This window comes from Phyllostomus hastatus, unplaced genomic scaffold (assembly GCF_019186645.2).
Source record: "Phyllostomus hastatus isolate PE091 unplaced genomic scaffold, TTU_PhHast_1.1 phas_contig_10, whole genome shotgun sequence".
Taxonomy (NCBI): Eukaryota; Metazoa; Chordata; class Mammalia; order Chiroptera; family Phyllostomidae; genus Phyllostomus; species Phyllostomus hastatus.
This window is the reverse complement of record NW_025333499.1, coordinates 2,323,255-2,584,069: the sequence shown is the minus strand read 5'-3', so window position 1 is coordinate 2,584,069 and position 260,815 is coordinate 2,323,255. Positions and strand designations below refer to the sequence as shown.

The 260,815-nt window shown below is 45.3% G+C and overlaps 5 protein-coding genes and 1 pseudogene across 12 annotated transcripts; 3 read left to right on the top strand and 3 right to left on the bottom strand.

Annotated features, from left to right (window-relative positions):
* The first annotated feature begins 32,529 nt into the window (after positions 1 to 32,529).
* GPR173 (G protein-coupled receptor 173) lies at positions 32,530 to 55,132 on the top strand. The gene is made up of 3 exons (XM_045832964.1): positions 32,530 to 32,590; positions 33,022 to 33,178; positions 52,321 to 55,132. The coding sequence occupies exon 3, from the start codon at positions 52,411 to 52,413 to the stop codon at positions 53,530 to 53,532; it is 1,122 nt and encodes a 373-aa protein (XP_045688920.1). The 5' UTR covers positions 32,530 to 32,590; positions 33,022 to 33,178; positions 52,321 to 52,410; the 3' UTR covers positions 53,533 to 55,132.
* A 2,608-nt stretch (positions 55,133 to 57,740) lies between these two features.
* Positions 57,741 to 63,848, top strand: TSPYL2 (TSPY like 2). The gene is made up of 7 exons (XM_045833294.1): positions 57,741 to 58,678; positions 59,896 to 59,973; positions 60,099 to 60,210; positions 60,280 to 60,425; positions 60,553 to 60,650; positions 60,945 to 61,603; positions 63,190 to 63,848. The coding sequence occupies exons 1-7, from the start codon at positions 57,872 to 57,874 to the stop codon at positions 63,327 to 63,329; spliced, it is 2,040 nt and encodes a 679-aa protein (XP_045689250.1). The 5' UTR covers positions 57,741 to 57,871; the 3' UTR covers positions 63,330 to 63,848.
* Positions 63,849 to 66,665: 2,817 nt separating this feature from the next.
* LOC123814584 lies at positions 66,666 to 71,599 on the bottom strand (annotated as a pseudogene).
* Positions 71,600 to 96,221: 24,622 nt separating this feature from the next.
* KANTR (KANTR integral membrane protein) lies at positions 96,222 to 96,449 on the top strand. Its single transcript, XM_045832419.1, has one exon. The coding sequence runs from the start codon at positions 96,222 to 96,224 to the stop codon at positions 96,447 to 96,449; it is 228 nt and encodes a 75-aa protein (XP_045688375.1).
* Positions 96,450 to 125,221: 28,772 nt separating this feature from the next.
* Positions 125,222 to 156,257, bottom strand: KDM5C (lysine demethylase 5C). 3 transcript variants are annotated; one of them, XM_045832594.1, is made up of 26 exons: positions 155,621 to 156,257; positions 151,416 to 151,493; positions 148,927 to 149,049; positions 148,444 to 148,614; positions 147,778 to 147,912; positions 146,896 to 147,019; positions 146,607 to 146,788; positions 145,454 to 145,612; positions 143,560 to 143,679; positions 143,270 to 143,428; positions 142,493 to 142,674; positions 142,237 to 142,399; positions 135,717 to 135,836; positions 135,412 to 135,606; positions 131,946 to 132,127; positions 131,732 to 131,856; positions 131,456 to 131,603; positions 130,731 to 130,827; positions 129,661 to 130,019; positions 128,929 to 129,067; positions 128,273 to 128,452; positions 127,972 to 128,109; positions 127,198 to 127,797; positions 126,880 to 126,949; positions 126,540 to 126,739; positions 125,222 to 126,435 (listed from the first exon to the last, which is right to left on the bottom strand). In XM_045832594.1, the coding sequence occupies exons 1-26, from the start codon at positions 155,768 to 155,770 to the stop codon at positions 126,070 to 126,072; spliced, it is 4,665 nt and encodes a 1,554-aa protein (XP_045688550.1). In that variant the 5' UTR covers positions 155,771 to 156,257; the 3' UTR covers positions 125,222 to 126,069. The 3 variants fall into 3 exon arrangements, with proteins under 3 accessions (XP_045688550.1, XP_045688533.1, XP_045688541.1); XM_045832577.1 differs by having other exon boundaries at positions 126,871 to 126,949; positions 130,731 to 130,836; positions 155,621 to 156,256; XM_045832585.1 differs by having other exon boundaries at positions 130,731 to 130,836; positions 155,621 to 156,256.
* A 6,784-nt stretch (positions 156,258 to 163,041) lies between these two features.
* IQSEC2 (IQ motif and Sec7 domain ArfGEF 2) lies at positions 163,042 to 239,750 on the bottom strand. 6 transcript variants are annotated; one of them, XM_045832605.1, is made up of 16 exons: positions 238,851 to 239,750; positions 215,872 to 215,901; positions 203,087 to 203,182; positions 182,530 to 182,791; positions 180,877 to 181,278; positions 177,525 to 178,420; positions 175,992 to 176,153; positions 175,383 to 175,505; positions 174,245 to 174,411; positions 172,058 to 172,197; positions 171,139 to 171,264; positions 169,009 to 169,108; positions 168,296 to 168,457; positions 166,448 to 166,621; positions 165,916 to 165,965; positions 163,042 to 165,315 (listed from the first exon to the last, which is right to left on the bottom strand). In XM_045832605.1, the coding sequence occupies exons 1-16, from the start codon at positions 239,528 to 239,530 to the stop codon at positions 164,350 to 164,352; spliced, it is 4,536 nt and encodes a 1,511-aa protein (XP_045688561.1). In that variant the 5' UTR covers positions 239,531 to 239,750; the 3' UTR covers positions 163,042 to 164,349. The 6 variants fall into 6 exon arrangements, with proteins under 6 accessions (XP_045688561.1, XP_045688567.1, XP_045688571.1 ...); XM_045832611.1 differs by lacking the exon at positions 203,087 to 203,182; XM_045832615.1 differs by lacking the exons at positions 215,872 to 215,901; positions 238,851 to 239,750 and adding an exon at positions 205,130 to 205,257.
* Positions 239,751 to 260,815: the final 21,065 nt, after the last annotated feature.

The window sequence follows — 260,815 nt, the reverse complement described above, 5'->3', positions numbered from 1 at the left end:
AAGCCATAGAGACGCTTAGACCAGGGTGCACAAAATTGCCTCAGATACAAGATCCCGTTCACTCACAATCCCCCAAAAACGTTCGGAGAGATCACAGGTACCCAAACAGCACCTGTGATGTCACACCCGTCGACATGCACGTCGCCAAAGGGCCGGACACACTTTACTTCCTGGGCACAGACACCAAACCCGCTCTGAGACCTCTCCCTGGACCTTAACCGCAAGCACCCGCAGGACTGACGGTGCGTTGTCAAACGCGCCTGGCCAGGCTGGTGGTGACAGAGTTAAGGCTAACCCACACTGAAGGAGCTCACGTGGAGACAGCACCGACACCCGCGCACCGGGCGTCGGACTCCGGCAAAAGCCAGCCGTTGCGCCGAACCTCGTCAGGGACTGGGGCGGCTTCGTCAGCCCAGTCCGGACAGTCCGTGGGTGAGTAGCCCAACTCGGACAAAAATTCTGCACTCCTGGAAAGCCACATCACACGCACGCACACACACACACTAGCACACGCCTCACCCTCAGGGCCAGCTCTGCCATCAACGTGTCACCCCAGGCAGGGCGGCCAATGCGGAACCGGGCAGGCGAAGGAAGAGGCCCAGATTCGGGGTCCCGCTGATTAGGGATCCAGCTGGAACCTTTCGGCGCCCAGGAAGGGCTTAACCCGTCACTCTCTCTGTGGCCTATCACCGCCCAGCACGGTCCCTGACCCCGCCCCCACACCTGGAAACCAACCTCCCAGCCCGCGCCCCGCCCAGCGGGATGTGACCAAGTAGAAACGGACGGGTGAAGCCGGAGAAGTGAAAATGCGCAGCCTCAGACCCGGGAGTGGAATGTCCTACCTCTGAGCCCCTCAGTGGTAGCTCCCAGGGAGCAACTGTTCCCTCTCGCGCGCCCCTTCGTGGTGGGAACCTGAAACAGCTTGTGGATGCAGAAACCCTTGACCATTCTAGGCTGGTCCGCGAAAGGTGGGAGGGCAAAGTCAGGAGGAAAACCCCACAGTTCACTGAAGGCTCAAGAGTCTTCCTAAACTGAAATTTACCTCCCTGCAGCGCCAATATGGTAACCGGGTGCTTTACAAGCGTTTCCTACGTGCAGGGCACTGTGCTGGCTTGTGCCTCCCTGCTTAATCCAGAACAGGTCTGAGGTGGGGGGGGGGGGGGGGGGGACGCAGCCAAAGTTCCCCAAGGGGCAGGAGGGCTAGAGCTCCAGGCTGAGGTCAGAGGCCTGGTGTGGGGCAGGCCTCAGTCCTTAACTGTCCGTAATAGGTGAGAGGAAAAGCAGGATCTTTGGGCTTGTTAGGGAAGGGGCCATCTCCCAGGGGCCCCAAGGACACTGAGTCTGTGAGATAAGGACCACAGGCTTTGTCACAATCTTGTCACCCCTGATCACGTTCGCTAGCGGAATCCTCGGCCTGTCTGGCCCTGCCTCTTGCTCCAGCTTTGCATTTGAGAGTCATTCTCTCAATCCAAGAAGAGGTTCAGGCTTGATAAAGAAGAAAAAACACTTATTTGAGCAAAAGGATTTGCCACACGGGAGATGCAGGTCCAGGTAGCAACCCAAACTACGCTCCGAAAAGGACAAAGAAAGGCAGGGTTTGTAAGGGCAAAACCCACAAAGTGTAATTCTTTAGTGGAAAGGAAGGGTAGCTGGCTAGGTTAGCGAGGATTGGTTGGTTCCAATATGCAAATGAGGAAGGCAAAAACTACAAGAAGGAGGTAAAGTCCATGTGTGTCAGTAGGGCTGGTCCTGTTCCAGGATGCTTATGGCTCGGCCTTGAGCAGAGTTTAGCACAAGTTTAGCAACTTACTAGCCGCTCTGACCTGAGGCCCAGCATGTGCACAGGCCCCGCTTCCCCCAACAGCCTCGGATTTTATTGTGACTCTCTTATCAATGCTTATTCCATGTCACTTTTTTTTTCCCATCTTCGTGTTCACTCTGTCCATATCATGTGAGGCACTATAACGCGAGTTAGGAATCCAGCCATGTGGAAAGGCACAGAAACCTTGCCCTCATGGAGCTGTATATTCTATTGGAATTGTGTGTCACACACAGAAATGTAAGCAATTTGTCAGGTGTTCTTAATTGCTGCATTTGCAATTCAATCTGAGGGGAGCATTTCTAGAGAGAGAGGTCAAGGAAAGTTTCTCTAAGATTGTGACATTTGAGCTAAAACCTAGAGGAGGTCAATATCTGGGGGAAGAGCATCCTAGACAGAGGTAAAAGGTAGTGGAGAAGTATGGGAGTGGAACTCAGCTCCTGTATGAGCAACAGTGCAGAGGCCAGTGTGGCTGGCACAGCATGATGGAAGGAGAGGGAAAGGTGAGGTCAGAGAGCTAATGGGGACCAGAACCTGCAGGGCCTTCTGGTGCATGGTGAGGACTTTGGTAAGTGATTCATGGGAGGGTTTTTAGCCAGAAGACCCATGTTTCTTTCAGAGGTAAGAGGCTCAGGTCATCCAGTGTATGTGGAGGAGCTCCAGATTTGCCCCAAGGAAGAACTCCATCTCCAGCCCCTCTTCAGCTGAGGCCTGGACAAATCTGTGCACTCAGGATCCTTTGTCCTCCCCAGAAAGATACACAGAAAAGGATGATACCCTCAGAAGAGAAGGAGCAAAGGCCCTCCAGTCATGAGTGAGGTCACCCTCAGGCTGGTGTGTGAGAGGAAAAGTAATAGGCACAGAGAAAGAAAGAGCATTAGAGAGACAGGGACAGAGACTATTTCTGGCAGGACAGTGTTGCTACTGTGTAGTACCCACCTGTGGGTCCCCAGCCTTGCTACTAGATGTTGTGTCAGTCTCTTCAAGGGAAAGGACGCCCCTCTCCAGGGACTGTTTCTACTGAACGACTCAGTTGTCCAGGGCCTCAGCCTCAGTCACACTGTCTTAAGACACATCAGGACTCTCTGCCCATCAGGACAAGGACATGTTCCACTTATGGGGAGGCTCATGCTGTACACAGGGTTCCCCACCCCTCCTCAAGCCTTTCACTGTCCTTTTGTTCATCTCAGTGCCAAAACCATGCTTTAAAGGGGGAACTTGAGGCAGGGGTCTCTACATTTGCAGTGCCACCTTGTATAAATTCATAAATCTGAAGTATTTTCCCACCCGCATGGAGTCTTGTTTCTGTACCTTCTACTACCACCTCCATAGTTTACATGAAGATCACATTCCATACATTGAGTACCAGGCAGGTGTGTGAGTGAGAGACAGAAGGACAGACCTCCTGAGGGTGGGTCAGTTACAGTGTCCTTGCAGTGTTGGGCCAACCTCGCCCTTTCCCCTTCCTTGTCATTTCCCCAAACTGGCTTCAGCTGTTCTGAGCTTTCCCCTGCCTCCTCCAAAGAGCCCAAGTTACATCCAGTTCCTCCCATCTCATGAGCTGTCTCCCATCTTCACTGGTCCCCAGACACTTCATCTGCAAATAGTGACCCCCTCCTTAGGGACTTGGGGCCGATATCCTGAGTGAATATGTGAACACAGGTTTGTCACAGGGCCCTGAACAAGGATGGGGGTGACGTCAGCAGCTACTCTTCTTATCGGTGTTCTTACTGTGGGCTCCTTCCAGCTGCACATGACTGAGGACTTGCCATCCCTGAGGATGAGGATCCTACGTTTTCATCTTTGTGGTGCCAGAGCAGAGATGAGAAAAATCCTAGCAAAGGTGAAATCACAAAGCTAGTGAGAGCACTGAGTGGGTAAGGTCCACCCTGTCTTCCTGCCCGAAACATCCTGGGGTGCAGCTATATGAACAGCTCAGAGACCCAACCCTCTGGACAAAGAAAGACTCATATAATTGAGTTCATATAGTTGAGACATCTCACAGCCTGGGATGGAGACCCCCCAAATGGTTCAGAGACCTTCACACTAGACACAACCCACAAACAATTCAAAGATGTCACACCTGATGACATAGACCCCAACCAGTTCAGAGAATTACTACTTGAGGTCACAGCTCATTTTCACTCATGAGTGTCACATGACTCCTCACAGGGTCTACAGACTGCACCCAGGGACACAGAGCCACAAATCTCTAGCTGAGAGCTGCTGTGTGGACAGTGACAGCGAGTCTTTGTTCCATCGGCCCTGTGGGTGAGGGCCCTGCAGTATTGCAGTCCCCAGTGTCTGCAGCCACCACCATGTTGTAAGGGCAGGTTCAGTCCAGGGATGTGGAGGGCCTCTGGGGCTGAAGAGTTGTGAGAGTGACCTCTCATGTCTGATTCCTGGGAATGGCCATGCTCTGATCAGCCCTGCTCACCTCTGGTCACAGCCAGTTTTGCATCCTGTCCCATGGAAGGGAGGGGTGAACCTCAGATCCACAGGAGTTGGCCCATGCCCTATAGTCTCTGCCATCTCTCAGCACACACTGTGGGGCACTGGATCCTGGAGTGATGAGAGCACTCCCTTTGCACTGCCCAATGCAACCCCCATTAAATCCCTCTGAACATCCCTATTCTTTCCCCAAATTCCTCCTCCTGATGGCAGCTGCCACAATTCTCTCTCCCCAAATCTGCCCAGTCCCCTCACCAGTGACCAGGCCTGCCCTTCCACCCCAGGGGCCTGTGAGTCCCTTCCCCCAGCTCTATTCACAGAGCCCCAGTTATACCCTCTCATCCCCATTTCTATCCTCCCTTCCAGTATGCAGCTGGGCCTCAAAGGACCCCCTGGGGACCTTCCCTGCTGCCTGCAAGCACATAGCATTGTGCAGGACAGACCTCGCTCCTCCCTAAGCTAGGGATCTGTCATAAAGTCTCTGTTAGGGCAGAACTGAAAATCTCTGGGATCCAGGTGAAACTCCAGACCCAGACTGGGAGTCCAGGGTGATTCCTCCCAGAGCTAGGGGGCAAGAAGAATATTTCAGAGACGAGGAACTCAAAATGGGGGAGGGGGGTGACACAGTGTAGAGCTGTGTCTGTGAACACAGGGAAGAGTCCCCCGGAGGGACAGGGGAGCATGAATATGAGGAGTGTCCCAGCTGTCATATCTGGCTGAGGTCTGCCCCACCCTTGCTGGACTACCTGAGCCAGTTACCTGCCTTCTTCAGGCCGGAATATCCTCACTGGTGACAGGACTTTCTTCCAAGAAGCCTAGTGATGATTAAGAGAGATGGCTCCTAGGGAGTACTTAGAACACTGCAAATCGGGTGCAGGATTGCCTAAAACCCAGAGCCCTGCCCACCAAGAGTCAGCTGACTCCTAGATGGTGATGTCACTAAGCCCTGCCCCTGGGGAAAGTGTCTTTGGCCCTGGGACTGGACAGCGGACCACGTGATGAAGATTGGGTGTCACTGGCCCCCCAGGGCTCACAGCCGGCCCCGTACCAACCACAGCACCCTCCCATGCAAGCGCAGAAACCGGAATTTGGGGATACGGCCTGTCCCCTGCTGTGGCCACAGTTGCAGTCAGCGGGTGGACAGCCCAAAGCAGGCCTGGATTCCTCACCTTCCTTATCCCACAGCCAATCCAGTGGCCCACCGCGGGCTCCCCTTTTATTCAAATTTGTAGTAGATGAGCGTGGCTGAAGTGGGATTGGAGCGGCCTCCTGGGAAGCCGGAAAAAGAGTGTCGCCCGAGGCCGGAAGTGGGGGCTGGGGCACCAGGATAGCGTCATCGTCACTTCTGTCAAAGGCCCAAGCTGATTTTTCTGGGGTGGGGCGGACTTTATTGGCCCTGCATACACAGTCTTTGTATTGTTACTAAATCGACCCCCCCCCTCCCCTGCTGCACCTCCCATAGTGATGGTTCCATCTCTGCATCAGCTTGGTACTCAGGCGGTGGACAGTTCCATCCTCATACCCCATCCCTGGACACGCCCAGGAGGAGTGACCTAGGACAGCTGTCTCTCACTTTTGTCCTGTGGGTTATTCTGGTGGTTCTGATGCCAAAGTAAAACTTTAACGTGCCTCAGAATCACCTGAGAGCTTGTTAAAACAGCATTGCTGAATCTCAACCCCAGAGTTTCTGATTCAGTGAGTCCTGGATGGGGCCCAGGAATTTGCATTTCTAATCAGCCTCTGCCTCCCTCACACAACTCAGTGGGCACTGATTCCCAACTCCCTCCAACACAGTACTAGTGAACTGGCCCTTCTCTGGCACTCCCTCCCTTCTCACTCCCCAACACACCCAGATGGACAATACCTTCACCAGACCCTGAAGATCTGGAAGGGAGCAAAGTCTTAAGCATCCAGTCCACTGCCATAGAGCTCCTGCCCCCAGCATAGTGTGAGGATGCCAGTCAACAAGCTTGTCTTCCCCTGCATCACTGATGGACAGCATGGTGGCCCCATCTATCAAAGTGAAAAATCCTTTCAATGCTGGGTCTGAGAAGGCAGCCACATTTGTTGGTCCAGTTTCCTCATTCTCCCAGTGCCCAGTACATCGTAGGCACTGAATGATTAGTGACTGACTGAAATTTGACCCAGCAATTCGACCTAAAAGATTGTATAATAATCACACACACACAGAGCTCTCTATATAGGGAAGGTAGGAGCAAACAGGTGGGTGGTAAGTGAACAATGAGGGGTTCCTATATTACCACAGAGTGCCCACTGGCCATGGAACAGAATGAGGGGACCAGTATGTACTGATCAGAGGGGTTTTCTTCAGAACATGTGGTTAACATGGGGGAATGGGAAGCAAATGGGAGATGCTTATAGTGGGACCAGGTGTGTGTGTGTGTGTGTGTGTGTCTGTTAGGTTAAACACAGAAATATCTTTGAAAGAAATAAAGAAACACCCCCAAATTCACCCTAGTGGTAGGCCCAGGAGGGAGAGAATGTGGGGAAGGGGATGACCTGTGTAGTGCATGTACTGATGTACTAATGGAATCTTTTACACCAGCCCATATGCACAAATCATTTGAGTAACTCTTTATGAAGCAAAGTCACATGACAAAAAATGTACCTGAGCCACAGAGCATTTATATGTGTAAGGGCATCTGCAGGGTGTCCAGGAACAGGGTTCTCAAAGTTATGAGCCCCAGGGCCAGGCTGTTAATGTGCATAAGTGAACCCAGCTGATCTCAAGGTGACGAGCAGCATAATGGCTATGACGTATGACAAGCTTTGTCCAGAAGGTATCCAGCCATGTGCTATGACAGAGACATTTACTGAACAAGATACAAGAAACATTGTACGTAGGACAATGATGCCTCAGTTCCCTTCAAAATAAGAACCTTGGGTCCTCACACAGTTCTCCCAATTACCATCAGCTGCCGTGTCATATTTTCCTCAATCTCATCAATGGTCTGAAATCTCTGCCCTTTCAAAGGTGATTGCAGTTTTGGGAAAAGCCAGAAGTCTCAGAACACCAAATCTGGACTGTAGGGGAGCTGAGTCATGTGGGTGATTTGATGTTTGGCCAATAAACTCTGCATGAGACGTGATGCATGAGTGGGCATGTTCTTGTGATGAAGCTGCCAATCACTTGTTGCCCATAGCTGTGGCCTTCTGAATCATCTGAATAGTTTCCATGGAGGAATGTTCAAGCTTAACGCAAAATTTGATGCAGATTTGTTGCTCTACTCAATCATTTTGAATGTCCTGGCCACACAATACACATGCTCACTTAACAGTGTCTCCCACCTCCACTGACTAGTATTGTTCATGCATGCACATTCCAGTTCTTTCTCCTTCACTGCCAGGTTATGTTGATGTCACACAAACTGTTTTTGTTATATTAACAATGGTTGGACTTTTTCTGAACAGACCTCCTATGTTCCTTGCCAATCAGCCTCAGAGTGGGTACTGGTAGTGCCCCCATCTACAGGGTACTTGCAGTGCAGGTACCACCCACTATCCTTGTGCTGGAATGAGATTCCTGCCAGGCCAGGGCTGGAAGTCTGGCTTCTAATCTTCTCTTGTTTTATGTCAAATGATAGAAACAAATTACATTGACATAAATTCTGGTTCAATCTAGCTCTATGTAAGCCATATAGAACAACGTGTCTGCTAGTGGGGTTCGATCTGAAGGCACCACTCGGATGCAGACTTTTCTGAAACCCTTCTGGAGCACTTCCATAAGACAGTAGGAGTTCAGGACTTCAGGAAGGAAGGAACAACAAATGAATGAGTGAATTCAGATGGCTCACAGAGAGAGAAGAGAGGGAGGGAGAACATGAGAGAGCATTCTGGAGATCTGCCAAGGGTTCCACTGAAGTCTCCAGCTGATTTTTGATCAGTGCACATGTGCAAGGCAACTATCCAAATATCCAAAGTTGGAAAAGAACCATCAAAATGAGTGGGTGGAAGAACCCCAGGGCCCACAGAGCCATGGCAGTACTTCATCTTCTCACCTACCAGAGGTGAGTAAACCACAAAATATGCAGGGTATTCATAGTGTTCTCAGCTGGTTATTACCTGAGTAGTGGGAAACTTTTAGACTAAAAACTGTTCTGATCTCATCTAATAATGCTTGAAAGTAATCTTCAAATGAATAAAACTGTTTCCAAGTAACTGTATCTATGATGACTCACAAAGTTATTTAAAGGAACCACTACCATTGTTATAAAATCCAGAACCCAAACAAGGTAAACTTCACAATGTTTGGCATATAATAAAAATTATTAGCCATACACAGAAACAGAAAATGTAACCAATAATGAGAAGTCAATCAATAGAATAAAGATCCAGAAGCAACACAAGTAATAAAATTAACTGACAAGAACATGAAAACAGCCTTTATAAATGTTTTCTGTGTGTTGAAGAAGATAGAGGAAAGGGTGAGCATGTTATTAAGAAGCATGTTATTTTTGAAAGATACAAATTGAACTTCCAGAGATGAAAATAAGTGGTCTGAGATGAAAAATACATTAAGTGAGATTAACAGCATATTTAGACATTTCAGAAAAAAAATTTAGTGAGCTTGAAGATATGAGATAAAAAAGAAAAAAATCCACCCTGACTAGTGTGGCTCAGTTGATTGGGCATAGTCCCACAAAGCAAAACTTCACCAGTTTGATTCCCAGTGAGAGGACATGCTTGGGTTGCAGCTTCGATCCCTGGTTGGGGCATGTACAAGAGGCAGTTGGTGTTTTTCTCTCACATCAATGTTTTTCTCCCCCTTTCTACCTCCCTTTCTCTCTCTCTAAAAATAAATAAATAAATAAACTATCCAAAATGAAGCTGGCAATGTTTAAAAAGGCTTTGTTGAAAATGAATGAAATTTTGAGAAATAAGAACAAAGTAGGAGAGATCACAATATCTGACATCAAACTATATTACAAAGCCACCGTAATCAAAACAGCCTGGTACGGGCATAAGAACAAACGCATAGATCAATGGAACAGAACAGAGAGTCCAGAAATAAACCCATGTCTTTATGGTTAATTAATATTTGACAAAGGGGGTAGAAGCATAAAATGGAGTAAAAATAGCCTCTTCAACAAATGGTGTTGGGAGAGCTGAACAGCTACATGAAAAACAATGAAACTCAATCACCAACTTACACCATACACAAAAATAAACTCGAGATGGATAAAAGACTTAAATAAAGGTGCAACACCATAAAAGTCCTAGAGGAGAACATAGGCAGGAAAATCTCAGATATCCCATGCAGCAATATTTTCACCGATATGTCCCCTAGAGCAAGGGACATAAAAGAAAGAATAAACAAATGGGACTCCATCAAAATAAAAAGTTTCTGCACTGCTAAAGAAAGCGTCAGCAAAATGAAAAGGGAACCAACTAGATAGGAAAATATATTTGCCAATGATACCTCAGACAAGGGTTTGATCTCCAAGATATATAAAGAATTCACATGACTCCACTCCAGGAAGACCAACAACCCAATTAAAAATGGGCAAAGGGCCTGAACCAACACTTCTCCAAAGAAAACATACAGAGGGCCCAGAAACACATGAAAGGATGCTCAGTATTACTAGCCATCAGAGAGATAAAAATTAAAACCACAATGAGATACCACTTCACAGTGGTCAGAATGGCTATCATAAACAAATCAACAAACAATAAGTGCTGATGAGGTTGTGGAGAAAAGGGAGCCCTAGTGCACTATTGGTGGGAATGCAGACCGGTGCAGCCACTGTGGAAAGCAGTATGGAATTTCCTCAGAAAACTAAGAATGGAACTGCCTTTTGACCTGGCAATTCCACTGCTGGGATTATGCCCTAAGAATCCTGAAACACCAATTCAAAAGAACCTATGCACCCCAATGTTCATAGCAGCCCAATTTACAATAGCAAGTACTAGAAGCAACCTAAGTGCTCATCAAAAAAATGAATGGATCACAAAACTATGGTACATTTACACAATGGAATTCCATGCAGCAGAAAGAAAGAAGGAGCTCCTACCCTTTGCAACAGCACGAATGGAACTGGACAGCATTATGCTAAGTGAAATAAGCCAGACCGTGAAAGACAAATACCATATGATCTCACCTATAAGTGGAACCTAATCAGCAAAACAAATAAGCAAGCAAATAGAACCAGAGACATTGAAATAAAGAACAAACCGTCAGTAACCAGAGGGGAGCGGGGAGAGGGATAATGAGGGAAAATAGGGTAAGGGTCATCAAGGAACATGTATAAAGGACACATGGGAAAAGACAACCAGGTAGGATCCAAGGTGGGAAGTGGGGGTGGGTGGGTAGGGCAGGGGAAAGTGATGGTGAGAAAATGGAGATAACTGTACTTGAACAACAATAAAACAAGAAAAAGAAACAAAGAACTGAAAAAAATGCTGTGAAACAGGATTGTTAGAGAAGAATTTCAAATAAATATATTTAGGAATGCAAATCCTTGTTTCTGGGCAGACGATTTAAAGAAATTTGTTAAGATGGCAGTAATTCTCAAATTGATCTTCATATTAAACAGAATTTCTATAAAAGTCCTCACTGGGTTTTTTCTTACTGAAATTGTCAGACTCATTATAAAATTCTTATGGAAATGAAAGGGACTCAGAATAGTCAAGACAATCTTGAAAAAGAAGAACAAAATTGTAGAAGTCATACTTTTCCATTTCAAAGCTCACTAGAAAGCCACAGTAGGGTGGTAGTGGCCTAAGGATAGACATAGATTAATAGAATAGAATTCAGAGTCTAGAAAGAAAAATATATATCCAGCCATTGTTAATATAACGAGAATGGTTTGAATATTGATGTAACCTGGCAGCCAATAAAGTGGACTGGAATGCACATGTGTGAACAATGATGACTTCACTGTACTTGTCAGTGGGAGTAGATGCCATTGAGTGACCATGTGTACTGTGTGACCGTCATATTGAAAATGACTGAGTAAGTCAAGCAACAAGTCTGCATCAAATTTTGAGTTAAGCTTTAATATTTCTCCACAGAAACTATCTGGATGATTCAGAAGGCCACAGCTATGGGCAACTGCTAACTGGCAGCTTCATCACAACAAAGCTCCAGTTCATGGATCACGTCTTGTGCAGAGTTTCTTGGCAAGACATCAAATTACCCAGGTGACTCAGCCCCACTACAGCCCAGATCTGGCACTCTACAACTTCTCTCTTTTCCCCAAACTTAAAATCACCTTTGAAAGGGAAGAGATTTCAGAATGTTGATGAAATTCAAGAAAATACAACGGGGCAGCTGATGGCAATTGGAAAAATTGTGTGAAGTCCCAAGGTGCCTACTTTGAAGGGGACTGAGGTGTCATTGTCCTATGTACAGTGTTTCTTGTATCTTGTATCTTCTTCAGTTAATGTCTCTAGTTTTCATTTTTAAAAAAGAATGGGAAAACAGTGGGCTATAGAATAACTTCAAATAGCCTAATGTACATATTATTGCGGTTGCTGAAGGAAAGTGAACACAAAAAATATTTACAGAAATAATAGCTGAATATTTTCCAAATGTAATCAAACCATAAACCCACATGCAAGAAGCTCAGTGATACCCAACTACAGGAAACATGAAGAAAACTAAACCAAGGTACATTATAATTAAAGTGTTTAAAAGCTAAAAAAAAAGAGTAAAACTTAAAAGCAGACAAAGTGGGGGGAAAGACTCATTATGTAAGGCGAAAGAGAATTGTAAAACAAAAATTGAACACTGATATTAAATAATTTTCAATAACGAAGACAAAATAATGAAGTTTTAGAAATACAAAAGCTCAAAGAATTCATCAGCAAACCTACATGATAAAAAATGGTTTTAAAAGTCCTTCAGATAGAATGAAAATGATATCAGATGGAAATAAGGGCTTGCACAAAGAAAGAAAAAGCAGCAGAAATGATAAACATATGTGTAAATATAAACCACCCCACTGCTTATTTTTTATTGTGTTTATTGATGTGACATTGGTTAATAAAATTATATAGATTTCCAGTGTACACTTCTATAATACATCATCTGTATATTGTATTGTGTGTTCACCACCCCAAATCAAGTCTCCTTCTATCACCATTCATCCCCCTTTTACCCTGTTCTACCTCCCCCAACTTTCCCTCTGGTAATCACCATACTGTTGTTGTCTGTGTCTATGAGTTTTGTATTGTTTTGTTTTGTTTTTTGCTTAATCCCTTCACCTTTTGCACCCAGCTCCCCAATCCCTCTCCCCTCTGACAACTATCAGTCTGTTGTGTATGTCTACTAGTCTGTTTCTATCAATATTTTGTTCATTAGTTCAGTTTGTTCATTATATTCCACATATGAGTGAAATCATATGATATCTGTCCTGCTCTGACTCGCTTATTTCACTTAGCATAATACTCTACAGGTCCATCATACTGTCGCAAAAGGTAGGATTTCCTTCTTTAAAAGTAGACAACATTTTAGCCCTGGCTGGTGTGGCTGAGTGGATTGAGCTCCAGCCTGCGAACCAAAGGGTCACTGGTTCGATTCCCAGTCAGGGCACATGCCTGGGTTGCAGGCCAGGTTCCCCAGTGCAGGACGTGTGAGAGGCAACCACATATTGACATTTCTCTCCCTCTCTTTCTCCCTCCCTTCCCCTCTGTCTAAAAATAAATAAATAAAACTAGACAGTATTTTAAAGCTAAAATAATTATATATTGTGGGCTTTATAACAAATGAAAGTGAAATATATGTGAACAAAAGCAAAAAGGCTGAAAACAGTAAAAATGGAATTATACAGTTTAAAATTTTTATACTGTATTCAAAGTGGTATATATTACTTAAGAACATATTGTGATAAATTGTGGCTATATGCTATATATAAATCAAAACAAGGAATAGAAAACATTTTTCAGCTTTATTAAGATGTAACTGACAAATGAAATTGTAGTATACTCTAAGTACACGATGTGATGATTTGACATAAATGTACATGGTGAAAGTGTTCCCATCATCACATCCATCATCTTACATATTAACCTTTTGTTTGGTGAGAATATTTAAATTCCACTCTCTTAGCAAATTCAATTATAGATCCTTAGACCTTATTCGTCTTATAATTCAAAGTATATATCCTTTTACTAGCCTCTTCCTATTTTCCCCCTCCATCCCTTGGCAACAACCCATTCTACTTTCTGTTTTATCAGTTCAACTTTTTTTTTAGATTCCACATAAAAATGATACGATGCATAATGTTCTCCAAGTTGGTCCATGTTGTTGCAAATGACAGGATTTCCTTTTCAAGGCTGAATAATATTTCTGTGTGTGTGTGTGTGTGTGTGTGTGTGTGTGTACACACATATCACATTTTCATTATCCACTCATCTGTGGACACTTAGGTTGTTTCTGTAACTTGGTTACTATGAATAATGCTGTGATGAACATGGGGGTGCAGATATCTCTTCTAAACAGTGATTTTATTTCCTTTGGATATATACCCAGAAGTTGGATTGCTGAATCATATAGTAGTTCTATTTTTAATTTCTTGAGGAACCTCCATACTGTTTTCCATAGGGGCTGCATCAGTTTACATTTCCAATTATAAGGGTTTTCCTTTCTCTACATCTTCAATAGCATGCATTACCTCTTGTTTTTTTTTAAATAATAGTCATCCTAATAGGAGTGAGGTAATATTTCACTGTGGTTTTGATTTGCATTTCCTTGATCATTAGTGATGTTTAACATCTTTGACAAACCTACAGCTAAAATCTTACTCTATGGAAGGAAGACTGAATGCTTCCTCTAAGGTTAACCATGGAAAAGAATGTCTGACCTCCCCCACTTCTGTTCAATAATGTACTGGAGGTTTTAGCTTTTCCACTATGGTAAGACAAAGAAATAAAAGGTACCCAGATTTTAAAGAAAGAAATAAAGCTGTCCTCCTCACACATAACTTTATTTTCTATGGAAAATGCCAGGAAATCTACAAACAAAAAACCCTACCAAATGAGTTTAGCAAGGTTGCAAAATAAAAGTCAACTGCATTTCTATATACTAGCAACTAACAATTAGAACTGAAGTAAAAATAACATTTGTAATAGCATTACAACATTCAAAATATGTAGGGATAAATTTAACAAGAGATGTACAAGGCCTGTATACTGAAAATTACAAAACAGTGCTGAGAGCAATTAAAGAAAACCTAAATAAATAGAGACATATCCTATGTCCTCAGACTGGAAGACTCAATGTTGCTAAGATGGATAAATTGACAAAGCAATTCTAAAATGTATATGGAAATGCAAAGGACCTAGAAGAACCAAAACTATTCTTTTATTTTATTTTAATCATTGTTCAAGTACAGTTTTCTCCCTTTTACTCCCAATCCAGCCCCCCCCTCAAAACTAATTTTTGAAAATAACAAAGCTACAGGACTTATAGTATCTCATTTCAAGCTATAGTAATTAAGACAATGTCGTGTTGGTGTAAAAATCAGTGAAAAAATAAGAAAGTCAAATAATAGGTCCATACACAGAGGACCTGAATAGACACTTCTCCACAGAGGACACACAGGAGGCCAACAGACATATGAAAAGATCCTCAAAGTCACTAATCATCAGAGAACTGCAAATTAAAACCACAAAGAGATATCACCTCACACCTGTCAGAATGGCTATCATCAATAAATCAACAAACAACAAGTGTTGGCAAGGATGTGGAGAAAGGGGAACCCTTGTGCACTGCTGGTGGGAATGCAGATTGGTGCAGCCACTGTGGAAAACAGAATAGACATTCCCCCCAAAATTAAGAATAGAACTACCTTATGACCCAGCAACTTCACTTCTGGCTACTTATTTTAAGAAATCCAAAACACTAATTTGAAAAGGTATATGCATTCCCTATGTTTAGTGCAGTATTATTTACAATAGCCAAGATATGGAAGCAACCCAAGTACCCATCAATAGACAAGTGGATAAGGAAATGGTAGTACATATATACAATGGAATATTACTCAATGATACAAAGGAATGAAAACTTACCATTTGGGGCAACATGGATGGACCCAGAGGGTATCAAACTAAGTGAAATATGTGAGATAGAAAAAGACAAATACCATATGATTTGACTTATACATGGAATCTAAAAAACAAAATAAGCAAATGAAACAGAAACAGGCTCATAGATACAGAAAACAAACTGATGGTTACCAGAGGGGAGGGTGTATGGGAGGCTGGGTGAAAAGGTGAAGGGATTGAGAAGTACAGATTCGTAGTTACAAAGCAGTCACAGGGATGTAAAGTCCAGCCTAGGGAATATGCTCAATAATATTGTATTATCTATGTGTGGTGTCATGTGGATACTAGACTTACCAGGAGATCAATTCATAAATTACATAAATGTCTAACCACTATGCTGCATACCTGAAATCAATACAATATTAACATTGAATGTCAACTATAACACAAAAATAAAAATATTTTTAAAGCATTATGTAATTCACAAAAAGAAATAGGCCCATACGTATGTGGTTAATTGATTTTCAACAAAGGTATAAATGCAATTCAATGAGGGAAACAATACTATTTTCAATAAATGGGGCTGGAGCAACTGAATAGCGATATGCAAAAAAACCCTGAACTTTGACAGTTACCTCACCTCACAACATATAAAAAAATTAATGTGAGATGAATCATAGACCTAAATGTAAAGCTGAAAACTACAAAAATTTATTAAATAAAACACAGGAGTCCATCATCACCAAGCCCTTATTTTATGAAATGTTAAAGGGACTTATCTAAGAAAAAGAAGATAAAAAACATGTATAGTAAAATGACAGCAAACTCACTATTATTAACAACCACACCTAAAACAAAAACAAAAACAAACTAAGCAAACAACTAGAATAGTAACAGAACCACAGAAATGGAGATCACATGGAGGGTTAGCAACAGGGGAGTGGGAGGAGGAGAGGGGGGAAAAGGTACAGAGAATAAGTAGCATAGATGGTAGGTAGAAAATAGACAGGGGGAGGGTAAGAATAGTATGGGAAATGTAGAAGCTAAAGAACTTATGACCCATGGACATGAACTAAAGGGGGGAATGTGGGTGGGAGAGGGTGTGCAGGGTGGAGGGAAATGAAGGGGGGTAATGGGACAACTGTAATAGCATAATCAATAAAATATATTTAAAAAACCCCACAGGACATAATCTTAGCCACTTTTGGTTTGGCAAATGTTTAACCAGCACTCCAAAAACGTGGATATAAATGAAGCATTGATAACTTGGGCTTTATCATAATTAGAAATCCTTTTTTTCCTCAAGAAGAGACTTATGAAAATAAGACAAGCCACAGACTAGGAAAAATATTTGCAAAGTATATATGTAAAAAGTGATTTGTACCGAGATTATGTAAGAATTTTGAAAACAATAATAAGAAATCAAACAACCCATTTTTAAAAATGGGCAAAAGATATGAATAGCCACTTCACTGAAGAAAATACACAGATGACAAATTAGCACATAAAAATGTTCAATATCACCAGTCATTAAAGACACGCAAATTAAAACCATGTTTAGGTACTATGACACATTTATTAAAATGGCTAAAATTTAAAAAACTGACTACATCAAGTTTTGGCAAGGATGTAACAGAACTGGAACTTTCACACATGGTGAGAATGAAATGGTACAACCACAATGGAGAACAGTTTAAAAGTTTCTTACGAAGTTAAACATATCTACTGTACCACCCTGCCATACCATTCCTTTCTATTTAGCCAAGAGAAATGAAAGCATATGAGGTCTGTCCAGAAAGTATCCAACCATTTACTATGAAAAAGAGAGACATTTATTGAAGAAGATACAAGAAACATTGTACACAGGACAATGACGCCCAAGTCCCCTTCAAAGATGGCACCTTAGGACCTCACATAGTGAGGTCCCAATTGCCATCAGCTGTCCTGTCGTATTTTCCTGAATCTCATCAATGGTCTGAAATCTATTCCCTTTCCCAGGTGATTTTAGTTTTGGGAAAAACCAGAAGTCGTAGGGTGCCAAATCTGGGCTGTAGAGGGGCTGAGTCACCAGGGTGATTTGATGTTTTCCAAAAACCTCTACAGGAGACATGATCCACAAGCAGGCACATTGTTGTGATGAAGCTGCCAGTCAGCAGTTGCCCATAGCTGTGGTCTTCTGAATCATCCTAACAGTTTCTACAGAGGAATATTCAAGCTTAACACAAAACCTGATGCAGATTCATTGCTCTACTCATTCCGTCATTTTGAATGTGACAGCCACACAGTATGTGCTCACTCAATGGTGTCTACTGCCTCCACTGACTAGTACAGTGAAGTCATCATTGTTCACACATGCGCATTACAGTCCACTCTCCTTGGCTGCCAGGCTACATCAATGCTGTGCAAACGGTTCTCATTATATTAACAATGATTGGACTTTTTCTGGACAGGCCTCATATGTCTATACAAAGATAGATGTGTGCACAAATATTCATAGCAGCTTTATTTGTAATAGATGAAACTGGAAATAGCCCAAATGTCCATCAACACATGAACGGTTAAATTGGTGGTATATAAATAAAGTAGAATACTACTCTAGCACTAAAACAAATGGACCATCACCACACACAACCACAAAAATGAATCTCAAACTAATTATTGTATGCTGAGTGAAAGAAGCCTAGCCAAAAAAAAAAAGAAAGAAAAAAGAAAACAGATTATATGGTTCCATTTATATGAAATCTAGGAAGTGCAAAAAAATAGATTAATAGATTTCAGGATGGATTGTGCGTGGGCGTGAAAGAGAGAGAGTTGTGAAGAATAACTAAGAATGTAGCCTAAGCAACCAGAAGGATGGTCATTGCCACCACAATAAGTGAAACACTGCAGGGGGAGCTGATTTTAGGGGAAAGGTGAGGCAGGAGTTCAGTTTTGGTTGTGTTTGAGAATGCCTATTAGACATTCAAGTAGAGATGCTGAGTAAAAAGTTGGATACGACAGTCTGGAGATCAGGAGGGAGAACTGGGTTGGAGAAAATTTAGAAAGCTCACTCCAGGACTTTCACTCTTACCCACAAATATGTGTTGCTCCCTGAATGTTGCTATGGCTTTCTCACAGGTGTCCCTGACTCCCGCTCTTACACTTGCAATCCATCTTCCCTGCCCCATTCTGGAGGGATCTTCTAAACTGCAAAATAGGCCATATGATGCCCCTGCTTAAAAAATAAAGGAGAAAATGTAGGAGGGGTAAGAGGAGAAGGGATAAAGTCTCATCTTGTTAACCCAGCACCCTAGGACTTTTGTGACATGTCCTTTGCTTCACCAACTTCCCTGCAACCTCAGTCCTCCCTTCCACCTCTAAATGCAGCTCCCTCTGATCCAGCCTTCCCAAAATGCTAGCAGTTCCCTGATCCTCATTATATGTTCCCTCTGCCTAGAAGAAGGGCTTTCTCTGTCAGCCAGCAATCTAGGTATGTACCCTGACCATGGATTGAACCCACAACCTTTTGATGCACAGGACGACACTCCAACCAACTGAGCCACATTTCCAGGGCATGATCTGTTTCTCGACTTCGCTATGTTCAGTTTGTGAAAACTCATCAAATTGTCCATTATTTTTGTGTGCTTTTGTGTGTGTGTTATACTGCAATAAAGGAAAAACTAAACTAAGGTGGTTAACCATTTTAAAAAAACAAGGAAGTATAGGTATACCTCAGAGATATTGCTAATTCAGTTCCTGACCACCACAACAAACCAAATATGGCAATAAAGTGGGTCACATTAATTTTTGGTTTTTCAGAGAATGCAACTTATGGTTATACTATACTGCAGTCTATTAAGTGTGCAATAGCATTGTGTTTATAAAAGCAATGTACATATTTTAGTTTTTAAATACTTTATTGCTAAAAATGTTAACCATCATCTGAGTCTTCAGCTAGTAATAATCTTTTTGCTCATGGATGGTCTTACCTTCAATTTGTAAAATATCTGCAAACTACAATAAAGTGAAGCTTGATAAAATAAGGTATGCCTGTAAAGACCATAACATTCAAGATGAGACAGAGGGAGCTATGATTAGTAAAAGTCACTCAGAGATCTTCTAGGGTGCTAATAATGTTCTATTTCTTAACCTATGTGGTGATAAATTATAATTATTCTTGATTTGGGGTGATGAACACACAATACAATATACAATGTCACCACAATAAATTCAATAAAATATAAAAACAAAAGAACTACAATTACTCTTAAAAAGTTAATATGTTTCATGTACTTTCATGTCTCTAATTATTGTTACCATTAAAATGTTTTTATAAGTACATACATTTTCAGGATATATTTATAAAGTATATTGCAAAAATATACTTTACAAATATAAATACAAAATCAAAGGCAATAGAGTATCTATAGTATGTTATCCTTTGTGTAAGAGAGAAGTAGAAATAATAATATTTGTATATGTTTGTGCAAAAAGAAACACAGTAAGAGTAAACTAGAGATGAGGGATTTATTACCTACAGGGGATAGGGTGAAAAGGGTTAGAGAATGGGAATGAGGTACAGGGGATGGTGGGGTGACACTTCTCTGGGTATAAGTTTTATATAGTTTTGACTTTTAAAATCATGTTAATGTACATAGTCAATCAACAAGGATGGAGGAAGAACAAAATGTAACACAAACAGAAATAAATGAGCCTATTTCAAATGAATAGCATTACACTGAAGGAGAAAAACAAAGAGAATTATAAACAGATATTAAACCCTAGTTAGTACCTTTATTTTTCTCAGTGGTATGGGCTGGCAGTTCTGAAACTACTGAATACATATCCTAGAATTGAACAAATAAGTAAATATATTGTGGATAGTGAGAACCTGATTTCTTCACTGTCAGAGAAGGGAAAGGGGTAGGCTAGGATGGACCTTGTGGTTTGAGATTGGAATTGGAGTACCAGTATGAACTCATCTTTAAAATGATACACAGATGGCCCTGGCTGGTGTGGCTCAGTGGATTGAGCACCACCAGCCTCTGAACCTAAGGGTCCTAAGGGTCACCAGTTCGATTCCCAGTCAGGGTACATGCCTGGGTTATGGGCCAGGTCCCCAGTGCGGGCGCAAGAGAGGCAACCACACATTTATGTTTCTCTCCCTCTCTCTCTCCCTCCCTTCTCCTCTCTCTAAAAATAAATAAATAAAATCTTTTAAAAATGAGACACAGATGATAGACAGATAGATAGATAAGACAGTTAATGTGTGCATGTGTATATAGAAATGTGCATATGTAAGCTCTGTCTACTGAGATGGCCTAGAAACAATGACCCCCTAGTTGCAGCAGTGAGCACACCTAGAGTCCATATCTTGGTATCTCTACCAAAAGGAACCAAGGCTGGATTCCTGGAGAAATACCTGATTCCAGAGCTGGAACAGGGAAAGTACAACATGAGGCTGAAATATCTCGCTGTTCTAAAAAGTAAGGAAGTGCTCATAGAATGGTGGGCATATCAAAAGGACACAAAAGCGAACTTGAAAAGACTCCCCTTGTCAGACTCTGGGACAATTTGGGCATCAAAATAAGTAATGAATGTAGCAGTTTACAACCCATGAAATAAAGTAAGAATCCACAAATCTGCATGACAAGAATAAATGCATGAATGAACAAGTAAATAAATAATGGAGAAGAGAAGGCTCTTCTTTATTGTAGATGAAATAATAAATGTAGAAGGAATAATGGAATTAGAAAATCACCATTTCGCAACCACCAAAGGAATAATTGCTTCAGTCAAGTGCAGTGGGACTAGGGGAGAGTGAGGGCAAACCATGGCTTGTTATTCCATACACTTCTGTGCCATTCAAACATCTCACAATGTGCATGCTCTCATGCATTACTTGTGTAATTAAAAATATGTTTATTCTTTTGACATGCTGAGGGACAAGTGTTTGTCACTGTCAGTGCTCACTGCAAGATAGTGGGAGATATAAATAAGTTGCACTGAGGTGACACCCAGGAGCACTGTCTCCTGAGAGACAGAGATAAGAGCAGCAGCCCTAATTAACTGTAATACTGAAAAACACACTAGAACATGGTGATAAGTGGAATCGCTCTTGCCTGAGTACCTCAGCACAGTGCTGGGAACATAATAAGCACTCAATATATGCTTGCAGAAAATGTAAAACAGTATATACAGCCCACTAACTTTATGCAAATATATGTATTATATAAAAGTATGTATAGATATACAAATACAAGCATGTAGGTATATACTTATATTTGCAAAAAGAAACACAGGAAGAATAAACCAAAAACAATAAAAAAGTAGTGACCTAGCCCTGGTTGGGTGGCCCTGTTGGTTGGAACATTGTCCAGTACCAAAAGGTTGCAGGTTCTATTCTTGGTCAGGGCACACACAGGTTGTGGGTTGCATTCCTGGTCAGCACAAACAGGAAGCAACCAATCATAGTTTGTCTCTCACATCGATGTTTCTTTCTCCTTCTCTCTCTCCCTCTCTCTCTCCCTTCCTCTCTCTCTAAAAATCAGTAACCATATCGTCGAGTGATGATTAAAACCATTAAAAAAGAATAGTGACCTATGAGAGAGTTAGTGTAACAGGGTATAGATAGGGACAGGATAGAAGCTATATTATACACCTTAGACTATCCATTGGAAACATAAAAATGGTTTACATTTCATATTCACATTTACATATTAAAAATTAAATTTTGCTAAAAATGTAAAAACCAATCCCTAAAAATGAAAACAAATTGGAATAAATAAACCTAACTTTATCACAACCATGACATAGTATCCAAAGATAATATATTATTTCAGAAACCCTAGAATACAGTGATTTGAATGCATATCCTTGGTAGAATACATTCCAAGAACAAATAGAGCTACCAAGAAATACTAGACTTCTTTCAGGAGTCTAATTGTTGGTAGAAATATTGCTCTTGTTACTTTACTGCAGAGGAGCTATGATAGAGATGTAAAGAACCAAGATATTCAGTATAAAAAGTGCCACTTTTGAAGCATAAAAATTAAAAAATGCATAAATACCCTGGAATGTTAATTTTGAATTAGAAATACTAACATGATCCAATGACTTTTTATTTCTCTCAAAGAAAATTTTTCTTGCTCTGTTCATTGAAAAGAGCTAGAAGCGGTGACACCCAGTATCAATGTGGACAACTAGCACCTTTATCTTGTCGTCTGACTATATCCCAACTAAAAAGAACTGGGACTCCTTGGACAAATGGCTGAATCCAGGTCTATAGCAGGAAATGTTTATTATGGGTCTGGGACATCTTTTCATACTAGAAACCAAGAAACTTACAAAGACAACTAGTATCATGTCAAAAAGGCACCAGAGCAAACTTGAAGGGGTTCTTATTGGCTAAATGAGGGATAATTTGAGCATCAAGCAAAATAATAATTGTGACGGATCAAAACATACTAAATATATTTAAAAAACAAAAACAATGAGTTCATAATGGCATAATGCCATGAAGCACAACAAGAAAAAAAGTCTAAACAAAAACCTCATCTGAATCATTGGACCCATAGGGAATCAATTTTTTACTCTGATATTAGCATTTGTAATGCAAGCATTACATCTTTATCTTGTCTTTCCTGTATGAACTGTATTTTGAGTAACCCAATAGCCTGAATTGATGAAGGAAAATTTTTACTTATATAAGAATGTTGGTTAATAGATGTAGGAAAGTGACATGATTGTAGAAAAATTACCACTTTGCAAATCCTAATAAAAGTAACTGATTCAGGCAATAATCATCAAAAGATGAAATCATTAGATGAGTCTGATGGGGAAATTTTCCATGAAGGGGTCAAGAGATGACCACCATAATGAAACTTAACATCAATAAAAGCAGGATCACAAGATATTATATGCCTCCTGGTGTGTTGAAATAGAAATCTCACAGCACCACAGATGAAGCATACTTGCAAAATAAATAAATAAATAAATAAATAAATAAATAACCTGAGTACAATAGAGTCCTCAGTGCTAACTTCCATGTCCAAGAAGGATGGGGAGTAAGAACATGTTAAATGACACCACAAGGGAGCAAACAGACAAGTTCAAAAGATGAGTCCTTCTACAGCACAACTGCAGCAAGTCAAGGGCATGACATAAAAAGCTCGAAGAGAGGACCTGTTCTAGATTAAGGGACCCTTAAGAGACATCAGACAATGCCATGTGTTCTATTTAAAACAAGCCCGCTCTAAAAAAAGACATTTGATTAGGAAGACAACTGGGTAATTGTGGATTTGCTTATCATTAGACATTACCAAGAACATTATTAGACATTACTATGCTTAAGTGTAATGGCATAGTGGTTTTCTTAAATTATGTCCTTTTAAAAATGCATATTGGCCCTGGCTGGCATAGCTCAGTGGATTGAGCGCAGGCTGCGAACCAAAGTGTCGCAGGTTTGATTCCCAGCCAGGCCACATGCCTGGGTTGCAGGCCATAACCCCCAGCAACCGCACATTGATGTTTCTCTCTCTCTCTATCTCCCTCCCTTCCCTCTCTAAACATAAATAAATAAAATCTAAAAAAATGCATATTGAAGTATATAGGAATGTGATATGGTGTCTGGGATTTGCTTTTAAATACTGCAACAGAAGAATAAATGGAATAGATGAAACATGATAGATTCTTATTTATTGTCCAAACATGGTGATGGTGGTAGTGGTGGTGGGTGTGTCCCTACCACTACTGTCTGCTTTGTATATTTGAAATGTTCATAATAAAAACATTAACGTTTATTGAGAGAATGAAAGGGAGCCCTGGCTAAGAAAAATTCCAGAGTGAGTTGGAAAGAAGCATTTTTATTCAAGCTTGGAGTAAAAGCCTTGTTTAGATTCAGTAACTAGGACAGTTAAACATGGGTAAGAAAGGTACCAAACCATTCCCAGCTGTTTAGACACCAATCTTGGACATTTCTTATGATAGGAATGAGGTCCTTTGTTTTTTAAAATAAAAGAATCATTAATGCTAGTGGTTTCTAGATACTGTTAATATTCTATTTCTTGAGCTGAACAGTGGTTACATGGGTGTTCACTTATAACTATTTGTTAATCTGCATGTAGAAATATTATGCACATTTCTAAATTTAACTTGAAAATGTTAACATTTTTTTTAAAAAAAGCCTAGTTGAGTGTTAAAACAGCACTCATTCTCTCAACTCAGTGCAGCCTGAGCTGGTTAAGCAAACCACAGCAGCCCCACAAAAGTGGTGGAGTACTATCATTTCCGAGAAAGAAATGGGAGGAAATAAGGAATTTTCAAGATCCTCTAAAACAGGCTTATCTTTCCACCTGGTAGAAGGGGCACAGGCAAAAGGAAACCAGGGGTCTCCTGTTCCTAGAATGTTGGAGGTGATTCAAAATGAGGGACTGTGGCTATAAGTGTATGACTCAGTTTCCTCTGTATTCTCCCCCTAAAGCTCTGCCTGTTGGTTCCTATGTGCTTATCTCACAGAGACTGGCCTTTTTGGAGAATGCTTTCTTCCCCTTGCCAAATGAGGAAGGTTGCTTTGGGATGGAGAGTAGGGTAGGGGGCTTGAGTCCAGCTGGCTTCTACCACCCTCCGTTCTTCATTGCTGTTCCTCACTATTTATTTCCAAGGACCTCACCAGAACAATCTTTTCTCCTGAGGGCTTAGAAAGACATGGGTTGGAGGCTAGCTGAGAGAAAACCAAGATAGCAGGGGTCCAAGTCAATATTTCTGCCTTCAAGAAGAAGTCTGGACTTCCAGTCAAGATGGCAGAGTGGGCAGACAGAGCTCACCTCTTCACACAAACACATCAGATTACAACTAAAATATGCAATAACCATCACTCAGAACCATCAGAAATCAAGTTGAATGGAAGTCTGACAACTATGGAATTAAAGAAACCACATCTATCCAGATTGGTAGGAGGGGCGAAGACAGGGAAAGGGCTGGTCCCACAACCATGTATGGTACAAAAATTCAGGAAGGATATCTAGGGAGCAATGACTCACAACCCCACACAAGGCCCCCCAGTGCAGGGTTCGAGTACAAGGATGGTAAGTCCCCACAACTTCTAGTTGCAAAAAACATTGAGGCTTGAGTCATAGGAAGACACTTCTAGAGCCCCAAGCAGTTCTTCCTAAAGAATCCACACAAGGATTCACCTAATCAGACTCACTCCCTCTGAGCTCCAACACCAGGGTAGCAGCTTGAAAGGCACCAGTGGCATACAGGGAGAAACTAAAGTGTCTGGTATCAAGGCAAGCAGGGGCCATTGTCCCTTTTCTAACAACCCCCACCCCGCACAGAGCCAGAAAGCTGGTGTCATATCTGAAAATTCATCAACATGGCTAACACTGTTTGACCCACCCGGGGATCCCCAGAAACTCTGCCCCATCCAACTTATGGGCCCATCCGAAGCTGCTTTTCCATATGAATGGCTGGTCTTGGCTCATGCTTCAAAACTTCCTAAATCCTCTCAAACAAGCAACAGCTGGCTTCAGTGAGCTTCAGGCTAGGCACTAGCAGCAGCAGCCTAGTTTCACAGCTTGGCTTTGCCTGGGAAATTCCAAGCCCAGCACAAGTAGCAGCCATCTCAGATTGTTTTATAGCTCAGGCAGAGTGCCCATGGAAAACACACATGAGAGCTGACCTTAGCCTGCCTACCCGGGGAAATCCCAAGGCCAGAGCACCCAGTGGACAGCTACAGACCACGTCAGCACACCACCACCCTGCCCCTGCACAGCTGATCTTCCATGGAGGGTGGAGGTTGGTGGTCAGTGGTCACAGCCAGTTCTTGCAGTTGACTGTCCTAAGTAAATCCCTCCCATTGATCTGCCAACAGCAACCAAGGCTCAACTAGAAGAGGAGGGTGTGCTCAGCCCACATGAAGGGTGCACCTCGAGTACCCAGCTTGGGGGATAGGAGAGGCTGTACCACTGGACCCTACAGGACACCTGCTACATTAGGCCACACTACCAAGACAGGGAGTCAAAGCAGCTGTACCTAATACATAGAAACAAACATAGGGAGGCGGCCAAAACAAGGAGACAAAGAACCATGGGCCAAATGAAAGAACAGATCAAAACTTCAGGAAAAGAGCTAAACAAAATGGAGATAAGCACTCTATCAGATGCAGAGTTCAAAACAATGGTTATAAGGATGCTCAAGGAACTTAGTGAGGACCTCAGCAGCATAAAAAAGATCCAGTCAGAAATGAAGGATACACTAATGGAAATAAAGAACAATTTACAGGGAAACAACAGTAGAATGGATGAAGCTGAGAATCAAATCAATGATTTGGAACATGAGGAAGGAAAAAAAACAACAACCAATCAGAACAACAGAAAGAAAGAATGCAAAAAAGAGGATAGTATAAGCAGCCTCTGAGACAACTTCAAGAGGTCCAACATTCACATCATAGGGGTGCCAGAAGGAGAAGAGAAAGAACAAGAAATTGGAAATCTATTTGAAAAAATAGTAAAAGAAAACTTCCCTGATTTGGTGAAGAAAATAGAAATGCAAGTCCAGGAATCAGAGAGTCCCAAACAAGATGGATGCAAAGAAGCCCACTCCAAGCACATCATAATTAAAATGCCAAAGGTTAAAGATAAAGAGAGAATCTTAAAAGCACCAAGAGAAGTTAGTTACCTTCAGGGGAGTTCCCATAAGACTGTCAGCTGATTTCTCAAAAGATACTTTGCAGGCTAGAAGGGATTGACAAGAAATATTCAGAGTCATGAAATGCAGGGACCTACAGTCAAGATTGGTCTACCGATCAAAACTATCATTTAGAATTGAAGGGCATATAAAGAGCTTCCTAGACAAGAGAAAACTAAAGGAGTTCATCATCACCAAATCGTTATTATATGAAATATTAAAGGGACTTATTTCAGGAAAGGAAGATCAAAACTATGAACAATAAAATGGCAATAACTACATATCTATCAACAATTGAATGTAAAAAAAAAAACTAAGCAAACGAGAAGAATGGAGACAGAATCATGAGTTTGGAAAGTGTTTTGATGGTTGCCAGATGGGAGGGGGTGGGGGAGAATGAGTGAAGAGGTGAGGGGATTAAGACATACAAAGACACATTTACAGAACAGCCATGTAGATATAAAGTACAGTATAGGAAATGGAGAAGCCAAAGAACTTATATGCATGACCCATGGACATGAACAATGGTGGGAGGATTGCCTGAGGGGATCAGGGTTGCTGGGTGGATGGAGGCAAAGGGGGCAAAAATCAGGACAACTGTAAAAGCATACTCAATAAAATATAATTTAAAAAATAAAGAGGAAGATCCTTAACCTGGCATTCAGGGTCTGGCCGGGATATAAGAGGAGTATGCCTCACCCGGGCCAGAACAGAATGCTGTCACCATGCTCCAAATGCATCTGGCTTTCTGGGACCCTCACCCCAGACCCAAGCTTTTGTATGAGCTTTCCATTCACATAGGCACCTTTTTTTATTTAATCAAGGTGTGCATGGTACTAATTATACGACTTGACATTATTACGAACACTTTACAAATATTACTTCATTTATCCTCACAACTCCATGTTGTAGGCACTATTATGACCCCATCTAATAGATAAAAAAGTTGAGGTGAAAGGAAGGGAAGAGGCATGGATTCACACACAAGCAGCTTGGAGCCAGAGTCCATCCATGCTCTTAGCCACTACTATATTGCTTCTTAAGCATCTTCCAGCCCTGGCTGATGTGCCTTGGTGGATTGAGCAATGGCTTGAGAACCAAAGTGTCACTCATTCGATTCCCAGTCAGGATACATACCTGGGTTGCAGGCCAGGTCCCCAGTAGGGGGCGTGCGAGAGGCAATTACACATTGATGTTTTTCTCCCTCTCTTTCTCCTTCCCTTCCCCTCTGTCTTAAAATAAATTAAAAAAAAAATTTAAAAGGCTTCCAATTCACTTGCCCATACCTCTCCTCACACAGATCCTGACATCCTCAAGCTCCCACAGCCCCTGGTTCCCACTTTTGCATCTCATTATGAAGAAACAATCTGACTACTTACTTGACTTTTCATTTTTAAAAACCTGTTTTTTACAGTATAACACATCAATTAAAGTATACCAGGCATAAGTGCACAGCTCTCAACAAATTGTTACTAAGTAACCACCCATGTAATCAGCAAGAAAATCAGGAAACAGAACATTCCCAGCATTCCAGAAAGCCTCTTGGGCCTCCTACTCAGACCCCAAATGCAATTCTGATGTCTATTACCACAGATTAGTTTCACCTCGTTTAGAGCTTTATCTAAATGGAACCATGCTGTGTATGCTCTTTTGTGTCTGTTTTAGCTTACTCAGTACAACATTTATGGAATTCATCCATATTGTTGTCTGTAGCTGTGAGGCATTTCTTCTTGTTGATGTGTAGTATTCCACTGTGTGGATATACCACAATTTATCACTCTTCTGTTCATGGCATTTGAGTTGTTTCCGGTTTGGACTAATCCAAATAACACTTTTATGAACATTATTGCGCATGTCTTTTGATAAACATATAAGCATTTCTGTTGGGCACATACCTAGGAGTAGGACTGCTGGGTTATGGGGTATGCATATGGTCACCTTTAGTGGATATAGCTAAGCAGTTTCCGAAGTGGTTTTATCCATTTACACTCTCATCAGTACTGTATAGGAATTCCAACCACTCCTCATTCTCACCAGCATTCAGTACGGTCTTTTTCTTTTTAGTCACTCTAGTGGGTGTGGTTTTATATCATATTTTATTGCCTACAAATTAATTTCTATGTTTATGTCTTCCTTTCTATTCCTTATGTCACTTATTTATTAATATTTTTCTTGCTTTAGGGTAATAACCAGGACTTCCAGTATAATTTATTTTTTTATGTCTGAATAATTTATTTTCTTTTTTCTTTTTTTTAATCATTGTTCAAATACAGTTTTCTCCTTTTTACTCCCAATCCAGTCACCCCTCCCACCCTTCCCACTTCCCTCCCATTACCACCCTCCCCTTAGTCTATGACCATGTGTCCTTTAAGTTTGTTCCTGTGAATCCTTCCCACTGTCCCCTTAAATTCCCTCTTCTCTCCCCTCTGGTCACCATCAGCCTGTCCTCTATTTCAGTGTCTGGTTATATTTTGCTTGTTTCTTTGTTTTGTTATTTAGGATCCTGTTAAAGGTGAGATCATATGGTATTTGTCTTTCACTGCCTGGCTTGTTTCACTTAGCATAATGTTTTCCAGCTCCATCCAAGCTGTTGCAAAGGGTAGGAGCTCCTTCTTTCTGTCTGCTGCCTAGAATTCCATTGTGTAAATGTACCATAGTTTTTTGATCCATTCATTTACTGATGGGCATCTTGGTTGCTTCCAGCATCTAGCTATTGTAAATTGTGCTGCTATGAACATTGGGATGCATAGGTTCTTTTGAATTGATGTTTTAGTATTCTTAGGATAGAGTCCCAGCAGTGGAATTGCAGGGTCAAAAGGCAGATCCATTTTTAGTTTTCTGAGGAAGTTCCATACTGCTTTCCATAGTGGTTGTACCAGTCTGCAGTCCCACCAGCAGTGCACTAGGGTCCCCTTTTTTCTCCACAACCTCTCCAACACTTGTTGTTTGTTGCTTTGTTTATGATGGCCATTCTGTCTGGTGTGAAGTGGTATCTCATTGTGGTTTTAATTTGCATCTCTCTGATAGCTAGCGATATTGAACATCGTTTCATGTGTCTTTGGATTTTCTGTATGTCCTCCTTGGAGAAGTGTCTGTTCAAGTCCTTTGCCCACTTTTTAATTGGATTCCTTGTCTTCTTAGAGTGCAGTCGTGTAAGTTCTCTATATATTTTGGAGATTAAACCCTTGTCTGAGGTGTCATTGGCAAATATGTTTTCCCATACAGTTGGTTCTCTTTTAATTTTGATACTGTTTTCTTTAGCTGTGCAGAAGCTTTTAATTTTGATGAGATCCCGTTTGTTTATTCTTTCCTTTATGTCCCTTGCTCTAGGGGACACATGGCTTCCAGTATATTTTAAATAAAAGTTCTTATAGTAGACATCCTTGCCTCATTCCCAATCTTAGATGAAAATAGATTTTCTTTAGATAACATATATTAAAGCAAGGAATTTCCCTTATATTTGTAGCAAATTTAAGTTTGCTAAGTCTTTTGTCATGATGCTTTTTTTGCACCTATTGAACTCATCATGTAATTTTTCATATAATTTGTGTACAATTAGATCATTGTTATTTTTTCCTTTAAATATTGTGTAGAGTTCACCATTGACAGTCTCTGGTCTGGAGGTTTCTTTGTGGAAAGTTTTCTAATTATAAATTCAATGATTAAATTCAATAGTTACAGGATTGTTGCAGTTTAAATTTTTCTTGTGTGAGTGAATTGTATTTTTCCAGGGATTTTTCTCATTTTATCAAAATTTCCAAAATTGTAGCTATAAAGTTCTTCATAGTACTGTCTTATTACATTTTAATGAATCTCTGACCCATATTGTGGTGCCCCTTGTAGTGTTCCTGATGTTATGTGGTTTGTATATATTTTTTCTGAGCAACTCTCAGGGATTTATCATTTTTTTTCTAATGTTTTACAAAGAACCAACTTTTGGCTTTGTCGATCCTCTCTGTTGTAATTGTTTTTCTATTTCATTGATTTGTGTTGTTATCTGTTATATTTCCTCTACTTTCTCTAATATGTTGTTTCTAACTTCTTGAGATGGACTTTCAGTGTTTTAAAAATAATATATAAATTTAAGGCTATAAATTTCTCTAAGCATAGCATGAGGAGCATCACACAGGATTTCAGATGTAATATTTTCCATAAGTCAGTTCAAAATACACTTTAGTTTCCATTGTGAATTTATCTTTGACTCATGGGTTTTTCTTCCTCCCCAAACTTCAGTGGGCATAAAAACAACCACCTGAGAGCCTTGTCAAAATAGCATTTTAGAGTCTCATTTCAAACCTCCCTGATTAATATTTCTGGGATGTAGACCTAGAGATCCACATTTCACAAGCTCTCCAATGGATTTAGGTGCAGATGGGCTGCCAGACCACAGTTTGGTAGCAGAGCAAGTCTGAATCACCCGATTGCCAGTGCCCAGCACTGGGTGTAGCAGAAAGCATGTTTTTAAAAAGTGGGTAAACCAATGGGGGAGGAAAAAGAGGAAATAAAATTGCTTATGTGGAGGGAATTGGAACTCTTGAAAGCTGTAAATAAAGGGACCCACTATGGCACCATTTGACCCCAATTTAATCCATTCAAAATAGAGTATTTTTGTTTTCAAATCTCACCTGTCCCATTCTGCTGTCCTGGAACATGGCCTTAAGTATGGGGGCCTGCCTGTGTACGGGCCCAGAGAAAGTAGGAGTGGCACAGGAGATGTCCGGAGAGGAGTTGTTCAGAGCTGGGCAGCATTCTCTGCCCTACCCCGAACTCTACCTCCAGGGCCTGGCTGGGAAAATGCCCACAGAACCCATTCTAAATAAGGCTATCTACCCCGCCTCTCAGAGTTCTAATCATCCTCCCATCCCAAAGCTTTTGAAAACTTCCACAAGACATTTGTGTCCCACCCTACCGCAGAGCCCCTATCCCCGTCTCCTCTGCACTTGCAACCCCTGTGAGTTCCTCTCTCAACCGCCTCTTGGTCACCTCTCCCCGTGCGTGCCTCTGTTGAGCATCTTGAGCATCTTGGAAAAGCCGGAGTCTGACTTCCCCAGCCAGCTATTGTCCTGGCAGCACAGCCCCCCACGCCACATCCCCACCCCGTCAGCCAGCCAGCTGCTCTCCAGCCTCACCAGCACCCCCTCCACGCCCCGCCCCAGGGAGGACCAGGCTGGCGGCTGGGAGTCTCCCTGCCTGCTCAGCCTCCCTCCTTTCCTCCCCTTCCTCCAAGCCTCCCTCCCTCCTCCCTCCTCCGCCCGCCCCTGAGGCAGGGACCGTGCAAATCGAGGAGAGGGGGGACGGACAGTCAGGATGGGGTCCAGCTTAGAGCCCTGGGCTCCCCACCGATGTTCTATCCAGGCTGAGTGTCCCAGCACCTTGGGACCTGGATTTGTGTGAGCTGGGGTGGTTCCCAGGCCAGGAAGGTACCTCCGGCACACCCGTGGTGCCCCCATTTTGCATCAGGACCCCCCCTCGGATGCTCTGAGCCGCCCTCCTCAACCCGGATCTAAAACCCGGGACACAGCCATCAGGCCAGCCTCTGTCTCCACCCCACCCCCTCTTTCTGGCGTCCATCCCCTCCCCAACACCACCTCTGCTGCTGCCTCTGGCTTGGACCGGCACCTCTTCCCCATCCCCGCCGGGCCTAGGGTGCGTGGTGAGCCTGGATGAGAGCCCCCTCAAACTGGGGCTCTCCCAGGCCATAGCCCGGGTGCTCCCAGGGAGGAGCCCCGGACCCTGAGCATCTGCTAGAGGCTTGGCAGAGGCCCCGCGGGGACCGTGTCTTCTGAGGACAAAAGGCGGCGGCCAGCAGGCAGACAGGGGGGGCCGGGGGGGCGGGAGACCAGCAGCCAGGCGGGCAGACGGGTAGCAGGGGCCAGCGCTGGCCCACCTCCCAGCTTGGCGGTGGCATGAAGATGGGGGTGGGAGTGTGTAGTGGGGGAAGCACCTGCCCGGACCCCCACCTGCCATCTAGCTGGGCACCCCAAGGCTGTGTGCTGCCCATCTGGTGTTCCCCAACACCCCCACCCCTGCCCAGCGCACCCCTCCCGTGCCTGCTTCCCCTGATGTCTGCGATTTAGACCAGCCCAGCTGTATCCACGGCAACAGAAGCAGGAGTGTCACTGGCGACCAGATCACCGAGGGTCCCACAATGTGGCCTGCGCTGTGATTTATCCTTGGTGAGACAGCTTGAGCCCCCTCTCTGGATTCTAGGACCGCCCTGCTGAGAGAGCCCAGGTAAGTAGTCAGCATCCCTCCACGGAGGATGGGGGCTGGGACTTCTCTTCTGTCTTTCTATACAGATTTCAGAGACTCCATCACTGCCATGCTCTCTCTTTCTCTGTCTGTTAGTCTCTCCCTGTCTCTCCACTCCGTCATAAGGGCTACTTGGGCACCCATGCCGGGAGAGTCCTCTAGCCATCCCCACCTTTCCCAATCCCAAATGTCCCATGAGAAAGGGAACCACCACCTGTTTCCCTAGCACAGGGTCTGTTTTTATCATTATGGTTGCCTTTGAGCAAGAGGCTGTGTTAATGTTTCCTTGTGTGCTAACTGTGGAAGGCATGGCATGCCTGGGAGCCTGTTGTGTTCTAAGGCACGCCTGGAAGTCTGTCGTGTTCTCCTCACAATGCCTGCACCCGAGGCAGGCTCGGCCTCCTGCAGCTGCCTCCTCTCCCTCCTCCTCCTCCACTCTCCTCCAGTTTCCTTGCCTTGCATGCAGGGTGTGTGTCTGTCTGTTTGTCTCTCTGTGAGTGTGACCAGGCAGGTGGGTAGACATGACAGAGAAGGTGCTCCCAGCCCAGACCACCCCCACTCCTTCTTTCCTTATTCCCTCCCTCCCCTGTCTTTCCCCACAGGTAGCAGACTTTTGCTCACTCACCACTGAAGGTATTGCTGTGATTCCAGGATAGGGTGAGGAAGCCACTGTAGGGATAAAAGGAAGCTGAAGTGGGGGTGGGGATAATTTCCAAGCCCTAGGCTGCCTGATGGCTCTGTGGAGACAAGGACCACACCACACATCACCCTGCAGAGGCTGGACACAGCATGGTTATGCCCACAGTGTGGACCCCACCTTCTATCACAAGGCTGTCTGTGTTTCAGACCATGTTGTGTCTGGGACCCCCAGGTCTTACAGCCTATGCACAGTGGTCGGTGGTGTCTGTCTGCAGGGGCAAAAAGCCTGGTACATGGAGAACATAGATTCTCCAGGGACACTTCCCCCAACTGCTAGCTCTGCAACTTCAATGGAAACGGGACACTTACTAAACCTCAGTTTTCCCATGTCAGAGAGACTAGTCACCCTTCCATCATGGGTATGTGTAGTGACTAAATGAGCTGGTGCATAGAAATAAAGGATGTGTGCAGAAGTGGCCCTGAAGCAATGCCAGCAACGCTCATGATCAATATTGTTGCTGATTATTCATGATTAATATTGCTAGTGATTATTTCTAGGAGGGACTGACCTCTCTTCTCCAGGGTCTTGGCAGAGATCTCTGGAGGGCAGCAGGTAGGCAAATGGCGAGGGCGGGGGGGAGTAGTGGAGTGGAGGCAGGATCAGCTCTGTATTATAACTGCTCATTTGTAGGGAGTGATAAGTGGCGGCTGTGGGCAGAGCCTCCTGCCCCCACCAGACTCCAGGCTTCTTTCCTTGCACTTGCCCCTGTCACCCTGTCTGTGCACATATACACACAGACTTGAGCGCCACCCCCCGTCCCGATTTAGCAGAGGCCTGGATTGCAGCCTGCAGTATTCCTGGCCCTGGTGATGTATGCGTCTCCCTGTTGAGGGGAGACTTGGCAAGAGTTTGGCCTGTGGTCAGTGGTTGGCAGGGCCTGTAGACAACGCCGAAGCTTCTGAGATAGCAGGGCTTTGGGTAGAGCTGGGGTGTGGCCCATAGAGCAGCCAGACCTGTGAGGGACAGGTCCCAGGGAGTTGCTAACCTAGAGCCTGTGCTGGGGAAACCATAGGGTCTGCAGGCTGGTTTCTGGGTGTGGAGATGTGGTGAAGCACTGGGTAGTGGGTCAGTGGCTGGAGAAGGATCCTCAAAGCAGGGGAGGAGGAGTTTGGAAAAGATGGAGGTCTGGAAAACACCCTATGTGGGGACAGGGAGGGTTGTGACTTTGTGGTATAGAATAGGTTCTTCTGAAGAAGTATTTGCTGCAGAAGAGAAGGGACTCAGCCTGTGGTCCAGAGGCATCTGGCCCTCAGCATGGGTGTATATGTGCAAGTGAAAACATGTGGCTATGTGTGTGGTCTGTTTGTGTTTGTGTCTCGGTTCATGGGCACTGTGAATATGTATGTGTGTGTGTGAGCAGGCTATGTGGTAGTGTGTGCAAGTGTGTGGGTAGGCTTCTGTGTGTGTATTGGGGATTGCGTATGACTTTGCATGTCTGTCTGGATGAGTAAATGGGCATATTTGATTCTAAGTGAGGGTGTTTCTCTGAGACAATAAGCCTGTTGAATGTCTGCTTGTATGTGTGTGTGGTATCAATTTGTCTTTCAGTGTGCATGTGTGAGTGTAAGGTGTGTGAGTTTGGGGATTTCAGAATGCCTGGCTATGCATGTCCAATTAGGTAAATGCCTGCTTGTATCTGATTGTGTACATCTGTGTGTGCCCATGTGTGCATATGAGTATAGGTGCATTTAAACGGTGTGTTTGTGAGTGTAGGGGCATGTGTGTGTGTCCATGAGTGTATGCCAGGGTGTGTGTATATAAACATGCTTCTGTGTGGGTGTGTCTATCATGTGTATGTATGAGTAAGTGTGTGTGTGAATGTCCATGTGGATTCTCCAGCATTTTTAGTTTTGTATATTTCTGTGTGTGCATGTTTGAGTACATTTTGTCTGTAGACAGACTTATTGGTTCACATCTGATTGGGAAAATGTTAGTGTAAGTGGCCACACTAGTGGAAAGAGAACTAATTGTGTGGGTAAGGAAGAGTGTGTAAGTAGATGTTTTGTGCGTGAAAATATTTTTTTGGATATACCTATGTGTGCACATTTGCTTATGTATATGACTAGGGTTTGGGGAGGTGTATGTTTGTATATATGTGCATAAAAGGCTGTGTGCATAGGTGAATGAATGCACTTGTGTATATGTCTAATTTTTTGTGTGTACACTGTTATATGTGAGTGCATGTCTGATTATGGTATGCAGGAATAACTACATTTCATAATATTTGGGTGCACATATCTCATATGTTTTGTTTGAATTTCTAAGTGTGAGTGTGGCTATGTGAGTGACTGAATGCCTGGCTGTATGTGCATTTGAGTAAACATGTCTGTATGTTTCCTGTGTGTTCAGACACATCTAAGTGTGTATATGTGAATATGCCTGTGTGTCTGTCTGAAAGTACAGTTTGTGCAGTTGTGATTATTTGCACATGTGTGTTGTGTTTATACACCATTGTTTGTCCTGGAACATATGTTGTGGAACAGTGTAAATAAATATATGTGCATGCCACTATTGGCCTATAAGTGTGTTTGTGTGTATATGAGGATATCTCTACATGTGTGTGTCTGTGGTGAGTGTTATAAATTCCCCTTGTGCAGATGTACAAGTATGTAAGAATAAGTGACTGTTCTTCCATGTGTGCATGTGTGCAAACATGCCTTTGTGTCCAAGTGTAAATGAATCTTCTTTTATTTGCATACCTCTCATGTGGGTGTATGAACATGTAGGAACATACAGGGTGTGCACATCTCTGTGTGAATGTGTTTTTAAGTATATTTATGTGTCTGTGTCTCATTGTATGCATAGAGTAATGAATGCTGTACAAGTCTATGTGCATGTGAATATGCTAACAGGTGTACACACTCAGTTGTGTGTATAAGTCTATGTGTTTAGAATGTCTGTATATGAATACATCATATCATTGACAAGCATGTACACGTCTGGGTGTTTATACGTGTGAGTATACCCATGTGTGAATAAGTGAGAATATGTTTGTGTTGTCATGTCTTGGTGTATGTGTATACATTTGGAAGCTCACTTCAGTGTGTCATGTTTATTCATTGTCTCGTTGGGTATGATATAGAGTCTGCCTGTCTGTGGCCATGTATAAGTATGCCTGTATGTACACCTATATTTGTGAATGAACGTTTGTCCTTGATGGGCATTATTATGTCTTGTGAATGTCTACCATGTATGTATGTCTATGTTTGAGAGTAAATGGATGTGCACATGTGAGATCAAGTGCAGTGTGAGTGTGCATTGCTGTAAGTGTATTTATGTGTAGGGATGAGTGTAGGTATTTGTGCATGTCCTTCTCTGATGGTATGTGTGTGTGAGAGAGATACTTGGCCTTGAGCCTGTGCCTATAATCTCTATCACTAAGAGGGTGGTAAGGCAGGATACTTAGAAGTCTGTTCTATGTATCCCAGCATGTACTTATGTACATGTCTGAGAGTCAGTGACATTCTGCTAAACCATATCTGGTTCTAAGTGTGTAGACATCCCACAGAAGGGCAAACTGTAACACCTGAGCAATCCATGACCCCCTTCTGGGGCCTCTCTGGCCTTGACTACATGTTTTGATGGATGATCTCAGGATAATTCCTGTAATCATTCACACCCAAGAAGTAGGACCCAATCATGACTGATGTCCTGCTAGGGAAGGGGGCCTGTGACCTCTTCAGAAGAGGATTTCTTGAAACACAAAGAACTCTCTTTCTATCACCCCACCATCAAAGGTCCAGGACAAAGTGGCATTGTATGGTGTCTGAGGTTGTAAATGATTTTCACAAACAGCACCCAAATTATACCACCCAAATTATACCACCAAGGCAGAAATCTGGATGTGAATGTACATGTATAAGTGAAGGTATATCTGGATAGAACAGGAAAAGAGAGGGAGAGGAAAAGTATCTGGATCGTGCATATGTAAGAGAGAGCCTTGGTGTTTCTGGGTAGGGTGTGTATGTGAGACATTTGGGTATACAGGTATACCCTGCTGTCTAGAAGTTCTCATGAAGCCATTTCCCTTTCATGAAAGACCTACATTAGTAAGGTAATGAATTTTTTCATAAAAACAAAATGACATAACACAAACTTTGAGACAACAGGGTATACTCTTCACTTACACCATTTTGGCTTATGAAAGTTTTATAGGGATGCTCTACTTTTGGATAGTAGGGAAACCTATATTTGGGAAGGATGAGTATGAAGGTGGGTGTATGTAAATGGTGTGTTTGTGAGGTAGTGCTATGAGAACATCAGCCTTTTTGGGTGGAGGATGGTATGAACAAGAGACTGGGTGTGGCTGGGTGGGAATATGTGGGAGGACATATGTATTTGTGGACTATGTGAGCATGGGTGTATCTGGATGATATGAGAGAAAGTAGGGGGTAGCTGGATGTTATATATGTTTGATAATGTGGATGTATCTGTGTTGCTTGTGTAAGAGATGGCATGGGTGTTTCTGGGTAGAGTATGTATATGAGAGAGTATGGGTGTATTGGTGTGGGGGACATTCAAGTGTGAGCATATCTGGATGGTATGTAGGTGGGTGAGAGCATAAGTGTATCTAGTCAATGGAAGTGTGTGATAGAGTATATCTAGATGGTGTGTGTGTGTGTCAGAAAGAAAATTGGGGCACATCTTGGTGAGGGTGGGGGTATATATGAATGTGTATATAATTGGAGGGTACTGTGTGTAGTGTATGGGGGTGTATTGAAAGAGTACTCATATGGTGTATTTGCATTGTGTGTATGGACTGTCAGTATCCTAGCTGATGGTGATTAAGAGAGAAGGAGGATCTGGATTGTGTGTATGTGTAAGAGACAGTAAGTGTTTCTGAGTGTAGTGAGGGTATGAAAGCACAGATGTGTATGGTGGGAGGAGTGTGTAAGTGTATATGGATGATGGAGTGTGTTTGGGTTTAATTGGGTTGGAGAGTGAGTGTATTAGAGTGTGAGTGGGTGTATCTTGGATGATGTGTGTGCAAGGTATGTATGTATGTAGATGGTGTGGGGGTACATCTGGGCTGTATGTGAGACAGTACGTGGGTGTATTTTGGGTGGAATGTCTTTCAATGTGAGTGCATCTGGGTGATGGACGGTTGAGAGCACAGGTGTATTTGGGTAGCAGAGTGTGTACTAAGGTATATCTGGATGGTGTGCCATGAGAGCTTCAGTTTTGTATCTGGGTATGTACTTGGGTATGTATTTGAGTGTGTATATAACTGGATGGGATGTGTGAAAGAGAGTTTGGAGGTATGCCTGGGTGGTAAGTGTATGTTTGGAGTCTGAGCACATTCAGGTGGTGTGGAGGGGTTGAGAGCATTGGATATATCTGGTCAGTGGAGTGGCTGGGCAGGTGCACCTGCATGGCATGTGTGAGAGTTGGATACATCTCTGTGACACGTATGTGTGAATGCAGATGCATCTAGATGATGTGTGTGTGGGTGAGTATATCTAAATGATCCATATGGGGCAAATCTGGATAGTGTATGTGTGAGAGGGTGGATGGATCTGGGTGGGGCAACATGGCTGGAGCTGTGTTTGGGGTGTGTATGTGTATGTAAGAGAGACAGACAGACAGACAAAGAGAAAGAAATTAAGAGAGAAAGAAATTAACAGAGAAAGTGTGGGTGTATATGGATAAGATTTGTGTGTGAGTGGGTGTCTTTGGGTTATATGTAGGTGGGTACTTGTGTGGATGTATTTGGGTTAGGAATTTGTGAGTGTGAGTATCTGGGTGGGGTGTGTGTAAGTGTAGTGTCATCTTGGGTATGTCTTGATACTGTGTGAGGGAAACCATAGGTGTGCTTTGGTCAGATATGAGGGCTCTGGGTTGGGAGGGTGAGTTTGTATTTTAGTGTCTTATGTGAGAGTGTGGGTGTACTAAGTTGGAGTTCCCATAAGTGTGGCTGCATCTGGGTGGAGTGCCTATAACTGTAGGTGTATTTGAGGCGTGTGTGTATAAGGATGGGTGTGTTTAGATGTGATGTGTGTGAGAGTGTGGCTGTATCAGTATTGAATATGAGTGTGAAAGTGGGTGTATCTGAATAATGTGTGAGAGAAAGAGAATGTGCACCTATCTGGGTGGGGTGTATGAGAGTGGGTCTATCTAAGTAGCATGTGTAAGGTTCTCTTTGGATAGTATATGAGAAAGAGATAGGATTATCTGGGTGTCTTTGAAAGATAGAGAGTATAGGTGAATCTGTGCAGGGTGTGTGAGTATGAGTGTATCTGGGTGGGGGAGAATATCTGGTTAGTGTGTATGAGTGTCTTTGGTGTATTAGGGTGGTGAGTGTATCTGAGAGTGTGGGTGTATCTGTACATGAGTGTGGGCTTATCTGGATAGTATGTAGGTGGTGTAGCTGGATCTTTTCTGTGTTTAATAGTGTAGGTGTGTCTGGGTGTGTATGATTGTGAATGTATGTATGAATATGTATATAATGTTTCCTATGGCATATATACATGTGCTAGAGTGTTTTCAAGCACATCCATGCATATGTGCATGTGTGTGGCTGGCTGTACCTGAGTGTGTCAATATGTGAGTTATGTATGCATGTACTTGTGCTAGAATAGTATCTGTGTATGTGTATGAGGTAAATGTATTTCTACATGTGAGTATGTTGTATCTGTAAGGTCTCTGGAGCCAAACTCTGGGTTTGAATCCTAGTTCTCCCATTTATTACCTGTGTACCTTTGCACAAGTCAAGTAACCTCAATTAAGTTCCAGTTTCTTATTCTTTTTTTAAAAAGATTTTATTTATTTTTAGGGAGAGGGGGAGGGAGACAGAAAGAGAGGGAGAGAAACATCAATGTGTGGTTGCCTCTCATGTGGCCCCCACTGGGGACCTGGCCCACAACCCAGGCATGTGCCCTGACTGGGGATCGAACCAGCAACCCTTTGATTCACAGCCCACGCTCAATCCTCTGAGCTACACCAGCCAGGGCCAGTTTCTTATTCTTCAGTGAGGGTAATAATACAACCTATCTCAGAGGGTGAGGATTGGATGAGTTTATATTTGAAAGTGCTAAGGACAATACCTGGCTCATAATGAGTCCTCTGTGCTATAAGGCATTATCCAGCGCTATAATTATTACATGTGCTAATGTGTAAGTAACATTATGTTACTTACCTGCAAGTGAATGGGGTTGTTTCCATGTGCATATTTGCTGCATCTGTATATATGTGAATGTATGACAGAATGAACAGATCCTGTGTGTATGTGAGAGTATGCCTGTACATAAAACTTGGCTTGTACTTTCATGTGTTCCCACTGTGTGTATAAAACCATGGCTGTATGAGGAAGGACATGTGTGTGTAGGAGGTTGATGGAGGGCATTTGGTCCTGAGTGTGTATTCCCCAGTGCACAGACATCTGGGTCTGTGAGTACACACAACTGTATCTGTGGTAGGATTGTGCCCATGTGAGTGTGGGTGTTACCTGCATTGCTGGTATGTCTGCATATGTGTGTGTGCATGTGTAAGAGTGTGTTTTTTATTGTTGTTCAAGTACAGTTGTCTTCATTTCCCCCCAACCTCACCCATCCCCACCTCCCACCCTCAATCCTACCTGCTTTGGCTTTGTCCATGGGTCCTTTATACATGTTCCTTGACGGACCCACCCCTACTTTCCCCCATTATCTCCCCCTCCTCTGGTTACTGTCAGTTTGTTATTTCAATGTCTCTGGTTCTATTTGCTTGCTCATTTTTTTTGTTGATTAGGTTCTACTTAAAGAGGAGATATATGGTATTTGTCCCTCACCACCTGCCTTATTTCATTTAGGATAATGCGCTCTAGATCCATCCATGCTGTCTCAAAGGGTAGGAGCTCCTTCTTTCTCTTTGTTACATAGTATTCCATTGTATACCACGGTTTTTTGATCCATTCATTTACTGATGGGCACTTAGGTTGCTTTCAGCACTTGGCTATTGTCAGTTGTGCTGCTATGAACATTGGGCTGCATAGATTCTTTTGAATGGGTGATTCAGCATTCTTAGGGTATAGTCCCAACAACAGAATCTCTAAATCAAAAGGCAGTTCCATTCTTAGTTTTCTGAAGAAATTCCACACTTTTCCACAGTGGCTGCACCAGTCTGCATTCTCACCAACAGTGCACTAGGGTTACCTTTTCTCCACAACCTCGCCAGCCCTTGTTGTTTGTTGAAGAGTATGTTTTAGAAGATGTATACAGATTTGTAGTGGTTGGGATGTAAATGTGTGCTTGTGAATCTCTGTTGTGAGTGTCTGTAAATGTAACAATGTTGGTATCCACGTTTAGATGTGATGATGTAGGTGGATGTGTGTGTAAATGATTTGTGCTTATCTGGCCGTGTACTAGGATATGTGTACTAGGATATGTGTACTAGGATATGTGACATATGAGTGTATGTGTAAGTGTGAAAAGGTGTGTGCATCGGAGGGCTGTGTCTATCTGTGTTTGTAAGCACCACTGTCTATGTGGATGTGAATGCATGAGTCTGCACTGTTCCACATGCCTAGCTGCCTCTGTGTATGTAGCAATGAGCCTGAGTGATGTGCCCATATGTGCATGTCTGTACTGTGTGTATATGTGCAAGGGCAGATTTATATACTGTGTGTATATACATGTGTGGGAGGGCAGGGTTTGTATAAGATAGTGGGTTTTAATCTCTTAGTGCAAGAGCCTAGGGTGGGGGAAGGCCTGGATCTCTAGAATGTGAGCAGGACTTGCTTGTGTCTGTCTGTCAGTTGTGTGCATTCATGATTGTGTCTATATAATTTGGTCTGCAGGTGTGTGTGCCTGCAAGTATCCATGTGAATGGTGAATGTGTTTCTGCCTAGGCCTGTATTTCTGTAGAAGGGTGCCTGTGTGTGTTTTGTATATCTTGTAATTTGCTGGTAGGTGGGCACCTACACACATCCCTGTTTCAATATAGAAGAGGAGTGTGTGTATGTGTGTGTATGAGCACTTGGTTGCACTTATCAGCTGATGTAAGTCTGAATGTTGAATGCAAATGCGAATCTCCATGTATATATATATGTCCCTGTGTGCACATATCTGTCTGTAAGTGCTAGTGTGTCTGTGCAATGTGACTGGATGTGAATGTGTTAGGGCATTCATAGCCTGGCACACAGAGAACGTGAAATATGTGTATGGCACACTGGAGTAAACTGAAAGGGATTTAGAGGTACTGGAGTTTGATGAAAAGAAATTCCTTACATTTTCTTTATATTATGCAAATTGGTAGGAAAAATAAACATGCAAAGTTTTAGGAGAGTTATAAAACTTATATATAACTTTCAAATGAAATTTTTCATAATACACTTGAGCTCACTTCTGGAGCTATAACTTTTTTACTCCCTCATGCAAATTTGTAATGGTCCACATCGATGCCCACTTCTGAGACTTTGGTCCTGACTGTCTTGATTTATTTTATGGGCATTTAAGTTATTTATGGTCATTTCCATAATGATTTGGTAAAACATTTGGTGCTGAGCATAGATCTTCTATCAAGTTACTGTGTTTCTTGGCTTAAAAAAAGACATCAAATGAAACAAATAGTTTGAAACAAATAGTTCGCCAAAAAGTTTGATTGTTTTTTTCATAAGATGATTCTAGTAACACTTAGTTGTCCTTTCACTTCACTTGAAACAATTTTATTAGATTGTATGGTGATAGCTGTCATATCAGTGTGTATTTTGTAAAAAGGTTTTACTTATTTTTAGAGAGGGGGAAGGGACGGAGAAAAAAAGGGAGAGAAACATCAATGTGTGGTTGCCTCTCACACACTCCTAAATGGGGACTAGGCGGCAGCCCAGGTATGTGCCCTGACTGGGAATCGAACTAGCGACCCTTTGGTTCACAGACCAACGCTTAATCCACTGAGCCACACCAGGCAGGGCATCAGTGTGCATTTTTAAAAATTTTATTTTAATTGTTGTTCAAGTACAGTTTTCTATCTTTTACTCCCATCCCAGCCCACCCTCAGTGTGCATTTTAAAAAAAAACATCAAAATTGGTGAATTTTTGTGTAGCCATTTTAATATTGTAGATGGAAGAAAATATACAACATTTTTGGCATATTATGCTTTATTATTTCAAGAAAGGTAAAAACTCAATTGAGATGCAAAAAAAAAAAGATTTGTGCAGTGTATGGAGAAGGTGCTGTGACTGATAGAATATGTCACTAGTGATGTGCGAAGTTTCATGCTGGAGATTTCTTGCCAAACAATGATCCACGGTCAGGTAGACCAGTTGGAGTTGATAGCAACCAACTCGGGATATTAATTGAAAACAATCGACATTATACCATGTGGGAGATAGCCAACATACTCAAAAGATCCAAATCAATTAAGTTACGGGTGAAAATGAAAAATGTGTCTTTTATTTTATGGAATAAAATGATATGGACTTTTTGGCCAAACCAGTAGCTATTAGTTTTGACATGGATACAAACTTCCATCGTGGCCTGTTGCTTCTTTATCTTGGAAAGCATGTTGTTGAAGGTAAGATCATTCCATGGAGGATGCTCAGGCACAGTTTGCCCCAATGTCCTCAATAATTAGCTTGAATGTATGAAATATAGCTTCAAAGCTCACCTTAAAAGCATGAGCTTTGGAGTCCTCAAATACCATTTGGGTTTCTCTGAAGCATCAGATAGAGTTTCTAGTGTTAAATATGGCTAGTGCCTCCACACCATACAAGCCTTTCTAAAGAAATGGAATAACTCTTCGTTTCTCCCCTTTTCAGTTCCCTTTTTTAACTCGCTTGTTCTTGCCATGGCCAAGCAAAGACCCAGGTTTTATGCCCAAAATAGCTACATGATCTGTTCTGTCTCTTGGTAGTCACCATCAACAGGAAACTGCTTGCATAAGTAGGTGGCAGTGAATGGTCAAAGAGTATTTTTTTTAATTGGTTAAAACTCCTTTTTCGTGTAGCTCAGTGGATTGAGTGCGGGCTGCGAACCAAAGTGTCGCAGGTTCGATTCCCAGTCAGGGTACATGCCTGGGTTGCAGGCCATGACCCCCAGCAACCGCACATTGATGTTTCTCTCTCTCTCTATCTCCCTCCCTTCCCTCTCTAAAAATAAATAAATAAAATCTTGTTTTAAAAGATATGAAATATGAGCTTACATGGAGAAATATTAAAAAAATAAAACTCCTTTTTCATCAATAAGCAGAACTTGATAATTCATAGTGTTTGAATTTTGTGTCTCCAAGGTAGGATGGTTCTTTAAATCTAATGCCTTTTTCTTTTGTTTCAGTCAAATGTGGAGTTTAAATTTTTTTGTAACAAATGCTCATGAATTTTGAACCCAACAGAAAATTTCCATTTTGAATATTTCAAAATAACTATAAAGCTTTTCCCCTAAGTACACACATACATTGCTGTACTCATCTTAATATGTCTTTTTTTACTACTCAACTTCGAATGCCAACTAAACATCACCAAGGGAGCCATACTTGACCTCATTTCTTTTAAGTTGAAGTTTGGCTTCAAATCCATAAAACTTGTCAGTATACCCTTATGATATTTTTGAGTGACTTCAAAAATTTGTATGTAATTTTATTCATGTGCTCAAAGAGCCATTGTTTGAAACTAGTAAGCATGAGATCTGGGAAGTGAAAATCATTCACAAAGAAATGCTGAAATTTTTCTTGTAGCTCCTAAATCTTTTACAAAATCTTTACACGCTTAGGTTTTAAACAATAGAGAATGGTGTACTGATCCCAGTGCTTCACAGAAAATTGACACGCAGGTGGGTAGTGCTTTGAATTTAATTAAATTCACTTAGGATCGTTAACTGTGGAGATTAGACCTACAGGCAAGCTTTTATAAGATAAGGGACCCTCAGTGAATGAATCTTGGTATTTTTCAGAACAAATTCCAGATGTAAACTTCCTGTCATCACAACAACAGCATCAGTCCACAGACTTAGGCAGAGTTTCCACAATGTTTCAAAATATTCACGTATCACTTTGAATATTTCAATCTTAGTTTATTTTGGTGCTTCTTGCATTTATTTTCAGGACTTCTGACTAATCCTATGAACCAAGCAAGTTAATTAACATTCAGAGATGCATCAATAAAAAATGAAACCTCTTTGATTCAACAGTCTTCTGGGTTAATGTTATCTTGATGTCCTTTGACCTGTTCACACAGTCTCCTAATAGTAGTAATTGAAAGTGGCCCCTCTCTTATTCTTTTTACCTCATTGGTTTCAATGATAGTGTGGACAATTTCCTGGCAGACTGCTAACATGTGAGATTCTACTGGGAGGGGCATCTTAGCTTGTTAATTGTGCAGTCCCATCGCTAGCTGGTTGAGCTCTATCTAAGAATGTTCTAACCCATCTCAGAAGTGAACCTGGTTTCTTAATTTGCACTTCCAGTTGCTTTAAAAAGTCCAAGTCTTTCTCTGCGTGACAGTGTTCTGTGGTCAGTTGACCAGCATGCCCTACTGGGAAATGAGTTTCTTTTGATAACCTTCCCACACAAATCAGATATTTAGGCTGAGGAAGAAAGAACTAATTTGGCAGTTAAATCCAAATTTGAGACAATCTTCACTAAATTGCTTAATTTAGGGATAGTCTGGATTTTTTGGGGGGACGGGACAGGAAAGTATTGTTTGTCTTGTGCATTTCCTGATTTTGAAGCTTTAATAAAAAAGTCCATGATGATGGAGAAAGTATCTTAAAAATTAAATGTACTTGAGTATAAGATATAAAAGAGGTCAGCAGACCTTTGTGACTTCTGAAAACAGTTTTTCAATAAACAAATTTTAGGTCTGCATTCTTAAGAAAGCAGCACTCCACAACAGCCATAAAAGGCTGGCTTCCCTTCCAGTGAGTCAATTGAATTCAACAACAGCCAGCCTTCATTCATTTATTGACAAATATTTTTACCCAAGATCAAAAGAAAATGATTAATTATGAAATCCCACAAGAATCAAACTTGGCTAATTGTTAATATTAAAAGCCAGTAGCAAATAAATCAATAAATAATCTAAGAAATAACAAAAATGACATTATTGAAATGTTTGAAAGTGGTCTTGTCTTTCAGAAATACTTTCTGAAATGCTTATGTATGAAATGATATAACAGATATGCTTCAGAATATTCTAGAAGTGGGAGAAGTATGTGAGGTTATAGGTGAAATAAGGCCCTATGAGTTGATCAGTAGTGAATCTGGGCAATAGATGCACTGAGGTTCATTACAGGATTCTTTCTACTTTTTCTCTGTTTCAAATGTTCTAGAAAAAAGTTTCTTTTGTAAAGCAGCAACAATCAAAGAAATTAATGAACTAATTGCATTCCTCTAAGGAAAACCTCATACCATATGAGAGTAACAACAGCAACAATCATACAGCCCTTATATTTCTGTGAGAAAAAAACATTGTGGGAAAATAAGAATGAGATCAAATTAAAAGAAAAATAAACATTGTACACTTATAAGGGAAACAAAACAAAAAAAAACCCTCACTGATGATGAATGAGTGGCAATCAAAAGAATAATCAGAAAACAATCTGGGATGTTTCAACAAGAAGAGACCCAAGTATTTACAACCTCTCTTTTCACATGGCCCCCCCTAGAGCCCCATCTTTCTCTAGCCTCCTGCTATGACAGGTGCCCACCAGCCTGGCACCTCTGCTAATGTTTCCACCTGTGTGTGCAGGCTTTGGCTGGAGTACACATACACAGGGCTGTCTCTTGGTGTATACCTGTTGCAGAATGTGTATATCATGTAAATGTATCTATGTGTTGTGAACAAGTTTGTGTGTACACGTCTGTGAGTGTCTATACACGGGCAGTTTTTCTCTGTGTTTGTGTGTATGTCTATAACAGAGTTCAAGTGCACGTGAGCATGCTGGCCTATTTAAGTGACTTTGAATCTGAGTGTTAATGTCTGTAACGGTGTTTGTATAAGTGATGACATAGGTATGCCACTGTTTATATACATGTATTGCAAGAGTTTGTCTGAATATGTGAGAGGATCTAAATAATCAGGTATGATGAGACAAAGGGGATATGAGTCTATGTGTGAGTAACAGTGAGTAGGTTTGCAGGTGTGACTCTATTGGGATTTGAGAGTTCACAAGTGTGTGTGTTAGGGGCATTATAATTGTTGGTTTATGAAGTATTGCACATGTATATGTGTGAGTATGTCTGCCTGTCTGTGTATGTAATTCTCAGCCCTCTCATACCTAACACTCTCTTTCATGGAACATATTTTATAATGCCCCCTTACTATCTGGACACAAAGATCTTAAATAATATAAGCTCTCTGCACATATAATTTCAAAAGAAAACCCATATAGTATTTTACACAATAGCCACATTGTATGCACTCTTACAAAGAAATAGAAAATAAAATGAAAGTGATATAGAAGAAAATAACTTGTATTTCAAATGTAAATGCTTGGTCATGATTCTCCCCAGGAGGTTCAGTGAAGTCATTGGAGCCATGTAACACAATGAGTACACATGGGTTAAGGAGAAGGGGAAAATCAGAAGCAGCCCCATGCAGGAAGTGCAGAAAGGTCCAGGGCTGAGATTTTTCTGAAATAATGAACAGGTCAAGGAAAGTGCTCCACAGAACAAAGTACAGGCTGCTGTGGACTTAACAGCCACATTCCTGGATAATTCGGGGTACAGTAAGTCCTCACTTCATGTTGTCAATAGGTTCTTGAAACTGCGGCAAAACGATGTATAACAAAACCAGCTTTACCATAGGCTAATTGATACAAACAAGAGTTAAGTTCCTACGGTATCTCATCAAAGTTATAACCAAATGACATTGAATAAAATGTTATCAAGGACCTACTGTACATTAAAAGCAGGGGGGAATTGTGTTTATCTGTGAAATAGAGGTAGATGTTATGTTCAGTTTATTACATGTCCAAAGTCCTAGGGAATGCAGGACATGATGGCTGTGTGGGACTGCCCCGCACATCTCTGGATGGCCACTATTCTCATCCTGGGTCCTTAAATGTTAAAAAGACACCCTGCACTCCAACTATGTGACAAGCAAAAATGCACCACAAATTTCCAAAATGTCCCGTAGAGGGCAGTAACACCTTTATTGAGGACGAAGCACTGGCATTTAGGCAGGGTATGCAGTATACCTTCCGTGTGTGTGTGTGTGTGTGTGTGTGTGTGTGTGTGTGTGTGTGTACACGCACAGGCATGTCACTCACACTCCACACACGGTGTCCCTGTGTGTGAGCTGGTTGTGCTCCACTGGTGCCATTGCTGTAGGGTATGTGTCTGTGTGCGTGTGTAGGTGTCTGTGTCAGGGCATCTGGGACCCAGGCTGTGCTACCAGTCTGTGCTCAGAAGAACCCTCCTCCATTGTTTGTACAAGTGCCCCAGCTTTCCAGGCAATACCAGGGTTTTGTTTGCTGTGTTTGTTTTTGTTTTCACTGAAACTCTGCACTACACACTGTCTACCTTTTTGGTTTTAGTGTGTCTCTCTGTCTCCCTCTTTCTATCTTTATCTATTTCTCCCTCTCTCTGCCTCTGTCTCCACCCCCACCCCCATCTCTATTTCTCTATGTCTTTCTTTCCTTCCTGGTATTATCCCTCCCCTTCAATCTATCTACTTCAATATCTACTTATCTATCTCTCTCCTGCTGTCTCTATCTTTTTCTCTCCCTTCTCTGTCTCTCCCACTCTCTTCATTTCTCTCTGTGTATCTCTCTTTTTTCTCACTCTCTTTTTCTCTTCTTCCCTTTTCTATTTCCATCTCTTTCTTTCTGTCTATAAGTCTGTCTCCCCTTTCTGTGTCTCTGTCTCCGCCCCCCCCCAGCTCAATTTCTGTTTGTCTCTGTCTCTCTGCTCCTATCTCTTTGTTACTCTGTGCCTCTTTGACTGTCTCTTACATTCACTTTCCCTCTGTCTCTGTAACTCTCACCCCTGCTTCCTCTCAAGGCTAAAGAGAGTGTGTGTGCGTACACATTTACACATACGCAGCTGTCTGTGGGCTGGTCCACAGTTCTGTGTGAGCTATCAGGCCTTCAGGGCCAGCTGAAAGGGGCCTGTCAACCCCACTTCTCCTGAACCCCTGTCCCAACACTTTCTTTTGGCCTACTGGCACTGGCTCTGAGACTTCAGGGCACCATCCAAAAAGCCTGGCCCCAGGTGGCTGTGGCAGGCCAGCCTGCATTGAGCTGGAAAACAGTGCAGACAGGAGACTTTTTCCGGGGACAGAGGCAGCTAGAAAGACACCCACTCAAGCCCTGCCTCCCCCAACCTCAAGCCCATCCCAGCACCAACAGTAGTTCTGATCTTCTCTGGCTTCTGCAAGGCCACCTTTCCTCTGCTACCTGCCCTGTTACCTTATCGCGCTTCACACCCTCTCCCCCAGCCCACACACACCAGGATTCTTCCTGTTCCCTGCCAAGTGTTGCCTGTGCCCTCCTATTCATGCACTGCCTGGGCTACCCTTTCAACAAATCCTACCTGGATGCCTCCATGCAGCCCTCCCTGAGCTACCAGCCTATTTAGTCCCAACCAGTTGGTTAACAGCTCTGGACTGAGGGCTTACCATGTGCTATGCAGCACTCTTCTAGAGGAAACTGCATGAGTCTATAAGCCCTGCCCTGTGGAGCTTTTGTTCTCACAGGGAGAGGCAAGCAATAAAGCAAATTTTTAAAGTAAATTAATATAGTGAGTTAAAGGAGATAAATTCTAGGAAAAGAAAATAAGCAGGGCAAAAGGCATGAGTGTGCTGTTATTTCTCACCTGGATTACTGCAGGAGCCTCCTGAGTAGTCTCCCCATTTCCACATTTGCCCCCAAGGTCTGTACTCCTCACAGCATCAAGTGGGATCCTTCTCAGTCTTGAGTTATATCACACCTCGCCTCTGCCCACAGCCCCTCCCATGGCTCCCATCTCACACAGAGTAAAAGGCAGAGTCCTTACCATGGCCTACGTGATCTGGCCCTTGCCGCTTTCTAGCCTCACCTCCCACCACTTTCCTCTCACTCTGTTCTACCCACAGTGGCCCCCTTGTACTTCTTCAAAGGTACCTTGTGAGGTCCTGCCTCAGGGCCTTTGCTCTGCCTGTTCCTCCTGCCTGGACTTCTCTTCTGCTAGATACCCACATGACTAACTCACCTCCTTTACGTCTTTGCTCAGATGACACCTCCATGAAGCCTTCCTTGTCCACCTCATCTAAAATTGCATCTCTCCACCCTTAACTTCCTATCCCCCTTTCCTTCTTTTTTATTTTGAGGAACTGATCATCATCTAACCTACTGTACATCACTTCATATGTATTGTCTTTATTATCTAGAATGTCAGCTTCACAGGAGCAGGGATCTTTGTCTGGTTCACAGCTGTATCCCCAGTGCCTCGCACAGTAGATATTCAGTAAATGGTTTTTCAATAAATGAATACACACAAGCATACCTACATCTTTATATCCATACACTCTCCACCTCACTTAAAGTAAAAACCAAAGTCGTTGTCATGGCCCACAGCCCTAGATCACCTGGCCCTGGACATCTCTGTGAACTTACCTTCTACCACAGTCTCCCTCACCTGCCCTCTTCCAACCACACTGGTTTTCCCACTGTTTCTTGAGCAGGCTAAGCACATTCCTGATCATGAATAAAGAAATTTATTTAATGAGTGGCTACCAGCATGAACAAAAAAATATGAAATAGAATGGGAACTGATGGGAGTATTAGACATAGACTCAGTACTATTCTTGGAAACTTTTGATTCATCAGTGTTGCACATGTGTGTGTATGTGTGTGTACCGAGTTGTGATGTAAACTCTTATGATGGGTGGTAGTCAGAAAAGTTTGAAGAGCACAACCTTAGGACTTTACACAAAGGGAAAAGAGCCACATCAGCATCCGTGCCCCACAGATCCACCAATGTAGGAAACAGGTAACCAAAGACATCTAGAGATATGGCGTGCACTCACTCGGTGAGGAGAGGGTAGAAGCAGCAGTTGGCCACTGGCAGGGCCTGAGACCAGCCAGGGAGTAAGTAGGGGGCATGGGAGGTAGCGGGCTTCACAGTCACACTAACACTGCCTTTTCTGTTTCTTCCTCACTTTTTGAACTTTCCATCTGTTTCTCCTTGTCTCTTTCTTGTTTCTCTTTCTCTCCTTTCCTCTCTCCTGCCTCTCTCCCTCCTCTTCTCTCCTATCTCCCTGTCCCTCTCCCTCTACTGTCCCCCTCTCTCTCCTTCTTTTCCCCTTTCCTTATCTCTCTGGTTCTGTCTCTTTATCTCTTCTTACTCTTTTCCATCCCTTCCATCTTTGTCTCAATTTTTTATCCATTTCTATCTTTGTTGCCATTTTCTATCTCTTTGGTCTATCCTTTCTCACTTTGTCTCTATGCCTCTGTGTTTTTTTCTTCCTGCCTCTCTCTTGCCCTCATCTCTCTGTCTCTATGTCTGTGCCTCCTCCATTACCCCTATTTGCAGGTGCGGCCCAGCAGGTCAACTGATGGAGTCCCCCATCCAGTACTGGACTGGCTGACTCCATAGGGTTGGGAGCAGCCTCTGCCCCTCATTATGGCCAACACCACTGGAGAGCCCGAGGAGGTGAGCGGTGCACTGTCTCCGCCATCAGCATCGGCTTATGTAAAGCTGGTGCTGCTGGGACTGATCATGTGTGTGAGCCTGGCGGGCAATGCCATCTTGTCGCTGCTGGTGCTCAAGGAGCGTGCCCTGCACAAGGCTCCTTACTACTTTCTACTGGACCTGTGCCTGGCCGATGGCATCCGCTCTGCTGTCTGCTTCCCGTTTGTACTGGCTTCTGTGCGCCATGGCTCCTCATGGACTTTCAGTGCACTCAGCTGCAAGATTGTGGCCTTTATGGCTGTGCTGTTTTGCTTCCATGCAGCCTTCATGCTGTTCTGCATCAGCGTCACCCGCTACATGGCCATCGCCCACCACCGCTTCTACGCCAAACGCATGACACTCTGGACATGTGCAGCTGTGATCTGCATGGCCTGGACCCTATCTGTGGCCATGGCCTTCCCACCTGTCTTCGATGTGGGCACCTACAAGTTTATCCGTGAGGAGGACCAGTGCATCTTTGAGCATCGCTACTTCAAGGCCAATGACACACTGGGTTTCATGCTTATGTTGGCTGTGCTCATGGCAGCTACACATGCTGTCTACGGCAAACTGCTCCTCTTTGAGTATCGTCACCGCAAGATGAAGCCAGTGCAGATGGTGCCAGCCATCAGCCAGAACTGGACATTCCATGGTCCTGGGGCCACTGGCCAGGCTGCTGCCAACTGGATCGCTGGCTTTGGCCGTGGGCCCATGCCACCAACCCTGCTAGGTATACGGCAGAATGGGCATGCAGCCAGCCGGCGGCTGCTGGGCATGGACGAGGTCAAGGGTGAAAAGCAGCTGGGCCGCATGTTCTACGCGATCACACTGCTCTTCCTGCTCCTCTGGTCACCTTACATTGTGGCCTGCTACTGGCGAGTGTTTGTTAAAGCCTGCGCTGTGCCCCACCGTTACCTGGCCACCGCTGTTTGGATGAGCTTCGCCCAGGCTGCTGTCAACCCGATCGTCTGCTTCCTGCTCAACAAGGACCTCAAGAAGTGCCTGAGGACTCATGCCCCCTGCTGGGGCACAGGAGGTGCCCCGGCTCCCAGAGAACCCTACTGTGTCATGTGAAGCAGGCTGGTAGGCAGACAGACAGGGAGTAGGTCATGGCCACCATGATGGGGCCAACAGAAAGGGAGGAGTAGGGGCCCATACAGGAGCCTTTCTTTCTGAGCTCCAGCTCCAGCCCCTCAAACCACCCAGAATCTAGCACCTTTGCCAACTCCTCCCCAGCTGTAGGGGACTTGGGAAGGGGTGTTTCTAGTTCTAGGGCCTGTCTCTGCTGCCTCTTTTTCCACTTCTACAATCAATCAGAATCAATCAGTCTCTCTCTCTCTCTCTTTCTCTCTCTCTTTCTCCCTCCAATTCAGAAAAAGAAAACAAACTGAAAATGCAGGTTTTTCTACTAACAGCTGAGGAGTCAGGCTTTCTTGCTTTAATGTCTCTCCTTCTGACATTGTCCAGAATGGGGAAATTTATCCTGTAAAATAGACTTCCAGATCTCTTCTGGCCCCCTCTGCTCCCATGCACCCTCCCCTTCCAAGTCCTTTAGCAAGGCCTGGATATTTAGGGAGAAATTGATCTGTTGACAAGAGGGACCAAAGGGGGTGCAGGTTCCCCAGGGAGCAGGGATGTTTAATTGCTATGTTGTGTGCAATGTTGTTTTAGGCTAACCCTGGTCCCAAGCCCAGTCTCCTCTTGCTTCCCACTATGTCCAGACATCCCAAGTGTTTCTTGAGCATCTGTCTGAGAAGCCAGGAGAGGAGGGAGAAGGCCCCCCAGGATGGGCCCAGGCTAGGTGAAGAGCAGGATGTGAGCTGCACACCTGGAGCTGAAGATATGAGCTTAGCTGTGTTCTCTCAAGCTGCCTCCTGGATTCCCAGGCTCCATCTCTTCTTTCTGAGGATGGAAATCCACTCTAGTCCCACTAGGGCTGATGTGGGTAACATACAGGCAGGAGCAGCCCCCCAGGGAAGTGTAGGGAGATAGTCAAACTCCCCAGAGTAGCTGGGTCCCAGAGCCTGGCATCAGAGCGGAATTCAAACCCAGAATTGTCTCCTGAGTTCACACTACTCTCCCAAAGATGAAAATTCTTTTGGGGCCTTGGCATCTCATCGTGGATAAGCTCCAAGGTACTGTGGATTTGAGTTCATTTCTATCTGACCTCTTTTTGTCCTCCTTAAGCCTCAGGGGCCTCAAGCCCCTCCGTGGTAACCCTTGGTCTTCTGGGCCCTCAACTCCCGACTTCCTTCCCTCCACCCTTCCCTCCACCCAAAGTGGAACAGACTAGCCAGATTCCCCAGGTGGGTGATTCCCAAGCTTCCCTCCCAGGGCAGAGTCCACTCTGGGATCACACCAAGGCCAGTTCTTATGGACTGGAGATCCAAGCTGGCACTCCTTTTGCCTGGTCTTGCCCAGGTTCTCTATCCCCTTCTCATTCCCTGGGTGGTGGGGGGAGATCTGTATTTATCCTTTCCTTTGCCTATTGAAACCCTTGTCCTAAGTTCCTGCCCTACCCTAACATGGCCCCAGAAGTGGGGAAGCCTTGACCCCCAGGAGAATGGGGAGGGCACTCTAAGCAGGAGAGACATTAATAAGCCTGGCTATGGAGTTGCCCTGGAAAGGCAGGCCAGAGTGGCTGAGAGGCTGGGGTGGGGGGTTACCTGTTCTCTCAGTGATAGTGATGGGGGTGCCTTTTCCAGGGGGTGGGGTGGGGGGATCACAGGGGTGGGGGTAGATAGGGTGCATTCAGGAGGGTTTTCCTCCATTTCTTTTTTCTAACTGCCTGGATTCACCATTGGATTTTGTAAATGGAAAACTGAAATGAACAATGCTATATTGGATGTTTTCTCTTTCTGACTGTGTGTATGTGTGTGTGTCTGTCTGTGTGGTCTGTGTGTCTGTGTGTCCTGTCTGCATGACCACATGTGGAGAGGTATGATCGAGTGTGACAGTGTGTCTGCGTGACTTTGTGTGGGGAGGCACCCCTGCTTGGTACACACATGTGAGTAAATGCCTGTATGTGGAGACATATGGCATGCACACACATACATGTATGCACCTAATTGAGAGGAGACAAACTATAGTATGTGCCTGCAGTGGAAGGAGAGTGGTTGGAGAGATGGAACTTGAAAACCGTATGCATGTATGTAGCAAGAGGGAGACTCCCATCTCATCATGTCTTCCTCCCTTGGTCCAGACTCTGAACATGGCAGATAGAATACTTGAGAACCCCATCTCTTCCCAAAGCCTGGAGCCCCCAGGTACCACTTTAAACTCCTGAATCAATCTCCTTTCCAAAACACAAACAACGTGTTCCTGAAACTGGACCACCATAGACAATGGGGATTGGGAATTAGGGATCCAACTTGGGGAGAACTGATAGACAGGAAATGCCCCCGACAAAGTAATGGCTTCTAGAGGAACTGCGCAGTCAGGGATGGGAGATCTTCTGAAGGATCTACTTGATACAGCTGGGACTTTGGTAAACTTTGGCTAAATTCAGAGGGAGGGATGTCACAGGAGGAGGGAACCCACGCCTGGGAGTCTACCCAGCCAGCCTGTTGCCTGGACACTCGATTACTTTATTATTTATTTACTTATTCTCTCAGAGGTGCACAGAATTGAGTTGACCATACTCCTCAGTTCTTGGCACACTGTATCATCACTGATCCATGTGAAGCCCTTTTATTCATTATTTTGTTGTGTTTTGTCCCCTTCATCACCCATTCCTGATCCCATTCCCCCCTCCAACACAGGCACCTACTCTCCTGTATTTAACATACATCCTTCCAATCTACCATTCATGTGTTTATTTACATATATGTGTATCTGTGAAAAATATATGGTATTGTTATGTGTTTTAATTTACATAAACAGTATTGTACTATAAATCTTGTTCTGTTTCTTTTTTCACTCAACATTCTGTTTTTGAGAGATCCAGCCATGTTGCCGTACATAGATTTAATTCATTCTAGTGGTCCATCTTATACACATATATCACATTTTCCTTATCCATTCCCCTGGTGATGGGTCTCTAGGTTGCCCCCAGTTCTCTGCTACAACAGGGCTACAATGGGCAGTTTTCCTACACTTCTCTTTAAGAATGCTTCATCTAGAGGAGGTGAAACTGAAGCTCAGAGAGAGTGTGAGTTATAAAGTAAGGAAGACACCCATGATTTGAATCCCGCCCCAAGCCAGAACCCCACCACCATGGCCACCGAGACTGTCCATCTGGCCAAAATAATTTTTGAAATACAGTTAAGAACAGTAGACTGGGGACAGGGAAAGGAGAAAGGAGGGGAAGAAATATTGAGTAGATGAAGACAGAAAGTCCTAGAAAAATCTAGTATATGAACTGAATCACACCATTTTAATGACGCATAGGGAGCTACTTTTTTTTTTTTGCGTGATTATTATTTCTAGAGCCATTTTGCAGAGATGGAAAATGCCACGTCAAAACCTGACCCCAAACCAAAGGTCCTAAGTCCAGGCTCATTTAAAACATCCTAAGCCCCCAGGAGCCTCATCAGTTTGCTGGAGGGACAAAAAGCTGGGGACTGGGACAGGGGCGGGGATAGATTTTTAAAGTGCGTAGTTGCCTAAGGGAAATGGAAAGGAGGGGAGGGGAGGGGAGGGGGGATGAACGACAGCTAAGCTCTCCAATTTGATTTGAACACGTCGTGCTCAGCTCCTGCGTTTGTTTTTTTTTTTGTTTGTTTGTTTGTTTGGGGTTTTTTTGGTCCTAAGAACCACTGGCAACATTGGTTAATAAAACTATATAGGTTTCAGGGGTACAACTCTATAATACATTATCTGTATATTGTATTGTGTGTTCACCACCCCAAGCCAAGTCTCCTTCCATCCCCATTTATCCTCCCTCTACCCTCTAATTCAATAAAAAAAAAAAAGAAAGAAAGAAAAAAGAACCACTGGTACTTTTCCCATTGGATGAAACGTTGAAAGGTGAGGAAGAAGAGCTTCTTCCCCTTAGCTTTTCTCACAGCCAATTGCCCAGCAGTTTCCCTCTGGTCGCTGGGGGCGGGGGGGGGGCCGGGAGTCAGCCCGATGATTGGCGGGCCAAGGAGAGCCAATGGGAAAGTGATGAGGTGGGGTGTCAGCTAGCAGGTTGCGGGAGAGCGAGCAGAAGTCTGGGGAGCGTGAGTGCCGCCTCTGCGGCCAACAGCCAATGGCGAGGCATACGGGTCCCTGACGTCAGGGAGGGGCGGGGCCTGGGCCCTTGGCGCGGAGGGAATTGGGCAGGCGCTGTGGGAGGGGACGCCAGAGCGAGGCTGTGAGCTGAGCTAGTCGCGTGAGGCACGGTGGCTCCGCTTCAGGTGTGACTGGCAGCAGCGACCTGGCTGAGAGAAGTGGCGAGTGCGGTTCCTCTTGCGGTGTGAGAGCGGTCACTATGGACCGCCCGGATGAGGGGCCTCCGGCCAAGGCCCGCCGCCTGAGCAGCTCAGAGCCCCCTCAGGACGACGTGCCGCCGCCGCCGCCGCCGCCGCCGCCACCGCCACCACTCCTGCGACTGCCCCTGCCTCCACCCGAGCAGCGCCCGAGGCTCCGGGAGGAAACTGAGGCGGCACAGGTGCTGGCTGACATGAGGGGGGTGGGACTGGGCCCCACTCTTCCCCCGCCGCCGCCCTATGTCATTCTGGAGGAGGGGGGAGTTCGCGCATACTTCACCCTGGGTACTGGGTGTTCCTGCTGGGATCCTGAGATCGAGTCTGGGTATGGGGGGGCGCCCCCTCCCACGGAGAGCTTAGAAACACTCTCTCCTTCGGAGGTTTCTGGGGGAAGCCTGGAAATCGACATTCAGGTTTCGGAGCCCGGCAGCTTTGATGGAGAAAAGGCCCTAGAAACCTGTAGCATAGGGGGGCGGGGGTACCAGATGTTAGCCGATCTACAGGGAAAGGAAGAGACCATCATCATAGTGGAAGACGATGAGGAGAATGAAAAGGAAAGTGTGAGGAAGAGGAGGAGGAGGAAGAGGAAGCACAGGAAGGTGAAGAAGGAAAGCGAAGAGATAAATGCCGAGAAGATAGAGTACATCCTGCAGGCACTGGAAAACATTCAGCTGGACCTGGAGGCAGTAAACATCAAGGCAGGCAAGGCCTTCCTCCGTCTCAAGCGCAAGTTCATTCAGATGCGGAGACCCTTCCTGGAACGCAGAGACCTTATCATCCAGCATATCCCAGGCTTCTGGGTCAAAGCAGTATCCTTGTCATCTATACTCATGGGTCAGGAGCCCATGACAGAAAGGGGGGGATGTGGGAACAGGGACAGAGTGAAAAGTGTGGGGGCTGACCCCTATTGAAAGAATGACTAGGTTTGGTGGAGGAGGGATGGAAGGAGGGGGGAAAAACATCAGAAAAACTGGACTAGAGATGGTGAAGGGGGAGGGACACAACATAAAAACTGGACTATGGATCAGAAAGAGGAATATAATGTTTAAAGATGCATCATTGACAGTGAAGGGGGGAGGGTAGTAGAGGGGCATACAGCAGAAAAATTGGACCAAAGATGATGAAAGGATGGGGGAGGGGCATGCAGAAGATAAACTGACTCAGAGACAGTGAAGAGGGAGGGGAAGGGCACCATAGCAGAGAAATTGCCCAGAATGGGTGCTTAACTCACACATGGCTCTGCAAACCCTAGGTATCTACCTAGATACTAGGGATACCCCAACCCTGGCTGGAGAAAAGGGGGCTAGAAAGTTGCTGGAGCCCCTGAAGGGTCAGAGGAGTACCTAGGAATGGAGATCAAGAAGTTAAATGAAGGAAAGGGGAGAGTAAGAAAATCCCAGTCACTACTCAGCTCATCTCAAGGATACATACAGACATGCAACATGTTAGGAACACATAGGTTTAACATCCTATCAGAATTACATAGATACAGATCCTTGGCATCCTCATGCAAAGTATACATGATCACAGACCCTCAGTACCTAGTGTCATTTGGACATAAACCCTCAGATCCAGACACATAATATGTGGTCAAAGACCCATAACACCCAAATATATATTATGTGACTATAGTCCCTCAACAACCAGATATAGCTTTACTTGGACATGGACCTTCAGCCTCCAGACATACAGTGTCTTGTGAGCACAACAAGCCCTTGGCATCCAGAGACACATCACATGGACATAGATCCTCAGCACCCACACACAACAAACAAGAACTGTGGCAGAGCCACCTGATGCAGAGGTTTGACAGCATAAACACAGACTCTCACCATATAGCATCATGGAAATAAAAGTACAGGTCAGGTCCCATGATGCATTTGCCTAACACATATCAAATGAACACAGAAGGAATTCTGCTCCAGCTTCTCTTGTTTTGCCCTGCCTGACCCGCTCTGCCTGGCCTTCCCTCCCTCCTTCTCTCAATGAACAGTCACTCCTTGACCTAAACTGCTCCCTCCCTCAGTTCCTCAACCACCCCAAAATTTCAATCTTGATCAACCAACGTGATGAAGACATTTTCCGCTACTTGACCAATCTGCAGGTCAGGCCAAAGAGATTTTCTTTTTTACTAAGACTGGACAAGGAATCTGGTCCTTGGAGGTGAGGGAGGATTGGGGGGGGGTGTGGTAAGGTGAGGATTCCATCATTACCCTCCACCCTGAGCAGGTACAGGATCTCAGACATATCTCCATGGGCTACAAAATGAAGCTGTACTTCCAGACAAACCCCTATTTCACAAACATGGTGATTGTCAAGGAGTTCCAGTGCAACCGATCGGGTAAGAGGCACTCCCAGGGCAAATCCATGTACACTTGGCCAGTCCCCTCTCCATAACCTTTTCCTCTAGGCCGGCTGGTGTCTCACTCTACCCCAATCCGTTGGCACCGGGGCCAGGAACCCCAGGCCCACAAGCACAGGAACCAGGACACCAAGCACAGCTTCTTCAGCTGGTTCTCAAATCACAGCCTCCCAGAGGCCGACAGGATTGCTGAGGTGGGCCCTCCTGGTAGTACCAGAGAAGGACTTGCTAGGCTTGCCTCTGGGTGCCTGGGGAATTGGGAGTAGGTTCTGGGGCTTGTACTTATAGTTCTGTTTTCCCTTCCCCCTTCTCTTCCAACAGATTATCAAGAATGACCTGTGGGTTAACCCTCTGCGCTACTACATGATGGGTGAAGGTGGCTACAGGGCCAAAAGAAAGAAGCAAGAAAAGAAAGAAAGGTGATGGGGAGGTTGGAGGCTGAGAGGTGATTTGTTAGTGTCGCATAGGATTTATTAAGCCAAAAGGGACCTTGGAGATAACTCAGTCCAATATGTTTTACAAGTGGAAAATGATGCCCAGAAATGGGGTGTGATTGGCCTGAAATTACACAGTCAGGGGCAGAAATGGGACTCTTCCCACCCTAGTTTCATCCCTGGGATCCCTTGTAGCCTACTGCCTCCCCATTTACTTACCACCTTTCAGTAGTCTGTTTTGGGTACAACATCTCTCACCAAACTTCTATTCAACCCCAGGCTTTCCCACAGTAAAAAGAGGAACAAGTATGAGGTGGTGATCATGGAAGACTTTGATGACTATCAAGTAATGGAAGATATTATTGGTGAGACCTCAGACAGTGATGTTATCACTGACAATGAGACCATTCACGACATCAAGATATCTGACTTCATGGAGACCACTGACTGCTTCGAGACCACTGACAACGAGATAACTGACATCAACGAGAGCCTCTGTGATAGCGAGAGCCTCTGTGACAGCGAGATCCCAGACCACAGTGAGACCACTGACAACAATGAGATTGCCATTGATTACAAAAATCCTGATGATAACAATGAGAACACTGACGGTGATGATGAGAACCCACAGGGTGGCAGCTACAGCAACAACCTGGGCAGCAGTGATAGTGACAATGATGGAGACAACGAGGCCAGTGATGATGAAGATAATGATGGCAATGAAGGTGACAGTGAAGGCAGTGATGATGACGGCAATGAAGGTGACAATGAAGGCAGTGATGATGACGACAGAGACATTTATGATTATGGGAATGACACTGAAGAGTCTGAGAAGGATCAAGTTAACAGCAGCTACCTGTATGAATATGATAATGAGGTAGAGACCTTCTTCGAAGAAGAATCATCAATGGAGGAAGAAGAGGAGGGTAGTGGGGAAGGTGAGCTAGATCCCTCTCTTGTCTTCCCTCCTTTGTCTTTTCTCAGAGAAAAGCTGGCCAGTGTCAGGGAATCAAGACATGAGCACAATCTGCCCTTGTGGAGAAAATGAAAAAGCATTCTGTACAACTTTTAAAACAAAGACCAGAGAACATTTAACTCACAAATGTAACAAGATCAAAGAAACATTTCATTTGTAGGTGATGGGTAACAGCAAAAGACAAAGAAGAAGGAAGAGATAGGAGAGTGTAGGTCAAAAACAGGACTGGTTCACATATGGGGGCGGGGGTGGGTGCATGGAAAGTAGCAAACACATTGCAATTCAGTACACTTTGTACCCAACCCTGGCCTTCTGGCAAATCCCAGTTCTGTTTGGGGAGCTGAGGCTGAAATGGACATTATGCTTTGTGAGCCCAGAGGAGGGAACAGTTAATTCTACCTTAACGAGGAAGGGGAAAACTAGAGAAAGGAAGTGGCATTTGAATTGGAGGCTGCATTCGTCTTAAGGAGTATTATGGGGCATTCTTGGTGGAAGGGGGGATCACATGAACGTGGAAGGGTGAAAATGTGTGGTATGTTGGGCACAGTTTCTCAAATTGTCTTCTGAGAACCCTTCACCAGTTCTGAAAGTTGCTTTACACAAAAAGGTTTAGTGATCAAATATGTTGGGAAAATACTACATATAGTAATATCTTCATGTAGTCACCTGTACATTAGCACCTTAAAGGCTCTGAGTAGTCCCACTGTAAGAAACCTATTTAAACTTTGTGGAGCCCAGTATTTTTTAAGCTTTTTGACCACAGAAGCTACTGCTCACCAGAAAATGTGTTTTGGGAAGTGCTATGTTTGAAGGAAAAGATGGTATTTAAGGTGACTCTCAGGTTTGGTTCTGGCCTGGATGACTGGCGAAAGGAGGTGCCATTTCCTGGGATGGGGAATGGCACCATGGTGAGATTGATGGGATGCAGGGAGAAGCACAGAGTTGGAAGGGCTTGTCGGACGTAAGGTGGGCCTCTGGGGGAAGAACAACCACTCCTGTGGGTTTTGACCATGCAGTCAAAAACTTCCATTGAGGGCAGGGGCAGGGGACTGAGGAAGGAGGCATTGAATGAGTGAGTAGACCCAATCTAGACATTTTCAGGTTGACTGGGGAAATTGAGGGAATTGCTGGCCCCATACCCTCCCACCAGATGACACTTCTGTTGGAGGAGAGGCAGAGTTAGCTGCCTAGCCCTAGGGTGGGAGTGGGAGTGGGGGTGGGGAATTGGGCTGAAGACAGACTGGGGCCTGTTTCCATCACACTGTGGAGAAGGAGCTGACTCCACATGAATAGGTTTATTCAGCTGAGTTCACAGCTCAGGAAAAGACACATTTGATGCATACAGTGGGAGAAAAGGCTACTTTAAGAGATGTATGAACTTTGTTTGGATAGAGGCAAAGAACTCACCCTATTCTCCCTGCGCCCCCCACCTATCCATGGTTGCTTGTTCCAAGCAGAGGTGCTTGGGGAATGATCCTTCCCCACCAATAGCCCATCTAACCACTCTCTTACATTTTCTGGTCCCCCCTCTCTGCCCTGTGCTGCCAGGAGGTGAGGACAGCCATGACGAGGGAGAAAGTGAGGAGGAGGAAGGAATCAAAGAAGAGTGGGAAGACTCTGACATGGAGGAAGTCCTTCAGGTCCAAAATGCTTGGGTGGACCCCGTGAAGAGAGGCAAAATCGGATAAACAAACATCCCACCCTTGCCATTGTAGGGGCTACCTCTGTATTCCTCTCCCTCTCTCCCATTTGTCCTCCCCTTCAGCTAGGGCCTTGAAGCCCCACATTGCACTTCTGGGGGGTGACCAACTTCGTACACGGGTTTGAAGTTTATTTTTATGGTTTAGTAATTGCAGAGTTCTTTTGGGGAGCAGGGGGAGGGGGATTTCCCCTTTCCTTTGGCCCTCCCTCGCAGGCTTCTGTGTGCTGCTATGTATTTATTGTGATGCCTTGGTCAGGGCCCCTCTGTTCCCCTCCTCGTGCTGTATGGAGTGGACACCCTTGATCTTGAAGTGGGGCAGGCTGCTGTGGCCTTGGGGGCTCTGCTGCCACCCTGTTGTCCCAAGTCTCTTTCCCTCACCTTTTCCCGCTATGCCCGCTAGCCCGCATCGGTGTCTATGCAAGGCCGCTTTGCCATTGCGGTGTTCCTATCCCACTCCCCCAGAAGCCCTGCCTCATTCCCTGTGAACCCTGGTAATCCCAATAAAATTCAGAGCAAATTCAAAGTGCTGCTTTGAGTCTTTTGTTCTGCCCAGTGCGCTGTCCCCAGCAGCCCGTCTCCCTTGCTACAAGCCCTCAGGTACCCCGCTCTTCAAAGCACTAGCCTGCAAGATGGTAGTTGATAAAGAGTCAGTTGGGGATGGATTTGGCTGGCTGGAGTCGTGCTCCGCAGGGCCGCAGAGGTGTGGCGTCAGGCCATTGCGGACCATTCTGGCCAATGGCAGGGCGAGGTTGAGGAAGCCCCTCCCTCTCCCGTTGGGCCCCCGCAGTAGACTCAGCCAGGTAGCAAACAGCTTCCCACGCCTTCTCTCGCGCAGGCGCACAGAGACGCTTCGTGCTTTGTAACATCCATTTATTCAGTGATTCATCTTTTAATTTATCGTGCGTCAAACCTTTCCTCAGACCTAGTGTGAGCTGGGTGGTGGAGGGGGGAGCCAGAGGAATCCATTTTTCTCATTCGCATGTAGCAGGAAAAAATATCAGTTGGGACATCACGATCTAGTATTGCAAGAGTGCTCTCTCCTCTTAGGGCAGGGGTTCTGGGTCCCTGGAGCTGGGCCTGGGAGAGAAGACAAGAAAAGATGGGTCAGGCAGAGGAGTTTGCATAGAGATAAGGGCAAAGCAAAGGGAAATTACTGTGTAGCTGTGTGAAGCGGGGGTGGGGATCGGGAGTTGGGATTCTGAAAGGCAGACGTTATCTGGGAGACCTGGGAAAGGCTGAGATGTTTTAAATATTGGATACAGTAACTTTATTTCAAGGGACACCAGAAATACCTCCCAGATTCTTTCTGGATCGTAATGACAACTTATGTAGCCATCTGGGTTGGTCTTCTGCAATATACCTACAGAACTCCCCATCCAATGCCCTTACTTTGCTGGGGGGGATTCAGATTTGTGTTTTAGAGAATGCCCTCTGCTGGCTGCCAGAAGAAAGGATTGGAGGAAGAGAGTGAGCAAAGCTCCACCTCAGGTTGAGAGTGGCATGATGGGGTGTATATAGGAGGCTTTTTAATTTTTTCCTTAATTTTAGAAGTTTTTAATATATAGCATTATTGCAAAGATAATAGAGAGTCCCCATATACTTCACAGACAGTTTCCCCTAGTATTAACATCTTTCATTAGTATGGTACATCTGTCACAATTAGTGAATCCGTGTTAATACTGTACAGTTAACTAAAGTCCATACTTTATTCATACTTTATTAGTTTTCACTTAATTTCCTTTGTCTATTCCAGGGTGCCATCCAGGATACCACATTATATTTAGTCATCATGTCTTCCTAGGCTCCTCTTGGCTGTGAGAGTTTCTCAGATTTTCTTTGTTTATGATGACCTGGAGTCATCAACATTTGAGGAGTACTGGTCAGGTATTTTGTAGAATTTTCCTCAATTGGGATTTGTGTGATGTTTTTCTCATGATTAGAGTGGGGTTATGGGTTGAGGAAGGAAGACCACAGAAATACAATCCTATTCCCATTGCATTCACATAGTTAAGGCATAGCTATCAATATACTTTATCAGTGTTAATATTAACCTTGCTCTCCTGGCTGAGGGCATGTATGTCAGGTTTCTCTACTGTAAAATTACTCCTCTGCCTCCTATCAAATTTTGGAAGGAAGCCACTAAGTCAACGGTGTCAAATTCATTTTCACGGGGGGCCACATCAGCCTTGTGGTTGCCGTCAAAGGGCCGAACGTAATTTTAGGACAGTATAAATGTAACTACTCCTTAACAGTTAAGCAAGAGCTTGGCACTGTCACCAGGTAGAAACAAGGTGCCCGGTGGATAAAACAAGGGGGAGAGCTGGACTCGGCCCGCGGGCCTTGCATTTGCCACCTGTGTACTAAGTGTAGCTCATGCTTAGGCAGTGGAGAGTTATGTTCTTCATCTCCTCAAGGGCAAAGTATTTACAGAAATGAATTAGAATTGTTCCACACTAGAAATGTGTCTGTTCTATGAGAGCTTTTAAGATACTGGAATTGACGGGCTTTATTTTTTCCATCTTAAACAAGATGTTTATTAAACAACAAGGCACTGGAGATAAAGGGAAAACTGTCTAGGATTCATTTCTTTTAGAGTAATGTATTCCTACTTAAAGATAGATTGCCCTACATGTGACAGTTATGTACAAAATATTATAAATTTTTCCTTGGTTTTACAATGATAGATAAAAAAAAAACATTAAAACTCTCCAATTGAACAAAGCATGCAAGAATTTTATGTTTTTCTTTTTTCTTTGAAGATTTTATTTACTTATTTTTAGACAGCGGGGGAGGGAGGGAGAAAAAGAGGGAGAGAAACATCAATATGTGGTTGCCTCTCGTGCACCCCCAACTGGGGACCTGGGCCTCAACTCAGGCATGTGCCCTGACTGGGAATTGAACCTGTGACCTTTTGGTTCACAGGCCTGCACTCAATCCACTGAGCCACACCAGCAAGGGCTTATGTTGTTCTTTTTTGTTAAAAACAGGGAGAGCAAAATAACTTGCTGGAATATAAAGATAAGGGCTGAATGTGCATTCCACTAATGGAGAAAGTGGGTATTTTCACTGAACTAGTATTTATCCCCGTCCCATCTCCATTTGATGTTGATCAAAACATACAATTGGTTTTCTAGCCCTCAAAGGAAATTAAACTTTTGTGTGAATAGATAAACTGATTAAAAATGTGAAAAATAAACAATATACCATTGGCCATTTGTTGTAATTAAAAATGCAAATTCTTGCACATACACATCAGTTACTTTATGTACAAGAAAGGAATGGGGAAGGGGAAAGCAAAAGAATAGAGAAAAGTATGCTGTAGTCAGGATGCGGTGAAACAAAATTGTGGTTTTCTAATTAAGAATGCCTTCTTGGTCTGGAGGAACAAAGTTCTGGAGTAAAGTAGCGGGTTCTCTTTTTGGTAGCTACCTCCTGTCTGCTGCTGCCAGAATGCATCAATTTTATTTTCATACTCCATTTCCAATTGTGCAGGTGTGTCTGTTTCATTGATTGGCTGCCTGTCAAATTGGAATCTGATCTGCCTCATTGACAAACCCTGTAGTTCACAATAGCCTTTCATTAGTTTACTATGTGGTTTATGCCTCAATCTTAAACTGCACCACAGAACCATTGTACCCCACCACCTTCAAATTAATATGATAGTTATTCCCAGTCTTGACTCCCTTGGGCTTTTCATCAGCCTTGGCAAGTGGGAAAGTCTCCTCAGCTACCACGAGATGAGTGCACAAGCAGGAACAGGAGCAGTAGAAGCTGACAGGCTTTAGATATGGAAAAAGAAGGATTGCGAGAAGTCAGGGATGACTACAAGGTGTCTGTGGATTCTTTGTCAAAGCTCCTTCCTCTCTGGGCCTCCTCTCTGAAATGGTTGGAATACCAGATCTTGGACATACACCATGATTCTGATAAATGTTTTGGGAAGAGCGTGGAGGTTTGGATGCCTCTTGTTGTGACCTGGGACTGCACTGTCAGAAGTGGGTAGAGGAGACTGTGGCCCAGAAATGGGAACATCTGGCCTCAGGGCCAGAGCTGAGAATGCAGGAACCTGAGCCAAGGCATCCTGTGCATAGGGAAGAGACTACTATGTGCAATATCTGGAGCCAGTCCCAATGAGCACGTGGTGAAGTGTAAGGAAGGACAGAGCAGCAGGGACAAAGGCCTGAAGTGGGCTGGGAAGAGGTCATCCTGGCAAGAGGATGCCAGCCAGTGTGAGAGACAGACAGACTCGGTATCCTTGCCTCAATCTGCTGTGCCTCACAACATGACTCCCTGGCCCCTTCTAGAGGGCCTCAATTTTCCCATCTGAAAACTTAGGCTAATCATGCTTGGGAATCAGTCCAGGAGAAGCAACCTGCCTAAATTCCCAAGATGGAATCCAGCCTTAAAGTAGATTCCTGAAGCTTGGTCTTCATCACGCTCTTCCCTGGTTCCTCTCAGTCTTCCTAATCAAATCCCCAGCTCTTCATCCTCCATTTGAGGCTCCTCTTCACCCACCCTGTCAGAGAGGGCCTCTGGCTTCAGGGACACTGTTCAGAACTAAGTACGGGATCCTAATATACAATACTTAGCTAGGCTGCTCATGTCCTGCCTGAGGTATGGGAGAAGATGTTCTTTGCCTAGAGTGATATCTTGTTCCCTGTGTCCTCACACCTCAGAGTATTGTGTGGCTTCAGGTTCTGCCCAGTCTGGGCCTCCAAAAGGAATAGTCTGTTCTAGAAGGTCTTTAAGGTCACATCTAACTCCAAAATACAGTCTTTGCTGAAGACCAGAGAAGACAGGCCCCATTTGCTGGGACCCTGAACAGAAAGTAGGAGGAAGACCAGGAGAAGAAGGAGGGGTTGTAAACGCAACACACCCCAGGGCCTGTTCCCATGTTGAAGCTAATTGCCTTTGTGTCTTTCACAGCTCACCCCATTCCCCTGCAGCAGAGGGCCCTGCTCCTGGGGCTGAAGTTCCCAGGATCTCCTGGGGCCAGACCTTTAAAATGCCACTCACTTCTGTGAACCAAAGATTGGCAAAATTGAATGAAAACTAGATTCATGAATATCTCTTTTTCTTAGGTCACCACAAGGGCCACCACAAGGAGCACTGGCTCTTTCAGTTGGGGGTGTGTAGGATGGTTAGGGAGGAATCTTATTATTCATACGGTAAACATTTATTGAGCATCTACTGTGAGCCTGATACTGAACTGGGTGATAAGGATATAACAAAGAAACATGACAGACCAGGTCTTTGTTCTCCCAGAGCCCAGAGTTTAAGACAAGTATCTTTTTTAACCTTGATTGTATTTTTTTACTTTTTTCAAATAATTTTTTATTTTTCAATCATATTTGACATACACTATTATATTAATTTCAGGTGTATAACCCAGTGTTTGGACATTATAACTAAGTGATCACCCTGATAAATCTTGTACCCATCTGACATCATACATAGTTATTACAATATTCTTAACTATATTCCCTACACTGTACTTTACATTCGTGTGACTGTTCTGTAACAAGCAATTTGACCTTCTGAGTTCCTTCACCTTTTCCACCCATTCACCCAGCCCCTTTCCCATCTTTCAGAAATCCAGTCTTCCACCCCTCCCCCCACCCTGGTAACCACCAATTCTCTCTCTGTGTAAGAAAATATTCCTAACACTTTTTATGCTGCAGACATGTTTGATGATCTCATGGAGCCCATAGACCTTTCCTCAGGAAACAATGCATAAAATATCTTTTAAATGCATAAAATAAAATACTTTAGGTTACAAACGCAAGTGATTATATTGAAATTTTGTTATTAAAATATGGAAAAAGCAAGCATGTGCTATAGTAATATATGTGCTCCTCATTAATTCATTAAATCATAAGATACAATGAAGGGTCTAATGACTATCATCATTTTAAAATAGAGATGAGATTACATGATATTTCAAGGGATCTACAACATCTATAATATGATATGAAATATCCCTGTGATTTCTATTGGTAACAGAGTCACATGTACTACTACTGTGGTCAGTTACATTCTTTACTGAAAAAATGCTAAATCTCAACCAGAGGAGAGTGAAAAATAAAGATGTAATTCTTTTTCCTATGCAATTCATGGACCCCTCCAAAACCTGTCCCCAGACTAAGTTGGAGGTCTGTGAACACAAATTAAGAATCTCGGGTAACAAGAAGGTCCTTCCTGTCTCTCCTTTCTTAAACAGCTGTCGTTTGGAGGACAGAAAACTGGGTTTTATTTTGGGTCTTACTGCTGTGTAACTGCTGTATAAGCCAAAATGATTGGCTTGAGAAAAGCCTCTCTGGGCCACAGTTTCCTCAGTCTGAAACAATGAGAAATGCAAGCATTGGGATGGGAGACCTTAATTATTAATGTTCTGGGCAATCAATCTATGTTCTCTCAGTTAATCTTCACAATGATAGTGTCCAGTGAGTTTTTTTTAATTGTTTTTCCATTTCACAGATAGTTAAACTGAGGCTTCTAGTGAGGTTGTCGCTTTACCAATGAGTTAGTTAAGTAGTAGGGGCTGGTGGGTGACCAGCCGCACCCCTTTATAACCCCTTCGTTTTCCATGGATAAAATTAGGAACTACACTCTTTTTGAGCTAGAGAAACCCATCAGAAATTCCTGCAGGGAGGGTAGAGCTATAGAAAATTGGGGGCAGAGTCCTGTCTCTTAGCGGGGCAGTGGCTTACACAAAGGGACTTGTAGGGTAAGACGTCAAAAACCCAGGATCTCTGATCATTCAGTGACTTGTGCCAGACCCCACTTTGGGCTCAACGCCTGGGTGTTCTCATATAACCTCCTGAAGCCTGGTCGAATAGACCCCACAATTGGAATGACGGGTCCTCCTGCCCTATCAAACCCTATTAAAGGGTGGGTTTGGCTTGTCAGCCAATCAAAGATCCATGAAGAGGCAGAGTTTTCTTCCGCTTGGATCCCGGCCTGGGGTTGGGGGGCCTGGGTAAGTAAAAATAGTGTTTCCATCTTCAGCCAATCCCAGGAAATATAGGAGGGCACTCCTCCAATGGGAGACCCCGGGCTGTAGGTAGCGGTGGAGCCAGAGACTCAGCTCAAGCTCCAGCCAGCGCAAGGGACCACCTGGGTATTCTTGAGATCCAGTTCGGCTCCTGGAACCTGCTTGCTTGTGGCGTGAACGGCAGGAGGTGTCCGGTGAGAGACTGTAAAGACCGAGATCCGGAGGCTCGGGGGAAAGAGGTGGGACGGGTGTGTGAGGGATGGGGACTTGGCGAGCTTTTACCTGGGTGGCCTCTCAACCCTAGGTCTGCGGGTTGCAGAGGATTGCGCGGGTGGCAAAGGGAGGGCTAGCGCCCCTGCGGCCCCAGACTGAGACCAGGTGAGTACCCTGTGGAGCCCACCGCCCATGCCCTCTGCCTCCCCCCACCATCCCTTAGAAAACGTATGCGGTTATGCAGCTCACGTGATCATCTGTATGTGTGTCTGTAAGTCCCTGCTCCACCTTTCCCTCTTGCAGTCTATCTCCATCTTTCTGTCTTTTTCTTTCTATTTCTCTCCCTCTCTGAGGCATACTAGACAACCCAGACCTAGAAGGCTGGATCCTGTTAAAACTAGCCATGAGACCTTGAGCCATCTCCTTCATCCATGTGGGCCTCAGTTTCCTCATATGTCAAATAGAGATCTAATAATCTCCACCTGAGACAATACATGTACATCATTTTGCCCAGTGCCCAGCCCCTAGAAAATATTCAATAAATAACCACGGTCATGAGTGAAAAGAATATTATCTCTCTTGATGTTTGGCTTTGTTTTCTCTCTGTCTCTGAATCTACCCCCTCATTGGTTTTTCTTTCTGAATACTTCTGCTTTTCTCTGTTATTGTTTTTTCTCCTTCTACCTGTCTCTTTTCCATTCCTAAATAGGTTGAAGGTGCATTGTTTATAGTAATGAATTTGGCCTGAGAGCAACTATGAACTTAGCCTGGGGCTCTGGGCTGTTCTGTGGGTAAGAATTGGAGTATGGACTTGGGCTGCTTCTGGCCTCATTGAGGAGAGACCCTCTTTGTTCCCCAGCCTACTGTGTTAAACAGGTAGAGACCCCCAGGTGAGGAGCAACTTAGATGAAATGGTGGATCAGGCCCTTTACCCTGTATCATGTTATTCACCACAAGTAGACCAGGGGTCTCCTAGTGACATCCCCAGACAGCCCTTCAGTCCCCATCTTGAAATCCTTTTACTAGGCCTTCTGGAACTCACCTTCAACCATCAGCAAAATCCCCTCCATTCTCTCTCTGGCTTCTGAACAGTCTCTTAATTTCCTGCCATTCTTTAGTGGTTCTCATACCTATTGGATCCAACACCCTGTTTTTACAATGTAGATTGTGAAATGCCCCCTTCACTTCTGAAATGAAGTACAAAGATAATAGAATCTGTCTATACACATAATTCCCCAAAACCAATATAATGTTCTAATTGTAATATAAAAGAGAAGTAAAAGAAGAGTAATTTATAATAAAACTACATATTTTGATATGTAAAGTCTTGGATATAATTCCACTAAAAGATATAATGAAATGGTCTTGCATAAAATTATATTGGACCCGGGAAGGTGACGGCTACATGTGTGTTGATTGGTGACTCAGAAACCATGGGTAGAGTGATGCAATTTTCCTAGATGAGGAACAATTCTTCATAAAGTTCTAAACATAAAGTACATATACATAAAGTGCAATCTTCCCTGAATTTATGTAGTTGTTGAATTTCTGGAAAAGTCAGTATATATTAAAATCTATGATCTGGCCTTCATAACCTCTCTGATCTTACCTCCTACCATTCTCCCCACTTGCTGTCTCTGTGCCACACTTCCTAGCCTCCTTTGCTCTACTTGAACACATTAGGCACACTTCCACTTCGGGGTTTTGTAATGAGCCATCACCTGTACCTAGAATGCTTTTCTGGCACAAGACTCATGCCCTTACTTCCTTTGGGCCTCTACTCAGATGTCACTTTCTCAATAAAGCCTACCCTGACCATCCTTTTTAAACCTGCAGTTCTCCTCTAGCAATACCGTTATCTATTTTTCTCATAGTGCCCCTCAATTTCTCACAGAGTATAAAATTCATATTTTTATTATGTTTCTTATTGTCTAGTTTCCCATTCAATTGTAAGCTCTTGAAGAGCAGATGTGTGAGTGTGTGTGTGTGTGTGTGCCTGATGCATCCCTACGTAAAACAGCGCCTGGCATGTAGTAGGCTTTCTTAGTAAATGTTGAATGAATGAATGATGAACAGGTTTTTTACCTACATGATTGTCTGGTGGGACATTCTAAAGTTGTATGGAATGTGGTTCAGTTCTTTGCTGTGTGGAGCTGTCTTGTGCAGCTGAGCATCCTTGGGCCATGCTCACTAAATGTCACCAGTGATGTCCAATTGTGGCAATCAAACATTCCCCCATAGTGTGGGGGATAAATACAGACAACTGTAATTGAACAACAATAAAATAATCTTTAAAAATTCCCCCATACACCCCATGATTGTCTGTCCCCATACTGAGAACAACTGCTTTCAGCCTTTCCCCTGAGCACTTTGCTCCCTATCAGCTCCCTCATACTCCTCTTACCAAGAGGCCAGGAGATGGAGATAGTTATCCTCACTCTAATTGACCTTCTCAGACATTTTTTCCCTCTATCTTAAACAACCTGCCTTTTAGAATTAAAATTTCTATTTAAAAATAATTTTAGACTTTTAAAAAGTTGTAAAAAATACAAAGAATTCATTTATATCTATTGCTCAGATTTCTCAAGTATTAAGAAATTATATGACTACAATTCAATTATCAAAATTAGGAAATTAACACTGGTACAATACTATTAATGAAAGTACAGAATTTATTCAGATTTCATCAGGGTTTTTTTTTTCCACTAATATCACATTTCTCTTCTAGGATTGAATTCAATATCCCACATTGCATTTAGTTGTCATTTAGGCTATTCCAATCTGGGACAGTCCTTTAGTCTTTTTTTGTCTTTCATAACTGATATTTTTGAGGAGCCCTGGCCAGTTATTTTATGGAATTTCGGTTTGTCTGATGTTTCCAAGTGATTAGAGTGAAGTTATGGAATTCAGGCAAGAATGCCACAGAAGAGATGTGTCAGCAGTGCTTTGTATTAGGAGGCACTTGATATCAGCTTGTCCCAGTAAGGTTTTGTTCACTTTGACTGTTTAAAGTGGTGACTGCCAGGTTTCTCCACTATAGTTACTCTTTTCCTTTATAATTAATATATAATTTTTGGATACTTTAGGATTATGTAAATATCAACTACCTTTTTAAAAAATCTCAGATCATCAGACCATACCATCTCCCACCTATCTGTGTTATAGTCAGGTACAGACAAACACATACCTACCCCTGTCATGCCTTATTCCTGGAAGAATTTAGCTCCTAGCTTCCTGTCACTCTTTATAACACTGGCCCAGTCCTACTTCTTGGTAGTTTTAATGTCTTTGCAGATGACCCTTCCAGTGTTCTTTTCTTGTCTCTTATTTCTGTGATCTACACTCCTACAATGCTTTTGCCTTGCAACCCCACCTCAGCCACGCACTCCAATAGCCATACCCTTCTTACCAGTCTCTGTGATGGCATCACCTTCATAATCTGTTTCAGCATCCTGCTGTCCATCCCGTACCTATTGTCCCTCTAGTTCATTCCCCCTAGCACTCCAACTCCAATAATCCTTCAGCAGCACTAGGATAGAACATTTTTACTACCCTTTACTTCTTTCATGTTCCTATGTCCTCCCTTGAATCACCTTGGATTCCATGATCCATCATTATGGTCATTCCCTTGCATACATCTCTAACACAGGAGGTCCAGCCTGGGGATCTCGACTGCTTGTTTGGATAAGCTGAAAAAAACCACAAGGAGGACTGGATAGAGCAGACATAGCCTTTATCACATTACAGGGAGTACCGACAGCAGCAGATTGGCAAAGCAGGACCGCACCTCCATGAGTCCAAGACTTGTTGTAAGGGGTCCCAGACAAAGGGGGCACATGTGTTGTGCGTGACTCTAAACTACACTGCCTCAGTGTGTACGTGCAAAGAGAAAAGGTCAAGAAGCAGTCACACAGGACAAGAAGCCCCTCCCAAAAGGAGATAAAAAGGGGATTATAATCCATTTCCAAAACAGTACATATTCCTTCTGGCCAGCGGCCTTCTGTACAGCCTTCCATTATGGGGTTTGGAAGAGCCATATCCAGCATGACCCCGCACTCCACCCCAACATTGCTCCTCCACCTCACATTCTTCATGTTACATTCTTCTCACAGGGGACCTGTGTGGTGAGCATGTTGGCACACTGCATCAATATGCCACAGATACAGCAAAGGCTACACCCCAAGACCAACAATGCAAGACAAAACCCAAAGAGACCTAGGAGAAGGGAGTGCCACCGGGAACCTGGAGAATTCCACCAAGTTGTAAAGGGATCAGAGGCTACGGACAATATATGATTAATTTCGGCTTCTAGGGAAGTTGAGGCTTGGGATACACTGTGAATTATCTTGATGTATGCTCAATACTTGGTGTGCAGAATGGCACAGGTGCCCCCTTGGGTGACACTGAGAAAGTCTAATGCCATTCTGTTCTGCAACACAACTTTCCTCATTTGAGTTATCTCATCAGAAACCAGGGCTATAGCATGTCTGCTGTGGTTGAGGACTATTGCAGTGTGATTTTCTAGGGCCTTAAGGGCTTCATGGGTTAGAACAGTACCCACAGGGGGCACAAACATGGCTGGGGGTAGAACCACCTGTCAGAGCACTTGACTCGATAGCATGCCTGAAATGAGTCCCAATTTCAAGGGATGCATGGAAAAGTATTTAACACTCACCTTGGGATGTATGGTTCTTCCCAGGTGCAATGCCCAGTCCAATTAAATGGGAGGTAAGGCCAACCACATTGGCCACAGGTCCACAGGGCTCCCCATGGGATGGGATGGGCCTGTGTCTCCCGAGTAGTCCATCTCCAGTGGTCTGTAGAAGTCATTACCATTATCTTCTTATATAGAACTGCTGGCATCCACCCCATGAGCTAAACAGTGTCATTTACAATAGTATTTCTACATCCAATACATTTGGGCAGGGGTTGTGGCACCTCTACCTGTAATGCTGACAGCCACCCCACACCATCCCAAACTGTGTACAAAAGCCATGGCTTGGTGTGGTTGGCCTGTTACCTCATGAGGGAAAACACCTTTTCATGCATCTGCTTGAAGAGGGGGTCAGGAGCCTTCCAGCCTTCCAGCCAGTCCCAAGGTGTCTGGTTCACAGGGCATATCCACCATGGTAAGCTGGTGAAGGCAGCATTGGGAAATTCAGTGTAGACCCAGCAATCAGAACAGTTGCTGATGGCTGCTAGCCTATCGATCCACTGTAAAAAGGAGTTTCCAGAACAGGGTCTAGGGCTAATAAGAGAGATGTTTCATAGGAACTGATAAAGGTAGATCTTGGCAGTCTAGCAATACACATACAACATTTGGTCTTTGATTAATATGGTTACACTGACCGGTGGATGCCCTGGCCTTTGGTTGATACCACACCTTATCTGGCCCTGGGCTAAGGGCTTCCTGTGCTCAAAATACCAAGGGAGGTGTGCGTACCTGCCAAACTAGAGGCTACATAAGTTCCCTTAGGAACTGAGATTTGCTGTGGGTTGTAACAAATAAGAGTAAGGGGCCAAGAGGCCATTATGGGTGTGAGCTGCAACCCCATGACAAGTCCCTCCCCCCCCCCCAAGGAGCAACCAAGGAACACCAGTGGGACTGTACCTGCACCTGCCAGGGCCAGGTGAGGGTACATTTCCCTAGGGGTAGATCTTAGGGCACTGGCAAGAGCATGTTATTTTGTTGTCCCAACCCTGGATGTAGCAGAGGCTCCTGTGTACTTAACTGCAGGTGGATAGGTGCCGCCCAAGGTTTAGTGAGGATGGTGACAGGAGATGCTTGTTCTACCCAAGGCCGTTCATTCAAGGTTCTCAGGCAGACAGGCAAGTTGTCCACCCCTGAAATGAACTAGACTCTGTCTTCAGGGTGTCTTTCAAGAGGCCATTGTACCTTTCAGTGAGGCCGGCTCCAGTGGGGTTGTATGGTAGATGGACTCTCCAATCTATATTGAGGGCATCTGCCCATTTGTGTACTTGATGTCCCATGAAATGGGTGCCTTGGTCACTTTCGATGTCATCCAGGCTCCCATACGCAGCACAGAGCAGCTTTAGGTGTAGGATGGTGGCTCGCTGTGTGGCCCGCTGGCATGGGTCTGCTTTCAGAAAGCCAGTAGTCACGTCCACACATGGGAAGGCACAGTGTGAGCTTCCAGATAGTGTCAGGGAGCCAATGTATTCAACCTGCCAGTTGGTCAGCACGGTGTCCCCCTGTCACAGGCCACTGTATTTTGGGGTAGCCAGTGAGGGTGCTTCTCTGCACAGATGGTACATTTCTGACAGGCCGTGACTACATCAGAGTAGCAGAACAGTAGGCCCCAATCTTTTACCACTTTTTATAAAGTCTTCTGTCCCACATGCTGCATTTTTTTTGTGGAGCCACAGGGCCATGTCTTCTGCTGGAGTTTCTTCCAACCAGTGGGTGTGTGCCAGGCCGTCGGCCTCAGCATTGCCAGGGCTGCAGAGAGGTTGGTGTCCATTGACGTAGTAAAGAGTTACCATTGTTTTAGACTGTGTTCATAAATTTTTAAGTAAGTTTTGCCCCCCCGCCAAGGGTTCTTGAGCCATTTGCTAATTATTTTGTTGTCAATGATGCAGCCACAGGGTCAGTCTTTTGTATACTGCCCAGCTATCTGTGCAGATGGTCACTGGCCCATGTTTTTGGGTTATGACAATTCAGATAGCTTTTAACTCAGCCCACTGACTACTTCATCCTGAGCCATCTTCCATCCATATGCTGTCTGTCCTGGGCTGGTAGGCCTCTACCCTCCAGGAGGGTGGCTGGCTGTGGCAGGAGCCATCAGTGTACCAGGCATCCTCAGGCACAGGGGCTCATCCCTCTTTAATAGTAGGCCCAGGCGTGGGAAGAAGAGTAGGGACCTCCATGCCCATGTCTTGGTAAGTAATGGGGCCCAGGAGCTGCTGCATGTTTTGGCTCAGAGGGTTCATCACTAGTTTGCTTCTCTGTTGGAGATATGCACTCCACACGGTCAGAGTGGCCATCTGTGCTACTGAGCTCTTGGGTTGGTTTATAATGTCCTGTACCCACCCAGTGATGAGATAGATAGTATGTACTTGAACCTCTGCCAGTCTGGTAATGGCTTCAGTAGCCTAGAGAGCCTGGTAAAGAGTGTTCACTTGTTGCTCTATTGTGCTGCATCGAGCCTCCACCCTCTTCCAGAGCAGGGACCAGAAGCCAAATGGAACCTTGGTGTGCCCTTCCCATTGCCAGAGGCCCCAAGTACAGCCATCAGGGGTGACGTGGACATCTAAATCACATGCCTGAGATTGATCAATGATCCCCAGTGCTTGTATGGTCCTCATTGTTTGCTTGGTGGCCTTAAAGGCCTGGTCATGCTCCCCGACCCCAGTCCCAGGTGGCTCCTTTGTGGGTGAGGTGATAAAGAAGGTGTACTAGCTGAGCTAAGTGTGGTATGAAAACCTGCCAGTACCCCAACAACCCTAAGAATTCTTGTAATTGCTTCAGCTTCTGCGGGATAGGGAATGCCTGAATTTATCTATCATGACAGCAGGCATCACCTTTGGATTACCTGACCAAACAACACCCAGGAATCTGACAGACAGTCCAGGTCCCTGGATTTTGTTGACTGCCTATCCTCAACCCTGGAGGTGAGCCAACAGCTGAGGAGTAGTGCGCTCTAACTCTGTAAGAGCATCAGAGGTCAGCATAATATCATCAATGTAATGGTATAATTTCACAGAGGGTGGTATAGTCCATATAGCTAAGTCTTCAACCACAAGGCCATGGCAAACAGTAGGGCTGTGCAGATAACCCTGAAGCACAACAGTGAATGTCCACTGGTGGTCTTCCCAGGTGAAGGCAAACTGGTCCTGGTTTTCAGGATTAATATTGACAGACAAGAAGGCATTAGTTAAATCTAATACATATGTGCCCAGCTCATGGCTGAGCTGATTTAGCAGGCTAGCTATGTTAGCCATGGCTGCAAAGAGAGGGGCAATCACCTTATTTAGTTCTCTATAACCTACAGTCATGCGCCAAGTTCCATCCAGCTTTTGAATGGGCCACACAGGTGAGTTGTAGGGACTGTGGGCTGATCTGATAATATTCACCTTAGCCAATTCTTCTATGGTCTCCCCAATCTCCTATGGCCACCCAGAAGGCAGTATTGTTTGGCGTCCACTATTCTAGATTTGGGGAGTGGGAAGGGACATAGGTTTGGGGAGTGGGAAGAGCATGCCAGACAACTGCCCCCTCAAAATGGCCTCCACAACCCATATTTGGAAGCAAAACTCTCCCATGGCGGTCTGCAGGTGCATACCAGCTAGAATGTCAATTCCTAGGATATACCCAGGGATAGGGGAGACATCCACCTTATAGGGGCATAGTGGTAAACACCCTATTCCAAAAGTAAGTGTCACAGCTCACACCCGAATGGACTGTCCTCCGTAGCCATCAGTGGAAGTTATGGGCCCCCTAAGTCTGTCTGGATTACCATAAATAAAAGAGCATTCTGCACCAGTATCAACTAAAGCCAACACTCTTTGTATGTTCTTTGGGGACCAGTAAATAGCAAGTTGTACATGTGGCCTCCGGTTCCCACTGGGTCCCCGTAAGCAGGTCCCTTGGCCATCACCCTATGCAAAGACCTCTCTTCATGGATTGTCCTCCAGATGGGCCGGAAGCAACTCCACAAACAGGGCTGCCATGAAGTCAACCAAGCAGGGAATCAGCACTGGGGGCGCTGATGGGACCATTCCGGTTGGTGGTACCCATTCCAATATTCAGACAGTAGATGTTGTTATGGGCTGGAACTGTTGCTCAGGTTTCAGTCACTGCCACAGACTTACAAGTATGCGGTTAAGCTTGTTTATCTTATTTTTACCTACCCCATCCTTTATCAGATTATTCCATAGTTGTTTGCCGGTCATTTTCACTGGATGTTCCAGTTTACATTTCATACTTCGAATTGTTTCCTTTATATGGTGCTTTTTTAAGTTAGTTTTATTCATTTTTTGTCTCAATGGCTCTGCCTTCCCCTAGGTTGATGACTATATGTGCCACTTCTTGTACAAAATCACCCACCTTGGTGGATGAAAAAGGCATCAGGGTGCTGAAGTAAGCTGCAGGTGCTGTTTGCACAACCCATTCCTCTTTCCTATAATAAATCTTTCCATATCTGGCCCATTGGAGTGTGGGTTATAGATGGTGTGTCACATGCTCCCGGATGAACTGCTGGAGTTCTAGCAGACTGGTCCGGCAAGGGTTAGAGAAGGGTAGATCCCCCTCACTAGGCCACGCCGCCCTACAGCCAACCAGCCATTAGCCACATAAGCAGGGTAGTTGTGTGACCGGCTTGGGCTTTGGCCATGTGAATTCTTTGTCTGAAAGAAGGGTGGGTGGTGACAGAAGACATATGTTTTAATTCATCTCCTGTAAGCAGAATGCCATCAGTCCCCATATCCCACAGCCACAATGACCACCCAGTGATGGATTCAGACCCTTTCTGTCTGAACTTAGCAGCCAGCTCTTCTAGTTTGGCAGGGAAGTAGGGGCACACCATAGTGTGCGAGGTCTGCTGGGGAGGTGGCACTGGAGTGCCCTGTGGCACCCATGACTCTTAAGTCTTAATCTTCTGAGTCATAATTACACAAGCCATAAGTTTTCCTTTTTCTACTTTTATTGCCTTCCCTTTCTCACCTATTATGATGTCTTCATCTGAGTCACTTTCACTTTCAGCTGTAGGGTCGCACTTGGGAGGATTCCAATTAGACTGTGCCACAATCGCCCATATATGGATGGGTGCTAGTCGGTGTCCCAGTATCCTGGCAAAGTGGCATGCTAGGTCCTGTTAATTGCTTACTGCTCTGTTCTAAGTATCTCCCTAGGGAGTCCTTATTGTCTGTCATTAGGAGATGTGTGTTCCTTTCTAGTTTCAGTTCCTCTTCTAAATGCACAGCACGTGCCTCTGCCTCTGTCTGTCTCTCAGTTACCCTCTGTAGTGCTGCCAATGATAACCAGCCCACAGCGGCAGCAATGTGGTGGAGGTCTTTCTTTTTCCCCAGGGCACACTTGTGTCCTACATGCTGCAAGGCTTGTAGGAGGCCATTGGGAGTTTCAGGGGTGTCCCCCTAATCCTGTGGCAGTTCCCATGTATTAAGAAGGTTTGCCACCTCGTACCACATAGAATATGCTGGCCAGCCAGGGATTCCTCCAGGCATCCCCTGACTTGGCATAACATCACCCATAATCAACTAAACTTGCAGAGTTTTCAAGGTATCCATATCTTGCTGACTAAGCCAATTGTAACACAGGAGGTTGAACCTGGGAATCTGGACTGCTCATTCAGATAAGCCAGAAAAACCACAAGAAGGACTGGACGGAGCAGACATAGTCTTTGTTACAGGGAGCACTGACAACAGCAGACTGGCAAAGCAGGACCACACCTCCATGAGTCTAAGACTTGTTTTAAGGGGTCCCAGACAAAGCGGCACGTGTCTTGTGCATGACTCTAAACTACATTGCCTCAGTGTGTACATGCAGAGGGAAAAAGTCAAGAAGCAGTCACACAGGACAAGAAGCCACCCCTAAAAGGAAATGAAAAGGGAATTACAATCTATTTCCAAAACAATACACACTCTTTCTGGCCAGCCTTCCATTATGAGGTTTGGAAAAACCACGTCCAGCACGACCCCACAGCATCCTCACTTTCCTTGCCCTCTGTCACTTCAACATACTCACGGGGCAAATCCCCAGCCTGGGCTATATCCAATTCCACCTGTTCCACTGTACTTCCCTAGGCCATTCACTCTCCCATCCTCCTAGATGAGTATTTCATATCTTTTCTTTCCTCAGATCTCCAGTACATCTCTCCCACCCTACACTCAGGATGTCTACTTGACTGTAAAATGAAAACCGTCAGAAGTAAACCTCCACAGATTCCCACAACCACATCCAACCACCAAACATCTATACTCACACACTTTGCCCTCTTTCCTGTTCTTATGGATAAATTGTCCATGCTGTCATCAAAATCTAGTGCTTCCATTTTGGCACTGGATCTTGTCCTCTCTTACTTACTTGAAACATGGCTCCAGCAATTTTCTCTTCCCTTTCCTAGATCAATATCCCCCTCTCTACAAGATCATTCCCATTAGAACACAAACATTCTGTTATTGCTTCCAGCTTTTTGTTACAGTTTTATTGACATTTTTATGTACCATAAAATTCATCCTGTGAAAGAGTTTTTAGTACATTCACAGAGTCATGCAACCATCAATTTTGGAAGATTTTTCCCCCTGCAAAAGAAGTTTCATACTTATTAGCGGTTACTCCCCATGACTCCCTCCCCTCAAGCCCTAGGCAACCACTAATGCACTTTTAGTTTCTATTTATTGATTTGTCTAGAAATTTCAAATAAATGGGATTATATAATATGTTGGTCATTATAAGTGACTTCTTTCATCTAGCATAGTGGTTTTGAGGTTCATATTGTTGCACGTAGCACTTTTATTGCCAAATAATATTCCATTGTATGGGTGTACCACATTTTCTTTATCCATTTGCCAGTTGCTGAACATTTCAGTTGTTTTCATGTTTGGCTGTTATAAATAATGTTACTCTGAACATTTCCGTACAAGTTTTTGTGTGGATGCCTCTATGTTTTCTTTTCTCTTGGGTAAATACCTAGGAGTGGGATTGCTTAGTCATATGGCAACTCTGTTTAACTTTTTTTAAAATATTTTATTTATTTATTTTTAGAGAGGGAAGGGAGAGAGAGAGAGAGAGAGAGAGAGAGAGAGAGACAGAGAGACAGACACACCAATGTGCGGCCGCTGGGGGCCATGGCCTGCAACCTAGGCATGTGCCCTGACTGGGAATCGAACCTGCGATGCCTGGTTCACAGCCTGCGCTCAATCCACTGAGCTACTCCAGCCAGGGCAACTCTGTTTAACTTTTTGAGGAACTACCAAATGTTTGAAAAAGTGGCTGCACCATTTGAAATTCCCATGAGCAACATATGAGGGTTCCAGTTTCTCCATAGCCTCTCCAACACCTTTTATTGTTTGTCTTTTTTAAAACCTCACCCGAGGATATGCTTTATTAATTTTAAAGGAGAGGAAGGGAGGGAGGAGAGAGAGAGAGAGAGAGAGAGAGAGAGAGAGAGAGAGAAAGAGAGAGAGAGATCTATCAGTTGCCTCCCATAGGCACCCTGACCAGGCATCAAACCCTTTATGTAGGTATAAGCCCTGACTGGGAATCAAACACAGTCTTTTGGCATATGGTCCAAAAAATGCTCCAACCAATTAAGCCACCCAGCCAGGGCTTATTGTTTGTTTTTTTTATTATAGCCATCCTAATGAGTATAAAGTGGTACTTCATTGTGGTTTTTTATTTGCATTTCCCTAATAAATAATGATGTTGAACATTTTTTCTTGTGTTTATTGGCTATTTGTACATCTTCTTTGGAGAAGTGTCTACTCAAATCCTTAACCCTTTTAAAATTAGATTATTTGTCTTCTAATTGTTGAGTTGTAAGAATTTTTTAAGCATTTTAGATACAAGTCTCATGTCAGATATATGAAATGCAAATCTTTTCTCTTATTCTGTGGGTTGTCTTTCACTTTTTTGATGAAGTTCTTTGATGCAGACGAGTTTTAAACTTTGAAGTCAAATTTATCTATTTTTCTTTTGTCATTTGAGTTCTTTATATCATATCCAAGAAACCGTTCCATAACCAAAGGTCATAAAAAATTATTCCTATGTTTTCTTCCAGGAATTGCATGGATTTTAGCTCTTACATTTGGGTTGATGATCCATTTTGAGTTAATTTTTGTGTGTGGTGTGAAGTGGGGGTCCAAATTTTATTCTTCTACATGCGAATATCTAGTTGTTCCAGCACATTTTGTTAAAGGGTACTCTATCCCCCATTGAATTGTCTTAGCAATCTTGTAAAAAATCAATTGACCATAAATCATACATTTAAAGGTTATCATAATTTCTGGACTTGGAATTCTATTCTATTGATCTATGTGTCTGTCACTATGCCACACTACGCTGTCTTGATTACTATAGTTGTGTAGTTAAGCTTTGAAAGCAGGAATTGGGAGTCTTCTACCTTTGTTCTTTTTCAATATTGTTTTCATTTTTCTAAGTCTCTTGCATTTCTATGTGAATTTTAGGAGCAGCCTGTCAGTTTCTGCAGAAAATCAGCTAGAATAAGGATTGTGTTGAATCTATAAATCATTTGGAAGATATCACCATTTAACAACATTAAGTCTTCCTATTCATGAACATGAGAAGTCTTTCCATTTAGACTCTAATTTCTTTCACAAGTGTTTTTGTAGTTATCAGTATGCAAGTTTTGCACTTCTTTTCTTAAATTCATTCCTAGGTATTTTATGCTTTTTGCTGCTGTTATAAATGGTATTATTTTCTTAATTTCACTTGCTGATTGTTCATTGCTAGTGTGTAGAAATACAATAGATTTTTGTTTATTGATCTTCTATCCTGCCACATTGCTGACTTGTTTATTAGTTCAGAACATTTTTTAGTTGATTCCTTAGGATTTTCTATATACTAGATCATGTCATCTGTAGAGATAGTTTCACTTTTCCTTTCCAAGATGGATGCCTTTTTTTTTCTTGACTAGTTGACTAGTCAAGACTTTCCAGTGCAGTGCTGACTGGAAGTAATGACAGCAGGTATTCTTATCTTGTTCCTGATCTTAGGGTGAAAGTATTAAGTCTTTCTCCACTAAGTGTGATATTAGCTGTGGGTTTTACATAGATACCTTTTATCAAGTTGAGCAAGTTCCTTTCTACTCTTAGTTCTCTGAATGTTTTTGCCATGAATGGGTGTTGGGTTTTGTCACACGCCTTTTCTGTATGTATTAATGTGGTATATTTTACCGATTAATTTTTAGATGATAAACTAACCTTGTATTGCTGAAACAAACCCTAACTGATCATGTTATATAAAACTTTTCATATGTTGCTAGACTTGGTTTGCTACTATTTTGCTGAGGAATTTTATATTGATGTTCATAAGGGATATTGGTCTATAGTTTTCTTCTAATATCATTGTCTGGTTTTGGTATTAATGTAATACTGGCTGCATAGAATGAATTAGGAAGTGTTTTCTCCTCTGTCTTTTGGATGATTGTGAAGGATTGATATTTGCTTTGTGTATATTTTATGTCATTTTTGTTCCTTTGTTCTTTAATTCCTCTCTTCTTTTGTGTTAAGTAGATATTTTCTACTTAAAATTGAAAATTTCCTCATTAACTATATATATATTGATTGATTGATTTGAGAGAGAGAAAGAGACGTCAATTTGTTGTTTCGCTTATTTGTGCATTCATTTGTTGCTTCTTGGATGTGCCTTGACTGGGGATGAATCCACAACCTTGGTATATTGGGATGATGTTTTAACCAACTAAACTTACCTGGCCAGGGCCTTAAACTATATGTTTTTTGAGTTAACTTCTTAGTGGTTGCTCTGGGAATTACAATTACCATCTTAATGTGAATCAATCTACTTTGGATTAATTCTAACTTTCAATAGTATATAAAAAACTTTGCTCCAATATACCTCTGTTCCCTCTCCTTTGTGGTATCATCATACAAATTACTTTGTACGTTATAAGCACATCAACACAGTTTTAATATTATTGCTTATGCAGTTGTCTTTTACAATAGATAGGAAAACAAAAGCATTACAAAATTCTTTTTTTTCATCATACCTATGTAGTTACCTTCAAGTTACCATTTACTGCCTGTCCTCTAATTTCAGCCTGAAGCTAGGAACAAATTCTTTCAGTTTTTGTTTATCTTAACTTCTCTTTCATGTTTGAAGGACAGTAGCTAGATATGGAATTCTCCAGTGACTGTCTTTTTCTTACAACATTTTGAAGATGTCATCACACTGTCTTCTGGCCTCTTTGGGACTCTATGGTTTCTGATTAAAAATCAGCTGTTAATGTTATTGAGGATCCCTTATATGCAATGTCATTTTTCTCTTGCTGCATTCAAGATTTTCCTTTTGACTGATTTTTGTCAGTTTCACTATGTATCTAGGTATGGATCTGTTTGAGTTTATTCTACTTGAGCTTCATGAATGTATAGATTAATATTTTCACCCAATTTGTGATGTTTTGGCTCCTTTCTCTCTCTTGTCTTTCTAAGACTCCTGTTAACGCATATGTTGATACATGGATGGAGTCTCACAGGACCATGAGGCTCTGTTTCTTTATCTTCATTCTTTTTTCTGTCTTCTTTTCATAATGGATAATCTCTATTGACCTTTCATAAAATTTACCCTTCTCTTCTGCCAGCTCAAATCTCTTGTTGAGCCCCTCAAAGTATATTTTTCATTTCAGTTGTTATACTTTTAAAGTCCAGATTTTCTATTAGATTTTTTTATTTCTATCTCTATTGATATTCTCTATTTTGTGAGACATTGTTCTCATACTTTCATTCAATTCTGTAGCGATGGCTTCCTTTAGTTCTCTGAAAACATTTATAATAGCTAATTTTAAGTCTTTGTCTATTAAGTCCCAAATATTGCCCCCCTCAAAAAATGTTCTTTTGGCTGTTTTTTTTCCCTGTATATGAAACATTATTTATTGTTTTTTTGCATGTTTCACAATTTTTTTGTTAAAAACTGGACATTTTAGATACTCTAACAACTCTGGTATCAGACTCTTCCAAACTCAAGGTTTCTTATAGTTTTGGGTTGTGTGTGTGTGTGGTTGTTGTTATTGTTATTATTCTTGTTGTCATTTACTTGTTTAACAATTTACCTCAACTAATTCTCTGAATTCTTTATTTCCTGTATTAGAGGCCGGGACAAAGGTAGTTGTTCACATGGAAAATAGTGCAATAATTCATAAATAATAATACAAGAATAAACTGGGTTTCATGTACTCAACTGTAAACCTACTTTTGCCCCACCCTCTATGTGTCCCCTGAGTTCTCTGCCAGCTATTTTTAAGCTCTTGTTTTTATTGTTTTTATTTCTTAAGTATATTTTATTGAGCCTTGGCTGGCGTAGCTCAGTGGATTGAGCACGGGCTGCTAACCAAAGTGTTGCAGGTTCGATTCCCAGTCAAGGTACATACATGCCTGGGTTGCAGGCATGCATGTGGTTCCCCAGCAACCACACATTGATGTTTCTCTCTCTCTCTCTTTCTCCCTCCCTTCCCTCTCTAAAAATAAATAAATAAAATCTTTTTTAAAAAGTATATTTTATTGACTATGCTATTACAGTTGTCATATTTTTTCTCCCTTTTATTCCCCTCCACCCTGTGCTGCTCTCCCACTCCCCTTAGTTCATGTCCATGGGTCATATATATAAGTTCTTTGGCTTCTCCATTTCCTATACTATTCTTAACTTCCTCCTGTCTACTTTGTACCTACCATTTATGCTTCTCATTCCTTGTACATTTTCCCCCACTTTCCCCTTTCCTCCTCCCTGTTGATAATCCTCCATGTGATCTCCATTTCGGTGGTTCTGTTCCTGTTCTACTTATTTGCTTAGTTTGCTTTTTTTTTTAGATTTAGTTGTTGATAGTTGTGAGTTTGTTGCCATTTTACTGTTCATAGTTTTGATCATCTTCTTTGTCTTAGATAAGTCCCTCTACCTCCTATTGCTTCCATCTTTTTTTTAAAGATTTTATTTATTTATTTTTAGAGAGGGAAAGGAGGGAGAAAGAGAGAGAGAAACATCAATGTGCGGTTGCTGGGGGCCGTGGCCTGCAACCCAGGCATGTGCCCTGACTGGGAATCAAACCTGCGACACTTTGGTTCGCAGCCCACGCTCAATCCACTGAGCTATGCCAGCCAGGGCTTCTATTGTTTCCATCTTTAAAAAAATTATAACACTTTCTTTGTCCCATATCCCCTTGCAGCTATGGATTAATTTCCCTATTCCCCTAACAGTAAAATTCTCTAAAAGAGTTGTCATTTTTCACTTCTTCCTACTCTCCTCCCATTCTGTTTGTTCTTATGAAATATATTGGATATATCATAAAAAGAATATATACACTATATACATGAGTTATAAAGATATTAATATAATGAAAACCCAAGAACTCACAACCTTAACAAAGAACAACATTAATAATAGCATCTATCCCTGTATCATTTTCTGTCCTATTCCCCACCCCTGCCAGAAATTACCACTCTCCTAAGTCTGGTGTTTAACATTCCCTTGCTCATATTATATGTATATATATATATATGTGTGTGTGTGTGTGTGTGTGTGTACACACACATATATCACACATGTACACATTTGTGGAGATGTTTCTTTTACATTGTTTATTTGACTTGGTTGTGAGCTTTGTAAAAAATAGAATCATACTCTGTGTAGTCTTCTGTGACTCACTTTTTTCACTCATTATTGTGTTTCCAACATTCACCCATGTTTTATATGTATCTGTCACTTGTTCGTTCTCAAGGCTGTATAATATCTTGTTGGGTGATGGTAAAATAAATCATTCATCCATTTATCTTTTGATGGACCTTTGGATCATATACAGCATTTTCCTCTCATGGACATTCTTGTACATGTCTCCTGGTACACATGCAAACCCATTTTTCTATGGTATAGACCTAGAAGTGGAATTGACAGTTAATAGGACATGAAAATGTTCAGCTCAAGAAGACTGTGCTGGGGACTTCTGGTCAAGATGGCAGTGTAGGCAGACATGCTCGTCTCTTTGCACAACCACATCAAAATTACAACTAAAATATAGAACAATTATCACTCAGAACCATCAGAAATTGAACTGAATTAAAGCCTGACAACTAAAAAATTGAGTTGAATGGAACTGACAACTATGGAATTAAATAAACCACATCCATCCAGACTGGTAGGAGGGGCATTGACACAGAACAGGCTGGTCCCACAACCATGTGTGGTGGACAAAAATTTGGGAGGGATATCTTGTGAGCCAAGAGTCATAGTTCCATACCAGGCTCTCCAACCCAGAGTTCCAGTGCCAGGAAGATAAGTCCCCACAACTGGTTGCAAAAACCAGTAGGGATTGCATTGGTGGAAGAAACTTCTGGAGCCTCGAGCAGTTCCTCTTAAAGAACCCATACAGGGACTCACCTACTCAGACTCACCTCCTCTGAGCTCCAGCACTGGGGTAGCAGCTTGAAAGGCACCAGTGGCACACAGGGAGAAACTAACATGTTTGGCATCAAGGCTAGCAGAAGCCATTGTCCCTTTGCTAAGCCCTCTCCCCACAGAGCCAGCAAGCTGGTGCCATATCTGAAAATTCATCAACCTGGCTAACACTGTTTGACCCACGTTGGAGATCCCCAGAGACTGCCCCACCCAACTCATGGGCCCACCCAAGCTGCTTTTCCATATGAATGGCTGGTCTTGGCTCATGCTTCACAACTTCCTAAATCCTATCAAGCAACAGCTGGCTTCAGTGAGCCTCAGGCCAGGCACTGACAGCAGCAGCTTAGACTCACAGCTTGGCTTTGCCTGGGAATCTCTAAGCCCAGCACAAGTAGCAGCCATCTCAGATTGCTTTATAGGTCAGGCAGGGTACCAACAGGCAAAACACAGGTGGGGTCTGACCTTGGCCTACACCACCCAGGAAACCCCAAGGCCAGTGCACCCAGTGGACAGCTACAGACCACGTCAGCACACCACCACCCTGCTCCTGCACAGCTGACCCACCATGGAGGGCAGAGGTTGGTGGTCAGTGGTCACAGCCAGTCCTTGCAGCTGGCTGTCCTAAGTAAATCCCTCCCATTGACCTGCCAATAGCAACCAAGGCTCAACTACAAGAAGTGGGTGTACTCAGCCCACATGAAGGATGCACCTCGAGTACCCAGCTTGGGGTGATAGGGGAGACTGTGCCACTGGACCATACAGGACACCTACTACATTAGGCCACACTACCAAGACAGGGAGTCAAAGCAGCTGTACCTAATACATAGAAACAAACACAGGGAGGCTGCCAAAACAAGGAGACAAAGAAACATGGCCCAAATGAAAGAACAGATCAAAACTCCAGAAAAAGAGCTAAATGAAATGGAAAAAAGCACTCTATCAGATGCAGAGTTCAAAACAATGGTTATAAGGATGCTCAAGGAACTTAGTGAGGACCTCAGCAGCATAAAAAAGACCCAGTCAGAAATGAAGGATACACTAATTGAAATGAACAATTTACAGGGAAACAACAGTAGAGTGGATGAAGCCAAGAACCAAATCAATGATTTGGAACATAAGGAAGCAAAAAACAACCAATCAGAACAAGAAGAAAAAAGAATTTAAAAAAATGAGGTTACGATGAACAGCCTCTGGGACAAATTCAAGAGGTCCAACATTCACATCATAGGGTTGTTAGAAGGAGAAGAGAGAGAGCAAGATATTGAAATCTATTTGAAAAGATAATGAAAGAAAACTTAGCTGATTTGGTGAAGAAAATAGACTTGCAAGTCCAGGAAGCACAGAGTCTCTAACAAGATGGATACAAAGAAGCCCACTCCAAGACACATCATAATTAAAATGCCAAAGGTTAAAGATAAATAGAGAATCTTAAAAGCAGCAAGAGAAAAGTTAGTTACCTATAGAGGAGTTCCCAAAAGACTGTCAACTGATTTCTCACAAGAAACTTTGCAGGCTGGAAGTGATTGGCAAAAAATATTTAGAGTCTTGAAAAGCAGAGACATGTAACTAAAATTGCTGTACCCAGGAAAGCTATTATTTAGAATCAAAGGGCAGATAAAGAGCTTCCTAAACAAGAAAAAACTAAAGGAGTTTATCATCACCAAACCATTATTATATGAAATGTTAAAGGGAATTATTTAAGGAAAAGAACAAGATCAGATCTATGAACAATAAAATGGCAAAAATACATATCTATCAACAATTGAATTGTAAAAACAAACTAAGCAAACAAGAAGAACAGAGACAGAATCATAGATATGGAGAGCATTTAATGATTGCCAGATGAGATGAGTGGGGGGTATGAAGGAGTGGGTATAGAGGTGAGGGGATTACGAAGTATAAATAGGTAGTTACAGAATACCCATGTGGATGTAAAAAAGTACAGTATAAGAAACAGAGTAGCCAAAGAACTTATGCGCATGACTCACGGACATGAATGATGGTGGGGGGATTGCCTGAGGTCATGGGGGGTACTGGGTGGAGGGGGGAAAGAGGTAAAATTAGGACAAGTCTAATAACATAGTCAATAAAGTATAATTAAAAAATAGAAAAGATTGTGCCAAAATGTATACTATTTTATTATTTTAAAAATTTTATTATTTTTAGAGGGTGGGAAGGAGAGTAAAAGAAAGGGAGAGAAACATTGATGTGAGAGAGAAAGATTGATGGTTGCTTTCCATATATATCCTCATGAGGGACCAAACCTGCAACCCAGGCATGTGTTCTCACCAGGAATTGAACCAGTGACCTTTGGCTTTGCAAAACAACGCTCAACTGACTGAGCCATGCCAGCCAGGGCCCAAAATGTATTTTAAACTGATAGTACCAAATTTATACACCTTTTAGCAATTTATAAGCAATCTTATTGTCCCACAGCCTAATGAATACTTGATTATTTCCGCCCTGGCTGGCATAGCTCAGTGGATTGAGCACCGGCTGCGAACCAAAGCATCGCAGGTTCAATTCCCAGTCAGGGCACATGCCTGGGTTGCAGGCCACAGCCCCCAGCAACCACACATTGATGGATATCTCTCTCTCTGTCTCTCTCTCTCTCCCTCCCTTCCCTCTCTAAAAATAAATAAATAAAATCTTAAAAAAAATACTTGATTATTTCCCACTTTTTAGTTTTTGTCATAGTGAGTGTAAAGTGATACCTCGTTGTGGACTATATTAACATTTTTCCAGTCACTAATGTGTTTGAGCATCTTTTCATGTTTACTGGCTGCACATGTTTCTTCTTCTGGGAAATGACTGTTAATACCTTGTGCCCATTTTAAAAATTACTATTTTTATCACTTTTATTGATTTGTAGGAGCTACTTAGTTATTTGGATACTCATTATTTGTCAGTTATCTATGTTGAATATTTTCTGTCAGTTGGTGGCTTATTTTTTTCTTTGTGGTGTCTTTGCAGCAGAAATTCCTAATTTTAAAGATGTTATTTATTTATTTACTAGAGAGAGGGGAATGAAGGGAGAAAGAGGAGAAAAACATCAATGTGTGAGAGAAACAGATTGACTGCCTATCGCACCCCCCAAACTGAGGACCTGGCCCACAACCTAGGCATGTGCCCTGACTGGGAATTGAACCAGCCACCCTTCAGTTCCCAGGCTGGTGCTTAATCCACTGAGCCACACCAGCCAGGGCAGAAATTCCTAATTTTAATTGTATTGAAAATTCAGTGTTTTTCTCTACAGATAACACTTTTTTGTGTGTTGTCTTATATAACCTAAGGTCTTAAAGATATTCTTTATTTTTTTCTAATAAAAGTTTAAAAGTTTGCCTTTCACATTTAGTCCTTAACAGAAATTGATCTTTGTGTGGTATAAGGGTATAAAGTAGGGAGTCAGTTTTATTATTTTCCATGTGAATAGCCTAGTGATCTGAAGTGACATCTCTGACACACTTCAAGCTTCTGTATTTGTATAGGTCTGTTTCTGGAATTTCTATTCTTGGCTAACTTTTTGTCTCTAACCACAGTACAATAATTACTTTAGCTTCATAAAGAATCTTGCTATTTGATAAAGTAAAATCTTCCCATTTTATTCTTCTTCAGGAATATCATATATTCTTGGCCCTTGTTATTTTAAATACATTTCAGCATCAGCTTGTTATGGTCTATAAAAATATTGGAATTGCAGTGGATCTATAGATTAGTGAATTAATATGTTTATGACGTTGAATCTTTCCACCTATGAATATGACATATCCTTTTATTTTAAATAAATTCTTAAATATCTTTTGGTACTGCTTCGTAATTTTCTACATAAGGTGTTGTGTATTTTTTTCATTCCTTTTATTTTTAAAATTATTTTTATTTATTGAATTTATTGGGGTGATGTTGGTTAGTAAAGTTATATAGGGTTCAGGTGTACAATTTTATAATACAGGTGTTGTATATCTTGTGTTAGATTTATTCCTTGGTATTTATGTGTTTTGCTCCTATTATAAATGAGATCTTGTTATGTAATGTGTTTATTATTTTGCAGGGGTATAGAAATGAAGTTCAGTTTTTAATACTGATATTATAGCCATTCACTTTGCTAAACTTATTATTTTTAAGCAAATTTTTTACTTATTGATTTAGAGAGAGAGAGTAAGGGGGAGGAGAGAGAGAGAGAGAGAGAGAGAGAGAGAGAGAGAGAATTTTTTATTCTACCCATTCCTGTATTCATTGGTTTATTCTTATTTGTGCCCTGACCAGGGATCAAGCCTGCAACCTGGGCATGTCTTAATGATGCTCTAACCAACTGAGATACCCGGCCAGGGCCAAACTTTTTATTTTATAATAATTTTATAGTAATAGAAAAGTAAATAAAGAGATAGTGCAGAGAGTTCCTGTATATTCCTTACCATAGTATAGTTGTCAAAATTGAGAAAGCAATATTGATATATTACTAGTAACTAAACTTCAGACTTTGTATGGATTTATCACTTTTCCCACTAATGTCCTCTTTCTGTTGTGGGCTCCAATTCAAAATACTGCATTGCATTGAAGTTGTCATGCCTCTTTAGTGTCCTCTGGTCTATGCCAGCTCCTCAGTCTTTCCTTGTTTTCCATGACCTTAACACATTTAAGGTGTACTATAGAATGACCCTAAATTTGGAAATGTCTGAAGTTTTCCTGATAATTAGACTGGGATTATTTTTGGAAAAAACACCGCAGAATTGAAGTGCCCTTTTCATCACATCATATCAGGGGTACGTGATATCCCCATGCCATCACTGCTGATGCTGACCTTCGTCACTTGGTTAAAGTGGTTGCCAGGTTCATCCAATGTAAAGTTGCTATTTCTCCCATTTCCTTCTCTGTTCTTTGGAAGAATCTAGCCCACCTGCAAGGAGAGGGAGAGGAATTAAGGTCCACCTCTGAAAGGGGATGTATTTACATATATTACTTGGAACTCTTCTGTAAAAAAAGATTGTTTTCTTTTCTCTTATTTATATATTTATATGTTTATTTATTCAGGTACCTATTTATATCTGTGCATATTTATGCATATTTATTTAATATAATCAGAGTTTAATCTAACATATTAAATTTATTTAATATAATGAACTCATGCATATTTATTTAATATAATCTGATTTATAAATCCAATACTACTGTGTGTTGTCTTGTTGCTCAAGTTGTTCCAGCTTTGGCCACTGGGTTTCTTTTTGAGGACAGCTCCTGTGTCCTTTTGACATGCCTCCATCCTTTTGTTTTTTAGCACTTCCTTGCTGGCACTGCAAGATGCTTCCTACTCATCTTGTATTTTCCTGCCCCAAACCCTGGAATCCTCCATTTCGCAACAAGGCACAGTTCCTTTCAAGTTGTCTGCATATTCTTTTGTGTTTTCAACATTAACAACTATGTCAGCTATAAGTATTGACAGTTTTGTTTTTTCTTTTCTAATCTTTATGCCTTTAATTTATTTTTCTTGTCTTACTAATGTGGACAAGACCTCTTAGTAAGACAAGACACTATTGAATAGAAAAGATGTTAGTGGGCATCCTTGTCTTGTTGGATATTTTAGAGGAAACATCACTAACCTTATCCTGTTAAGAATGACAAGTTCTCTGGGAGAGGGGAAGGAGGAAAAAAAATGAATGACAAGTTCTGCCCTGGCTGGCGTGGCTCAGTGGGTTGAGCATCTTCCTGCAAAGCCAAAGGTTGCCAGTTCAATTCCCAGCCAAGGAACATACCTGGGTTGCAGCCAATTGATGTTTCTCTCCCTCTCTTCCTCTCTACCTTCCCCTCACTCTAAAATAAAGAAAGAAAATCTTTTTTAAAAAGAATGACAAGTTCTATCCTGTTACTTTATGCTAACAAGTTTTTATTATTGTTTTTAAATCATGAAAGGGTATTGAATTTTTTGTCAAATACCTTTTCTGGTTCTTAGGATGATTATGGTTTTTTTCCTCTAATAATGTGATAATGTGTTAATGCCATTGATAGATTTCCCTCATGTTAGACCACCTTTGAATTTCTGTTATAAATACAACTTTGTTCTGATCTTTTTCTTTTTATACAGTAGTAGGTTTAGTTTGTTAATATTTGTTTAGGATTTTTATGTCTGTGTCCATGAGTGAAACTGGTCTTTGGTTTTCCTTTCTCATGCTTCCCTTATTTGCTTTTCACCTCAAGTTCTGCTGGTATCATAGAATGAATCAGTGTTCCCTTTTTTACAGAATTCTGCAAGATGCTACATGGTATTAGAATGGTCTATTAAGTGGAATTTTCCTATAAAACTATCTTGGTTTGGTGTTTTCTTTTTTAAAACTGAATTAATATTAAACTTCTAAATAAAGTCTTTTCAGATTTTTAAATGAGAAATTTGAAAACTGCCTCCATAACATGTTTATTTTATATGAGGTTTTTATGCTTGATATGGCTACACACAAATTCTGATCAAGACTTTTTAATGATGTGTTCTTTAAGGTTTTCAATAGTTATGGTCAACAAAAACCTAAGTACAAGTAGGTGATAAAGTATTTAAAACCAATTTTTAAACTATTCATAAATGTTTAACAATTGAAATGGCATCTGACAGCTTTTCTTTTTGTTTCATTGACAAATATATCATTCAAATGTCTCGTGATTGTGTAATTAGACTTCAAACCAATTGAACTCTTACATATAAATTATTTCAAAATAATAATGAAGCTCTTATTTGCAGAACATGCATCATTGTTAGAACCATCACCTGCAGCTAGCCTGGACACCATTAAAAGGGCCCATCAGCTGCAAATGGATAAAAGTATCTGATATTTGTGAAGACAGAGTCTCAGAGCTTCTACCTGGAGTTAACTCTCTAGAAGCTCCAGCTTAGCCTTCCTGCACCCAGCCCCACCCCAACTAGTCACAAGTTGGCTGTGTATGGTGTTTCTTGGCAACGAACACAGACTCTTCCAGCAGTTCCACAGGCCCTTTGTCTTCAGTGAGCAGAAGATTACAGAAACTGGCTACTGAAGAGGCTGTCCAAGTGACTGAACTCCTTCTTGGCCTGACTTAGCACACTTATACTACAGAGCAGTAACTGAGTGCTGGATGTTACTCATTTGTGCTCACCACCTACAGGTACGTAGAGAGATTTGTCAGACCTTGTTTCACTAAGGGTCACCCTCCAAGGATCTCTACAGGAGGCTGCATATAGAGAGAGGCAGGCTTCCTAGGGTCTCCACTGCCTTAGGTTCCACATGGACACCTCCAGGGCTGAGGGAATTTGTATCTCTTTACCTACCTGTAATCCACGTATCAACTAGAAAATTCTGCCTCCTGCTATTTTTGTTTGTTTGTTTGTTTATTCATGTATTCATTTTTGGTAGGAAAAGTTTTAACTGCTGCTTCAATTTTCTTAGTAGGTAGAGGACTATTCAGGATTTCTTTTTCTTCTTGAGTTAGTTTTGGTAAGTTAAAGTTTTCTAGGAACTGGTCCATTTTGTCTGAATTCTCAAATTTATTGGCATAAACTTCCCTTATTTTTTATTCTCTGCTGTATATAATCTGTAGTTATGTCTTTTTCATTGCTGATATTGGTTATTTGTGCCTTCTCGCTTTTTTTCTTGATAAATCTCACCAGAGGTTTGTCTATTTTATTAGTCTTTTCAAAGAACCAACTTTTGGCTTTGTTGCTTCTCTCTATTTTGTCTTTGTTTTCTATTTCTTTAATTTCTGCTCTTATCTTTTTTGACCTCCTTCCTTCCACATTTTTTGGATTTATTCTGTTGTTCTTTTTCTGATTTCTTAAATTGGATACTGAGTTCATTAATTTTCAGGCTTCCTTGTTTTATGATTTGTGCATTTAAGGATATAAATTGCTCTCTAGACATTGCTTTTCTATAAGTTCAGATGTGTTGTATTTCATTATTGTTCAATTCCAAGTACTTCAACTTTCCATCTTGCTTACTTCTTTAACCTGTAAGTTATATAGAAGTATGTTTTTAAATTTCTAAATGTTTGTGGATTTTTAAATTTAGCTCTTTGTTATTGAAATCTGTCTTAATTGTGTTATGCTCAGAGGATGTGGTCTCTGTGATAACAACTCTGAAATTTATTGAGAATTGAATATGGCTTAGTACATGATCAATATTTTTGAATGTTTCCTATGTGTTTTATAAGAGTGTATATTCTCTAATTGTTGAATATAGAGTTCTACATGTCTATTATCAAGTTTGTTAATTATATTGTTCAAATTTTCTATACTGCTTTTTTGGGTAATTATATACCAATATTGTAAGAAGTATGTTAATATTCAACTCTGATGGTGGATTTGTCTATTTCTCCATGTTCATTATTAAAATTTTATATATTTTGAGAATATTTTATTAGGAATATTCAAATTAAGAATTATATATTCCTGGTAAATATGTAATGACCCTCTATTCCTGATAATGAATTTTTTCTTGGAGTCTATTTAATCTTACATTATATAACAACACAAACTTTTCTTCTTGCTAGGATTTATGTGGTATATAATTTTCTATCCTTTAACTTTCAACATTTTCATGTTCTTATACTTTAATTACATCTCTTGGGAATGGCATATAGCTGGACCTTTTTAAAAAGGTAACCTGATGATCCTTGTTTTTTAATAGGCAAGTTTAATCTGTTTACATTTACTGTGATATATTTGGACTTGTTTCTACCATCATACTTTTTTATTTCTATTTCCTAACACCATCTTTTCTATGCTTAATTTTTCTCTTTTCTTGCTTGCTTTTTTAGTTTTGAGATTTGTTTATTTGCTTTCTTATTAAATGTTTTTCCTCCCTACTGTTTAGAATTTATATTTTTCCTATTTTTTCTGTGGTTACCCTTGAAATTTTACCATGCATGTTTAATTTATAAGGCCTAAAGTTCTCCTTCTTGAAGAACACAGGAACCTTCAACTGTAGGAATGTCTCTCTTGACCACATGCTATTGTGTTGACTGTGTTAGTTCTTTTTTTTTCTAACCTCATAAATTTTACATCATCATTAGTATTTTTTTATATGCACGATGTTTGTTTGGATTTACATGCATACATTTTTGCATATCAGACCATCATTCTGGGATCATTTTCCTTCATTATGAGTACAATGTTTAGATGCTCTTTTAGTACAGGTCTCTGGGTGTTAAATTCTCCCAGTCTTTGTTATATGTAAATGTCATTTTATCTTCAAAGATAGTTTGTTATAGGTATTTAGAAGTCTGCTATCAGTCTAATTGCTGGATAGGGGCTTGGTAGTTGTTTTTGTTTTCTTATATTCTGGCTACCTTTATGATTTTCTCTCTCTTTTTATTGGAGGGGGATGTACAGGGGGCTCTTCAGTTTTATTTTAAAATGTTTAGGCATGTGTTTCTTTTTCATGTATTCTGCTTTGGAAATGTGCTTGCTTCATACATCTGAATTTGTCTTTTTCATAATTTCTGGAAACTTCTTAGCCATTATTTCTTCAAATATTGCTTTCTCCCATTATTTATATATTTTCTTTCTAAAAATACAGTTAGTCATATTTTTTAACTTCTCATTATATCTTCCACATATTATAACATCTTTTTGATATTTTCTGTCTCCTTGTCTTCCTACACTTCATTCTGGGAAGGAACTTTCTTTTCTTTTTTTTAAATATTTTATTTATTTATTTTTAGAGAGGGAAGGGAGGGAGATAGAGAGAGAGAGAAACATCAATGTGCAGTTGCTGGGGGTCATGGCCTGCAACACAGGCATGTACCCTGACTGGGAATCGAACCTGCAACACTTTGGTTCGCAGCCCGTGCTCAATCCACTGAGCTATGCCAGCCAGGGCTAGGAAATTTCTTTAGATATATCTTTCAGTTTACTGATTCACTCTTTAGCTATGTCTTATCTGCTATTTAATCTGTCCACTGTTCAACAATCATATTTTTCATTTGTAATAAGCTCCATATATTTCACTTTCTAATCTGCCTAGTCATCCCTAATAAACTGTTGTTGCTTGCTTGTCTTTGTGGTTTCATCTGTTATTTCTTTAAACATTTTATGTAATTTTTGTTCAACCAATAATCACTGTTTACATAAATATGACATTGTAAATATTGTGTACATCTGAACCACATATATACTCTGATTATATATCCTTTGTTGTATACTTTTTTGCTTTCCTAGTAATTGTATTTTTCTTTGTCTGGTGTTGTAATACCTATTACTAATTATTCTCTGAAATTCTTTTTAAAATCCATTTCAGATTAGGTCGCTCCTCTGCTGAAAATTCTCCCATGGCTCCCAGCTCCCTCAGAATAAAAACCGAAGTCCTTCACCTGGCCCAAAAATCCCTACATAGTCTGGTTCCCATCCCCTTTCTGACTTCATGTCCTATCATTCTCCCCATCACTCACTATTTATTCTCCAGCCACACTGGCTTCCTTGCTATTACTCAAACATGTCAAGTGCCCTCCCTCTTCAGAGGCTTTATATTTGTTGTTCTCACTGCCTGGAACACTCTTCTTCCCAGATAATTTGATGACTTGCCCAGTCACTTCCAGTATATAAGTGTCACCTCCTTAGAGAAGCATTCCCTGAACAGCATATCTAAACTAGTCCCATTCACCTACATTTTCTATCCCCTTATCTTACTTTTTGTCTTATGTTTTTATACAAAGTACTGATCACCACCAGATATATTTCATATTTATTTGTTGTGATTAGTGTCTGTCTCTCTCCAATAGACTGTAAGCTGCACAAAGCAGGGACTTTTGTTCACTGTTGTATCCCCAGTGCTAAGAACAGTACATAGTAATATCTAGTAGATGCTCAATAAATATTTGTGGAATAAACTGAATGAATGAATTAATGTGGATGATAGAGAAATGCTTTGAAAACTAGGCTAGGCATGAAGGCCTTTCATGACATGCTGAGGAGCTTAGATGTCATTATTCAGATGTCATTATTCAGAAAGCTGTGATGAAGCAGTGAGAATAGCTCCTGAGTTCTTTTGAGAAGCAAGTTCGCAGTTGGTATGGTGGTGACAATGCCCCATGTTCTCTGACTGACTCTATACCCTGGGGCTCCCAAAGGTGGACCTGCCTCTTTCTCAGACAGCCTTCAAACTGCTGTGTAGTAGTGCCAAACCAAAGACCCAGTTCTCACAGGGCCTTCTGATCCCAGCTAGGATCCCCATTTCTCTTGCCCTATAAGGAACTGTTCCTTGGTTCCCAGGACAAGAAGATTGCCCCATTAGACCTTTTCTGCGGTGCTTGGTGAGGGTGGAGTGCAGGAGCTGGTACAAAGTCTTACACATGGTAAGTGCTGTTATAATGTTGGACACCACAGGAAAGTAAGTTTTACCTCCAAAACCCCTTTTTCCACTGTTAAGGCTGCAACAGATTATGAGGTTTTAGTCCCAGCTTTTCCCCTAAGGTCCTTGCTAACCAATGTGGCTCCAGTGTTTCTGTCCACTTATGACTGGATATTAATTCTGTTGTGTAACGTCTAACCTACTCCCATAGTTTTTTGTCACCCACTAATTTCTCAGAATGCTATAAATATACAAAGGGCCCTGTGGCTAGCCACTACAGATATCCCTGTCCAGGCAAACATTAATTCATTAGTCATTACTAGTATAATCCAACCAGCTATAAGTTCAGTTGAGCAAAATTAACTTACCATCTATTATGTGTCAGGTCTGCTCTGCACTGAGTACACAGAGATGAACAAGGTATGTTCCCAGACACAGAACCATAATTTCAGTGTGGCAGGGACAATAGTGGATACAACAGACTGTGGGATCCCCTAGGGAACATAGAACCCAGCTCAGGGGGCCAGGGAAGTTTTCTTAGAAGAGATGGCATGTGTACTTAGCCTTAAAATATGAGAAGGAGACTTCTGGATGACTAACAAGGGGAGAGGATGGCAGTTCAGGCAAAGTGTACAGCATGAGCAAAGACCCAAAGATGGGAAGCAGCGCAGGTGCACCAAGCTGCCTAACTACATCTACCGTTCATGTGTCTTTCTATGAGGTCATCGTAGGAGACTCTGGCACATACCAAAATCCAAATATGAGGAGTTTGTGACCTCCCCTAACATGCTAATCTGTTAATTCTTCAGAAAGGTAATGAAAAGTTTGTCAGACATGACTGTCTTTGTGCATGTTTACACCAGCTTTCAATGTTCCTGGCTTCCTTATCTAGACCATGGTGTTCATATGGCCTGCTTCCTTTAGAACCCGCTGTGGTTGGGGTCATTTGGAGTTTCCCTCAGGCCCATGTGTGGAGATCTCCTTATACAGAGATATTTCTCTGACTCCTGACACCACCCATAGTATAGACAACCTCATCTTTCAAGGAATGGACAGGGCCTGCTCATCTTGTCCTCAGACACTGGTGTTCATCTCCTCTTGGGCTTCATTCACACCCATAATCTAAGACAAGTGAGTGGTGCAGCCTGGCAGGCCGGTTTGCAAAGCATGGTACCCCCATATCTTGGTTGTGTGACCTCACACCTGTCCTCTCTAAGCATCAGTTTTCTCATCAGTGATAAGGATCTACCGCCCCCTTGGACAGTTCTTGTGGGTGTTAAGAGTATTGGTAAAGTACCTCGCACCTGGCCACCATTTACTGAACACCTACTGCTATCACTATTAAAGGGAGAACAGCATCACAGTTAAAAACACAACTTGTAGATCAAGACCAATGTCAGTTTGGATTGCAGCTAAGCTACTTACTAGTGTTGTGACCTTGGTCAACTTTTTAGCTTTTGTTTTAACGTTTGTAAAATAAGGTGCATGTGCCTACCTCAGAGCTGTGGGTATTTTTATAGGAGTGTATAACATGTAAGTTGGGGGCCTTCACAGACCTCAGGGCCCTCTCCACCCTGCTCTCTCCAGAGACCCCTACCCCTGGTGACCTACCCCTTTCCCAGCCTCCTCCTCCCTCTAAAGCTGGAAAAGCACTGAACTGCTCTCTCAGAGTCACAGAGCCACGTTGTTATGGGAGCTTTCTAATGTTCAACTGCTCTTGCATTTCTGGAGTTAGACCCCACATTTTCATGTTGTATTAAATCTTTTTCTACTCATCCTAGATTTGGTTTGCTAATAAATTATTTAGGATTTTTGCATCTTTGGTCATCTACAATATTTGGTCAAGGTTATAGTAGGCTCATTCAATAAATAAATTCATTTTCTAGGAATTGGTCCAATTCATCTGATTTTAAATTTAATTATACCCTCTTGTTTTTAATTTCTGCTATATATTTGAAATTGCTTATATTGTTTATTTTTTTCTTTTTTTTGATTAGTGCCCCCAGAGATTTTTTTAGTCATTTGCCTTGAAATCTTACCATACGTATTTAACCTAAAGTCGACACTTCAACATTATAATCCCCTATACAAATAATATAAGGACTTTATAAAACACTGTCTCCCAATTTACAAGTTATTGCTGTCTACTATTTTAGTTCTTCCTTTTCCAAGGAAGTCATTAACATACACACAAAATAGACATTAATATTATTTTATGCAGACAGTGTTTGCTTATATTTAAATACTTCTTTACTAATTTATCTGCTTACCTTCCTTATACTTCAGACCTCATTTTTGGGGATGACTTTCCTTCTGGAAATATATACTTAGAAGATTCTTAACAGAAAACTGTCTCAATCTGTATTTATCTGTGCATGCCTTTATTTCACTTTATTCTTGAAAGGTAGATTTGCTGGGTCCTCAATTTTCAGTTACCTTTTTTCTCTTAACACTTAGAAGATATGGCTCTGCCTTCCTGTTTCCATTATTGCTATTGAGAGTTTGCTCCTATGTAATTGTTTTGTTTTTTAAAAAAAAAGATTTTATTTATTTATTTTTAGAGAGAGGAAGAGAGAGAGGAAGACAGGAAGAGAAACATCAATGTGTGGTTGCCTCTCATGCCCCCCACTGGGAACCTGGTCCGAAACCCAGGCATGTGCCCTGACTGGGAATCGAACTGGTGACCCTCTGGTTTGCGAGCCAGCACTCAACCTACTAAGCCACACAAGCCAGGGCTGTTTTGGGTTTTTAAGTAGGTGTTCTTTTTCTCTGGCTGCTTTGAGGATCCCTCTTTGATTATTGCTTAATTCTAAGAGCTTTTTGTTATTGTTGTTCTCTAAGTGTTTCTTTTTATAGAGTCCTAATGTTGCTTCATGAACACAGTTTTTTGGTCACTCTGAGGATGTCAAATAAGCATTTTTTAAGTGTTCTTTTCCCTGCATAGTTTTTGTTTCCAAATATGTATATTTGGGTGTTAGCATCAGTGACAAACTCTCACTGATGCCAGATTTGTCCAAAGGTACCACAGATACCAAAGACATGATATATTCTGAAGCCTTGGAGTGTGTATAGATAGTGGGAGTGAGGGGGAAAGGGCCCCTCTACTAGTGTACAAGCATGGGTCAGTGCCACCATTCTGTCACCTGAGAGCACGTTAGTATGGTGACTATGGATCCACACTACCTGAGTTCAAATCCTGGGTCTGCCATTTCATAGTTGGGCAAGTCACTTAACCACTACAATTCTTTAGTTTCATCTTCTATAAAAATGATAATAACAATAGTGTTTATTTCATAGGGTGATTGAAAGTATTAAATGAGTTGATATATATAACATGTTTAGAATAGTGTCTGGTATACAGTATAAGCACTGTATATTTGTTTGCTGTTCTTACCATTTTTACTTTTGTCCTGAGGACATTGAAAGGAGAAGAGTTTCTATGGTACCGTGAGGAAAGCACAAAGTATATCCTGCCGCATGTCTTCCCCCAGTATCTTGGAAACAAAAGCCATTCACAAAAAAACACAAAGCCAGGAATCTGAAGCAATTATTTGGGCAACTTAGAGTGTAGGATATCAAGTGCATCAGGTAGTCAGGTACTAAGAGACTTTAAAGGGTGTGATGACTCTTTAGGCTGGGGACATACATTTGTTCAGGGGCAACGCTGCTGCCAGGAGTTGATTCACAGTTCACAAGTAGGATTAACCATATCAAAAATGCTTTCAATCTCTGTTCCAAATTCCTTTGGGTCCTCTCTAAGGTGGGGAAAAGTCCCAGCCTCAGTAACCATCACAGACACAATTCCTATGATCATCTCAATAAATGCAGAAAAGCGTTTGACAAAATTAAACAGCTGTTCCCAATTAAAAAAAAAACAGTATTTTGGCATACTAGGAATAGAAGGGAACTTCCTTGACCTGAGAGAGGGCATACACTGAAAGCCCAGAGCTAACATATTTAGTGGTGAAGAACTAAATGCCCCACCCCCAAGATCAGGAACAAGACAGGGCTATCTGCTCTCACCACTTCTATTCAGCATTATACTGGAGGTTCTTGCCAGTTCAATCAGGCAAGAAAAGGAAATGAAGGGCATCCAGATTGGTAAGGAAGAAGTAAAACTGTACTTGAAGATGACATCATTTTCTATGTAGAACATCCCATTGAATCTACCAAAAAACAACAGCAGCAATGAAAACACTACTACAACCAATAAGTAAAGCCAGCAAGTTGCAAGCTACGAGGTCAATATACACAAAACAATTGTACATACCAACTGTATATAGCAATGAAAAGTGGGACATAGAAATTTTTAATATTCCAGTTATAATAACATCTAAAAATGTGAATTAGGAATAAATATGGCAAAAATGAATCTGACAAGCTGATCATAAAATTTATATGGAAATAGTAATGCCTGTATAGTAATGACATATAAACAGTAATTTATATGTCAATAGTAATGACAGGGTACAGAAGCCCTGGTTAGGGTCCAGCCTTCCCACAGAATCAGGATTATCAGTGGAGCCCACATAGAAAGGAAAAACAGTGATGATGGGGAGTTCCACAAACATGTGTTCAAGGGATATGAACAAACAATTTCCTGATGTGGAAAACCCAATAAGCTAACAGGCATAATAAAGATGCTCAAATGCATTAGTTATCAAAAAAATACAAAAGAAAACTACAATAAAGTTTGGTTGGGGACCACTTTGTGTGGTTTGCGGAAACTAGCCCTGCGCAAGCAAGCCCTTGAAAGACGCCTGTTAAGTCTTGACCAGAATGCTGGGAATGCTGGATGCACGCAAGACCGGATACTGGTACTAAGGGTTCCCGTGGGAAATCAGACCTAAAGAATGCATTATACCCCTTGAGGCTTGCTTTGCTTTGTATAGTCCTGTTGCCATGAATCAGTTATCTGAACCCAAAATAGAAGGAATGATTTCCTGAACTCATGAACCATGCCTTAAGGACCATCTGGCATCAGTGTGTCTAATAGACCCTGTCCTGAGGCAATGTCTGTGTTCCTTCAACTGTTACCTATAAACAATATCTGTTTTCTGTAACTATGGCATTTAGACATTGATTGATGAGTTTTTGATGCATACTGTATACCCCTGCACATACCTATCCCAATAAAAGTCATTTCAGAGAAGTGCCCAGGGCATTTTCCACTAGAGGGAATCGCCACCCCCTTCCCCACCGGAACAACAGATTGTGCCCCAGACGACTTATTCTCATCCACGGAGGCTGGGAGAACTCCATAGAATGGGGCATCCCACAAAGTTTCACTTTAGATCTCATAGATGAGCAAAATTTTTAAAAGTTGAACCATGTCAAGCCCTGTAGTGAGAATGTGGGGGGCATAGGGAGCTTCATGAAATTCTAGAGATAGCGGGGGCTTTGGCATCCATCCCAGAGATGAATGTGGCAGTGAGCGGTAAAATTCAGTATCCCCATGGGCCCTCTGAAGATCCAGATCACACAGATCCAGAAAGGGCCACATAGGAGAGTGTTGACTATGATGTGGTTTGCAACAATGGGGAGTTCGAGACATTTTGGTTGCCCATCACTGGGGATGCGCACAAGAAAATAGTGAGGGATGCACTCTATAATCAGCCTTTCAGATTAGAGTGAAATGTACACAGAATAACACTGATGAGCTTCAGTACATAGATAGCACTGAGCCAAAAAATAATATGCCACATAACAAAACACTATTCACAGAAGTTACAAATGCATGTGTATACACACCAAATATACACCTTACAAGAACTCAAAACAAAAGGATATAGGCCCCTGGCAGGGTTGCTCACTTGGTGGGAGCATCATCCCACACACCAAAAGGCTGGGGCTTGATTCCTGGTCGGGGCACATACTTAGGTTGTGAGTTCAATCTCTGGTTAGGTCGTGTGTGGGAGGCAGTCAATCTACATTTCTCTCTCCCTTCCTCTCTCTCTAAAATCAAATTTAAAAAAAAAAAAACATATCCTAAGGTGAGGAGTTAAAAAAAAAGTATGTGGATTAAATACATTAAAATAAATGCCAGGGCTTGGGGAGGGTTGGGAGTTTGCAATAAACAAAACAAGAAAAGGATAAAGAAAAAAATTAAGTGGATACTCCCTTATCTTAGGTCACCCACTCCATGACATTCATCCTTTAGAGCAGGGGTGTCAAACTCATGTTCACCGGGGGCCACATCAGCCTTGCAGTTTCCTTCGAAGGGCCAAATGTAATTTTAGGACTGTATAAATGCAACTACTCCGTAGCAGTTCAGTGAGAGCTTGGTGCTGCCACCGGGTAGAAACAAGGTGCCGGGCCAGATAAAACAAGGTGGAGGACTGGACTCAGCTCGTGGGCCTTGTGTTTGCCATCTGTGCTTTACTATCTACTCTTCACTAAACAGGAAATACCCACACCTGTTGTGTGTTAACCTCAGGACAGAATTCCCAGGTGAGCCTGCTTCACAGTGCCTGTACTGGGCTCAACTTGACCACATGCTGCTGAAGCTCCTACAACCCCCCCCCACTTTAAGCACGACTGCAGCCTGGGTCAGGGGTGGACATGCATTCCACCCCACAGAAGTTATCTGCTACCATCTACTCTTGGGGGGAAAGGGGGTCATGGGGAGATTAGAAGTTGGAGGGGCCTGCTCCCTGTCAAACCGTATTGCTACTGGACAACTCATTTCTGGTCCACACAGCAGTCCCGCGGGCGCCCTGACTGTGGTGAGCCAGGTGTTTCATGCCCTAGACTCGCACATGACCTCACCCACTGACTTCCTCAGAAGCACCTCTTGCAAACCCTTCCGGAAGCTGAAGTCAGTCTGTGACTGACAGACTCTGTTCAGCTCATCCTCTCCTGGGTATCTTCACCTAAGAGTAACTTCAGTAACCAACAGGGTGTGTCCTTGTCACTCGAGTTTTCAAAATAAAACAATGTATTGTTTAGGGATACATACACAGGAGGCAAAACTTTCAAGAAGACCAAAAAAAATGAGAACATCAAGGTCAAGGTAATGGCTTCCTGTGGGGCAGGGGAAGGAGGTATGTGAAGGGAAACAGGAGGCTTCTCAAATACTGTAACCTTCTAGTTCTTAACCTGGTTGGTAGGCATATGGGCATTATATTATTCGTCCTTAAACTGTGTACGTTTCAAAAACTGTGCCATATGTTGAATGTATTTAAAATTTTAAAAGAAACACAGTTTTCAAACCTAACATATACAACTGACTGAACACAGAATCAAAGAGAATCACAATAAACATCAGAATATCTGCCTATGGAGGAAGAGGGTTGGAAATGGGAATGGAGAATGACAAAAATGGAACATATGAATAAATAAATAAAACATACACATTGTACATATGAGAGACAATAATGTGACTATGAACTAGTTTCTTCTACTTTCTGCACCTGAATATTGAATATGATAAAGATGCCAGCCTTTATTATATCTAATTGGTCCAAAACCAATAGCTATAAAGCCAAATCGCAAAATGCTCCAAAGATTATTATAAGTGAGTGGTTGCTACAGAAGGTTTTCCAAGGTGGAGAATTTCGAAGGCCCCTCTGAGTGGTCTTTTCCCCAAAGTGTCATCTGTGGACTGCTGCCCAATGTTCCCGAAGGATTCCAAATGCAGCCCTTGGCCTATCATCCCATTTCACAATAAAATGCAAAACACCAGTGGAGAAGGGAAGGGACTTGGGGAGGTTGAAGAAGGTAAAGAGGGTCGAATGTATAGTGATGAATGGAGATCAAACTTTGGGTGATGCAATACACAGATAACGTATTATCGAACTGTTCACTTGAAGCATGTCATTAACCAATGTCACCCCAATAACTTTAATTTGAAAATAACAGGAGACTAAACTGCTGTCCTCACCAGAGGAAAAGACCAAACCCTCATACCTCAAAAGAATTACAGTCCCATGTTGGACTGTGTCTCAGAAATTGCCTCTCTAGTTTAAAAATGAGAAACAGAAACCTGGCTGTTGGAAAAATGAGTGCTTGAGTAAACCTCAGCGATCCTTGGCCTTGAAAAGGATCAGGTGGGTTACACTGAGTTTATTCAGATCACCTGTACCCACTCTATGCCTCCTTTTGTCCCCCAATCATAGTGTCCCTATCTTTACTGATGGGTGAATGGACATGTCCCCTTCAACACTAAGGCCGCCTATTCCATCCTGTCTCCCCATGCTGTTTGCCTCATCAGATCAGCTCTTTGCTGCCCTTTTAAATCATGATCAAGCCAAATATCCCATTTTGTAAATGTTCTCTATTACCATGAGATGCCTCAGTGAGGTATGTGCCTTCTCGCCTAAATCCGGTGTGTCTACTCACCTCTCAGGTAGAAATATTCCTTGCTAATTAAGCATGTTGTAGCCAGGTAGGCAATAGCCAGACCTCCCTAGGCCCATCTGTAACAACGTGGTCTGACCCACAATAGCCAGCTTTCTGAGTTGGGCCCTTGCAGAAGTCCCACTCAGCTCATGCACAGTTGACTTTAACAAGGGAGGCCAGCTGCTTCCGACACTCCCGTTAGAATCAAAATTACACAGCATATGTCGCCACCTTGCTGTCCCAGTGTGCACTTTAAAAATTGGCAGAAGACAGAAGAAACTCTCATCATGTCCTCCTGAAGCAGGATATCTTAATGCCAGCTCAGAGTCTATGCCATAGCCCCATACTCCTGGGAGGAAAGTCAGGCAAATTTCTTTCTAAGAGCAGACAAGTCTGTCCCCACGTCCAGGAACCACACCATGTTAGACAATGTGTCACCCCTTCCATGCCAGAGTTCTGAACCCACCATCATCGGGCTTCTTTGAGGTTGATCCGACCAACAGTTGGTTTCTCTGTTCAGGACTTCCCCAACTCCCCCAAACTCTGCCCTCTCCCACCATCAGCAACAGGTAATTTGGACTGTCCCTTCCTGGGTCCCGCCCTTTCTAGGGAAAGTAGACAGTGTTCTGTTGGTCCTCCATGTGTGATTCAGTGTCACCTGAGGGCAGTAACTTAATTTATCAGCCACTTTATACAAAAGATACAATGTATCTTTTCCTACCCTGAAATGGAATTCAATATTGATGGAATCTGCCTGCACACACAGTTCTTAAAAATCAAGAACTAACAATCCACTAACTTCAATATAGAGGGAATATACCAAGGGAATATCCCATGGTAATAGAGAGCCATTTCACAAAATAATTACTTTTCCTGCATCAATTGTGCTAATCTTCTGGCTTTTGCCCTTTAGACCATTTATATGGTCAATTTTGATGTTGAACCATAACATCCTTATATTTCTGGTCACTAGCTATACTTTTGTACACACTGTCAATGTCTGTTAGCTAACATTTTCTTTGGGATTTTTGTTTCATAAATGAAATGGCCATAGGATTATTTTTCATGAGTTATCCTTATCTGCTGTTGCAATCTAGGTTACAATAGACTCAAAACATGAAATGGATGGGCTTTGCTCACTTGTTACTATGTATAAGATCAGAAACTTGAAAGTTTGCTACAACTCACCCAGAAAACCAGCTGGGGTTTTTAAGGAGGGAGTTCTTTGACTATCACTGCAGTTTCCTTAATACTCACTGGAATATTCAAGACCCCTTGTTTCATGCCATTTTAGCACATATGTTTCCTTGGAATGTATGCTTGTCACCTAGGTTTTCTAATTCATTACCATGTCACTTATAATTCTCTTTTTAAAAGTCTATTTTGTCCATAGTTATTACCCCCTTTTCATTCCGTGTATTTGTTTTTAAATTTTCTCTGGTTTGTTTTTCTTGCTCACTCTTGTTGGAGGTGTGTCTCCCTTACTAGTCTTTTCAAAGACTAGCTTTGGTTTGGTCAGTTTTCACTGTTGCTTTGGTTCTCTATAATGTTGGTGTTATAATTTGGATCATCGAAAATTAAAGGAGTATCATCTGTGAATAACCTGAAGAAAAGAACAATCACCTAAAAACATAGAATGTTCAACTGGATTTAAATGATTTAAAGAGTGAAATAGAAATTCTGGCTAATGAGGAAAAAAAAACCACAATCTCTCCTCATCCATTTACCACCACCTAATTGAGAAAAAAAAAAAAAAGCATTTCTCTTTAATAGCAACCATCAAGATTTTGAAGAGATCATTAATGAAAAGTCTGGATCAGGAATTGTGTGTAGCTATTTCCAGCATAAAACCTTATGTAAAATGTATATTCAGAGAAGATGCTCACGAATGTCATTAAAAACGTAAAAATAGTCTCTTTAGTTATACAAATTAAAGATTTACTATCTTTCCATCACCCTCTCCATACCCCCATGCCTCCAAATCAGAGCCAGAGCCAAAGCCTGGCTCTACTTACCTCCTCTGAGATGTAAGTAGTTTTGTTCCAGCTCCTTGAGCCCAAGGACCAGGACTGAGAACCTATAATAATAAAAATGGCAGGTAACATTTATTGAGAACTTAATTTATGACAGACACTAAAAATATATAATCTCATTTAATTCTCACAGCAACTCTCTGTGGTAGGTACTATTATCCTTCCATATGAAATGGTGGGAACTAAGACTATAGAAGATTAAGCTATCTGCCGAAAACTACAGAGTGGATAATTGACAGATGCAGGATTTGCACCCAGGCAGTTCAGCAGCCCCCTGTGGGGGATGGTGGGGGGGCGGTTCCTCCCCTCTGAGTACCCTCAATGTGGCCGCTACTTCTGGGCCCCTTTCTGCTCCCCTTGGACCTCTGCTTTTCCTCTGCACTGGTAGATTGTCCCAGTACCAAAATCCAGGCTGTTCCAGGCCAAACTACAGGTTAGACAGGTGACCACACAAGTCACATAGCAGGACAGGCCCGGATGGGAACACTGAAGTCTCTAGTTGGGGAAAACAGAGAGTAATGGATGCATCACCCCCTGGTCCAGCCTGACCCTAAGCCTAGTCTAGAGGAAAGGCCTGGCCTTCTACCTACCCTCCTGTCCAGAGCTGACCACAGGACAACACAGCAGATGCCTTTGTCCAGGGGTCAAGGAAGTGCTGAAAGGGTGATCCTTAGAAGAGAATGAGGCCCCCAAACCAGATAAAGGGCAGGTAAGGGCTCAATCCCAGCAGTGCCCCTAGAAGTAGTTGAGGGAGTATAATGACCAGAGAGGAGACTGGCCCTGAAGACATCTCCAGGGCTTGATGAGTTCCTCTACAGCCAGCCTCAACTCCCAGTCCCTCTGGACTAGTCAGTTCCTTCTGCTCAGACCCAGGCAGATTCTTGGCACTCCCTCCAAGCCCCATCTAGCTCTCTCTCCCACATTTTGCCACTTTTATGGCTTCAGACCACCCCTTAACACTTCCAAATCCCTCCACCCACCCTGCAACATCCAAATCCAATCTCACTCCCCTCCAGAAAACGTCCAGTTTAGATTTCCTCTTTTGACGAATTGACTGGTTGGTTGATTCCCTTTAGTATCAATTTGCCATTCTCAGGGAATGAAGCTGATTTTGCTTTTTTAAAGGATTTTATTTATTTATTTTTAGAGAGAAGGGAAGGGATGGAGAAAGAGAGGTAGAGAAACATCGATGTGCGAGAAATACATTGATTTGTTGCATCTCACACGTCCCCAACTGGGGACCTGGGTTCATAGGCCAGCACTCTATCCACCGAGCCACACCAGCCAGGGAAGAATCAAGCTAATTTTAACATGTATAACCTCTGTTTGTATATGTTCTGGTAAAATATATTGTTTTGTTTGCATATATTTGTAATGTATCTAATGGTGTTATTCCATATATTTTGCTCTGTTTCCTTCTAGTTTACACTGCAATATGTGCTTTTTAAAAAAATATTTTATGTATTTATTTCCAGAGAGAGGGGAAGGGAGGGAGAAAGAGAGGGAGAGAAATATCAGTATGTGCTTGCCTCTCACGTGGCCCCCACTGGGGACCTGACCCGCAACCCAGGCATGTGCCCTGACTGGGAATCGAGCTGGCAACACCTGGGTTCTCAGGCCAGTGCTCAATCCACCAAGCTACACTAGCCAGGGCTGATTTTCTTTTTCCATCATTCCTTCTACATTTATTAGACTTTATTAGTTAGACTTTGACTGTAAGGAAGACTACCTTCCCCCTCTCTCATTCATTCATTCATTCATTTGTTTATAGATGTATGTACTCATGAATTCTTATTTTATTTTATGGATTATAATTTATTATATCTATTATTTATTTGTTGCTCAAATTATCCCAGATCCAACCATTGGGAGATCCTCTAAGTTGGCTTCTGTATGCTTTCGACAGGTTCCTTTCATTTTTAAGCACTTCCTAACTCTCTGGTGCTATCCCTAGAATCAAATACTTCTTCAAAAAGGCAGCAACATGTTTAGATGGATGATTGATAGATGTTTCATATGTCAGCAGTATGTTTATATAACATACATTGGCTTTATTGAGATATAATTAATTATCTCCAAAATATGCATAGTATATACCAGCTTTGTTGAAATATAATCCATATGTCACACAATTCACCCATTTAAAGTATACAATTCAGTCTCTTCTAGCATACTTAGAGTTGTTCTACCATTATCACAATTTAAGTTTAAAGCACTTTCATCACCCCAAAAAGGAAATCAGTACCTGTTAGCAGTCATGCTCCATTTCCCTACAACCTCCTCCACTGCCTCCCTAGACAACCTCTAATCCACTTTATGTGTCTATAGATTTGCCTATTCTGGACATTTTATATAAATGGAATCATACAATATGTGGTCTTTGGTGTCCGGTTTGTCTCATTTAGCATAATGTTCAAGTTTCATCCATGTTGTAGCATGGGTCAGTACTTCACCCTTTTTACTGCTAAATGATAGTTCACTGTCTGGATATAGCACCTTTTATTTATCCATTCATCAGTTATGGACATTTGGGTTGTTCTCGCTTTTTGCTTATCATGAATAATGGCAGCAATGTATTGTAAGATATATTCAAGAGGCTGTTTGTAGATCTTCCATCAACCTCAACTACCCCGTAGTACTCTATGGTGTGCAAAGTCTGGATGGCCACTCAGATTGCTTCCAATCCTTTGTCATCAAATATTTTTAAATAACTTTAATTTTTTAATTACAGTTGATGTACAATATTATATTAGTTTCAGCTGTACAACCCAGTTATCATATAAACTACGAAGTAATCACTCCAATAAGTCTAGTACTCGCCTGACACCACACATAGTTATTGCGATATTATTGACTGTATTTCCTATGCTGTGTTGCATCCCTGGGACCGTGCTGTGACTACCAATTTGTGCTTCTTAATCCCTTCACTTTTATCCTCCAGCCCTTCAACCTCCCTCCCCTCTGGCAACCATCAGTGTGTTCTCTGTATCTATGAGTCTGTTTCTGTTTTGTTTGTTAATTTTATTGTTTATATTCTGCATATGCATGAAATCATATAGTATTGCCTTTCTCTGACTTATTTCACTCAGCACAATACCCTGTAAGTCCCTCCATGTTGTCGCAAATGGAAGATTGCCTTCTTTCAGATGGCCATTGTGAATATGTGCCACATCTTTGTCCATTTGTCTATTGATGGGTACTTATCTTCCATATCTTGGTGATTGTAAATAATGTTGCAATGAATGTATAGATGCATATGTCTTTTCAAATTATTGTTTTGGGTTTCTTTAGATCAATACCCAGAAGTGGAATTGCTGCGTCCTTCTTTGTCTCTTGTTCCAGCTTTTGTTTTAAAGTCTATTTTGTCTGATATAAATATTGATACCACAGCTTTTTCTGGTTTCCATTTGCATGAAATATCTTTTTCCACCTCTTTACTTTTAGTCTGTGTGTCTTTCGATCTGAAGCGAGTCTCTTGTAGACAGTCTATGTAAAGGTCTTGTTTTCTTTTTTTTTTAAGATTTTATTTATTTATTTCTAGGGAGGGAAGGGAGAGAGAGAGAGACAGAGAGAGAGAGAGAGAGAGAGAGAGAGAGAGAGAGAGAGAGAGAGAGAGAGAAACATCAATGTGCAGTTGCTGGGGGTTATGGCCTGCAACCCAGGCATGTACCCGGGCTGGGAATCGAAAGGGTCTTGTTTTCTTAGCCATTCAGCCTCCATATGTCTTTTGACTGGAGCATTTAATCCATTTGCATTTAAAGTAATTGTTTATACACACACACACACACACACACACACTGCTGTTTTATTATTCATATTTTTATTTTTTCTTCTTAAAGAAGATGCTTTAACATTTCATATAATACTGCTTTGGTGGTGATGAACTTCTTTAGCTTTTTCTTGTCTGGGAAACTCATTCTCTGTCCTTTGATTCTTTTTTTCAAAAATATGTTTATTGATTTTAGAGGGAGGAAAGGAGAGAAACATTGATGTGAGAGAGAAACATCAATTGGTTGCCTCCCATACATGCCCTTACTAGAAAACAAACCCTCAACATTTTGGTGTATGGGACGATGCTCCAACCAACTGAGCCACACCAGAGAGGGCTGTCCTTTGATTTTAAATGATTGCTTTCCTGGATAATTTTGGTTGTAGGTCCCTGCTTTTCATTACTTTGAATGTTTCTTGCCAATCCTTCTGGCCTGCAAAATTTCTGCTGAGAAATCAGCTGACAGTGTTATGGGGGCTCTCTTGTAGGTAACTAACTGCTTTTCTCTTACTGCTTTTAAGGTTCTCTTTGTCTTTAATCTTTTGCATTTTAATTATGATGTGCCTTTGTGTGGGCCTCTTTGGGTTCTTCTTATTTGGGATTCAGCACTTCCTGGTCTTGTATATCTATTTTCCTTAACCAGTTTAGGGAAAGTTTCTGTCATTTTTTTCAAGTAGGTTTTCAATTTCTTGCTCTCTCTCTTCAACTAATGGCAATCCAATGATGCAAATGTTGGTACACTTGATGTTGTCCCAGAGGCTCCTTAAACTATCTTCACTTTTTTGTATACTTTTTCCTTTTTTTTCTACTCTGATTGGGAGTTTTCTGCCACCTTGTCTTACAAATTGCTGATTTGATCCTCTGCTTCACCTAATCTACTGTTGTGATTTCTTCTAGTGTGTTATTCATTTCAGTTATTGTGTTCTTTATTTCTATCTTGCCCTTGTTTATGTTTTCTATCTTCATTTTTGTTTTCTATATTTTTGTTGAAGTTCTCACTGAGTTGCTCTCTTGTTCCTCTGAGTTCATTGAGCATCCTTATAACCAGTGTTTTGAACTCTGCATCTGGTAGATTGCTTGTGTTTGTTTTGTTTAGTTCTTTTTCTGGAGTTTTGTTGTTCTTTCATTTGTAACATGTTTCTTTGTCTCCTCATTTTGGCAGCCTGTCTGTGTTTGTTTCACCACCTTGTTTGTGAGATTTTCCATTACCCAGTCCCTCAGGCACAGAAAAGTGGAAATATTAGCATATATATATATATGATATTGTGTTCTCTATTTCAAATAATAACGTATATAACATGTAATAACATATTATATGTATATATAATTTGAAATAGAGAACACAGTAGATGGTATAAATAGTGGGTTGAATACAGATGAAGAATGAATAAGTGAGTTGGAAAATTATATTGAAGAATTCTCCTAGAAAGCAGCAGGAATGAATATAGAAAATAATAATTTAAAAAAACAAGAGAAGTGGAAAGTAGAAGTGCCAGCATCTTGATAATAGTCTCAAAGACAGCATAGGAATAAACAAATAAATAAATGAGAGAAGAAAATATTTGAAGAGTAGAGATAAATATTCCAAGATTAAAGTTTACTAGGTACAAAACCAATTTACAAACATCACTGTATTTCTGCATGGAAGCAGACATAATTAGATAATAAAAAATTTAGCCCTGGCTGGTGTGGTTCAGTGGATTGAGTGCCAGACTGCAAAGCAAGGGGTTGCTGGTTTGATTCCCAGTCAGGGCACATGCCTGGGTTTTGAGACAGGTCCCCAGTGGGGGGCACATGAGAGGCAACCACACACGGATGTTTCTCTCCCTCTCTTCCTTCCTCCCTTCCCCTCTGTAAAAAATAAATAAATACAATCTTTAAAAAGAAGAACATAAAAATTTTAAATTACCATTTAAATGGCATTAAAAATCAGTTACTTAGAAGTTCTAGAAATACATCTGAGGACATGTAAGTCCTTTATAAAGAAAACTATATAATTTTTTTAAAGAGATTAATGAAGATGTGAATAAATGGAGTGATATATCATATTCATAGTCTGGTGGACTCAGTATCTGAAGGATATCAGTTCTCCATAAATTGATCTACAGATTCAATATAGTTGTGTGTGGAAGACACAATTCCAGTTAAAGAGTTGTTGTTTTATGCAACTTGACTGGTTCCGAAATTCTTATAGAAATGAAAAAGGCCCAAAATAGCCATGACTCCTAAAGAAGAAGTGTGGGAGGACTTGCTGTCTCAGATGTTTCAGTTCTTTAATAAAGCCTTAGTATGTAGGACTGTAGTATTGGCACAAGGATGGAAAACTAGCCTAGAGGAACAAATAGCTCAGGAAAATACCCATGTACACATTTGCATGCTTGATTCAACACAACTGTGGCAATGGAGAGCAGTGGCACCAGGGCAGTCTTTTCAATAAATGATGTTGGGATAATTGGGTGTCCAAATAGAAAAAAAAAAAAACTTAATTGGATGTCTGCCTCACACTATATACCTAAAAAATCAAATACTTGACAGGTAGAATAGAAACCTAATGTGAGCCCTGGCTGGCATAGCTCAGTGGATTGAGCACGGGCTGGGAACCAAAGTGTCCCAGGTTCGATTCCCAGCCAGGGTATATGCCTGGGTTGCAGGCCATAACCCCCAGCAACCGCACATTCATGTTCCTCTCTCTCTCTCTCTTTCTCTCTATCTCCCTCCCTTCCCTCTGTAAAAATAAATAAATAAAATCTTAAAAAAAAAAGAAACCTAATGTGAAAAGCAAAGAAGATAACAGGATAATATATTTTTGACTTGAAGATAGTAAAATATTTCTTTTTTTAAGATGCAAACAATTTTAATTCTTTTGTTAAAAAGACTTTATTTATTTATTTTTAGAGAGGGAAGGGAGGAAGATAGAGAGAGAGAGAGAAACATCAATGTGCAGTTGCTGGGGGGTCATGGCCTGCAACCCATGCATGTACCCTGACTGGGAATCGAACCTGCGACACTTTGGTTCGCAGCCCACGCTCAATCCACTGAGCTACGCCAGCCAGGGCATGAGTAAAATATTTTTAAAAATAAACTAAAAATCCCCAAAAATACTAATAAAAGGAGCAGATGTATAAAATTGACTACATTAAAAATAATAAGTTCTTGCCCTAGCCAAGTAGTCCAGTTTAGAACATCAACCCTATACACCAAGGTTGCAGGTTGCTTGTCAGGACACACACAAGAATCAACCAATGAATGCATAAATAAGTGAAACAACAGATCGATGTTTCTCTCTCTCTCTTCCCCCTTCCTCTCTCGCAAATCAATAAAAAATAATAATAACTTCTTTTCATCCAAAAACATCATAAACAGTACAAAGGTAGATTATAAAAATTAAGTCCTACAATTCTACAATTCAACTAGAGAAACTTAGATAATCAATAGAAAGATATGAAAAAAGAGTTGAACAAGCATTTCACCAAAGAATACACAAATGGCCAATAAGTATATGCAAAGGTGCTCAACTTCATTAATTATCAGGGAAATACCAATTTAAACTACAGGAAATACAATTTCACACTCCTCAGATTGGCAAAAGTTCAAAATTGACTGTACCAAGGATTGGTAAGGATGTGAAACAACAGGGCCTTTCATACTCTGCTGAACCTAAAATTGCTCTAAGAAAATAAAGTCTGTATTTAAAAAAAAAAACATCTCTTTATCTCTTTTACTTATAGGACTAATGTAGCTTGAAATCAGGCATGAAGGCAAATCCTGCAGGTTGAATTGCCCAGATCTCCAGATCTCTTATGTGAAATCAAAATGCCACTGATCCGGGGGAAGAGTGGACTCTTGGGAACTGGAATAGGAACACCAGGATTGCTGGATAGATCTGAGTTCCTTAAACCCCAGCCCCACTGAGCCCTGCTTGGTGGCCGAGGCAGCCCTTCTTCCCCTGTCTGGTGGGCCGGACCTACATGACTCGGGGACCCTCTAGAGATCTGGCTAATCATTCTCAAGATCTGCACATATCTTCCCCTGGTGCTTCCATATCCATCACTGGATTCATTCAGATTTCTGCATGCCCCAGGGGAAGTAGAGTCGAATCTATGAGGAGAAAGCCTATACACAAAAATGAGAAGATGTTAGTAATTTTTATTGACAAACACCTCAGTAATATGTGTGGGAATTGCTTTTATGGATAATAGATTAGCGAGAAATAAAATGTAACTTTAGATGGAGGCAAACTTTTTTATTGTGGTAACACATACAACATAAAATTTGTACATTCAGGTGACATTAATTACATTCACAGGGTTGTACACCCATCACCATTATCTAATCCCAACACTTTTCGTCATCCCAAACAGATATTCTGTTCCCATGAAATAATAGCTCCCTATTCTCTCCACTCCCAGTAACTTCTGTCCCACTTTTTATATCCATGAATTTGCCTATTCTAGATATTTCATAGAAGTGGGATCATATAGTATTTGCCCTTTTGTATTTAGATTATTTCACTTAGAATAATGTTTTCAAGTTTCATCCGTGTTGTAACATCTGTCTGAACTTTATTCCTTTTTATGGATGAATAATACTTAAGTATATGGATACACCATATTTTGTTTATTCAGCTGTTGATGAACACTTGGGTTGTTTCCACGTCCTGGCTATTGCAGCGAACATTGCTGTACAAATATATATGTCTGAGCACTTGTTTTCAATTCTCTTGAGTATATACCTAGAAGTGGAATTGCTGGATCATATGGTACTTCTCTGTTTAACTTTGGGAAACTGGCAAAATGTTTTACACGGCATCTACACCATTTTGCATTCCCATCACCAAGGGAAAAAGGATCCAATTTCTCCACATCCTTTCTTCTGTTGGCCTTGTTCTTACTACCATCTAGTGGATGTGAAGTGGTATCTCATTGTGGTTTAGATTTTTTTTTTTTTAAATTTTCCTCATAACTAATGATGTTTAGTAATTTTTCGTGCATTTGTTGGTCATTTATACATTTTCTTTAGAGAAATGTCTTTTAAAATTTTTTGCCCATGCTTTAATTGGGTTATTAGTCTTTTTTTCATTGACTCATAGGAGTTCTTTAAGTACTCTGGATTTTAAACCCTTGTCAGATATATGATTTACAATGTTTTCTTCCATTCTGTAGGTTGTCTTTTTACTTTCTTGATAATGTCCTTGGATACACAGTTTCTAATTTTTATAAAGTCCAGTTGATCTATTTTTTCTCTTGTTGCTCATGCTTTCAGTGTTACACTTAAGTGTCAGTTGCCAAATCCAAGGTCATGAAGATTTACCCCTGTTTTCTTCTAAGAATTTTATGAGTTTGGCTCTTGTGTTTAGGTTGTTGACCCATTTGGAGTTAATATAGGTAGTGTGAGGTAGGGGTCCGACTTCCTTCTTTTGCATCTGGAAATACAGTTGTACCAGCACCATCTGTTGGAGAGACTATCCTGTTCCCATTAAATGGTCTTGGTACTCTTGTCAAAAATCATTTGGCCATTTCACTTTGTTCTTTTTTTTTTTTTCCAAGAGTCTTTTGTCTATTCAGGGCCCCTCGCATTCCATATGAATTTAAGGATTGCCATTTCTACACTTCTGCAAAACGGCTGTTGGAATTTTGATAGCAATCATGTTAATCTCTATATCGCGCTGGGTGGTATTGACATGTTAACAATATAAAATGCACCAATCCACAAATGCAGGATGTCTTTCCTTTATTTAGGTCTCTTTTACTTTTTCTCAGCAATGTTTTATAGTTCTCAACGTACTGAACAAGTCTTTCACCTCCTTGGTTAAATTTATTCTTAGATATTTCTTTGAGATGCTATTGTGTATGGAATTGCTTTCTTTCAATTTTCAATTACCCATCGCTAGTATATAAAAACGGATTTTTATGAGTTGCTCTTGTCTTGTACCCTGCAACTTTGTTGAATTTATTAGCTCTATGCCCTTTCTGTGTCTGAAATGTCTTTTCTGCATCAATTGAGATGACCATGTAGGTTTTTTCCTTTGTTCTATTAATGTGATATATGGCCTTGATCTATTTGCTGATGGTGAACCACTCTTGCATTTCTGAGATAAATCCCATTTGATCATGGCGTATAATCCTTATAATATGCTGTTGGATTCAGTTTGCTGGACTTTTGTTGAGGATTTCACAGTTATATTCATAAGGGATATTGGTGTGTAACTTTTTTTTTCTTGTGATGTCTTTATCTGGTTTTGGGAGGGCCAACCTTTTTAATATAGGTGCTCTTATCAGCAATTCTTGAGGTACTGTGTTAGCTGAAGCAGCTGGGAGTATTTGTAAGATTTATTCTATTGATTGATTGAAACCTAGATTCAACAGTAGCCTGTGTTGAAATGCCATATACATATTGTAGAGGGACGAATCCAAATGCCAGTGGTGTTGGTGGCAGAGCACTGAGCATAGCTGCCTGCCAAATGTTTAGGACAATAAGAATGTTTCCATCAATTCATCGTGTACACTCTCCCCCTAACTATGTGGATGTTTCTTTCACAAGGACTTCGAGAAATACATTATGAGGTGTGACCGAGACTAGCTAGGTGGTCATTAAGCCTGTTTCCGTTCTCCTTGGGACAAATTCAGACTACGTTTTCCAGTGTTCCTGGCAGTTGGGTATAACCACTGTCTGAGTTCTAGCTAATAGAAGGTGAGCAGAAACAATCCCCACTCCACCCAGGCCTAGCTCACGAAAACCTCTCACGTGGTCTTTTCCTCTTCTGGTTGTCTGAGATGGAGACAGCAAAAGTGCAATGCCGAGCACGTTTTGAGCATGCCAGACCTTCTAGACAGAAGGTGCCTAGGCCCCTGAATCAGTTAGAAAAGAAAAGCCCAACTAGTAACACCTCTTTTGGAATATTACAAGAGCAAGAAGTAAACTTTTATTGTCTTAAATCACAGCTTGTTTTTTGTTTTGTTTTGTTTGTTTGTTTTTTGTCTCAGAAGCTAACTTTACCTTAACTAACATGAGTGAGCATCAGTATTCTTAAAAAAGCATTGCAGTGTTGTTGGGTTTTGTTTGTTTCTGTAAGTCAGGGTCATGGTGAATGATCATGATCGTGTGTCCCTGATTTCAATGGAGATGAAAGGGCCACCTCCCAGGACACGCTGGGTCTGATTCCTGTAATGGCCAGCAGAGCCGTAGCAGTAATCAGAATGGTGTGACTCGTGGGGATCTGTAGTGGTTGCTAATTACCATGGTTTCCCTAGTTCCAAAATAGATGAATGGCCTAATAAGGTCCAACTTGATTTACATAACCAGAGAAAATGTAGTCTAGCAAATGGAATTCTGATCTAGTCTTCAAAACGTAGAGTCCTAGCCTCTCCCCCCGTTCATGGACTACAGCCCCTTGAGTGAAGGGGAGGGTGTATTTGAAGAGGGACCTTGCTACACTTTTCACAAGGGTGTATGGTGAAGTCTCCCTCCTTGCTTCTTGCAGAGGGACCTGCAGCAAGCGCAATTGTGGCCTAGGGACAGGGAACTATCCAGACCTTTCAAAAGAGACTAGATACTGGTTCCGAGTCCATGTTAATCTCTTGTGACCGAGACTGTCTCGGTGGCAACCTAAATTTCGGTCCAAGTCCTTCTCTTATTTGACCCAGGAAATCCTAAATCCCATCCAGTGGTGATTTCCCTAGTTCCTGGACACCTTAGCGGAGGACATACTGTATAGATGGCACACAGTGTGTGGGGCTACAGCTGGAGAACAAATTAGCGTGTAGAACGATCAACAGGAAAGTATGAAGAGATACAAAATATTTTTCAAAGACTAAAGGAAAGCCCTGGCTGGTGCAGCTCATTTGATAGAGTGCCAGCCTGCAAACCGGAAAGGTCGCGGTTCGATTCCCAGTCAGGGCCTGTGCCTAAGCTGTGGGCCAGGTCCCCGGTCAGGGGCATGAGAGAGGCAACTGATCAATGTTTTTCTCCCTCTCTTTCTCCCTCCCTTCCCCTCTCTATAAAAATAAAGTCTTATTTTAAGACAAAAGAAATGGAGGATAAAATTATAAGTGGCCACATCGTGATAACAGGAGTTTCAGAAACAGAGAAAAATAAAAATGCAAAAGCAGATCTATTTTGTGAATGAGTGTCTGAGCTGTGTGTTCAACTGCCACATCAAGCCTTGAGGGCATCTCTGTGCAGCAGCACTCTGCAACTCTATACAACGAAAGAGTGTATACAAGAATACACTCTATTCAAGAATACACTCTATTCTTGTATAAACCGAATAGGTTTATACAAGCAGGTCTAGAAGACACTAGTTGCCTGAGCAGGTGGATCGTACTCCCACTGGCTGCACTGCCATCCCTTTGTCAGTCACACCTCAGGCCTCGTGGGGCTTTTCCTGGGACCAAATGACTAAAGAAACCAATACTTAAGCTTGGCTTACAGATGGTTCTGCATGATATGCTGGTACCAGCTGGAAGTGGCCAGCAGCAGCATTATAGCCCCACTCAGGGTTGATCCTGAAGGACAGTGAGAAGGGAAATTCCCCCAGTAGGAAGACTGGCTGGTCACAAAGATGGTCAGAGGTATAGATCTCCAGTGATTCATGTAGTTTCTAATGATCTGGCTAGGTGGTCAAGGACTTGGAAAGAACAGGTCTGAAATATTATTGATAAGGTCTGGGGAAAAAGGCATGTGGGTATCCCTCTTGGAATGGGTGCAGAGTGTGAGGATATTCACATGGCAAGTGAATGAGCACCAGAGAATCCATGTAGAGGACGATCTCATCTAGGTGGAAACACGTCCCATTCTGTGGATGTCAGTCAGCCTCTACCGATCTCTGTTAACCCTTTCCCTTACTGAATGGACTCCTGAGTAAAATGGCCATGGTGGCAGGCATGGAGCTGATGCATGGGTTCCACCCACTATATGGACTTTCATCAAGGCCAGTCTGGCTCCAGCCTCTTCTGAGTGTCCAACCTGACGACAGCACAGAGGTACCAGGCCCCTCTATGGAATAAGTGCCCAGTAACAGCCGATTACAGACACCCCCAAATCCCCACTGGCAGGAAGCAGACTGGAAAAACTACTTGGCTGCAAAGATGTGTTTCCTTTCAAGAAAAAGAAAGGAAGGCATGGAGGGTGGAACCAAGAACCCAGAGAGCAAAACCAAGAGCTTCAGAGAATTATTCCCAGGCCTTGAAACCTAATCAAGGAACATCCATTTGCCCTGCTGGATTTCCGAATTGCTACAGACCAGTGACTCCGTTGTGTCTCGTTTCCTCCCTTTTGAACTGGAATTCTGTAGCAGCTATCCTGTGCCTGTTCCATCACTGTGTTTCATGTGTTGGGGACAGATAATTTGTCTGTTTCATAGATCTACAAGTGGAGAAAAATAGTACTCAAGGAGCCTCGTTCACACCTGAGATTCTGGACTTTGTGGCCATGCCGGAACAGAATGAGACTTCTACAGTGGAGCAAAACGAGCCCACTGAGCACTCAGATGAGAAAGGGCAGAGCAGTGTGCCAGGCTCCTGGGCTAGGTAGGCACCAGGGCCTGGCCTCTAGTACTTGAGCCCTTGGGACAGTGCCCAGCTCCCAAGGAGGAACAGCCCTTAAGGAACCAGGCATGATGGGAAACTGGCAGACTACCCCATTAAAGCAGCTTCCAGTGCTCTTGGTTCCTCCACCCTATCTTCACGGGCAGACTGAACACAAAATTCGGGACAATTTTCGTCTTGTGTCTGGGATGATTTATTTACCATCTGCAGTGGACAGGATTCTGCTGTACAGAGTTCCTCCCACACACAAGGAGTGGTTCTTGTTTGCCTTTGGAGGGATAAGGATCCCTTTATGAAGCTGATACAGCTGGCTAGTCTTCTTGCCAGAAAAGCATGCATGCAAGCCCCCACAAAAATATGTACACTCCTTTATGATCCCTAATCTACTCCAGCACCTTCACTTTGGGGCCCAAGAGAAAAAACCTGCCCAATATGAAGACATAATTAACATTCACATTTAAAGGTGAATTTGGCCCTGGCTGGTATGGGTCAGTGGATTGAGCACTGGCCTGCAAACCAAAGGGTCAGCAATTTGATTCCCAGTCAGGGCACATGCCTGGGTTGCAGGCCAGGGTCCCAGTTGGGGGCATGTCAGAGGCAAAAACACATTGATGTTTCTCTCCCTCTCTCTCAAATAAATAAAATCTTTTTTAAAAAAGTGAATTCATCTTGAAACCATTATACTAACTGAAAGAACAGTTGAAAAGGACCACATTATTGTATGATTCCCTTTGTATGAAATGTTTCAAAATAGGCAAATCCACATAGATTGGTGGCGACCCAGAAATGGAGAACAGGGGGTAGGGGCAGCAGTGCCTAAGGGGTGTGGGGTTTCTTCTTCGAATGAAGAAAAAACCCTAAAATCTTTTGCAGTGATGGTCTCACAAGTAGAATACAGTAAAAACCATTGAGCTGTATACTTTAAGTGGGTGAACTGCATGGCATGGAAATTAGATTGCAATAAAGCTGTTTTTAAAAAGTGAACTCCAGTTGCAAATGACCACACATTTGAGCTTTAGTCCTCATTCACAGGGTCAGAAAGAGCCCTTGAGGGCAGAGAAAAATCAGAGAAGGGTCCCCAACTGGCATATGGGTTGCAGAGAAAGCTTTCTGGAAAGAATGATATATATATATATATATTGTTTATGTAATCCTGGTCTTCAGGGCAATGGAGCATCGTGAGCAGTTTTAAGCAACAGTGACATGACCAGATCTGCACTTTAGAAACATCCCCCGATTTACTGAATTGTACATTCACAACAGGCAAGTGTCATGGTGTGTGAACTAAACCTAAATAAAGCCAAGAATCACTCTAGGGGCTTGAGGAAGACAGACAATGGCTACTGCAAGAGGTGAGTGAGAGGTGTAGGGCCACGTACGGGGAGATGGGGAAACTGGCTTGGGGAGTGGGGGAGATTTGGGGGTGTGCTGCCTCCATGTAAGGGAACCCTATTCCAGAGCCCGGAGCTTACAGGCTGTGCTCCTGCTCACCTGCAGCTGCTCCACTGGTGGGGGCTGGAGACACTCACTGTTTTCCCCCTTCCAAGAGAAACACACTTCAGAAACATGTTTCCAAAAAATGTTGCTAAGGGTTTTATTTCTAACAAGAGGAAAATAATAAAATAAAATTAAAATAGGCTTCAGTTGGAACCAAGTTTCTTGTTTTGCTTTTGTTTTCCTTTGAACAAATTAATTACACACCAACAATCTTGTTTTATTACAACATGAACCCAGGAGGAGGAAAGGAGACGGGTCAGAACGGGGAGGGAAGGTCCAGGTGGTTGTGAGGACAAGCACCAAAAGCTTTCTTCAGATTACAGGGAGCCCTGGTCAGCTCCCCGACCGAATCATTTTTAAAAGAAACTGTGAGCACAGCTATGTGAAGTTTCCTCCTCCTGGGTGGACCAGTCAGGAGAAAGGAGGAGGGAGAGGGAGGGGAAGGGGGAGGGGAGAGGGAGGAAGGGCAAGGAGTGAGGGAGGAGAGTGAAGGGGAGAGGTGATGTTAGTGTAGCCTGGCCTGGCCAGGGCTGGAACTGGGGCAAGGGAGAGGAGATTCCCCCGGCTTGCATATGCACTGGCCTTGTCTCTGGAATGGTGCTGGCCCGGCCCCAGCCCCAGCCACACCCTGCCCCCCTCACCCACCCTGCCCATCCGTCTATCTGCCTCAGGTGTCTAGGAATGCTGGTTAGAGGCTACCAGGGAGGGGGACTCCAGGGGCCGGCCCCCAGGAGCTGAGGTCTGAACAATACCTTGGAGTCAGAATATAAAAGTCAAGGGACTTAGGGGTGGGCTGGGGTGGGGGGGTGGCCATACCCCCTACTTGCCCACCTCCCAAGAAGCAGGCTTGATGGTCAGAAAGAGGATCCTTGAGGCCAAGGGGGGTTCTCTGTTGGGGTCTGTGCCAGGCTCAGCCACTGTCACAACTGTTGGTGAGGCGGCTGCTGTGGGCAGGGCACATGCAGCCGGGGAGTCAGAGTGGAGAAAGGGGCCGAGGGGCCTGAACTGGCCCCTAGGGCTGGCTCCAAGCCATTCTCATTCTCCTGGGAGCTGGGGCTGCCAGTGGTAGGCAGGGGTTGGGGAGGACCCTCAGCCCCAGTCTCCTCCTCCAGCTCTTCTTCCTCCTGGGCCTCCTCGGCCTCTGGCCCTGAGCTCCGGACCCTCTTTGGCTCTAGCTCCTCTCGGGCTGGGTCATCACCCTCCCCACCCCGATCCACCTTCCGCCGCCGCCGCCTCTCCAAGGCCCGGCCCCGGGCCCGGCTCCCATGGCGCTCTGCCTTCTCCAGCTGTGATCACAGAGAGGCGGAAAGAGGTGTGGACAGGAGGTCAGGCCTGGGCTCCCTGCCTGCTTGGCCCGACCTCCTGGCTCTGCCCACAATCCCTTCCTCACCTCTAGAAGCGTGCGGATCCGCTCCAGGTCTGGAGGCTGCCCAGCCTGGAGCAGCTGCCAGATGCTGTGGTTCTCATCCAGGGTCACTTCAAGTAGGTCCCCCTCCAACATGAGCTCCTCCAGCGGGGCCCGGGTGGCATCAGGCAGCTCCAACACTGGACCAGTCAACTGTGGCAACAGCGAGGACAGCAGCTCCAGGTCTGGGGGTCGTGGAGACAGGCGAGGTTAGAGGCTGCCCCTCGCTGCCTCCCCACTGCCACGACAGAGCCAAGGACCATGTGGACCAAGTCTGGTGATACCCAGTGAACAGTCCACCCACACCTAGACCTACCTCTCTTACCTGAGCCTTCCCCCGGGGCTACCTTCTCAGGACTGGTCACACTGTCTCCGTTCTCCAAAAGCCCCTGGACCTGCCAAAGAGAGCAAGAATGGGGAGTGGTAACTGAAGAACCAGGCTCTGTTCTCCTCGCACCCAGGACTTGGGACTCCCCTCTTTCTAGAGAAGGGCAGACACAGGCCACCAGCAGGGAACAGCCTAGGAATTTGGACAGAATGCAGAAGGGAGCAGGCAGGATAGGCCAAAGGAGACAGAAGACCAGAGATCAGGGACGGGGCTGGGACAAAAATTTGAGGATAAGAGCTGGGCGGGGCAGCTCACCTTCGGCATATCCTTGCCACCGCCTTCTCTCAGAGGGTCAGAGGCAGGGGCTGAAGGGTAGGTAGGGGGCTCCTCAGGTCTGGGTTCGGCCTGCAGCCGCTGGCGAAGTTCAGCCAGCCGTCCCAACAGAGCAGTCACGTCCTCAGAGGCCAGCGCCTGTCTGGCACGACCTTGCCAGCTGATGGCCCTCTCTGTGAGGCACTGCAAGGCCTCACCCTCGGGCAGCCGCACAGGCAGTCTCTGCAGGGCCACCAGCAGTGCCAGGATAGTCTCCAGGCGTGGACGCCGTGAGCGCATACACAGCGGACATAAGAATTTGGTGTCCCACTCCCACCAGGCCAGCAGTGGGGATGAGGTGGGACTGGCCCTCGGGGAGCTGAGGAGGCGGGGTACTGACACACACCGCCCATGGAACCAGTCCTGACACAAGTCACACTGCAGAGCTCCCACCCCAGCTGGCACCTGCCCACACACACAGATGGAGGTTGCAGAGGAGGCCGTGGTTGATGATGCCAGTGGACTGGGCTTGGCAGAGTTGGTGCGTCGCAGCTGCAGGATTCCCTCCTTCTCTTTCTGCTCCCCCTCCTTGAAGGCCACAATCTGCACGTCCAGGATGAGGGAAGGAGATCAGCAGCTCACCCCTCCCTTGTCTGATGCCATGAATACCCCGTTCTCGGAGAACCAAGGCCCAGGGAGCAAGCAGTCTGCCCATAATCACCCAGCCCAGACACTCCTGTCTGCAGGCTCTTCTCTCATTCGGCCCAAGCTCCTTACCACAGAGCCTGGGTCCCTGAGGTCCTGCGCAGACAGCCCCAGCAGCTCCGTGTCGGACTTGTACAACCCCAGCTCCTTCTCCATCCACCGGCTGCGTTTGGTACTGTCTGAGCCGGCGTCTGCACATGGGCAGAGCACCTGAGGCAGGTGGGCAGACAGAGGAGGGATGATGGGCTTCCCCTGCTGTTCACCCTTCTCCCCTCCCTCCCCCAGTGCCCCAAGACCCCGTGTTCTTATACAAGCTGTCTCACAATAGCCCGGCCAGAAGTGGGGGAAGCTGTGGCTCAGGTCCCGGCCTCACCTCCAGCAGCGTGTAGCATGAATTCTTCTTGAGGAAGGTCTTAGAGGCCTTCTCCCTCCAGGAGTGCGCTGTCAGTACCTGCAGCTCTAGTTGTCTCAGCTCCTCCAACCCCACGGGTAGGTCCCGGCCCACGGCCACCAGGCCCTCCAAGTCATCCAAGCAGGGGTAGTGGTCACCATTCTGGGGCAGGGACAAGAGAAAGCTCCACTCAATATGCCAACACCTACTGACGTTGCTCCATGCCCAGCCTTGAGCCAGGAAGAGCAAATGGACTCGCAGTGTTGAGGAAAACAAAACAGGGACCCTCCTACGGCGGGCATACCCACTGGGCTCTACCCCACAACTCCTACATCCACTGGCTCAGCCCCCAGGTGTCCTGCCCGTCTCCAGGACCACCAGACAAGTTATTTCGTTGGGGTTTGCCTCTTCTACTCCTTGCCCCCACCATTCTCACCCTCACCAGCATCCGCTCTTCCCTCAGCCCAGCCTCCCAAACCCTCCTGACACTGCTCACTAAGCACATTTTGCCTCTTCACAAAGTGCCGTGCCCCATTCCTCTCTCTAGCCAATCCAGCCCAACCTGATGTATGCCATCTCTCCTGGTTGGACTGAAGGTCCGGGGTGGAGGGAGGGGGAGGGGGCAACAGGGTCCTCACTTGGATCTCATCCACATCAGCAATCCAGGCCCGAGCCTTAGCAAGAGCCTCCTTGAGAGCCTGGATGTTGGGCAGGTGAACAGGGATGTTTTCTGCCTCACGGATTATGGCCTCGAGTGTGGCTGGTGGATGCTTCTGCCTAAAGGTAGGGAAAAAAGAGGCCTTAGTCTGGGGCAGTCTGCCTGACCAGAAACCCAGCCTAACCGCCAGATGCGTCGGCATGAGCCCCTGGGGCCGCCATGTGGACCTCCTTGCACGTATCCTGCCTATGAGTGGCTGCCAGTCAGTCACTGCTTGCTCCAGACCGCACACACCCAACCTCTGCCAGAGCCCTGGGGCCTCTGCTTGTCCACCAGTCTGCCAGCCTGCTGGCAGTGCCTATACACACAAGCTGAGGTAGTCATCCTGTGCTGCGGTTGCTCGGGCTGCCCTGTGCATAGTGTCTTTCTACCAACATCTGTCCATCTGCCTGTTGGTGCTTGTGCTTGTGCTTGTGTATGGGAACACATCAGCCTGCAGAGCTAGTCTCCTATACACTTCTGTATCTGTCCATCTCTGCTTCCCCACAATCCTGTCTCTGCTTCCATGTGTGTGTAGAGTTAAAAGAAAAAAGATAAGCTAGGAAACAAAATGGGGAAGGAGAGTCCTGGTGCCCAAGGCCACCCATGGGGATCATCTTCAGCTCCTCCAGTAAAGACTAAAGATTGAAGTTGGACGGGGGGCTGGACTTACCTGGCCTCCAGGCAGAGGTGGGCCTTTTCCTCCCAGCGTTCAGCGATGGTCAGCAGCTCCTGCAGCTCGGCCTGGGCCTTATCCACAGCAGGGCTAGGGGCTACACTGGCACCCGCGACCAACAGTCCCCGCATGACAGCCAGGGTGCCCCTTCGGGCTGAGGGGGCCAACGTGCGTTTCACCTCATCCAGCCATCGCGCCTGTTCCACCTGCCGCTGGAGCTGCTGGGCCTCGGGCACCTCCACCCCCAGCTGCCGCCCCCTCTCCAATAGGGACTGCAGTAGCCCTGGACTGGAGGGTAGTGCGGCCAAGGCCTCACGGGCCTCAGCCTGGTAGGCCTCCACCTGTTCCAGAATACCCTACCAGGACACAGATGCAGAACAAAGTCTTCAGCTGCGCCCACTCAGAGGTCCCACCACCAGATCCCCTTACCCCACCTACCTTCTCACCCTTCAGTATTTGGGGGGAGACCCTAACATGGGCTGGGTTTTCCTCCTTCGCCATGCCCCTACAGTGGTTCCTAACACTCGCTGCCTACCGAGCACCCTGGGGAATACCCTGGGGGATTTGTTTAAAATGCAGATTCCTGGGCCCCACCCCTCAGATTCTTAATAGGGGCTGGTCAGTGGTCCATGCTGTGCGTCCCCAGAGAACTCTGACGGACTGGACCAGGACACCCTCCCTGCTCCGCGATGCTTGGCCTTGTCACAAACCCCTCCAGTGTCCACGGCCTTCTCCGTCCCACTTCTCTACCTTCCCAAACCTGACTGGGCTACCCAGGCCTACACACACCCTCATTACTTCCCCCTTTCCCTGTCTCCCCGCCGCCAGGAACCCTTCCCTTGACTCTGCATCCTGTACTCACGCCCTGGCTGCCCGTCCCTCAAACCCCATTTCTAAGAGGCAGTCACAAGACCTTTTGCCTCCTACCTCCCATTATTTCCTTCCACACACAACCTGTCTTGCTTAAATACTTGACACTTTTTAAGGGAGCCAAAGGTGGCCTGCTGCTCGGGTCCCTCCACCCTCCTGGTCACTCAGCAGCACTCTTTGAGTCCACCTCTACTTACCTTAACATCCCCGATCTGGTGCATGGCACAAGGCAGGTTGTTCATCTGCTCCAGAAAGGCCCGGAGCTCAGCCAGGGTCATCTGCAGACCAGCTACCCTGTGGGGACTATGAAGTTTCACAGGTAGAATTTTGGGTTGGAACCCAGTCCCCTCCTTCCATGTCTGTGCTAAGACCCACTCTCCTCACACCTTTCCTCCTTGATCTCTCATGCTGCACAGCTCCCCCTACAGCTGCCCAGGGAGAGGGAAGGTTCTAAGATGCAAGCACAGTCACATGATGAGGGGAACGAATTAGCAGAGAAGAATATAGGATGTATTTCGGAAGGGGGGTACTTACAAATTTATTGATGGTAACAGAAGCTGGACTTTTCTATCTATCCTCTACTGTGAACTCTGTGGGATCAAGTGTGTGCTTCTCTGTTCTCTTCTTGCCCCTAAACACAACTCCTCCCTGCCCACAAATCCCTCAGCCTATCCGAAACCTGTTTCAGGTACTGATAAAAAGAAACATTTCTAGCTTTCTTAGGACCGAGACACTCTGCTCCATTCTATTTGCTTGGTTTCTCTGCCCTCCCCGATACCTCCAAGGCCACCTCATACTGCTGTACTGGTCAGCTTCCTACTGATGCCGTCTGCCCAATGGCGCTCAGAGTCCGCCCTTGTAGTGCTTGTCCTAGGTGCTGTCTCAACAGGCTACCTGTGCCCAACACTTTATGCTGCCATACCCCGCCTCCTGGCCGCTGACCAGTCCCAGAGCCCGGGACACGCAAGCCTCTGCCTCACTCAGGCAGTTCTTCAGTCGCTGCAGCAGCTCACTGTTAGGAAACCTCCGCTCACGGGCTTCAGACTCCAGTGCTCTCAGCTCTTCCAGGCCTGGAGAGAGAACGAGAGCAGCAAGGAGTAGGCAGTATTGAGTAAACACAGAGGAAGAGGGTGGGGGGCACAGAAGAAAAGGGAGTAGAACTTGCCTGTGGAGTCCCTCTGTCCCCCCCATCACTCACTGCGCTTCCGCCCATCCTCCACCTCCAGGGCCACTCGCACTTTGTTGGCCCAGGTGTCAAAGGACTCAGCCCGAACCTTCAGCTTATGGAGCATGGCAGGGAGCTCATCCAAGGTGTACCGATACCTGGAGGAAGAGGGCAGGGAAGAGCACTTCTGGCCCAGCTCTACATCTCCCTCCTCAGCCCACTTCCTCCAGGTAGGTCCCCTGCTCACCGCAGGTACTGCCGGCTACTGGAGCACTTGCAGAGGTCATTGATGTGGGAAAGGCAGACAAGGCCATCTGGGCAGTCGTAGCAGGCCAGGGCTGATAGGAAGCATGTGGTCTTACACTTGATGCACTGGCGCTCATCATCCGGGAGCAGCTCAAAAGCCTCTCGCTCAGCTTCCGTGATGCCCTGGGGGCGTTCGACCCACGCACATTATACAGAACCAGAACAGGGCCTCAGAAACCCACGTCTCAGCCACTGCTGAACCCCACATCAGAAACAAATCTGTCCTGAGAGCTGTGGGGGAGACCAAGCTTCGAGAAGCACACTGCCGCTAGGAAGTCCAGACTCTTGCAGCTGGGGGAATCAGATGACCCAGGGGAAAATCAGTGTGGGCTGAGCAGAAGAAAAATTAGGTAACATTCAAATCAGCTGAAAGGGCCTTTGGATGGGAGAAGGTAAGGAAAGTGGTGGACCAAGGCACCAGAGAGGTGGCAAGGTATGAGAGCAGCTAAGAGGCAGGCCACACACTGGGGAACAGTGCTGCCTTCTAGTCACTCAGAGCCACTGTGTTCTAGGCTCTATGCTGGCTGCTTAGCAGGCAGGACACACTGCGTGCACATATGTAAGTTACAGAAATAAAACTATGTGCCCATGTCCGCTGTTAAAGATACTCTATGTATGTATTTTTAACATGGCTTCTAAACCTAAACAATGACTTCATCTGTTGCTCAGATGAAGAAAAAGCAGTCCATTTAAAAAATGGAGGACCAACTGGCTTTGTGGGAGAAATTGAAAGATAATACAATGCTACCATTATAGGCAATTTTAGGGATCTTAAAGGGACATTTTGATTCTTAACAGTTTTTACCTTCTATTTTGACTTAACACCTAACCTCTGCATACGATATGAGTCCAGTGCCATTACAAATCCCACTTGGCCGTTTATTAGCTGTGTGATCTTGAATAAATTATTTAAACCTTTCTAGGTTTCAGTTTCCCCATCTTGTAAAATGGAGATAATGGTATCCTCCTCATTGGGTTGTTATGAATTAGAGAAAAACTAATACCATATGATTTCACTTATATGTGGAATCTAAAAAAACAAACCAAACCAACAAAACAAAACAGAAACAAACTCATAGATACAAAGTGATGGTTGCCAGATGGAAGGCAAAGTGTGGGGGACGGGCGTGAACTGCCAAGTACAGAGTAAGTCACAGGGATGCACTGTCCAGCACAAGGAACGCCGGGGTGGGTGAAAGTAGGTTTACAGTTGTAACACAGATAAATAATGCAATAATTAATAAATAATAATATAAGAATAAAATCTGTGTTTCACATACTCACAACTGTAAATCTATTTTTGGCCGCACTGGATAGTCAATAATACCATAACTATGTATGCTGACAGATGGGCACTAGACTGACCGAAGTGATCACTTCCTAACACGTAGGTATAAATGTCTATTAGTACATGTTAGACATCTGAAACTAATACAATAGTGTTATGTCAACTATTTTTTTAAATAAACTTTAAAAAATAAAAAGAGCCATGGTTGGTGTGGTTCGGTGGACTGAGCGCCGGCCTGCGAACCAAAAGGTTGCTGGTTCAATTCCCTGTCAGGGCACATGCCTGGGCTGTGAGCCAGGTTCCCAGTGGGAGATGTGCGAGAGGCAGAAGATGGATGTTTCTCTCCCTCTCTTTCTCCCTCCCTTGCCCTCTCTCTGAAAGTAGATAAAAATAAATTTTTAAAAAAGAAAGAAAAAAAGATGATACACACACAGTGGAATATTACTCGGCTACGAGAAAGAAGAAAATCCTGCCATTTGTGACAACATAGGTAGATAATGAGAACATTATACTAAATGAAAATAGAGAAATACTAGTAGGATATCAGTCATATGAAAAATTTAAAGAAGCTGAACTCACAGAAACAGAGAGTAGATTGGTGGTTGCCAGGGGCCCAGGAGGCACAGGAAATGGGGAGATATGTTGGTCAAAGTTATAAGTTTTGAGGCTCTAATGTACAGTATAGTGACTACAGAGAAAAAAGCGCTAAACAAGTATTTACTGTTATTAGCTGTGATTTTCAGATAAAAATCCCCATTTCACAGGCCTATCTCATTTCACTAAGGAGGACACTAAGTCTCAGAGAGAGAGTTCCTAACTTAGTAGCCCCATGTGAGAGTCTGACTGCAGTCGATTTTGACTGAAGGCAGAGAATGCTCTAAAGATGATGCCCCCTAAGTATTTCTGGACCATGGACTCCCCTGTAAATCGGATGCCAACTATGAGCCCTCTCCCCAGAAAAGTGTACACCTGTACATACACATAGTCTTTTATAGGATTTCAAGACTGGGAATCCAGAACCATTCTCTAAGGTAAGAGCCAAGTGTAAAGAAACCTGAATGACAGGATGAGAGTGGCTAGTCTTCCCACCTTGCTTTGGCTTCTTCCTGTAGGCTGGCAGGCCCCAGGGTCATCATTTAGTAATGGTACTGAACAGAGAAAATGATGCCTGGGAATGCCCAGGGGCTCACCAACTAATGCCACAGGCTGACAGGCCCCAGACTTCTGACACTTATTCTTACTGCAGTTCTCCTTACAGTCCATGCTCATAGGAGAGTTATAACTGAGCTTTAAAATAAGAAAGCATCTACCTAAATGGGAGGCAAGGGATCCCTCAGGACTAGCATTCCTTTGTAATCCTATGGAGGGCTCTAAGTTACATAATTTCCTAACTAGGCAAGCGTGGAGCTTTAAGAAGGCAGCTGAACTACACTCATCTACACACACAACTGACACCTGCTTATGAGAAATCTATTAAAGGAGGACTGCCTTCTACTCGGTAATGGTCCCTTAGTGTGAGCTACTACATCATCTGAATGTAATAAAATGGCATTTCCAAGGAAATGTTCCACATTTCATTTTCTTCCTGTTATTAATATTTCCAATAACAGCAGCTGCTATGCTGCTAGTGCAGTAACAGATGCTTTGACATAAATCACCTTCTTCAAGCTTTACCCCCTTGCAAGTTAAGTATTTATTTCCATTTCGCAGAGTGGGAAAGTGAGACCATGAGAGGTTAAGTAGCTTGAAAAAGTCGTCCAGCTAATCCACAGGTCAGTCTGCTTTGTTGGGTTATTTAAATAATAACAGCAGCTATACTATACCTGCTATGGCTCAACTACTTAATGAACATTTAAATCTACTAAACTATTCAAAACATAAGCACTATTATAATCCCAATTTTTCATAGAGGGATACTGACATTCAGTGAAGTAAATTAACTTGCTTGTGGGTATTGGTAAACGGTGGAGCAGAATGGAATGTGGTTCCCCATCCAAATGCATCTAGCTGTTTTTATTTTTTCCCCTAGACGCTACATCTACTTCTTGGGGCTGCCCCTTCCTCCCCCACCTTTGCCATGCTAGGGTGCCTGATCCAGGGCACCTTCCCCTCCACTCACCTTCTCCAGCAGAGCCTTTCGTAGACGCCGCTCCTCCTGCACCATGATGAACATCTCCTTATGCACAGCTGCCGCCAGGTTCAGGTCCAGCTTCTCTGGGCAAGCAGCCATCTTGCATATGAGCTCCTCATGGGAGAAGACGCAGTATCTACGGAGCCGGCGGTAGTGCTCTATGCACTGGCGCCCAGCTGGCAACTGTGGACAGATTAAAAGTTGAGTGTGGCCAAGGCTGGAGGCCACGGTGCCTCAGCTTCCCTGTAGCCCTCCTGCTCTTTCCCTTCCAGCCTGCCGCACTCCAGACTCACCCAGTCAGCAGTGCAAAAGTTGACAGCCTCGGCAAAATTGTAGCCTTGGTTGAAGCCACTGTGGTAAGCACGGGGGAAGGTGATGACAAATTCTCCTGCGCACTGATTTGTGCGGACCACCTGAGAAAGGAAGGCCAAAGTCACTGAGACAGAGGGTTCCCAGTCTGTAGAAAATTGATCTAAGTGCAGGGTTCTTAAGGAGACAAAGGAAAGCCTCAGGGAACCCAGTCTGACAATAGATTCCCAGACCTCAAACTCTGAAACGACCACTGGTCTCTGCTGTCGAAGTTTTGTGTTGACAGGTGACAGGAAAATGTGAGTCAAAAGTAAAAAACAGCCCTGGCTGGTGTAGCTCAGTGGATTGAGCATGGGCTGCGAACCAAAGTGTTGCAGGTTCGATTCCCAGTCAGGGTACATGCCTGGGTTGCAGGCCATGACCCCCAGCAACCGCACATTGGTGTTTCTCTCTCTCTCTCTCTCTCTTTCTCCCTCCCTTCCCTCTCTAAAAATAAATAAAATCTTTTAAAAAAAGATTTAGAATGTCACCTTTCATTAACCTAGCCAAGGTTTTTTTCATTAATAACTATTTTTTATCAGTCATATGTAAATTTCGAGAGCCAAAGGGTCCTACAAGGTTTGTTACAAAGTCAGCAGGGCCTGCCATTCTCCACTCCCCGGAGCCCATCACTTTTACCTCTTCCGATTATTTTGGCATTTACCTTAACCCTGAATAAATAACATGTCTCCATACTAAAAACAGCCTACCTCTCAATTTGCTTAATTTTCTATGCATGTATTAGTAATGTAAACCCCACCTTTTGGACAAGTGTCCAACTCTACTGTCAGTTTTTACCTTTCTGTAACAGACTGTCATACAGCCTTAAGTTCTGCTTTGGTCTGGCCGGGCTGTCCTCCTGGGACCATTGCTCTCCCATGAAGCCTCTCCTATCTTCCAGACCCCATGTTTTCCTCCCTTGGTTCATTCCTTTGCTGTGCTTGAGCACACAGCTTTTTTTTTTCCTTTTGATTGCATTTAGTATCTTAGGTTGAAAATCATTTTGAAAGCATGGCTCTAATCTTCTAGATTCCAGCGTTGCTTTGGAAAAGTCTGAAGCAATTCTGATTTCTAATGCTTTGAATTAAACCAGTCTTCTCTCTTGGAAAGCTTGTAGAGTTTCCTGGTCTCAGTGTCTGATATGAAAAAATCCACCAAATATACTTTGGTGTGAGTCTATTTTCACTCATGTACTGGGTAGGCCCTTTGATTCTAGAAACCCAGTCTTTTAATTCAGGGAAGTTTTCTTAAATGATTTCATTAATGATTTGATCCTTTCAGTTTTTATCTATTTTCTTTTCGGAACTCCTATTATTTGAATATTAAACCTCCTAAATAAATTCCGGTTTTTTTCCTGCATTTTTCCGCCTTTATCTTTTTATTCTATATTTTTCTGGGACAGTTCCTTAACTATTCATCTTCTAACCTTTCTAAATAAACTTTTTTGTTTTGTTAGCATAATTTTAATTTCCAAGAGCTCTTTTTTTCTCTGTATGGTCTTTGAAAATAGTATTTGTTCTTATTTCATGTTTGCAATATATGCCCATCTCTGAAGATGTATTAATGAGGTTTCTTTTCCTTTCCTTTTTAAAGTTTACTTCTCCCTGCCTATGCTCTGTTTCTCCAAGTTGCTTCTTTCCCTGTTCGGTTCTATTTTCGAGTTTCTCTGGTTGTTATGTTAATTTGTGGCTACTTATATTTAAGAGTAAGAAACAAAAAAGAGGAATAGAAACTCTGAATATATAGGTGAAGTTTGTCAACGGTGAGCTTCACTGTAGGGTGATCTGGCTGAGCCATGTAGTGTGGGAAACTCTTAGGTCTTTCCTTTTGGGCCAGATTCCCCCCAAGTCTCCCGTTTTTTGCCTGAAGGAAAAAGGTCTGTCAGTGTTCTGAGAGCCAAGTGGAGGAATACAGCTGGGAACCTCAGCATCTCGTATGTATACAATAACGAGTTCTACTATTTTCACCGTACCTCCACCTTCAACTGTACCTAGAAGACCTCAATCCAGAGATCTATTTTAACCTCTTCGAAAGTAAATTTCCAGTCTTTTGCTAGAGTGAGGGTCACCTTTCCAGCTGCCCAGCATGGAGGGTATCTCGCAGCTTCTTATATAGATATGAACCATTCCTTATTTTCACTCCGTCTTCTTCACCCTCAGGATGCCTGGTGCCACCAACTACTAAACCCTTGGGGGATTCTGAGGCATATAAATCAGGTGGGTCCTCAGATGTTCCAGTACTGGTTTAACAATGAGTTTTCTTATCTGTTTTCTAATTTCAAGCGTTTTGTTTATCACTGTCTTCTCTCTTATTTATCCATCTTTGTTCTTTTACCTTAAAAAGAAAAAAAACCTTTGTGCTATTTTAGTGTAGTTACACTATAGAATGGAAGTGTTCATGTGTATGTTTAATTCGCCATCTTTACCAAGAAGTCTCATAAAGTTTCCTAAGATGAATATTCTATGCTGATAAAGACAAAGTGAAATAGGTACAGTGTCAGTAAGGGGACCAATAACCTTTACTCTCTAGAAGACAAAACTGCCAATACCTATCAGGAACCTAAGATGTTTATAGCCTTCAACCCAGCAATTCCCCTGCTAGGATTCTAGATTAACGTGAAGAGAATGAATATCCTAACAAGACCAAATCTTTCCACTGGTGAAAACCTCTAAACATTTATTCGGCTCATGCATCAACTCCCACCTCCAATACATTTTCTCCTCAAATACATCCCCACTTAGAGACAACATTAGCATTTTTTGCCTGTACTATTGCACTGGGCCCCATTACCAACCACTAGAATTAGTTTGCAAATCTGACCCTACCAGGAAGCCCTAGCTTAAACCCCATGGCCACATGATAAAGCCATAGCCAGATAAACTCTTCCTCTTCCTCCCAGAGTCATTGCTACAAAGGCTTTCTTGACCACCTCACCGCCCCCTTCCTCAGGACCCAACCGGTTCATCTGCAGCACCTCTAGCATTTCATTCCATTGGCTCACTCACCTCTGTCCTCCACCCATCAGTGCATGCCCGTAGGCAGGGAGTGGTTTATTCACCCTCAGGGTAATGACCAGAGGCCTTGCACACTGAGGGAGTTCTAGAAATACTTGTTGTTGTTGTTGTTTTTTTTTAATTCTTTTTTTTTTAAAGATTTTATTTATTTATTTTTAGGGAGGGAAGGGAGAGAGAGAGAGAGAGAGAGAGAGAGAGAGAGAGAGAGAGAGAGAGAGAGAGAGAGAGAGAGAAACATCAATGTGCGGTTGCTGGGGGTTATGGCCTGCAACCCAGGAATGTACCCTGGCTGGGAATCGAACCTGGGACACTTTGGTTCCCAGCCCGCGCTCAATCCACTGAGCTACGCCAGCCAGGGCTAGAAATACTTGTTGAATGATCTAGTTCCAGCCTTCATTTTATAGATGTGAAAACCGAGTCCCAGAGAAGCCTCAAGTAGCAGAGCCAGAAACAGAACCTAATGCTCCTGATTCTTTATCTCAACCTACCCCTTCATTTGGCAATGTCCCTTTACTGTTTCCTATGTAGTTATTTTAAAAAGCTCTCCTCACATTCTGCAGCTATTAAAAAAAATGACCCAAATGTCCATCAACTGGTGATGGGATAAACAAAATCTGGTATACCCATACAATGGGAAATTATTCCATTATAAAAAGGAATGAAATTCTGACGCAGGATAATCATGGATGAACTTCGATAACTGCAAGCAAAGTGAAACAAGCCAGACACAAAAGACCACATACTCCTCCATTTACACAAACGGTCTACAAAAGGCAAATCTGTATAGACAGAAAGCAGATTAGTGGTTGTCTGGAACTCGGGAGTTGGGATGGAGAGTGACTGCAAAAGGGCACGAAGTACTTTTTGGGGTCATGGAAATGTTCTAAAACTGGACTGTGGTAGCACAACTCTGTAAATTTGCTGAACTGTACATTTAAAATGTGTGAAGTCTATGGTATGTAAATTATACTGCAATGAAGCTGCTATTTTAAATGACTTTTTTAAAAAGATTTTATGTATTTACTTTTAGACAGAGGGGAAGGGAGGGAGAAAGAGAGGGAGACACACTTCAATTTGTGGTTGCCTCTAGTGCGCCCCCCATTGGGGACCTGGCCTGCAACCCAGGCATGTGCCCTGACTGGGAATTGAACCTGCAACCTTTTGGTTTGCAGGTCAGCGCACTCAACCCACTCAGCTACAGCAGCCAGGGCTGACTTGGTATTTTTTTAAAAGGCAATTATAAATAGTTTGTAGTAAAAAAAACAAAAATCATTCTACACTAGCACTCTCTAATATAATGCCAGCCACATATGCTCTTTAAAATTCTCTAGTAGCCACATTTAAAAAGTGAAACAGGTATAATTAATTTCAATATATTTTATTTAACTTAACATAGCCACAATATTATCATTTCAATGTGTAATTAATATATAAAATATTAGCGAGATATTTTATATTGTTTTGTACTAAGTCTTGAAATCCAACATGTGCTTTCACTTTTAGCATTTCAGTTAGGACTAGCCACGCTTCAAGTACTCCATGGCCACATGTGGCTCGTGGCTACCAACCTGGGCAGTGCTATTCTAGACCACACACTGATTATTGCTATGTCAACGTTTACATAGAAAAACAACAGGTAGAAACATAAAATGTGAAGGAAATAAATACCTCTCTATTTCCATTTTTTGAGAAGGGGGCATGTTTCTTTTATAATGAAAATAATACTTATACTATATATCTATAAAAAGAAATGGCCTTCTCTCACCAAAGAGGAAGGCAGGGCCAGGCTAAAGATAGCTCTGGGGGAACTCCAACTGGCTAAACTGCAGCCTGCCAACAGGAAAATATGAAAATTACAGATGTCTTGGATTGAGGGATACTACCATGAGCAAGAGAAATGCTGTAGAAGCAAAGAGCACACGTTTAAAAGGCTGTGATAAAGTCTGTTTAAAAAGAGGTAAAGACGAAACAGCTACATATATATGCATCTTAGCTGTCTGAATCCTTAGGGAGAACCCTCCTCTACTCTTTCACTTTTCCTTGACACTCACTGCAGGTCAGGTTTAAGGAAAGGCCAGACCCAATGTCTAGATGAGCAGAGAAGTGGAAGGGCCCTTGATCACCTCAACATCTCAACTTCCGGAATTCATAAATGGAATGAGGTGGCCATGGAAAAGGATACTCCACCTCTAAGTGGAACAAGGTTGCCCAAACTATTGTAAAATGTTTCCTCTAATTCCATCGATATCTCAATCCCTGGTTAAATACCACTAAAATGCGTAATAAAAAATATTACTCAAAGAGTATACAGTATATCAAAAGAAGGTTAAGGCAAGAAAACATTCAGGTGAGAACCACTGACCTAGTCCAAAGCCTTACTGTACAGATGTCCAGGGATCTCAAGGAGACATCGGTTCACATGTACTCACTGCCGACCATAGGCCCTGCATAAGACTAAGTGGCAGGGCAGGTAAACGTGGGGGTGGTGGAAGGGAGTGGGGAGGAGTACAGAATAAGACTCAAAGCAGAGGTGGTGAATGCACTAATCCCTGTTCCTACAGGACTGCTGATCGGGCTATTTTAAGATCCACCCCAGAAAACTAGCTGATGCTAATCAATGCTGGAAATTCCCAGGGATATAAAGCGTCTTACAGGTAAGCCAGGATATACACTCACCAAAACGTTTTATGGGGTAAGAGAGGTCCACAGAGGAGGACAGTATAAGCCAGGACTTTGGGTTCAACTTTTTTAAAATGTTGAAAGATATTAGTACTTTTTTAGTCACTTTTTCCTCCCCTTGGCTTTACGGAGATATACAATATTGTGTAAGTTTAAGGTATACAACATATTGAGTTGATAGACTTACATATTGCAAAATAATTACCACCAACTGTTGACCTGTTAAGTAAAAAGACCTACCCACTGCTCTGAGGTTACAGAATGAGGAGTCTGGCAGAGACTGCTAGTTATCCCGATATTCTCTCACCTTCTTTCATAACAACATGACCTCCAATTTGTAGCTGGTACATAATCATCCAGAACAAAAATGACATTTTCCAATCTTCCCTGCAGCTAAATGTGGCCATGTGAGTAAGTTGTGACTAACAGGAAATGACTGGAAATGATGTCTGCCCTTCAAAGTAAGGAGACCTGTCTTGCCCTGTCCTTCCATCATGTCCCTCTTCCCCTGGCCGGAATGTAAATGCAGTAAGAAGCTGTTCCTAAGGTGTTGCCCTCAAACACACGGCCCAGACAGCTCACCATCACTCTGTATCTCGAACCACTGTTATCTTGGGTCTCTGTTCAAGTTGTCAAATTGACAGCCCAGTAAAGATACGAGGGGAATGAGAAAAAGGGGAGGGGAGGATTCCAGACAAGGACCACTACCACCACTACAAAGGACATCACTAACATCATTCCTACCCCTTGTCCCTGTTTCCTGGGCACTCACCGGCACACCATGGGACATGAGGGTATTGGGATTCATGAGGGTGACAAGTTGGTGCAGGAGGTCAGGCTGGCTATCAAAGAGCTCAGGTGTCAACTTCTTCATCACCTCCTCCAAATGTTCTGCTGCAAGCGAGGGTACCCCATACCAAGTCTTTGGTTCACCCCTGTCCAAGTGGAAAGGGGACATATAGAGTGGTCACACCCGTGGTCCTGAGGGAGTCCACTCTGCTTTCCTGGCTCCCCAGGGTCCCACTCACCAGTGGAGGTAGTTGATGGAGTAACTCCAGTGATCCTCAATATGCCAGCAAAAGGCCGAGAAGACCATGCCTACATAGAGCCAGGGCACCTTCATGCCAGAGATATCCGCATTGATGTGGCATAGCACGGACTGCTCCAACACCGGCATCACGTTCAGGTTCCAGCCACTGGTAGCATACTCCTGCCGAGCCAAGCATTTGCAGAAAGGGGGTGAGGCTTTCGATAGGGAGCTGAGGTCTTTAGCCCAGGAAACCTTAATTTTGAGGTCATGGACCATTTTGAAACATCTAAGGATTCTTCTCCCCACAAAATTTCAATTCAATTCAATTTCAGGGAGGTTGGCAGATACCCACCCACCAAAATACTTGCAAGTTAAAAGACCCTGCTTTGACCCAGAATGCACCCTTTCCTTCAGGCAGGCCCGGGCTCTCACTCCGTCCTGCACTTAGCATCTCAGTCCCTGAACCTCTTGTGAACAAGCCAGGCACCCCGCTACTAGGCATTTCACACAGCTTCTCACTGAATTTGTGCAACAAATGTGTAAGATAGATACTATCCCCATTCTACAGACAAGCAAACAGCCAACCTCATGCCTGGAGATGCCAATGCCCTGCCAGTCCTAGGCTGTGTTCTTTGCACACACATCATCTCACCTAAACCCTACCGAGACCACAAATGGTAAGCATAATGATCTGCATCTACCAGAGCCACTGGGTCCTCCAGACACTCAATGACTTGCCTAGGTTTGCAGGGCTGACCATGAATCATCCACTCACCTCCTCCTCAGGGGTTAGGTGCCTCTTACTGTCGCTCACAGGGAAACCGCTGCCAAATTCTTTGGAATGGATGTCAGCCCCATACTCAACCGTCACATCTTCCTCGATGCTATTCACCAGCCGCCAGAACTCCTTCTCCACAAGTTCTGTGGGCACCATCTGGGGAACAGGGGTAGCAAATGACTGTGGCCCATCGTATCTTAGCCCCACTGACCCAGGAGAGCTAAGACCAGCAGACGCCAACACCTACGACCCTAGCCCTGACACTACCCCAGCCCTCCATCACCTACGTGCACGGGCATGTTGAAGTAATCGGCTTTAAAGGAGTCAGCCATCTCGCCAAAGCTCTGCAGAGTGTATTCCCGGGTAGCCTGCTCAAAGCCAAAGGCTTCGGGGGGGCGCTTACACTCCTGAAACCCAAAGGAGAACATGTCACCAAGGCAGAGGCAAAGAGGTGAAGAAGCCTCAGAAGCAGAGCTGGAATATGGGTCGGAGCAGGGAGGGAAAATAGCCCTAGGTCTGCGCTCAGGGGTCCTGAGGCAGGCCTCGTTTAATAGCTCCACCTTTTCTTCTAGCACTTCGGCTTAGTTTTTTCATTTCTCACGTGCTTGCTACCATGCGCTTGCTCTTCTCTTCCTTTAGGACTTTATAATCTAAACCATGGGCTCTGACTTAAAAATATACTATCCTATGCTCTTCTGCCACCATTCTTTCTCTCGAGCTAAAATATGAGTTTATACAGGGTGCTTAGGAAAGCTTTTATGCCCAGACTGGGACGACGGGCCTGGGAAATGGGCAGTGAGTACTGCACTATCTGGAAGCAGGGGAAACAAAGGCAGCTTTTACGGTGTCAAACCCTACACTGTTCTTGTTCTTTAGATTGTCTCAGAATACTGGATGTGGGCTGACCTAACTTTGTACCTATATTCATGGTTTTACATGACAGCTGTTATGTACCCCGGAGTCAAACACACACTTTTCTTATGTCTGAAAATGTTAATTGGTCCACTGGCCCACAGCTACTTATAGAGCCAAGCAGAGCTGACAGTCTTTGCTGCCTATGATACTATTACTATTCAAACGCCTCCCCGAAGGAATCTCCACCATCCCAAGCCCATTCATTATGCACTGTCCTGCTCTCTTTCCTCATCTGTGTGTGTGCATGCGTGTGCACATGCACACCTGGTCTCTACAACCACCGTTGTGTCCCTAAGATAAGGCTAGAGAGACTCTCAATATCTGCTTCCCAGAAACCCAGAGAGAAATACAGAGGCACACTGAGAATCTGGATAAAGGTTGGAAGTTCATGGAACAGACCTGGCAGACTTTCCAGGCCTCTCTGCCCTCACTGCTGCTTCAGCTGCTCTCCTTAGAGCCCTTTTGCACTAGGAACATTCTCCCCATATACCCTTGCTTCCGCAGTCCCGCTGTTCCCCAGTCTAGAATTCCTGCCTACCTTTTCTAGTGAGATTCTGCATCACTGCAAACCAACTGAATTATCACAACAGAAGGAAAGCAAATAAATTTTATACCCATATGATGGACCCCCTATAAGAAAAACAAACCATACCCATGAATAAACTTCAAAATATAGAAAAATGATTATAAAGTAACAAATGAAAATATACAGTAAGATCCCAAACTTGTTAAAGATATATATATCTATATATATCTATATATATGCAACAACAAAAAGATGAGAAGAAAATATACCAGACTATTAATAATGGTTGTCTCTAGGTGGTGAGATGATAGGTAATTTGTCTATTTTCCAAGCTTTCTAAAAAAAACAAAGAATAAAAAACTTGGAAATCAAAAGAACAATTTTTTCTTCTTATTCCTGTCCTCCAAACCTCAACCCTGACACCTACCCTTAGTCATTTTCCTCTCCTCAGAACTTCTACACTTCCGAGTTTCAAACACAATTTAGCATTTCAGTACACTGAGTCTGTCTAATCGGGGCTCTCACCTGCCCAGGTGGTCTGGGAGCTCTCAGAGGACACAAGCAAAGGCTGAGTCTCCTCTTCCTCCTCCTCCCAAAGCTCTACCCAGACTAGCCCCATCCCAGGGGCCCAAAACATACAACTGTGGCTGAGCTAGGTGGCTGCTCTCAGTAATGCCAGATGAAGGAGGGCAAGGACACCCTATAAGGCAGACATGGACTGTGGTTAGGGAAGGCCTTACCGCCATGACACACTTTGGGCACCGCCAGACACCCTTGGGAATCTCAGGCAGAGGAGGCAGCAGGCAAAAGATATGGTAGTTGTCATCACAGCCATCACACAGCAGGAGTTTGTCATCCTCGTCCCCTCGGGAACACATCCGACATACATATGATTCAATCTGCCAGGGGAGGGAGGCAGTAGTTACCCACCAAGGCCCCATGCAGCCTCCACACAGTGGACCCCTCCGGAATGGACCCAGACACAGAGCTTTCCGTTGGGAACCCACAGTGCTTGCTAGTTGGATCACTCTCGGCCCTGGGCAGGCTGCTCATGCTAGGTCGGAGTTTACCTGCATGCACGCACCATCTCCCCAAACGAACTGGTGGAGTTGTGAAAGCAGAGTCTTTATCGTTCAATCTTGAATCTCCCATTTTTATTCGTTCAATAAACACTTGCCGAACACTTACATGTTCTATAGTGTAACAGACTCTGCAGGACAGTGATGAACATAACATGGCATCTGCCTTCTAAAGGCACAAGTACACCAGAGACATGGGTTTCTAAAAATTACTGGGGAGTGTAGAAACTACCAACAGTGGCCCATAAAGGGTACTATGGGACCCTAGAAAAGAAAGCACTCAAATCAGCTGGCGAGAAGGAGGGAGAGCACTAAGGAAGGACTCCACTGAAAAGGTAGCACTTGAAACTGAAACCTGAAAGCAAACGCAATGGGGCAGAGTGCATGGGGAAGAAATCGCATGTGCAAAGGATGGGGAAGCAAAGAGCGTGGTGTGTCGAGGAAACAACGAACAAACCTACGAGTAGTTCGGTGTGGCTACAGCAAAGGAGTGGAGGGGACAGTGCTGGGAATGAACCTAGAGGTCGGCAGGAGCTGCGTCATGCATGGCAACGAGCAGCTCAGCCTTCATCCTGAAACAACGGAGGGAGTCTCCTTCTTTAGACCCTTGGTCTTCTCTTGGACTCTTTCTGAACTTCACATTGATAGTATTTGACAACGCTTTCTCGCTCTTTGTTCTGTGTGAGTTGGCCTGAGGGGAGGGCACACCAGGCCCTCTTTTCTGCTTAATGCAACCGGGTCCAGTGCCATGCTGGGGAAATGCTTGATGAAGGGAAAGCAGCAAAGCATGAGGAAGTCGGGGCTGGGTCCTTACAAACTGGGCATTGCTGTGGTTCCTCCGCAGTCTCATGGTCATCTTGGTGCAGGGCTCTGGGCTGTGACTCAGCTCCTCCTTGCTGTCCAGGAAGGTCTTAGGGGAGGTTGACTCCATCTTCATGTCCCCGCTTGACTCCTCCTTCACCACTACAGTGGGGGGGCACTCAGGCCCTTCCTTATCTGGGAGAGAACAGCAAAGTGCTAAGATACAGGTCAACAATCAGGGCCCCGCCTCCTTTCCCCAGGTGAGGCCATCTTTCACGCTGCTCCAGTCTTGCAGGCCTCACCTTTCTTCCGCAGAGTCTTATCCTTGGCCATGAGGCCCAGGCCCATCATCTTGGGGCCTGCCCCATAGATCTGCAGCTTCTTCAGCTCTGGATTCTTTTCAATGTCTTCCTCTGTGGGTTCCGGCTGGAAAAAAAGAAAGAAATGAATCAAGACTACTACCTTGGGCAGACTGCCCCCTCCTAAAAGAACAATAGCTTAGAGTATGTATCAGCTGAGCTTATACCAGGAGCCGATGCATAGATAGGCCAGGGCAAGAATTCAGAGCTGCTTTTTGGATATTGGGGGTAAGTGAACACCCTCCTCAGCCCTTTCTTAGAAATGAATTAAGACAATATCCCCATTTTCTCAACTCTAAAATTGAGAATATTAACTCTTACCTTAAAGTTACAAGGGAGTTTGGGGATTACTTAAATAAAAGAAATCTAACAGTATTCGGCACTACCGATAAATGGCAGTGACTTATATGATGTGCTAAATTACATGCTTTGGTGAGTCCAGGGACAGTGTCTGTCTTGTTCCCTGTTGTACTCCCAGTGCCTAGAAGGATGCCTGGCATATAAGCTTCTGCCTGAGGCTTGGATATAGATGTAAAGAGAAAGAAGAGTTCTGCCCCTATGAGCAGAGTGAGTCAGGAAAAGAACAAGGCAGGTAGGAAGGGAACACGTACAAAAGATACTGTACGGACAGATCAAGACCCAGCTCAGAAGCTCAGCGGAGAGTGGAGGGAAGAACAAGAGTGAATTCTGAGAGAGGTCCACTATGGTTCAGAACTAGAGAACTGGGAGAAGGGAGAGCAGAGCAGGGAACAGAGCCTTGGCCAGAGGGAGGGAGAGCACTCTCTCTACCCTACAGACCTAAGTCAAGAGAAGGGAAGTACTCACATCAGGCTGCAGTCTCTTGGCCCGCCGGCCATAGCTGTTGAACTTGGAAGGCTGCACCGACTGTCGAAGGGGGATGCTGTGGGGTTTGTACTCCTTGTCCTTCTCCTCATTATCAAATGGACGTGTGTTGCACTGCTGAGGACAAATAAGGGGTAGAGGTCAGGGCATGGGGTCCCAGCCCGACAGCAAGGACTTCCATCTCCCCTCACCCAGTGGCAACCAAAGCTGTGGTCGCACCTCCCTGACCTACAACAATAGGTCTTGCTCAGCTGGTGTGTACCACTGACACCAGCATACACTTTGGGAATTCTTCTCATTCCTTTGTTTATTCCATTCCTCCTTTCAACCTTCCCCCCTACAATGATCTCCCCAACTAAACCAGATTCCATCTCTTCCCAGACCTCTCCTCCAGCCCCGAAGGCCTCTCCCTCCTCTGAATTCTTCTACCAGTTAAAAACTTGTCACGTAACAGATGGTCAGTTGGCCATGCTGTTAACTCCAGGATCTGTGACCCTGGGCAGTGTGGGAAAAGAATGAGCACTGATAGAAAACAGTGGAGTCTAGCTCGCAGGCCTCCAGTCCACTGAACCAGATTCGTCAAGAGCAAGTGTGAAAATCTGTGTCTGGGAGAGGAAGCCTCCTTCCACCCCGGCCTGGCATCCTTACCACCAGGTTGGCTCCAGACTGGTACATCTCATAGGGGTAAACGATGCGTTCATAGTGGGAGCGTAGCAGGGAGCCAATGTTTTTGCCTGGTGGGTAGTTGAGGCGCTGGGCCACCCGGGCCCACCGACGGTCCTTGCAGATGGCTTCATAGCCACCTTCCTCCACCACGATCTGCAAGGACAAGCAGGAAGGGACGTGGATGTGCTGTGTGTATGTACATGAGGGAGTAGGCCTGAAGAGAGCACGATGAGGACAACTCCAGCCCCTTACTGCACTGGGGGTTACCCCTCCTCCTACCACCAACACGAAGGCGCAAACTGCAGCAAGAGACGCCCAGAAGTTCTGATGACAGCTTGTGTGCTACCAGGCTGTGCCCCTTCCACTGCAGCCTAGAGAGCCAGTGTCCAAGCCAAGGGAACCTCCAGAATACCAAGGATATTAAGGTGTGGTGTTGGAAGGAGTTTGAGAAAAACCTGTTCTTACTTTGCTGAGGCTGTAGAGGTCCAAGATCCGCCGTTCGACGTTGGGAATCTTTAAGGAGGAGCCCTGGATTTCCCAGAATTTGGCAATCTGGTCCAAGTAGTTCAGTTTCACTCTCGTCTGGGCCTGGAAAAGAAACAATTCAAAGAGGCTCTGGTCTTCTGGCCTAATCTTATAAGAGGAGGAAGGGTACAGAGCGGACCACTACCAGGGGCCTCTCCCAATGAACCGATCTCAAACTCCAGGCAGTGGTTAGCCGCCCTCGCTCTGATCTCTGCTACTTTCTATCAATAGGATAAGCCCAAGGTCCCAAAACAGAGAGGGTCGGGTCACAACAGCCAAAGCTTCACTTGTACTCTTTCTCAGTCTCCCTGACAGGGCTGGATGAGTATCATCTCTTTTACAGAGAACTTCTGTTTCCTCAAGTCACACAGCAGGTACCAAGAGATCTCAATGTCAGTACGATATAATGATACAGTTATATAATACTATAATATACAATGTGATAAATACCGTTACATCAGCAATCACATTACAATGTGTAAGTAATACGCTGTACGGTACATAAACTTACACAATGTTACCTGTCAAATTTATTCAATTAAAAAAGACCGTGCCCGATCTGAATGTCAAATAACAAGCTTCAGCTTTTTGTCTGCTACTGATTTACTAAACAGCCTTGAGCAAATCAGTTTTATTCTCTGGATTCGCATTTTCTAATTATAAAAAGGAAATAAAATAAGTGCCCAGTCCACCTCCCCCAGAAGGGTGGACTTATGAGAGGGACCATGAAAACCCTCTAGAAACTCCAGAATTTCATCTAAGCTCTACAAATGTTTCAGAGAATGAAGGCTCCCAAAGACCTTTCATCTCTTCTCAAGCTCCACAAAACTTGTTCCATGGCACCTGAAGGGTGAAAGTGCATGACAGAATAGCCTAAAGAACTAAGAGATGGTGTACTAAAGCAGCACTGGCACCTGGCCAACCCAGGGCCAAATGTGGGCCAAAGGTTCTAGGAATAAAGCAATATCATACTTCCCTGAAATCTCAGTGGCCCAAGTCTATGACCACCTCACCCTGGTCAGAGGGCATGATTCTAGGGAGACCTAAATAATTCACTACCATTTACCATCTTGCTCTGACCCTATCAGGGGAAGCAGAGACAGGCCTGTTTCATAGATGAGGAACACTAAGATCTATTTGTGGAAAGAAACAACCTATTATGTCTCCTTAGATGTCAGCACCCCTAAGGGTCCGGGAACTCTACTCCCTCCATCTCAGTCCCTTAGATTTCCCAACCTGGCCTCATCCCTGCCCCTCCCCCATCATTAGACAGCACTATCTTTCTAGAAAATCTGTCCCTGTCCCATATTAGATGACACCTTGCCCTAGTTGTACCCTACAGATCTGGTCAGACCCATTTCTCTAAGAAACTTGTACTCCTTACAGGAGATGATTTTTGTCCCAATCCACATAGCACCTAGACTGACCCTAGAACAGCAGTTCTCAATGAGAGACAATTTTGCCCCCAGGGACATACAGCAATGCCTAGAGATATTTTTGGTTGCCATAACTAGGAAAGGGTACTACCAGTGTCAATGGGTAGGCACCAGGGATGCTAATAAACATCTTGCAATGCACAGGACATCCCTCCACGACAAAATATTATCTGGGCCAAAATGTCAATAGTGCCAAGGTGGAGGCACCATGGTCTAGGAGACAAATAAGCTTTTAGGTCGTGGGTATTCAGTTGAGTCTAATATCCCCCAGGACATCTGGTAAGGCTTGTGGGCACATAATAATGAGGGAGAGGGGTGGTAGCGTATTTCTAACCTACATGTTCCATGGGAAACTCCAGGATGTTACCTGGAACTGGCTTCAGGGCACCCATTCTCATTAACCCCAGGACATCAGTATAAAGCCCTTGGTGGAAAACCTCAGCTACCCATGCGAAGGACCTGACTTCCTGCATAGAACAAAAGGAAGAGGGAAAAGTCTACCTGCCTGACCCTCTGCCCAAATTTGGGCATATTCCAGCCTCCACACAGATAAGTTTTTATATTGTTCCCGCCCATTCACCTCATCAAGCACCATGGAAAGAAGACAGGAAGCACAGCACTGTGTGGATGAACTGCATAATGAGGCCACATTCAGGTGGCCAAGCACAACAGGGTCTCAGCCAGCCCCAGACTTCCGTTTTGTTGGGTCAGCTAGGATAGGTTAGTTGACAGGGGATCTTCAGAAGTAGCAAACCTTTATGAGAAAGGGATAACCCCAGCCTTTCAGCTACCAGATCAGAAATGCTAAATGCCCACGTTCTTGGTTATGTTCAAAGCCCTGAAGTTTCCTCCATGCCCTCCATGCAACTTCGCAGAAGAGAGAACAAAGGCCTAGTCAGTCAAGTACCTTAGCCAGAGAAGGCACGAGGGAACAGGGGTCAGAGCTCAGGTATCCATTCTCCCAACCCCACCAACAGCTATCAGTCTTCTCACCTCTAGTTCATTCAGCCTCTGGATTCGGGGAGTAAATCTGAAGTTGTCCACTTCCACAGCAAAGGGCGGCTGCCAGTCCTGAGGGGGTCCAAAGGGGAAAGGGAGTTGGGTTATTCCAGCATAGTGCAAGACCAGAGGACACCCAAAGCAACTCAACACCCTCCTCACACCTTCCCAGACCTTTAGCCACCCCAGACCTTTTACCTTGGCACACACCCAACCCACTACGCCACACAGAACTCACAACAGGGCCTTAGCAGTCCCTCAAGTCCACACCCAGTGCCCCAGGGACAGGCCCTGGGAAGCTTTTCCTAAGTCCCTCCCAATAGTACGGTATGCTAGAATTTCAAGAAACAGAGATGGGGCCCAAAGTAGTTGACCCCAAACTTTCCCTACAGCCACATTAACCCTTCACCCCCAGGCACATGCTATAGGGCACGGTCTGAAAGTACTGGACAGCACACAGGGTGGGGGTCAGAAGACCTAGGCTCACGTTCCAGCTCCACTACTTACTGGCTACAGGATTTTGTCTTTCTGTACCTGTTTTCATACCTATAAGGCAGGAATATGAACTCTTGTCCTGGCTTCACCACAAGACCGACATGGAAAATTAAAGTGGTTTTCAAATTAAAATGTTATTCAAAGGTGCCATCATTAAGACTTGACATCTAGCCCTGGCCGGTGTGGCTCGGTTAGAACATTGTCCTGTACACCAAAAGATCACAGGATCGATTCCCAGTCAGGGGACATACCTAAGTTGCAGGTTTGGTCCCCAGTCAGGGCACACACAGGAGGCAACCGATCAATGTTTCTCACATTGACACCTCTCTACCTCTCCCTCTCTCTCCCTCTCTCTCTCCCCCACCCCCTTCCTCTAAAATCAATAAATGTACCCTCAGGTAAAGATTTGAAAAAGGCATCTAAAGCTGACCCCACCATGTCACATGGGGCCCATACACATGCAGGGTAGATCAGCTCTGATTCTGGCAGGATTTAAAGGTTTGGGCCTTCATGTCTGTTCTCTCAGTTCCAAGGGCTCGGGACACACACTGCAAGGAACAGGGAACAAGAATCTGCATCACTGACCTAGCAGGCTCCTTGGGCCCTCTCTCAAACACCTGCCTAGCACAGGGAGAGGCAGGGGAGAAAGCCCCAGGAGTGAGCGGGAGGTGTAAGTGCAGGGATGTCCAACTATGGTGGCTAAGAACGAGAGGTTTTGGGGAGAAGGGAAGTCAGAGAAAGGTAATAAAAGTGAGGAAGGCTGTCCCGCCAAGTTGGAGCTTGTTGTGTCCTGCGCAAAGAATGGCCGTGGAGAACCCACTCCCCAATGCCCTCGCATGCAGTCCTCCCCTCCCCAAAGCCCTGGGCCCTGCTGTGGTGCTGAAGAGAATCTACAGCAGCCTAGACCAATGCCCTCATTTTACAAATGGGAAAGAAATGTGATTTCTCCAAAATCACATGCTGAGTTAGTGGGAGACCCAAGGCTAGAACCCATGTCTTCTGACTGCTAGTTCAAGGCTTTTGCACTCCACCAGGCTACCAGTGTTCATGAACACATGCACACATGTGGAAGGGGGAGGGGTCAGTAAAAGAAAAGGATGTTGGGTCTCTCCTGCATGCACACTTTTAGAAAAGGTGCCAGAGCACTCACACTTGTATCCATATACATTCCCTCCACTCCCCAAGCAGGTAGAAACACCTGGGGCTCAGTGAAGCAGGGGGGAAGGGAAGGGAAGGGAAAAAGGAAAAAGGAAAAAGGAAAAAGGAAAAGACTAAAACGTTATGCCTAAAGCCCAGACAAACTCCCTATGCCTTCTTGCCTCCCATTAGTAGGGCATTTTCCTCAGCACAGGTAACCCAGGTAGAAAAGTGCTCAGACCCCAAACTCCAGGCACCCCTCTTTTCTGCTGAATCAAGTTCTAGATAAGAGTAAGCACAATATCAAGCAAACTGACAGGAAATAGCAGAACCAAAATCCTAGAGCAGGAGCTGTGGGTGCAACAGATAGCTGGGGGAGGTCCAGCAATACGCCTTGCCTGGCTCTTCCTGGGACCTAAGAGCTCCCTCATGCTACCACCACATTCCTGCATGCCAAACTCTCAGGGTGTCAGTTTTATCAGGATGGTGCTAAAAAGCTTGGCTACCAGAGGCAAAAAGCAAGGCCCTTTCGAGCTCCCTGGGTCTACTCCAGGGTACCACTGCTCTCCTGCAACCTATCTTCCCCAAGAGTAGTAGTTTCCTGTCTAGCAATTCAGAGCCCAAATCGTCCTTCCTTGGGCAAACTTCTATTTCCAAGTACCCACCCGCACACAGGTTCCCACCCTGAGCCCAAGCACCACTTGGGTGAGTGCTTCAAATTCCAGCCAGAAGGCTTGGCTGCCAAGACAGCCTAGGAGCAGCCCCACAGGAGGAAAAAACAGAATGAAACCAGAGAGACACATCTCCTGAACTGGAAGAAGCGCACTGTTGAGGTGGAGAAGAGAAGCGTAACAAAAGACAGCCCCCCACATACACACTAGGGACATGTCACTTTCCCCCTTCCTGGTCCCCCTCCCCCAAGGAAGAGTAACATCACTTGCACAAAGCCAGGCCACCCAGATAAATCCAAGACAGAAAAATGAAAATTCTGTCAGATGCTGCCTCCGTTGAGGCTTCCCAGGACTCCCGCTTCTCCTTTCTGCTAGCCTTCCTGACCTTTCCCTACCCACTGCCACTCCCTCACCACAGACAAGGATACCTCAGAGATCTGTGGCCAGGCTCCAACAAGGAAGAAATTAGCTTACCCAACACCTCCCAAAGGATCCATTTGAAACCAGCCTAGATCTGTGGCAGAACACCAGAAAGCACCAAGTTGAATGAGAAGATCTGTGGTGCCCTCCTCAGGTGGCAGCGAGGCTTCCCAACCTGTTTAAGCCAGGGACACCTACTCCAAAACACCCTACTCCAAACAAACTCAATTCCTGCCCTTAGAATTCCAAGTGGTGACTGAACACACACACCATCATCTCTCCTCCATGCCAGCCTATCCTAGCCCTTGGGGGACTTCTCCTGGCCTGAAGCCAGGCCTAGGAGCAAAGATATGCCCTTTGTCATTGACCTCTGGGAATCAATTGTTCTAAAGGCAGACTTCCATAGTTGCATTCTGTTTCGGAGAGTCCAAGAATACCCTATCCTCTGGGACTTCCTACATCCTGGGACAGGGCAGAGTAGAAATCCTCGGAGGACACATACCCCACCCCCAAGCCAAGTGGTCCAAGCCTCTTCACAGAAGTCAACTCTGGGGAGGAGTGATGTGCAGGAAAGGCCCGGATACTGCCTTCAACTAGAAAAAGAACGGGACCTGGGGGACGGGGGCGCCTGGGCAGAGGAGGGCAAGGGGGAAAAATTGGGACAACTGTAATAGAAGAACAATAAAAAAATTTGAAAAAAGAAAAGAAGGGCACAAGTCCCTGAACCCATTTCAGGGGAGCCACATAGGGCATTCCCCGTACGACTGTTTTCCTATCTGATCTACTGGGCTAGGATATTATCGTAGATGGATTGGCCTGGCAGGATGTGAGTAAATGAGTCAACTCACATAGGAGCAAACCAATGAGTACATCAAACACCTTCACAGTCACAGTAATTACCACTGATCTAGTGCCTACTACACATAGGCGCTACCTAGTTTAATCGAATTTTTGAAATAACTACGCAGGGGACTCATTTCACAGGCTTGGAGAGATACGTTACTTGTCCAAGGTCACACAGCTGGGAAGCTACAGAGTGGGGTTTTGAACTCATGTCTGTCTCCCTTGAGAGCTGTGATCGCCCACAACACACCGCCTGCCTTAGGAGAAGTGGTGACAGTACAGGGGAGAAAGGCCTTATTTAGTTCAGCCTTAACCTGGGTGGTCCGGGGTAACTAAGAGATATGCGTGTCTCTATCTGTGAACTCTCCCTGGCCCACTAGGCATCCCTGCCTGGACCCTAACCAGGGATGATTCTGAAAGGCGAGGTGGGAGTGGGGGTGGATTTGAGAGTCCAGGTCACTTGGGGACCTCACATCACGAGGACCCCTGGCCCCAGCATCCTTTCTCCCACCCGCGTCGCACCCACAACGGCCCCAGGCACCCCCTTTCCCCACATCTCGAGATGCCCTGCGCCCGAGACTCCCCCACCGGCTACCCTAGTTTCTCATTCCCGGCCTCGCCGCCCGGCCTTACCGCGGGTGGGCGGATCTTGCAAATGCCGGACTTTTCTGCGATGGGCCTGATTTTCGCGATGTAGCCAAGAGGGTCTCGGAACTCGGCCCAGCTAGGTTCGAACACCGGGCACTCCGGCGGCGGTAGGAAGTCGTCAGACCCCGGCTCCATGGTGGACCCTAGGACTGGAGGGCTCGGACAGCCCTTAAGGACTCATGGCGGATACCGCCGTTTGAAACCGAGGCACTGCTCGGAGACTAGGCCCTAAGCGAGGTAGCCGCCGCCCGCCGAGGGCTAAGGGGGCGTGTTGAGTGCCGCGCTTTGAAAGGCTCGGGCTGACGCTACTGCTGCCGCCTCTTAATCCTGTTCCGTTCCTTCCAAACTCTGCCGCTGCCTCCCAACTCCTGCAGCCTTCACCACTACAGTTACCTCCCAACCGCCGCGGCCTTCATCGCCGCCGCCGCCGCCATCTTGGTTTGTCAGCGTCCTCCCCCTCTTCACACCACAACAAACTGGATCCCTCCGCTGGTTGTCCCTCTCAGTCCTGGGTATCTTGTGTGAGGCCAAGCCCTAGGAAGCTTTCACCCCGTGAGGACCGAGTATAATGGGCAGGCGTGGGTTCCCTATCTGGGAGCTGAAACTCTGAAGTACTTCCCAGACACAGATCAAATAGTTCTCTTCTTCGGCGGAGGAGCAAAATTGTAATTAATATGCCGGATCCTTTTTCCGGATGGACCAGCGATGCACGTTTAAAGGCCAGTGGTGCGCATGCGCGTTATGAAGAGAGACCGGAAAAGAAGCAGGGGTTGGTGGGCGTTAGGCGAAACTGACACCCTTCCCTCCCCTGATGACCTCAGCCCTGGTTGGAGCCCCGCCCCAATATTCTCTTCTCTAGGGTCTTTTCGTTGTGGGCAATTGCGAGCCAACCCTTCTGCTCTGGATCTTTGAAAGAAGGAAGGCAAGAGGCTGCTCACTCCCTGGGGATTATGGATTTTTAGAATTCTGGGATCCAATGAGAGGAAGAAAGTATTTATTTCGTCCAAGGTTATGTGTAGAGGCCTCTCAAAGATGGGGCTTCCATTCTTACCCCCAAAGAGTCATTGTGAATGAGCATTTTAATGAACACTCTCAACTGTTCTGTATGCACATTTGTGGCATGTACTCCTACAAAATAAGCCTGAGTGTATATATGTTAAAAACTTGAATGTTTAGCAACAGCTTACTTACCTATCGCCTATTAGTCCCTGCCATATGAAATACTGTTTGTGCATCTGTGAGCCTACAGTGGGCTTACCAAGCATCTGTGTACATGAGTTATATTTGTTGTGTATAGCCCGTCATATGCTTTTGTGTACCTACCATGTGTACACCTACTCCTATTATGTACATATTCATTGAGTACAGGTTTATCGTAACTATCTCAAGTAGCAAACCAGTACTTTGCTCATACTTTAGGCATCTACTGCATTTGAGAATCATCTTTGTTATTCAATAGTTGTGGGCCTACTGCATAGAGTTTGAACACCTACTGTGCACATATTACAATACTTGTATACATGCTGATTAAGTGCTTATTTTGTGTTCATTTATCAGATTGTATTCCTTAAGGCAGGGATGATGTGGCTTTATACTTCCTTAACACTTGGCATGATAAACAGTAAATTAATGTTGAGTAAATGAAAGAAAAATTAATGTGTATTTTTGAGCAGCCTTAGTATATATTGGCTGAAAAGAATATAAACTCTTTGCAACATTTTCTGTGTATACTGTACTAAGCATCTGCTATATGCTTAAATATGCTTGAAGGGGATATGGAGTGTTATTCCTTCATTCAGTTAATTGCTCCTAATCACATACTGTGTCCCAATCTGGTACATCATTTTGCCTGCTTCAGGACTGAGCTAAGGACACCTGTCTGCAGGAGCAGGGCACACTGGTAGGAGCTTACACTCTGGGGTCAGAGAGGTCCAACTTCTAGTTCCACCAGCTCTCTGCAGTTTTCTAATTATACGATCTTGGGCAAGTCCTAACCTCTGAAACAAGTGGGGGTTATAATACCTACCTTGCAGGACTGCTGTACGGTATCTGGCACATAGAAGGAGCTTAGTATATGTTAACCGTTATTTTTATTTCTGAGAGTCTACAACCAATATATCAAATCTCATTGAGAATCTCTTTTGTTCTAGGCATTGTGCCTAGTGATTTCGAATTTTGTGTCACCTGAATCCTTATATTACCTTAAATGTTTGGAATCTTTATCCTCACTTCATTTGTGAAGAAACTTTTCCTGAGTAATAGAAATGGTAAGTGACATCTTTCTAGTTTTCTAAGTGTCAGGAGAAACCTCAGTGCCTTTCCACCAGGAACACAGGTGAATGAGCCAATTGAACAACTGTCTGGATGGGAAACAGAAAGCTAGGTGAGGTGATGCTAATAACAGCAAAATCACTAGCCTCTCATATGTGTAAGAATCGGACAGTCCACACAGCTCTTTCATACCAATTATCTCCCTTAATCTTTGCAGCAGTCTTGGGAAAGATGTAGGTTAATTTACCCACTTTGGAGATAAAGAACCATGTTCCAGAAAGATTGAACAATTTGCCTACTCTTACACAAGAAGTTGCTGACTCTTGGTCAAATGCTCTTTCTTGTCATTTGCTCTCATCAGGAATACCAACTGGGCAGGAGAATGAAGAAGGTGGGAGAATATGCCAAAACCTAGGCTGAGGGCTGAGAGAAGTTCAGCATTTCCATCTGAAGGCAGCTCAGTGAAGGACAAAGCACATGCATGAATCAGGAGTTGGGAGACCAGGTTTGGTCCAATCCATTCATTTACAAATATTTATTAAACTTGTACTATGCACCAGGCATTTTTCTGGGCCCTGGGAATATAATGGTGACCAGGACAGTCATGGTTCCTGCTTTCCTGAAGCTGATATTCATCTACTAAGATCTGTCAACTACCTCACCTCACTTCCCTGAGCCTTGATTTTCTCGTTTATCCAATGAGGCACTATAATCTCTTCCTCAGAGGGTAGTTATGAAGATTAGAGATAATGGTGACCAACATTCATAAAGGGCCAGGTGCTATGAAATAGGTATTGTTATCCATGTTTTACAGATGAGGAGACTGAAGCTCTGGGAAGTATTAACTTACTCAAGTCACAGGGCTAGTAAGCAGCAGAGCCAGAATTCAAACCCATCTTTCTGACAGCCATACAACTCTGCCCATAAAAGTCTCAGATGGTGCTCCTTCCCTAACACACAGTAAGGTGCCCAGGAAATGAATTCCTTTTCCAAGTCTTAGGTCTTGCCCTCATCTGGGCACTGCAGGGTTAAGAACTGGGAAGCACCAGGGAGCTCACCTTGGACAAGGGGCTGGCAAGCCTCTGGGAAAGAGGGTCTGGCCTGGAGCTGGTGCAGAGCTATCATTGGAAGGGTTGGTGGACTCTTGACTACACTCACCCCATTCATGTTTCTTGGGGGAACTGGATGAGTGTGACTTTGTGCCTCACTTTTTTGATCTGTAAAATAGGGTCCCTTCCAGTTCTGAAGTAGGTGTGAGCTGTGAGTTCTGACTCGTAAAGAGTTCTGGAATCCATCTCCTCCTGGCATGCCATTTTCTAATCTTCTACCCCTGTGAGCACCATTTAGTATTCATAGCCTGTATTGAAAGAGATTCCTCAAGGTGTCAAGGTATCTGTGTGAACTCAGGAACCATATAATGGAGAGAGATAGAGAAATATAGATGTATATTATGTGCTTAATATAAGTAACAATAAAATACATTAAAAACAATAGTAATTCTAAATGAATTATAATAGTAGTGGATCATAACTCATTGAAAAAATAAAAATCCATATCTCCACATTGATATAAATGATGGAAAAGGGAAAGCTCTTTCTTAAAGGAAGGATGGAGTTAGAAAATCATTGAGAGATGCTTAAACATTTTTCAAATAAACAAGCAAACTCTTAAAGTAGCTATAGTACTTAGTGCCCAAGTCTTGGTTCCTGAGTACCATTCTCAATCCAAAAAGATCCAGGAGTTCTTGGAAAAACTAGTTGATGCCAGGCCTGGGGCAGAGAAAGTACAAGATAGGCCTGGAGCATCTTGTGGTTCCTGAAAACAAGTGTTCAAAGAAAGATGGGGACCTGACAAAAGGGCACAGGCACCAGCTTGGAGCACCTCTGGATGGCCAAATATGAGGCATCTGAACATCAAAATAAAGAATGATATTACTGGATTATATATAACCCATTGAATAAAATAGGCAACCATGAGTCCACGAGGATAAACATAGAAGTCAAAGGAATGATGGCATTTGAGAATCACTATCTGGCTGCCTGGAGAATCATCAGTGAATGCCAAAACTGGGGGGTGAAAATTTGAGGAGTAACAGAATATTGACATTTTTCAATGCATCTCTTCATAAGATACTCATTAATTACAAAGGGAAAAATAGTGACTGTACAGTGGAAACACCACGTGGCCCAATGTATCACCTGGTCTTACTTTTGCTCTTACTGAAGTCCAGGTGAGAAAACCTGTGGCAGCAGAGGAATGAGGATGCATGCACCTCCTGCCTTCGTGCCATCACTCCTGGGCTGCCCTCTCCTGTTCCTTTCTTATTAATCCATGAACACATTATGGACACCCACACCTCCATGCCTTTTCATATGTGGTTCTCTCTGACAAATGCCCTTCTTTACCAGGTCAATTCCTACTCAACCTTCAAGGCTCAGTGAAAGGGGCAGTTACAGAAACACTTCCCTGACTGGTGGGTACCCCACCCCATCCCAAGTTGGGTTTTCCTCTTCTCTGCACTCCCATCATGCTGCGCTTCCTTCCCGGCCCGTACTTATTATACTGTATTGGCATAGTCCCACCAGCCTGTCCAACTCCTCAATGTCTCCACCTGTACTGTCTAATACGGTAGCTACTACCCACATGTGGCAGCTTAAATTTAAATGTAAAAATTTGGTTCCTCAGTGGTGCTAGGAACATTTCAAGCAGCCACATGTGGCTAGGGGTTCTTGTATTGGACGGCACAGTTACAGGACACTTCCACCACCACAGAAAGACCATTGGACAGCACTGGTCTGAGACAAAGGTAAGAATCTCAGGCTCTTTGAGATTCTAGGACCTTTGTACAGTCCTAGAATGTGTTGTCCCTCCCCATCCACATTCCTAAAGAGACTGGGAGTAGAACCTTTAATGTGAGAACAGCCGATGGGCTTCTTGACTTCAGGCCCTCAGAGGTCAAGGCAATGTTAAAGAGGTAAGGAGCTGAACTATGCCTCCACAGTCTGATCAGTGAGCCTCCCGGGGAGAGGGGGGAGATGGGGCAGCAACAGCCCAGTGCTGGGACTGCAATGAGGAGGGGAGGAGGAGAACATCAGAAAGAGCTGAAGGAAGCATGAGGATGTTCCAAAGAGGCCCCAAAGCTTGGTACACAGGAACATCAATCAATAAATCAACCAAACATAACTTTACTTACTCTAAGATTTAGTTTAAAATAACTATTCAGTCATTCATTCAAATCAGCTATGTTTTAGTGTCATCTGTGCTGAGCCAAGCACTGTGCTGGGCAATGCTCTGGACAGAGATGATTTCAGACCAGTGTCACTCTTGAGCTACTTTATATAGCCTAGTGGGGGAGATAGATAATGGTGTGAGGGATCTCAGAAAATGTGACCAAGGGCACATTCTGTGAGGGACGGATTCTTTAAGCCCATCTCACAAGGGTGAGAAAACCTTCATCGGGAATGTTGAGGAGAGCACATCTGGCAGGGGGCCAGCACAGGTAAAATACAGCTGACCCTTGAACAATGTGGGGGAGAAGGGTAAAGGTGCTGACCCACTGCAGATCAGAAATCTGCATATAAGTGGACCCGTGCAGTTCAAACCCATGTTGTTCAAGGGTCAGCTGTACTGAGTTGGGAAATTAAACACAGGCCCTTTCAGGGAATGAGTGGATGTCCAAAATGTGGGCGAGGAATGACAGGACTACAGAGATCAGCTGGGGCCACATGGTGGAGAACCTCCAATGTCAACGCCAACGAGTTTACACTTCTTTCTGTAGGTGGCTGGAAACAGCTAGCTGTGGGTCTGGCAGGAGGTAGCATTTCACATGCATCTATTAACAATTGCTCTGTGAGATTATTGTCCCTATTATACAGGTGAAAGATCAAGTTCTAAGGGGCTAGAGGACTTGCTAAAGGCAACACAGTCAAGTGTGTAACTGAGCCAGGATTCGAGTGCTAAAACTGAACTTTGGGAAAACAAAACCAGCATGAAACTGAAGGTGGGAGAAGAGGGGCACGACCAAAGGCAGTGCAGCGTGGTCTACCAGGGAAGAAACAAGAGAGTGCTGATTGGACTTAATTCCTGACTCTCCGGGTCTAGCTCTTCAAATGCTTAGGTCTGGTCCTCGAGGAGGCATGAAATGCTCAGATGGCCCCAGCTGCTGCTTTTGCTTAAATGTGTACATGAAGAAGAAAACAGGCACCGGTTGAAGATGCTCTAGATGATGGTCAGCCAAACCACGCCCTCTTGGAGGCCATTCCAGACTCTAAAAAGGCACCAACATTTTTACTGATTGCTGCTTTCAGGGACCCTGCTATCCCTAACCAAGAGCCATTGCTTTGCCCTATTCCTCCTGGGCTCTGTTGAGGACCAGGACATAATCAGCAGTGCTGGAAACATGTCCATTTCATAGGGAGGCTGTTTGGGGGACTGGAAAGAAGTCAGGAACCCCCATCTTGACTTGCTTTGTGGCCTTGGGAAAGATCCTTCACTTGTCCGGGCCTGTCCCCTCCTCTGTAAATGGAAGGGAATCCAGCTATTTGTTATCTAACATTCCAAGCATATACACGGAGCTCTTACAATGTATCTAGCCCTTGGCTTCCGGGCCTAAGTCACCACCCCCCTCAAGGGCAGAAATGTAGCCAGCTGTGGGGAGGGGAAAGGACTGCAAGGCCAAGCCAAGCCAGCCACAGGAAGGGTAAATATCGATGCTGCAAGAGTAGAAGGAAGTATCCAGCTTGTGAACGGAAGAGAAGGGAACTAACTTGCTGAGCACCTACTCCAGGCTGACTGCTTGGCATTTGTTACCTGTGTGGCAACGGCTCATCACCCCAACTTTTAAACTGAACTCAGGGAGGGTATATTTCCCAAGTGCACATACCTAGCAAGGAAAAACCCCAGCATTTGAACCGGATCAACTCCACAGCTCAGAGCCTCGTTACTTTGTTATGCAGACCTTTAGTAAAAGGAGGCAAACCTGCCTCACCCTTACCTCCCACTCAGTCAGAGCATCTCACCCACCCCAGTTGCCTGAGACATCTCCCAATAGTGCCTCACCTCCCAGGGCTAAGGCCTCTCTCTCCATAGGCTCCACCATGGGGGAGGGGGCATAAGGAGGAGGCAGAGGCTGGAGGTGAGCACAAGGTCTTTTTATGAGGCATCAAATATACATTCTTATATACAAGGAGGAAAAAAGACAATGCCTGAACCCCAGCTCCTCTCCACACGGCCCCTCCCACTGCCACCCTCCCCTGTCCCCAGGCACCACAGTGCCTGGCCCTTCATACAGCCAGGGTCTGTCTGTCTCTACTGCAGTCCATGGTGGAGAGGGGAGAGGGAGGCAGGAGCTGAGAAAGGAGCTGGAGATGCAGGTCCAGAAGAGGAGCTGGGGCTTGTAAAAAATATATTTATAATAAATAAACAGGGGTGTAAAGGGGCTGGAGAGGCAGAGGAGATTTTGATGGACAGAAAGACTCAGGCATCCTGGCTCCCAGTCCCCGCTCTGATGGCTTCAATCTTTGCCTCAGGAAGGACCATCTTGGGCTCACGGTGGCCCTCTGGAAGCCTCTCTCCCCAGGGCTGATGCTGGGTGCCCTGCCCCAGCAAGGTGTGTGTGGGCGATGTCTTTAAAGTGCATTGTCTTCCGTCGTAGGAGGGGTAGGTGTAGGGGAATGGGGGGGCATGCAATATGGGTGAGGGAGGGTAGTACCCTCCTCATCCCAGACCTGAGCCCCCCCCAGCAAATCTGTCTGGACTTTGATCAGGATAAGAACGTTGCAGAGAGAGACAAGGTCCTGAAGCTGAAGAAGCCAGGGCTGGGGCATAGACTGGCTCTGGAGAGGAAGCACTGCCCCATCTGGGGATAAGCATAAATGGGAGCCCACCCACCTAGTGTGTGGACAGTCCATGTCCTCCAGCAGGCGGAGAGACACATGGAAGGGTGTAGTCAGGCCCTGAGGTCAGAGAGAGGGCCAAACCCTAAGGTTTGGCCACAACTCTACAGAGCTCCCTTCTAGGCCCACGTGGCCAGAGGCGCCCTGGGGAAGCCTTTGCCTTCACCCCTCCTAACACCTGCTCTTCCCTACAAGCCAGAGCTGGCAGGAAGCTCACACTGGTGGGGAGGTCTGAGGTCACCAAGCTAGACCTGGGTGTGAGGGAGGATGAAGAGAGGAAAAAGAGGACGAGGATCTCCAAAAGGTTCCCCCCGGAGCTCAAATCCTGTGTTCAGGTTTCAAGTGGCAAGGACCCTTGAATTTGGAAGGAAACCCCATGGTGACTGTTGGGGATTAGAGGAGGGGTCCCAAGGCAGGGAGGAAGTGGGCAGGAGGACATTTCTATGTGTACATATATTTTGGAAAAACTGAGGAAGCAGAGAGGGTGCAAGGCCCTTCTCCCGTGGATTCCCCAGACCTCCTTGGGTCCCAGCTCACTCTTTCCATTCATCACACCACGGTGCTGATCCGGCTTGGCTTGGCCTTAGGGTTTGCAGTGGGTGGGTTGGCTGTGCCAGGGGGCCCAGAGGCGTGCAGTGGGCCATGGGGGGAAGTGGGTGGCAGCGGTGAGTGTGGAGTATGGGGTGAGGGTGGGGGCAGGGGTGGGTAGGAGGGGTGGGGTGGGATGGGTGAGTGTGGTGACAATGGAGACTGAGGGTGGTGGGGGTGGGAGTAGGAGCCCCCTGGTGGCCGGGATCCTGGGCCCCCAGACGCCCCTGCTGCTGGCATCATCTGTGGGTGGTGGCTGAAGATGAAGTGCTTGGGGCCCTGTTTGTGAGCTGGAGGGTGCTGGGGGGCAGGACTGTACAGGGGCAAGGGGGATGTGGGTTGGTGCAGGGGGTGGCGGCCATGTGGAGCAAACTGAGGGTGTCCTCCAGCCCCTCGTCTGGGAGCTCTGCCTGGCCGGCCCAAGGTATAGTGCTGGGGGCCTGGAACTGGGCCATGGGCGTGGAAGTGGCGATGTGGCCCCACAGGTGGGGCTGAGGCGGGAGGTGGTGGAATGGAGCCCAGTTGGGGCAGGGGTGGGGGCTGCTGAGGAGGTGGGGGGAGAGGAGGTTGCTGGGACGGGAGATAGGGTGGTGGGGCGGGGCCTGGTCCTTGGCAATACTGAGCATGCAGGGCCTGGAGCTTGGACTGCCCATCAGGCAACACCCCCAGGCCACCGTGGCTGTGACCATGGTGGTGGTGGTGGTGGTGGTGGTGGGTGGAAGAAGCAGATGAAGAGGAGGCAGAGGCCTGGCCTGTTGGCGGTGGTGGCATCTGGAAGGGCCCCTTGCCCCGCTTGCTTCCAAATAGGGAGCCCAGGAAGGATGAGGAGTTGGAGACGGGCCTCTGGCTCTTGTACTCCTCTGGCGGCGGGGGTGGGGGCGGAGGTGGCATCCTCTGGTGAGGGCGTGGACTGCTAATAACGGACCCCTGGAAGGGGGAGGGGGGGAAGTCAGGCCAGTCTAGACGTCCTAAATCCCCAACCTTAAACTCCCCCTGGGCCCTGAGGGCTGGAGCTGGGGAGACAGGAAACCCCACAGCATCATGAAAACCGAGTAACATCCTGTACTTGTACATGGAGCACCCCAGCTCGCAGAGCTCTGCAGTCACATTCACTATCTCATCTGAGCCTCAGCTGGGAGAGGAAGAGGAAGAATTAGCGGTTCCTCCTCCTCATCCCCATTTTGCAGGCAGACAGAATGCTAGGCGCAGAGAGACAGAGTAACTCGCTCAGGCTCCAAGAGCAGGAGTTGGAGGTAAGAGCTCCTCGCAGCCCAACGCCAAGGGCCTTACTACTCAGAGTCGGCCCAGGGGTTGAGAGAGGGGGCTCGGGAGAGTTGAAGACAGACTGAGAGACAGGCAGAGTGAGGACAGACAGAAAGGACAGATGGAGAGAGTGGTTGGCTGGGAGAGGCAGCAGCAGGGTTCCCAGCAGGGAAGAGGCAGGAAGCAATAGGGCCCCTCCTCCTCTGGGGTCCAGGCAGGGCAAGGCTCATGCAGAGGACGAGTTGGGCAGGAGCTGGCACTTACTTCGATGGTGCTGTCCAGCGATCCCACGCTGTTACGCCGCCCCCGCTTCCCTGCACCCACAAGCAAGGAGCCCAGCGTCAGAGTGGCCACCCGCCCTCCCCACCCTGCTGGGCTCCAGAGCTGGGCACCAGGCCTGGGCCCCTCCCGGGGACAGACACCCCTATTCCCTTTCCCCCATTGAAGAGGGAGGGTGGGGAGGAGGAGAGGTGGAGGAGGAGGTAAAGGAGGAAGAGATGGAGGAGGAGTAGAGGTGGTACTGGAGAAATAGAAGAGGAGAGAGAGGAGGAGAAGTGGAGTAGTAGAGAGGGGCTAAGACTGTGGCCCCACTTCACACTCCCAGGCCCAAACCCTGGGCTCCACCTGTTCTGATCTGGCTCCCAGGCCCCCTACAGCACAGTGCCCAGGCCTCTGGACGAAGGCAGGGACGTGCATGTGTGGCAGGTGCAGGGAAGGCTGGTGGTCAATGAAAGGAGGCAAAGAGGACACCGGGTCCCACGTCTCCCCAGCCAGGGCAGGGGCCCAGAAGACTTGCCTGCATCTGAGAGGTCTCGCAGGGAACTGCTAAGTGCACCCCTTTTGAGCCCATCGCCTGCTCCATAGGTGTCCTCCAGGCTGCTTCTGGCCAGAGTGCCATTTACTGAGTCCTTGGCCCCTCCGGGCTGTGACGCGTTAGGCCGCATCATACCTTTCTGCTTCTCCAGCTCAGCTGGGTGGCAGTGGGGGCGACAGGGATTGAAAGTCAGGAAGAGGAGTGACAGGCCAGCTGACTGATCCAGCTCTCCATGGGCCTTTCCCCTCCTCGCCCACTGTGTCCCCAGGGCTTTTGGTTCGCCCCTTGGACCTCCAACGCGTCCCCACCACCCTCAACTACATTTCCCAATCCCCCTGTAGTGTCCAGCCCCTTCTTGCATCATCTCCTCTGCCTTGGTCTTTCTTTCCTCCCTCTCAGTGCTTCCTCCTCTCCTTGCCCTTCTTGCTTTCTCCCGCCCCTGCCCACTCTCAATTTGGTCTCCTAAACCAGACCTGCCCTTCAAAACAGAGCTTTGTAGTGGCTGGTTCACAGTAGGGGCCCTTCTAGACTGTGGCAAAGGGCAATCATTCCAGAATCTGCTCAGTTCTAAGATACTTTGCTGCAGAGCAGAGGGTTCCTGGAAGGGCAGGAGCAGGAAACGGACAGGAGTCGTGTCCTCTAGTATGTGTGAGCAGTATGCTGGGCACTATGTGTCCTCGATCTCTGTCAATCTTCACAAGAGTTCAGAAGTAAGTGTTATCATCCATATTTTTTCAGAAGAAAAAAACCCTGAGAATCCAAGAAGTCATAGAGCTTACCCAGGGTCATATAGCTGGCAATGGGGCAGCCAACATTCTGGAGGCAGGTCTGCCTGAGTCCAGAGCCTGTGCTGTTCAGCCTCCTTATACCCCCACCACCCTGCAGAGGTCATGGAGCTGTGTGTCCCCCTCCCTTTATCTTGGTACGCTTATCCCTCTCTCTGAATGTCTCAAGGATCTAGTGAGCTAAAATGTGTGACCCTGCCTTCTTGAGGAGTAGAGTAAACCCTGGAACTGTGAAGGCCTCACTGAGAAGCTGTCTTCCATCCATATCTCCCTCTCTCCCTCTCTCTCCCTCTCTCTCCCTCTCTCTCTCTCTCTCTCTCTCCCCTCCCTCCTTCCCTCCCTCCCTCCCCGCTTAATACCATGTTATATAACTGTAACTGCTTTGTTTGGAGAAGAAGAGAGTTGGACAGCATTGGGCAGAGTGAGATGTAATCACACACTATTTTCCATTATACATGATCAAAATGACTTGGTGTGGTCCCTGGGGGCTAGGAGGATGGGTCACTGGGACCCAGCTGAGGAACTGGCATGTGGGGAGAGGAGAGGAGAGGCTGGGAAGAAGAATAACATTTGCTGGTCACCTAGGATATTTAAAACTAGTGTCCCGCTACCATGGAGGACACTATGTTGGCCTTATCTCATTGAATCTCCGTAACTCTGTGAAGGAGATTTCCTTATCCCAATTTCATGTAGGAAGACAGTCAACCAATCTGCCCCAGCTCATCCAGATAATAAGTACCATACCTGGGATCTGAAACTAGAGTCCTACCTCCAATACCCTGATTCTTCTCCCTGATGCCTTTCATTAGCAAGAAGAGTTGCTCATAATTAGGGCTTGGAATAATAATCAGAAGTTGACAGGTAATGAGCCCCTTGTCACTGAAGGTATTCAAGCAGAGGCTGAAGGGTTCCTGGAATGAGGGTAGGAACGTTGGGCAAGCTAACCCTCAGCTCAGATTTTCAGAGGACAGGATTCTTGGTGTCGACATGGTTCTGTATCAGGATGGGGTGGGGAGGGGGAAGGAGAGATGGTGGGGCTACTCACACTCCACGCGGTATTTCTCCATCTCTTGCACCTCAGCGATGGACTCACGCAGGTCAGATGTGAAGCGTAGCCGATCCTGGAGGCTGGGGGCGTTGAAGATGATGAGGACTTTCCGTTCCCCGCCAGGCACTGCAGACAGCAACTTGATCCCAAACTGGTAATCTGTGGGGCAAGGGGGGGCAGCGGGGCCCCTCTGTGAGGACTAAAGTATGATGGCTCATATGCAAAATAAGTTCTTTCATGTCCAGCTCTGATTGAGCCTCTTATCTGTTCAAGCATCTTCAGTGGTTCCCCTTTGCCCCCAAGAGCCACCTGGGAGTCGGCCATGTTACTCTCTCTACCCTGGGATGTAAGGGCAAACTCAACTCTGGCTGCTCTCTAGAACCCCCTCCTTTACACCTCTACCTCTACTCACATTGCTCCTTCTGCTCAGAAATCCACCCAAAAATGGCCTCTGGCTCAGTGTTTCAAAGCGCAGCATCACTACCATCCCTTCAGCCCCCCAGAAACCATACACACTGTGGGACCATGAGCTCCCCAGGACACAGGGCCGACTCATACTCCACCCTATCCTACCCTGCATCCAGGGACCGAGTAGATGACATCAGCCCAGTTATCATGGACTCCCAAACTGGAGGTTGGTGTGGATGCAGGATGAGCATGGGGGCCACGGCATAGACTGTTGGGATGATGGGATTCAAGAAGGGACTCACATGAATTCTGGAAGAGCTGCATGTGCATTTCCACCAGAGGAAAAGACTGACGGAAGCTGTACGTCACCAAGATCTTCTTCTTCTGGAAAATTTTGGTGACCTTTGGCAGGGGTGGGAAAAAGACAAGAGGCAGGGTTTGGGGTGGGGAATTTCCAAATGGCACCTATTTCTCATCACCTCTCTCCCCTCCCACTGCCACTACCAGATGTATACACACAAACACACATACCCACAAACTGGGGAGAAGTGAAGCTTGAGGAGCAGAACAGGACACAAGAGAAAATGCAAGTTCCTGATGTAATGACTACGCACAAACAGGTGTTTGCAGCTTTCACAGGAAGTAACTGAATGCTGCTTCCTCCAGGAAGCCTGTCCTAAGAGCCCACACAGATCCACCCCTGCCTCCCAGAGTGCTAGTTCAGTGCCTTTCACCATCCTCAGCCTTGAGGAGAGCGCTCTGAGTGTGTGATCTCTTCTTACTGGACCAGGAGCACCAAGAGGCAGGAGTATGGTTTTCATATATCTCGCCCACTCGCATGGAGCCCAGCACACAGTGGTAATCTCCACTGAATCAACGTATACGTTAATATCTTCGTGTGAACGCAAGGTCTTTATCAAGTACTTGGGTACTCTGGACTCAATGAACACAGGTTGTGAACACCTGAGACACTCTGCAAGCAGAGGAGTCTGCAATTTGTGTTGAAAAGCAAACTATTTGAGCCCTGACTGGCGTGGCTCAGTGTGTTGCGCTTTGCCCCACAAACCCAGTTGGGGGCGTGTGAGAGGCAACCAATCGATGTTTCTTTCCCTATCTCTCCCTTTCTTCCCTTCTCCCTAAAAATAAAGAAAGTCCTTTTTTTAAAAAAAAAAAGTAAATTATTTGATTTCAGGAGAGTTTCAGTGTATAGGTAAGCAAAATATTTGTTGAGTCCTTCAGACTATGAGCTCCCTAAGGATAAGGACTAAGGCTCAGTGGTCTCTGTGAACCCAGTGCCTCTCACAGGGCCGGACACACACAGGGGCCATTGTCTGACAGACGCTGAAACATTTACTCAGCAACTGTATGGGCCAGGGACTCCTCTGGGTTGGGCTATTCCACATCTGACCTCTTATTTCATCCACAGGAAAACCCTATGAGATAGGAAGTAGCCTCATTTCACAGAGGAGGAAATTAAGGCTCAGAGAGGGCATCAGAGAAGCTTCATCTAATGCAGCAATTCTCAAGTGGGAGTGACCTTACTCCTCCCAGGGGACATTTAGCAAAATCTAAAGACATTTTTGGTTGAAGAAGTGCTACAGACATGTAGTGGGTTGAGACTAGGGTACTACTAAATAATCCCACAATGCACAGAACAGGCCTCACAACAAAGAATTATCCAGCCCCAAATGTCCGTAGTGCTAGAGTTAAGAGACCCTGCTCTAAAGGAGAGAAGATCAAGGGAGACAGTTCACTGTCCTCAAATCCCCGAGGAGAGGGAGAACTTGTTCTCTGTGATCCCAAAGGCTGAGTGACAATCATTGGAGGAAGCCCACCAGGAAACAGGCTCCAGCAGTCAGAGCTGTCTGACTGGGAACCTGGATGCCAAGGCAGCCTTCAGTCCTCGCAGTCACACCAGCAGGGCACTGTGCAGGGCACCGCTGTCTGCCCTGGGTCAGCGGTTGAACAGGAGACCCTGAAATTCCCTTCCCTCCTGCAGAGTCCTCAGAGTCCCAGCTGTAAAAGACGCACGTCAACACTGGTGATGAGCTCGGTTTTAAGAATCGCTTTAAGCATCCTGACCACCTGAAGGGCTCAGACTGAGCCCAGGGTCACAGGTTCACCTTCTCCCACCCAAACCTTCAGGTTATTAAGGTGGATAGGGACCTTTCCTACCACTTCTGAGATTGTAAGCCTATCATCTCCCCTGATCCTCATGTTTTCTGCCCTCGTGTGGCTGTCCCTACCTCCAAATGGATCCAGGAGGTAAAGCGGGGAGCAGGGGGAGCCTATACCTTGCCCAGGACCACAGAGAGAGAACACATGGCAGAGCACCACGCCCACCCTATCTGCACTACTGTTCACACGGTTCCCAGCGCACAGGGGCCCAGCTCACCGCCTCCTCTCCATCTCCTCTCCTACAGTGCTCTTACCACGAGGAGGTCGTTGAAGAGGAAGACTTCCCGCTGATGCAACCCTAGCCTCTGGGGGCGGTTTGGATCTGGCACCTCATATAGCTGGCAGCAGCAAACCAGTCTACGGTGAGGAAGAGACAGGACCTAGACAGGCAGGAAGAAATAGGTGTCAGCAAGACCAGCAAGGCAGCTTCAGGCACCTTAACGTTGACTGCAAGAGGACATTTCCCTCTGATACACACAAGGAGCCTAAGAAACAAATGCCCAGGCTTTTCTGCTGCCTTGCCTTTGCCCCGGGAGTTCCCTCTGTCTGGAATGCCTTTCTGGCCCAGTTTCATATGGCCACACTCCACTCTTCCTCTGAATCCTAGCTCTAGTGCCATTTATTCCAAGAAGCCATTCCTGCTCTCCAAGGACTGAAAACGACCTCTCCCTCCTTTGTGCTCCCCTAAACTAACTGTAAGGCAGAAGTATTGTGTCTTTGTCTCACACCCCCTCTCCCCTGCCCCGCTCTGGGCCTGTGAGCGTCCCCAAGGACAGAGTGTGTGTGTGATTCATATCTGCATCCCTGGTGCCCAGTGAAATGCTGGGCTCGGTGGAAAGGCATCCATCAATATTGGTTGACTAAAAGACTACAATGTGTTCTTGACTTTGGTTATCAAGTATTGGCTTGGCTCCTCACTTGGGATGGACAGACAAAACCAGAGGTGGGAAGGATGCTAAGACTGAGACAGTACCCACCGTGTGCCCTGCAGCGCACTAGATACATTCCCACAGAGTGTCTCAGTGCACATCGTGACCCCTGAGGAATGCATTATCACCCACTCCATTTGGCAAGTGAGGTGGGTCTAGGGCTCAGAGAGGGACACTGACTTACCACTTGGTGGCAGAGGCCAACCCAAACCCTGTCTCCTTTGAAGCCACACAAGTCACTTACCGGCTTCTTGCCCACAATCATGCGCTCCACAGCCTGCACCTGGGACACATGGTCATCATTGGTCCGCAGTTCACGCCCCTGGATCCGCTGGTAGATGCCCACCAGGAGGTCTCGAGGGATGTCTTCACCGTTGTCAACCCCTGCATAGGGGGAGTAACATAGGTATATGGCATAAATGTGGGGAGTGGGTAGCAGGTGTTCTCCACAGAACCCCACATGCAGGCCTGGGCCATAACAATAGCCAGGAGTAGAAGGAGTAGGCACCCTCAATCCTTTTATCAGGATCAGCCAGGAAAGCCATCGCTCAACTAGAGAGGCAGTTGCTTTCCTCCCCAGCGTGGGGATTTTGTCTAAACAAGTCAGATCATATTGTGATTAAAACAATCTGATACTTTTTTTGCCTTTCCAACTGGCAAAAATAATGTTGAGTGATAAGATCTAGTGTTAGAAAGAGTGCAAGGAAGTGGGCACATATAGTAACATAACTATTTTGGAAGGTAATTTGGCAAGAGCCTAAGTAACTCAGTGATTCCTGTCCTAGCAGTCTGCCCTAAGAAACTACTCAGAGACATGTACACAGACATGTAGAAGCGCTACTGAGGGGAATTTTTTGAAACAACCCAAGTTCTGACAATAGAGGAACAACTAGGTAAAGCTGAGTATGTCTGTTTAATAAAATAATCTATAGCTATTAAAAATTTGACATTTACAAAAAGCATGAGAAAATTCCTCTAGCAAATTCAGTGAAAAGAGCAGGGCAAGTTGTATGTAGGATCTTGACTTCATGAAAAGTTACATGAGTGTAGGAAAAAAGACTGGAATACACCAAAATATCAACCATGATTGCCTCCAGGGGGCACAATTTGGGGTGATTAAAAGAAATGCCAGCCCTGGCTGGGTTGCTTCATTGGTAGGAGAGTTGTCCCGTGCACCAAAATGTTTCCGGTTCAATCCCCGGCCGGGGCGTGTGTGGGAGCCAATCGATGTTTCTCCATCACATCAATGTCTCTCTCTCTCTAAAATCAATAAAACATATCCTGGGTGAGGATTCCAAAAAAAGAAACGACGACATGCCATGCCTGCTCCTTGCACAGGTGCTAAAGGAACATCCTTCATCACACAGCCTTTTGACCTCAACTGTCAGAAGGGTTAACTCATCGACTGTGAAAACCCTGAAGGTCAGCAAATCAAATTTGTCTTGTCTGCTTGTTTTTCTGCAATTCTATTTCCTTCTTTTGTTTCTGTTTCAATAATCCTAACATCTGTGCCATTTTTAAAAGGCTTCTCTTTGGTGAGAGGCTGGGCCTGACCAGCCAAGAAAAAAGGTGACACCCTTAACCTGGCACTCAGGGCCTTTGTGTATTGGTTCCAACTGCCCTTTCTGACTGGGTCATCTACCCCATCTCTGTTATTAGCTGGACAATTTTACACTTTCCTACTTGGGTGCCTTTGTTATTCTTTCTTTATCGCCACCATTCTGCCACATTATCTGTGCTTTCAAGATCCACCTTAAAATGAATACTGCTTCCTTCAGGAAGCCTGTTGGAGATGGGCCCTCCCTCCTCTGAGCTCTGACCATGCTTTTGGCCTGCTCAACATCATGGTCTGATATCTCTGTTTGCTTTCTGCCTTATGCTGTGTCTCTGGTACTGTAAGTCAGTTTCTCCCACAAACAGGAGCTCTCTTAGGGTAGGGACTATGGCAGATGCCACTCCACTGCCCTCAGCACCCATCACAGCACCTGGCACACCTGAGGCACTCGGTTAGTGTCAACTGGCTGGCTGGCTGGTTGAGTTAAAAAACAAATGCATAAGAAGAGGGAAGGATACTAAAATAATTGAGTGAGTCTTTATGGGTATAAATAAAGAAGAGAAAAAAGGAGGGAGTGATGAGTGAATGAACACATGAATGACTGGGTGAGTTAGCATTAGCTCTGTAAGAGTCGGGGTTTTTATCTCTCTTGTTTAGGACATGCTCGGTCAATATTCAGTGTGGGAATGAGTAGATGTACAAACTATTGAGTGAATTAATGAGGGAATGCCCTGGGAACATCCAGTCTTAGCAGAAAGTGAGAGCATCACAGGTTAATTTCCAGGGAGCCTTCCCCCCACCCCACGCCCCTCACCCTGCCCACTTTCCCTTCCCAGGGGAAGGACAGGAAAAGCTGATAGGGAGGTGTGGGGTCACCTCTCAGGTTCTTGATGAAGTCATCTAGTTTCATCTTGCGTTCAGCCTTGACGCTGGGACTGTACATGTCAGTATTGAGGAGGATGATGGCAAAAGCAAGGATGAAGATGGTGTCTGGGTTCCGGAACTGGCGCACGAGGGCTGGGTTACACACACAGTACCGCTGGCTGCAGGCAGGAGGGGTCAGGGCCAGGGTCAGGCATCAGTAATCTCTACCGACCCACCATCCTCCAAGTCTGGCACCACCAACCCTCTCCTTTGAGAAGTAATCCCAAGCCTTCTACGTCTGTCTTTTTTTCTTTAGAGTTTCCCCAAGACCAGTGCATAAAACTCACACTCACTACCTTTTACTGAACTCTGCCAGAGGATTTATGCACATGTCTTATGTCATTCTATCACAGTCCTGCAAGGTAGCTATTAGCAGCCCCATTTTACAGCTGAAGTGACTTGAGACCCCCAAGTGATATGGTAATTTGCCCAAAGTAATAGAGCTGATAAATGGGGAAGCCAGGATGAAAATCCAGATCTTTTTGGTTGCAAAGCAAATCCTTCTCCCATTACGGGAAACAAGTTTTCAGCAACTCTCCTGTGTCTCCTCTAAATACCCCCAAAGTGGTGGGGCCACGGTTTATACCAAGGACTGCCTGAACTCTGCAGCATTCATAGTAGAGGATAAGAGTTAAGGGTTGTGGAGTCAGACACGCTTGAGTTCAAATCCTGGTTCCACCACTTACTCACACTGTGTGGCTCTGGGAAAGTTACTTCACCTGTCTAAACTTCTAACTTCTCATCTGCAAAATGGAAATAATAATAGAGGCACCTACATTATAGGGTTCTTGTATTCTGTGAAATAATCATGCAAAGTGCCCTGAAACCTGGTAAATACCCAACGAACATTAGCTATTGTTGCTGATGTTGTCATCACTTATCGGAGACCCATGTCCAGATGCTAAGCTAGACACTTCATGCACATTACCTCTGATCCTCACAACTTATCTGCCTTGCAAGATAGGATGTATAACTGCCCTTTTCTGATGAGGAAAGTATGAGGCTCAGAGAGGGGATCTGCAGACACATTATGCTGCCCCCCCCCGCCAAGATAAGGAAAGGCAGCTTCAGCAGTGGGGAACAGGCGCACCTGAAAGCTTCTATGAGTCGCTCCACTTTCTGGGCTTCGCCCTGAACCCGGATATGGGACTGGAACTTCCTGAGTGCATCATCCAAATCCATGGAGGAGAAGTCCATCTCATCCACCACACAGCTGAGGAGCAAAGAAAGGGGTGTGACATTCTTAATTCCTCTGCAGAAAACCTCTGACCCACCCTGACCAGCTCAAATGGACAAACACCCCCACTGATAGACATGCACGCAATATGGACCCGTGGCCCAAGTAAGTACGTACAGGGACAGAACATTGAAAATTGAATCCACCCCTGAAAAATCAGGTCCAGACACATGGTTTCTAAGAGTCTTTTCCATTGACCCACTCATTTCAGAGATGGGAAAACTGAGGCCCAAAGAAGGCCATAGGATAAGCATGTCTTACCTGGGGCCACCCAGAAGACTTTAGGAATAGGGTCAAGAGAGATCAGGCCTCTTTGGGGCACAAGGGTATAGGAGCGGGAAAGGCTATTTATCCCATTTTGTAAGTTTATCTGAGCAGAAAGGAAAGGCTGCCCCCTTCCTCCCTCTTGCCCTCCTTTTCCAGGAATCCCTGGCCCGGTCTGCCCCATCCTGGGGTCCTCACTCCAGCACATCTCTGTTGAACTGTTTCTGCCGGTTCCCTAGGAATTCCCCTATCATCTGCCGGCTGAGGCCTTTCCGTTCCAGGATGAAATGAGCCACTCCCACTGGTGTGTCTGACAAGAAACCCCGCTCGATCAGATACTGGATACCCTTCTCTGGCTTCCTGCAGAAAGAGAAGAGGTAGATGAGATGACTGTCCTCCTAGAATGGTGCCCTCTGTCCCATTTCTTGAACTCATTTTGGGCCCAACCGTGACCTTGGAGAAGCAAGGAAGTCAAATACATAATTTGATTCAATCCCTTTCTTATACATGGAAGAAAAGGAGAGGAAGCCACTTTCCCATTTCACAGAGCTTCAAAATTCCAAGGCACCCTCAACTCAACTTCCTCCTTCACTAGAGCTACACTGTAATGGAAAGAAAATTCAGATTTAGTGAGAGCCTGGTGTGTGCCGGGAACTTTGATCTTCCCAGCAGGCACTGAGGACTCCTGGGAGAGGGCCTGAGCTCCAGGCTAAGCCCTTTTTTCTGAGTCCCAGACCATCAGTTTAGGAAAGAAGTGAAGAGGCTACCTTGCTTCTTATCCCACGTGCCCCCTAGACAGGTATCGGCCAGCCTCTGAGCATGTCTATAAACAAGGCGCTCTCTACTTTCCACACAGCCAAATCTGCGTCTGAACTATCCCATATTCGGAGACCAGAGTCTTAGGATCCCACGATGCTAGAATTTGAAAAATACTCTGGTGGGACAGGAGTCTTAGACCCATCACTTATCACGCATGACTTGGGACAATTCCCTTTACTTCTTCAAGCCTCAGATCCTTCTCCATAAAATAGGAACACTACCACCCACCTTGCTGAGTTATTCTGAGACTGAAATATAGGTGGCAGTGTCTAATAGGCTACATGTAAGACATTTATTTTCTATTTTCAAATCACATGTCACACTCCCACCCCACTCCTAAGTACCTGGCCCAGGACCAGGCATCTAGAAAGAGCTTGGTCCTGGTTACTGACTAGTCTAGCACTCCACCCTGCCCCCCAGTACTCAAATATACACATCTTACTAGTCGACAGATGGAAACATTGAAGCCCAAGGAAGGAACCCACCTTGCCCAGGGCCTACACAGCGAGTCTGGCCCAAGTCAGGATAGGGTCCAGGTCTCCTGTGTCTCAGAGCAGGGCTCTTTACGTAGCACATCAGCTCCCCACCAAAAAGGGGAGGTGGGGGACCCCAGGTTCAAAATCCATTATATAGATAGTGAACTGGGGCCCAGAGAGGGGAGCATCTCACCCAAGATCACACAGCCAGTCAGAAGCAGTGCTCGGACTAGAAGTGCCTCTGATGGGTGTGTTGGGGGACTTTCTACTCTGCCACCCTGTTTTCAATCTTCACTGAATGGCTGGGGAGAAACACCATCCACGAAATGAGAAGGTGGCAGAGGCAGATCACTGCTTGGAGTTCAGCCCCAGGGGTCAAAGTGCCCAGTGGCAGGGTAGAAAGGGACAAGGGGGGGCAGGAATGGGAAGCACATACTTATTGAAGAGGTTGAGGCCGATTCTGTAATGCCGCCTCTGCACCACATCGTTGTTGAAGGCTGGTGAGTCCCAGCTGTGCCTCGTCTCTCTCTGGTAAGTCTGCTTGCACAGGCCAGTGGCTGGAGGCTCCCTCAGGCTGTCCCTCGAAGAGGAGCCAGAGCTGCAGTTGATGGTCTCGTTGGAATTGCTGGAGCTTTCAAGGCTCTCATTATCTCCACCATCAGAGTTCTCCCCTGCTGCCTCACACTTCCCCAACCTCCGACCCCCAGCCACACCACTGGGCCCAGTGCCACTGTTGGGGGCTGGTGGCAGAGGCCCTGGTGGGGCTGGGGCTGGGCCCTCTGGGGCTGGGTAGTGGCGGTGTGGGATCGGGGCCCTGCTTGGTGGCCCCTTGTGCTTTAGGGTCCCATGGGGGCTGCAGCCATCAGCCTCATACACCAGCTGGCGGTGGACAGAGCCGCGATCTGAGCGGTCACTCAGGTCCACAGAGCTGTCACTAGGAGGCTCAATGGTAAGCAGGGGAAGGTGGGCGGCCCGCAGCCGGAAATCTCGACACTCCAAGCACCCAGGCCCCCTTCGAGTGCCTTCCTCACGGCTACCATCTTCCCGGGTCCCTGATGGCCCTGATGCAGGAACTGGTGGGAGAGGGGCCTGTGCCCAGAACTCAGGCCGGCCCTGGGGTGGGGGCTCTGTGCTGGGCAGCCGTTCAGGGGATGGTGGGGGAACTGGGTCATCCAAGTAGAGGGGAAGGTCACTGAAGGATGTGGCTGAGCTGTCCTCTTGCTGTTCCTTCGACTCTCGTTTCTCCAGTTGGGCTGATCCTGTCTCCTCAGACATGGGCCCCGATGGGTGGCAGTTTAAGGCCTCATCAATGGATTCAGCCAAAGACTTTACCTGTGTTTGGAGGGAAAGGGGAAGAGGGAAAGGGAGAGAAAGGAAGGGAAGATGAAGGGAAGGTTGATGGGATGGTAGAAAGGTGGGGATGAGGGAGGAAGGGAAGGGGAGGGAATAGGGGAAAGTTCTTGGTTGGTCAGCCAAGAAAAGGGATTCCCCTCCCCAGCTCCCAGGCAACCATTGTGACCTCACAAGAGCAGGGAGTAATGGCCACAAGGTTCACTCTCAGATATCCCAATACCTCTTCAATGTCCATATAAACCCAAGCCAAATGCCACGTCCTCCTTCATTGAATCCACATTTCTGCCTCTGCCATCCCATGGGTGAACCAAAACCCCAGCTTCCTCTGGGTTTCCAAAGCCATCTGTCTCGTTCTGTCTTAGGAAACCCATATGATTTAGCCTTGAGAATCTAGACCATGGCTGGCAAACTCTGCCTCCCTGTGGTATTCAGCCTGTCAACTGGCCCCCAATGATTCCTGCCTCCTGGTATTCACACCCTTGTGTACCATACTGTCCTGGGGTTGGTCTGTGGGATTGGTAGCATATGTCAGAAGTGATGACATATCACCTCCAAGAATAGGTTAAGGAAGACTGCAACTTCTGTCCTGAGGACTCTCACTGGCTTGTGCTTTCTCTCTCTCAGACCCTTTGCTCCAGGGAAAGCCACGCTGTGCACAGCCCTATCGAGAGATCCATGTAGTGAGAACCTAAATCCTCTTGCCAACAGCCAAGCGAGTGAGCTTGGAAGCAGATCTGTCAGCCTCAATTGAGTCTTCAGTGATTGCGGTCCCACCCTACAGCTTCAGTACAGCCTCATGAGAGACCCTAAGCCAGAACCACCAGCCAAGCCACTGCCCTCAGAGACAATATTTGCTGTTTAAGCTCAGTCTTTCAGTTCCGTTTTAAACAGTCATTCGTTACACACCAATAAATAACTAATACATTTCCCCATCAGACTTGGATAGCACTGAGAGCTGGGCTTAGGCCTGGTTCCTTGATCTTCTCACCAGACTGTGAGTCCCTTCTCGCCTCTCTTCCCTGAAGGATGGGTTCAGGCCCAGTTTCTCTCTTTCTAATTCAGCTCAACACATTTCTTGACAGAGAAGAGATGTTCAATTAATGTTTGTTGTATGAGTGAATACATGAGTGATTTAGATTTTTGTATATATTACAAAATACTAGGTATTTTTGCATATATTACCTAGCTGAAATGAATCTCCAGAAGAACTCTAAAAATAAAGTTCTACCTCCATGTTATTGGTCATGTTTCAGTGAGGTTAAACAGCTTACCCAAGGTCACACAGCTGGGAAATGCCAGAGTTGGAATTTGCACCTGAGCAGCTGTGCCGTCACACCCAAGCCCAGAATATTCTTCCCACTACCATCAGTGCCCTCTACATTCCCACCTTTCCATGCTTTTGCTGATGCAATGCCTATGTAAGCCACCTAGCTTTAACTTGCTAAACCGTATCTGTCACGTAAGGCCCACCACCATTGCTGTTTTCTCAAAGACGCCTTCTCTGGTCCTCCCAGAAGAAAATTTCTTCTCTGTCTTCTAGGTTCCCATGTGATCCTTTCTCATGGCTCTGACCACATTCTATTTTAGGATACAGTCATGTGCACATGTGTTGGCCATTAGATCCCTGAGAGCTACTGGCCTGGGAGGTCCTTGAGAACAAGGACCCTGGTGGTTCCTCTGTCTCCCCCACGGTACCCAGCACAGAGCCCGGTCTGTGGTGTTGTGGTGTAAGTGAAAGGGCGTGGGCTTTGGAACCAGACAGAGCTGAGTTCCAATCCAATTCGGAAGAGTCATTACACCTTTCAGTGTCTCAGAGCCATAGTCGTGTTCCCTGGAAGATTGGGGTAAGCCCCCATCTCACAGGTCATTATGACGTATGCACAGTAAGTGCTCATCACCTGTTATTAGGCCTTAATTTGATAGTAGATCAAGTTCCAAAGAGTGAGATTTTTAATGTTTTTATGTGTTTTATACACCCAGATTTTTAATTTGCTTGTTTTAACTATATAATTTTTGGTCTTGCCAATTGTTTCCTCACCCCTAACAAGTACCCAGGAGTTCCTGCCTTCCGGTGGGTGGGCTCCCTCCCAGAGAGCTGCAGGGTGCTACATTCCAACATGGAGAGATGGGCCAGGCCTCCCAACTCCCCACGCTGATGAACTACCTGACCCAAGGGTGACCCCCAATGGTCTTTAAACCTCTGGCCCTAGGTACCTGGAAAGGGGGAATGAACCCCTGAAGGCCAGAGCCTCCACACCGACCCCCGTGGTTCCCGCATTTTGTCAACTGTTCTTCATTGTTCCCATAGTCCCTACTGGTCATTGTTCTTAAATGCCTGTTGGGCAACACCTTCTAGTTTGAACTATAGGTAAAAAGTGGTAGGAGTAGCCGGAACATAGGGATGGGAAGGGAAGGCCCTTCTCAGGGATGCTGACCTGCTTGGAGAAGGAGTCCTCGAGTTCTGTGATGTCATTGGAAAACTCTCCAGATGTGGTGACAGAGCTTCCTCCACCATCGATGCCCCCTCCACAAGAGCCTCCATATGGGAGTCCCCGTTCAAGCCGGTGGCTCCGGGCACCAGCCATGGCACCCTCGTCCAGCGAGGCAGGCTTGCCCTCGAAGTACGCGGGGTTCTGTGCCTTCTCATACTCCTCAAAGGAGAACTGCATCCTCATGTTGGAAAGGATGATACGTCGGGACATGCGGCTTTCTGAAGCTGAGCTGCGGAGCCGCTCAAAGTTCTTGTTCATGCGGTACTGGCGGAAGGCCGTCTGGATGGTCCTGGCGGCCCTGCGGCTCAGGAAGGAGCCCCCATACTTCCTTTCCAGCATTTCCACCTGGCAGGGGAGGTTTGACAGGAACAAGGTCAGACATTCACTACAGCCTCATCTCCCTGGACCTCAAGGACACCGCCGCCACCTTGCAGCTAACTGCCTACAGCTGCCTGAATGCGCCAGGCTGCCCCCGGAGCATTGTCTTTCACTCTAGTCTCAGATAGCACTTGTTACATGGGACGGGACTGTGGTTTTTCTCTCTTTTTTTTTATTTACAAGAAGTAGATAGTATTCCAAAAAAAAGTTAGACAAAATAGAGAAGTCAAAAAAAGGAAAGAAGGAAGGGCGCGGAGGGAGAGAGGGGGAGGGAGGGAGGGGGGGAGAGAGAGAGAGGGAGAGGGGAAGAGAGAAAGAGAGAGACAGAGGAAGGAAGGAAGGGAGGGGGGGAGGGAGGGGGGAGGGAGGGAGAGAGGGGGGAGGGAGGAAGGGAGGGGAGGGGGGGAGAGAGAGGAGAGAGAGAGAGAGAGGGAGAGGGGAAGAGAGAAAGAGACAGAGGAAGGAAGGAAGGGAGGGGGGAGGGAGGGAGAGAGGGAGAGAGGGGGAGGGAGGAAGGGAGAGAGAGAGAGAGGGAGAGGGGAAGAGAAAGAGAGAGACAAAGGAAGGAAGGAAGGAAGGGAGGGGGAGGAAGGGAGGGAGGGAGGGAGGGAGGAGGAGGGAGAAGAGAGTAAGAAGGAAAGAAAAACTGGGAGCAAGAAGGAGGAAGAGATAGAGAGGGGAGGAGTGGGAGGGCGATGCGGAGCGGGGAGAGAGGAAAGGAAGGAAGGAAGGAAGGAAGGTTGGGTCACTTAAAGTCCCAACACCTAGGCATAACCACATTTAACATTGTGGTATATATCCTTCCAGTTGTTTTCTATACATAGTATTTTGTGCCCCCACTTTAGTCAAACACTATCTTGTGTGCTATATGTAATACACTATAGCACACTCTTCTGAAATTGTCAACTTATGTGTTTGCTTCTCCCCTTAGACTGAAATTTTTGAGAACTGGGTCCAGGGCTCATTCATTTTTACATCTCCAGTGCTCAGCACGGAGCTCAAGGAGTGTGCTTGCTGAGGGAATCAAGGCTTGGTGACTAGGTGGTGAATGCATCCCCAGCAGGGTGAAGGGTCCTGGAGCCAGTCTTCTCCCATTCCAGTCTCACTGTCTCTCTCTCTCTGCAGACCACCCCGAAGTGCCACATCCCAATCCCTCCCTTGGCTCTCTCATTCCTCTACTCCTACTTTCATTCTCAGTCAGAGCCATGTCTGCCGTACCTTCTTGTCCTGCAGGTCCGTGGAGAGTTCGTAGCTGTCGGACAGGGCCTTGGAACGCTTTATCTCCTCCTCCTCCTGCTTCCTCAGGGCAACACTGGCTGGCTGGAGGCGAGCCCGCTGAGCCCAAGGAAGGCCCACCCCAGCAGGGGAGCCCCCCATGTGGCTGCTGGTGGGGGGCAGCTGGCTCAGCCGGTATGGGGGTTGGCTCCCAGGACTATCAACCGCTGTGCTCAGGTCACTGCCTGGGGCATCACCCTCCACACTGCGGGGATGAGATAAGATGAGCCAGGATGTGGGAACAAAGGACAGGTCTGCTGGGCCAGACGGAGCATGTGGATTAGATTCCTTCTGGCAACCCCACCTCCTGAGGCTTCTTCACAGACACAAAGACCCTAACAATTAAATGCCAGAAAGGAGTCCTACCCCCCAAGCTGTCTCCTCACTACCCTCATGGTCCCTTCCTTCAGCCCCCCTTGCCTTCATAGTGCTATCCTCATTCCACATCAGCCCCATTCTCTCACAGCTCCATCCTCAAGTGTCCCTCCCCCCTCACAGACCCCGTCTCCTCACAGCTTCATCCTCTAGACTGCTTTCCTTTAAGGCTTGGTCTTCTCAGTCTTGGCCCCAGTCCTACTCACCCCCTTCACTGCCTGGCCCCCTCATGGCCATATCCCACCACAGACTTATCCCCAGACTAGTTTCTTTCTGATCATGTCTCCATAAGTCCCTTTTTCTAATAGTCTTGTCCTAATAGTTCCATTTCCAAATCCTCCTTCCCTTCAGGGACCAGTTCCCTTAGAGCTCCGTCCCTCCCCCACACCTCTTTCCCTTATAGCTCTATCCCCTCATGGCCCTGTCCCCGACACAACTGTTCTGTGGTTTCCCTCCTTGCCCGATCCCCAGCACAATTCCAGGTCAGCCCTCTCCCCACACCCAAGGCGCACTCCTGGCATCCTGGGCATCCAAGCTCTCCCCTCCTTGTCCAACCCTGCCCCCTGCAGCCCCACCCCTGCCTTTAGATGCCTGGACTTGGGCATGGCCAGTTCCCAGGGTTCCCTGGCTGCTAAGGCACAGGGCTCAGCAACAGTGGGCGGTGCCTCCCATCCAGCATCCTCACAGGTAAAGAGCTGCCCTGCGGGGCAGCTTCCTTTTTCTCCTCATGGCCTCCTCGGCTCAGCTGGGGGAGGGAGACAGGGGTCTCAAGGCTGAATAGTGGCAGGAGCTGGGCACTGGGCCTTGCCCTCCCTGGTTACCCAGAGCTGTTGTTCCACCTGACCCGCTCCCATGGTGCCATGGCAACCAGGCTGCCAGGGAACCCAGGTGGCGACAGAGCTCAGACACCCTGAGCCCAGAGGGCATGGTGCAGAGCCACAGAGGTGGGGGGACAGGGAAGGGACTCAGGAGAGGATATCTGGTGAGGCCTGGAGGGGGTTGTAGGATAGGGGGAATGGGTGTGGTTGGGCCCAGGTAATGGTCTGGTTTGGGCAGGCACCAGGTTGAGGGAGTTATTGTTTAGTGAAAGGATTAAGGGGCCACTTTTCAGCCCTTACTTAGCAAAGGCCAGGGTGCAGGGCAGAGGAGAGCTGCGGTGGGTGTAGGGGAGCTCTCTACCAGTGCAGGAGCTGGAGCTGCAACAGGCCTGCTAGCCTTGCAGAAGAGCAATTTGGGTGGGGTGCTGGGCTCAGTGGGGAAGCTGCAACAGCGAGGCTGAGTCCCGGGCTGCTCGGGAGGAGTTCTGCTTCTCCCTAGCGGGAGCTCCCGCCCACTATTCATCTTCCATGCTCGCAAGCATTAGTCTGCAACATTATTAGGAGCCAGGCAAAAACAAACTGGAAGGCTGCTCTTTACCCCAAATTGTCTTTTTTCCTGGGCCTCCGGGGCCTGTGCAGTCGCCCTCCAGGAGTCAGTCTCAGCCCAGCCCCTTGTCCCTACCACAGGCATCTAAGATGCTTCTCTCCTCCCCCTGAGGGCTGTAGAATTTTGTCCAGCATCTCTCAAACTTCTTTTTCCCACTACACAGCTCCAGCTCAGTTTTGATCAACCTTCTCCTTTGTTCATGAGCTAGCTAAAGCTCCCACTGCCCACAGGAGATAGCCCCAGTTCCTTACTGTGGCATTTGAGGCCTAAGATAATAATTGCTAATGCCTAGAGAGCATGTAGCATGTTCATGCATTGCCCTTACCACTTCACATATAATAACATGCTTACTCTTCAAAATAACCCTATGAGATAGGTGTTGTTATTTATCTTCATTTTACACATAAAGAAACTGAGGCCTAGAGAGGTTAAGTGACACACGCAGCTACTAACAGTAGAGCCAGGGTCCAGATCCAGGCAGTCTGACTCCAGAGCTCACACTCGTAAACATTAAGCCATGCTGCAGGGTTGGCTGCCGGTCCCCCACCCCATCCACCCTTCCCTCCAGCCTGGCCCAGATCCTGTTTCTTCCCAGTATTCCTCTGCTTTCCACCTCCAAAGCTGCTCACACAGTACCTTTCACCTAGAATGCAGTCCCCATCATCTCTGCCATCTGCAATGTGAAAAATCCCCCACGGGTCATATGCCACCACTAAGAAGCTGTTCTGAAGCCCGCCTCCAACCAGAAATGATGCCTGATCCTGTTCTGAGCTCCCCCACACAGCATGCCTGTCCTTCTTTTTATGGTGCAGGTTAGCTTTGGCAAAGTGTGACCGCTATTTGTGGTCATGACTCCCAGAATCCCAGCACAAGAAGAGAATTTGGGAATCTCCTAACGAACACAGAGCTCAAGGCCTGGAGCAGAGTAGGTGCTCAATAAAAAACTCCCAGGGTAAGGAAGTCAGTGAATGAGCTCTGGTGGGCTTATTAGGTGAGAGGAGACACAAGTCCTCTCACCTAAATTTTGACCACAGCACCCAATCCGTTCTCCATCCTACGATCAGAGAGAGAGAGAGAGAGGGCGCTTTCTGAAGTACAAATCTGACTCTTTTGCTCTCCCACTAAAACCCTTCCAGAGCTCCCCATGACTCATCCAGCAAACAACGATTGAGCACTTTCACTGTGCCAGGCACAGTGCTGGGTGCTGCAAATTTAACGGTGAACAAGATGCATAAGATTTGTTCCCTCAGGGAGATGACATTCTAGTGGGAGAGGCAGACTATAAATATACACTATCGTTGCAGGTAGTGGTAAAGTGCTAGGAAGGAAACTACAGCACAATAATAAAAAGTGCTGTCTTAGATGTGGTGGACAGGGAAGGTCTTTTTGAAAAAATGGCATATAAGCAGAGCCCTGATGGAAGTGAAACTGAGCTGTGTGGTTATCTGAAGCAAGAACAGTGCAGATGGTGGGGGTGGGGGAGCAGGGAGAGTTAGTGCAAAGCCCCTGAGGTAGAACTATGCCTGGCATGATTGAGGAACAGTTACTCCTCTGCTCCGGTTTAGCTGGAGCAGAGTGACAGGAAGGAAAGTGATATGAAATAAGATCAGAGGAGTAACAAGGGGCCAAATCATGAAGAGTACTGAGCCCATGATAAAGATTGGTTTTTGCTCTGAGATGAGCAGAGGAGGGACACGATCACGATCTAACAGGTATTTCAGGAATTATCATTCATGGGATAACCTCCAGCTTCCTCACCACAGCCATGGATGGCTCTCCTAACCTGCCTCATATACCCTCTGCCCCAATACCCTGGCCTAGCAACCTCCTGCTCACCCTTCAACATTTAGCTGAGGTGTGCCCTTTCATGCCTGCCTTCCCCTTTCACACAGATTGGTTTACAGGTCCTTCTTTGTGCTGCCATAGGACCCTCTAGTCAGCTTGATCCTTAAGGCGAGGGCATTAATTGGTTCACTGAAGCCTTGCAACTTACTGAGGCAGGCACCATTGACACTATTTTCTAGATGAGGACACTAAAGCTCAAAGAGATAATGTAAACTGGCTCAAGGTCACACAGCTGTTAAGTACGAAAGTCAGGATGCAAATCCAGGGTCCAAAATGTCTTTTCAGAACTTCTCACTGACTCTCTCCACTTCTGGCTCAGTGCTGCCCCCTGGCTCTCCATTCTTTGGCAATTCCACCCTAGGGAGCTTGACGCACAGTTTTGGTTGCAAAGGGAATAGCAGCAGGGAAGTCAGGCTGTCAACTCAGGCTCCCTCTAGAGGGCCTGGCAAAAAGGACAGTGCTTGATGGCAATGCTCCCAACACTGAGACTTGGGGGAGTGAAATGCCTTAACTCACAGCCCCCAAAACACTCAGGGACATGCTGATCATATGGAAAATCTCTGTCTCTCTCTCTGTCTCTCTGTCTCTGTCTCTGTCTCTCTCTCTCTCTCTCTCTCACACACACACACACACACACACACACACAGATGTGCACTCTCTACTGGGCTATATTCTGCAGGGGAAACTGAGAGCATCCTCTGCGTTGGGGGAAATAAACCATGTGTCACAAATAACCACAGTACAAAGCTGAAAGTTCTCAGGGCTGGGGAACAGAGGAAGTGTTGGGGGAGCTCAGGAGAGAGATTCCTTCTGCTTGGGGGTGGCTGAGCAGAATAAAAATAAACTCGCACTTACAGTGCACCTTCCCTGTGTCAGGCATTTTCTGCACATTATTTAACCTGCATGGCAAATGTGAAGGAAGAATTAGGATTCCTACACTGCAGGTGAGGAGAAGGGCTCTGAAGGGGGGAACTGACTGCCAAAGGTCCCAGCAAGAGGCAGAACAGGGACTCGAAGCCCAGAGCCCTGCTAGTTCCCCTATTGCCTGAAGGCATCCTGGGGGAGAAAGCTATTGAATGGGGCCTTGGCTAAGAGCAGTTGATAGAGATGAGGAGTAAAGGACCTTGTGAGTCAAGGCACTAAGATGGGGAGAGGCAGGGCAGGATGTTCTGTCTGGATCTGTGGTAGCATGCTCATGGCAGAGGCACCAACCCTCCCCGGCTGCTGTTCCTAATGGGAGGTCTCTCTCCCTCCTTCCCTTTATTGGCACTGCCCAGAGCCAGGCAGCCAGCAGGGGATGGGATGAGGATGCAGTTGCCATGGAAATGAATGGGGGCTGTTGCTATAGATACCATAAGATGAGGGCAAGAGGAAGCCAGGGATGCTGAGGACTATCCCCATGACAACTTGGGCTGGAAGGGGGGGACCGGAAGTGAGAGACAAGAAAACAAGATGAGATCAGTACACCCAGATGAGGCTGGAAGAAGACCGGACAAGGAGATGGGACCCAGCCAGGGGCCAAAGGACTCCAGTCACCTCCGTCTTGTCCCATAGCTCCTTTGCAAACTATTCCTGGTGTCCAATCCCAGTGCCACAGGGCTTCCAAACCTCAGGTCAGCCCGGCTTGGCACAGGGGCTGGCAGGGCAGAAGGAAGCCATCAAAGGACTGGCTGGGCAGACAGCGGGCAAACACAGTCTGGCAAGCACACAGACCTGGGTTTGAATCCTAGCTCTGCTTCTTTGCAGTTGTAAAAATAATAGTTGCCATTTACCAAGTACCTGCTTTCCTCTAGGCGTAGCAACCCTGTAAGGTCTGGGTGGTTCTCCTGAGGGCAGTAACACAGATGAGGAAACTGAGGTGCTGAGAGATGAAATAGCTTGCCCACAGTCTCAGTGCCCAGCAGTGGTGGAGCCAAAAATCATACCAAGGTTCCTGCTCTTACCACCCCGCACTGAACGGCCCCTCCAAAATGGAGTCCCTACATTCTCCAGCTCCCCACATCTTCCCACAGGGGCATGCAGAGGCCCAGAGACTGGGTGAATATTTGTGGACTGTGTGAGTGAGGAAGGTACCCAGGAGGAAAGCCTGAGGTGAGAAGGCAGAAGTGCCTGGTGCGAGAACAATGGCCCATGGGTTTGGGAGGCTGAGGGTACAAGATCCACAGAACTAGGATGGACTTTCTGAATCCCCCCAACCCTCTCAATCCAAAATGAGGTGCCAATAGTCAAAGTGATTTGCCCAGGGTCGCACAGGATGAGAACCCAAGTCCCCTACCTTACAGGCCAGTGCACCCCTTTTAGCTTTTTAGCTGAATCTGTCCAGCCTCCTCCTCCCCAACCTTTAAGCTCCTAGACAAGAGCAACAGCAGGCTACTTGTACTTCCTAGGATATGGCGAGCTGATCCAAACTGCCATGCCTGGGCTCAGGCTCATCCTTGGCTTCTTTTGTGCAGGATGCTCTTCCTCTCCCCTTCACCAGCAGACTCCACCATGGTCTAGGGAAGCTCATCTGCATCCTGCAGCATGTGGGGCAGGCGAACCCTCCTGGGAAGTTGGTTCTGACTCACAACCTGACAGGGTCAGCTACTCCTTACTATGCACACTCCTGTCACAGGTGGTCCTCATCTCCAGCCAACTTGTGATTATCTACTGAAGTGTCCATTCCTCACCCTCTTCCTGTTTCCCAAGGGCAATGGCTGGTGTGATTCATCTCTCTGGCTCTTCCAGTTCCAGGCCCAGGCCCAGCACACTGCAAGTGCTCAGCAGCCACCTTGGTAGCATAAGAGCACAGGTAGTTTTCATGTGTGTCTGTGTGACCATCTTGTGAGACAACTATCACTCTAGAAGCCACAGTCCCATATGCGTAAAAGCCACCCACACACAGTCTTGTGATTATCTCCACCAGGTACATAAAGTCGCCACCTCATACAATAGGCCTCACCCATTCAGAATTCCTCACACCCAGCCTCACACAATCATATTCCCTCAGATATATAGCAGTGCACAGTCTCTCACTTCTGTTATACACCTGCCAGGCTCACACAAAGACATGCACATGTATGCACAGGCACACGAGTTTCCCTCACAGCTGACAGGACCGCCCCCCCTTTCCACAGCACAGGCCCTCAGTCAATTCAGTTGCCTACACAGGGGTCTACGCCACAGCTCCCACGATGGCCATCTGACCGTGACTTGCCTTGTCCTTTCATTTAGATGGACCCTTGGCTCCCTACTTCCTTCTATCTGCAATCAAATGAAGAATAGAATGTTCTCCTACAACGTTCTCCTACTCCTCAGACACAGGTCACCTAGATCCAATGCCCAGGAGAACCAAACAGAGCCATCTATGCACCATTGCCCAACAGGACCCTAGAACTCTCCACCAGGTTTCTGTCCATTCTGTCTCTCTCCTATACTGACTTCTTACCTCTCAATGCCTATTCAAACCCTTCCCAACCTTCCACTCTTGCCCCTTCTCCTCCAGTAAGCCTTCTTGGATACCACTCCCCAGCCCACCTTGTTATTTCCCTCCTCTTTGGGTCAAGAACATATTTTGCTCATTACTAAAGCCATATCTGTTTAATCATTTCAACCCTTCACAACCTGCCTACTTTCCCAAGGGATTTCTCATCTCCCCTGAGAGATAGAGGACTTACGGCGAACACAGCCAATCTTAATTTTGATCCCTCACAGTACTTAGCTTGAAGCCTTGCACACAGTGCCTTCTGGAAGAGTAAATAAGGGAGAGACAAAGTGAGGCAGGGAGGAAAGGAAGAAATAAATGAGAGTTTGAATGAGTAAATGAATAGATAAGTTGAGTCACTGAGTGAAGTAATGAGGGAGGGAATGAGGTGAGCCTCTGGAAAAACGATGGGATCAATGTAATGAAGATACAGAAGGGAAGGAGGAAAGAAAGGGGAGGAGGGACTCTCATGTGGGCCTTAATCAGAACAAGAGCCACGATCACTGTGCACTCACCCAACCACACACCAGACCCTATGCTGGGCTCCTTGTGTTTTCTTGCTATTCTTTGTGACAACCCAGAGAGGTAAATGTATTCTCACTGTGATCGGAAGCACAATCAAGCACAAAGAGAAGGAAATCCTTGCTCCAGTTTACAGAGAGAATAAGCGGCAGAACCAGAGGCAAACCCAGATCCGTCTAATGCCAAAGGTTCAGAAAGGGAAAGTAGGATACCAGCCCACTTAGGGGGTCTCCTGGCTTTGCTGCTAACACAGACACATGATACAAGATGTGGGTTCCACAGCCCTTAAAGGGCACCTTTCATCCTCCTGCCAACAGCCTCCAGGGATTCTTAGAACCAGCTTCTGGCAGGTGCAGGAAACATTCAGGGTCATTGCATCTGGGGTGGAAGAAATGGCTTCCCCTCAGATTCAGATATCCCTAAAACTGCAGAATCAGAATCTTGAAAGTAGAGAATCAAAGACTTAATATCTCAGAAGATTAAATCATACCATCAGAAATTTTTTCTGAAATGGGAGAACCATGAAATCTTAAAACCACAGTATTGGAAAATCCAAAATTACTCTGGAAACAGAAACCACAGGACTGCATGGAATATATCACTGAATCATATCTTAAATCCATAACTTCTTAAAATTGTAGCATCTCATATTGACAGAATGTCAGAGCTGGAGAAGCCCTTGGAGATCCTTTGAGCAGGCCTCCCTCCTCCTGTCACACATGGGGCAACTAGGTCGAGGAGAGGCCAAGTGACATGTCCAAGTTGGCCAGCTCACACTTCCTCAGGCTGACGGGCTGTAGAAGGCGACAGGCTTGCTCGTGGTGAGAATGCCACACCATTCCTTCACTTACTGGGTGCCTTTTGGGTGTTAACAACACCACAAATTAAACCCTACTCTCTCTCCCAGACCCTGTTCCCAGCCCTGGATAGGAGAGCAGGTAAGGCCCTGGTGAAGACAGGGGGAGGGAAGCAGGGGTGGGGTGGAACATACATCAGACAGAGAGAAGAGATCAGCTTTTATTGATGGAAATTCCTTTGTACACAGCAACACGCACTCTGAAAGGCCTTTTCCTCCTGATCTTATTTACAGAGCATTATGGGAGTGGCAGGGGGCATGGGACAAGGCCTTCAAGCAGTGGGAGAGATGGCAGCAATGGCCACAGCAAGGGAACGAGCGACGGGGAACTAGGCAGGCTGGTCCTCCGAGCCCTAGGCACCCTGCATCTCTGTTTGTGCTCACAGAGGACAGAGGTAGGTCCTTGGGATGTTATTGGGAGACCTCTCCAGGAGTGGCAGGCTTCAGGGTGCCTGGGAAGTGGGGTGCAGTTGCGGGAGGGTCCAGGTTCCAAGCTCCAAGCTTTGCTGCTCCCACATTTGAGTCAGACCTAGGGCTCCAGCATTTATAATTTGGGGGCTGGAGTCCAGGGGAGGCAGCAGGGGTAGGAATTCGAAGAAGGAGGTGGGGGAGGAAGGGGCACGATGCTTGCCCATCTGGTTCTTGAAGCAGGGATGGAGTGCCATGGGGGATTGCGGGGAGGGGGCATGGGGGACTGGTTAAGGCTTTTGCTTCTGCATAGAAAATGACCCTTGTCCTCTCAGTTACCGAGAGGAGGGACTGCTGCACTCGGAGGCTGGACAGCAGAACTGATGAGCGTCTTCCTCTTCCTCTTCCTCAGTCTCCTCCTCCTCCTCTTCCCTGGGACCAGGAAGGGCAGGGTAGAGGCCACAGGCGGCGGGTGACAGAGAGAGGCAGAGGCATTAGTTTGCAGAGCAGGGGAGATACGTGAAGGGCTGGAACCAGGGAGTTGGGACTAGGATGGGGGTCAGAATGGGGAGGCCAGGGCAACGGATTATCTTGTGGCTGGTTCCCTCCTAGGACAGCTCCCCCCGCCCCACACACACACACCCAAGCTGGGCTCAGTCTTCAGGTCTTACCCAGAGTATAGAGACTCCGCTTCTGACCTGACTGGGGCCCAACCTTCATTTGAATACATAGTAGCAACTTGCTCTCTAGGGCACTTTGCATATATCATCTCATTTAAACACCCCCCCCCCAACTTGCAACAATGCTGCAACATTTTAGAGATGAGGGAATTGAAGCTCAGAGAGGGTACATAACCTGCTTAGGTCACATACCTGGATGGTATGTGCAGAATCAGGGTTTAAATCTGGAGTCCCTGGAGGTCCAAGTCTCAGACTCATCCCACCAGGGTCTTTGGGTGAACTTGGCACTAGCCCTAGAAATCCACTATACCCTTGAAGGACAAAGATTTGTACAATATTTCCTGAAAGCTCAGGGTTGGGGAAATAGGAGCTGCTTAGAAATGGAGTGTGGAAAGCCCACAACTTTGGATGCAATGCCACAACAGACCTGGGTTGCAATGCCAGCTCTACCAGTGCTTCCAGGCCGTGTCCCCAGGTGTATTATCACCCCTCTTGAAGCCTCAGTTTTCTCGTCTGCAAAAATGGGGCTCATATGCCAACCCCACTGGATTGTTGAAAGGACTGGAACATATGGCAAGTGCCTCGCAAATAAGAGCAATGGGAACCCGGTGGTGGTTATTGTTCACTGCTCATTAGCTGAATCTAATTCCCAAGGTGGCCGCTTATACCCACACAGAAGTGCCACAGAGGCAAGGAGGAGTCACTGCAGATACACAGTACCCTAGGGTACCACACAGCGGTACCAAGAGCCAGTCTGCATGTGGCAGTCACTGGAGCTTCGCTATAGCTTCATGAGGTTGATGGCGAGACAGCAGACCTGGGAGCGGTGGTGGAGGAGGGGCAGGTGCCTTGGAGTGAGGAGCCTGATCTTCTGAGGAGACCCAATGAAACATTATCACCCCACTCCCGGACCCCTGGGCTTGGGGGAGGCAGTAGGTACGGAATCTAGGAAAGTGGAGGATTAGGAAGAAGTGGGAAGGAAAGAGGATAGGCAAGGGAAGGCACTGTTGTCCATCTCACAGACAGACAGGCATGTACACACACATGTGCACACAAACACGCACGCACACATGCATGCACACACAAGCCTCCTCATACTCAGAGTTCCCTCTGACACATTGTTCCACAGAGCCCCTGAGTCAACCAAATCACATGAACCAGGGCTCAAGTCCTGAACAAGCAGCTCCCCTTTTCTGAGTCTCCCATTCCTCATCTATAAAAGGAGAAGAAAACTCTGTACCTCTCAAGGCTGTCATGAGGAACAAATAATCTTCCAGGCCCACTGCTCACTTCCCTCATATGCAGGCCAGGCCCCTGCTACCCTTCACTCTGACACTGCAGCCACTTCCTGATTTCTTCTTCCTACACTTTTGGCCTACATTAGCCTTCCTAAAGCCCACCTTCGACCACATATCTTCTGCTCAGACACCCACCTTGGCTCCCCATTGCTTCCTGGATAAAGTTCAGACTCCTCAATTTGGCATTCAAGGCTCCCCCACATTATAGCTTCACCTGGCCTTTCCTGTCAGGTGGAAGAAGCACCGGCTTTAGAGTCAGACAGACCTGAGTTTGAATTGTCAGCCCCACCACCTACTAGCAGGATCAGCTGGGCTCCACTTCTTCACCTCTCTAGGACTTATTGTCCTTATCTGCAAAAGGAGGAAATACCTCTTCTGCAGCGCTCAGTGGGAATAAATTCAAGTGTGTAACACACCTACCACCAGGTAGGTTTGGTGCTTCGTGCATGGTAACTGTTGTTAGTACTGTCATCATCAATGGGATCAATGTTATCCTGCTCACTCATGCCCGGCCTTCACCAAACTACCTTGTTCATCATTCCACCAGTATGCCCAGCCTCTAGGACTTTCCTAATTCTGTTTCTTCCTTCTGCACAGATCTTTACCTATGGAAATCCCATCTGAACTTCATGGTCCAGCTCCAATGTTGCTTCCTGCAGGAAGTCCTCCCTGATTCCCAACCAGAAGTATTCTTTGCCTCCTCCTAGCTCCAGCAACCATGCCCTTGGTTAGGGATCTCCATTTATTGCTTTGAACCTTCCTGAAGCATTCCTTTCACCATACCCTCAGTGCCCTTGTATTCCCTCCCCCACTACCACCACCACCTCTGCTTTCCTTTCCTATGCTATTTAAGGCCAGTCCCTCCACCCGGGCTCTGGAGCCCACCCCTGATACCTCCTCCAGAGCAATCATCCCCTCTCCCTCCTGTATTTCAACCTCTCCCTCTCTGTGCCTCCTTTCTACCAACATTTATAGAAGCTCAACTCTCTTCCATATGGGAATAAAAAACCCTCTATCTGCCCCCACATCTCCCTCTAGCACTCACTGCCCCTGTCTCCTCTTCACAGCTAAGCTTCTTGAGAAATTTGTCTACACTGGCCATCTCCATTTCAGTACCTCCCACAAGCTCTTCAACCCACTGCAATCTGCCTCGTGTGCCCACCAAGCCACAGAAACTGCTCTCAGTAAGGTCACCCAGGACCTCCTAGTGGTTAAAACCAATAGACTCTCTTCCACCCTCATCTTACTTCCCCAACTGTAACATTTGCCACTCTTAACAAGCCCCACCCCCACCCGTGCACAGAGGGCTCTTTCCTTCCTCTGCTTCAGTGAGCCCACTCCCTGCTGGCTCTCCTCCTACTTCTCTGTCCACCCCCAGCTCCTCTTCTTCTCCCCATTCCTTATGTGTTAGTACCTCCTACCCAGTTCTGCTCTGGTCCTCTCCTCTTTCATTCCACACTGTCACTGATCTCATTCCATTCCATAACTGAGGTATGCTGAGGACCCCTGAAGCTCTCTCTCTATCATGTTCTCTCTCCTGGGTCCCCAGACCCATCAAGACTAATGCTTGCAGGAAGCTCCACCGGGATGGTCCTTAGGGACTTCAGAGCTCACGGGAACCTCTAACTCACCATCTAACCAATGCAAACCTATCCTCCTGCATTTCCCACCTTAGTGAAAGGCACCACCAACCATCCAGTCGCCCAAGCCCAGAACAAGCCTTAGAGTCACCCCAGATGCTCCCTGTTCCTTTAGCAATTCCAGTCACCAAATCCCCCCAATTCTACCTGGTAAATAGCTCCCAAAGACTATATATACATCATCTGGCCCCTACTACTTCATTTTCTACTCTTCTTGCCCCTTGTTCACTCTCCAATCATACTGGCCTCTCTGATGTCCCTCAGACATAATGAGCACACGCTTGCCTCAGAGCTTTTGCACTGATGTTCTTTCCCCAGGTGTTGCACCAGACAGTCTACATATTTAGTTGCTTATTTATTGAGTATCTGTCTCACCCACTGTAAGATCTATCAGGACAGGCAATGGTTTGGTTCAGTGCTATGTCCCAAAGCCCCAGCACAGTGCCTGGAATATTTGCTGAAGGAATGAACACGTTGCTACGTCTGAACACTACAACTTACTGTGAACTCCACCCTCATTTACCTCCACCCCTTACCCATTATCTTTTTTAAAATCATAGATAAAGTCTTTATTACTCTGTCAGCTGATTCATATACACTGTTTGTTTTTTTCTTGGAATCAGCTACCTGGGATGTTCCAAGACTGCTTTAACCACCTCTTGTTGTCTTAGCTAAGAAAGCCCACCTCAGTTCTGCCTGGAAGTCCTCCACAGGTACTTGCTGCTGCTGAGATTGCCGGGTACAGCTGACACTCTTGCTTGCTCAGGGAGGCTGTCCTCCTACGTTTGACCTGGACTTCCTGCTGGGGTATGTGCTGTTCCGTAGCCCTTCTCAAGTGTAAGTGGTACCTTCCTTGACCCCCAAGCCCCCCCTTCTATGTGTCATTCCAGGCAGGCAGGCAGGCACCGAATGTACTAGTTACCCCCTATGCAAACCCTTGACCTCATCGCCTTCCGCACTCCACTGCAGCCTTGTGGAGAGGGGACAGACGCATGGCAGAGACTAAGCAAATGGCATGTCCCTTCTCCTCCTTCCCATAATTGCAGCACAGTGGGAAGGGACAACTGTAACAGACAGGTGAAGGAGGTAGCTGCCAGCCGTGCTAGGCAGAGGCTGAGCCCCCACGCATTACCTTTTTAGTCTCTAACTCCAGTCTTCTCTTCCTCCCAGTCACCTCTCAAATCCATCTCCTCTGCTCCATCCCCACGGCCACTATTTTAGCCTCTCTCTCTCTCTTTCTCTCTCTCTCTCTGATTACTACAACAGCCTCCTCCCTAGTTTCCCTTCATTCTAAAGTGCTAATTTGATCATATCATTTTCCCTACTCAGGAAGTACTCGAGGCTCTCCAGCGGCCTACCACAAACAAGAAGCCTGAACTCCCCAGACAGCTGTTTAAGGCACGTCTAATCACGCAGTCCAATGCTTCATTTCACCATTTCTCACCTCCAGGCCTTTGTTTACACTCTCAGAGCATCCTCTCCTACCTCTATCTCTCAGAATCTTTATGGACTTCAAATGACCAGCTCAAACACTACTTTCTGCAGAAAACTCACAAAGCAGAAGTAATTCCTCTCCCAAAACCATAGAGAAAGAACTGTCTGCAATGTCCCTTGGGATCTCCAAGTATCAGGAGTAGAATAGAAGGTAGTAATTATGTCAGGGACCAAAGACTTTGGGTACTGGGTGAGCACTAATAGAAGTACCTTTTTCCTTCTGCATGATTACCTTGGACTTATGGCCCCCCAGATATCTGCTGACACTGACACATCCTTGCCTCCTCCTTTTCTCTCACCTTCTATTGGGTCTATCTCAATAACAGCTCTCAAAGGATTTAGAGTTCCTAATTTGAAGCTGAAACGCTTATCTGTGAGTGCTTCCCACTGGAGTAGCACAATGGCAGCCCAGTTCAAAGCCGTTACTTTATTCTAACACTCCAGTTTGGGCCTTCCCGCTGACCTCTGTGCATAGAATCCACTTTTTATACTGCTAATATGATGTTTCTAAATCACGAATTTTACTCAACATCTCTCTTATTTAGAAACCATTCACATGACAGTTCTTCACCAGAAACACTGGTCCTTAACCTTTTCCAAGAAACACAAACCTTTCATGCATTTAATGACAGTCATTAACCATCTTCCTGACCAAAAAAAAAAAAAAAAAATACACGCACCTATACCCACACAACATTTTTTTTCTTTTTTATAAGATTTTATTTATTTATTTTCAGAGAGGGAAGGGAGGGAGATAGAGAGAGAGAGAGAAACATCAATGTGCGGTTGCTGGGGGTCATGGCCTGCAACCCAGGCATGTACCCTGACTGGGAATCGAACCTGCGACACTTTGGTTCACAGCCTGAACTCAATCCACTGAGCTACGCCAGCCAGAGCTAACATTTTTCATTCCATTTCAGGAGGTTCATGGGCCACAAAGCCCAGCTGGGACCCATACAGCCCAGGTTAAGAACCTGGCCCTACCCAATAACATCCAGGTTCTTTTGCATATGCTGTTCCTTCTGCCTGGAATGTTCTTCCACACTTTACCCTTCTGTCCCTGGCTAACGCTTACTCATCCCCTAAGGCTTAGCACTTAGGCTAAGTTGAGCTGCATCAGACCTAGATGGGGCCAGATCCCTTCCTTTGGGCTTCCACAGCCCCCTGTTCTCTCCTTTGTTATAGCCCTTCGCAGTCTCCCCTACTGACTGGGAATTTGTGAAAGGCAAGAACCATTACTCAGCATAAGCTGGAGCCACAGCAGAATGCCATGTGTCTACTGAAGTGAATACTAATAACTGCTATGCTTTTTTTTTTAGCACCCATTGTGTGCCAGGCACTCAGCAAGGTGAATTCTACTTATGACCTCATCTACTCCTCTATAAACAAGCTCCATGATGCTGATGGTATTGTGTATTTTTTTTCACAGAGAAAGAGCTAGGCGCAGAGGTGTGAAGTGAGTTGTGTAAGGTCACTCAGCTAGTGAGTAACAGGGTTGGGATTGAAATCGATATGTGTTGGCACCAGTGCAAGTATTGGTCCACCATGGTTCCCTGCCCTGGACTGTGAGATTCAGAGATGGCATCAACGAATAAACAGGACCAAGAACCAAGGCCAGAATGCCCTGCCTGGGCTCCATTTCCAAGAGCCACCTACTTTGACTTCCGCTCCTGTGTCACCTTACACAAGGCTAGGCACCTGGCTCTCCCTTCTTTTGGTGCAATCCCCTCCATTCCCATGTACTACTCTCAGACTCCTCATCCCAAAGCCCCACCATGGTCAGGCCCATTCTCTTCTCCAGAACCATCCCCAGACATGTACAGCTTTTAGATCCAAGCTAATCTGATGCTATGCATTTGGACATGAGGAAAATAAAACATGGATAGTCCCTGCCCTTCAAGAGTTGATAGCCACCCAGGAGTTTTACATATATTGTTTCCAATCCTAAAATCAGCCCTGAGAGGTAAGTAGGCATTATTCTCATTACACAGATGAGGAAACAGAGGCTCAGAGGTTAAATGGCTTGTCTAAAGTCATAGAGTTAGCAAGAGGCCAAACTTGGACTTGAATGAAAGTACTGACTCAACCATTCCCCCCCCCCCCACAATTAGATCATCCCACTTGGAAGAGCCAAACGTGGACAACCGTTTCTGGCAGGGCTGGGGGAAGAAGGAAAGCTATTACTCTTTCAACACTCAATACACACATCCCCTCCTGTAGGTGGACAGATAGCATTAGGTGTACCTTCTCTGGCAGCCCTCTGAGGCTACTTGTGTCTCAATCCAAACCACACTATGCTGTCATTGTCTATGTGTCTCTCTCCCTTCTAAACGTAAGCTTCCTAATGGTAGAACCAGATACACTTCATTCCCATATCCCACTCAAGGTTCAATTCAAGGCCTAACAGAGAGCAGGAAGGACAAATGCTTGCTAAATGAATGGGGTGGCCTTTGAGCTAGTTATTAAAATCTAAACACTGGATACAGGAAAAAGACATAGAGGAGGAGGGCAATAAAAGGGCCAGTACTTTTGAAATTATGACAGGGTATAAAAAACCTGTTGTCATTGTTGTTTTGGGGGTTTTGTTTTCCTTACATGAATGGGCTCATATCATAAGCCCTGTTTTGCAACTTGCTTTTTTCATGTAACAATAAGTCTTGGAGGTCCTTCCATGCCAGTATGTGGAGATAAGCCTTTTACTTTTCATCTGCTGCAGAGTAATCCATAGTATGATGGATCATGAAGGAAAAGCAGTTCCAATGGACATTTAGGTTGCTTTAATTTTTCACTACTACAAACAATGCTAGGATGAGTATATTTGCATATGTCTGCAAGTAGTTCTGAAGGACAGGTTCCTAAAAAATGAACTGCTGGGCCAAAGGAATATACATTTTGTTTAAAATGTAGATAAAAGTTATTTCTATTGCTTTAACGTTTTTATAAACTGGTTAAAACTAAAGAGTATTTCTTCTTATATAATCCCGTTTTTATTTTGAGAGGCATACGGCATGCAACCTTTTCATTAAGAGTCGGCTGAGAATGCTATCCTACAAGGGCCTATGATAAAGAGTTGCACAGTATGATTTATATTTGCGATTGGAATTGAGGTATTTCAGGAAAGGCCTCTGCTGGCCAAACTGGGGCGCATCTAGCAGTAAAACTGTGGAGAAATCTAGCTTCCAGACGTGGTTCCCAGCTTGGAAGCATATGATATTTAAGACTCTGGTGGCAACTAACAAATTGTCCTATTTTCTTAAAAAAATGGTACCAATTTGCACTCCAATCAAGGTAAGTGAGGGATTCTGTTTCCTTACAACACTTTCAATAGTTTAGATTTTGGCACTTTAAAACCGATACTTCATTGTTGTTTTAGACACATTTCTTTAGCTATTAGTAAGCTTGAGCATCCTTTCCCATTCATTAACTAGTTGTCTATTTCTTCCCTGAGTTGCCAAATCATGTATCTTCTCTATTTTAAAGGGGTTGCATGACTTTTTCTTGTTGATTTCTAGGAGACCACATAGCTACAGACAGAGGTATTAACCTTTGCCTGATATCTGTGTAACAAATACTTTCTCTTAGCCTATTGGTTGTGTTTTAACTTTGTGTATAGTATCTTTCTCCACAAAGAAGTTCTTAATTTCAATATAGTCAAAATTATTGCTTGATAGCTTGTGCATTTTTAAGTCATGTTCAGAAAAGCTTCTTACCCTAATATTATAAAAAATGTTCTGTACTTTCTTTTGGTACTTGCGCATCTTTATTTTTTGTATTTGTTTATGTATGAGGTTAAGGGTTTAACCTAATTTTCCCCCAAGTAGTAGCCAATAGTCCCATCCCATTTGTTGACTCCCCACTGATTTGAAATGTGTTCTTTATCATAAATTCAATTCCTATATGAATATATGGATTTGTTTCTAAACTCTTTACTGTTTCATTTATGTATTCTTCTATTTCTGTGATGATAAAATATTTTTAATGACTGCAGTTTAATGATAAGTTTTTGTATGTAATAGGGCAAGACCCCCTCACTGTTCTTTTAAAAAACTTTCTTAGTAATTGATGGGCATTTACTCTTCCAAATGAACTTTAAAATCCAATTGCTCAATTCTCAAAGAAAATATCACTGAAAACTTAATGAGCAATGCACTGAACCTTTTGACCAAATTAGGTGGAAAATGTCATTTTTACCATGTTGAATCTCCCCATCCAGGAATAGGATAGGACTCTTGATTTATTCAAATCTCCTTATAGCCTTTGATGAAATTTTATAGTTATCTATAGAAAATTATTCTACATTTCTTGTAAATTCCTAGGAATTTTATTTTTTTGCTATTGTGAATGAAATATTTATTATGTATGGTGTTTTCTAATTAGCTATTGCTAGTATTCAGAGAAGCTAATACTTTAGGTGTTTACTTATTTTGTATCTACCCATCTCACTGAATTTTCTTATTCTAATAATTTTCTTTTTTATTCTGTTTGATTATCTAACTAGACACCCATATCATCTTCAAATCACGCTAACTCTTTCTTTCCAATATTTATACCACTTATTTCTTTTTTTAAAGATTTTATTTATTTTATTTTTAGACGGGGGAAGGGAGAAAGAGAAGGAGAGAAACATCAATGTGTGGTTGCCTCTTATGCGCCCCCTAGTGGGAACCTGGACTGCAATCCAGGCATGTGTCCTGACTGGGAATCGAACCAGCAACCCTGTGGTGTGCCCCGGCCCATGCTCAATCCACTGAGCCACACCAGCCAAGGCTTATGTCTTTTTTTAATCCCATAGGTTAAACTTCCAGAAAAACAATGGTTAATGACAGTGATAGCAGTCATGTTATTTGTTCCTGAATTTAATGGAAATTTATCTAGTAGTTCCCTGTTACATTTGATGATTGTTTTTGGTTTCTGACAAAAAGTCTTTAGCAAGTTAAGGCAGTTTGCATTGATTCCTTGCTTACTGTACTAGTTATCTCTTACTGTGTAACAGATTACCCCAGCGCAGCAAGACACTCACTAAGACTTTTTAAATTAAGAATGAATGTGTAATTTTATCAGATGATTTTTTTCAGCATTTATGAAAGTAGTTATAGGATCTCTTCTGTTTAATGTATTAATGTAATTAATTACAATGACATCTTTCCTAATGTTGAACAATCCCTGCACTACTGGAACAAAGCTTCATTTGTCATGACACATTTTTTTAATACACTGATGGGTTCAGTTTGATAATTAAAATATTTTTTACTCTATTAATATGTGAGATTAGGCTATAGTTTTCCTCTTTTTTTATTTTTGGTCTAAGCCTGCCCAGTTATAATAACCTTATGGCATGAACTAGGAAGCTGTTGATCTTTTCCTGTCATCTGATCTTTCAAGATTCAATAGAACTTCCATAATACCAAATGGGCCTGGTACTGTCTCTGAGGAGAACACTTGGTCCATGTTTTAAATTTATTCTATACTGTTATATTCTGCCATTCCTTAAGTCATTTGGTAATTTATATTTTCCTAGAAAACCACCCATTTCATCTAGATTTTATTGGCATAAAATTACACAAAGTATTTTCTTATTACTTTTTTTGTCTCCTCAGATTCTATAGTTAAATCCTTTTTGTCACACTTTATTTTACTTATGTTTTCTTGCCTTTTTTTTTTTCAGACATATCTGCCTGAGAATGGTCTGTCCTGGTTTCTGGTCTTTTGAAAGACCGACCACCTCTTAGTTCATGAAATCTTTTGTTTTCTATTTTATTAATTTCTGGTTTTATCTACAGTAATTACTTTATTCTACTTTCTTTTGGTCGTTCTTTTTCTACATTCTTGAATGGAATGATTAGTTCATTTAATTTGAACTGTCTTGTCTCTAATAGAAGCATTTAAGACTACACATTTTCTTCTGGGACCCCCATGGTTGTATATCATAGGTTTTTATATGTCGTGTTGTCCTCAGCAGTTATTCTAAACAGTCCATAAATTCCATTCTTATTTCCTCTTTAGGATTAGGATTTTTAAACTTTCAAATGGACCTAGTCTTTTTACCACTGATATTAATGTTTCATTTTATTGCATTATAGTTAGAAAATGTAAAACGTGTTTTCCAATTAACCTGGCAATAACGTTGTTTTGCAAAGGTGTGAGCAGAGTTTTCCTCACACTTAACGCCCTTCCCCATCCTATCCAACTGGCAAACTCTTACTCATCCTTTAAAACAGTTCAAACATTACATATTCTAGGGCCAACCACTCCTGCTTTTGGCAACAGGTATCTAGGGAAGAATTTTTAAGGAAGGACCAATCAATTATGAACACGTTCTGAAAGTCCTCTTTGGTTTCCTGACCTGGTCCCCCAATCATTCTCCTCACATGCTCAGACACCCATTCCACAGTCACTCCAGGGGCTAGAGGGAGATGGGGAGAGGGTCTGGCAATGATATTGCACATTTGTCTGGATGGGTGAAGGATTGGGGGAGGGGTGGGTCTAGCTCTTACCTGCTCTCTGCCAGCCTGCCTGAGGGGGGAAGCTTCATGGAGTCAAGGACCTGAGTAGGACAGCAATACTGGTGTAGAGTATGAGACGCTGTGGACCTGAGAGACAGTGAGAGACAGAGAGAGAAAGAGATACAGAGAGAGAGAAAGACAGGGAGGGAGGGGAGAGGCAGGGTGGGGGATGGGGACAAGGATGTGAGAGTGAGTAGGGGGAAGGGAAGAGTAAGAGGAAGGGGCGGTGCAGGACAGGTGGAGGACAGGGAATGGAAGAGGGGGGTTGGGAGGTAGGGAGGCAAGAAGGAGGGAGGAAAAGGAGAAAGGGAGGGCAGGAAGGAAAGAGGGAAGGAAGGAAGGAAGGAAGGAGGGAAGGAAGGAAGGAAGGAAGGAAGGAAGGAAGGAAGGAAGGAAGAAAAAAAGAAAAAACCACAAAGTCAAGAAAGAGAGGACGGCACTCGAACCACAAACAGAACACAATGACAACAGGGGGCAGCAGAGACAAAAGAGCTGGGCTGGGCCTCCTGTGTTCCAGGTGACTCCGTGGGGACCTTGGCCACGGAGACACTGGCACACCACAGCAGGGAAGGGGGAAGGGAGCCCTCCTCACACCAGACGCCACACGAGTAGGGAAGAGCGATGGGGGAAGTGAGGGATGAAAGAGAAAGGCAAAAGATGTAGGGGGGGGGCTCCCTTTATAGAATATTCCTCACAATAAGGGAGGGAGGGATGGAGAGAGGCAAAGCTCTGGGTCAAAAGAGGGGGAAGAGCCCAGGCCAGGTGGGTGGTAGAAACACTGTAGGGGGGAGAGGAAGAGAGACAGCCAGAAACTGAAAGAGACAAGGAAAAGGTGAGACAGAACTGGAGAAAGACAGAGGAAGAGGAAGACAGAGAAAGGGCCAGACAAAGGACACAGAGAGAAGACAGGGAGAGGCAGAGAGTGCAAGAGGAGTGGAGAGGAGAGGAGAGGAGAGGAGAGGAGAGGAGAGGAGAGGAGAGGAGAGGAGAGGAGAGGAGAGGAGAGGAGAAGAGAAGAGAGGGAGGAGGAGAGCTGACAAGGTCTCAGTGGTCTTGGTGACAGGATGGGACTAGGGGGTAGGTGGGCAGGTGGAGCCCAGCTAGCCAGAGGACAGGGTAGTTCCAAGGAGCAGAGGTCTTTGCTTCCAAGGCCAGTGCTGCACCCCCACCCCAGGAGAGGGCCCATGTTTTGCCTCCCAGCGCTGTGTACCCACCCCTAGTGCAGGGTCCAAAGGCCCCTCTGCCTCCTGCTCCTCATGATTAAAGTCCAGAGAATGGAAAGGGAGAGGAGTGACGGCAGGGTAGTGAGGCTGAGGGCCTGTTCCCTCCCCTACCCAGCATAGGGCAGATGCTGGTAGTGGGGCAGGTCCTTCCAGGTCAGCCAGCCCCTGCCCCCCAACAACTTCTGAAGGGAGGTTTTGGCCAGGGCCCGGCATTCAAGAGCCCAAATAAAGGCCTGAAGATGTGGCTGCAGGCCAGGCCAGCTGCCCGCTATCTCACTTTCTGCAAATGTGAGGGTACCCAAATCTTAGAATCTTTCCGAATCTTGGATTCTGAGACTCTTCTTATCAGACACTCTAAATCACCATCATCATGAAAATGACTGTTTCTCAACTGCCATCTATGTGCCACTCACAAGCCTAAGTCCTTGACTCATTATCTCATTAACCCTGAGACTCAGAGACCCTAAGGCTGCGGGAATGTTGGTATCAGCGAATCTCTGTGGCTATCTGGAGTCCTGCAGTGCTGGGCCACACTGCACCCCAAGGCAGCCACCAATCACAACTCTCCCGGGCCACGGACTGCGCTACTCAGGACTCCAGGGTCTTAACGGTGCTGGGCACGCTGATGTCCAAGGGCTTACCCACTCCAGCTGGCTCCCTCCTCCAAGCCAAAGGCCCTCCTAGAGTCCAAGAGGGGAGCCAGGAACCAGGAAGCCAGGAGGCTGCTGAATCAGCAGCCCAGGGACTAGGTCCAGGCCTGAGCAGGAAGGGAGGGGGTCAGTCTACAGGGGTTGGGGTGCCAGATTCCTACCTGCTACTCCTCCCGGGGGGCTCCATGAGTCTGAACCTTTCCCGCAGGCAGGCCCCCAGGCCCGGGCGGGCGGTGCCTCCACCGTGTCACCAAACCCTCCTCCCCAGCCCTTCCCTAGAAGGAGGAACCAAGGAGGCGGGGCCAGGACAGCCGGGCTGTAGGCCAGACTGCAACTGGAAACTTTGCTCCTTCCCCTGCTCCCCCAGGAGGGCTGGGAAGTCCTGGTAAGAGGAAGCAGCTATGAGAGCTCACAGTGACTCCTCTGGGCCAAACCGCAGGCTGGACTCCCTATGTGCACCTCCACTGGAATCACCCCAAGCACCCTGTCAAGTCTGTGTCACTAGCCCTACATCTCCTGAAGACAAAACCGAGATGCAGAGATGTTAGGCAACACAGCACAAGCACTATAGCTGGTGAGTGGCAGAACTGTAAGATCGGGACCTGTTTTGGCCATTCCCAAATCTGTAATCCACCCCCTCGGCCATGTTGCTGCCTTGTGAACGTAGAAACCTTTCTACAGAAGCTTTTCACAAACATCCTCTTCCTCAGCACAGCTAATGAAACCATTTGGTTGTTGTTCTGGGATGCTCCAGATCAAGTAAAATTCAAATCACTCATCTTGGGAAATCAAGATGAGGCCCTGGCCAGTATTCCTGACCACAGCAAAAGTTCTCACTCTATTCTGTGTTGCTTTCTGGACTGCTGAGAAAAAAGCTCCCTGTAGAGAAGAGCAAAAATCAGAAGAACCGCCATTCACAATCAAGAGGCTGTTTTCCCAAGGACATTTCCCTGCCTAATTTTACAGATGGGGAAATTGAGGCCTGGAGAGGGGAAGTCTTATTGGAGTTCATGCAGCCAGTCAGACTGGAATCCAGATGCCCTGACTCCCCAACTACCAACTACAGTAATCTCTCCCCTCCACATGGGTGGGGCTGGCAAAAGGAGAGAATGTGGAGGATCTGAAGGATGTGTGGGTCCTGAAGAGTACCCCAGATCCAGCTCACAGCATTCTTGTCCTTTCATGGCCCCAGAGCCTAGGCCCCTGGCTGTTCTGAGCAGAAGGCAGCCCTGGGAGGGGCCAGGGGGCCAGTGATCTAGAAGGAATACAAGCTGACAGACAACAGGCCAGCCTTCCTGCCTCCCTGCCGGGGCAGCTGGTTCCTCTCAAGAAAGCCAAAGCTGCTGAGAGAGACAGGCTCTCCGGACCACCACAAGGTTGGCATCTGTGGGCCCTTCGCGGCCTCCTCTGCCTCCTCCTAAAGCCTCCCCCCACCCCGCCCCACTGGTCCTCAGGACTCTGGACTCAGCCCCTGCTCTTTTCCATCTCCTTCAGCACCTCTCCTAGTTCCTGCCACAGCTGAACCTGGTGCCCATTTACATTTTTTTGTGTTAAGAGCTACACCTCTGGCCCAAACCTTCCTCTTGGCCTGGCAGGAGTTCAGAGACAGAAATTCTAGTCCTGGCCCTAAGGCTGATGCTGTGTGACCTTAGGCAAGCCCCTTCCCCTCTCTGGTGAGGTCAAGAGCCTTCACTTTGGTGCCTGGTAGAGCCAAGCACAAGTCCCAGGTTGGCCACTTTTCAGCTGGTAACCCCTCTGAAGCTCAGTTTATAAAAGACAAGTGGCAATTCCTCCCTCACAGGTTCTTGTGAGGATTCAGTGAGATGAATGTGCACAAGATGAATGGTCTCAGCTCGAGCCTGACAGAGTCTGACCCCTCTCCCACAGAGGTGAGGGACACCCATGGGAAGGCTGTTGGTTTCAGGGAAGGGACTGTTTCTAGGAAAATATCTCAATCTGGGCCATTCCTGGAATTCAGACTATCTGAATATGTTGGGGAGATTCATGTGAGGACCCACCAGAAGCTGAAGGGAAGAAGGAGTTGTGGATGAGGAGCTTGACTTGGCCATGGGGCACTGCCAAGGCCTTCATTCACTGATTTATAGATCCTGTGGGCCAGGCACTGGGCTGGGGGATGGACACAGCAGTGACTAAAGGTAGCCAATGTCTTGATCTCATGGAGCTTATACCCAAATGAGAGGAAACGGACATTCAACAACTAATGGAATTAAGCTAGGTAAAAGTGGAGGTAGCAGGGGAGAATGTTCCAGGCAGAGGAACCTTGGGCAAAGGACCCGAGGGGGTATCTATCTCCTGGAACTGCAAAGAGCCCAAAGGGGCTGAGTGGAAAAAGCAAAAGGAAGAGAGGTGAGTCTAGAGATATAAGCAGGGGCCCGATCTTGCACAGCCTCAGAGGCCACAATAAAGTTTTAGTATTTATACTAAGAACAATTTGGCAGCCCGCAGTTCATGAATAGGCATAGGGGATGTCGCTGAAGGCCCTGAAGTTGTATGACAAATATTAATGAGTGATAGTACGTATCTGGGGAGAGCATGGCTTTCATCAGATCCTCAGATGACTTTGTGGTCCCAAAAGAATAGGCAAGGTCCTTACACGAGTCAACGCACAAGTGCCTACACTGAGCTAGTGGGAGGCATCCTAGAACCTTCTCTGAGCTGGCCCCTACCCCTCCCCTCCACCTAGTTTCATTTGCCTGCCCCATCTTCACCCCATGCTCCTCCCAGACAGAAGTGCTTGCAATTCTCTCTTGCTCTGTTGTCAGCCTATCTTTGCCTGTGCCGTTCCTCTGCTCAAAAGGCCATTCCCCATCACCCTGTCCCCACATCTTTAGCTCCCTCTCATTCTTTACAAGCTAGCTCAGAGCTTGTTGGGCTCTGGAAGCCCGCTCTGACCCCTCCCCTGTGTCCTTTCCACCATGTGCTTCTCTCAGCACTCTGTTGCCTCTTCTGGGCGAGGAGTTCTGTGAGCAGGGACTGTGTCTTATTTATCTCAGTGTCCCCAGCATCCAGTACAAGGTACCTAGTCACACAAGCCAGTGTTAGTAGGAGACACACAATCCACATAGAGGTGCAGGCTGCAAGATGGGCTGACGGACACTCGAGGGCACTGTGAGCACTGAAATCATGGTCTGATGCTGGCTGGGCCGGGCCCCAGGGCCTTACATGCAAACCGCCCGTCTCCAGAGCCTGGAAGCAGGAAAAATGCTGTTGGGTCTTGCAGCTCCTCAGCTCGTGGCCTCACTGACCAGGGTCCCCGTTCCAGCCTCCCAATGTACTTTCTGCCCACTTTCCAGACCACTTGTCATGACAGGGCCATCGCACTGCACATACAGCCTTCGAAAGTCACAAACATAAGTGCTGAACACCACTTCCACCGCCCTGGCATGCACTTTGGCTCTGCCTGCAACACTCTCCACTTCTCCTCACCCCACCCCGCCCCACCCCTCACCTTACTAACTTCTACTCGTCTTCCAGCTCTCAGCTTAGATGTCAGCTTGGAGAAGCCTCCATGACCCTCAGGCTGGGTTGGGTATACTTCCTGGGTGCTCCCACAGCACCCTACACTTCCCCTGTAATTCTCTGTAATTGTTTCCTTGCCCATTGGCCTACACGACAGTGAGTTTCCTCAGAGAAGAAGTCTGTTATTACTCATCATCGTTATCAACTGCATTTAATTTAGCACATCAGTGCCTGGCACGTCACCCGTGAGTGAATGATTGAATACATGGGTGGACGAATGGATGGATGGCCTCTCACAAGTCCCTTTACCCTCTTTAGTGTTGTTCCCTGTTGGTAAAGTGGCTGTGACCATCACTACGTGGCAGGGCAACCGGGAAGATTAGAGAGAATGTGTGTTGAGGGCTCCTGAACAGTGCCTGACACATAGCAGACACTGTTAGAATCAAAGCAATTCTTAATATTTGGAATTGTGATAAAAGGGAAGGGAGGAGCTGGAGACTCTGCCATGAGCCTGGGGTGATCTCGCCCACTTGAGTTTACCATTTACATGTGGAAAGATGGCTTTAACAATAATCAGAAAAGTATCGTTTCTATTGGAAATAATGGCAGCAGCTGCTATGTGCCACAGCAGAAACAGGAGTCTCCAGAGAAGGAGGTGGGCAGCCTCCAGTCTCAGGCAGGAAACGGGAGGCCAGGACTGAGGCCAGAGCCACGGGCATACTGCCTCTGCATCCGGAGAGCAGTCATTACGGCCACAGCTGGTTCCCAACTCTTTACTCACAGGTGAAAATTTGTCTAAGGGGTCATTAAGGCCCTCTATAATTAATGGAAAAACTGCAGGGTTTGTATTAATGGAAAACTAAGCTCAAGCATCAAGCTGATAATATTGATAATGTGCGCTTGTAATTATAGACTGCAGATAACTATAAATTCAGTCACTGCACTAATAAAATGTAAAAATTCCTGAAGCAACCAAGAACCTGGTGGCAGCTGCACCATGAGTAGCATTATGCCAGTTGTTCTGAGGCTGTGAAAATCCCCACATACTGGGAGCAGTGGTAATAGTCACTGTGCACTTAAAAGCACAAAATAAGGGGAAATTTTTAGATAAAACAGGGCGTTTTGATGCAAGAACATGAAATTTGAAAGCACTGTGAGCAAAGGTCAATTTGCATTACAGTAGGAAACAAAACCTTGATGGAATCTTACAATAATGGGCCTCTGAGCAGACTGCCACCCAGGCTCCGACCTTCCTGTGGGCACAAAAACTGTGCTCATGGCAGAAGGCCAACCATCAAGTATTTGACCTCTCTACCCTCGTCCTCTTTGAAGGGAATCGACTCCCACCTACAGCGCCTTGCCACCTTGTGTTACCACAAGCTAGACAGAAACGCTGCAGTCATGTGGCTGTGGACCCTGAAGCCGGAAGGTCATGTTGCTTCCAGGTTGGTGGCCACATCAGGCTATGTGAAAGCAGAGGAAGCCAGTCAAGAGACAGGAGTCAATGACAAAGAGATGACAGGGACCCGGCAAGCCATGAGAGATGACAGGCAAGACGTGGGTGCCAGAGATAGAGAGACAGGGAGACAGAGACAGAGACAGAGATAGAGACAGGGACAGAGATAGAGACAGAGATATCTTGGTTTCTTGGTCCCATTTCCAGTGGGTGAGGCCTGGCTATACTTCATTTACTATTCTTAGATTCTGTGAGATGTAGCCTCATAATAGTTCCCCCCACCCTTTATTCTTGAGCAAATTTGAGCGGGTTTGTGTTCCCTGCCACAAAATTCACCCAGACTAAGACAAGGGAAAATTGGAGATATAAGTGCAGGGCTTGCATAAGCAAAAACGCAAAGAGAACACTTATGTAGGGAGGGGTGAATGTAATTATAAAGCATTCGTGTTTGTTCACCCAAATGGTCCCTCGTTTCCTGACACTGTCTACCACAGACGAACGCTAAAGACACACACACACACACACACACACACACACACACACACACACACACTGACATCCAGTGGCACACAGAAACAAAGGCAGCAACAACCAGACTTGCTCCTATGCAGACACCCTGACATGCACAGACACTCAGTAGCCTGTAGCACTGCCCCTGCACTCCTCACACCCGCATGGACAGGGCTGGCCGGCCGGCAGCAGTGCACCCACATGCATGAACACAGTAGCGTTGCCCGCAAGGCTTGGTTTGAGCCAGGAGTGGAGGCTTCACTGGGCGCTGAGCAGCCTCCCTCCCCAGCTGCCAAATGACTCATCCCCAGGGCTGCTAATTAAAGCCAGGACAGAGGGGACAGAAGCTAGGGGAGGGGAAGAGAGAGTTTATTTTTGTGCCAACCAGGCACTCAGCCAGCTTAGGGGTCACCTACTTCCTGGGGCTGGGCCAGGTGGGGGGCAAGGGAGTGCAAACAGGAAGGGGAGGGAGGACCCTCTTGCCCCTTCTTGTCTCCTGTGAGCTTCATGGAAAGGTACCTTCTTTGGGAAAATTACCCAACTTCCCCCGCCTCCCTCCTCCTCTATCCCGCTGTCAGATTCCAGCTCCACCCCTTCCAGACTCTTGTCCTTACAGCTGGCTTCTCAGCAGCAGCACACTCCCATTTGGGCTTGCCAGAACTGGCTTATCTGTGTCTCTACCCTGCTTCTGTCCCAGCTCTCTCTTGCCCCAAGGACCACACAATACAGGCCTGGTACATAGGGAATGCTCTGTGGTACTTCTGGAATATGATTGGGTTAACCCCAGTACAGCGCAACATGGTGACTGCAACTCTGGTGGCCTAGATCCCTAGCCTAGTTCCACCACAGGGGGAATCATTTTAGTCCTCCAAGCCTCGGTTTCCTCATCTGTGAAGTAACAAGAATATGTACCCTATAGGATTATTGTGAGGATTAAATGAGAAAATACAGGAAAAGTGCCCAGCACGGTGCCTAGCATATAACATAGCTTTAATGATCAGCTGGTAAGTGCTGCTGCTAACACCCCCATCAGGCCTGGTGCGACAGAGCCAGGTTCCAGGCTTGGCTCCACCACATACTACACAAGGGACTGCAGACAAAGTCACATAAGCTCTCAGAGCACTGTCTGTTATATAAAGTGGGATTTGTGACATGACACCATAGATTTACTGTAAAGAACAGGTGGCAAACATAAGGCCCGTGGGCATCAGCACTCCCCACCTTGTTTTATCCGGCCCAGAACCTTGATTCTACCTGGCGGCAGCGCCAAGCTCTCGCTTAACTGTTAAGGAGTAGTTACATGTATACGGTCCTAAAATTACATCCGGCCCTTCTACGGCAACTGCAAGGCTGATGTGCCCCCCCCGTGAAAATGAGTGTGACATCCCTGCTGTAAAGATTTCAGCCTGTCAGGTGTCCTGTGGGGAGCCCAGCTCTTAGATGCAGCTTGACAAACTGCAGCAGTGATTACTAAGGATAGCAGGAGGAGCTCAGACCTTTGCAGCCAAAGAGGCCCAGGAGGGAGGAAGCAAGCGGGGACATCTTCCCAGAGTGGGCAGGACCAGAGTTGCGCCTCCCAGGGTGCTTTGGGCAGGTAGTAAGTGACAAGGTTCCAGACAAAAGAAGTGACTGCAACAGACAGCTGGACAGGGTGGACACCCAGGCTGTCGCAAACATGAGGCAGCACGGGAGGGGAGAGCCAATGCCGCTGGGGCCGCTCTGGGGACTGCTAGTGCCTTGGACGTGTGAATGGGGGAACCGAGGAAGGTCGTCTGTGAGCTCTCAGCCACCCTAGATTACCAGGAGGTCAACACAAGGAAGAATTTTAGAGATTATCTAATCCAGACTCCCGATGGACAGATGGGGGCACTGAGGCCCAGAGTGGGAGGCCTCTTCTGGGAGCAGAGCCAGCAGTGGCTCCTCCTCCCACCTCTCCTCCTGAGATTGCAGCGGCTCCAGTTGCCATGGGGACATCCCTAGCTCCTCAGGGTGTCAGCCGCTCCCCACACCCTCTCTCCTTACCTAGCAACAGGCCACCTCCTCCAGCTCTTATCTTTGTGTGCCTAGCAACCCCAGCCCGGTCCCTAGTCCCCTCACTACCCAGTTCCAGCCTGACCCCAACTGCAGAGGCAGTACCTCTAGGACTGGGCTCCTTCTGCTTCTGGTGGCAGAGGCATTGGCCTCTCCTGCCCCTCTGTTTTCAAGTTCTACACTTCACATTTCTCAAGCTTGACTGTTCAGCATACGGCAATGGATTGGGTTAGGGGAGGCTAGAGAGCACCCCAATGTGTTATCCACTATTTTATGCTGAGCTTTGCTTTACTGTAAAGGTTGTCTTGTCAACCCACAGAAATCAGAATTATTATCCTCATTTTACTGACGAGAAAACAAATAAGGATCAGAGAAGTTAAGTGACTTCACAAAGCACACACAACTAGGAAGCAGGCTCTGCTAAGAGCCAGCTTCATGACCTTGAGCCATCACCAGTCCCTCTCTGGACATTGGCTTAAGGTGCCTGGAGGTTTGACAACTTCTCAAGAATCTACAGGAAGTCCAGGCACCTTCCTCTACCCACAGCCCTCCCGCAACACAAGCTGTTCAGCTCTAATTAGACTCCACACTTCTGCTGGCACCCCGTACTTGGAAGCCCTCAGGCCTGGGCCTTGCCATGGGGGTTTTGAATCCACCAATTCTGCTCACTCCTTGCTGTTCTGCTTCCAATGCGGCCGCTGCCTAACGCTTCTCCATGGTGTTTCTTCTATCTACCTAACCTTTCCCCTTCACACACACGTGCGTTCATTAGAGGAGGACACTGGGGTTCCAAGAGATGAACAGATTTCTCCAAAGTCATGTATCTAGACAGTGACCTAGCCATTAATGGAGCCCTTTGCTTCCCTTGCTATGCTGCAGAGCCCAGCCTCTCCTCCAAACTTTCTAGCCTCCTCACTGATGACAGAGGTTAGGTCGGTGACCCAACCCTGACCAGCGTTCTGATCTTTAACATTTGAGCCTTCCCCTGCCTTTTCCAGATGTGTTTTAGCTCAACCAACTGCTAACATTTCTAACCTCACGCTCAATTCCTGAGTACAGTAGTTCTGCTTCCAACGATGCCCTCCATATGCACAGTCCTTCATAGCCCAGCTTAGATGCCACCTTCTCCCGGAAGCCATCCCTGACCCCTAACTGAAGTGAGCTAAAATATTTACATGCAGGCACTCAGAGCATCCTCTGACAGTTCCATGTGTCCCTTGTCCCCAGTTAAAGAGTCTTCCTGCCATGTTTGCAAGATCTTGCCCCATGAGTGGCATGTTTTAGGTGCCTTCCACAGCCCAAGTCTAACCTTTAATTCTCCAATTGCTGAATCCTCACGGCCCCTGTAACTTCCGTGACTGTGGATCAGCATGGATGTTGGGAACATACAGGCTGGTTTGGATCCTGAGTCAGAGTGATGCCACCAGGACCCATCGCTCTTTTGGGGGCAATTCACTGACCCTCTCAGGAGCTTCATGCTCGTCATTTGTAAATCAAGGATCCTAATCTATGTCTAATTGGGATATTGTGAACATTAAGTAAGAACATGTTCAGAGTTCTTAGAATGTGAGGAGCAAATGATCACTGCTATTATTACTAATATTAGGATGAGGAAGAGGACAAGTACTATTATCTGCAAGGCTTCCAACAGCTCCCACAGGGACGTGGGCTGGGCTCTGGGCTTTGGGCCAAGCAGTCCTGGATTTGAATCCAGGCTTAGCCAAATATTAGTTTTGTGGCTGTGGGCAAACCAGGCCGAGCCACAGTTTCCTCAACTGTAAAACAATGATGTTAAGGCCAGCCCAAGTTCTGCCTACAGTGTCATTGGGAGGATCAAACAAAAGGAAGTCCTTGGCAAGTTCGGTAAGTTGTAAAGGCCCAATGTGTAGCACCATATGACTTATGATTATGATAATTACTAAATATCATGAGCTACAGGTCTCAGGAACTGCTCAAAGCTAGAGACATCTTCAATCCGTCCCTTGAAAAGTACCAGGCATATCAGCAGAAATGCCTGGGGGCCTGTGCTGGGAGTCAGCCCAAATTGCCTTTCTCTGAACCCACAGTGGGACAGTCGGGTCCGGGTCCTTTTTGAGACTAGTTCGTTCCTAAATGCTAGAACAGGCTGTGCCCATGTCACATCCTTCACTGCATGCATAGGCAGGGACTGTGTCTTGTCATGGATCATGGGCCTGACTGTGGTCATCACATGCCTCTTGATTGCTTGTTGGCCCACATGCACTCCCATTCCCACAGCTCCTACCTTGGCCCTGGGCATCAGTGTGCTCACCCTGTACTCCCTGCCTGGGATGCTACGGTACAGTGTATCTCATTATGCACCTCTGTCTGTATGCTGGGTTCTTCTGCCCCCTCCCATATCCACTGCCTAGATGCCAGGACTTGGGCTCTTGCATACTGTTGGACAAGCTGTGCCCTGCACAAGGGTTCACAGCCAAGAGGGCATGTGTGGGGGCTGAATCCAACCTGTGCTCTGCTCACTGAGCCAGAAACCCTACTGATGGGCTGCAGTAGCCCATGGAAAGGGAACATTCCTCCAACTGACACACTCAGTGGAGTCTTCTCTTCATGAGGGTGCTGCATATGCTAGTCGTAGCCCTGCCTGGGACCTAATGCACCCATCCCCTGCCTCTGTTGCCTGGGCCCATCTCATCTTACACGCCCACCCCATCACCCCTGACCCGAATGTTAAGGCTAATGGGCCTTCTTCTCACACCCCCCAGTAATTCTCACTTTGTTCCTCTACTTAACACTTGTGTCTTCATGAAGCTCCTAACGGGTTAAGGCATGGGAAATGCACAAATAGCCTTTGTCTCTAACCCAGTTTTATTCCTGCCTCTTCAAGTGACAAATTGATCACATCCTGAAAACTTTCTGAAGCTTGTAAACCTTTTTACCAAGCAAACAAAAAAAATATGTGCACTTGTCACCATGACGTATATTTCTAATATGTACAATGTGTCACATCGAAAGTCCATCCAAATCCCACTACCCAGAGCTACCGTTGTTCAGGGTGGAGCATGAAAGCCAGACCAGGGAAGCCCCACATTTATCGTGCCCTCTTCTCCTAGGAAGAGACAGTTGAAAAGGTCCCAGGGCCAGAGTTGGACTCTCTGCAGGTCAGCTTTCCCATCTGGGCAGCTCCCATGAACCCCTCCAGGGTTCATCCTAGCCCACAAGTCAGCTAGGGTCAGAAAGACTAAAGAACAGTTCCAGCCCCCTCCCATGCCTGCCACATTCACCCCAGCCCTCCCACCCCACTCCATACCCACCCCTATAGCAACAGGACAAAACCCTTGGAGTGGGCCCCCACCCCTACCCATGGAACCTGAAATAACAAATCAAAGACCCCCCCACCCTAGTCCCTGCCCCATCTCCCGACTACTAATAAAGAAAGGCAGTACTGACCTGACTGTTCTGGAATTCTCACCATCAGATCTGAATGGGAAACAGAGAGAGAAAAAAGAAAACGACAGTCAACATATGCTCTCACCTCTTCTCCCTCTACCTTGTGCAGTGGCCTTGAATCCTAATGCACATCATGAAAATGAGGACTCAGGTATTTCAGGCAGAGCAAAGAGCTGGTGCAAATGGCTTGAGGTGGCAAAAGGCCTAAACAGTTGTTGCAACAGGGAGGAGGACAGTGTGGTTGGAGTGGAGGGAGGAAGGGGAAGAGTGGTCAGAGGTGAGGTCAAAGAGGTGCCAAGAACCAGCCATGTGGGTCTGGTGGGTCAAGGTGGAGTAAGGTTTTCCATCAGCATAGCCGAGTGGCAGCCGGCAACTGTGGGCAGGGGCAAAGTTCAAGGTTTGAACTCAGACAGACTGAGCCTCAGATATCGGATCTGCCACTTTCTAGCCCTGGGATCCAGGCCAGTCACTTCTCCTCTTGGAATCTGAGCCTCAGTCTCCCCTCTTGTAACATAAGGTCAATTCTCACAGGGCTGTTGGGATGATTAAATCCTTCAGAACTCAGCAAATGCCAGGTATTATTAACAACACAGAAAAGGCTTTGACAATTGCCTGGTCCAACCTGCTTATTTTCCAGATGAAGAGGACCAGGCTGAGAGGGCTAGTGAGTAAGCTGCTGAGATCCTTTCTACATTGGTCTGCCTTCTTCACTGTGAGCCCTCTCAGAGGTGAAGGAAGGGCAACAAAAGAGAATGGGGTGGGGAAAATGAGGGAATGAGTGAAATCTGAATCACACCCCTCCACTGCTCCTCCCAAGGGACTATGTGTGTTGGTGCAGGGGGGGAGGGTGCTGCACACACAAGGAAGTGGGGAGTAGGAAGGAACTTGGTGCACTATCGCTTTGGGGATGGACAAGGGCAAGAAGAAGGACCAGGGCACCTGGAACAAGTGGGAGACTCTGGGAAATGCCTTCTTCATCCCTGTCATCTTCTTTCTCCCTCTTTAGCCCCTCCTCCAACCATTACACACTGCAAAGGGGAGAGACATGAACACATTGCAGGCCCTGTTCTCAGGTGAGAGAATCATGATGGGACCTTAAGTGTGGAGAACATCATCTATGCTGAGTGCAAAATGAGAGAGGGACACACAGGAAGCAGGTGGACCTCAAAAGAGAGTATTTGTTGAAAGAGTGAATGGAGGTGGGGCACGCAGGCATCAGGGTGCTGGAGCTCAGACAGTGGGTGAGTACAGTACTTCCAGTTCTGCTACTTACTAGCCACATAATCCTGGGGAAGGCACTCCCCTCTGCCCAGCCTCAGTTCTTTCACTTGTAAAGTGGGGGGGTGGGTGGGATGGTAAGAATCCCTCCCCTTGTGGGTGAGGCTGAGAAGCTTGGCCTAGCATAGTGCCTGACAGTGGGTCACACCTATAGGCTTCGCAGCCTTCTCAAGGGATGGAGGACCAGGGCCACAGAGAACCTTTTCACGTTTATGAGAACTTTCCATCTGACTCTGCAGCAACAAGATTGCTTCTGAGGCCTGGCCCCATTATTCACAGGTACCAGGTCAGAGGGTGGTAACTTCAGTGACTCCCCAACTACCAAAAGAATGGAGGCCAAGCCCCTCAGTCTCTCTCCCCAACATTAATCCTCTGCTCCAGGCAGGAAGGTCTCCTGGCTACCCCACCCCACCCGCAAACTCCAGCACACACTTATGCAGGCTACTGTAACCAGGTCCCAACCGGGGAATACAAACCCTCAAGGAGCTCTGGAATTGGCCCCCTGCCCCAATCTACTTTAGAGTGACATACATACTCATCTCCATTCTCATGTAAACCATCACTAAGCACCTACCATGTACTGGGCAAGGTGTCAGGCTCTTTTTGTACATTATCTCCTTTGATCCTGTAAATTGGAAATTACCCATCCAATTTTAAGGTGATGAAATTGAGACTAAGAGAAGTTCAAATGATTTGTCCCATGTCACACAAGTAAAGGGAGCTTGGTGTGAACCTACCAAAGCTCGTGCTTTTACTACACGTTCCACTATAATTGGAAAGGGGGCGGGGCTTGCACACGGTTAGGGTGGCTTTCCTTATCCTGGTTCCCCAATGTCAAGACGGACCCTTCCTCTCCAGGTCCCTTTCTTCTGAGAGATGTTACCGTCCTCAAGATGGCAGCTAAGGGGAGCCATGACACAGAGTGAATTAGTCAGTTCTCCTCCCTGAAGACTGATTTTTACTAGTTTTAGGGGTATACAACATCATGTGACCTTCAACGTGGGGTGTTTCCACCCCGGGGGTTTGCAGCCTCTTATGTACTTCCTATATTTTTAACTCTGCATAGATAATAATCATCATCAACACCTCTTTGGGGCTCATACTCAGTGGTCAATCCACCTCTTACTCCAAGAAGCTACACCACCATTCTTTTGGGGGGGCAGTGTAGACTCATAGAAAGAATGCTGGGTTCTATTATGGCTCCTTCCCTAACTGGCAGTGTACATAGACTTGGATGAGCTCTCTGGACATTAGTTTATCATCTATAAAACAATGAAGCTGTGTTAGCTGAGTTCCAAACAATCTTCAGGCCTAAAACATTTAGTTTCTTCAGAATCCTAAAGTTTCTCTCTTTGATCAAACAGGTTCAGCTGTCTAACATAAAGAAGCAAAGACCAAGGTAGCAGGCCTCCCTTTATCAATCCACCTCAGGCCTAATTTCTCCTGCTAGTACCACAGCCTTCTCCTAAAGAAAGGTCACTTAGGTCCTCAGGCTTCTCAGAGGGTCAGCAATGCCAATTCCCATCCTGAGGACTGATGCGCACTAAACAGTAATGTGTTGAATCCTATAAGTATAGTGACCATATTTTCTGAACTAAGAACTCAGGCATGTAACCTGACCAAGCACTTCAATGTTGCTACTTCCAGATACAAGGGACAATCTGACAGATGGAAGAATAAATGGCAAAATAGAGAAAGTTCCTGAACCTCTTGGGGACTTATGGGGACAACAGGGCAGAGTAATTGAAGAGAATGTAGATCCTTGATAGCCATACTGGGGTTTCTGTCCTCATCTCCTGATTGGATTCCCTGCCTCTGGTTTTGACTCTCTACGCAGTCTGTAAACAGGACCTGGTGAACTATAAAGCACCTCTACCTAATAAGCTGGAATTAGATAAACAATTTTGTCCTCTGAGAACTAAACTATCTTTAAAAAATAAAATGCATCAGAAACAAGATATGCATAGTTACCTGAAAGAAAAAGACTGGTCCTCTAGCCAGGATTTGAGTAACATGTCTAAAAAATCAGATGTCCACCAGAAAGGAGATTGGACACCGATGAAGGCAGATTTTCTAAAGGAGACTTGAATGGCAACTGTGAACTGGGCACCTCCCAGAAGTGTCCCAGAGAGAAAGAGGTGGACATCCTGACCCAGGAGTCAGGTAGGTCTCTCCAAAAGCTGACAACTAGTCCTGGGGACAGCCGGGCAGCTCCTCTCCCAAACATCACTTTATCTAACTGATGGTCTCTTCAATGGACAACTACCTTCTCTAAAGCACAAACCAGTTAGTGTGGTTCTCCTGCTTCCTTCATTCGGAAATTTCCCCACTGACATTCCTGCTGGTCAAGCCCAAGTTCTCCAAAGCTCTAAATCACACTCTGCCCTTCCATCTGCTTTTTTCTTTAAAACACACACACACACACACACACACACACACACACACACACACACACACACACACACACACTTAATATTTGCTACCTGGAACAGTCTTGGCCCTTTTTATAGTCTTAAAATTAGTTTTAATTTATTAAAGTGGTACATTAAATAGTCCAAAAAGCCAAACTGTAAAAGGATCTTAACAAAATAATAGTCTTTTTGTAAACTATTTTAGTTCTTTTCTTCCTGAATTCACATTCGTATTTCTCAAGTGGATGCTCATGTTGCTAATCCGTCCTTGAAATTTTTGTGTGTGCTCTTTTGAAATTTTATTTTTACCAAAGTAATACATGTATATGGATTTCTATGTCACACTGTATCACAAGGATTATAATAAAACCCCACAAATTCCCAGCTCTACCTGTCCTCCCTTCAACTCCCACTCTCAGAGACAGACAGTTTTCAAATCTTTTAACTGCTTGTTTTGGTATTTACCTCCTTGTTTCTAAAGAACACACTTGTACTTCTACTTCTTGATTTATTTCTTAGTTGTATGTGTTATTATGGAATTCCTACTATTCGGGGAGGATACAGCTCTGTTACACACACTTCCACCTCCAGCCCCCAGTTCTCATGAAGGCGTACATGTCCCCTCCTCTCATTCTACCATTGTAGTCATATCACAATGTTTTGATTAAATCAATATTACTGTTTTCCATTATTATGACTTTCACAATACTAATAGTGGATTAATCGCACCATATGCTATGATTACATTTACTTTCCCATACAACTTTCTCTTTTCCCTGGTGTTGAATAATATTATTTTTGCTTGCATAGTTTTCTTCGTATATATGATCAATTCTCCCCAAACTCTGTTACAAGTGCAATTCTTCTGTTTTGGCATAGGTAATCCATCAGATATATTTTTTTTTTCATTCAAGACATTGTTCCTGTTGCAATCCAGGCTAGCTGCTCTCTAGACCAGTACAAGGTTGCCCTAAGACCTTCTCCATTCCTCATAACCCTGGGGTTCTGTGTTGGATTTCCTATTTTCTAGATTCCTGGGCCTTTTTTTCTGAGTTCAAGTCTGCATTTCACTGGAGCCCTTTCTCCAGTGCTTCCTGAGGAAGGAGGCACAGGACATAAAATCTTGAGATCTTACATGTCTGAGAACATCTTTCTTACACCCTCATCTTTGATTTATACCAACTGAGTATAGACTTCTAGGTTGGAAATTACGTCCTCTCAGCATTTTGAGAATACTACTCCATTGTCTCCTAGCTTCCAGTGCTGTTGCTGAGAAGTCCAATGTCATTCTATTTCTTTATCCTTTGTACACGACATGGTTTTTCTCTGGAAGTTTTCAGGATCTTCCCTTTACCCCTGGTATTTCACAGGAGCTCACCTTGGTATGGGTCTTTTTATCATTTGTTTTGTGGTTTACTCAGTGGGATTTTCATTCCTGTAGTTCTGGACATATTCTTGTATCACGTCTGTGATCATTTCTTTCTTGCTGTTTCTTCCATTCTCAATTTCTGGAATTCCTATTGTTGGATGTTGAACTTCCTCAATTGATCCTTCAATTTTCTCATCTTTTCTCTTCTATTGCCCATCTCTTCATCTTGTTATTCTGCTTCCTAGGGCATTTCCCCACGTTTTATTTTCTGGTCTTTCTTTTGAAATCTTTATTTTGGTTCTCACTATCTTTTATCTCCCAGGTTTCTTCTCCTCTCTTCATTACCTCTGTTCCCTCCGAGTTCTTTTTTTTTTTTAATGTTTGCTTGCTTGCTTACAGGTTGATGATCTTCCCCAAATAGTCTTGTACTAGCGATCATCTCTGGCTACCTAAGGTTTGGGTTTTTTAAAAATGTCAGTTTAATTTACAGGAAGTGAAATGTATCTATTTTAAGGGTCCTTGACTGATGTTCCTTGGCAATCAGTTCCCATGACACTAACAAGTTGATGGGAATCTCTGTGGGTAGATGATGTTTGCCAGGTGGTGGGCTTCACTACAGAGTTACTGAGTTGAAAGCCTGTTTTTGTTGTTGTTGTTGTTGGAAGACCGGCAAATTTCATCTTCTGGAGGCCCTTTAGTTCCCCAGAGAAGACTCCTTTGCCCTTTTCTGTGGTCCTGACTTTGGTGTCCTGGATGTAGATCCCTTTGCTTGCAGCCTTGTTTCAACCCCTCCTCCACTGTGCTTGGTGTCCCCAAGCCCAGAGCTTCTTCAATTTCTCCAAAGAATTGACCTCCAGCTGCAGAGTTAGGGGTGGGATGGGAAGAGTCCCTGACTGAATGGGGTTGGGGGAGGGCCAAGAGGGTCTGTCAACAGATTTTCAATATTCTCCCTGTTTTCAGTTCCACACCTCACCCTATCTTGTGGTTCATAGCACTTCTGAATCCTGGGCATTTATGGGGCTTTCTGGATGGAATAGTTTACTTCTGATCAGCATTTCCAACTTTATGTATTTCTACCATTTTTTATTCCTTTACTCATATTTCAATGGGACTTGGGGAAGCAACAGAGATAAATAAGTTAATTTAACTTGTATTTAACAGGAAGTTTGCCTTCTTATTCCAGCCAACTCCTATTCATCCTCTGGTGACTTATTTAAGCAAGAACTTTTCCAGGAAGCTGGTCTTAATGTCCCTAGGTTGGATGAGGAGCATTTCTTCCATTGTCCCACAAGATTCTTTTCTTGACTCTATCACAGCCTTGATCAAACTGTTCTGAAAGTGTCCATTTTCATGTCTGCCTCTTCCTGCAGACTGGGAGCTCCTGATGGTCTGGGGTTATGTCTTAGTCATGTCCATACCCCCAGTTCCCAGCATCTGGTCCACAGAAGTGCAGAGCAAATATATGGCAATGGAATGAATGAATAAAAGAATGAATGACTATAAGGATGAATCAGAGCAGCCAGAGGGGCCATCTAGGAAGAGAAATTAGAAGCTGAATACAATTGTTCCTATACAAGGTCAGTTTCCAGAAAGTTGTAAGTTCCCTAAAAGCAGTATGTACAGAGATACCCACTGTAGCATGATTTAAACTAGTAAAAAAAAACTGAGCCCAGCTTCTACACTAAACATTCAGAGGATGGTTAAGTACATATGGTATATCCTTGCCATTAAAAATTATGCCATTAAAAACTATGCTTATGAAGAATGTGCAGTGGCATGGAGGAATACTCAAACAGGAAAAGCAAGCAAGCCCTGATGGTGTGGCTCAGTTGGTTGGGTGTCATCCTGCAAAGTTAAAGGTCGACTGGTCCAATTCCAGGTCAGGGCACATGCCGGGTTGTGGATTCAGTCCCCATTCTGGGAGCATATGAAAGGCAGCTGATCAATGTTTCTCTCAGACATTGATGTTTCTCTCCCTCTCTTTCTCCCTCCCTTCCCCTCTTTCTATAAATAAATAAAAAAATATTTTTAAAAAGGCAAGAAAATATCGTATGTGCTATATCATTTCAACTATATAAAAAGAAGGCAGAGAATGAGGGAAATACACTAAATGTTCTGAGTGGCTGCCTTCGTGTGTGGTAATGATGGGCAACATTTTTCTCCTATGCTTTCCCAAGTTTTCCTAAATTTTCTAATAGAAGAATACATTAAATGTATAATTTTTTAAAGTTCCTTAAAAAGGAAGATAAGTTTCCTGAGAGTTCTATGAGCAAAATACTCTGAAGGGGTACTAAGGGTCTGTGTGCACATCTAGCAGTGCTTGCTGGGAAGGCTCAGTTCTCCACTGGCCAGAGACCCTGAAGGCCCTGACCCATGGGACACTGACCCATCCCTGCTGCAAAGCAGGACCTATCTCAGGAAGTCAATGGTGCCCATGAAGCCCAGCCTAGGACAAATCACAATGTCATAGGTTGTGTTGGGAAACAGAGACTGATACACTGGTCCCCAGACTTTACAGGCCCTTCTCCATGAGGTAAAGGGTCTTGTGGGGCAAAGGGAATATGTCCATCTGGATCTTTGGCCCTCTCTTTTCCAGACTCCACTCCAGGTACCCAGGACCCCAGAATTCCTTGTCCATGGTTCTTGAGCTTACTTGAAGAAATTGTATGGTCTTATTATCCAAGTCCACCTGTGAAGCCCAATGGGTGGCCAAGAAGAAGGAGAAATAGACGGGACTCAGTTGTGGACTATGGCGTCCATATATATCTAAAGGTTCCATATGAACCACAGGTGAAAACAGAAGGGTGGAGGGCCTCCACTGTACCTTGCCTGAGCCCCCCAAATATAGATGCAGGCAAGTCCATAAGTCCCTGCTAAGCCTCACGGTTTGTAGAAAGGCCTAACATTGAGTGTTGGACAGATTAGGGCTCAAATCCATTTATTTGCTATGCAATGGTGGATGAGTCCATTCCCCTCTCTGAACCTGTTTCCCCAGCAATAAAATAGGTATAATAATTCCAACTTCATAGAGTTGTTGTGAGGCTTACTGAGAGCAGAATGGCTTAGTGGTTGTGAGCACAGGCTTTGGGACAGACAGGCTTAGGTTTAAATCCCAGCTCTGCCCCTCCTAACTATGTGATTCACATCTCTAAGGCACAGTTTGTTGATCAATAGTATGGAGATCATAATATCACTAACCAGATAGAGTTGTTGGAAGGGTTATGGTTGTAATGAATATGTAATAACATTGGAAAATGCTTGAATGAGAAAAGGCAGCTTAATAATGGTCTTGTGAATACTGGCTATGGTGGAGCTGGCTGGGCATCTGCACTCCCCATTTCCCTGCCCAACCTTATTTTTCTCCATAGCACTTACTACTATGTGACATATTCTGTATCTTCTTGTTTGTTTCTTTTCTATCCCTGCTCCCTACATTCACACACTAGAATGTGTGCTCCTGAGGGCAGAGGTTTTGTCTGTTGTATTCACTGTTTCCCAGTGTCTGGAACAGTGGGAGTGTGAAGATGTTCTTCAGTTTCCAAGTAGATATCTGCCATGCAGACAGGGGTAAAAGGCATTCTTGGTCAGGAAAACAGCTGGAACATAGGCATGGAAGCATAAAGAAGTCCACCATGCTTAGGAAAGCCTAGACAGCTCAGTACAAGTTGAGTGCAAGATCAGGAAGGGAACAGGGTGGCTACAAAGATGGGTGGGGCTGTGGTCTGACCTGAAGGTGCTCACAAGAGCTTTCCTAGAACCACAAGTGGTGTGGAGACCTACTTGTGATGGCCAGGAAGGGGAAACGCACTAGGAAGAAGCAAAGTTGCCTTCCATGTTCAAGTGCTACCTAAATCACGACAATGTGAAAGGTAAAAACTGTGTGAAAGATAATTAAGGTGGAGAAAAAGACCCCTTTCTAGGGGGCCCATCTGAACTAGGAATCAGACCTAGAAGTGACAAACAGGCAGGTACTGAAGTCAGGTGGAAGAGGTAATGGTGACATGCAAGAAAATGTTATAAAGGTTTACTGAAAGAGAAGAACAACTAGATGAACCACAGGACAAATCAAAAAGCTTATTGGACAGTGTCACTGCTTTCAGCAATGGATCCACACAAGATCAAGGCTGAGATGATGGTGGTGTTGCAAAGCAAAGACCATGGTGCTTTCTGCTGCGGCTTGTCTTTTTGCTTCTGATTACTCTTCCTGTAGTCCTCGTTACCACTACTCAATGGACAGGTTCTGGGATGGCAAGGATGGTGCTGCTGCTGGTGATAATGATTGCTGTACACTTGAAAGGAAACACTTGTTTATCACTTTTTAAATTTCTTTCTTAGTAAATAAAGAAGTAAGCATCACTGCACATTATTTTAAAGAGAAGAAAGACAGGCAGAGACTATAACAAAGAGAGCTTTGAGTAGCAGGCAAGAGGGTAGCAAACTTCATTTGGTAATTGCTGGGGAGCCTCTGAGGGGGTTGGCCCAAGGAGTGATAAGGTCAAATGCTGTCTTCCCTACCACCCTGCCCACTCCTTTCAATCACTAAAGCAAGCTTTATTTGGTCCTTTGTATATTCTGCCTTTTAATAATCCAGAAAGAATACAGGGACTATTTATTAAGCATTTACAATGGTCCAAGACTTGTTATTACTTCATAACAGTTGTGCTTGGTAGTTATTCTTCTCATTGTATACATGTGAAAACTGAGGCTCAGGGTAGCAATGTGATTTACCTAGAGTCACACAGCTAATAAGCAGTACAGCTGAAATTCAGGTCTGGGTTTGTCTGACTCCAAAGCCAATGCTTTTAACTGCTACAGCTGTGGCTTCCTTTTGTCATGTCAGAGCTAAGAGGTACTTTATCTCTCATATCAGTCAGTAGGCTTGGCCCCTCTTCCTTGCTTGGCTCGGGTCTCCCCTCCACACAGCACAGCCCATGGTCCCCCATACCATGAACATTCAGGGAGTGCTTCTGGAAGAGAAAATCATTCCAGGATAGAAGAGAGGAGCACCAGAAAGGAAAGGTGGGCTTAGGCACAGGTACTGCAGCCCAGATCAGATCAGCACTATGACAGAGAGGTAGAGGTAGAGGTAGAGGTAGAGGTAGAGGTAGAGGTAGAGGTAGAGGTAGAGGTAGAGGTAGAGGTAGAGGTAGAAGGAGGGAGGGAGGGAGGGAGAAGACAGGAAAATAGAACTGGCTTTCCAGCCCTCCTTTCTTGCCTCCCTCAGCTGGAGGAAGAGGGATGGAGGTGCAGCCATGATGGGAAAGAGAGTGGGTGGAAGGGGGAGCAGCTAGAGCAGCCTGCTGTTGCAGAAGCCTGGGCTCAGCCTCAAAACCCCCTCCTGTGCACTTGGGGTCCATCTCTGGCCCACTTGCTCCCCACTGCCTGAGCAAAGGGTTTGGGCTGCTCTTCCAGCACTCACCCATATCCTGCTAAAGCACAGCTCACAGCAGACCTAGACCCTCTTCAATCACAGCAAGGGCATTCTGAGAGGCAGAGGGGCTGGCTCAGAGATCCAGAGGGAGGCAGTGGCAAGGTAGGGGTCAGGATACAGGTCTCCAGTTCCTCAGCTGAGGACTCTCTAGTCTGCATGGTCTAGATGGCTGAAGGTGAGGAAAAGGGGTGCTCCAAAGGCTGCCACAGAATATGCATGACAGGGCTGGAGCCAGAGGCAATACGTGCCAAAAGGAGGCCATCCAGTGTTGGGTATTTGGGGGCTTACTAATCATTTCCACTCTCAATCTGGATTGAGAAAACAGAACAACCATTTCTAAAGGTAGCTTTAGTCTTAGATTGGACCTCAAAAGCACAAATGTTTGTATCTCCCCTCTTTCCCAGGACCCCACTAACATGGAAGTAAAGGAATAAAATAAGGTATGAACTCCTAACAGTGAAGCAGATGCAAGAGAGAGGGTGCTTATCAAAGGGTGAGAGACATCCACAAATTTCTGGAAGCAAAAAACAAACAGAAGACTGGTCACAGTCGAAGGACAGCCAGGGACACCACTCAGGGGCTTACAGCTGGGGAGGGAGCCAGCTGGGCCACCAGAGGCCCGGGAGACTCCAGACTAGGAGATGGTAGGTATGAGGAAGGGGCTGAAAATGAGGGCGGGGAGGTAAACTGAAGGCAAATACAACCCCCAGACCCAGAGCACAAGCTCCCTGGCATTCACCCTTAGGCAAAATATCAGAGGGCTTTTAGCTAAAGAAATGAAACTATCTGGGATGAATTAGGGTACCCAGTGACATTTGGGTGCCCTCCAAGTAAAGTGCTTTTTTATTCTGTCATTTGAAGGACCCACATTACAACAGCCAGCTCCCTGGTGATCCATTTAAAATAAAGCCAGTGAGGGAACGAACCAACCCGGATAGGCAGACATCTCAGTCAGACCTTCTACTAACTCATTTATAAAGTATACAATGGAAAAAAATGAGAGAAAAGGTGAATGGCCTAGAGGATCAATCTAGGAAGTTCAACATCCAACTAACACATTCCAGGAAGAGAAAACGAATGGGAAGAAACTATCAGAGAAATTATGTAAGAAAACACAAAGTGCATCAAATGGCAAGGGCTCACTGAGTACCAGGTGGGGTGAATGGCATGCAGACCTTGAGCTGAATGCTGGTTACATAAGGAATATTTGGCCTGTAAAAATTAACCAAGTCATTAATTTGTGATATGACCACTTTTCTATATTTCAGTATGAAGTTAAAAAAATGCTCTCCTAAAAATCTTCAAGTAAAATATCTCCCTAGAAGATGTGTTATGATTATCTTGTGGATTCAAGTACTCCACACAAGAGTAAACAACCAAGCAAATAAATAATAAGGAAGGAAGCCAGACACGGAGTCAGGGAGGGAGGCATAAAGAGAGTCCTGGTTCAAATATGAAACAAAATAAAAAGTGGTGTCATTTTGAGCAATTTGTAGAACATAAGAAAGGAAATTTCATTTGCTCTTGAAGCTAGAAACATTTTCCTGGGAGTACAGAGGTTGTGACAGTGGACCTGTGGGAAGTGATGTGCAATTACAGTGCATTTACTGGGTCCTGCGATGAATAATATTGACATAGCCATCATCACATAAACACAGTGTCTTGGTGTTCAAATTTTCAAATCAATTTGTCTAGCTAAAGCACTTGAAACCTAATTATTGTTACGGCACAGGATACAAATGTCACCAGCCTCACTGCATGCAAAGCTACTGAATACAGAAAAGCAGGAGGTGGAAGGGCTGAGGAGAGGTGGGAGGAAAGATGGGGCACTAGTAACTACACCTTACAAACAGAGTGGTCAAGAGATATTGTGGAAAATTGATGGAACAACAAATCACCTATTAAAATAGTATTTAATAAGGTAACTAATAGAGGAAAACATAGTAATATAATTTATCAAATTTTAGGAGGGAGGATGAGAAAGAGCCAGTTATAAATAAGTGAAATTCTCATTTGTCACAGCAGGAAGAATTCAATAGATAATGTTTACAGTTGATAAATGAAGAAATAACCATTGAACACGTTATTTAGAGATAGGAAGTTACCACCGGAAAACCTAAGTAGTGAAAGTGGTATTTCTGGGGGCTGAGAAGTGGGGGCATTGGCATTTTTTACCATGTATGTCCTTGTGTACTATTTGCATTTTTTAAGATTTTATTTATTTATTTTTAGAGAGAGGGGAAAGGAGGGAGAAAGAGAGAGAGAGAGAAACATCAATGTGTGGTTGCTGGGGGTCATAGCCTGCAACCCAGGCATGTACCCTGACTGGGAATTGAACCTGTGACACTTTGGTTCGCAGCCCATGCTCAATCCACTGAGCTATGCCAGCCAGGGTTTTTTTTTTTTTAATTATTATACATTTTTAATTTATTTTTTAAAATTTATTTATTTATTTTTAGAGAGAGGGGAAGGAAGGGAGAAAGCGAGGGAGAGAAACATTAATGTGTGGTTACCTCTCACATGCCCCCCACTGGGGACTTGGCCTGCAACTCAGGCATGCGCCCTGACTGGGAATTGAACCGGCGACCCTTTGGTTCGCAGGCTGACACTCAATCCACTGAGTCACACCAGCCAGAGTATTTGCTTTTTTTTTTTTAACTGTGTAAACAGACTGCTTTGATTTAATTTTTAAAACAAGTCCCTCCTCTTTCTTTGGACCTCAGTCACCCACACAGTACACGCAGAAGGAGGAGGCTGATGATTCCAGAGGGAGGTGACATGAGGACCTCTTCTCCAATAGGTTTTTCTTTCCAGAGCAGGAGCAAGATGGGAGAGTGAGGGACTGGCTCCTCCCTAACTAATCCCTCAACTCCTCATGGGACCTCAGTCACTCATGCAGATGCAGCCTTGTCACTGCCTCAGCCTGCGCCATCCTCTGGTCCCTTTCAAACCCCACCATGGCCAGTCCGGCCTCTCTAGCCTTCCATTCATTCAACTACTTACACTCATTAGTTATTTATACCTGCCTGAGTCACAAAGGATTTGAGGTGAGGCAGAAACCAAGATACAATGAGCCATGACAGAGTCATATTAGGAAGGAGGAAATATACCAGTTTTCAGGAGAAGCAAATCTTTGCCAAGCACTGAATTCTTCAAGTCATTGTCCATGGGAGATTTCATGAAGGAGAAGAAAATGACTATTTTTGTTTTGTTGTGTTTTGCTTTGTTTCTTTTCAACTTTGTCTTATTTGAATGATATGCTATTTAAATATTTGGATGAGTTATCTCTTATTAAAACTGAAGAATTCCCTGCTAATACCATGATTATGAAATGAGGTGCAAGAGCATATGCTTTGGCATAATTGTGGATTATGTCACTGGTGTTCTTCCCCCTGAAATGATTCTTTATTGAACACCCAAAAGACCATTCCAATGATCTTGGGTAATCCTGAGAATTGGGCATTGGCGTCCCATTTTACAAATGAGGGAACTAAAGCTCAGAGGAGGTAAAATGACTTAGCTGAGGTCGTCCAGTGGGTTGGAGCAGAGCCCAGATTCAAACTTAGGATCTGTCTGTCTTTAACACTCATTCTCTATGTATCATACCATGGGGTCTCAAAAAAAATGCACAGGCTGGAGACACCCTGCCCAAGGTAATGGGGACACACTGATGACAGATACAGGCCTGCCCTCTCCCATGAAAACAGAATAAGGGAGAGTGGGGTGACAGGTTGGCTGCCAGGCCAGAAACTGCCTCTGAGCTGCCTCACTTACCTAAATGAGGATGTCGAAGGCAGAAAGCAGCAGAAAGAAGGCTGGGCCTAAGTTGAGGAAGGGAAACTGTTAAGCCCAGTTATGAACCTAACAGGTCTAATTTCTGAGGGGCTGAACCAGGGCAGAGGGTCTATCTGTTGTGGAAGCTAGAGAGCCTTTATTTAGGTGATGCCTCTTCTTCATCACTTCGTCCCCCACAAATCATCTAGCCTCCTTGAGCCCCAGTTTTCTCATCAGTAGAACACAAAGATAATGATCCCTGCATCCTCCACAGCATTTCAAGGCATAAAATTGTTCATTTAAGGGATGATGCTTTGATCACTGGCATTAATATGAGAGTGACTCATCTAATCAGAGCTCCTCTGCTCACACGTTGAATAGCCTTTCACAAGTCCTTTCTCTATCTGGGCCTCAGTATTCTCATCTATGAAATGAACAGCCTAAGCTGGATGATTTCTTTTTAATTTAATCCTTACCTGAGAATATGTACACTGATTTTAGCAAGAAATGGAGAGAGAGAGAGAGAGACATCGATGTAACAGAAACATTGATTGGTTGCCTCCCGTAAGCACCCTGACCCGGGATGGAACCCGCAACCTAGGTATGTGCCCAATCGGGAATTGAACCCACAATGTTTTGGTGTATTGGACAACACTCCAACCAACTGAGCCACCTGACCAGGGCAACTGAGCTGGATCATTTTTAACAGTCCCTCCAGCTCCAACTTTCTTGACCTTTATGCCAGTATTATTAAAACTCTTCTGGTCATGAACGGTCACCATCCCTCTGAACTCCGGAAGTGGACTTCACTTCTCTCTGTCACAGCACTTGTCATTGTGTTGTCATGATCTTCCCCCCCCCCACAACACATTATCTTTACTCCCACTGCCCGAGCTCAGGCCTTATCATCTCTCATGTAGACTATCACATCAGCCTCTTCACTGGATGCCCTCCAAACTACCTTCCAAACTGCCCTCTAGTGGGGTCTCTCCAAACATGATTCTCAGCAGTTCACCCCATACTCTACATTGCACACCTTTTCCCTCAGCTGAAAACCCTACATTGGCTTCCAATTCCCAACAGGATAAAGCTCCTGACCCTGCTCTTCGAGTGTCCTCATGATCTGGGCTGGCCAACTCTTCAGACTCTTCTCCAGACACTCCCTGCCTCCCTGTTTGTGCTCTAGCTTGTGCTGACTGGATAAAAGTACTCTCCCCTGCCCCTCATCCCCTGCCTCTGTACCCAGCATGAGGGTCCGCTCATGCTGTACCCTCTACATTAACCTCCTTTTTGCCAATTCCCACCAACCCACACACCACCCTTCTTCACCTAGCTAACTCCTACTCATCCTCCAAGCCTCAGTTCAGGCATCACCTCCTCCAGGAAGCCCTCCCTGACAGGGCAGATGTTGCTCCTTTGGGTTCCCAGAACCCCCGTAGCTCCCCTTTGGCATAGCACACCCAATACCACATTGCAATCACCTGTTTCCATGACAATCTTCTTTATCCAAATCTGAGTGCTCTTGAGGCCAGGAACTGTGTGATGTTAATCAAAGGACCTCCTGCCTACAACAGCACACGGTGTGCCACATACTAAGCATACAGTATTCACTGCACTGACCTGTCTCTCAGAGACGTGGTAAGTTCCTACATGATGTCTCCCTCCTGCTATTCCACAGCAGAGTTTTACAAAGTTATTATTCATCATAAAAATGCCTGGAACTGCTGAACACTTCACATGCATCATCTCTTTTCATTCTCACAACAATCACCATACAGTGGGTTATTTATGAATCGGCCAGCAGATCAGATGTGCACAGTTCTGTGAGATGCTTCCCAGTTCTACATGGACATTTGGGGGAAGAAAGAAATTAGCTACTTTTTATTACAGATACAACGACCATAATTCTAAACCGGTTTTGTAGAGGAGAATACTGTTTTTACTCAGGTGAATGCAGTACACTGCATTCCGGAATTTGGTAGGAAATCACAAGGCCCAGATATGCAATCATATTATCCCTTTTAAAAAGCATAAAAATCAGACAGCTACAAATAAATGCATTTGATATTAGTGAAATGGCACATACAGAGTGATAACTGTGATAGGTTTTCTTCTACCATGTTAGAGGAGTCACCCCGGTCAGCAGCGTACCTCTGGTTTGTCATCTTTGTTTTGAAGAAGCAGTGATGCAACGATCTTGGCTGGGTTGTTTGGGTTGCTACGCTCCACCTCTAGGGGGCAGGGCAGCCTCACATACTATTTTCCATCCCTGTCCCTCAGCTTTCTATCCTGATCAGGAGCTTGATGAGTGTGCTAGGCCGCCGGGGGGATTTTCTGATACATTTTTGTAGGGGGCAACATGAGTCTTGCATATCAGAAAACACACTATCATCCCTGCTTCCAACTTGAGAAAACAGAGGCCCTGGAAGTTAAGTGACACACTCCTTTTCCAGCACCACACTTTCTCTGAATGCTAAGTTCCCGGAGAACCTCAGTTTCTAAGTGCTTGAGAACGGGCTTCCCAGTGTAAATGCTTTCAACATGGGTGCTCTGAGAGAGACCCAATGCCAGGAGGAAGTGAGAGTGACTAGCAAATGGTCTTGCTCGAAATGAGTTACCTCAAAAGAGGAAATAAGTCACGTATTCATCATTTTCCCCTGTGACCAGTGTTTACTATTCTTTCAGGAAATACAGGAAGGAATGAGCCAGAGGGGCCGAGTCTTATTCTGACTCCAAGATACTGCACCTGGTCCAGGGTCTGAGCCCAGAAAAGACTTGATTGATAAATAACTAACTTTTTACTGGACTGGAAGGCCTGCACAGGACCTCTGTGCAGGCCTCTTTGCTCCTTTCAGAACAGAATATTCTTGCCTTGAGGGTCAAGACCATGATATGACATGGCCACAGCACGAGACAAAAAAGTAACCATGGAAGATGGGCCTAAATGTCTCCAAAGTTTCATCTGCCTCTGTTACTCTGACAGTCTATAAACTGGGAGACTGCTGAGTGTGAGGAGCATCAGAGAGCAGAGGCCAAACAGCATCAGGGAGCTGGAGGGAAAAGCCACAGGGAAGCCAAGAGAATTCTGAAGTTGAGTCATCTCTCTATAAAAGTCCTGGAATGAAGAAAAACGTAGGCACCTGTGGCCATTAGTGCACCAGGACTTAATCTGACAGTCACTTGTCTACTCAACATTTATTGAGCAGCTACTATGTGCTGTGCTATGTGTTTACAAGCCTCTAGCTCCTTCACTCATACCCAGGGCACCTAGCATAGATACAATATGCACTCAATCTATGTCAGTTACATCACAGTCTGAAGGGGCTCTCAATCTAGTAGAGAGGACACGAGATGTAAACAAATAACCATCAAGGTATAAAAAGGGCCAAAGTGCTCATTTCAAGGGTCAGGGATGGACCAAACATCAGGAGGGACCTGCAAACAAACATGGGAGAGATGCCAGCAGAGCCAAGCCTGGGAACTGAATGGAGGAAGCCCAGGAGAAGGGAACAGCATGAGCAAAGACCCAGGGGGTAGCAGAAGGCTGAGTGAGCTAGCAGTAGGGAACACAGGCCAGTCTGGCTGGAGCACAGTCTGTGTGAGGGGGGCTGTAAAGAGATGAGAGGGGAGAGTTAAGTTGGGGGTTCATCAAAAGAGGCAGAAGAGTTTGAACATTTCTATTCTCCTGCAGGCAGAAGAGAGAGTGAAACCACTGGAGCCCTGTGCAAAGCCTGGCCTGGCCGCACTTCATCAGAGGCTTGGCGAAGCAAGAGCAGGAGGGGTATCTATAGGGAGACCACGGCAAAAATCCGTGAGCCAATTAAGAGAAGGAGCCGGACTAGGACAGTAGTCCTGGGAGCTCTGCTGCAGGAAGCCCTGAGCCGCACCCGGACTGTTCTGTCTTTACACCCTGCCAGCCTGCGGGAGGTAACTGTGTAGCACAGGCTCAGGAGCCAGATGGTTCTGGGCTCCATGCAGTTGTGTAACCTCAGGCAAGTAACCACACTTCTCTGATCCTCATTACCTTGTCTGAAAAATGAGGATCATGCTAATATCCACCTGGCAGGGACCCTGTGAAAATGAGGTAAGAGACAGTACTGCCTATGGGTAAGAACACTGAGGACAGACTCTGGGCTCCTAGCTCCTTCTCAGTTCTTCCCCTTATTCACTGCATAACCTTGGTTGAGTTATTCAACTTTTGTGGACCTTGGTTTCCTCATCTGTAAAATGGTTTTAATAACAATATCTACATCAAAGGATTCAGGTGAAGACTGAAGGAATTCACGCATGGAAAGCGCTTAGAGCAAACAGTGCTTGGCACACAGTAAATGCAGTAAAAGTATGATAACTATTATTACATAAAGCCGCATAAGGCGGCACCTGGCATGCAGAAGGCTGAGACTCACTGAGCACACGTGTGGTCCCCTCTCCATGTTCCAGGACTTGATTGTGCTCCCAGTAAATTCAGAAGCCACAGCAGGCAAGGGTGGGACAGATGGAAAACCAGCCAGGGCAAGCTTGCATTCAGTCTTCTTCACATCTGCCCCTCCAGGAGACACACACTCTCTTCAAAGCCCCCGCCCCCTATCTGGGTCCTCGACCCTGACCTGGCCTATCCTGATCCTCTGGAAAATCTCCACTCCTCACCAGCCTTACTATGCATTTTGTCCTGAGTTCCATCATGATGGGGGGCCAGCCTGGAACCTCGTGTCTCAAGCACAGAGAGCATGGTGTTGGCTCAGCCTGGTGGCCCTTCCTGCTGTGTGCATGCAGCTAAGAAATGTTTGTGGATGACAACAGCCCCATTCTTGCCCCAGATCTAGACAGAGGAGGAAGACTCCTCTAATTCTCATTCAACTTGACATTATCGTTTCCTCCCACACGACTATAATGCTCCCAACACAGTAGGGGGAAGATAAATGGTTTTCCCTCCTGAGAAGGAGAGACCCTCCTGGGAAAAGCACAAAGACCCCACAGGAGACAGACTTCCCCAGGGCCCCTCCCTGGGCTTGCTCCCTTCCTCCCGGTGCTCTCAGTCCCTTTGGGGAGCACTGACACCCCACTGCATGTGGGAGACAGCTATATGGTAGACCAGACGTTTCCCTGGATGTCAGGAACACCAGGCCAGGCCTCTGGTTGCTGTCTCCTAATGTGATGCAGCTTGTGGGGTGGGCAGGAGGTGGGAGCAGAGGACGGAGAGTTACCACCAAACCAGCTTCAGCTCACCACCGCCTACAGCAGAGCCAGAGCTGGGCCCATGCATAAAGCGTGGGGAACAGAGCTCTCTTCAGCATGGAGCGGCTCAGCACTGGCCCCAGCACGCCTGTAAATCATTCCAGGTGACTGACCTGCAAGGGGGGCCAGGCCAAAATCAACAAAGAAAGCAAGGTTCTTTTCTACTCATCTGGTGGGGGGGGGGCGGGGGGGATTGCAACAATTCCAGGGAAAAAGACCTGAGCATTGGTAGCAACCTGCAGCTACTAAACAACAAACAAACAAATAAGTGAAGCCCTGACGTGCAGAGGACCAGTGGCCAAAAGGAGATCGGGCTTTATCTCGCTCTCTGCTGTTCTAGAAAGGCCACACCCAGACCACAGCAGAAGGCATACTGGCATCCGGGAACTTGTCCAGAAGACACAGTGCAGGAGGATGTGGGAATCCTGGGGGTGACAGCAGTGGGGGTGGACGTAACACCTGCTATCAATTGCAGCAGAGGGAAAGTTCACAGGATTGGGAGACTGTTTTATGGGTAGTGTGATTTCTGCTGTGTCGCTTCACATCTCTGAGCCCTCAGTTGCCTCAGCAGTAAAGTGTGGATTGTGTTGAGAGACGCACAGGGTCGGCCGTGGGGAGGACTCAGTAAGTCCCTAGGCAGAGGGGGCCTTCCACAAGCAGCAGCTGGGTCCAGGCCCTTCTCTGCCCTCTTCCTCCACCAGAGGGAGCCTGGGGACCAGGAGCGCCCAGCCTGTACCAGCATCTACCTATCCTCCCCCAATGCTGCAGCCTCTGCTGCTCAACTCCCACCCCGCCTGCCCTAGCTTCCAGAGGCAGCCTTCTCACCCACTCTACAAACCCAGAACAGGCCTGGCAGGGGAGTCACTTGCAGCAGCTGTGGTAGCAGCAATAGCTACTGCATCAACAGGCCCTCCTGACGCCTGGCCAGGAGGAAGAGTGGAAAGGAGGGAGACACAGCCTTCTTTCCTCCCTGACGACTCCCCCACTAATCCTAGAGTCATTTCTTCCCGCTCAGATTCTCTAGATACCTAAGGCTCTCCTCACCTCTCCCAGTTCATGACCCAACCAGATCCCTGAGGCCAAGAGATTCTTGTGGATTGGAAAACTCTAATGGAAAGATAATAGGCATTGAAGACAGGTGGACTTGGGTTCTAGTCCCAGATCCATCAGGAACTAGCAGCATAACCTTGAGCAAAGTCTCTTCATCCTGGAGCCTCAGTTTCCCCATCTCCAAAATGGAGTTACTAATGCTCACTGCACAGGGCCTGTTGTGAGGACCAAAAGAGAAAATACTGGATGTGCAAGTATTTAATGTGTGGTTAGGAGGAATCCAAAGAACTATCTAACCCCTCTTATTAATCCAGTAGGAAATATGAACCCAGGAAATCTAACAAGAACTGGGAAGGAGCGAGAGGTTGGCTTGTGTGGATGGCAGAAACACAGAGCTCAAGAGCAAACAGGCTGCCAGCCAGCCAAGAGATTCAAACCTACGTCTGCAGGATGGAGAGTCTCAGTGTCACGGAATCCTGGAATTGAGGGAGGCCCAGGTCCTTTCGTCGGGCTTCACATCCAACTTAGGAAATGTGCTTTCTCCAGCTCTCCTGGCCCCCTGCTGGGCCTCTGCTGGACATGTACAGCCAGCTCCCACCCCCCACCTCTTGAGGCAGCCCACTGCATCATCAGAAGACCAGGTTGGAAAGGTCTCCCTGATTTATTCCCAATTTTTCCCACTGCTCCCGGTTCTGTTCCCTGGAGCCACACATAATGAGGCTGCCTCTTCTGTCACAGGCCTAATCACCCTAGAAGAGTCCACAGCCAGACTGAGGATCACAATACCTATCCAGTCTCCCTCTGCTCTCCTCCTACCATGGTCCTCTCCTGAAAGAAGACTAAGACAGTGCTTACTTGATCCAGACCCTCCTCCCTCCAGTGTGTGGCCCCAAGTCCCATGCAGTCAGCCCTGCAGGAATGGGCTCCCAGCAGCCCCACCTGGTCAGGAGAGCCCATCTCCCTGCCCACCCCCCCGCCCCGACTACTCTGGGACAGTTCACCGCAAAATTCAGCCAAGGGTGCACTGCAGTGGGGCCCAGCCGGGCCCTCGAGCTGCAGCTGCTGATCCTGGGGCCCAGCCATCTCAACCCAGCACCCCAGTCTGCTGCCTCACCACGGGGGAGTTGCAGAGAGCTGTCTCCCGGCAGATTTCCTGAGGCAGAAGGCTTCCCCACCCCCAGCCCAGCCTCCAAGAGACACTCCACCGGTTGTGGCACATGGTAGGACCAGCTGAGCAGTGAGAGGAGGGGGAAGGCTGTCCATTCGCTAGAGGACTTCAGACTTGCTCTGTAGTGTGGCTGGATTAGTGACAGAACCATCAAATTTAAGCTGGAGTGGCCCCTAAAGAGCATTCAAGGCAGACCTTGCCTTTGAAAAAGATATAGCCAGAAAAAGGAAGGGACTCAGTCAAGGTCACAAAGCCAATCTGCAGCAGAGCTGGAAGGGGAACCCAGGTCTCCTAACTCCCAGTTCAGTCTTCTTTCCAATCTAGCAGAATAGAAATGAGGGAGCCTTTAGGGCAGCCCTGTGAGCCCGCATGCCCTTGACATTTATCAGTTTAACATCTCTCAGCCTGACATTTATCCTGCCCAGCAGCTTACTGTGGTATCTGTGGGGAAGAAGTGGACCCAGCCCATGTCCCACCGACCCAAGAGATAATGCCAAAGTGTCCCAAATAGGCAGACACACAGACCCCAGCACAGAAACTGGCCCTGATCCAAGAAGAGGGAAGCTCTGTAGACTTCTCTTCCTTGTCTGCTCTTTAGCTGGGTGGTGTTTTTCTTTAGGTGGAGAGGGGGGTGGTCTTTGAGGAACTAGCCACGGGCTAGGCCTCCATCTTTGCTCCCCAGGCCAGGATATGCTGCAGTTCCCCTCCCATGGATGTCTCAGCCTCCAGCAGCCATTCTGGTCCCCACCTCCCTCCCTGAGAAAGGATGGAGCTGAGGCTGCCAGAGGAGACAAGATCAGGCCTGCACTCAGGACCTGCAGAGGAGACCCCAACAGGCAAAAAGGAGGTGGGTTTTCTGAGTGGGTTTTCTTTTCCTGGGGGCTCTGAGTTGGCACCTTCACACAGAATAAACACATCCTAAACAAACAAACAAACAAACAAACAAATAAATAAATGGAAAGCCATCCCCTGGCAAGGCTACAGCCAGGGAGTGAAAAAAGTGGAGGGGCGATGACTGCTGTAGGCTCTCCCTCTCCCTGGCTGCGGTTCTGAGAAAGAAGAGATGCCTGCTCCCATAGGGCCGACCCAGTCTGGGGTGGCTAGACAAGGGGCCTCTGGCCCATGAGGGGTCCGGGTTCTTCCTAACAGAATGGGACAGGAGAGAAGGACATGGAATCAGGCATAGGGTTCTGACTTTACCAACTAGCCAAGTTGGAGAGGGAATAAAAGGGGAAGAGGCAGGGGTACAAACACGTTCCTTACTTTCTCTGGAGGGTTGTGGCCGGGCTGGTGCTGGTACTGGTGCTGTGGCCGCCACCGGCCCCGGGACTGGAGCTCCTGGATGCGCCACGGCTTAGTTGGCCCCGCTCCCGAGCTGAATAGCCGCCTTCCTTTTCGCGGCCCGGGTGCGTCGGTCCGGCCTCCCGCCCTCCCCGCTCTCGACCCAGGGCTGGGTTCTCGTGGTGCAGGTGGCACTGGGCCACGTCGCGCTCTCGGGCTGGGTAACCAGTAGTGTCCTGGAACGGGTAGGAGGCGTCCCGCTCCTTGTCCCGATACACCGCCTCCCGGTTCTGGTAGGCGCCGTCCCGGTTCGGGTACCCCACGTCCCGGGCCGCCTGGTGGAACTGGCTCTCCCGCAGCTCGCGGTGGTGGAACTGGGTGTCCCGCAGGTTCTGGTACTGGCTCTCGCGGCCCGGGCTGTCCCGTGCGCCGTGGGGGTCCCTGTGCAGCTCCCCACGGTGCAGCTGGCTCTCCTCCCTCAGGTCGCGGTTCTCCTGGGTAAGCTGGTCCAGCTGGCCCTCCAGCTCCTCGATGCGCCGCCTCTGGGTCTCCAGCAGCTGCTGCTGGCTCTCTATGATGTTGTTCAGCTCCAGCAGGTACTCCACCGCCCGGTTGGGGCTTTCGGATCCCGGGCCGCCCGGGGGCCCCGACCCCGCCTCCATCCTGGCTGCCCAGGGACAGGGGAAGGGGCAGGAAAGCCCGGTCCCCGCTCTCTCACGGCGCCACCCTCCCCCGGGCCCAGCCGGGGGAGGGGGCCGGCGGGACGCGAGGGCGCGCACCGGGCTTGAGGGCCCGGGGGCCCGGGGGGGCCCGGGAGACAGCGCTGGGTCCGGCGGCACGGGGAGCAGGAGCTGAGGCTACCGCTTCTGCCGCCACCGCCACCGCCACGGCACCGGAGGACGCGGCCCACGGCGCTCCGCCCGCTGCGGAGTGACTGCGCAGCGCGGCCGCGCGGGACCGCCCCGGCCGCCGGCCCGCCCCCCGCCCCTGCCCCCACCCCGTTCTCCCGGCCCGCCCCCGCGCGTCCCACCTGCCACAGCCACCAGCGTCCAGAGTGGGACCCGCCTCAGGCACCCGGGCCAGCCGCTTCACAGGCTACCGGAGATCGCTCCCTTCACGGGTCCCAGGGTCCTCACCCAACGCTTCCTAACGAAGCCCTCCACGCCAATCCGTCCCAATGCACCCCGGGTCTGCCAGGCCCAAGACAGTCATCTAAGACATCCCAGGAACCCCCATCTCAGGCAGCCCCCACCCCCACCGCCGGTGCAGGCATCCCACGACTCCCTATCTGCTTTGGGTCTTCCAATCCCAAGTGTCAGATACCCGCCAATTTAGCCAGTGCCTGGGTCCTCCAACCAAAGCAGTCTCAGGATCTCCCATCCCAATAAGCCCTGGGACTTACCATCGCAGACAGACTTAGGATCAAAGCTCTGTATATTCCTTCAACCCTCATTTTCTGCTCTTCTTTGGAAATGTCTTCCACATTCAGCCTATTATCTCCATCCAGTGAAACTGTTCCCATCCTTAAATGCCACCTTATTGAAGCCAACCCTGATTTCCCCAGCTAGAAGTGCTCACTTTTTCTCCCCTCTTGACTTCCCACTGTACTTCCTCTACACTTCTCTTGTGGCATTTGTGGGACAAGTGGAACTGTGCTTCATAGCACACTCATTTGCATTCTTGTTTTTTGTCCTCTGCCAGACTGAACTCCTTAAATCCAGAAACATGTCTTCATTCGCCTCTGTGAGCACATTGCGGTAGAGGAGAAAGCATGAGTTTTCTAATCAGAACAAAAAATGATTTAAATTTCATCTTCTCTCTGAACTTTCATTTCCCTACCGACAACACCTACCTCACAAGGTGGTCCTGGAAAAAAGCATGCAAAAAACATTTGGCACAGAAAAGATAAGCCACAGAATGGGAGAAAATGTATGCAAGTGATGTATCTCCTAAGGGCTTTGCGTCCAAATTATGTAAAGAACTCTTACAGGTAAACAACCCAACAATGATTTGAATACACATTCCTCTGAAGATGTACAAATGACCAGTGAGCACATGAAAAGATTCTCAACATCATTAGCCCTCAGGGAAATGCAGATCAAAACCACAATGAGCTTCCCAAGGTGTTTTTCTGGGTTCCTGTTGTGACTAAGAGGAAAACTTTCACAATGTACAGAACCCTTGCTGTTCTGCAGATGAATAAGAGGGATGTCCTTAAATTCCTTGCAGCAGAAACCCACCTAGGTAGCACCAACCTTGACTTTCAAATGAAATGGCACATCTACAAAAGGAAAAGTGACAAAATCAAAGGGGTGTAGGATCAAGGGTGGGAAGAGGAGATGGCTGGGGTGGGGGGAGCGGTGGGGGGGAATGGGCACAATTGTACTTGAACAACAATTTTAAAAAAAGAAAAACAGCAATCACCAAAAAAACAAAAAAAAAAAACAAAACAAAACCAAAATGTATTTAAAAGAAAAAATAGGAAAAGTGATGGTATCCTCATCATAAATCTGAAGAGAGGCTGGAAGAAGCTTCTGCTGGCAGCTCATGCCATTGTTGCCACTGAAAAACCCTGCTGATGTTAGTATCACATTGTCCAGGAACACTGGCCAGTGAGTTGTGCTGGTTTGCTGCTGCCACCAGGGCCACTACTGATGCTGGCTGCCTCATGCCTGGAACATTCACTAACCAGAATCAGACAGCCTGCTAGAAGCCATTGGCTTCCCGTGATTCCCGATCCCAGGGCTGGCCATCAGCCTCTCACAGAGGCGTCTTATATTAACCTGCCCACCATTGCTCTGTGTCACACAGACGCTTCCTCTGCTCTGCGTGGACATTGCCATCCCTGCCACAACAAGGGAGCTCACTCAGCGGGTCTGTTATGCATGTGCAGGACCATATCCTGTGAGCATCCATGGGAGGTCCTGCCTGATCTTTACTTCCACAAAGATCCTAAAGAGATTGAAAAGGGAGAACAGGCTGCTGCTGAAAAAGGCTGTGACCACAGAGGAATTTCAGGGTGCATAGAAGACTGCTCTGGCTTTCCGAGTTTATTGCTGCTCAGCCCGAGATCACTGAATGGGTAGGAATAATCACTGGGTGGTCTTAAGCTGTTCTTCCACATGCTCCTAAACAGAAAATGGAAATAAGGTTGTTGAAAAATAAACATCAGCTTCTTAAAACACACACTGAGATACCATTTTACACCCACCATGAGAGCTAAAATAAAAAGGACAGACAAGGAGAAGTATTGGTGAGCAAGTGAAGAAATTGGAACCCTCATTCTTTGCTGATGGGAATGTAAAATGGTGCATCCAAATTGGTGAGACAATTTGTAAGTGTCTCAAAATGTTAAATACAAAGTTATCATAGGACCCAGGAATTCCACTCCTAGGTATATACACAAGATAAATAAATACATACATCCACACAAACATTTGAACATGAATGATCATAGCAGCCTTATTCATAATAGTCAAGATATGGAAACAATCAAATGGCTATCTATTGATGGTGAATAAGGAAAGAAAATGTGGCACATCCACACAGTGCAACGTTATTCAGCCTTACAACGGAATGAAGTCCTGAAGCATGCTAAAACGTGGGTAAACCTTGAAAACATGATGCTAAAAGAGACTCAAAGGGACACATATTGTATGATACCCTTTATCTAAAATTCAAGAATAGGCAAATCCATGGAGACAAAGAGTAGAATAGTGATTTTCCAGGGACTGGGGCATGGGTTGGGGAAAGAGGAGTGACTGCTAATGGGTATGGGTTTTTTTTTTTGGAAGGGGGTTGAGGAGGGTGAAAATGTTCTAGAATTGGATTGTGGTGATGGCTGCACAACTCTGTTCATGAAAAACCACTGAATTAGACATTTTTAAGGGAAAATTTTTTGGTATGTGAATTATGTCTTGATAAAGCTGGCTTCAAAAAACAGCTTGCAAAGACAGAGTCCAGCGCATCATAGTAATCACAATAATAATAACTGACACATCTGTGGTGTTTCCCATGTGACAGGCGCTGCACTAAGCTCTTTACATGTACAAACTCACATCATCCTCATGACAGCCCAGTGAGGTAGTTACTGTTATTACCTCCCCCTTACAGTGAGAAAGTAAAGCCCAGAGGTTGAATGACTTGCCTAAGTTCACCCAGAGGCATAGCCAGGGTGCTTGGATGTTTCCTTCTCACTTCTTTATACCTTTCCTTACACATTGTACGAAACTGCTGTTCCATAAGTGTTAAATCAATACATCCATCAAACTTCTATTCATCCAGAGAACATTTACAGAGCATGTATTATGTCCTAGGCAATTTATTGCATTCTGTCCTTATCCCTACTTCTCTCATTCAGATTCCCTGTGGGGTAGGGACAGAGAGATGCAAAGATTCATTCACAAAGTGTTTACTGAGTGCCTACTATGTCAATTACTATTCTAGATACTGAGAAGATAGCAGTAAACAAAAGAGACAACAATCTCTAACTTCATAGAGCTCACAGGGGGAGAAAGACCATAAACATAGAGACTATAGAGAGCATGTTGGATGGTGTACTGGGTTGAATAAAACTCTCCAAAACTTGATGTCCATCCTGTGAATGTAACCTTATTTGGAAATAAGTGTCTTTGCAGATTTGTTCAAGTTCAGGTGAGGTCATACTCTATGGGTGTGGGTCCTAATTCAATGATTAGGGTCCTTATAAGAAAAAGGAAATTTGGACATAGACCCATGCACACTGAGAATGCCATGTGAAGATGGAGGCAGAGATTGGAGTCTACAACCCAAGGAATGCCAAGGATTGCCGGCAACCACCTCAAACTGGAAGAGGCAGTGAAGAGTTATTCCCTAGAACCCTCAGAGAGTATGACCCTGCTGACCTTGATTTCACACTTCTAGCCTCCAGAACTGAGACAGAATAAATATCCACTGTTTTAAGCCACCCAGCTTATAGTACTTTGTTATGGCAGCCCTAGAAAACTAACATAGATGGAGAAAAACAAAACAGGGAAGGATGATGGAGAGCTCTGGGTGAATCAAACATTGCCTGTGCTCTCAGGAAGTTCCCAGTCTAGTCAGAGAGCTACAACCATAAGTCACAAACAGGACTAACAAGACAGAATGTGCAAGGCACTAGAGTGGAGGCACCAAGACTGTGGTGCTGGGATGTCTTTATGGATGTGAAGGTATTTGAGCCGAGCTTAGGATTTCTACAGGTAGAAGTGGTAGAGCTGAGAAATACCTGTGGAAGGGAGCCATGTCCACTGGGAAGAAAGGAACAATCAGGAAAACAGTGCCTGTTTGGGGAACCGCATATAGTTTGGTTGAAGAGAGTATGAGAGATGTGTGTGTGTGTGTTGTAAGGCATAGGAAGATGGGAAGACATGGCTTGATTCAGTTTGGAGAAGACTCATTGACGAACTGGAGCATTGGGGTAGAGAGAGAGAGAGAGAGAGAGAGAGAGAGAGAGAGAGAGAGAGAGAGGGAAAGAAATGTTGATTTGTTGCTCCACTCATTCATGCACTCATCAGTTGCTTCCTGCATATGTCCTCACCGGGGATCAAACCCACAACCTTGGTGTCTCAGGACCATGCTCTAACAAACTGAGCTACCCAGACAGCGCTGGACCTTCTTTTATAGACAATGAAAGTCATGGAAGGTTTTTGAGCAAGAGAGTAACATGGTAGGAGGGGAGGGGGTCCACATGGATACTGTATATACTGAATATTACACACTATGAGGTGGGTCTTGTGTTGGTTACTTGTTCTTGTGCCTACTGCCTCCCCAGAGGCATTTCCCAGAAGCTTCAGCCCCTGGTATGATTACCCTAGAGCCAGTTTTGCTAAGGAATACAGAGCTCAAGCAGAAAAGAGACCTGAAAACCACATCTCCCAACTGCCGGTACCCAGTCAACAAGAACTTGTCGTGATAACAAGAACCATGAAATATTTTCCTTCCATGGAAAGGTGGCATCTGTTCAAATTGGTTTTTCCTATTGGATTCTCACAGCTCTTCTCATAAGCAGATCTTCTGTACCTGTTAGCTGCCAGACACACGATGGGAAAATCAGATTTAAAAACAGAAATCATTGGTCTTTCCCTCAAAGAGTTTACAGTCCAGAATGTCAGAGCTGAAGCAACCTTAGAGATGAACTCGTTTTTCATATGAGGACACTGAGGACCAGAGAGAAATGATTTGCACAGACTTGCTGTGTAACTACTAGGCTACAATTTCTTATTTGGGCTATTTGCTGAGGTTTGGTGTTCCAAAGAGTCTTAAGATTGAAGATTTTAAGAGCAGAGTGGTAGGGAAGTGACCATCTGTGAGAAACATAGGAGAAGGAAAATGGGAGGGAAAAGGAAGACGCTTATCTCTGTGGGGATCCCTAAGGAGATAGCAGTACTTAAAACTGAGACAGCATTTGTCTAATTAATTAATTATCCTTCCAGTGCTTTTCTCCCTACTGGGGGAAGGGCCAAGATGTAGCCAAAGTGCCTGTCAGTCTTAAACAGTCTCACAGAAAGCCATCCTAATAGGCCAGTCAGGAGTTTTGTTTTAGGAACAATTTTCTCTGCGCAGATGATTTGTAAGCTTGATCCTGTCAGAACATAAAACCACACAGCCCAATGCATTTCCAATTTTGTCCTAGCTGGCATAAAACTTTGAGCCAAATTCAGAGTCCAATTATAATCCAGTTCATTTTAGGTACCTGGCAACATCTATTCGTGCTTCCTTTACATAGGTCTCTGCTCTGTTTTCTTCCACATTTTTATCCCCAATTGTCTTTCTTTCATGTCGCAACTGATGAGTTGCCTAAGATTCTCTTTAAAGTAGGCAGGATATAAATCTTACATAAACTAAACTATATTTACAGATGCTAAGGGGATTTGAACCAATAAAGAACATTGGAAAGAACAGATGATATTTGGCCTAGAGGAGAGCTGGCTTATGAAGACGTGATTACTGGCTTCAAATATCCAATAGGCTGTGAGCGATGGCGGGGGTGGGGCATTGTAGTGGATTTATTGTGCTTAGCTCCAAAGGGTGCAGCCAGAAACAATGGATGAAAATTATGGGGAGACAGAATCCCAAAGGGAAGAAATCTCTCACAGGCAAATCTCAGTGAAGATGGTTAATTCCCCATCCCTGGAGGTCTTCAAGTAGTGGCTGGATGGCCTCATTTGGAGGGTCTATTGCAAAGGGAAGGTAAATACTGGATAGGGCTGTTGGATAAGATGATTTTTAAGGGCTCTCCCTGATATATGCAAAACAGTTCTAGATGTAAAAAAGACGACTGGGGGCGGAGTGGGAAGAGGGGACAGGAAAGAAAGAAACAAAGGTTCATCGAATGCTAGAACATTCTAGCCCAAAGCAGTGAACTGTAACTGTTCCTAAGGCTCTTGCAAAAGGACAAATGGTCTGTAAACAGAACCCAAGCCTGCCTTTCTCCAGTCCTAGTCCATGTGAGTCCTATACAACAGGAGAAATAGAAGAATCAGCCGCATTGTTCCTGTTGCCATCTAACTGGCCGTTATTCAAGGAAGAGCAGATCAAGTCTGTTAGAGCTGGATGGGACCTTAGAGATCCTGTAGCCCTAATCTCTCATTGTAGAGCTGGAGAGAAAGAGGCCCAGGGAGGGGAAGGGGCCTGTATACCTGTCAGGCACTTCACCTGATCACATGCAGCTGCAGGGAGCTTTCAATCTCCTAAATGGGCCTGGCTCGAGGTCCTTGCACATGGTGGGCACCCAGCAAGCAGGTAGAAAATTGGACTGAATTGCCCAGAAGGGCTGGAGCTAGAAGCTAGGCATTTTGACCTTAGCCTATGAAGCTTTCCAAGACAAAATTTTATCCAATTCAATTCAACAGACATTTATTTGGCATCCCTGTGTGCCAGGGCTGGAGCTATAGAAAGAGACGAACAAGAGGCAGGCTGTGCCTTCAAGGAGGAAACAGCTCCTCCAGGGAGCTGGGCTTTTCCCTTCTTGGGCCCTGTGCACCTGCTGTTCTTTTGGCGTGCAAAGCTGTTTTCACTGCCTACTTACCGCCTATTCATCCTTCAGATCTCAGTTCAAATGTCAGTTCATCAGTGGCACCTTCTCTCCCAGACGACGTAGATCCCTCTGATATAGCCTCTCAGTGAGTCTTTCTTCCTTAAACTTAGCAAGTGTGTAATTATATATTGATTTGTGCGGTTCTTTGTTTGCTTCCCTCCTGCTTCCTTCACTAGACTGTTGGCTCTAAAAGGGCAGATACTCTGTCTCTTGCTCCACATTGTAGCGCAAGCCTGGCAAAAAACCTGGGACATGGTAGGTAAGCAATAAGCTATTCATATTTGTTGAATACCTAAATCAACAATCTAATGGGATATCTGACAGATAAATTATAACTACAATTCAATGTGATAAGGGGTATAAGGTGATATAGAAATCAGTTCCCTAGGAAGGAGGAAGCAAGCTCCTTTATCAACGGAGCTGGCCTTGCAGAATGTGTATGCTGCCAGACATCAAAGCACGGGCCGAACAGCACAGCCTTGATACAATGCTTGTTGTATTCAGACAAACCAAAGCTGTGTGTCAGCCTTTTTCTATGTCCCCATCCCCCTGAGAAGTGGGTCAGTTCTGCCATACAGGGACAGACTGGGGGACACCTGAGGGCCGATTGGGGTTCTGGCACGACTGGCAAAATCAGACCACATGGGGCTGGCAAGGCCAAAAGGAAGCTCCTGACATTCGAAATCCAAGGATCTCTCTGTTCTTCAGTGCTCTCCTCTAGAAGAAAAGGACTGAGAGGATTGCTTGGTCCTGGAATCAGGGGACAGTTCTGTGCCTTTTGGGTGGCGTTAGTCCTACTGCCAGGCATAAGAGAATGTTGCCCTCTAGTGGTAGTGGTGATGATGATGATGATGATGATGATGGTGACAACGACGACGAAAACGATGACAACGACTAATGGATGTGGTCCTTGCTAGGGTGACGAATAATCCTGTTCTGCCTAGGATTGTTTCAGCACTGAAATTCTGCTTCCCAGGGAGCCTCCAAATCCCAGGGAAACTGGGACAGTTGGTCATCCTACCCCTCAATGGCATTCAATGCATTCTGCATACACATGATTTCATTAGATGGCTCATAACCCTCAAGGGCAGAGATGAGGGCTCAGGCTCCAAAATTCTGCAGAGCATTAGAGATGCAGCCCATTTTCCAGATGAGGAAAGAAAGCCGTACAGAAGGGAAATAACTTCCTTGTTCAACAGCACATTGCAAGTTGATGGCAGAACTGGGATCTAGGTCTCCAAACCCACAGCCCAGTGCTCTTTGCCTCTGCCTGGCATGCCTTCACCTATTTCATCATTGTGTCTGGGTCCCACACCCTCCGGGAAGCCTTGCCTAAGCTACCCACTCCTTAACCCTTTCAGAAAGCTTCCCCCTCTTCAAGCCTGAAACACTCATTTGTCACTTAGCACATGCTATAGGTACTGTTTTTTTAAAAATCCTTTAAATGTATAACTAACAAGAAAAAAAGTTCCTCAGACCACCCAACCCCCTTGGAGATACTGGGGAGGAGAGCACCCTCTGGGGTGAAGAGTCTCAGGTGTGCCCATAGCTTATCCAGTGCCCTGAAGCAAGGACATTTGGCATTACAGAGCAAGAAAAGAGGCAAAGGAGAGGCTTTTGCAATCACCAGGTGGAATGGATTTGAGAGCCAAGAGCTGAGCACAGGTGAGAAGTCATCCCTGCAGCATCAAGAGGATAGAGATTGAGACCTTTCCTCACCCCAGTGTCGCCATTAGAGAATGGATCCTAGGGTTTTTTTTTAAGATCTTATTTATTTTTTAGACAGCAAGGAAGGGAGGGAGAAAGAGAGGGAAAGAAACATCGACATGTGGTTGCCTCTCGTGTGCCCCTGACTGGGAACCCGACCTGCAACACAGGCATGTGCCCCCACTGGGAATTGAACTAGTGACCCTTTGGTTCAATCCACATCAGCAGGGGCTGATTCCTAGTTTTCTTGCTACCAGAATTGCAGTGTCCTTCCCTGCTCCCCTGGTCCTGATGAGGACCCCCCAAATCAGTTCTTGTCTCTCCCCTCCACTGAGACAAATTTGCAAACTCCCACATCTCTGTGGAAACGGCAGAGAGCAGGGGAGAAGAAAAAAGGAGAAAAATCCACCCACATGCCAACAAACTGGAAAAAAAATAACCCAGGCCTTGTTTCACTCAGCTGTTGGCTTGCTGCTCCCTCCCACTGTGGCGGCTGCTCCTGCCTCCTGGACAGGGACCTGGCTCTGTGCAGCTTCCCTTTCCGTCATGAGCTGGCTTTTTTCAATACCCCTCTCCCCACCCCAGGTACAGGAGGAAGTGTCCTTGAGCCCAGGGGTAGGACAGTTGTAAGAATGGACTGACAGAACCACTAAATGCTTGTGGCCAACCACAAACTCAGTTTCCATCACTGTCCCCCAAACCATGCAGGAGACCAACCCTCCTCCCATCCCAGGAAAAGAAGTCAAGGAGCTCTCTCCTGCCAGGCAGCTTCTCCCTCAGATGCTGTCCCCTGCCTGCCCCCCCACCCAGCCCATTCCCTCTGCTGCCTCTCTCTACCATTTCAGTTTTAGGCTCTGTTTTCAGTCTAACTCCCTGTACTTTTTGTACTCTATTTTTTCTTCACCTTCTGTCCTGGTGTGGGGCACCATATATTTTTAAAAAATGAAATAGAGTGTGTTGATAGGAAAGGAGGGCTCTGGAAATCATCACTATCAGAAACTGTTGAAGAACATTGAGAAGTTTAGGCTGTACGAGAGAGGATATGGACTGGTAGAATCATGGAAGGATGACACCACAAGGACCATTTTAGAGTAATCATGTCCAACCTTTCATTTCATAGATGAGGTGACAGGCCCACAAAGAGAAGAAAAGCTGGGCCGTCACACAGAAGAGGGGACAGCTTTGGTCTGTGGACCTCCAGGAAACAAGGAGTGAAAGACTCCTTGTGAAAGACTCCTCCAGTGAAAACAAGTGGGTGAAAGATAAGAGAAAAGCAAAAAAGACACTTTTGTTTCTTCCTTCCAAATCCTTATTCCTGTTATTTTATTTCTTTCTCTTATGGTGCAGGATCTCCAGTTCAATGGTGAACAAAAGAGATGATAAAGGGCAAACCTGTCTTCTTACTCATCTTAAAGGGAAAACTTTCAATGTTTCACTATTATATATGTTTGCTGTAGGATTTTGGAGGATAGTTTTACCATTTTAAGAAAGTTCCTTCTCACTCTGGCCAGGTGGATCAGTTGTTTACAGCATTGTCCAATACACCAAAAAGATTGTGCGTTGGATTCCCAATATGGCACATGCCTATGTTGCAGATTCGATCCCCAGTCAGGTCAGGGCACATAGGGGAGGCAACCAATTGATGTTTTTCTCTCACATCTCTCTCTCTCTCTCTCTCTCTCTCTCTCTCTCTCTCTCTCTCTCTCTCTCTCTCTCTCTCTCTCCTTTTCCCTCTCCCTCTCCCCTCTCTCTCTCTCAAATCAATTTTAAAAATACATATCCTTGGGTGAGCATAAAAAAATTTTTTAAAAAGAAAGTTCCCTCTTAGTAGGCTAAGAACTCTTTGATCACAAACAAGAGTCAAATTTTAAGTGCTTCTTCTGTATCTTTTGTAATGATCATAAATTTTTTCTCTTCTAATGTTTATATGGTCAAAACTACAGTATTTAGGTCAAGAGAAATGTGAAATTTCTAACATAAAAAAAAAACATTCAAAGAGACATTGGCTACCTTGTGGGTCAAAGACGGCAGCTCCAAGTCAGTGGAAATGTTCAGGCACAAGTGCAGCCATTCAATAAATATGTGGTTGCCAGGCTCTGTTCTAGGTGCTGGTGACTCAGTGGTGAAGAAAGTCCCTCCTCTCCTGAAGTTCACATTTTAGAGAATGAATGACAGACACAAACAAACAAATACATGAACAGGATTATTTTTAAAAATCAAAAGTGCTCTGAAAACAAATTAATGTGCAAAGGTAGTGATTGGGTGGAGATGGGGATTAAGATTAAATAAAGTAGTCAAGGAAGGTCTCTCCAAGGGGGTGACAGTTGAGGTGAGTTGAATGACAAGAAGAAGACAGTCATTTTAGGAAGTTCTAGAGTCATGTCATTTCAGACAGGGGAAACACAAGGGCAAAGGCCCTAGTATGGAAATGAGTTGGTGTATTCAAAGGACTTCAGAAAGAAATCTGACCAGAGGAACCAAGAGGCACTGGTATTAGATGAGAAAGGAAAAGAGTTTTGGAGCGAGACTGCGTAGGGCCATGTCAGTCACGGAAAGGTGTTTAGATTTTATTCTAGGTACAATGCAAAGGCATTGGAAGATTTTGAGCTGGGAATTTGATGTGTAGAGAATGGAGTATAGTGGGGGCAAAACTGGAAACAAGCAGGCCAGTGAGGAGGTACAGGCAAGAGACCATGATAGCTTGGGCTAAGACAGTGATGATGGAGAAAGATAAGTGGACAGACTAGGGATATATTTTTACCCAAATGCTATCAATCAGCTTGATCTCATTGGTATTTATAGACCATCCAACAACAGCAGATAGTGCATTATTCTCAAGCTTACAGTGAACACTCACCAAGATAGACCATATTCTGAACCATATAACACATCTTAATAAATTTAAAAGAATAGAAATCACACAAAGCATGTTCTCAAAACACAATGGAATTAAATTGGAAATCAGTAAGAGAAAATTTGCTTGGAAATCCCAAATGTTTAGAAATGAAATAACATATTTCTAAATAATGTATGGGTCAAATAAGTCTCAAGAGATACTTTTTAATATTTTGAGTGAAATAGAAATGAAAATACAATTTATCAAAATGGGTGGGATTGTACAAACTCTCAATCTGCAAATAAGCCCTCCTGTAACTAACAAGAATATATATAGCAAGGTTTCAGAATATAAGGTCAATACATAAAAATCAATTGCTTTCCTGTATACCAACTAACTATTAGAATTTGAATTTTTAAGAAAACAGTTATTATTTACAATAGCTGCAAAACCATGAAATACTTAGGTATAAATTTAATAAAATAGATGCAAGATCTGAATGTGGAAAACTATAAAACACTAATGAAAGATATCAAAAAAGATCTAAAAAATGGAGAGATAGTCCATGTTCGTGGACAGGAAGACTCAATACCATGTTGTAAAAATGTCAGTTATTCCAAACTTGATTTATGGATTCAGCATAATTTCAATCAAAATCCCACCAAGCTATTTTGTAGGTATAGAAAAAATAATTGTAAAGTGTATGTACCAAGATTTTTAAATACAGTGTATTTTCCAGCTTCCCGTCTTCACACCAAAATAAAGTATTGACACACACACACAGACATGGTTTATGTGGAAAAGCAAAACACATAGCACAACCGAAATGATTATGAAGAAAAGAACAAAGTTAGAGGATTCACACTACCTGATTTCAAAACAGCCAAGGTACTATAAAGTTTCAGTACACAAGAGAGAGGTATTGAAGAAAGAATAGACTCAAAGATCAATGGAACAGAATGGAATATATTTCAAGGTAGAGTCAACAGAACTTGATGGTAGCATAGGGTGAGGAAAGCAAGGAATCAAAAAGGACCATCTGTATGAGATGGAGGAAGATTGGGTTAGATGCCTTTTAATGTTTCTTCTGAACTGTAAGTTTTAATATAAAATTTGTGAAGTCTACGATTCCTTGACCTGACCCACATAATTGTCTTGACCTATGACAGCTATACTTGGGCCTGGGGTCTCCCTATTAACTGACCCCACACCTCCAAGCCCAGTCTCCCCACCCCCATTCCTGTTCTGTGTTGGGGTGCTATTAGGGACTCTCTGCAAGTGAGAGCCCATGAGCTGGGTGAATGCTGCCTGCAGTTTTGGTTTTAAGAGGATCAAGCTATGTGTGTCAAAGATCTGATTACCCTATAATTAGTGTGGTAATGAAGCATGAGGAAGAAGCTGGGGGAGGGAAAGTAGAAAGGAAGGAAAATGAGGAAAAGAGAAAAGAAGGAGATAAAGAAGGAGATATGGAGGGGGAGAAAAAGAGAAAAAGAAATGATCTGTTGGCCTAAAGAGGAGAGACAAGCAAGCCACTATGGCACACAGGAGTCCCCTCGGGCAGGGTGCATTCAGCCCTGCTAGCCTCGGCTCATGTCCTCAGCAAGATCCCTGCTCATTTGCAGACCTAAGAGAGCAGAGAGACTGTTACTGGAGATAGAGTCCTCTGTAGTGACTACATCTGGTCAAAGTGGGAGGATGGATGAAGAGAAATAAATGTACAGCCCTGAGTGGTTCCATGTAAGAGCAACCGATTAATGTTTCTCTGGCACATCGATGTTTGTCTCCCTCCCTTTCTCCCTCCCTTCCCCTCTCTCTGAAAATAAATAAATAAATCTTTTTTAAAAAGAAATAAATGTAGTTAGGGTGCTTAACTTTTTGTTGAGTCACAGACCTAGCTGAGAAAATTGTTAATATACATGATTATACCAAATTTTGCCTGCAACTCAATATGTTCATGGATTCTTTGAAACCCTCCAGAGTCTGTGAACCCCATGTGAAGAATCTCTCAGTAAGAGAATATTTAGGAGGTAAATGTCAACATGGTTAGTGAATGGATTGTATGTGGTTGTTAAGAGAGTAACTCAAAGAGGAAATCAGGATTTATGGCTGGGGTGGTTGGGTGATGGAATAATTCACTGAGACAAAGAACACCCTAAGAAGAACAGGTTTCAGGGAGAAAGTACTGAATTAAATTATGGACTTGTTGTCCTGACTGGTGGCTCATTTGGTTGGAGTGTTGTCCCATACACCAAAAGAAAAAGAAAAAGTTGCATGTTAGATCCCTGGCCAGATCACATACCTAGGTTGCAGGTTCAATCCCCTATTGGGGCACATATGGGAGGCAATCGATCAATGTTTCTCTCTCATATCAATGGCTCTCTCTATATATCTATGTATCTATCTATGTATCTATCTCTTCCTCTCTCTCTAAAATCAATAAACATATCCTCAGGTGAGGATTAAAAGTAGATGTAAACTTTGGACCTGCTGAGTTTAAAGTGTCTATGAGATATCCAAGGGGAGATATTTGGGAAGCAGTTCGGTTTATGGCTCTGGAGTTCAGGAAAGAAATGTAGGTAGGAGCCATAGAGATGGGAAGCATCAGCATGTGTGTGGCTATTAAAGCCATAGGAATAGATAAGATCACCCACTGGGACTGCAGAATGAGAAAAGGGCCTTGGACACAACCTTATCAGACACCAACACTTAAGGAAAAGGTGGAGAATGATGAACCCAAAAGAGGGATGGGGAAGTAGTGGCCAAAGAGTAAACAGTAAAACTAGGAGAGTGTGGTGTCATAAAAACCACGGGTAAATTACCTTCCAAATGGAGGCAATGGTCAATGTGCCAACTACTACATAAAATAAAGTCCAAAAACCATTCACTAGATCAGCAAAATCAATATATAAAATTAGATCGAAAATCAATATACACAAATCATTTGCATTTCTATACACTAACAATGGACTATCAGAAATAAAAATTTAAAAAATAATTCTATTTACAATTACATCAAAAAGTAAAATACTGAGGAAAAGTAAATTTAACTAAGAAGGTGAAAGATATGTACAATAAAAATTATAAGACATTGATTAAATAAATTGAAAAGTCACAGATGAATGGAAAGATATTCCATGTTCATAGATTAGAAGAATTAATATTATTATAATGTCATACTATCCAAAGCAATCTACAGATTCAATGCAATCACTATTAAAATTCCAATGGCATTTTTTTACAGAAATAGAAGAAACAATGTTAAAATTTGTTGGAACCACAAAGGGCCCTAAATACCTAAAGCAATCATGACAAAGAACAAAGCTGGAAGAGTCACATGTCTTGATTTCAAACTACATTACAGAGCTGTAGTAATCAAAATAGTATAGTGCTAGATCCTAAAAATTTTCATCACAAGGAAAAAAATTATTTTTTTGTAACTATATGAGGTGATGGATGTTAACTAAACGTACTGTAGTAATCTTTTTACAATAAATGCATATGTCAAGCCATTAGGCTGCACACCTTAATCTTATACAGTACTGCATGTCAATTACATCTCAATAAAATTGGAAAAACCCAGTATGGTTTTGGCATGAATACAGACACATTGATCAATGGAAAAAAATAGAGAGGCCAGAAAAAAAACACATGTATATAAGGTCAACTAATTTACCATAAAGGAGCCAAGATAAACAATGGGGAAAGGGTGAAAGGTTCTTCAAAAAATATTTTTGGAAAACTGGACACATATATGCAAAGTAATGAAACTGGACCTCTATCTTACAACATACACAAAAATTCAAAATGGAATAAAGACTTGAACATAAGACCTGAAACCATAAAACAACCTAGAAGAAAATATAGTGGGGGGGGGAGTTCCCTTTTAAGAACATATATATATTATTGATTATGCTATTGCAGTTGTCCCATTTTTTCCTACCCTTTATTCCCCTACACCTTGTACCCCCTCCCTATCAACATTCCCCCACCTTAGTTCATATCCATGGCTCATACATATAAGTTCTTGTTGGAGGCCATCCAACAACCAACCCTTGACAGAGTCGCGATGGATGAGACGTGTCTGCACAGCAGAAGCAGCTGTGGCAGGGTCTCCTGTCTATCTCTTCCCATATGCCTGTCCCTATTAGCATCAGGTGGTGAGATTTTTGGACACCTGTGCTTTATAACAAAAAACCTTGCACAATGCCTCCGATTCTGTGTGATATGACTTGCTGACCACTAACTAGAAGCCCCTAATAATCCTAATGCTGCCCATTCCCCCAACCTGGAAAGTTAAGGATAAAATTAAACTATGGGCAGACTAGCTGCCAGAATGCTGGAGGAGGCCATTGCTAGGAATGTTTAGGGAGTCACCATTCAAAAGCTCAAGATTTATTAGAACCACTGCCTTTCCCATGCCCTGGGCAGGAGCGGTTATTGATGGGACCAGGTAAATAGAGGAGGAAGGAGTTTTAATTTAAATATAATAATCTTAATACATAGAAACATAATATGCCCCCCCCAGATATGTAGTTAATAGATCTAGGCAAAAAATCATTTATATAATTTAGACAATCTAATTTCTATAAACAATAATTAATTTTTAAATCACTCCTTGTACCCCTTTAATTTAGACCAATCTATAGAAATGTAGTAGATATTTCATTATAATCAGCCTTTAAAAGTTTGTGCTCATATAGCTTCGTTGGCTATCTGATTAATGACCCTCTTGGTCAAAATAACCTTTATTTAATATGGTTGATCTGTGAGATTTCCTGTACTTTTCAGTTATTTCTTTGTTTAATATGATTGATTTGTAAAACCTTCTGTGTTTTTAGAAATTATTTCTGTGGTAATCATTTTTGTTTTAATAATCACAATATGTATTGAATGTTGTATAACCTCCCCTATAAAAATAAAGATTGATTTTTCTGGGTGAGTCAGTCAGGACTAGAGAGCCTGGCTGTCCTCCGGCATCACATCTGGTGTCTGTCTCGTTTCGCCTGAGCCGTTCCTCCTTCAGGGACCCTGAGACCCGCAAGGCTGAACCTGGCCAGTTCTTTGGCTTCTCCATTTCCTATACTATTCTTAACCTCCCCCTGTCTATTTTATACCTACCATTTATGCTTCTTATTCCCTGTACCTTTTACCCCATTCTCCCCCCTTCCCCTTCCCTTCCCCTTCCCCGCTGATAACCCTCCATGTGATCTCCATTTCTGTGATTCTGTTCCTGTTCTAGCTGTTTGCTTATTTTGTTTTTGTTTTTGTTTTTGTTTTTGTTTTTAGGTCCAGTTGTTGATAGTTGTGAGTTCATTGTCGCTTGACTGTTCATGCTTTTGATCATCTTCTTTTTCTTAGATAAGTCCCTTTAACATTTCATATAATAAGGGCTTGGTGGTGATGAACTCCTTTAACTTGGCCTTGTCTGGGAAGCACTTTATCTGCCCTTCCATTCTAAATGAGAGCTTTGCTGGATAGAGTCATCTTGGATGTAGATCCTTGCCTTTCATGACTTGGAATACTTCTTTCCAGCCCCTTCTTGCCTGTAAGTTTTCTTTTGAAAATCAGCTGATAGTCTTACGGGAACTCCTTTGTAGGTAACTGTCTGCTTTTCTCTTGCTGCTTTTAGGCATCTCTCCTTCTCTTTAATCTTGGGTAATGTAATTATGGCATGCTTTGGTGTGTGCTTCCTTGACTCCAACTTCTCTGGGACTCTCTGGGCTTCCTGGACTTCCTGGAAGTCTATTTCCATTGCCAATTGGGGAAGTTTGCCTTCATTATGTTTTCAGATAAGTGTTCAATTTCTTGCTCTTCCTCTTCTCCTTCTGGCACCCCTATGATTCTGATGTTAGAACATTAAAAGTTGCCCCAGAGGTTCCTAAGCCTCTCCTCACTTTTTTTGAATTCTTGTTTCTTCATTCTGTTCTGGTTGAATGTTTGTTTCTTCCTTCTGCTCCAAATCATTGATTCCAGTCCTGGTTTCCTTCTCTTCACTGTTGGTTCCCTGTACATTTTCCGTTATTTCACTTTGCATAGCCTTCACTCTTTCCTCTATTTTGTGACCATATTCAACCAATTCTGTGAGCATCCTGATTACCAGTGTTTTGAACTCTGTATCTGATAGGTTGGCTCTCTCTTCATTGCTTAGTTCTATTTTTTGAGCTTTGATTTGTTCTTTCACTTGGGCCATACTTTTTTTTTTTTTTTTTGTCTCAGAGCCCCTGTTACATTATAAGTGGCGGAGCCTTAGGTGTTCACCAGGGCAGTGCACCCCACATGGCTGTATTGTGGGCTGTACATGGGGGGTCATCTGAGAGGGAACAATGGTGCTTGTTCCCCTCTCAGCTAGCTTTGAGTCACTTCCTCTGCTACCTATTACTTCCACAAGCAAATTGGGCCCTTCTGGTGCTGATTCCCAGGTGGGTGGGCTTGTGTACATTCTAGAACCCTGTGGGTCTCTCCAACAAACTCTCCTGTAGGCTGGGAGTTTCTCCCACTGCTGCAATTCTCACAGGTTTTTACAGTCAGAGGTTTTGAGGGTTTATTTCCCTGTCCTGGAACCCTGGGTTGTGTGGTCTGTCTCACTCCCCAGTTGTTCCTCCTGGTTTATCTGCACACAAATGTGGGATCACCTGGTCCACCAGCTGCTGCCTTTCTGAGTCCTCTCCGCCCTGGCTGCCCATCTCTACCCCTCCTACCAGTGTGGATGAATGTTTCTTTAACTCCCTGGTTGTCAGATTTCCATACAGTTTGATTTTCTGGCAGTTCTGGCTATTTTTTGTTTTTAAATATGTTGTTGTCCTTCTTTTGGTTGTGCGAAGAAGCAAAGTGTATCTACCTATGCCTCCATCTTGGCCAAAAGTCAATAAAGCCCTATATATGAAGCCACTGTCAGTTCATTGTTTGTCATCATTGTTGTTATTAAACAGGATTTTAACCTGAAGGACTACCATGTTTCTTTATAATATGCTTATGCTACTATTTCTTAACTCTACAATGCGAGACATTATCTTTGGCAATCTTGTTATAGGAGATTTTTATCCCCCTCCCCTCCACACACACATCCTGATTTTCCCTCCCTTCACTCTTCTAATATGTTTATATCCCAATTCCTAATAAACAGTGGTTGCTACAGAGCCAAGAAATGTAATATAATTTCCTAGATTTCTTTTACCCTTTTTTTTTTTGCATTTCTGAGTTTAATAATTCCTTGGTTTTCCCCCTTGAAACATGTCCAGCCTTCGTTTTCCCCATTTGCTTAATCAGTTCTTTTATAACCCTATTAGCATAACTTTTTCACAAATGTTCAAACCTCTCAGCTCATTGATGTAAGAAAAAAAAACAATAAAAATTTGATTGGTTGGGAGCCTGTGTAAGGGGCAGGGGTTTGTCAAGTTCACTGCTAGCCTTCCCTTTAAAGAGACTGGGTGGGGTCCTGCGCATTCTGCTGGAGGACTCATGAGTCCAGGAAGTGAAGGCTTTGTTCTGAGACTGTATGATTTCTCTGGGGAGCAGTTCACATTTTGCTCGAGTGTGGATGCGTGGCTGTTGTAATTTCTACCCATGAGCGCAGAGGATGGCAGAGGGAAGTTGGGGTCTCTACATTTTACTCCCACCATCAGGAAACCTTTTCTGTGCCACAGCCTCGCCAGGCTTTTTGCAGGCAGACCAAGGATCTTCAAGCAGATCCTTTCCCTCATGTGGACTGTGCCTCTAGCTTTCTCGGCCCTGCTTTCTCAGTTACTGTCCCTTCTGCCCCTTCCTGCTTGCCAGAATGTTGTTGAAGCCTCTTCCCCATTGATGGAACCTCCTCCAGTTTCTTTGGAGATGTGAGTTTATACACTTCATTCCTTTACTCTTATATTACGTCGTATCTGGAGTTAGACAAGATAGATGCATTCCAGCTTGTTGAATGGAAGTTAGAATAAGAATTTTTAACAGCCCCAGATTATTGGGATAAGCCCCAAGCATGTAGACGAACTTTTGTGAACCATTGGCAATGGAAAAGCCTGGATTAGGGATTCTGATGAATTTGAGTTTGAATTCTGACTCTGTGACTTCCTTACTGAAGTCACATCCATGGGCCTCAATTTTCTCCTCTAGAAAATGGGAATTTTGTAGATTTCCTACATGGGAATAATGGGAAGATTTCCTTAGCTCCTATATGTAAAGCATCCAACACAGAGCTTGGCAGACAGTAGGTGCTCACAATTGGAGTGAACACTTTTTAATGGGAGCAAGTGGGAAATGTGACTGGAAAGATCTGAATCAGGTTTTAGGAGTGCCTCAGATGCCAGGATTTAGTCTTGGGACACTGGGGAACCCTGGCAGGCTTGTGAGCAGGGAAGTGAGTTGATCTCAAAGAATTTGTGAGATTGCTCCTTCAGTTGGGTGTGGAGAGGAAAGAAGAAGCCCTTGGCCCAGCAGCTCTTGGGTTAAAATCTTCGTCTGCATCTGAGTTATTTGTAACCGTTGTCATAGAAACAAGTTTAGCAAGTGAGCCAGTGCTACAAGCTCTTGGCAGTAGGGAGGGGAGGGCAGTGGGGAAAGACAGAAGATTTGGAGGGGGGGTCGTCTGCGACCAGTGCCTCGTTTTCCTCTGATTTGTCTGAATAATTCAGCTGGAGATGAGGGTGAGCATCCTCCAGGGAGAATCACGGGATGTTGGAGACTCTCCTGCCCAATCTCCTGATTCCAGATGTGAAAATAGATCCAGAGAGCTTCAGTAGCTGACTCAAGAGCACCCAGGAAGTCAGGGACAGAAACAGGACAAGATATTTTTAAAAAGGACTCAAGGTCATAGTCATAGAACTGAAGCGTAGTAAAGCTGGAGAGGTCCTTTGGAAACATTTCACCCACCTCTCCACCAACACACATGCTTTCACTGTCATTGTTGCTCACATAGCAAATCAGAGACCCAGAGTGGGTTTGAACTGACTCAGGGTCACACAGCAACTGAGGCACTGACTGGAGATCAGAACCCAGAGCCCTCGGGCCTCCCAGGCCTGGGTACTTCCTGAAGAAGTGGTACTCTAGGGTTCAGAGCTCAGAGAAACCCTTCACTGCCAAGTGCCAACGTAGGGGCCTCCCAGGGTAAAATTCATTTGACTTCCTTGCACTTTGACCCCACTGAAAACCAACAGGCATGTATGCAGGTCACATCACCCCTCCACACACACCTCCTTCCTCTGCAAGCATGTGTGTCCTCCTACCAATGGTGATAGCCCAGCCTCACTCTACCCTGGACCAAACCCACCTGCCCCAGGTCTCCCCCTTTGAATCACCCACAGGGCTAAGCACTTCCTGCACATTCTTTTATGCAGTTCATTTCTCACCATTATCCTCCTT

Bases quoted from the DNA above. Each gene is read 5' to 3' on its own strand.
- GPR173 (XM_045832964.1), top strand. From the start codon at position 52,411: ATGGCCAACACCACTGGAGAGCCCGAGGAGGTGAGCGGTGCACTGTCT.
- TSPYL2 (XM_045833294.1), top strand. From the start codon at position 57,872: ATGGACCGCCCGGATGAGGGGCCTCCGGCCAAGGCCCGCCGCCTGAGC. The intron at 60,651-60,944 runs GTGATGGGGAGG...ATTCAACCCCAG, and splicing joins AAGCAAGAAAAGAAAGAAAG to GCTTTCCCACAGTAAAAAGA. The intron at 61,604-63,189 runs GTGAGCTAGATC...CTGTGCTGCCAG, and splicing joins AGAGGAGGGTAGTGGGGAAG to GAGGTGAGGACAGCCATGAC.
- KANTR (XM_045832419.1), top strand. From the start codon at position 96,222: ATGTCTTTTTCATTGCTGATATTGGTTATTTGTGCCTTCTCGCTTTTT.
- KDM5C (XM_045832577.1), bottom strand. From the start codon at position 155,770: ATGGAGCCGGGGTCTGACGACTTCCTACCGCCGCCGGAGTGCCCGGTG. The intron at 149,050-151,415 runs GTGAGAAGACTG...TTTCTTTTCCAG, and splicing joins AGAGGCTGAATGAACTAGAG to GCCCAGACGAGAGTGAAACT. The intron at 142,675-143,269 runs GTGAGTGGATGA...TTGGCTCGGCAG, and splicing joins ACCTAACCCCTGAGGAGGAG to GAGTATGCTACCAGTGGCTG.
- IQSEC2 (XM_045832605.1), bottom strand. From the start codon at position 239,530: ATGGAGGCGGGGTCGGGGCCCCCGGGCGGCCCGGGATCCGAAAGCCCC. The intron at 172,198-174,244 runs GTGACCCCACAC...CCCCCTATGCAG, and splicing joins CTTCATCAAGAACCTGAGAG to GGGTTGACAACGGTGAAGAC. The intron at 168,458-169,008 runs GTGAGTCCCTTC...CTTGCCCCACAG, and splicing joins GCAGCTCTTCCAGAATTCAT to ATTACCAGTTTGGGATCAAG.